Source organism: Arvicanthis niloticus, chromosome 4, assembly GCF_011762505.2.
Source record: "Arvicanthis niloticus isolate mArvNil1 chromosome 4, mArvNil1.pat.X, whole genome shotgun sequence".
NCBI lineage: Eukaryota > Metazoa > Chordata > Mammalia > Rodentia > Muridae > Arvicanthis > Arvicanthis niloticus.
In genome coordinates this window covers 100,664,225-100,952,582 of record NC_047661.1, presented here as the reverse complement: position 1 = coordinate 100,952,582, position 288,358 = coordinate 100,664,225, and the positions used below count along the sequence as shown (strand labels likewise).

General features: G+C 42.2%; 2 protein-coding genes across 4 annotated transcripts in view; one reads left to right on the top strand and one right to left on the bottom strand.

The window, feature by feature from the left end:
* Positions 1-75,217, bottom strand: part of Sec24d (SEC24 homolog D, COPII component) — a 97,235-nt gene extending 22,018 nt beyond the window's left edge. The window contains exons 1-13 of the mRNA XM_034499565.2: positions 75,101-75,217; positions 72,849-73,008; positions 66,901-67,030; positions 54,565-54,713; positions 51,601-51,876; positions 51,176-51,309; positions 45,794-45,905; positions 40,187-40,314; positions 18,143-18,281; positions 15,614-15,729; positions 9,152-9,276; positions 3,098-3,289; positions 2,409-2,502 (exon numbers count right to left, since the gene is read on the bottom strand). Of these exons, the coding sequence (XP_034355456.1) occupies positions 2,409-2,502; positions 3,098-3,289; positions 9,152-9,276; positions 15,614-15,729; positions 18,143-18,281; positions 40,187-40,314; positions 45,794-45,905; positions 51,176-51,309; positions 51,601-51,876; positions 54,565-54,713; positions 66,901-67,030; positions 72,849-72,966 (1,713 nt within the window). The 5' untranslated portion in view covers positions 72,967-73,008; positions 75,101-75,217. The remainder of the gene's footprint in view (positions 1-2,408; positions 2,503-3,097; positions 3,290-9,151; positions 9,277-15,613; positions 15,730-18,142; positions 18,282-40,186; positions 40,315-45,793; positions 45,906-51,175; positions 51,310-51,600; positions 51,877-54,564; positions 54,714-66,900; positions 67,031-72,848; positions 73,009-75,100) is intronic.
* Positions 75,218-105,833: 30,616 nt separating this feature from the next.
* Positions 105,834-257,729, top strand: Synpo2 (synaptopodin 2). Of its 3 annotated transcripts, XR_013110116.1 has the most exons (6): positions 105,891-106,257; positions 211,710-211,861; positions 215,173-215,966; positions 218,310-220,513; positions 248,765-251,283; positions 257,290-257,729. XR_013110116.1 is itself a non-coding variant. In XM_034500152.2 (5 exons), the coding sequence occupies exons 1-5, from the start codon at positions 106,153-106,155 to the stop codon at positions 249,302-249,304; spliced, it is 3,795 nt and encodes a 1,264-aa protein (XP_034356043.1). In that variant the 5' UTR covers positions 105,891-106,152; the 3' UTR covers positions 249,305-252,743. The 3 variants fall into 3 exon arrangements, 2 of the variants coding, with proteins under 2 accessions (XP_076789327.1, XP_034356043.1); XM_034500152.2 differs by lacking the exon at positions 257,290-257,729 and having other exon boundaries at positions 248,765-252,743; XM_076933212.1 differs by lacking the exons at positions 215,173-215,966; positions 218,310-220,513; positions 257,290-257,729 and having other exon boundaries at positions 105,834-106,257; positions 248,765-249,086.
* The last annotated feature ends 30,629 nt before the right edge of the window (positions 257,730-288,358 follow it).

Here is a 288,358-nt window from a genome sequence, read left to right as displayed (position 1 = left end):
TCCCATACATAGAATAGGTATATAATATATATTTGTGGTATATAATAAGTTAATTAGTAGCATATATAATTGTATATGTATATATACATATAAAATGTTTACTTGGTATCTATCTGATTGAAAGAAAAGTTGTAAATCAAATGGGGAGCCCAGTTCTGAAATGTCTTCACTTAGATGCAATAAAGCAGGTTTCCATTTTGATGTTTCTTCAGTTTCTACACCCCACCCATTGTGGATGGGATCTCGTCTCTGTCCTCTGTATGGGATATCCTGATCTGTTGACCAAACCACAGTCCTGGACTTTCCCAAGTTACCCTTGGCCTCCCCACTCCCTGTTTTTACTACCAGAAGAATTGTGTCTTGTATTGTAGAATTAAATCTCCCTGGCCACGCTTCAGGAAACTTAGGAGCAGGACAAGAGTCTAGACTGGCTTGAAAACACAAGCACTTAATGATTTATTTTATTGGTTGAAAAGAATGATGAGTGAATGAAAGGCCTCCTCAACACTGGTTTCTTCTTTGCACATCCTCAAACGTGTTAGGTTTTGTCCCAGGAGTAACGGCTACAGGTGAGAATTTTAGACGCTTCTTATGTAAACTATACTAATTTAAGTCTGATTTTCGGCTATTTAAGACCTGACTGTATTCATGAAGTCAGGTGAACTGCTATGTTTGGATATTTTTTTTTCTCATTTTTAAAACATCAACATTTTTATATTGGCTAGTTTTATGACAACTTGATCCAAGCTAGAATTATCCAAAAGGAGGGAACTTTAAGAAAATGGTTCCACAAGACCCAGCTGTAGGACATTTTCTTAATAAGTGACTGATGGAAGAGGGTCCAGGCCACCCCAAGGCTGGTGGTCCTAGGTTTTATGAGAAATCAGACTGAGCAAGCCATGATGACCAAGCCAGTAAGCAGCACCCTCCATGGCCTCTGCATCAGCACCTGCCTCCAGATTCCTGTCCTGTTTGAGTTCTTGTCCTGACTTCCTTTGCTGATGAACAGTGATAATGGAAGTGTAAGCCAAATAAACCCTTTGCTTTGGTCATGGTCCAATGATAACACTACGGCAGTTTTCATACACTTCAGTATTAATATAATATTAATATGCATTAATATAACAATAAACATGAATAAAACAAAAATAATGTACATGATATAAAGACACGTGAACTCCAGTGAACCAGACTCATGAATGGACAGCAGCGAATGCTTTATGTTACAGTAAGCAACACACAAGCAACTTCAGAGTATATTACTATCATAGTTATGGACAATGACTTATCAAAGTTGATATTAAGTTTTAGGCAAATGTCAGCTTGTCATCCTTCACCTCAGACATGAAATGTCGCTTTCAGTCTTAAAGTAGTAGAATGATGTTCAGAATCCTTTATGAATTATGATGTGTGGAGAGATTTACTTCTGAACTTCTCCTCACTGGAGGAGAGAACATCACTGACAACAAAACAGACATCTTCAAAGTAAAAAAAAAAAAATCCAGATAGGCTTACATGTATGTGTGATGTGTAATGTCACCATTCCCAGAGCTTTCAGTGGGGTAGTATCTAATACCTCAAAGTCACGTGTGATGTGGAACATACTGTTAGTTTTACATTAAATTGCCAACTAGTCTGACAGTTGAAGAACATCTACAACACCATGAGCAAGTGCTCCCGGTGTCATACCTGAACACTCAGGAATCAGAAAACCTAGACAAGAATCAGGTACTAGGGTCAGACTATAGAACTAGATACAACATTCTCGTGAGATCTGTTTAGGAGACTAGACCACCACTCTCCCTGTTTGCTTGTATTGTTCCTGTCACTCATTCTATTTTAAAAGTTGGTGTGGACTTAATTTTAACAATACAGTTTTAAGACTGACTTCGGGCACAAGCTGTCAAGGCCAATACTGCCATCTTCAGGCCTATGAAGACAAAATGTTGTTTGAGAGCTCAGCCTTCCCAGTGGGCACAAGGACAACCTCTACTTCGCCAGTCAATGAGACCAGGCCCATCAGTCACTCCCCTGACACAAACTGTACCCAGGCCTTGTCCTTGTGTGTTTGAAAACCCAAAGGAGAGGACACTATGGGACACTACATCACGTCCTACAGTTCCAATTCGACTGAACCAACTTTAAAAACAGACCATAAACAGTTCATCTAAAAGCCAAAGGGAGGGGCTGAGCTGAAATCCAGACAACCTCGGCTGTTCTGATGCTGACAGTGCCAGGGTGTGAACACTGAGAGGGGTTGTCCCTTGGGTTACTTCCTCCTGAAAACTGGAAAAGTTTAGACACCCTAATAACATAGGGCTTTGGTGAAAGTCGTATTGCACAGACAAAACCTCTTTTTTAAGTCTCTCTGTCACCAACTTTATCAAGTCGAGGTGGTCATTCCTCACCTTCAGGGCCTCCATACCGGCCTGGATGACAGGTGCAAAGACTGTCTCGTTTTCATTAGAGTCAGCAAACATCTCAGGAATCTGGTCCAATAAACTGAGGAAAACATGGGGAAAGGGTTTTAATGCTCAGCAAGTCTGTCATAAACTTCAGAAAATAAATCACTGATGTTTCAAGCCTCAACACATACAGGATTTACTTGATGAACAGCATGTGTGAGTCACAGGGAATGGGCAATTTGATAAAGACACCCCTAAGGGAAGAATATTTTAGCATGGTCTGCCACCCAAATCTACTCTTTGAATAGACTTACCTTCTTTGTAGACACTTTTTGATTCATGATATTACCTATTTATAATACCCAGAACTCTTTAAAGAATACTCTCTCATAATATGAGTGTGCACATGCAAGAAATACCCCCATCTCCTTCCCTTTCCAACAAGGAGAAAGAATTTAAAGGCTTGAGAGTGAATATTTTTAAAATGGTCTGTACACTAGGAAGAGGTAAATCTACCAGAAATGACAAGAGTTGCATAATCTATGTCCTATTCCCAACCCCCTACCCCCTACCCCCCTACCTCCTACCCCTGGCCAGCAACAAAGCCAAACAATACTTGTAGTTGAACTACAACACAATGGGACTTCAAACACATCTGATTTGCATCTAACTGGAAGACAGTTGATATTTACTTATGGATCACAGATTGGGATTCTTCATAGTTGACAAGGAATCCATCCAACAAAGGAACAAAGACCTCTCCGACATCCGTCACCACCATCATCTGAGGTTGGGCCAGATTACTCTTCACATTAAAGAAATGGAGAACTTTGTTGTATGTGATGAAGCCAACTCGAATTGCAGACGTCTCCTCATGCTCCTCCCTAGGAGGAAAAACAAAACCTAACTTGAGGCAGGAGCTCTTAAGAACACAGAACTTGCTCTGAGGTGATGAGTAGAGACTTGGAGAGTGGTTTGCCTTCCTCGGTTTTCTGCCTGCAAGACGAGGCTTCTCCTTAAACACAACCTCAATGTCTCCTATAGAACATATGAAATGCATATTTACAGTTCTGGTTTTAATTTCTCTTGGCCTTCATGGCGGGAAGGGATAGGGATTACTTCAAAAATAAGCAGGCTGACAAAGGAACACATTCTCAAAATTCTAGGTCAAGGATTAGATATCATGAAAACATTTACTCATATTGGCTAGTGTATTTTTTCTTTTCTTTCTTTATTTACTTTTGGTCTTTTCAAGATGGGGTTTCACTCTGTAGCTGTGGCTGTCCTGGAACTCACTGTGTAGACCAGACTGGCTTTGAACTCACAGAGATCCACCTACTCTGCTTCCCAAGTGCTCAGATTAAAGACTTGTGCCACTATGCCTGGTTTATTTTCAATTCATAGGAAATTAGACTGTGAATTTCCATGAACAGCCTGGGCTTACTGCATTTATATAAATTAAAATGTGCATAGCCAATGAGATGTCTGATGCAGCGGGAAGGAAGGGATGCTCACATTATTGACAGGACAGTTGTTCAGTCAGGGAAGGACCTACTGCCCTGCAAGGTACTTCTGCTGCACAGCCTACAAAGTCTCAGTGTAACAATAGCTAGATCTTAACAACACACAACAGAAACAAATAGCAAGTAAGTTACACTGATAGCAAGATTCCTTGTGATGGTCACGAGAAGATGACGAAATCTTTTAAGTCATTTCTTTTAAGGCCAACCTTGGTTACATGAGATTGCCTCAAAACAACAACAACACCTCAAAACCCTTAAATAATAAAATAAACAATGAATGAGAAGTGTGGGGGGAGTGTGTGTGTCTGTGTGGTGTGTGTGCTTGGGTGTGGCGTGCGTGTGTATAGTGTGTGCACATGCGCATTTGTGTGTGGTGTGTGGTGTGTGGTGTGTATGTATGTGTATATGCATGTGTGTGTGGGTGTGTGTTTATATGAAAGATCTGAGTACAAGTAAAAAAAGGAAGTGGAAGTGTCCACAAAGAAATATCTCAGAATGAAATCTCAGCTTCCACTGCACACTCTAGAGTACAGGCTGACAAGAACTGACTTTTCCCTGTCTTGCTTCTTTTCTCATTGTGGTTTTGATCAATGGGTAAAGTTTAAAAGGTTCTTATAACCTGTTGCAAAAGCAGTGAGCAAATGTTTACATGTGGGACCTTTGCATGCTCTCAGAAGCCAGGGTCCTCATGGACTGCATATACCCATGTGTAATTACACACATGTACACACATGTATGTCCTGAGCTGTGTGACTTCACATGAACAGCTGCTATGCTGCACGCTGGGCTGCCCTAAGCTATATCTTCTAAACCATGCTCGCTGCTCCTGGGCTTTCCCTTGTCTCCATTATTAAAGTCTTGCTTGTCAAGTCCAAACATAAATTCTTCCTCCTCTGTGAAATCTCCTGAGGCCGCCAGCTACAAGTAATTTCCTCTTCTACATCCCTGTAAAGCTTTTTTACTGGACTGTTAGTGTGCAGTACAGCCGGAAGCCAATGGAGGGAAAATCCCCCCCGCCCCAACCCCTGGGCCGCTCCAGTCTATTGCAAGGGAGAAATTGGAGTTTTGTTGAAGATGACTTACATGCTGGTAAAGCATGCTGGACTTTGGGGAGGGAAATCACAGCCTGTAATGGTCAGACCTGATTGTTAACTTGAGTGGATTGAGAATCAACCGAGGGACAGATTTTTGGACATGTCTGTGACAGAGTATCAAGATTAGGTCAAAGACCCATCCGGGATGTGAGCAGTAACATTCCTTGGGAGAAGTGGGGGTGTCCTAGACTGGATAAAAAAAGACAAAGCTTGGCTGGAGAGATAGCTCAGTGGTTAGAGCACGTAGCCATCCTGCAGAGGACCTGAGCTCAGTTCCCAGCATTCGTGTCAAGCATGATCTCTCATAACTCTAGCTCCAGGGAAAGGTGAAGTTCTCTTCTACAGAAGCCTCTGGGAATCTGCTCTCATGTGCACATACTCATAATTAAACATAATTACTGGAGAGGGCGAGAGGAAGAGGCTCAGGAGAGCTGTATTCACTTCTTGCTACTTCCCGACTGCACATGAGATGTAATCTTGCCTTCCCTGCTATGATGTTGTATACCCTTAAGCTGTGAGCCAAAATAAACCCTTCTTTCGGCTGCTTTTGTAATAGAAGTCCAAAGTTAAGCCACAATGGGGCAACTCTGGTTTAAAATCAGCCTGGCTAGAAATACTGAGTGTGCAATGAACAAATGCTACAAGTCACGGGTTTATTTGACAGCACATCATTCATTCACCTTCGTTTCCCAGTAACCTTTCATTGCTTAAGTAAAACTGTATGATAAATCATGAGCGACTGATTCTCTCTTCATAGTTAAAATGGAGCCAAATAAAGCATCTCTCCCTCCCCCTCCCTTTCTCCTCCTTCCCCCTCCCTTTCTCCTCCCTCCCCCTCCCTCCCCCTCCCTTTCTCCTCCCTCCCCCTCCCTTCCTTCTCCCTCTCCCTCCCTTCCTTCTCTCTCCCCCTCCCACTCTCCCTCCCCCTCCCCCTCTCCAGACTGAGAGCTCTCACTGGATTGGGTAGGCATAGTTTAGATGGGAAAGAACACAGTGGGAGCCACAGAGATCACTGAAAATCTAAATTAACATTTTAGAAAAGCATCTAATCAGAACATCTCACATCCTTGATCACTTATCGCCACAGAAATGATGCTTTTTATTTTGAGAAACAAACACAAAACTGTCAAAAAAAAAAAAAACAAACCCTTCCTTCAATGTTATAACCATCCTAAAATTTCCTCAACACTATAATATAAACATTATATCACATGAAGAGAACTCTGTCTTTCCACATTAGTTCTAAATAATTTTGAGAGGTACATGAATAATTTTTTATAATTCTTTAGGGTACACAATGGGTTTTGAATAATTCTGTTGGGTATATAAAGGACTCTATGATTCTGTGAGATATAAGAACGATTCTGCATAATTCTGTGAGGTACATGGAGGACTCTGTAATTTTGTGGGGTACATGAAGGACTGTATTACTCTCTGGGTACATGAAGGACTCTAATTCATGACGATGTCAGAGTTTAACAGGCTAACTCTTTTGCTTTTCAGCTGCCCTCTCTCCTACGGCAGCCAGACTGTTACATAGTATAAATCTGGCAGAGCAAAACTGCAGACATTAGGAGGCAGATAAGCTACAAAATTCCAAACTCGTGAATTTTTAAAATTTTTAAACAGTGTATTCTTTGGTACTGTTGTGTATATTTATGTGTGTCCGGGTATGTATGAAAGCCAGCAGACATCACAGGGTGTCACCGTCAGGAAATTATCCACATCCTTTGAGACAAAGTATCTCATTGGCCCAGAGCTCGCCAATTATGCTAAATTAGCTGCCAGTCCAAGGGTTTGGCATTCTTACATCTGAATTACACTGATTTCAGCCTCTTGCACTTGAAATAAAATAAAATAAAATAAAATAAAATAAAATAAAATAGGCAAGTGCTTACCAGCTGAGTCATTCTGCCAGCCCCATTTTCAATATTTCAGTTTCAATGTTGATTGAAAACAGACGAAAAGTCAAAATAACCCAATGATTTGATATGGATAACTAAAGAGTGATTTTTAAGTTTTTCTTCCTTGTTCCAAAATAGTCAAAAAATCCAGAAACTTTACAAGGCCAGATACAATTTCAAACAGAAAAGAAAGGGGCTTCTCTTTTCAGAAGACTCAGAACATTCTAGAATGCCAAGCACAGGCAGACTGTGTCTGCCATGTTAAAAAAAAAAAAAATGTCGCCTGCTTTAGTACAAAAAGAGAAACCAAATTGACAGGGCAGTCTTAAGATAAAGATAATAAAACTGCATATGCAAACAGACCAAGACAAAATTTCAGACAGAAAGCAGCCAGGTTTCTTTTTAAAAGATGAAGACACTTGGCTAGGAAAGGTATAGTTCTGAGAGATTTGAACAAGGTTGAGAGCAACCAGCTGTAGCCTTCAACTTGTCTCTCTAGTCTTCTGCCAAAGTCACATATGTGCTTCAGGGGGTGTGGTTAGAGAGAACATGGAATATGTGCTTTCAGATCTTAGAGCAACATGCTGCAAACTTCACACCACTGCCCTGGTAAGGAACGCCGGATTTGGGGAGTGACTGTGGGTGAAGGGATGTTAGCCTAACTCAGTGGGGAACCATAAAAGGTGAGTCCACTTTCAGAAACTGGCCTGGTGGCTCTGTTTCTTACAAAGTAAATTCGAAATTCAGATTGGAACTTTAAAGCAGCTCATGGGAGAATTCCACAAAGAAGTACTACCTAGCAGAAAATCCATCCTTCAGAGTCTCTCTGAAAACAACAGGAGACAAAGCATTTGGGGGGTGGGGGGTGGGTGGGAGGGGGGCTGGCTCTGCTTGCCAACCTGCAGCTGATTCCAGCTCACTTTTCACTTCAGGCCAGTCTGAAGTCACCTCAGTGTTTTTCAAACATCCTCCCTGCATTACAAACTATCTCCACAATATTATGAGTTCATCTTAACAGATACAAACAAAGCTGCTCCTGGGAGGTCCGGAGCCCACATGTCCAAGTTTCTCATAGACAAGAAGCATCAATTCTGGTGGAAAGATACAGAGGAGTGGGCATTCAAAGGCCAAGGGCACCATGGCTAAAGAATGCCTCCTTCCCCAAACACCCCTGTCCAGAACACATGTTGCTCCCCGTGGGCTCAGCAAGCTGGGGAGAAGGTGGAAGGTGTGGGGTACACAGCAGGTCCTGGTTCCCCATCCTCTCTTCAGGGCCTCTTGACAGGAAGGCAACAACCTCTACTCCCCCGTCTCTATGCTAGGCGTTAGCTCCATCCAGTCCCAATAGCTAGCTTGTGCACAGAGACAACGAAAACCTAGCCATGATACTAGTTTTAGTAGGGAAGTCCAGGGAGAAAACGAAAGGATTCTACTAGCTACTTCCTATAATTTTTCAAATCTCTTTAAGGGTTTTATTTACATTAAAAAAAATGCTTTTGTGTACACCCTTCACTCACCTCTCAAAGCAAATCTGTTTTCTCTTTCTTTCTGCCAAATTTAATGTAGGCTGCGCACGTATACAATTATATTTTCACGGTTAAAACTGCCATCAGTTTTATTTCCCTTTTTCATACTAAAGCAGGTAACAGGCCAGCTAGCCTTTTAAAAGCAGCTGCAGCATGAAGGTGTCACAGCAGGGTGTGGTCACCTGCTTAGGCTGCAGGCGAATGAGGAGCCTCTGCCCTCCTGCCTACAGTGCTGCTTGCTGAAATGACAGAGACAGGGCCTCCCTTCACACTGCTAAGCCAGGACACCCAAGCAGCAGCACAGAGCTTGGTCACAGCACAAGAGCAGAGGGGAATTTGGCTAAAAAGATTCTATCTCTCCTGTGACAACTGCTCAGTTTTCTGGGACCCTTGGACTCTGCCACTATCAGCTTTTGTGGAGCGGGCTTCCAAAGTTATCCCCCACATACTTACAACTGGGATTCTCCTGTGATTTATAAAGTATTGTTGAGATGTTTCACTTATCTACCATTGTTTTTCTTTCTCTGTTTTCTTTCCTTTCTACAAGCATCCACTCTGACGTTTTAAATAGCCAGAAGAATGGTGCAGTTTGATTTACGGCTGACGATAATGTCCTCACTAGCTAACGATATTAATCACCCAGTCTGCTGAACTGGGCGGCACCGTGTAATCCCAGGGGAACAGCAGCAGCTCCCTTACTTGGGCAGCCTCTTCAGCACGCTCTTGAGTTCTTCACATATGAGCCTGACGAGTCCGCTCTTTATGTTACTGTATGAGACATCAATCATGAAGATGAAGGCTGGTGGGTTGGGAGGTTTATTCTTCTGCAGGGAAGCAAACACATCACAGAAGTCGATACAAAGTAAGCATATTTCATAATCAAACAAACACTTGGAGACTATCAGATGCTTCATTCAATACTTAAGTTATAACATCTGTGGATCAAATAACTTTCTAGGAAACCCAGTGCCCCACTGCTATAAAAAGATTTTTTAAAATGCTTATTTTCCAGGTTATGACATGAACTTTTTATTACATTTAACAGAAATAGCTCACTTTTATATCTCCAGAGACTCCTCTGCCATGACTGCTGAAGGGAAGTCAAGTATTGAGCCAGCCCTGCATGTAACAGCCTCCCTTACAGAAGAGAATATAATTGGGCCCCTGAGAAAGAATGCTACAAAGAATTATACATTTTTTTGGAAGTTGTAACCAAGCTTTATAAATGGGAATACCATGATCTCAGGTCTATTCTCTTATGAGTTCCTTTGGAGATATACATATCCAAAGGATATATATATACACACACATATATATGTGTGTGTGTGTGTGTGTGTGTGTGTGTGTGTGTGTGTGTGTGTGTGTGGAGAGAGAGAGAGAGAGTGTGTGTGTGTGTGTGTGTATAATTTTTCTTCTTAAGGCAAGGTCTTGCTGTGTAGTCCAGGCTGGCCTCAAACACATAGTCAATCCTCTTGCCTAAACCTCCCCGCTGCTGGGATTATAGGAATATAACCTGTAATAACCACGCTCAACTACAGATATGGAAATACCTATTGTGATTTAACTGCATACCTTAAAAGTGTACATTATAAAAGACTTCCAAAACTTGCTTCACATTTGTGATAAAGAAAGATGGTCCCTTTCCTATGCCTTGGCAACAGTCACTGGGACATAAAGCAGCTGCCAGGACAATGTGCTCTCACTGTTCTCCAACCTGGCTGGTGTCCAAACAGCTCATAAGGAAGCAATCCTTCAACTGGGATTTATAAAATGTTTAGACAAGAAAGCCACAGGCAAACATGATCAGTGACCTCCACTAGAGAGTAAAGACCCACGATCAACAGTTTCATCTGATGATAAAGCATAAAAATGTACTAAAATGAAAATGTAGTTCAATTATTATTATACAGCTAGATGGTGACAATGATAAGTGATCTCGGATTCAGTCCTTATCTGCTATAAGGTTAGATATACTGTCCTAATAAAATACTCCATTTCAAATAAGAACTTGTAAGATTTAAACATCAATCTGAAAATGTCACTTTTCCAATCCAAAATCAGAACAGCCAAGGAACAGGGGAGCTTAAGTCACTTCCAAGACTCATCTCCTCCGTTCCGTACTTTGGATTATATCCGGGGAAAACAGCAACCACTCTCATTAGTTAAAGCGACATCTCTTTGTGGCAATCCCAATTGTGCCTTATTATTCTGGTACTCTCCTGGACACTCACAGTAAGTCACTCTTCATAACTCTAGCCATCGTCTCTCTGTGAGAATCCTTCAGTCACTAAGGCTTGTTTTCAACATGTGTAAAGTTAATCTCTACTTCCTCCTAACCACATTGCCTTCCGGTTTCTATCAGTGACAGCAAACATGACAGACCCGACACTGGATGTGACGGTTTGGATCCCTCAGCCAGTTGTTTCTCTTTTAAAAATGGTTCTTCTGGCTGCTGGGTGTGAATCCAGGACCCCCCTAGTTCTTCCCTCAGACCCTCTCCACCTTCCCTTCTACCCACCTCCATTCCCTCATGTCAGCCACCAACCTGCGGAAACACTTTCTATCAGAGACCCCCATGCTGGGCTGGGACACAGGTAGGGGACTTTTCAGTATCTTTCTTGTCTTCTATTCTGGTCCTTGGGACTTACTCTCATCTGTTGCGGCTGGCCTGCAGGAATCTCACCTCCTACCCCACCTGTGTTCCCTGAGAATTCTTCCTTCCAGGGTCTCCCCAGCTCCTTTGCTGCTCTCCATCTCTGCCTGTCTCCCTAGAGCATCTCCATTCCTTTCTGTCACATGCCGACCAACAGAAACGTTCCCTACCAGGAACCCCACAGCCGCCACACCTGCCTAGTATCCAGAGTTGGAAATTTCAACCAATAAACTCAGTATCAACCTAACAAAAACAAGACCAGATATCTACACCAAGAAACAAATCAAACACAATTCCAGATGCCTGGATCCCAGCACAAGAACTCAAACATGAACAGCCAAGCCAATACGGCTCCTCCGGAAACCAGCAACTCTACTGCAATAGGCCTCGAGAAAAGTAGTTCAGCCAGGGCGTACAAGAAGAACTTCAAAATGACAGTTATGAACACACTCAAGAACCTTAAAGATGATATGAATAAATGCCTTAATGGACACTGAAAAGACAAAGAGCTGAATGAAATAATGAGAACATCTTAGAATCTGAAAGTAGAATTTAAACAAACAGAACCAAGTGGTTCTCAACCTGCGGGCTGTGACCCCTTTGGAGGTAAGATGACCCTTTCACGGGGCTCACCTAAGACCATCTGCTTATCAGATATTTACATTGCAATTTGTAACAGTAGTGAAATTAAAATAATTTTTTGGTTGAGGGTCACCACATGAGGAACTGTATTAAACAGTGTTAGGAAGGCGGAGAACCACTGCACTAATGCAAACCCAAACTGAAATAATACTGACAGTAGAAACCCAATAAAATGATAGACTAACATACGGGATTAAAAAAAAAAAAAAAAAAATCCTCAGCAGCAAGGAAGATATCACCTCATGGGGGAAAAAAAGGCAAAAACTTATTCCAAGTGAACTGGTCCAAGCAGCTAACAAGTGTGGCTGTTTTAATATCTAACAAAACTGACTTCAAACCAAATCCAATCAGAAGAGACAGGAAAGGACACTACACAGTCATTAATGGGAAAAGGTAAATATTCAAGAGGATAATACACTTTTAAACATTCACGTCTAACAGTATACAGAGGTACGTGTGTGCGTGCGTGCATGCATGCGTGCGCTCACATGGCAGTAGAAACCAATGGGAACCACACCTACTCTCTTTCCATTATTGCCAATATTGAAGTAACATAAGCTCCCCTACACCCTGTCAATCAAGACTTCCCATAACACTCCTTTCTAGTGTGTATAAAAACTAAATGCTCACAGACACAATGCTAACCCCAGGACAAATCAAATGGATGGATCTGTCTCAAAATACTTCCTCAATTTAATTCTCATTCCCCAACACACATCCTCTCAATTTAAATGGCTGTCATTTCTAAAACACTTCCTGTACAGAGTCACATGTTTTATTTGACATAGTGTTTTAAAAAGACGACTTCACAGGAGGTCATGATAGTCTCCCGAAATGTCTTCAGAGCCCTTGAGAAGTCCTGAGTCATTTGTCCCTCAGTGACCCACCTCAGCTCAGGCTCACTCTGCAGTGTCGTCCCCCTCCCCTGCCACACACACACACACACACACACACACACACACACACACACACTCAGGTCCCTGCTCATGGCTCTTTTATTCTACTTTTTGTTTTGTTTTGTTTTGTTTTGTTTTGAGACAGAGTCTCACTATATAGCTCTGATTGTCCTGGAACTATGTAGACCAAGATGGCCTCAAACTCACAGAGATCATCTGCCTCTGCTTCCCGGGTGCTGGGATGAAAAGCATGTACCACCACACCTGGCTAGCTGCTCCTGGCTAGCTGGTTTGCCTCTGACACGCCCTCATCCAACACTCTGACCATCAGGCATATTCTTTGAACTTGTTTATCATACTGCTTATTCAAAGACAACTTGGATATGCAAAGTATCCCCAAAATGTCAAAATGAATTAAAATCAACAACAACAAAACCAAACCTACAGTTTTATTCAGGAAGAAAAGCTGATCATAGATTTGTATCTCCTCAGGGAAACTCCATGTAACACACATGTCAACACACTTCATGGTATACCAGCAGGAGGTAGGGCTCAGAGCCTACGGGTCCAGTGTAGCACCCTCACTTTCTGTGCTTATCTGCAGCTCTCTCTCTCTCTCTCTCTCTCTCTCTCTCTCTCTCTCTCTCTTTCCTTTCCTCCCTCCTCTCTCTTTCTCTCTCCTGCTCTCCCTCCCCCCCTCTCTCTCTCTCTCACACACACACACACACACACACACACACACACACACACACACACACACAGAGACCTGTTCTCATACAATGTGGTACATAACACATGGGCTCCCTATAACTAAATAACCTAACACAGATGTAAGAAGTACCTAGCACAGACACACTTGGTATTCAACAAATGCTAACTGTACTACCTAAAATCGACATTAAGATTAACTAAAATGAATAGAGGAAAATACGATTCTGCAATTCTCTTTTCAGTGTATATGGATATTTGATATATATCAAATAAACCATCCAAATCCCTAAGTCCACTCACTTACATTTTAGATTATAATTAAACTTGAAAACAGCGTGCATTTACCATAAACCCCACTTAGATGGAAGGAAGGTTGAACCGTCAAAGCTTACAATTATTTGGCTTCTTGTTTTCTGGGTGAGATTTCCCAATTATTATACTTCTGGAATACTGCCATAAAACAGAATTCGAAGCTACTTTTGTTTCCAGGCATAGGTTTGACTCTCACCCACGTTCTACTGAAACCAGCATGAGGTTGATAATTAGCCCTTTTGGCAGAGACCGGAAGCCTTAGTTATACGATGGGATTCACACTCTGGTTACAGAGTTCGGTGAGGGAACTTTCTATTACGACTTTTAGTGTCTTTACTATATTTAATTTGAACAACTAATGTTTCCTTTTTTGTATTGATTTTCCTTCAGTCAATCTCAGGGAAAAAAAAAAAGAAAGAAACTATTGGAATGTAAATTGTACTTCAAGACTTGTATCTTTCCTGTCAGATTGCATCTATATCAAAAATGTTTTATATTTCACCAAATAAGTTAAAATTTTTTACAGCATTTCAAACTGATAAAGCATTGGATTTTTCTTTAATAACTAGTTCTAGGTAAACTAATTTAAAACAATCATATAACAGTCAATAGGATAATAATAAGATGTGTTGACTGAAATTTTTAATGATTTAGCCAACTGCAAAAACAAACAAACAAACAAACAAACAAACAAACAAAGCCTAATTTGGATAAATCATCTTGAGATGTGTTCTCAATATGTGAATTTGCTCTCTAGAAAACATGTCTGGATGAAATCTGTGGTCAGGGGCTATTTTCCACAAGGTGAGATGTTAGCAGGCATTCAACTTTGGAAGAGGAAGAAAAGAAAGAAGTCCAAGTGAGCCTGGGTCTTGAGGACCACTCGTGGTGCTTCAGCAGGGCATTCGGGCTTTACGTTTGCCTAAAGAGTCAAGGGTGGGTTCCTTACACGTGGAGTCTGTCAGTGCAACGCAAAGGTTTAGACCAGCACATCAGCAAGTCCACACACTCCGGCACATTCCACATGTGTTGGCCTAATCCCAACTGGGACAGACACTGCAGAAATGCCACAAAAATGGCTAGAAACAAATCAGGAACCAAGGTATCAGAATTTATGAAGAGGACGTACATGGGCAAAAACACTTAAATGCCACAGGGAGGACAGATAAAACAAAGATGTCCCCTAAGCTTGATGAAGGAAAAAAGGAGCACCAGTTAGAAGACATAAATGAAGATATGCTCATAATAAACTTTCAGCTAGTCAGTGAGTTGAGAATAAGTAGGAGTGTGCCATATACACACGTAATAAGCAAGTAGAAAGATACCTTATCTTTATTATATAGACTGATAAAGTCAGTCTCGGTGTTGAGAATTTCCTCCAATTGAAGACAGATCTTCGGTGGTAACATTGTGTCTGACAGTCAGTGGCTTTATAAGGAAATTTAATTTTGTTATTTTGTTTTCTTTTAAGAAAAAAAGCCAAAGAAGTTTATGGGTGATAGTCAAATGAGTCTCCGAATTACACATTACAAGGAAGCCAGCAGCCCTCTAAGAATACTGGTTACGTTTCTGCCTTGGTAGAGACGTCATTAACGAACCAAAGAAGAGACCTGAATGGAGTTATCGCATTTGGGAGATGGGGGATCAGGGTTTAAGGTCATCTTCAGCGAGGTCAAGGCCCAAACAAAGTGAGACCCTGCCTCAGAAACCAAAGCAAGCAAGCAAGCAAGCAAATAAACAAAAAGAATTGTTTCCTTCTCTATACTACATCGAGACAGCTCAGGAACCATTCGTGCTAATGACGTAGGTAAGATCTGTTTCTGACATATCTTCACATGCCCCGGAATTGCCTGTCTGTGGACCAAGTCATACATCTCTTTACATATAGAAACAGTTCACTGAAAGTCAACATCATCACAGAAACATGTAAGTCCCGCCGACACTCACTCTGCAGTAATCCAACGTAGCAACATATTCATAGGATCCGAGCGACAGCTCTGGCTTCTCGTAGTGGTCCAGCCTCCTCCCAATGTGGTCCAGATGTTGGAAATAGAATGGTGGGACTAAGGGAAACAAAACAGGGCAGGAAATCCTTTGTTTTCATAGGCAGAAAACCCAATAAATCCCCAAAATGTATCATAAAGGAAGGGAGTGAGGGTGGGAAGACAAGCTGTTCTCAGCAGCTGTCATTTTGAAAACATGTCTTAGAAATATGTGAAAAATATGAGTTTTCTCTTTCTTAAACTAACTTTTTGGCTCTGGTATATGTTGTAAACCACTACAATTCTGCTTTTTAGTTATGTTTGTAATAGTTTTGCCATATATAAATTGATTTTTTTTTTATAGTCAAATCCATCTGCCTGGAATTCTATCTATAGAACTATATAATTTTATATTTTCATCAGTATTCATTTCATCAGTAATGACTACTTCATTACTATTTCACACTATACTGTACTACTACATGTTAGTCATGAAATATTTTATACATATAGAAAGCCATAGACCACAATATTCACATTCATGAAAACAGAATGATAACTTTGGTAAAAAAAAAATAAATAAATAAACAAAACCTCTTGCACATATAAAAGCTCTTAATTGCAAAGAACATTTATAATTTTGGAAACTGTAGAAAAAAGTGCTGCTGTTTTCAAGCTAACACGTCCAAATATTTGCCTCTACCTAATTACTTATTTTTTAAAAGTAAAATTAGTTTTCTATTTGAATTTTTAACATATGGGACAGAGACCAATGCTGATTTTTTTTTTTTTTTGATTATACTAATCAACTAAGGTCTTTGTTTCACCTTAATTAAGGAATGTCTTCAGCCCTGGGCATTCACATGATAATCTGCGAGCATCTGGCCCCACTCATGTAGAAGAATACTGTATTAGGGAAAGCGTGCACTTGGGAGAGCTCAGCTGAAGTCTAATTTGATACAAATGTCTCAGAAGGTTACTTCTAGCCAAGTTCTGGAAGTCACCCAAAGGCAGAGCAAGACTTATGACTCACACACTGAACACTTGGACAAATAAGGTCTGGTGTCTGTGCGAAGGCGCTCCCGTTGCCTGGAGATGGCCAGGGAAGACTGCAAAACTTCTGCTAACAGTATGTGGGAAAGTTACCAAGGCTTTTGTTTCAAGTATTTTGCTAAGGACAGCATCTCCCTTTGTAAAACCCCACAGAAGCAGTACCTTTAGGGTTGACACCAGCCCTCAGCAGTTCTTAAGCTCAGCTGTGAACGTGCAAATTATAACAGGACGATTTTTCTAAAGTTGGACTTCGTTTGAGTATTCTATGTCCTTACCATATCATGGTTTAGAAATGAGTTCCATAAAGTTTAGATTTACATATTTGGCTCTGAACTTGGCAAACTCAACATCTTGAAAAGACTGCAGAAGAGGAAGATAACAGTCTCTCTCCATGAAAAACCAGAGGGATCATGATGGGGACTTGGTTACATTTATATGCCATACAGATCTCTAGGTAATCCAGCTTATAACGTGTGGGATGGTAATTTCTATATAGCGTAATGCATAATTCACTCACACTCACATACTTACTATCTGTCATCTATCATCAACCAAAATTCAAGTCACACCATAATGCTTTGCCATATAATTTGTTTCTCTCCTGGTGTTTGTGTGTGTGTGTGTGTGTGTGTGTGTGTGTGTGTGTGTGTGTGTGCACAGCTGCACAAGGGAGACCAGAGAGCAGCCTTAGGTGTTGTTCCACCAGGAGCCATCTACTTTGTTACTTGGGACAGGGTCTCTGGGGCTTGGAGCTCAACCATTTGGCTGGGCTGGCCCACCAGGGAGCCACAGGAATTCTCCTGCTTCAGTATCTCAAGCCCTCACCATGCTTTGCTTATTTTTCATAATGGGTACTGAGGACCAAACTCAGGCCCTCATGTTTGTGGGATAATTGCTTTATCTATGAGCTCTCTCTGTTGTGGCTTCACTCACACGGTCCAAGAACATCAACAGTAGCAGATTTTATACTAGGATGAAACAAAAATACACAGAATCATAATAACGCCCCAACTCCTTAAGACTCAACATTTAAATAAAATGGTGAAAGCCCTTTGGATGTATCTGAGCCTTTCCTAAATACCAATGAGCTTCTATTCAAGGGCAATCCGGGAGTGACAAAAGAGACATTTCTAGAACTTATCTTCTGAAAAGGCAAGAAGTAACCTCTCGCACTGCCTTCAAATGGGGCACTGTGGAAGGAGACCCTGATCCCCTATCACACACTCCAGTTTTAGGGAAAGGTTCAGCATGATTTTCCCGCAGCTACGTACAGATAACAGGAACCTAGTTCCACTAGTAATAGCTTCCATTTAGGGAAATTAGAAGTAGTGCCACCCGGGGTGGGGGAAGTCTGTCTGTCATTCCTAAGCTAAGAAGTGTAATACATCTTATTTTAAAATAAAAAGTGTTACAACGCGCACTTAGCAGCACCATCATTTACCATCATTCACACAACTGCAAAATCCGCACTGATAGCGCCGTCCGCCTTCGATGAACTGCATGAATGGGCACATGTAGGCTTTGCACCTGTTGCACCTCACTGGTCCGCTCTCCCCATGGTTTACCAAGTACAAGGGGGTCTGGAAGAAGAAAGGAAATGAAGTGAATCTGGAGTACAGGGATTCCGGCTGTTATCAAATGCCTCCAGTGGGACTGATGAAGAAACTCTTAACAGAGCATCTGCTGAGACAGTGAAGACCCTCCCCTGACCATCAGACCATGGTCCCCTGACCATGGATTATAACCCAGTCCACCACATTCAAGCAAAGATTCGTTTAAATTTATATATCATTTACAAACATATCTCACTTGTAAACATGTTAATACCTGCATGTTGATGTCAATGTGTACGTATGATATATGTGTGTGAAAGAGAATATACAAACTACAATAATGTAAATAGTTTATTAAGCTTATGTTTAAATGCCCTGATGCTTATAGCACACATCCTGCTAAAATGTACACACTTCTAACAAAATAATGAGATGGTTATTTGAAGGTCTAATATGTATGACACCATATTGTTCATGTAATTTCCTCAAGGTATACAATTGACTTCTTTTAAAATAAAACTATTTGGCCTGGAGAGATAGCTCAGAGGTTAAGAGCACTTGATGATCTTACAGAGGACCCAGGTTCAGTTTCTAGTACCACCATGGTTGTTCACAACCATCCATAATTCCAGTTCCAGAGGATCTGACGCCCTCTTCTGACCTCCATGGGCACCTAGCACACTCCTGTATGAACATACATACGTGTAGACAAAATGCTTACACATAAAATGAATACATTTAATAAAGAAATTTATAAAAATAAAACTATTTGAAAAATATACAAGAATGGCACCTGATTTAGGGCTGGAGATTAATTATGCCTTTTTGTTACTTTATTAAATGACAAAGTTTCATAGTACACTCATTGTGGCTGGTCATGCTTGACAGAACTGGAAAAAAAATACTTGACTTAATGCATCTTTCTCATCAACACAATGTAGAAAATCAGACTGAAAGTAGAGTCCCAGCATTAGGACCCTCTAGTTTCTTAATGCTTCCAGGCTTTACAATAAAACCAGAGACCCTTCTTGCTTTTACAAACCTGTTTAAGGAGACCATTTTCAGAAATGCCTGAGAACTATGGAGCTGTTCATGTCGACTAAAAAGTTTAAAGATAAAAGTTATAAATAAAGAAGGCTGCTTTTAACGGAGGCCTGAGGAGCAGGGGGTCATCAGGTGGGGTGAGATCATCAGGTGGGGTGAGGGTCATCAGGCAGGGGTAAGGGCCATTGGGGGGTGAGGGTCATCAGGCAGGGGAGAGGGTCATCAGATGGGTTGGGGATAAGGAATCATCAAGCCACTTTCTCCTAAAGGCTTAGAAAACCCAGGCCTAATATCTGCCTTTGCCAGAGGTTCAAAGTACAAGCTAACCCACTGGGGTTTCAGAAATGAGCTGTGGGTCTCAGAAGAGTGGAGCAAGAGGAAAGGGGAGGGAGGAGAGCTGCCAAGACAAGGATTAATGTGCGCATGTACAGACATGGTCTTGGCATGGATGGCTGGAGAAAGGTAGCTACCACTGTTTCTATCCAGAACAACTTTATAACTCTAAAAAGCACTTAGCACATGAAAAAACTGTCTTTAATGGGGGTTGGTTAGAGCTGGACAGTATGAACTTGTATTGGGTTTCTGAAGGCAAACTTCTCAGTTACTGCAAAATGTTCTCATAAAATAATGATCTAGAGAGCAGAAAATCTACTGCTTCCAGAGACTATGGTTATGAACTAGCTGTTAAAAACTAGAGGCATCTTTTAAGCATCTAAGACTTTGCTTCAAACCTACACATGGATGTACACAATAATGTTTTTACATAAACCTTTCATCTGAAAGACACAAGCTGGCCAGAGTTTGCTCTTTTTAGCTAGTACCAATAAAACATGATCCAGGAGCCAGAGTAAGCAGGAAGGTGCAGGCACCAAACAAAAAGACAGAGAACAATGTGACTAGAGAGACTTTGGAGAGTATGAAAGATGGCAGCAAATGGCACTGCCCAGGTCACTGCTTCTGGGTGCTGCTGTTTACCCCCGAGACCAGAGGACACCTTCTGAAGTACCTACTAAGGTGGAATTCTGCAGTTTGCCTTCGCTGTGGCCAGATTCTACTTACTCATCCATTTGTCTTCAAAGACTAGAATCAATTCTCAGAAATGCTTAGGAACAAATACGACACAATTATCTGCTAGGCGAGGCAGTGGGAACAGAAGAGAATTTGCCTTTCTGTTCAATATTACGATTTGCCCAAAGGCAGCCCTTGCCTAAAATGTCTGGGAACTATCACCGACCACCGTGTAAACATTCCAGTCCCGGCAGATCCATACTCACAGAACTAAGCACGGTGTCTAGCAATAAGCTGCAAGTCAGAACTACATCTCGCTATTAAGAACACTTACGTTTCCCTGTGCTCAGTCTTTCAGAAAGCAGACTGGAGATAGGAAAGGTCTTTAGACAACCAGGACAGCAGTAAGGAATGTTAAAAGCTTTTTAACTGTTTATGTTTTATTTTCGGGTGACAGGGTTTTTGCAGTGGCCCGCACTGTCTTGTTTAATCTCTCAGGTTGTGTTGAAAACCATCAAGATTTATTTTCCTGTGTCCACATGTCTGCTCCACAGTAATGTGCATCAGCTCAGAAAGAGTTAAACTGCCTTTTCGTCTATGTTTTAGTGTGTGTAGAAATGTGTGTGTGTGTGTGTGTGTGTGTGTGTGTGTGTGTGTGTGTGTGAAATTCCTTCTTCTCCAGAGCCAGTTAAGCTGCTCACTTTCCTTACCAGGCCTTTGTACCATACCTGCCCCAACAGCATCTTCTAAGTGTGCTTTGACCTTTGATCTCTAGTCCACTCTGCTCACTCTTCCCTCTCTCTCTCTCTCTCTCTCTCTCTCTCTCTCTCTCTCTCTCTCTCTCTCTCTCTCTCTTTTTCTGAGTATTCTTAGTTCTGCTGCCGTGTTGTATGAGTTTATCAGCATGTTAGTGACAGGGACACTGAAGAAGATTAAGAACCAAGATGAACTCAAATCTCCTGTTTTTGGGTTATCAAGAGCATGGCAAATAGCATATGATACTATTTTTACTAAAATGTTTTCATTGAACAAAATTTATCTTTTTGTGTATGTAAAATTACCACTCAGAGTCGGCCAACAGGGTCCTGTAGACTATGCAAACATCACAGACTATCGCCCAGTCTATTGGTTATTCTCCATAGCCTGATAGACCCTATTGCTGGAGAAACTAATATCAAACATGCAGAAATCAAACTGATGCCAAGGAGAAGTTTCACTCCTAACTAGAGTTTATAGTTCTAAACGGTACTCTCTGCATGCTACTTGGGGAGAGAAGTAATCGTTAATGTTGCCTAGCTACAAGCCCCAGGACCTACAACAGTGACCAGCCCACAAGATACACTAGCAAAACAGTGGCACAAACATTATGTGAGTCACTGAGCACATTTTGCTTGGATTTAAGGTCCAATCCATGAGATAGAACCCAAACCTGAAACTGCTAAGGTGGCCAGGATCCTGACACTAGATAGGCCATTGGCCTAGAAACAAAATGACTCCTGATAACATACTGCTAGACCCACGTATCACAGCGCTGCTCAGGCCTCATCTGAGAAGCCTCTTCGTGCAGTAGATGGAAACTGTTAACCCAGAGACCTACAGCTGGACACTGTGCAAAGACTAAGGAGACTCTGGGGCACTCAGCCACCCCCATACAGATGTGGGATCTCCATCACCCCCTCCCCCAGGAATTATCTGTGGAAGAGGAGGTGGGAAGATTGGGAGAGCCAAAGGTGATGGATGACCCCGAGGAAACAGCTTTTTGTTGTTGCTCTTGCTGTTATTGTTGTTGGTTTGTTTTGTTTTTCAGACACAACAGGATGGATGCACCTATGAGCTCACAGAGACTGTGACAGCACACACAAGACCTGCACAGATTCCAACCAGACACAATCCCAGCACTGAGAAGGGGAAGTGGACACGAGACCTTACCCCTCCCTAACCAAGAAGCAATCTCCGACAGATATCTGCTAGTAAAGGGGAAAAAAAATAGAAGTTTTCCCCAGTGGAGTGTACCTGATTCTGTCAGCCATGTTCCAAGGCAGGCTCCGTGCCCAGGAGCAGCAGCCAACACAAAACAAATTCTATGTTTTTGATGTGTGCACTTTTTGTTTTAGTAATTTTTTTGTATTATTGGTTTTTGTTTGTTTTTATTTTGACTTGTTAATGTTTTGGGTTTATTTTTTTGAAAAAGAGAAGAGGGTTAAGAACATGAAATAGGCTGGGTAGGAGGGGAAGAGAGGATGGGGGGATTATACTAAAATAGATCGTATGAAAAAGAACATTTTAAATAAATAAAAAATCACTCAGCATTAATATGCCATCATTGATCAAACACAAAATAACTTGAGACTATTTTTCTACATTAAAGAAGCGGGTGTCACAGAGTCAATCAACGTCTCCTTAATATCAGTGAAACAGTATCGTGAGTGTTCCTATTTTAACGATCAGCTCGTTTTCACTCTTTCAGGCGATGGTGACAGTCTTGCCTTGGCCTCTGAGTCACCACCTGCCTGGGTGGGGCTTGCCATGCAAGGAACAGACAGGTGAGAGCCAAGCACAGATGTGCAGTTTCTTTAAGGCCAGGGCATGAACAGAAAGAACACATCGCCAACCACCACCCAAAAAAAAAAAAAAAAAAAAAAAAAAAAACCTATTTTTAGCTTAGGAAGGAGATTAAAACCCGTCACAGATTACATCTTCAAAGCTCAAGAGGATGAATCCCTATGTAGGAAAACCCACAAAAATTTTCCAAGATCTTTGGGCAGTAGGTTTTTGTTTTGGGCTTCTGCATTGTTACAAACACTGTAAATACAAAGACAGAGTAAGGGCATAAGCATGTAATTCTGGCCATAGGGAGGCTGTGGGAGGAAGCCTCTAAGTTGAGGGCATGCCTAGATACACAATATATGTCAAAAAACCTCTAGGCACATAAGTTTTGCTGTAGATTGTCTATTCAAGGGCAGAGGAGTTACAGAAAGCTGCTAAATAATAAACCCACAAAACTAAAAGTTTAAAATTGTTTTTATAAAATGTGTCCAGTAGATGGCACTGTGAGACTGAAATTGAAAACCGTTCTCTGTGGGTAATGTCCGAGATAATGGGTCACAACCACTTGTGTAATTTTAGAAACATTTAGCCAAACTTAGAGTGGCTAGTACATCATAAAATTAATAAATATAATTTTTATTAAAATTATCCAACAGTTTAAAACGATTCTAAAACAAACTAATAAAAGATAGATTAATATAGTATAAGAAATTAAGGCAATTACCAAATTTACTAAGAGAATAGGAAAAACTGTATTTTAAATGTTGCTACTATTTTGCCAACTTCTCCGTGACTCTACATAGGATAACAGAGATGCTGTTGGGACTGAGAGCCGCCAGCACAGCAGGCATCATCACCGTAACCTAAAAGCAAAGGGTCTAAAGAAGCCAGCACTCCAACAGCGGCACATACCTCCTGTTCCGCACCCTGGCAATCAGGGGACACAGTAACAACAGAGCAGACAGTGCCCAGTGCTGAGTCACGGCTCTGGGCAGCATCGTGATGGAGAGGAGATGCCTCCGCGGTCAACAGAAAAGCACAGTACCGACGCTGATGGCTGATGCTGGTGTGAGGCCCAGCAACCACGCCTACGATTAGTCACCTGCTGGCCAATGGCATCCAGAATACTGTGGGTGAGTGCCCGCCTGGCTCTTCTTTTTCCTTGCATTTGCCTCACTAGATACCTTCCTTAAATTTTTAATTAAAGTATAATTACACCATTACCTCCCCTTTTTTTCCCCCTACCAACCTCTCCCATGTTTTCTCTCTCCAGTCTTTCCCAAACCCCCTTTATTCTCTCTCAAATTCATGGTCTCTTTTGTTTGATTAATATATATTTACTAATATATTAATCAATACATTGATTAATTATATAACTAATTATATATAATCAATATAATTAATATATTGATTTTTATATATCCATGTATGTAAGTATACCTATGAGTACACACACATATATGCACATATATAAATATTTAGCTATAAAAAAACCGAGATCATTTAGTTTTGTTTGTATAAAATTTCAGGGTTGACCCCTTGGTATTGGATAACCAAGTACGAGGCCCATCTCTCGGAAAGAATAATTATCTCTGAGAAATGAGAGGGAAGCACCACCCACAATATTGCTGGAACAACATGGCTGCCTAAACAAGACCTGAACAATGACACCACCAATAGACAAGCTAACATAGAAGGGGGGAAACTGCATGAGCCCCACCCTTCCCCCCACCCCTAGGCACATTCTTTACCTTTAGCCCCAGAGTTCATGTGAACATGCATACACACACACACACACACACACACACACACACACACACACACACACACAGAGGGTTCTCGGCCCCACCCCACCTCCAGTCAGTCACTTTTCCCTCTTCTTCAGTATTTACTTCTGACAAAATTAGCATGATCTTGTGTGAGAAGAGTGTATAAACAGGAGGCCGTGTGTTGTTGGTCTCCACCCCAGAAAACCGGTGGATACCCTGGTTCCTGAACAGCTCAATGAACGACTTTGATGAATCTTTGCACCCACGAAGCCTGGCAGCATGGGGTTCAGCTTTGTTCCTCCTCGAATAGGTTTGCCAGTGATGTCAGCAAGCCCTGCTGCGAGAATTCAGCACTGAGCGGCATACTCTTTAAAAGTTTCAAATGGAGCGCTCTGACTGGTCACTAAATCCAGAGCACAGTCTGTGTCCACGGCTTCAGCCTGTGCCAGTATCTTCAGAAACCATCTCAGAGTCCCTGTTTCTGGCTCAAGACCTCCATCTCTGACACCACAGAACTCATGGTCACATGACCTGAAACCAAAAGGCCTTTTCCAGGAGCTATTCCACAGTAACCCACACTGGCCTCGAAGCTCTTCCACAAGGAGGCGCTGCAGAGCAGAGTTCTGGGTGACCCTCTGGCAAGTGGTGCCTTCTGCCTTCGCTGGAGCTGACCATAAGGATGACAACATTCAGTAGTTCAGGGCCTTTATGGACAGGAGGCAGTCCTACCATGAAGCTAGCCTGAAGCCTCAGAGGCAATGCCAAACTCTGTCTCTCAGCCCCTGCCTCTGGCAGCCTCTGAACACACAGTGACTCACTAAACTGCCTGAAGAATTTTTTTCTGAATAATACTAAACATCACACCATGCACCTTCTGCATCCAACTCAAAGATCACATTTATATTTTTAAGAGTTTCTGCAGCTGGCTCTACTGCACCGTTGTGGGGGGAAATGTAAAATTGCTCAAACTTACAAATAGATAATTTTCTGGAATAATATGTAAGATTAAGTTACTCTACCTTCATCAGCATGCAAGCTAAAGAGATGGCTCTGGATGGCCTCTTTAGGTTATATATCCCCAGTGCTGTGAGTCACAGCTAATGTCACCCCCATTGATTCTTGACTGTCTCCCCTATCCCAAGTCTCTGTCACATCCTCTAAATGCAGATTTCTATTCATTCTCATGGCCACCTGGCCCTCTCTCCTGTCCCTCCTCACACCTGATCCTGATCCTGATCCTGTGACCCCATTCCCCTCCCTGTCACCTCATCCACTCAATTCCCTACCTCCATCTTTCTCTTATGACTATTTTATTCCCCCTTCTAAACGGGATTCAAGCATGCTTACTTGGGAGTTCCTTCTCGTTTAGCTTCTTTGGGTCTGTGGATTGTATCATGGGTATCCTGTGTTTTATCCACTTGTGAGTATATACTATGGATGTCCTTTTGGGTCTGGGTTACCTCACTCAGGACGATATTCTCAAGTTCCATCCATTTGCCTGAAAAATTCATGTCTTTGTTTTTAATAGCTGAATAATTTCATCGTGTAGATATACCACATTTTCTTTATCCATTCTTCCCTTGAGGACATCTGGATTGTTTCCAGCTTCTGGTCATTATAAATAAGACTGCTATGAACATTGTGGAGCATATGTCCTTGTGGGATGGTGGAGCATCTTTTGGGTATATACCCAGGAGTGGTATAGCTGGGTCTTGAGGTAGAACTACTCCCAGTTTTTTTGAGAAACCATCAAATTGATTTCCAAAGTGGTTGTACAAGTTTGCACTCCCACCAGTGATGGAGAAGTATTATTCTCCACATCCATGCCATGTGCTATCCCTTAGTTTCTGATCTTAGCCATTCTGACTTGTGTGAGATGGAATCTCTGAGTTGTTTTGATTTTCATTTCCCTGATGACTAAGGACTTTGAACATTTCTTTAAGTGCTTCTCAGACATTTGAGAGTGCTCTGTTGAAAATTCTCTGTTTAGCTCTGTGCCCCAATTTTTAATTGGGTTATTTGGGTTGTTGGTGTCTAACTCCTTGAGTTCTTTATAAATTTTGGATATTATCCATCTATCAGATGTAGGGTTAATGAATATCTGTTCCCTATCTATAGGTTACTGTTTTGTCCTTGTCTTTTGTCATACAGAAGCTTTTCAGTTTCATGAGGTCCCATTCATCAATTGTTAGAGCCAGAGCCATTGGTGTTCTATTCAGGAAGTTGTCTCCTGTACCAAGGAGTTCAAGGCTATTCCCCGCTTTTTGTTCTATTTGATTTAGTGTATCTGGTTTTATGTTGAGGTCTTTGATCCCCTTGGACTTGAGTTTTGCGTGGGATGATAAATACAGATCTACTTCAGTAGAGTGATTGGGACACTAAACCGTCTACAAAAGTTTTTACCCCAAATCTATCCTGTCTACAAGATATGCAGGGAGAGGGGATGGAGCAGAAACTAAGGCAATGGCCAAGCAATAACCAATCAGCTAGAGACCCATCCCATGGGCAAGCACTCTGACACTATTAATGATACTCTGTTATGCTCGCAGGCAAGAATCTAGCAAGGCTGTCCTCTGAGAAGCTCTACCCAGCAGCTGATTCAATTGGATACAGAGACCCACAGCCACACAGTGGATGCAGCTTGGGGACTCTTATGGAAACATTGGGGGAAGGATTGAGGGCCCAAAGGAGATAGGATCTCTATAGGAAGACCAATAGAGTCAACTAACCTGGACCCTCGAGGCTCTCAGAGACTGAATCACCAACCAAAGAGCATACATGGGCTGGACCTAGGCCCCCAGAACATATTCAGCAGACATACAGCTTGGTTTTGATATGGGACCTGAAAAACTGGAGCAGGGGTTATTCCAAAAGCTGTTGCTAGTCTTTGGGATATGTTCTTCTATCTGCACTGCCTTGTCTGGCCACAGTGGGAAAGAAAGTGCCTAGCCTCTCAGAAACTTGAAGTGCCAGGGTGGGGGATACCCAGGGGTAGTGAATACCCTCTCAGAGAAGGGGAGAGGGGAGAGGAGGGATTACAGAGGGGGGTGACCTGCAGTGGAGGCAGTAATAAGGATGCAAAGTGAATTTAAAAAGGAGAGAGAGAGAGACAGCTTGGTGGTTAAGAAGGTGCTGTGCACTTCTTCCAGAGGACCTGACTTTGGTTTCCAGTTCCCACATCAGGCAGCTTGCACACCCATCACCTGGAACCCCAGCTCCAGGGATCTAATTCTTCTGGATTCTGCAGGCAATGCATCCACATACACAAATCCATACACAGACATACACAAATGCACATAACTAAAATAAATAATCTTAAAAATGAGTATCAGCATAGGTGGAAGCAGTATTAAGTTTCCTGAATGGCAGCACTGGCATAGGACTGGACTATAAAAGGTAACGGTCCTCAGACAAAGACTGGTCTACTTGGACTGGGTTAGCCTGACAGCTAAGTGACGCGTTTGCGAAGATCCACATTGCCCTTCTTGCTGGAACGGGTGTTAGAAACTTCTGGGTAAACTCTGCACAATGAATGCACCACACAGGAACTCTGAAGTTCAATATCATCCCCTTCCACCTCTCATAAACCTTGACCAACTATAGTTGGGCTTTTATCTCTAAAAGAGAACTGTGTCTGAGAGTTCAAATGCAGGCCACTTGCAAAAGGCATGCTTAATTGAAAAGACAACACACGATGTTCCAGGGACACGGAAAGCTTATCTTGGACTTAAACTCCTTGGAATCAAGTGTGTTTCTTCCCTAATAGGATACATGGTATCTGTTAGGTATCTCTTCCTCAAACAGAAGTTGAAAGGATTGAAGCAACTGCCTTTGCTTTTGTCAGAATCACCAGTCAGGGGAGATCCCCTTCATGGTCTCACTTTTCCAGTTATGAAAACCTCTCCAAACATCCTCTATCTGTTCATGGTCCACGTGAGGGCATTGTGTCAGCTCGGCCTAGCTGAGCACCCATCCAATTTAATTTAAAGCTGGATCCAAGAAATTATCCCATCCCTACCCTGCCTGGATTTTTCTTCCTTACAGTGTTAAATAATCTGGCAAGGTTTTACTTCTCTGCTTTAGAACTGAAGCTCTTCCAGGGCAAATTCCTTGCCTTCTTTTCACTAACAAATCTTAAGTGCCCGGAACACCACCTAGCCCAGACTGCATGCACACCAACTATGTATTGAACTGAATAAATGGCTATTCTGAAATCTCATTTTGAAATAAGATGGTAATCAATCAATTACCCTTCACAAAAGTGGACACTGCCTATAAACCACCAATCAAATGACAATGTTTACTGTATGGATTGTGGTATTCATGATCATTAAAATACTGTTATAATTGAAGATGTGATTATATAATTATGAAACTTATTCTTATAAAGAGGCATAACTTAAATCACCATCTGTCTTCACAATTACATCTATGGAAAATAATACATTTGTTTGAAACTTTTTCTCAAACTTCATTCAGAGTGGGAAAAATACAGGACTCCAAGATGCATGCAGTTCAACATGCTAACAGTATAAATACTGGTAATTAACCATTTCTGTAACTATGGACTGGCAGTTCCCTTCCCATGACCCAGCAAAGTATTTGGAGAGATGATTTGATGTGGGCATCTAGCCAAGGACCAGTTGGAGGACAGAATTGAAAATAAGATCTTTAAGTGTTGAAAAAAATTATATAAAAAGGTGTGTCACCCATTTGAAGGCATCTAGAGAAACTTTATATTTTTATATAAATCAATAGTGAGCTATAATAAGAAAGATGGCTCTTAATTTATATAAAAACATAATAAAAATTGGTTAAGTATAAGCTAACATACATTATCCCTATCTTTTTCCTGTAAGAAAAAAATAAGGTCATGTATTTGAAATTCTTTAGAGAAAGAGCTTAGAAGACCCTTTTCCAACTATAAAGGACACTTGATAGTATGAAGTGCTGTAAACCAAAAAGAAAACTAAGTCTCATCTCAGCACAGAGAGTGTAATAAGTTTCATTTTATCTCCACAGCCCAGCCTAGGGTTAAGGAAAGTGATCTTCAGAGTCGATGGTCTCTATGGGGATAATCCGTCTACACCACACTTACACTGATAGCTCTTCTGTATGTTGTCATTTCAAGACTTTGTTATTTTTAAATAAAGTCAATGATGCCATGAGAAAGTTACATGCTCAAATAAACGAGTGGTTTGTTTACTCCTGAATCATGGCTACTCGGGAAATGTCATCTTTAGGAAATTGCTGCATCAGATCACAAACAAAACTAGTCGAGCTGAAGAGGCTAAATGCGGGCAGTTCTAGCTAGGGGACGTTCTGGCCAGAGGAAACTGCAGAGAAAAACAACCAGTGGGCGGAGAGGGATAAGCAGGCCCACAGGATTTGAGGGCAGTGAGGTGTGACAATAAGGATACAGATGACACTAAAGATCCCCCCACAGCCAATGCACCGTACTGGAAAGCACAGACTCCAACTGATAAAAGCAATGACTCCTGGTTCATCAACCCTAACACACAAACTGCATCTGGTTTAATATTGGGACAGGTTATGCCTGTGTGGGAACAGGAAGCCATGGGAGGCTTCTAGATTTTCATCTTTGTTATGAACCTAAATCACTACTGAAATAATGTGCCTAAAACACATGTGCGAGAGAATTGCTTAACTTTGGACACTGACTAGATATTTGATTTAATGAATTGCGGATGTTTTGACTGTGGTACTGATATCCTGTTTATAGTCAAGAGTCCTTACTGCCTTTTAAACAAAAGTCAACGATGGTCTTATTTTCCCAAACAAACCATGAGAACTTTAGATGCTCTTTTATATGTAGCTGATAGCATTCCCCATGTGCGCATGTCCGCACATGCGCACACGTATAAACACTGACTAGCTTCACAGCGGCAGAAACAAATGCTGTGGCATCGGAATAAAAGCGAAGCCTAAACCATTTCTACTGCAAAGAAATGCCTTAAGCAACAGCCACCCTAGTCAGTGCAGTGCTCTTTCCTGGTAGGGGACTAAAGGCAGACGATGTGTAATGTGTCCCCACAAGGTTGTTTTCCATGAAAACATCCACACCACAAACGTACTTCTCAGATGCAGCCTTCACATCACGAGAGAGATGCACAGCGATCGCTCGAGCACATATCTCAACAGTGAGAACCTTAGCAGAGTGCGTCTACATGTAGGAGACACCCTGTAATAACATTTACATAGTATCTAGAACTAAAATGGTTTTTAAGGCTGAAACTGCAATAGGGAGAAAACCCAGAATGGTCTCTACGTTTGTAAGAGCATGTAGAAGGACATTTATCATGTATACAAACACAAACTCATGAGCTCACAAGAGAGGCATGTGTGAGGAGAGGTGCTGAGGAGAAGGGGGCAGCCAGCTCGGAAAGCTCTCCTGATCCAAACTGATATCTAGAAGATAAACAGTGTGGCAGCAGGCAAGATGACACTCGGCAGGTGAGGGTGCCTACCACTGAGCCTGAAGCTCTTTGTTCAATCCCTGTAACACACACAAACGAAGAGAACCAACTCCCAATTCCCAAATGGACCTCTGATCAATACACACCCCCTAGCTTCTAAGTAAGCGGGTTATATTTGTTGCTGTTTAGGGAAGGACCTGGTTATCTTTAGGGGACTGGCCACTGCAAGTTTTACCATGCTCCAGTAAATATACGGGCAACACGAACTGGACTTGGAATAGTCTTTCTTTTTTTCTTCTTTTGTTTTTGGGGAGGCTATGGGGGGGGGGGCTGGGAAGGACTAGGATGTGAGTGGAATCAGGTTGTATTATGTGAAATTTCCAAACAATAAATAAAAACATCAAGTCATTTTTTAAAAACAGAAAAAAAAAATTTAAAGGCCACAACAAATGGAGAGGAGAAAGAAGAGGAAGAGGAGGAGGAAGGGAAAGAAAAGAAAGGGGATGAGGAAGAAGAGGAGAAAGAGGAAGAGGAGCAGGAGCAGGAGGAGCAGGAGGAGGAGCAGGAGGAGGAGCAGGAGGAGGAGCAGGAGGAAGAGCAGGAGGAGGAGGAGGAAAGCAAGCATGTGTTAGGGAGCACCCCTTCAGGTGCTCCTCTTAGCTCCTATCAGAGAAACTGGTCTCTAGTCTAACCTCTGGTCTCTAGTCTAACCTCGGGCTGTGGAACACAGTACCCTCAACCAGGCTGTAAACCACAAACTTACTTTCCTTGTACATTAAAGCATGGCAAGGTGTTTTTCTCTAATGCTTATTTCTCCTGATATCATTCTACAACAAAAAAAAAAAAAAAAAAAAAAAAAGAAAGAAAGAAAGAAAAGAAAGAAAGAAAGAAAGAAAGAAAGAAAGAAAGAAAAAGAAAAATTCTGGAGAATACCTTTGTGAATGAGAAAACTGGCTCAGTATGATTTGTTTCTAAACCGTAACTTAAACAGAATTCAAGCAAGCTTTGCCCTGACAAATGTGGCTTCACCACAGTCTGGTATAGCATGCTAGCACAGCTCTGTAAGGGGTGGCCGCATTCTTCAGCTGCCAGACCTGTTCCCAGCACAGTCACAAGACAAAACACCAAGAGATTAAGATCCCGTTTCAAAGTAACTTTATACAATTGAGGCACCCAAATGCTCTTAGTATTCTATTTTAGTAAATGCACTTTACTTTTCCAGGTTTTTCCTTTGGTCAACATATGCAAACTATTGCAGTAAAGCTTGGACCATATTATAACACATGCCTTTAGGGTCAACTCGGGATTTTGAAACATCTGTTCAAAAATAATTTAAGTCGTTAGTCTCCTTTAAATTATAAAAGGAACTAGAGAGACCACAATATTGTGTAGTAGTTTACTGATAGAACATAGATATTTATGTATAAAAGTAGCGGCATATTTGCCCACACGAATTTCTAATAACATATGAATTATATAAACATAAGGCAGTGCAGGCTGGATGCCCAGCAGACTGGATAAGTGACAGGCAGCAACGGCTTTCTAGTCCTGCAGCTATAACAGCCCAGACCCAGGAATGGGGCCCAGGGTCCCGACAGCAAGCCCCCGGCAGCAGCCTGCAATCAGCAAACCCTAGCAGAGGCCTGCAATCACCTCTGGGCTCCTCGCCTGGTTTTCTAGCACTTGGTTGCCATAAGCTATGGTTTGAGGAACAGAGTCAATTTTGAACACTTCCTTAGACATCTTAAGATTCTTCATAACTGTCTTATTGTTTGTCCTTTCCTAGTCTTTCTCATTAATAAGTGAGAGACTGAGCTAAGCCAGTTCTTCACAAATATTGATAAGCTTATTAAAATACATTTTAATAAGCAGATTCCAAAATGTTTTTACTACGCACAGAATTTGTAGGAAGGTAAACTTATAAACAGTCTGTAGTCATTTGTAAGTATAAAGCAAAATGGCCACTATATGATACAAACTTATACTTCATGCAACCCAGTTAGCAGCAGACCCATAGTGAGTAGCTCTGCTGAAAATACTAATTTGATGCCTAAAGACCTATAAACTAACCACAATCCTGCTACTTAGTTGAACTTTGTCTATACAAGTTCAAGGAGATCCTCCTTATTCACGGATGAATTCTGGATTATCTTGGTCTTCAGGGAATATGACAATCTGGCTTCACACACAAGTTCATTCATAAACTCAGAGGAACAAAAGGGCCCACTGCCCTTAGAAAGAAAAAGGAATGTCCTTCTTCATACTTAACCAAATAAAACCTCCTTGGCTAGCTCCTTCCAGCCCAGTGGAGCCTGAAGAACTGTTTCCAATCAGAGTTCCAGCAGCACCAATCCCTGGCCCTGGGATAGTACAGAGGTTAAACAGCCTAAGCCTGTAGAGTCTCATCATAAAAGAGAACAGAGACAAGGAAGGGGAGGAAGAGGGTGACATGTACTTTACAAACTGTAATTTTCCCAAAAGGAGGATGGATGTGCACGGTCATCCTGACATAAACTGTGCTCTAGGGAGACAGAATGTTTTTCCTCTGGTGTATTAAACAGAGTATCTGCTCTGCCATAATCTGTCACCTCAAGCATGCACGACTAGCTGGGAAGTCAATGCATGACCATGACAATCAGTTCCCTCCACACGATGTAAAGACCTTCCTGGCAGAATACACTGGTACTAGGCTCATTTCCTTTTTCTGTTAACACCATTTGCCAACTCTTGGACATAATTCTTATTTCTTTCCAAGGCTATCATCTTTATATACAATGAGTTATAAGAATATGAAATCACTCAGAGAAAGGACTAAAAGAGTAACAAACAAACAGTAGACAGGCTTCGTTATTAAAGCACATCTCAGATAAAACATTCCCCATATGTAAACCATACAAACAAGAGTACATTTATAGACCCCACTTTTACACTGGAAAAAAAAAAGCAGCTGTATGTTTGCAAATTTCTCTTGAGCTGGTCAAGAGTTGCTGGAGTTTTCTCCTTAGCTCTAAGGTCTAGTTCAGTTCCTAGCATAAAGTAACAAAGATAACATCAGCAAAGTGTAGCGCTACAGACCAGAGCCCATCACTGCTAACACAACAGGAAACAAATGATCTTATTATTATATCAGCTAATGATGAGAAAGTACACAGACACAGCCATAGACAGAACAGAAGCCATCTGGACTATAACCCATATTACTCATTACATATCTACCTAGATGGATAAACAAAATGTAAAGATCTCATACTTCACAGAAAAACATCCAAATGAAAGGATTTATGACTTTCAGTCTTTTAGTACTTGACAGCAAGAGGATTTCCACCTCAGTTTTTAAAATACTGCATCAAAAGTAGAAAAGATCTAACAAAATTGCATATGTGATCAGTAACTTGACGAAAAATATACTTCAGGGTTAACTGTATTGAACATAGAGATGAGCCCCACTGAAAACACAGTCTAAAACTTAAGGCTTTATGGTACGCAGTGTGGCACATTAGACAGTGATGAACCAGCCCTGCCCTTGGAAGCAGCAGCCATCTCCAAAGCAAATGCTGGCAGGAACAGCCTCTGATAATAACTGCCTGGCAAGGGTTATTTTTATAGGCCGTTGCTAACACAATGCATACTTTTAAAGGTTTTGTCCAACAACAGAACCGACGATTAAAAAGCTGGGCTACATAAATTCTTCTGAGAGATGCCAAACCAGGAGATTACTCAGAAAGGCTCTACACAGTGTAGTGATGATGGTCATGTTAGTCCACACCAAATAAAATCTAACCATTTAGGAAATCCAAAAACAATAAGTCGCCATTATAAGGGGAACTAATTCTGAATGATATTCATATGGAAAACCGTACTCATACAATCCGTTTGCTTAGGAAAGGTAGTCTTTTTAAATTTATTTTTATTTTATGTATATAAATGTTTTTGCCTGAATGTATGCCTGTGAACCAGGTGCATGCCTGGAGCCCACAGAGGCCAGAAGAGGGTATTGAATACACTGGAACTAAAGTTAGAGATGGTTCTGAGTCACCGTGTTGGTGCTGGGAATCAAACCCAGGACCCCGGAAAACCAGCCAGTGCTCTTACCCACCGAGCCATCTCTCTCGTCCCAAGAAAGGTATTTTAAAACTTATTGTCTTGAGGCTTGAGCATGGTGGCTCACACATGTAATCCCTAGCGCTCCACTCAGAAATTGGTGGATCTCTGTAAGTTCGAGGCCAACCTAGTCTACATGGTAAAATCCTGTTTCAAAAAAACCATAATAAAACACAAAACAGCTTTGTCCCTCATGTTTGGGGGTTTTTTGTTGTTGTTTTTGTTTGTTTGTTTGTTTTTACTGCCAGCTATATTTGAGTTTTGGCTTCTAACCTGAGCCATTAGATAAAAGACAGTAATGCCGACTGGGATCCAGCAGAGTGAACAGGCACAGAGAGCAGGGACTCACTTTTGCATATCTTACACCTGGGGTTTCTATGAGAAGCATCTGGGTGTGTGACTATAGGTTGAATGGAGCAGGGAGGGAAGAGGGGCTAGAGAGAATGAGAGAGAAGGAGGGAGGGAGAGGGAAAGGAAGGGGGAAGGGAAGAAGGAAAGGGAGAAAAATGAGAAAGAAAGAAAGAAAGAAAGAAAGAAAGAAAGAAAGAAAGAAAGAAAGAAAGAAAGGAAGGAAGGAAGAAAGAGAGAAACAGAGATAGCAATAGTAACAGAGATATGGAGAAGAGAGAAAAGAGAAAGAAAGAGGGAGATGGATGGATAGATAGATAGATAGATAGATAGAATGAGAGAATATGTCTTTAAAGAACTCTGGTACCTGATCAACTTAGTTGCTGACCTTTACAACACACCTAATTCTGCCTTAGTTTCCTCATCTCTAAAATGGGGATAATCATTCAGGTTGGCTGGCACTGTTTTTCAACAGTGTTTCTTCACTGTCAATGGCCAGTGAATCTCCACATTTAGGTCCACGCCATGGAGTAGACATTTCCTCAAAATATGCTCTCCAAGACCTACTCCCTGGAGCCTGAGCATCCCTGTCACACCCCTGTTCTGTTACTTCTATTTCAATCAGCGAAAATGAACATGGCCTTTTTTTGGTAGACAATTCTTTGTCAAGGAGACACTGCTATAACAGGGGTGGTGTCCCTCACATCTGTCCATTCAAAGTGATCTTCTGATGCTCTGAGGAAAAGGGCAGAGCTTCTGGCAAAACGAGTCTGCCCAGAGGAGGCAGCACCGTCAAACACATCCAGCTGCTCAGTGTACACTGTCTACAAACACTGAAAGAATATACTTTTAATCTCAAGTATAGCTTCTCCCCAAGTCAGAGTTTGAAAGTCAGCAATCAGTGTAACTTCACCTGCTTATGGCTTCTAAAAGCTCAGAGAGCTCAAGTTGGCACAGAAGCCTTGAGGGTGGAGAGCATTTGGGTAAAACTATTGACTTAAAATACAAAAAGCAGATATTCAGACTTGATAGAATGTCTGTATAATTTAGGGACAAGGCTTGGATTAATGGCTGAAAGATTTTTTTCCCCAACAACATGCAAAATCTCCTTCAATATCAGGTTTTTGAAACAAATTATTGAATACTGCATTATTAATATTAAAATGCATTAACAATGTTATCAATATTAAGGGGACGTTGGGGCTAGCAGTGTGGTTCATCAGGCCAAGTGCTGGCCTAGTGTGCATGGGGCTCTGGGTCCAGCCCATACCACATTATTCCCTCAGGAAGATTAGAAACTCAAGGTTATCCTTGGCTATATAGTGAGATGAAAGCCAGTCTACGTGAGACCCTGTCTCAAAACAACAACAAAAACCTACTAAAACAAACATAATAAGAAGGCTAAGGAGTCACACGTCAACAGCAAGCCACTGTTGAGTTTTATTCTGTTCCAAGCATATGTGCATGTCTCTTTGGGTGAGTACATGTCTGTGTATGTTGCAGGTATGTGTATGGGAGTACATGCATATGTGTATGTATACATGTGTACAAAGAACAGAGGCCAAGGCTGGGTATCTTTCTCCATTGCTGTCAACTTATTTTGGGGGTACAATGTTCCTTACTCAACCTGAAACCCACTAATTCAGCTGGACTAGCCCTCCATCAGTCCCCTGCCTCTTCTGCTCAGGTCCTGGTGTAACAAATCTGCACTGCTGTGCCCTGACCGGGGGTCACAGTTGAGGTCCTCATGCCTATGAAGTTGCTACCTTACTGACTGAATCCCAACCCCCTTCTAGGGATTTTGATCCAAGTTAGCTATCTCAGGAGGAGATTAGGGGTAGTTTTATTCATGCCTTGTTAAAAATCAGGCAAATTCACTGCAGCGAGCACAGGATACCCAACAAGGTCACTGTCAGTGGCCAAAATCCCACATCCACAATTTTGATACACGACAGAACTTCTACCTGCAGTGTTTTCTTATTTTATTTATATTTATACTTATTTATATTCTTAGTGTAGCTTTTAAGATAAAAACTCCTCTTCTCCCGATTATGAAAGTTACAGGTATCAAAGGCAAGGCAGAAAAAGTCCATCTTCATCAATCCCACCCCAAGGAGGAAAGAATCCATGGCTCTTCCAGGCACACTGATGAGACCACAGCTGCTCAATGGCAGGACTCAGGCTGCCAAAGCTCAGCGGTTTTAGAATCAGTGTGAGTCTCAACCTGTGTACACACAGAAGTAAGGATGCTTTTCTTACTAAGTGGTAACCACGGTTCTCTTCCGATAGGTGTGTCTCTCTGCTGTGAAGGGCAAGGCAGCTCTGCAAACTGTGGCTGGGCCCAGGGCACCACACACTAACAAAAAACAGAACTGCTGAGAGCAGCGTACAGCCGTGCCAGCGCTAATATAGTAATTTACATACTGACTTTGTCAAGGGAGGAATACATATACTTATATGTCTATTTTAGAAATATGCATATTTTAAGTGTAAAAGGAATCTCAAGAAATAGGTAAGAGCTGTCTGAAAAGCGGCAGTGGGGCAACAGTGGGGGAAGTGACGTGGATCCTTCACTGTGACTGTTCACACTTTATAATTCAAATGTCATCATCTCAGCTAAGTGAAGAATAATATTGTCATGAGGTGAGGATAAACATCAAGTGTACCTGTGTTTGTCCCTAGAGAAAGGGGAGGGGAAAAATGAATGTGTCTCAGGAAACTAGAAATTACATATACCTAGGATGTGTTCATTCTCTTAAAATCACAATATAATTAGTATTAACATTTATTAATGATGTGCATATGAGTGGCATAATAGTCAGTCTACAATTTTCAAATTAAATTTTGCTCAAATCAAAGACCTTGAAATAAAGAATATCTCATAGAGTCTACCACATTCTCATCCTGATTGGTAACATTAAAGCAAAGACATCATTGAACCCTGGGGTGGATGTGGAACACCTGGTATGTTAGTACAAGGTGAGCAAAATTATGTAACCACTTTGGGAAATGGTCTGTGAGTTTCTTACAAAACCACTGAGTATTACCTTAGCTGAGGTGTATTTTGTGGATGTTAGCTTAAGAAAAAACGAGCGTATGTTCATAGAAAGACTTGTACAATATGTTCATAGCACTTTTATTAATGAGGTAGAAAAAGCCCAGATGTCTACCAATAAAATACTATGTAAGCAGACTGGCATATCTGTACAATGAAATACTTCTCAGAAATAAAAAGAAAGGCGCTGATCCATGAAACTCGCTGTGTTGGAAGAGAGAAAACCACACTTTGCACAGTGTTTCTGTAACCTTAGCCATAGGAGGAGATGAGAAATTCACATCTGTCACAGAAAATGTCAGAACAGTGGATACCAAAGAAGGAAGGTGGTGTGGAGGGTGGGACTGGCTGAGGGGCAGGAGGTGGTGTGGAGGGTGGGACTGGCTGAGGGGCAGGAGGTGGTGTGGAGGGTGGGAATGGCTGAGGGGCAGGAGGGACTTCTCTAGGGTAACCTGGTAGTTTAGGTTTTGATAGGCACTGAGGTTACACGGCTACACGGATTTGCTGAAATATAATCAACGTTGGCTTTCAGTCATGCATTTCTTTGGTTTTGGCTTTTATTTTATAAAGGAAATTATTTAATTGGGGGCTCGCTAACAATTTCAGAGGGTTAGTACATTATCATCATGGTGGAGAGTAGAGATGCATGGCTCTGTAGCAGTAGCTGAAAGTTTACATCCTGGTCTTCAGGCAGCAGGCAAAAGAGAGAGACTGGGCCTGGTGCAAACCTTTGAAACCTCAAAGGTTCTTCCTAAGATTTTGCTCCTCATAGTAGATCAGCCTCCTTCTAAGGATCCTGAGACCTGAGATGGAGACTGAGGGTCCTTGGAGCAGGGAATGGGAACTCTAACTTATAGCTCCGCCAATGGAATAGGACGGCTCAGGCTCAGGGCTGCACTCCTGTGGTCAGTCACATCAAAGCCTCGCTGAAGGAAGAAGACTTTCTCTGCTATAGGCTTCCCTCCCTGTGCATTTGAGTAGCCATCACTAAGGACATTTATAAAAGAAATGGTTGCCATGAGGAACAGAATTCTGTCAGTCCAGATATCAGATCAAGTACTTCAGCAAGCCAATGCTCCGTCAGTATTAACAGCAACCTATAACCACGGATCTTAACTATGAGCCGCTTTTCTACTTTGTTTTAGCACTAAACTATATATTGAGATATTCCTACAAACTAACACATATCGACATAGATTTATCTCTGCTGTGTTTCTAACATTTAGTTAACGAGCATTCTGGCACAATAACTATTAAAGCAGATGTATTAACATCAAGGATTTCTCCCAACCAAACAACTCCATGGCAGGGCCCTGAAATGGGAATAAGGCCTCCCTGTCAGTCACGTGGTTTGTCATAGACAACATCCTCCTAGACAACACTTTCTGTGTGCACTATTAAGGTGGATAAAAATATGACTCAGACCATCATGATTAGTATTCAGGGCATTATGTAATACTGCTTATAAGATTCTGATTTACAGATGCATTGTTTGACTAGGTATTTTTGGCACATACATTTAATCCACTTTCCTGGAGTTTGGAATAATATATAATACAAACCCGTCAAGACCCATTTCGGAGCAGGTAGGTAGATTTCTGAATCTGTTCTACTCACTCTTACCTCATTTGGTGGAATGTCAGCAAAGGGTTTGATGACGGCAGCCAGCGGGATCTGAGCTTGCTTAGCCATGTCTGACGTACACGGAAAGCAGTACGTGGTGCAGCGGATGTACCGGGGACTGGAGTGGCCTGAACCAAAGTCACACAGACAAATCTTGGTTAAAATACATATCTGGTCTAAGATACTCAAATGAAAATCTAAGCCATTCACCCTTATCTGTACATTATCCTTTGTTTCTAAAAAAGTGTAATATAAAATTCTGTTATCTATATTCCAGGGGCATTGACAAAACTACTGAACTTTACTAAAGAAATAGGGAAGAAGTATTTTACTACTATTAGTATTTTTCATAAGCTAGGCTTTAGTGTAGTTCGAATATAGACTTGAGAAGATTTATGGAAGACGCAAAACAAAGACATAAAGAGGAAAAAGAATGCAGTTTTAGGTTCACAGTCATTTCTTTTCATTAAAATTTATTTTTAGTTTTATTTATGGAAGTGTCTGTCTGGTGGGGAATGGTGGTAAACACCTGTGCAGGTGCTCATGGAGCCCAGAAGGGGGCACTAGATCCCCAGGAGCCAGTTACAGGATGCTGTGAGCTGTCTAGCATAGGTGCTAGGACCTGAGCTTGGGTCCTGTAGAAGAGCAATGCTCTTAACTGCTGAGCCATCTCTCCAGTTGAACAATCGCCTCTTCGTTCCCAGTTTCCACGTCTACTAAGACATCTGCCATGTGCATGTAATTATCTGTAGACCATTTCATACGATCAAGTGAGACTTTGTCAAAAATAATTGCAATTTGTTTTATTTTTTCTTAAGTTTGTAAATTGAATTTATATATTAAAAATCTACTTGTAATAGAAATGTTACTTTTAAAATCATAATCACTTTTCAATATACCTTAGGTTTTCTGACCAAATATATGTATTGTATGGCACACAGGAGAATTAAAATAACATCTCCATAAAGAATATTTTAGTCATCAGAATAATTTAGGTTTTTTTTTTTCTACAAAAAGAAAGCATCATAACAAACTGTGTTAGGAAAACTGGGTATCTACATAAGGATCCTGTCACCCTGATTACAAACCAATTTCCAATGAATCAAAGATTTCAACATTAGACCCCAAACTCTAGAACTTGCAAAACAAAGAGTAGGGAGAATATGTCAGGATATAGGCTCAGGTAAGGAAGAGCAAGGAGTTCACTTCAGGATTTAGGCTCCAGTAAGGACTTTCCAAGTAGAACTCCAGTCACCCAGGAAATAGGACCAATTGTCACCAAGTGTGACTTCATAAAATTAAAAAAGCTTCTGTACAGAAAAAGCAACTGTTAATCAGCTGAAGAGAAAACAGCCCACAGATTGGGGAAAATCTTGCCAGCTACACATCTGGCGGAGGATTACTGCCCATAATATACAAGAACTCAAACACTAGACACCAAGAAAACAAACAACCAAATTAAATGGTGAGCTAAGGAACTGAATAAATATGTCTCAGAAGACGACAAATGGCTGAGGCAGTTTTACAAGTATTCATCATCCTTAGGAAAACCATCACCCATCAGGAAAATGCAAATTGAAACTACTTTGAGGTTTCATCTTAATTCAATCAGAATGGATATGATTTTAAAACAAAACAAAAAAATATACAACCACGTATTCTGGTGAGGATGTGGGGAAAGGGGAACCCTTGGGCACTGTCGGTAGGAGTGCAAGTTGGCACAGCTGCTATGGAAATCAGTATGGCTGTTCCTTGGCCCAGCTCTTCTTGGGGTACCTGTTTGTCAGACTTGGGGTACCTGTTAGACTTGGGGTACCTGTTAGACTTGGGGTACCTGTTAGACTTGAAGTACCTGTCAGACTCCAGGGAACTAGAAAGTAGCCACTGGTGGGGAAAGGGAATATCCTGGTTAATTTTTTGGTTTCCATCACATTGCCTGTAGGTAAGGCTGCAGGGCATTTTCTTGACCAATGACTGACGTAGAAGAGACCGGTTCACCGGATGCAGTGTCATCCTGAGCAGGTCATCCTGGGTGGTTATAACAAAGCAGGCTGAGCAAGCCATGTGGAGTAAGCTGGTTCCTCCACAGTCCCTGCTTCAGTTCCTGCCTCTAGGTTCCTACCCTGCTTGAGTTCCTGCTTTGAATTCCCTCAGTGATGGACTGTGATATGGAAGTGTAAGCCAGCTAAATCCTTTCATTCCCAAATTGGTTTTGGCCATGGACTTTATCATAGCAATAGCAAGCAAACTAAGATAATGAAGAAAGACCTCAAGGGGCAGGAGACAGCAAAGCACAGGTGATGTGAAAAGAAAAGGGGGTTGATGGGGAAGGAAGTTTAAGAGACAAGAGAATGGATAGGAAGAAATTAACACTATGAGTGTTTGGGAAATAATATTGAAAACTCCTATTTTATAAAGTTCATATTTTTCATATGAAATAATTTAATTGTGTAAATACCTTACATGAATAATGTTCCTCCCCAAATCAAAGGTTGAAGTCCAGTGCCTATTGTCATTGCCCTTGGTTCCCACCAGAACTCGATGGTAAGATCCTACTGTTGAATACATCATATACTTTGCTTACAAATATGGAGAAATCCAGTTGGTCCTGAGTGGGAAGCTTCTTCCCTATTGGCGAGCTTTTATAGTATCAGAAAGCACTCTTCAGGGTATTTGGGGGGAATGTTATCAACAGTCTTACCCAACTGTGGATCCACTGAGTGAATGGCATGGCATGACAGACTCATTGTTGCAATTGTGGCATGAAGGTTATAGGGGCAACCAACTGCCCTCTTCTTGGATTCCAGGCCTAATTCACAGGAGGAAATGCGTGCCTGGCACTGTGACTATGGTCAAGAGCCCATGATTAGGGATCTCATAGGTCTGGGGTTAAGCCTATGTCTATCATCTTGCCAAATGCCCTCTGCACTCATAAATTAGCGCAGTTCTTAGACCTCATCAGAGAAGTTTCTGGGTGCAACAGATGACAGTCAAAATGGACACTTAACCACTGTGCAAGTGCAGAGAGTTAGTGACTGGATTTTTCAGTCACAGATAGAACAATTGTTCACGCCTGTGCCCCCCACCCAAGGCTCAGGAGACACTGCAGAAGAGGGGGAAGAAAAAACTGAATGAGTCACAATTTGGTTGTGAGGATCCAAGTGTCATAGTGTTTTTCTAGCCATGACAGAACCACTGCACCCACGACTCACAGCAGTGGCGGTTGCTTGTGCGTGACCTGTACACGATCGACCATCTTAATGTTCTTGCATGGGGAACAAAGGCCCTACCCTTAACTGAGGTGCTATTGACAGTTGGTGGCTTTGGGGGTGGGGGGAGGAGAGTCAGTTTTCTGTGGTTCTGGCAGGTCAACCACACCCCAGTGAATCCCCCTATGCCCATAATGGCAGCACAAATTGTGTTAGGTCATTTCGGGGGGTGGAGGGGCAAGAATTTGGGAAAGATGCAAAGGTATGGCTGGATCTGAGAAGTGGGTGAATATGATCAAAAAACACTGTATCCATACATGAGCTGCTCATAGTATTAATGAAAAATAAAATGTTTATTGACTGTCCACTATGTTTTAGACAGTGCCCTAGGCTTTAAATTATCTTCACTGGTACTAAGGATAGCACCTAGAGCCTGACAAGCTAGGCAAGCACTATGCTGCTGAGTTATATACACACACAGCCTTTTTAGTTTTGAGACTGTGTTACTAAATTGCCTGGGCTGGCCTTGAAATTCCCGTAGACCAGATAAGCCTTGAACTTGGAATCCTTTTGCCTCCTCCTCCTGGGGAACTAATATTGAAGGCCTTCACTGTCAGCCAAAGTACTAATCTAAAATATTTACACTTACAACCTATTAGAACCCGAGAATAAAATCAGTGCTTATTGAATATCTACTGCATTTTAGGCACTGTCCTAGGTTTTTCTGTAGACTGTAAAGTTAAGAATGACTTTATTATGTGGGTCATTGGAACATGATAAACGCTATGAAAAATAGCCTCTTTGGTTAAGAAGTACCTGAGAGTAGAAGACTGAAATTTTAAATATTTGCAGAGTCAACCACAACATAAAGTAAACATTTGCTCAGACATACAGGAGACAAGGAGTTCACTCAGGCAAACTTACACAGGAAGCCTAGCAGAGGAAGAGCAGGAACTGTTTATGTAGGAGTGCCGAGGCTGTGTTCAGAGGAGGTACAGGGTCAGACCATGTAGACTCGTGAAGCTCCCTAAGGTTTTACAAATGAAATGGAACATCACTGCTGGGGTTGGGTAGAGGAGTGTCAGGACCTGGCTTGCTCCCTGGTTCTGGTGTGGAGAACCAGAGTCAGGGAAGCCCAGGAGGAGGCTGCTGCAGCCAAATGAGAAACAGTAGTGTCTCTGACAAGCCCCATAGAGATAGAGCACAGAGGCATAGATTCTGGGCACATGTTGATGTAATAAACATAGCTGTTTGCAGGAATGATGCATGTGCTATGCAGATGTGAGTCTGGGGGGGGGGAGAAGAATGGGAAACTGCTATCCCTGAAAACTGAAAGGCTGCAAAGAACAGGAAAGGAGCCGGTTTTTAGGGTTGTATGGGTCATAATTGGGTTAGAACATCTCTAGTTTGGGAAGTGTACTAGGCAGTCTGTCATACGGCAAGTCTGAGTAGATAGTGGACTGGAGTTGAGTCCAGGCTGCCTATGCACCTTTAGAAGCTCTAAGCAGAGATGGTTTGTGGAAGTCGGCTAAGTCACTACAGCAATGACTGTGGCCAAACAAAGATGAACAAGGACTAAGCCCAGGGCCCTCTAACATAAAGGGCCCATAGGAAGCTGAGAAGGCATTCTAAAGAGTGAGTGGGGCTGAGGGTGGGTAAAGGTATCTGCCTCCAAGCTTGACAGCCTCAGTTCAGAGCCCAGAAATAGAAGGAACTCCTATAACTGTCCTCTGACCTACACATGAGCTCTTGGCATACATACACACATACACATGTTTATGCATGCATGCACACACATACATGCAAACACACATACACACATATACACATACATACATGTATACACATGCATACACACCCATGCAAGGAAGGAAGGAAGGAAGGAAGGAAGGAAGGAAGGAAGGAAGGAAGGAAGGAAGGAAGGAAGGGTGGGTGGGTTAAAAAAAGACATTTTAAAAGGACTAAGGAACCAGGACTCTAACTGTAAAATGAGAGAGATCCACAAAGAACCAAAATGTTAGGAGACTTGTTGAGAACAGTGTCCTCAGAGTTGCTATAGCAGGTGAGCTGGCTGGCAGAGTTTAGTCCCTCTGTTCCACTAGTGACACCTAGCATGATACACAAAGTCAAGCTAGTAGGGGAATGATTATCTTAAACTATAAATCCCAATTTGAATCTTTAAAGAAAAATAAACCAGATACATTGTATTGCACACCACTTGAAGTTCTCTGAACTACTACACCAGAGAATATAATTCTATTGACAGCACCTTTTGGGTTCTTGGGGGACTAATAGGGAACTGGTGGCGCCAAGGTATTTGTTTAAACAACAACAACAAAAACCAGTAAGGCATTTTAAACACATCCCTCCCCGCCAAAAAGTGACTGAAAATAAATACCTTGGTCTTGAATCACACACTCGGTGGTGACCAGAGGAGGCACCTGGCCCCTGGTGTTGGTCGTATAGACTTGTCCACCTCTGGTGGCCCTGTCATTCTCGATCACTTGAATCTGACAAACAAGATGTTAAGAGGGAATTAAACTTAGTAACGACTCTTCCTGAAAGCAGTTAAAAGGGACAGTGGCTTGGTCCTGTTCCCTCTTCCTCCTCCTTCTTCAGAGTAAGAAGAACAAACAAAGGAGGAGGGGTGGCGAGAAAGAAAGGGGGAAAGAGGTGGTCCTTTAAAAATTCTTTTATTTTTCCTCAGACAAATCGATCTAACATGTCTTCGGTCTTATCTTCATTTATTTTCACAATTTTAGACCAAAATTTATCACGTTTCCAAATTCTATTCTATAATACTCTCAGCTCAGACCCTGACCTTTCAGAGATCCTTACTTTATGATGTCTTATTTTATTTATTATAACCATGGATGGACATTTGAAAAATACTTTAGAAAGAAAAGAAATTTGAAACTGTTTTTAAAAAGAAAATACTTTTTGCAATCAAAAGTAAATTCTAAAAATCATTAAATGGAGAAGAAATGACATATAATATCTGAGCTAAAGCTGCCTTCCTTGAACTCAGAGCCCGTCTTAGTCCTCAGCTTGCCTTTCATGCCCCCCCCCCCCCGGCTGCACCCCATGCAGAGAATCTAAGGTATTTTGGAGCATGGGTGTCTATTGTTCAGAAGTCCTCAGGAGCAAAGGTTCCCAAATGCTGCCATCTAATGTAGAAACATATTTATTTCTCTACTAATACTATTTGCTGATGAAGACTGGAACAGATTTCTTTTTAATTTTTTTCTTTTTGTTATAATTGTCCAGGGTAAAAAAGTGTGAGCAAAACAGAGTAGAATGAACGTAGGGTACCAAGAAGTAACCCCAGGGAACTGTCTTCTTCCATTTCCTCCTTTTCCACCCCAGATTCTCACTTTCTACAGAAAGGGGGCGATAAAACAACAACAAAGATAAAAACTCAAAGATGAGCATAAGGCAACCACAGAGAGTATCTAGGCTGGAATATAAGTTAAAAGATACACAGTTTCCCATTGTTAAGATAAATGCTGACTTTGAACCAACTCTGAAGTGTTCTCCCCTGCTCCAGTCTCAACCAGCACAGATGGTGCTGGCATCGTCGGTTCCAAGAATATTGGCAACCGACCCATCCTGAATTTAAACTTGTATCTGTCTGCCGTCTGGCTTCCTCAGAGTTTGAGTGGTGACAAACACAAAGATATAGGATGTGTTCCAGACATCACTACCACAGCAAGACACAGACAAGATGCTACCACAAAAAAAGAAGTGTGCGGATACATCAAAACACTGTAATTATGTTCTGTATTTAACCACAAGCTAATTGGGTTACTCAAAAGAAGAATAACTTTTACATTATTAAATGGTAGCATTTAGTATAATCACTTCAACCAACAAAGTCTAAGGTAACAATGTCATGATACAGTCGTGTGCCTAGAACACTGAACCTACACAGTCACTAATCAATAGTCCACAGTCCCAGAAACCTTATTTCAAACTATCCATTTACAATTGGCAAAGCCCTGTACCCAGAGAAATGACGTTATAAATAGTCTTTATTAATTAAATCCACAACTCCACAAAATAAGACACAGACAAGTGTAAGAACTATCAAATAGTTCTAACCATTGCTAAAAACAGCTTTTGGGTTCCCCCAAATGCACACTCTTGAAAAAACAGCATCGGAAATGAGACAATAAGCAAAGACTCCAACAGTGACTCGGCTGTGACCTGCACGTGTGGGCTGACCATGGTTACATGCGATGATGTCAAAGCAACTCTCGGAAGACACAGATCTCTCTCCCCCTCAGATGTGCCACAGGCATCATTCCCATAAGTGTCATGGAACCGTAAAACATAATCAGGAGAGAATGGAAAGGAAGTGCTGCTCTTGGGAGAAACGTATCAGAAGGAGAAGCAACTTAAGGTGCCTGGCCAGCCAGCGGTGCTGCTGGACAGAACTGAATCGTGCGTGGTGAACGGAAAGGGAAGGATACAACCTCTGAACACTCCTCCTGCAATGCAGAAGTGGGTGAGGGAGACCTTCAGGAGTGCAGCTTCCACAACGCCATAACGCGGCTAGGACCACCCGTCAAAGGTCTATTAGGTGCCTCACTCAGGACTGCAGAATGGAATCGTTCTTTCCACAAGAGTTTATTTCATTAACAAAATGTGTTGTTTTCATCATAGGAAAATAAACAGGCTCCATCTGGCTTCATGTTATTTCTTCAAGATAAAAAAACATGGGGCTGGTTTGCACATAAACACTTGCGAGGTTTGTGATGAACCACAGCACCTGCTTCTTCTTCTCATTCACTCCCCCCACCCCACTCCACCCCCACCTCACCCCCACCACACTGAGAATGAGCAGCAGGTTCTGTTTAGGTGCTAGAGATAGCAGTGAACAAACTAGATGTTAAGTCTAGAAGAACGGTGGCAGATAAATAACAGTACAAATAATGTGCCTTCTGCCAGGCAGTTAGATGTTGTGGACATGAACAGGCATGATACTCCAGCCCTAGTGTCACTCCAGGGATACTGAGTGGGTAGTAAAAACATGGCGGAAAATGGACCACACAAGTCTGGCCTTGCATAGGCCTACGAAAGAAGCATATATACAGACAATAGAAATGTCAAGAGTCAAGCTGAGGCCTATACGAGGCATGTGTGAAGAGCTAGTCCAACTAAAACAGAGGCACAGGGCAAGGAGACACCACATCAGAGGCATCTAGTATTTGTGTGCACAGGTTGTGAGGGAGCTGGAGTCACAAGTGGCCAACAATGAAGCATTGTGCGAGGAATCATAAGAACTTTGACTATTAGCTATAAAAGAGTGCTGGCAAGCTTTGTCTGGAGCCAGGATCTGCTCTGATTTAAATTGGATGGATAGCCTGGGCACAGTGACTTCAAGGCTTGTTAGGAGGCTCCCAGAGTCTCAGGCAGCTGGATGGTGGAGGCTTGCACCAGGGAGAACTGATGAACACAGCTAGAATCAATCACAGGACTAAAGGAAGGAAAAGGGGGTGTCTGATGAGTCTGAGGTTTGTCAGGTAAGGAGCGGGCAGATGGGCCAGGGCTGGGTTTCAGGGGAAAGGTCTGACAGAGGATCCATGTTTTTGCTGGAACCTCTGAGAATGAGAGCACCCTGAGTGATGGTCCCTCATTAGTGTGCCCACCATCCACAGTCTGAATGGAGCCCAAGAACAAGAATTCTGAAAATGCTCTCAGTTGATGTTGACTGCCTGTTCTTGGGGATGAAAAATGTTGACTAAATTTCCATGAAGAACAGAGACTAAATGTCCACAAAGAAAAGGTCATTCCAAAGATTAAGCCTTGGACTAGCCTAACACTAAGTGGGGAGAGGTATGAGGCAATAACAAGAACCCACACCCTCACACATGCATATATATTCATACACACACACATATATGCACACATATAGCCACATATGTATGTACATATCATACACATATACAGACACTCATATATATATATATATATGCACAAACACACATACATATACACACACACACCCATAAACACACATAGGTATACACACACCACATATAGACACATGCACATATACACGAACACACATACACACATACACACACATATATATATCATGCACATACACACATACATACAACCCCCTATACACACAAACCCACATAAAAACACACATGTATATATACAAACACACATAGACACATTCATGCACACACAAACACCTATATACAATATATTCAAACATACGCACATGCACACATAGAGACATGCACATTCACAAACACACCCAGGCACATTCACATACAACAGACAAATACAAAGGCACAAACACAAACGTACATGCAAATTCACCTGCAAACGCAAACACTTGGTTAAGAGATGGAGGCCTGTAAGTCAATGTGTTAGGTGTGAAAGATCTGGTGGAGAGAGGTTGCTTTGGTCTTGAAGGGAATGAGCTACAAAGGCAGGAGGATGGAAATACAATGCTCTCAGGAGTATGTGGTGGTCACATGACCTGTGGTGAGATCTGGGAAAGGGTAGGGGAAGGTGGAAACCTGGGAGAGCCAGGAAACTGGGAAATTCTTCTGCAAGGATTTGAAAGGTGCCTGAGATTGTAACAGGGACAGACTTGGTGTGACAGTTGGGGGGGGGGGGTTTCTCTGAAATCACATCCAAAATAAGCTCAAGGTAAACAAATTTTTAACACTAATAATCAAGTAATTGTATTTTAGTTAAAGACATTTTGTCATTGGCATAGGCACCTTAATGGAAGAAAGGCTTTTTCTGGCTGTTTCAGAGGACCCAGCCCATGGCTGCTTGGCCCGGTGCATTTGGGCAAAGCCTCCTAGTGGAGGAGCAGGCAGCGCCTATGTGGCATTTTTTGTGTCTGTGTCTATACACCTCACAGCAGACAGCAAGCAGAGGGCATGGCAGAAAGGGGCCATGGATTATTTTTCTGTTGCTGTGATCAAACACCCTGGGCAAGGCGATTTATAGAACTAAGAGTTTATTTATGCTTATGGTTCCAGATGGCTAGAGTCCATAACAGCAGGACTATTGTGGCAAAATGTGGCAGGCAGAGGAAACTGAAAGCTCACATCTTGAACCACAAGCACAAAGCAGAGAGAGAGAGTAAACCAACCGCAGTAGGAAAAGGACTTTAGCTGGCTGAGCCCACTCCAGTGATACACTTCCTTCAATAAGGCCACACCTTCTAAGCCTCCCCAAACAGAGCCACCAGCTGGGGACCAAATAATCAAACACATAATCCTCTAGGGAATATTGTCCTTCAAACCCCCACAGGATAGGAACAATATAACCCCAAAGGCTCACTTCCTCCAGGTGGGTCATACCTCCTAAAGTTCTCTGAACCTTCCAAAACAGCACCTGACTGGGAACAAGGCACCCAGAGCAATCGTTCATATTCAAGCCGGAAGAGATACTGAGCTATAAACAAAGGTACTAAGAGCTGCTACAGTTGAATTTTCAATGTACTGTAAGGTTTGTTATACAGATTTGCTACTTAATCACAAATCTTCAACTTCATAGAATTATGAAAACAGCCAGAATTCTTCACCCTTCACTGTATCTGTCTCCAGTTCAATGTGGCTTACCATTTGTTTCCCTGATCAGAAGGCCAAGCCCTCCCTCTTAGTCCTCAGAACCCCTCTACCAGAAGTACAGGTGAGAACAGATGCCTCCTCCTGTGGCCAGTGTCCCAGACCTTCTACAGGCCCTAGAGAACTCAGTGCTAACAAATGGAAGAGCTTCTGTGTGGGAGACAGAGGACACTTACAGGGCTGGGGATGGAGTCCGGATCCAGCTTCCTCTGGAGCTGAGGTGCTGGCCCAGCCATCTGTGCAGGCCCTCCAGGGAAGCCTCCTGGGTAAGACAGCTGTGCACCTCCCATCTGCGGTCCATAGTTGGTTGCTTGAAAAAAAAAAAAAAAAAAAAAAGAAAGAAAGAAAGAAATGACAGTCTCCAGACCCAGGCGTAAAGCTCCCTGACAATATCACACTGCTGAATCAAACATGCCACCAAGTTCGTGTTGTTAAATAAAGCAGGAAGCTAAAAGGAAGTCCCTACACTCCCTTTAACTTGCTCTTCTGATGTTATCCAGAGACTTACTGTCCTTTCACAGTTGACACAGAAACAAATCTGATTTCCTCTAAGGACACCCCCAGGTGACCCCCCTCCTTGGCCTCACCCTGTCTACCTTACCTGGCTGTGGAGGGTAGCCAGCACCCAGGGTCTGGCCTGGTGGAGGTGGGGGCTGATATTGTGAATTCAGAGGAGCCGGCGCAGGGAGTCCATCTTGCCTGTGAGTTGGTGGAGACATAGGCGAGGCACCAGGGCCGTTCAGGGCGGTGGGGGGTGGTGGTGGAACCTGAGGCCCTGGCTGCAGAATAGATGGCCGTGCAGGTTGTGGTGGGCCCTGGAAGGCGCCTGCTGCCTGGGGGCCAGGCGGACCCTGGCTCTGGGGAGTCATGCCGGTACCTGGGGAAGAGAGAAGGCCACGGCTCATAGCCATGTTTCTCAGAGCTCTGATGTCTACAGAGCATATGGCAGAGACATTTATTTTCCATACACAAATCAATAGGGCATGTTTATGAATTACATATTTATATATGTGGTTTCCACAAATTAAAATTATCCCACAGAAAGTGATATAAATATTACTTGGCACCATCTTTTTTTTTTTTTTTCCAAACAGAACATTGTAGAAGAGCATAGAAGCAACACTTCTAGTTTTAGTAAAGAATTTCTGTTTTAAAAAGATTCAGTATTTGTGTGTGTGCGTGTCCTTTTAGAAGACAGAACCTCAGGTGAGAAAATTTCCCTCACCAGACTGGCCTGTGGTACATTTTCTTGATGAGTGATGTGGAAAGGCCCAGCTCACTGTGGACGGTGCCACTCCTAGGTGGGTGTTCCTGAATTCTGTAAGAAATCAGGCCAAGCAAACCGTGAGGAGTAAGGCTGTAAGCAGCACTCCTCCATGGCCTCTGCATCAGTCTCTGTCTCCAGATTTCCACCTCAAGCTCTTGCGCTGACTTCCCTGGATGATTGACTACAAGCTGTAAGACAAAATAAACTCTTTCCTACCCAAGTTGGTTTTGGTCATGGTGTTTTATTACAGCGACAAAACCCCAACTAAGGCATAAACTGGAAGCAGGTTGTAGGGTATGGCTGTCACAGACCTGACCATGTGGGGTTTTTTTGTTTGTTTGTTTGTTTGTTTGTTTGTTTTTCCCGATTGTCATAGCATTTGAACTTTGGGGTGAGAAGGCCTTTGAGGTCTCGGGGATCAGTGAGATGTTCTGTTGGAACTCAGAAGATAACACTGCAAGCAATGCGGACGACTAAGACCTGACTTGTGAAGTTTCAGAGAAAAGCAAAGACCCTACTAGGGACATTTGTGTGATATTTTCATGTTAAGAATCCATGGTATCAGCTGGAGCTGAAGAACCAGTTGTAATTAACGAGAAACCAGAGCCGTTGGACTAAGGGAGGGAATGTTTGTTTGCTTTAAAAAAAAAAAATAATAACAGATGCTGGTCAGCTGAGAATCTGCTGTGATTGAGAAGAGGTCTAACTCACTGAGGCAGAATCTTCTAGGAAGTGTTTCCTCGGGGTCAGCACACAGACTGTGGTCTAGAGGAAACCAAGGCTGTATCCTGTGCTGGCAGCCAAACTTGGTATGTCAGAGTTTCCCAGGTAGTAATGGTTTTGAGGGCAGGACAGAGTCATGGAGAGCAACTGAGGTTTGGCACAATGACTGACCAGGAGAGGACACTGATGAAGGTGAAACCTCTACTGAGCCTGAAGTCCCAGGACTGAGGAGTCATGGAGAAAAGCTGAGGCTCAGCACCATGTGACTGGGGCAGAGTCCCTGAAGGGAGCCCAGGAGAGGCTATTTGTGAGAATACAGCTCAGCTGTAGGAGGAAAACACAGCATCTTGGAAATACTAGTAACAGGGTCCTCTGCATCAATTCCTGCCTCCAAGTTTTTGCCTTGAATTCCTGGCCTTACTTCCCTTAGTGATTTAGTTGCTTGGAAGTATAAGCTGAGTAAACCCTTTTCTCCCAATGTTACTTTTGGTCACAAAGTTTTATCACAACAATAGAAAAATAACAGGGAGAGGGGGAGGGGAAAGGGGGCGGGGGGGGGGGGGGAGAGGGGAGAGGGGAGAGGGGAGAGGGGAGAGGGGAGAGGGGAGAGGGGAGAGGGGAGAGGGGAGAGGGGAGAGGGGAGAGGGGAGAGGGGAGAAGGGAGAGGGGAGAGGGGAGAAGGGAGAAGGGAGAGGGGAGAGGGAAAGAATCCCTTAAAGCAATGGTTTTCGACCCTCCTAATACTGCAACCCCTTAATACAGTTCCTCATACTGTGGAATTACATGGATAGCTCCCGAACATAAAATTATCTTGTTGCTACTTCATAACTGCCATTTTGCTCCTGTTATGAATTGTAATGTAAACATCTGATATGTAGATGGTCTTAGGCCACCCCTGCAAAGGGGTTGTTCAACCCCCAATGGGGTCCTGACCCACAGGTTGAGAACCATTGCCTTAAAGTATACCATGGAGCCATCCTGCCACTAGAGTGGGCATTTGTGCTCTCTCCTCTTTTCTAGCTTGTGGCATCTGAGATTTGATTCTTCCAATGACCTAAACACAGAATTAAAACTCTGAAAAAATAAGCATTTTGTTTTTAATTTGGAGGTCACGTATTAAAAGAATTCAATTTTACAACTACCCTCACCATGCCTCAGATAATTACTCTGTTTAATGCTTACTTGTGACGTCGGCATTTTTGTTGTTTATTGTTCCAGCAATGAATGTACAGTGTTCTGAGGGTTCTTCAATTGAAATATTGAAATAGTTGCAACATGCACGGGAGAAACCTAACCAGAGCCATACACAGTATCAAAAATTTATGCACAAGGTAGCATTTTAACATGTCATGCCAGAGTTATGTCTGCCTTAAAAAAAGAAGAAATGATGAGGTGTGAGTGTAGCTCAGTGGTCCCTGGTAGCTAGCATGTCTGGGGTTCTGGGTTCACCCCCAGCAGCATGTCTGGGGTTCTGGGTTCACCCCCAGCAGCATGTCTGGGGTTCTGGGTTCACCTCCAGGAGCACAGAGAACACCGAATGGGCACCATGAATGAACAGTGACAACTCACACTTACCATAGCTGTTGATCTGCATGGAGCTGAACTGACTGCCCAGCTGGGTGACAGAGGAAGTGGACCCAGGACCTGGGTAAGATGACTGTGGCAGGGGCTGGCCTGATGCATAAGAGGGTGCCACATTATTGACAGGCGGGAGTCCTGGAAATCTAACAAACAAAAAGTATTGATAGCGTCACAGGGTTTCTTAAGCAAACGACATACACTACACAATAGTAAATATATTCTAAATCAAACAAGCCCTCTATGTGTGGTAAGAAAAATGAATGATGTTGTGCATCATATATTTAATCTTGATAAGAGTTCAAAATAACCCAAGTGACAGCACCTTCCACTTCCACTCACATTTCCTATGGCGAGGTAGAGAAAAGTTTCTAACATGAACACAAAGCCACCTTTGGAAGTCAGTTTTGGAAAGATGAGCCCAGCGCCGCTTCACATACACTAAACTTGATCAATAGGGGAAAACAACAAGAACGGGGTCAATAACCAAGAACCCCTGGTTTATGGCTGCATCTTTGTGATCATTCAGACCCAGTTTTTAAACAGAATGTGGCTTGTCTTACATCCTGAACTCAGCAGGGCACGCCATACACAAGGGGGTCTGCCATAGCTTTGCAACACTGCAGTTAAGTTTGAAGTTGGGTTTTGTTTGTTTGTTTGTTTGTTTGTTTGTTTCTGTTTTCTAAAAAATTTCATCCTGCTTTCCCTTCCATGTAGTTTAAAACTATGTCTGCCGTGTGTCCTTGTCACTGTCTGGAGCTAAACAATGGCTCCCGAGCAGAGGTCCCATTCTGGCGATACAACACAGGAAGCTAATGACTACCCAGGAGTCATTATGACTCTCTTCTTACTAACTTCGAATTGGGAGTAAAACTTGAGGCTTCCCAGGCCGTGTGGACGATGTCTTTATTTTCAAAGTCTCTATTTGGAACCAGAGCCCATTCTCTCTGTTACTGCGTCTTGACTTCCATCGTCATGGAGAGGCTAGGAACCATTTGAGAGAGCTGGTGGCTGAGGAGAAATCCACAGCTCATTTCTAACACAGGGGGGTGGAGGAGGATGGAGGTGGGGGGGGCAGCCTCTTTAGGGTCTCAGGGGCACACCTGCTGCAACAGTGTACTCCCTAATCTTGTTATTTTCCAAACTGAATAATTATTTTAAACAAACAAACCAAAAAACTCCTCAAGACATCACTCCAAGTGCATGTTGCTAATTATTTCAGAACGGTTATCACACACTTTGTCCTAAGTAAGGGAAGGGCAGACAACTTATCCCACGTGCCTCACAAGACAAGCATGTCTACAGCAGATAATTTGTTAAAGCAGTTTTAATCCCAAAATATTCCTAAGAAAAATGCCTTTCTGCCAAAAATTTTAGAAGAATCAACATAATTAGATTAAGTGCCCTTCGATTTCAATATATTTAGGAAAAGAGAATGAATAGAGATAGAGAACTACAAAGGTAATTAAAATTTGTATTATATTACATTGTGTGTGTGTGTGTGTGTGTGTGTGTGTGTGTGTGTGTGTGTGTACACGTCACAGTGCAGGGTGAGAGATCAAAGGACAATTTTCAGGAGTCTCTCCTCCCACCATTCGGGTCTTTGGAATCAAGCCTAGGTTGTACGGTTTCCTGGAATCTGCCTTTAAGCACTGAGCCCTCTTGGCCCAAAGGTTACCTTTTGAGAGTAAGTTTTCCTTGTGTCTCTCTTTACTCAGGATACTGGCTGTGAACCATGCAGCTTGAAATGTGACTCTTGTCTGGGGCTGACAAATGATTTCAAGAGCCGCCTAAAGATCTGACTGGTAAATTCACTGCTACATAAAAAGAAACATTTTCTCTTTGCTTTGTCAAGAATTGACACTTCATTCCCTGCAGCTCATGGGGAATTGTCACAGGGAGTAATGTTATAGATAACTGAAGTGTATTACAGACTCTGGACATGATATATAATCATAGGTAAGTAGCAGTTAAATGGGGAAAGTGCATATAATTGTTTGAGACCCAAAAATAATTTGCAGAAGTGATTGACAAAAGATAATTTTTTTAAATATAAAATTCCATGGCTCACTTTTTTTTTCTTTGTAGCCATTTCAGTTAGAGCAAAGACATACGGGGGCAGAGACATAAATAGTCTCTGGTGTTTGTTTGGTTTAACTTTTAACAAAGGCTAAAGATTTGGGGCTGGAGAGATTGCTGGTTAAAAACACGTGCTGCTTTTTCAGAGGACCACAGTTTGATTCTCAGTACCCACATCAGGTGGTTCACAGTGTCAGAAACTCCATCTATACGAGATCCAATGCCTTTTGGCTTCTGCTGGCACCCAGTGCACATAGCTGCACACATAAACAAATGTTCTCAAAATTTTTTTAAAAACTAAAGATTTAAACTACAGAATGAGAGATTGTACAACCACCAGATATTACTTTAACCCATAGGTACCTACTTACTGTACATTTCTTATGCACTGGGAGTTAGGTTTCAAAATTTATAAATAATCTCTTTCTGACAAGCTTAAACATCCTCAGTCTTAAACATATTGTATTTTTAATGTAATCCCCACTTTCAAATTATTTAGAATAGAAATGAAACAAAGCCATGCTATTATATACAAAAGGTAAAGAAAAATCAGGGCACTTAACAAAAAACATCCTATTTGTTACTCTCCCGCTGCACACAGTATGGCTATCAGAGGTAGCCACTGCACACAGTATGGCTATCAGAGGTAGCAAACCCAGCCCACAGCTGGAGCCTGGGGAGCCACCAGCAGCCTGCCTCTTCCTCCCAACCCCTCTGCACTTTCAAACTGTGAAAGCAAGTGGGAGAGATAAACCTTTTCCTACCACGACACATTGTGGTTAAAAATGACAAACCAGAGTTATATTTGGAAAGGACTAAGAAATACTCAGATACAGATTTTCATTCACTGTTTCATTTAATATCAGAAAAGAACAGAGAGCTCCCACCAAGTACCCACTTTAAAAAGTCATATAATTACCAAAAATTTGTCTCAATCTACTCTTAAACCTTGGTAGTGTTGATGTGGATTTACTTCTCTGTTCAAGTGCTTCCCATTCTTAAGTTGGAAATAAACGGGTCAAGAAGGGAACCCTTCATTAAAGTTTGTCAATATTTGGAGATAAGATGTCAATATGGTTTAAACATGTCCCATCCATAATTCTAGTGTTGAAACGTAACAGCATCTGGAGGCTACAGGGGAGCCCATCTCATCAATGGGATGTGGTCTCCTTTCCAAAGCAGGTCTGGCAGGTACTTGGTCCTTTCTCTGGTACTCAAGGCACCATGCTGGAAGCAGCAAGCAGCCTTCATCAGACAACAAGACTGTTAGGGCCTCCACCTTGGCCTTTGTAGTCTCCAAATTGGTAAGAAATACAAGCCTGCGTTTTGTAATGCCTAGTATCAGATTTCTGTAGCAGCAGCACAAAATAAACTAGAGTAGCAAATTATTCAAGATCTGGTTGAAACAAATTCTGCATTTTAAATATTAAGCCTGTAGAGAGGATAAAATCAAGCCCTATCATTCCCATATTGAAACACACTAAGGAGGAACTAAAGAGATGGCTCAGTGGTTAAATGAACTCGTTGCTTTTGCAGAGGACCAGCACCCACTTGACTGTAATAACCACCCATACACACAAAAGAAAGGGGGGAAAGGCACTAAAGAAAGGATGGGGATTTAACGCAGTGAAGGAACACTTTCCTAGCATGTGCAAGTCCAGGGAGCCAAGCCTCATCACCACAAACAAAGCCTAGCCTTATTTTCATCCTTACCTCTGTTTATACGGCAACCAGTGTCTTAGTGGAATCTCCTAAATACAGTTTGGGAAGCCGGGTCTCCTTCGTTCCCTAACTCACTATGTCTTCATCAAAGTAGAGGGATTACAATTGACTAGCCGTCATTTTTTCCTTATGATGAAACTACTGACTTTTAAGGTATAAATTTTAACAGATTAATCTCATCTAGAGATCTCTTAGGTAGGAAACTTTAGACATACTTGTAAAGTTAAACAGTTGTCCTGCCTCGGCCATGATCAAAAGAACAAATGACTAGGTATGACTTTCAGATTTTATCAGATACTTCTTTTGAAATAACAGGTCTTTAAGATTTTTTATAAGATTTTATTATTATTATTATTATTATTATTATTATTATTATTATTATTTCAATTCTGTGTATGTTGAGGGGGATGTGCACATAACTGCAAGTGTCCACAGAGGTCAGAGGTGTGAGATGCCCTGCAGCTGGGGTTACAGGCAGTTTTAAGCCACCTGATATAGATGCTAGGAATTGAACTCAGGTCCTGAGGAACAGTAGTCAGTGTTCCTAACCACTGAGCCATCTCTCCAGCCCTACTCATTTTTATTTTTATGTGTATGAATGTTTTCCCTGTACCATGTACATGCCTGGTACCTATGAAGATCAGAAGACAATATTAGATGCCCCAGACCTGGAGTTCCGTATGGGTGTGAGCAACCTTATGTGTACTGAAAACCAAGCATAGGTCTCCTGTAAGAGCAACAAGTGCCTTTAAATAACTCAGACGACTCTCCAACCCCAAAATATCACTGTTCTAAAAAATCATGGACATATTTACACACTGAGTCAACACGGTAACTCTTTGAGTTTGAATTGGCAAAAGTCCTATCTCCAGGACTCAGCCTCTATGTGAGAATGAGGTGTTGCCACCCACAAAGAAAGATTACACAGTCAGCTGTGGGAACACATGCCTGAACTCCCTCACTAGGGAGGGTGAGGCAGGAGGATCATCACTTACAGACCAGCTGTTACACAATGACTGTTAAAAAAATAGAAAGCAAGTCACACCAGTAATTGGCATTTTATTTAATTGTGTGTGTGTATATATATATACACATATGTACATATACATATATACACATATATACATACATATACATATATGTATATATACATATATATAATATATAATATATTATTATATATAACATATATTATTATATGTTATATAATTATTATGTTATATATATTATATGTTATATATATAACATATATATATTATATGTTATATATATATAATTATTATATATTATTATATGTTATATATAATTATATATATAATTGTTTTGAGAAAGCTTTTAAAATAGTAGGTGTGGTGGTTTGCATAAGAATGGCCCCCTAGGCTCATTTGATGCTTAGACACTGAGGAGTGGAACTCTTTGGTGAGATTAGAAGGATTAGGAAAATTGGCCTTGTTGGAGAAAGTTTGTCACTGAGGGTGGGCTTTGAGGTTTCAAAAGCCCAGTCTATCTGCCCATCTGTTTGTCTGTCTGGTCACTGCTTACCCCCACCCCTGCCTGTGGATCCAAATGTAGCACTCTCAACTTCTGCTCCAGTGGCTGCCTTTATGGCACCTGCTCCTGACAAGATGAAAATGGATCAAACTCTATGCAGTCCCCTCATTTCAACTTCCTTCTCCAGCCAACTTTCATAAACAAACTCTAGAGATCTGTCCTGCTTAAGAGTGTTTTATGACTCCTGCCTGACTAAGACTTGCCAAGAAAGTTGGGCACACCTGTTAATCCCAACACCCAGGAAGCTGATCTCTGAATCTGAAGACAGCTTGGCCTACAGAGCAAGTTCTATGACAACCAGACTTACACAAAGAAACCCTGTCTTTGAAAACAAAAATCTACCCAAGTGCAGTGTCCCAGGTATTGTCAAGGTAGAGGAACACAGGGTTGTTTCTGGGAGGCAAGACTACTTCTAGGTTGTGGGCGAGTCTTGAAGCAGATCTGGCTTTGGGGAGAGGTAACTTTTTCTGAGAGTTGCTTTGGTCATGATGTCTTTACACAGTAATCAAACAATGACTAAGACAGTAGGTTTTTATATAGCCTTTCCAAAGCTCTTCAGTGTTATCTGTCTCTCTTCGGACCCTTCCCTCTGCCCTGGACTCTCTCCTATCTACTTCCCGTCTTAAATATTTCCCCTCTCGTTCTCTTACCTGCCCCCCTACCATCTGTGTGTGACTGTCCCTCCTCCATTATTCTCCCCTCAACACAAACACAAGAGCCCCTTTCTAATTTCCTGGCTTCTGAAGTACTCCAATTTAAACACACACACAGACACACACACAGACACACACACAGACACACACACACACACAGACACACACACACACATATATATATATCCAAAGCTGGCTTCCAAATATGAGCGAGGACATGTGGCACTTGTCTTTCTGGGTCTGGGTGACTGCAATCAGAATGATTATATCCAGCTCCACCCATTTACCTGAAGATTTCATTTTTTTTTTTTTTTTTTTTTTTTTTTTTTTTTTACAGCTAATAAAATTCCACTCTGCATCAGTTTTGTCTTTTCGTTACCCATTCCTCAGATGGTGGAGATCTAGGCCATTGGCATCTCCTGGCTATTATGAATAGAAGAGCGGCAGTTAATGTGGATAAGCTTCTAGCTCTGGATTAGGATACAGACTCGGTTGAGTATACGCCCAAGAGTGGTATGGCTGGGTCAAGTGGTAGATCTGTTCATTTCTAGCTTTTTAAGAACCCGCATTGCTCTCCATGGCTCTCCCAATTTGCACTCCCACCAACAAAGGAGAAATGACTTCTCCTTTCCCCACATTCACTCCAGAACTTGTTGGCCTTTCTTTTCTTGATCTTAGGCAGCCTGGCTTGGGCTAAAATGAAGTCTCATGGTAGTTTAATTTGCATTTACTTGACGGCAAATTTTAGGTACAAGTTGCTGGTCAGGGACATCTCATAAAACCTCCAAAATAAGACAGGCTATTGCTCTTCCTGGCAGTGATATTGCTGCAGAGCTTCATAGTAAGATTCTTTTGCTATAGATACAGCATACTTGAGTCACAGGACATGGAAAGACCAAGCTGACACTAAACTGAACGTTCCCTCCCTTTTGGCTTTCACAGTGCTAGGCATTGCTATGCAGACAGCTAGGAGGAGTCAGCAACAGTCTTATTCAGCTGCCAACCCAGTGGACTACAGTAATGATGAAGACGGTAAGATGTACTCATGCTTACAACAGTGGCATTAAGTGTCATGAGGGAAACCAAGCACCACTGGATTGAAGGCCTGCCCTTCAGGAAGACACAAATGCTCAGTATGGTAAATATGACCAAGACCTCATAGTCAGAGAACTCACAGCCTCAGGGGTGAGCCTACTATTATTGTCTTCTAAATGGACATAGTATCAGAATGCCCTCTAAATATATTTATAATTATGCCCATGGGTCAGTCAACATGGCGCTCAGACCTCGTCAGAAAAGCTTCCTTTTACAATGAACAGAGGTTAAACAGAGAGACTAACAATAATGGGTCAAAGGGTGGGGAAAAAAGACTATGATGCGCTCAGCTCTGAAGGGGACATCTGTAACACGCCTGCTCTCTTCAAAGCTCAGGGATCACTGTGGAGGAGAAGGCAGAAAGACTGTAGGAACCTAAAGGTGTGGGAAACTGCTGAGAAACAGTGTTTTCTAGATATGACAGAGCCATTTGTACATAGGAACATACAACAGCCGCAGCTGCCTGCACAAGGTCAAGCCCATCCACCAAGAAAGTCCATCACAAATGAGGGAGGGGCAGGGCCTCTCCCTGGTGGAGGAGCTGTCGTCTTCAGAGAAGTGGCCCCTGGTCAGTTGTCTCTAGTGGATGGCCCTTCAAACATGGACATAGTGACAGTACCAACTGGGCTCAGTGAGATTAAAAAAAAAGAAGAAGAACAAAGAAATAAGGAGGGTCCTTGGGGTTCAGAGAGGAGTTGGGGAGGATGATGGGATATATTGTGTATATGTATATATGTATATGATATTCTCAAACAATGTTAAAATTTTATTTTTGAAAAGTTTCTTAAAACATAAATGATGGGCTGGAGGGATGGCTCAGCAGTTAAGAGCACTGACTACTCTTCCAGAGGTCCTGAGTTCAATTCCCAGCAACCACACGGTGGCTCACAACCATCAGTAATGGGATCTGAAGCCTTCTTCTGATGTGTCTGAAGATAACTACAATGTCCTCATATACATAAATGTTTTTTTTTTTAAATCATCAAAGAAAAATGCAAAGAAGAGAAGGAGGAATGAATGAAAGGAGAGAAGGGAGAGACATAGGGAGAGAGAAAGGAAAGTCACACATATCTGTTCTCTGACATCCTCTGTCATCAGATTAGTGTGACTCACTCTCAAGATCACTGTGCCCTTTGCCTTTGTGTATAGAAACGTGTCCCATGGGGCAGACAACAGGCAACCTGGAAACGTAGCTTGAAAGGTTAGGCTTCCCTCCTGATGTTTCTAGCTTTCAAACCTACTTCCAACTTTTAGGTCAGTAGTTAAGTTGTACCCAGTAAAAACTGTGCAGGGAGAAGTATAGGACCTAACTGTGTTTCTTTGCAATCAGAGTTGAAGTAGAGTCTGAAACCAAGCTTCCTGGAGACACCAGACTAAAGGAGGGCAATCCACAGATAGCAGCAAGTGGACTTTCTATCCAATGATACGGCATGACGCCGAGAGCTGCTGACATGTCCTGAGCCTATGGACTGTAATGAGTACTGCGTGCTGTGCAAGGTAGTTTGCATGCAAAATCCTCATGACGTGTACTAGAGAGGTTAACTATGAATGATAAGAAAGCAAAGACAGAGGTTAGGTTAGTTACATACCAGTCAACAACAGGACACTCTGAGAAATGTGTCACCGGGTGATTTTTTTTTTGCTACTGTACAGACATCAGGAGGTATACAAATCTGAACAGAAGGGCCTACCATACACTTAGGATATAGGGTATATATATCCTGCTCTTCTTAGATCCAGGATGAGCAAAATAACACTGGAAGAAATGAAGTGAAAGTGAACAGGGGAGAATACAAGCAAGCGATGCAGTGAAGTAGCTCCTTGGCTAACACCACAGTGAGTCACAACAGCCCCCTCTAAGTAGAAGAACACTCTGAAATAATGATTAGTACTACGGAAAACACCTGACCTAGTGTGGGCACTGCATCCTGACCCAGGGCTCTGTCCAGCAGTGAACACCAGCAGTACCTCAAACATGGGTAATGAGTTTTGGGGTGGTGACATTCAGATACTGTAGTGTATTAAGCCCCAGGAATTTTTCAGCTTCATTATAACTTGTAGACCACACTATACATGGGGATAACAAGTCTATGCAGCATGTGACTAGAATTTGTTTGGCCAAAAACTCCCTAAGATAGGCCTGGCAAACATGGCCTGTCCCTGGGGTCTCTACTCCTCTGGATGCCAGCCCTCTGCTGGACTCATGATGCTATTACCAGAGTGACAATACATCAAAGAGATCCATCACTTAGGCCAATACCAGTGACCAAATTTGTTCTCAAAACCACTGAATCCATCTTTGCATTCTTTTTCCAAAGTCCTGAAAGAGCAGTGAGGGAGTTTTCAGTAATGAACTGTCCTGGTTCTTCTTCCTTCTTCTGGACTGACACGATTACTTCCTCATGTCACCCCAGGCCACCCTGCTACTGAGGCAGAAGCTACCTCTTGGTTTTCAGCATCTTTCCTTCTTTCTTTCTTTCTTTCTTTCTTTCTTTCTTTCTTTCTCTCTCTCTCTCTCTCTCTCTCTCTCTCTTTCTTTCTTTCTTTCTTTCTTTCTTTCTCTCTCTCTCTTTCTTCCTTCCTTTCTTTTTTTCTTTCTTGCTGTTATCCTGTCTTGCTTACTTTTTTCTTTCTTTTTTCCTTAAGATATTTTTAAAACTCAAAACCATTTTTGACAATTCCATATATTTACACAATGCACTGTGACCATATGACCTCCTAGTCCTCTCTCTTATCCTCCTCCCATTCCTGTTCATAGCATTCTTCCCAACTAGCTTTCATGGTCTGGTGTGTGTATGGGGGGTGGGTTATTGCTTTTCAATCAGTAAGTTTAATTGTGTCAATCAGATGAACAAGAGTGGAAGGCTATTTCCTGGAGCATGGGCAACTTACCAATGGCTACCTCACTGAAAAAGATGGCAGACCCTCCATCCCTGGTAACCACTGGCTGCCAACAACTCCTCAGGGGAGAATAGGACTTCAGGAGTGCCCCCCAGATCCACGACAGAATGTCGAGGACCTAATTTTATATTGGTTCTGTGCAGGTTTCCATAGCTCCTGTGTGCTCATGGTTACACTGATGACATCACCGCCAGAAAAGCATTTCAGAGCGTCCCTCCCATCCTCTGGCTCTCACGGTGTTTTCACGCCCTCTCCTGCAGTGTTTGCTGAACCTAGGAAGAGGTGATATCCCTGCTCTGCTCAGTTATGAGTCTCTGTATTGTCATGTCCTATCCCGTGTCCCCCACCCCCTCTCTCCCATCAAAAGGAGACTTTTCTGACCAAGACTTTCCTGGGGCTGTGTTTGACTTTCTCTTTTTCAACATATTACAAACTTCAACACAAGCTATATTTCTTGAGCTGCTTTTACAAGAGGCCTGTCAATTTACAGCCGCACCAGTCTTATAAATATAAACATACATTTATATTTACATTATATATATATATTTTTTCATTATAATACTAGAAAATATTTCACCTAAATGTTCGTTTAGAAAAACAATAGTAGATTATGCCTTAGAGAGACCTCGCCAGGAACAAACAGGCTTTAAACCAGCTTCACAGTAGCCACCATGATGTCCTTTGCAGAGTAGGCTTCAAATCCAATTTTTAAAAGGCTATTGGTTTCCCCAATAACAGGCATGTCATTATGCACCAGTGGGTATACCTTGCCTGGCAGATTGACAGTACAGTATGCAGGATCCACAGCTAAGTAAGATTATTCTTGGGTTCCTAAGGCAGAATTTTACTCTGCAGTCCAGGCTGTGGCCTGGAGCTACATACTCCAGGCTAGCCTTGAACTCATGACAATCCTCTGGCCTTGGTATACCATAGTGCTAAGTAAAGTACCACTGTACCCAGTGGTCCTCAGCACTGTGACCCCCTCCTTGCCCATCCATCATGCTCTGGAGACTAAAGGCAGTAAGGTCAGGTCACAACAAGACCTTTGCATCCTTGCTTTGTGCTCAAGCCACAGGCATGCTCACAAATTAAACTCCATGTTTTGTCTCCTGTGTGAAGCTGCTCTGTGATCCCATAGCTACATCTTGGTGGCAGTTACCACAACAAACAATATCCAGCAGTGTCCGACTCAGAAGCCCCACAAGAGCATTAGCTGATGATGTCAGAACCTCCCTTGTCTTACCCAGGAACAACAGACAGCCTTCCTCAAAGAGGCAGGTTCACTCTAAAGACTTACTCCTGTGCCCACCACCCCCCCACTCCACCTGACAACCTGGGAAAGGAACTAGGAAATGGGGCCTTGGGGCCACCCTGGGAGCAGTTCCAAGGTAAATGCAACTAGGAGCTGGACTGTGGCTGGTGACACGGCTTGTGGAACAATAATATTGGGATTTCTGAGCCTTGAGGTGTATAGCTGGCTCCATCCCAGGTGATAGTCCCTTACGGGTCACAGGCTGTAAATATCCCAGGGGTATAGTTCTTGGCTTTCCAAGGCCTGCCTCTGACTTCCTTTTTCAATTCATTACAAACAAACAGAAGCTGTGTTTGTTTGTTTGTTTGTTTGAGCTGCTTTTACAGCAGGCCTGCCAATTCATAGTCCCTCACTGGCTGGCCCATGTATTCCTTCTCTATCAAACCCTTAAACTCTACCACTGACCTCAACCCGATTGATTTTGAAACTTTTATTAAGCGCATGCTCAGGTGTGTGGGGAAGCTCTGGAGAAGGGAATGCTCTAAGTCTTGTTTTAGTGTTTTGTTTTGGTCTGAGACCTGGGAGTGGGGGTGTGAAGGGGAGGAGGGTGGGGAATGGTGTTATTATGTAGCCCTGACTGCCTGATACTTTCATGCAGATCAGGCTGGCCTCAAGCTCACCTGAGATTTGCATACTTCTGCTCCTCCAGAGCTGGGATTAAAGACATGTGCCACCATACCCAAAATAATCTAATATTTTATAAGATATATAGACACTGAGTGTCTAAAGGACCAATATGAAACTTTAAACAAAATATGCTGACTATAACCCCAAACTAAAATACATGGCATTAACACGGGTCATTTTTATGTTTTAAAATACAGACTAACTCTTCTGTCACTGGCTTTTCCAAGAGCTTTGTTTTCTAGGGCAGTTCTCCAGTAAACATTTTTTTTTTTTTAAGATATGAAACTTACCAAGAGATTAACCTTTCAACCAAGAAACATGCAAGTTTAGAGGGTGCTTTGGAAGAATATTTTAGGGCATATTCACATAAGGGTTGAAATGTACTTAGCTCACCTTTGAGGAGGATGGCCTGGGCCATGGGCTCCATTGGGGCCAAACTGAGGGGGTCCAGGAGGTAAAGGGCCTGGGGGCAGCAGCCCCGAAGGAGCAGTGGCTCCCGAAGGCCCCGATGGCTTCATCATGCCTGCAACAGACAGGAGCAGAGTTATGGGAATGTTACAGTACAAAGGGAGATGATAAAGCTGGAAGATTAACGTTAAAATGAGTAAAGGGAGACAGAAACCAAAGGATAGACACAAAGCCCTCCCAACCTCCCTTAACCAATCTCTCCAGAGTGGCTATTATTACCTGTTAATAATAGTATTAAAAGATTAAAAGCACAAAAATATACATATACACAAATATATTCAAATATATATACAAATATATATATATGTGTGTATATATATACAAATATATATGTATATATGTATATATACACATATATACATATATATTCATATACATATATACATATACACATACACAAATGGAAAGTTAAATAAAGGAAATAAACTCCGAATGTGGTGGAAGTACCTTAACAGAACATAGTATCTCACAAACACTAGATCACACAAAGAAAAACAAAAAATGTAAAGTGGTAAAAAAAAAAAAAAAAAAAAAAAAAAAAAAAAAAAAAAAAACCCTCAGTAAAACAGATGGCAGGCTAGTAGAGCATCTGAAATGCATACAAGAAAAACCCTAACAGTGCTTTTGGAGAGCAGGCTGTTACTCCAACATGTTACTCCAGAAAATCCTGAGACAGGTGAGGCAGGGTTTTAAGTCATTGCACTCAGAGGATGTGGAAATCAAACACCCAGTGATGGACACTCCTTGAAGTGACCACTTTCCCACAGTAGCTCCTCAGGGAGTGTTGTAGTTAGGGTTTCTATTGCTGTGACGAAACACCATGACTAATAAGCAAGTCGAGGAGAAAATGGTTTATTTGGATTACACTTCCATATCACTCACTGTTCATCAATGAAGGAAGTCAGGACAGGCACTCAGAGCAAGAACCTGGAGGCAGGAGCTGAAGCAGAGGCTATGGAGGGGTGCTGCTTACTGGCTTGCTCCCCATGGCTTGCTCAGTCTACTTTCTTATAGAAGTCAGGATTACCAGCCCAGGGATGGCACCACCACCATGGGCTGGACCCGTCACCATCAATCACTAATTAAGAAAATACTGTACAGCTGGATCTTACAAAGGCATTTTCTCAATTAAGGTTTCCTCCTTTCAGATAACCCTATGTCAGCCTGTGTCAAGTTGACATAAAGGTAGCCAGTACAGAGCACGTAAAGGTTTCTCTTTGGAACAGTTTTCAAGCATTTTTCTCTTGTTTCCAGAGCAGAGTTGGCAGAGGATAACCCAAACACTGTGATGGAGACCCTTAAGCCTTGTTGGGACTAACTAGCCGCTGTTCAGCACCGGGTAAGTAACCTCCTCTGAGGATCTCACTTTGATCTTGGTAAAATAAAAATGAAATCTCCTCTACCCAGCCCAATCGACTTGACCTTTGGCCCTACCCTCGTCCCTGTGCCTTGTGAGCTCTTCTACACAACACCTAGTTTCTGTTCCCTTCCTCCTGCAGTTACCAGACACACACACACACACACACACACACACACACACACACAGGAAATGATGGCATGGCCTGCAGTCACCCAGGAAGACCTTGTCAGACTGTCACTGTACCTTCAGGAAGGTACTTCCATATCCTTGGATAATCAAACACACACAATAGTTGCAGCTGTAGTTTTTGTGGTTATAGACTCAATGCCTACCAAAATTCTGTTCCTCAAGCCTGAGACATGGAAGTGAAGACTGCCTGTGCTAAGGCCGGAGCTCAGGACCCCCCACAGAAGGCAAGCCCCTGTAACGGCCCTAGTCATAGCCCAGCCCTTTTTTATGTTTTATCATTTTGAAATGGAATCTCACTAAACTGTCCAGGCTGCCTTTGAACTTGCTCTCCAGTCCAGACACACTTTTAACTTCAGGGTCCCTGACTTAGCTTCTAAACAGATGAGATCACTGGCCCACACCACAGCCTGAGTGAGGAATGCTACATACTAACAGGAACTGAAACAGAAGCCATGGACTAGTTATTGGCTTGTTCTCCATGGCTTGATCAATCTGCTATCTTATACAGTTTAGGACTAGCTGTCCAGGGATAGCACTACCCACAGTGGCCTGGGAGCTCCCCCCGCCCCATCAACCATTTGATGATGATGATGATAAATGCCCTACAGACTTGCTTACAGACCAGTCTGATGGAGGTATTTTCTCAATTGCAGTTTCTCTTCCCACATAACTCTAGCTTGTATCAAAAATACAAAGAACAAACAGAAGCAAGCAAACAAAGAAAAAAACCCAACCAGGGTAGCAGGTTAGTGGCCATTTTTACTAGCCCCTACTCGTTGGCAGGAGACTTTAAAAAAAAAACAGTTCAGAAGCACAGAAAGACAATTCTCCTGTATCCGTCACATTACGATGGGTTCTCCCTCTTACTTCTGGACATGAACAACAACTCAAGACTCATTCAACATGCATTTAGCATGTCTCCAATGCACTAAGAGCACTCATAGAGAACAAAACCATGTTAGAAATAGTGACTCTGACATGTGACCAGAGTTACAAAATCCAGATGGCCTTCTAACCATTCCTGGAAAAATCAGTGAGGAAAGACCTCTTGAGATGCACCTTCAGGATGGGGAGTTTTTAGACTAGCAGACAAGATATGGGATTCTAGCCAGAAGCTGAGCCTGACCATTGGTCTGGGAGAGCACGGCCTAATCAGGGCAGACAAAGGGTCGGGTAGACGACACAGTGCCAGGGTAAAGTGACAAGAATGAAAATTGCCATCCAGATTGGTTGGAGGCCAACTACAAAGTCTGGTATATCATTTGGTCTCCATCCCCAGGGCAAAGGGACAGCAGTATCATGGTGATGCATAGTCAGAGTCTTCAATGGGCCACACAGTTGGCATTCTCAAAAGTGACCAGACACAGAGACAATCAGGCTCTTTAGAGCATGAGGGGAACTTCAGGAGGGAAGGAAATCCACAGCAAGTGAAAGAACTACACTTACACCACAGGAAAGTATCAAAACTCACAAGCCATCTTTAACACGCAAGCATTATGGGCTAGTTTACTCTGCAAGAGTGTCAGTCCCCTCAGGCCTGACTTCATATATGGTCCTGAACTAGACACATAGATGCTCCATTCCTAGGGTCCTCTACAATTTGGATTTTTTTTTTTAATGCAAAGCAACACTTTGAGCTCTGATCAGTTCTGTGGTTATCCTTCTGGCCTAGGAGGAAGTGACTTTCGATAGAATGGTCCTGTGTGGGCTATGCATCTCTATAGACCAGATAAGAAGTCCATAAGCCTGTGACTCTGCCTTTCTGTTTGTCTCCTGGCATCTTTTAACAAATCCCTTTCCACTACAATAGATTCTGTTATCAGCAGAGTGACTGTGACCAAAACAGCATCACAGAAAACTAGACCTTAAATTGGATCCTATTTCTAGCAAAAAAAAAAAACCCACCCCCCTCCAAAATACCTCCAAAAATCAAAGAACATTAGTGGGGGAAAAAAATCTTCATCTAAAACAAAACAAATATGAGCTCACTGTTCCATATGCGAATCCTAACGGCCAGTGCTCCCAAAGCTCTGAGCCTGTGGCTATCTATATAAACTCTGCAGCGGTAGCACCCACACCACGCAGGCCTGGCAGGTCTGGCCTCTCTGCTTCCTGCAGCAGATGATTTTGCCACTCAAAAGACACTTGAAAATGTGAAGACATTTTGGTTTGCTAAAACTCCCAGAGAAAGAAGGAGGTGCCAGTAGAATATGGTAGACATAGACCACAGATGCTGCTAAATGCACAGGGCATCTCTCTCTCTCTCTCTCTCTCTCTCTCTCTCTCTCTCTCTCTCTCTCTCTCTCTCTCACACACACACACACACACACACACACACACACGAGTAAGAGAAAGAGAGAGAGAGCGCACATGTGAAAGAGTTGGCCCCAGATGTTAAGATTGCTAAGACTTAGAAACCCTGCGCCTGACACAGTACGCCTATCCTTGTTTCCCCTCCACGCCCTCTAATTTCCACTGTAGCTCTTGCGTACTATACACTGGAGTGTGACCCTGTCTGGTTTAACTCACTTCAGTGGCACCCTTGATATGGCTCCATTACTTTGTACTTTAAGGACACCTCTCACTGCTCTTATGCTGTCTACAGGTCATTCTTCTAAGAGGATGCTCTGTCCCTGATGCCATCTCAGAGTTTGGTACTTCTCTCTTGGTGCCACTGTGTGCTTCTCTGACACCTTCTGCTTCCTTTCTACCCACGAACTGCAGTTGTCAGGTTGTGTACTGTATTGTCCTTGAGATAACTAAGTAATTTATGGACTGCGATCGAGACTATTGTATTTGTTGTTTTATGACAAGTACTTTGTTCACTCCTTAAATTTGTTACTATGTAACACAAAAATTACAAAAACACAATCAGTAGATGGAGATAAGAGTGTATGACACTATTCTGGTGGAACAGATTCTTCAAAAAGTCACAAGTAGGCTGTCTTTCAGAAAAAAACAAAAAAAATTGCATACAATGGTGTGTGTGTGTGTGTGTGTGTGTGTGTGTGTGTATAGAGTTTGTGAGTTTGTGAGTTGGTACTGGGAAGGAGAACCCCAAGCCCCATGCTTGCTAGGCAAGTGCTGCCACTTAGCTGGTTCTCCCTAGTACAACAGTATAGAAGATGGTTTAAAGTCTAGCATAGTGTCAGGAGGATGAAACAGGGAAACAAGGTATAAGTGAACTAGAGAAACATCTGGTCAGAGCTGCCTGTTAAAGTATGAAGTGGTACAAGACAGAGGGCTGTGGAGACAACATGAAGGACCATCCTCTTTGTGGCAGAGCAGGGTGCTATCAGGCACCGGATGTAAACCACACTCCAGTGACAGTGAGTTGGCATCTGTGGAGCAATGGGTGATGGGATAGGGCAGGTGAACTGAGAAGAAGAAAAAGGATAAAATAATGCAGGCCTAAGGAACTTAATGTATAAAGAGAGGCAAAGGGAAGTCATTAAAGGTTTTAAGCCAAATGACTCGCTCATTACGAAAAACCCTTCCAGTTGAAGAGCTGATAGACTGTCAAAAGGCCATGCCAGACAGAAGCCTAAGGGGGAAGAGACTATCTCTGACCTGGGTTGGATTGAAAAAAACCCAGTAATACGATGGGAGGGAGGAAAGAGGTGGGAAAGAAGTTTGTGACTGCTCAAAACAAGTCTGGGAGACGGGTAGGTGGTACACATACAAGTACGGAGGCAAAAACTCAGACATTTAAGATAAAATTTTAAAAATTTTTTTTTAAAGTAAACCTTTGGTAGACTGACTGGATTGGACTAGGTAAAAGAGAGTGACTCTTCTGTCTTGATTTTGGAGTTTTTGTTTGTTTCCTTGAGATAGGGTCCCATATAGCCCAGGCTGGCTTTGAACTTGCTATCTAGCCAACACTGGTCTTGAACTCTTTACCCTCCTGGTTTTATCTTTTGAGTGATAAGCCTATAGGCATGTGCCCCCACAGCTAGTTTGTTTTTGTTTTGTAATAATGAAAGGTTTGGGTATCGACCCTAATAACTGATGCTCCTATGTGTTAGGGAGTACCAGTAAAAAGTAGGCTCAATGAAAGAGATCAAATCACTCTAAATGAGTATGCCATGCCTGAGCATGCAGGTGAACTGGAGGAAACACTGGTCCAGGCATAGGAAAGACTTCTGGGCTGAAGAAGTAGATCTGAGAGGTAAGTGTGTGCTTTACGTGTTCTGCTGTGCGAGGCTTTCCAAATGATGATGTTATGTCAAACTGTGGTTTCATTTAATGACTGCCAACTAGGAATAACCCATGTCTCTAAGCCTGAGGACTGAATAATCATATATAAGTAAAAAGAATAATTTACCTGGCGGAGAGGATACATGGGATGGATCCCCATAGTGCCCGTAGTGGGGGGGAGAAATGCCCATTCCAGGCTGGGACTGAGAATAGGGGGGTGTCGCCACATAACCTTGTTGGCTCATTATGAAAATATCATTCCAAAGGACAACTACTGCAGAAGAACCCTGCAAGAGTAAAGACGAAAAGTTAGCAAGAAGATGTCAGATATTTAATGCTACTAAAAATATAAATGCAATGAAAGAAACATTTTGGATTTCTTAAAGAAAAGTAAATGTGTCCATTCTGGAAATAATCTTCATTTTCTACAACACTACTTATCATAATATTATCCCCTGGATACGGCTTAAGGAATTCAGTAACATCATCACTTCAGTGGTCCCAGGAAATTTCGCAGGCACCAATCTGAATAGTAATTGCAAACCACTTTTTTCCTGGAAGCCTGAATTCTTCAAACAGTCTCTCATTAGTATTCCTACAATTCTGGATCGTGGTTTCCATGGTCACAATTTGAGAGTATACCATGCCATTCAAGTGACTGACTGCCACGGTTACAAGTGGTCTGCAGACAGATGCGTCGTGACTTGGATCTCCCTGGTACCCTTCTAATTAGTCTACTTAATCTGTAGTTAAGACAAGGAAAAAGCCATAGTCCAACAAATAGAACCTGAGATAGACATGATAATAGCCTTTGTGAGTCATAATTTGACAAGCCAGTGGCTGCTCCAACCCTCTCAGTCCAAGATGCTAGGGCTTCTTTCAGACTTGATGACGTCACACCTCTAAGAACATAAGCACCTATATTTAAGGAACTAAAAAAAAAAAAAACTTCCATACGTGGGTAGTCATAAACAATCACAAATATAACATCCCCATCTTGAGTCTATTCAGAGCCCAAATCCCAATTAGCTTTACAGTTTTATGCTTCCAGGTTTTGCTAAAACATATCTCTAGAGAAGTTTCTAAAAGACAGTTTTGGTTGGTTGGTTGGTTGGTTGGTTGGTTGTTTTCTGTTGAGACAAGGTTTCCCTCGTAGTCCTGGCTGTCCTGAATTTAATAGACCAGTCTGGCTTTGAACTCAAAGAGATTTTCCTGCCTCTGCCTCCCTAGTGCTGGGATTAAAGGAGTGTGCCCCCATGCCTGGCTTTCAAAAAAAACATTTGTAACAAGAAGGGGGTGCCAAAAGAAATGTTTTCGTTGCCTATCTGCCTGGGCATAGCTTTGTGACACAGTGAACTGAAGTCGCTCTTTGGGCCTCAGTTTTCTGGTTTAGAAAATAAAGTGTCCGAAAGCCACATTAGTTGTGAAACCCTGATTCTCTAGTATCTTTTCAGTTTCTCCATCAAACACTTGGGTACCTCTCCTTCCCTTCTCGTTGCTGGTTTTAAGGTAAAGATTAGTAATGCCTTCTAAGTAAGACTTTGGGATCTCTTTATTCTGAAAATGGCATGCAAATTTCAAACGTGAAGGCTAATATCCACGATTTAGTTTTGCTTTCATATTAAACCTTAAGCTTCTGAGTAGCAACCAAGAGAGAGTATGAGAGGACAGAAAGGCAGACAAAGGTCTCCAGTCCACTGTGTTCCTGACAACACTTTCCCTCCTCCCACTGCGCATAGAGAGACGTGGCAGCCGCTTGGCCCGGTGCAGCCCCAGTGCCTTTAGAAGACCGCACCGGTGCACCCACGCAGCAGCTGCGGGAGGGAAGCGGGGCAGCGGCAGCGATGCTCACTGCAAAGGACTGGAAGCAGCCCAGCCCTCTTCCCTGGTCCTGGGAGGAATTCGCTTCCTCACTCTACTCTGCCACGTCAAACTTCCTCACCCAGAACACCAAGTTGCCGAAACCTGACTCAGCTGCAAGCGGCGACATGGCAGAGAGCCACTTGGCACAAACCGGCCTCGAATCCAAACCTCGAGTGCTCGGATTCTACAGAGACACCCTTCCCCGGTCCACTGTCACCCGGGACAAGTTGGCGTTTCCCATCTAACGATGTCCCGAAGCTGAACATTGTAGTTGCCATTTTCCCTCGGAATATTTCCAGCCCTCTCCTCCTCCGGGAACCAGGGAGCCAAGTTGATGGGGAGTCGCGGTGCAGTCGCGTGTGGACGCTCCACACCCCTAGCCGTGCTCCGAGCCCGCCGTACCTGCGGCTCCCCACCCTCCCCACCCTCCTCACCCTCCTCACCCTCCTCACCCTCTTCACCCTCCTCACCCTCTTCACCCTCCTCCCTGCGCCTTGCGCCCCGCGTCTGCCGTACCTGCTCTGCACGCTCCGCGCCCCGCGCCACCGCCGCCGCCGAGTCCTCTGGGTTGCGAGTGCCACGTCAGGCGCCCGGCCGCGCGCGCGCGCGCTGGACCCGCTCGCTCCCGCGGCGCGCACCCGCAGGGGCGGGGCCGCTCCTCCCGCTGCGGCCTCGCGCCTCTTTCCGGGTCTTTTCCTCTAAGCTTTTCCCTCTCCAGGCCCCGCCTCCTCCAATTTGTCAAAGATCCTCTGGAGCTGGTGGCCTGGGACTTGGGTGGGGTGAGGAGGGGCGCTCTGGGTTCAACAGGTGGCACTGAATCCCTGCGCTGCGCTCGCCTTCCTGGAAGCGACGCGTGTCGGGGAGTGCACAGTGGCTAGAGCAATCTGGCGCGGGTACAGACAATTTGATGACGTCTTCCAGCATAACAACAGAAGGAGGAAGGCCCAGGACAGCTTGGTTTTGTGTGGAACGAGAAAGCTCATTTGAGGTGTCCTCAAGGAAGCAAGAGGTTGGAGGACCAACGTGGGCTCCCCCACTTAACTGTGAGCTACCGATGGTGCGTCCCACCCACATACAGGAACTGGCCTGTGTCAAAAGTATGTAACTTTTAGCTCACCTCTGGACAGAAACAGTTGAGAAACACCTATTTTGCCCTAAAATCAGGACCAATAGGCCACTTTCTCACTATCAAATAGAAAGTATGAGTTCAGTCCACAGCCGAGTTTGGAAAAGCTATTTACACTTCACTCCGTTTTATCAAATAAAAGCAGCCTAGTGATTTTGCCCTCACTATGTGCCTTCTTCTGAGTAACCAAAAATAAAAGTTCCCTAAGCTTGACTAATCAAAAGCTATCTGAGTAACTTTTCCTATTGCTGTGATAAAATACTCTGGCAACCACAACTTAAAGGAGAAAAAGTTTATTTTGGTCCACAGTTCAAGAGTGTAATCTCTCTTGATGTGGTAGCTTGAGGCAGCTGATCACTTTGCATTCACAGTCAGGAAGCAGAGAGCCATCAGTGCTTGTGTCTAGCTCTTTTTAAACAGTCCAGGATCCTGGCCCAGAGAATGATGTCACACACAGTAGGCAGGTCTTCCCAGCTCAATTAATCTATAATCAAAACAGTTCCTCACAGGCTTGCCAAATCTTCTGTTCGCATCATCATTATCAAGACATTTGTTTGGTTTTTTTGTTTGTTTGTTTGTTTGTTTGTTTTAAGACAGGGTTTCTCTGTAAGCCTTTGCTGTCCTGGAATGCATTCTCTAGACCAGGCTGGCCTCAAAGTCAGCAATCTGCTGCCTCTATCTCCCAGGTGCTGGGATTAAGGGTAGGAGTCACCATCACCCACTGTATTAGGAATTTTAAAGCAACTGTGTCAACCGTTTATCACTGAAAAAGAAACAATTTCAAGGGTAATGATGTACATTATCTCACAGTCTCTGCGGTTTCAGTCCTAAGTCACCTTGCTGTACTGTTGTAGGTGCCTGATGATGCAGAGCATCTGACAGGCAGGAGGACTGACAGAGTAAAGCAGCTCGTGTCACAGTGGCCAAGAAACAAAGAGGGAAACATAGAGGGACCCAAGCAAGATACAACCCCCAATCCTGACCCTGGCTGGTGATCTAAGCCATGCAACCACACTATCATCATCTTCCTCCTCTTCCTCCTCTTCTTCCTCCTCCTCCTCCTCTTCTTGTCTCCTCCTCCTCTTCCTCTTCTTCTTCTACCTCTTCTTCTTCCTCCCTCTCCTCCTCCTCCTTCTCCTTCTTGGTCACCATGACCAAGGTAATATAGAGAAGAAAGTTTTTTGAGGATTTACAGTTTCAGAGGAGTAGAGTTCATAACTATCATGTCGGAGAACATGGCAGCAGGCAGGCAGGCAGGCAGGTTTGGTGCCAGAACAGTATCTGGGAGCTCTCATCCAGATCCATAAGCACAAAAAGGGAGAGAGGTACAGGAAATGTCCCTAGCCTTTTGAAACCTCAAATCCTGCTTCTAATGACACACCTTCTCTAACAAGATTAGACCTAAGCCTTCCCACACAGGGACCAGATATTCTTCCCAATGAGGATCAGATATTCAACTATATAGGCCTAGGGAGGCCGTTCTTACTTAAACTACCACATCCCACTTTCTTGGCCCTCATAGGCTTGTGGTCATATTACAATGCAAAATGCATTTAGTCCAATTTCACGGTCTCAATGCCATTTAAAAGTCCAAAGTCCAATTCTTATCTGAGACTCAAGCAATCTCTTAATTGCACAACATCCCCCTGTAAAATCAAATTATATACTTCCAAAGTAAAATTGCACAGGAATACATGTTACCCTTCTAAAAGAGAGAAACAGGAGCATAGTGAAGAAATATTGGACAGAAGCAAGACTGAAACCCAGCAGAGTAAACTTCATAAATCCTGTAGCTCTATGTCTGATGTCAAAGGACTTAGATGGCTCTGCCCTACAAGCTTTGGGCTGGTTCTGCTCCCTGTGTGCAGCTGTCTCTGGCAGACATTTCGTGAGTCTAGTGCCTCTAGCATCCTGGGGTCTCAGATGCAATCCAGACTTCACTTTCATAGCTTCACGGAATGTTATGGCCTCCAGGCCCTCAATGCAGAGATTTCCCTGCTACACTCTGGGCCTCACCATCTCCTTACCTTTGGAGAAGGGAAGATTTCACAATTCTTTACTTCTGCATCCTTCATGACTTTAAATCCAGAACCACATGGTCAGTACTGCCAGGTTAGGCTGCCTGCTTGGAATGAAGCCTGAGCTCCTTCTTGAAATACATTTTTAGTGGATTTATTTATTTATTTATTTATTTATTTATTTATTTATTTTTATGTACTGTTGGTTTAGATTTTTCAAACCTTACTTTAGTTAGGGTTCTCAAATGCTTTGACCCGTCTTCTAGCCAACTGTCCAAAGGTAGGGGAAAAAAAGTGGTAAGCAGAACAAGGGGATGGGGACCTGTTTAGAAGTAGTTCTTTGGGGTGATTCCAATCTCTTTTTGTCAGGATATCAACAGTCCAGTTCAGTAGTGTCAGGATACCAAACATGAATCAGCAACAGTAGTATGATCCAGCAGAAACCACCAAGCCGACACTGAATTGGCACAAGTCAGCAGCCAGGAGGCCAGGAGTTCTCTGTCGTGCCTCTCTCAACAGAGTGAAGATCAGTGAAGACTGGAGACCACCAAAGGGTTGCACAGCTAACCATTGTCCGTTAAGTTCTATTACACTCTCTCCTAACATCACGTGTCCACTCAAGGGTCTTGCCTCAGCAAAATATCATATGAGTCTACATCACATGACACAACAAGAATTTCCACCTCTCTATATATACTGATGTTTTGCCTTAGTCCAAAGTCCTAAGTCTTCCACATTCCTTCTCCAAACAGGACACAGGTGGCAGGTCTGTCACAGCAAAAGCCCCTCTCCTGGTACCAAATTTTGTCTCAGCTACTTTTCTACTACTGAGATATGTATGTCTGGGTGAGGGTGTCAGATCCCTTGGAACAGGCATTGCAGACCATACGGATGCTAGGGATTGAACCCAGATCCTTTGGAAGAGCAACCAGTGCTTTTAACCAGAAGTCTCCTTGCTTTTTAGGAGCAGATAATCCCTCGGGCCTTTTCCTTTCACCTGGATACAGCCTTTCCTGAGGGCCCCATTTTTTTATTCCATTTCAAGTCAGGCCTTTCCAGTTCTCTGTCAGCACAAGCCATGGCTGCAACATTAAACTTCCTGGTTCTCTTTTCCTCCTCAAACTGTACATTCTGTTACAGACAGAGCTGTGTCTCTGAGCTGCCTGTACTGTTTCATTGTAAACATGAGCAAGAGAGATTACTAATGACCACATGACAGAATCAATATGAGGCTATCTGGAAATCTCTTCTGCAAATGAAATTATTCCACTATTTTTCAATTATTCCCCAGTCAGGTTTTGTTTTTTGGTTTTTGCTTTTTGGGTTTTTTTGTTTTTGTTTTTTAAAGAACAGAGACAAGAGGCGGCCATATTCTTTGCCAAAATATTACAAAAATGGTCTCCAACCTAGCTGCTAATACTGTTTCTCTCTGAAACCTCTTGAGCTGGCCCTCCATAGGCCACATGGCTATCAGCAATATTGTCTTCTGAGCTCCTACCAGGATGGCCCATTAAGCCCAGCTTGCAGCATTCAGACACTTTTCTAGTCCAAAGTCCTAAGTCTTCCACATTCCTTCTCCAAACAGGACACAGGTGGCAGGTCTGTCACAGCAAAAGCCCCTCTCCTGGTACCAAATTTTGTCTCAGCTACTTTTCTACTACTGAGATAAGACACTATGACCAAAGCCTCTTACAGAAGAAAGAGTTTATTAAGGACTTAACAGTTTCTGAGGATTAGAGTCCATAACCATTATGTTGAGAAAAATGACATCAAGCAGGCAGGCATGGCACTGGAGCAGCAGCTGAGAGCACAAGGCAGGGAGAAAGATACTGGAAATGTTCCTCGTCTTTTCAAACCTCAAAGCCTGGTGCTAATGATACACCTCCTCTAAACAAAATTAGACCTCCTAGTAATCCCCAGCTCCTCCAAATGGGGACCAGGTTTTCAAATATATGAGCCTATGGATGCCAGAATCATTCAAACAATCACAGAGGCCTCACCTTTGAATATTTCTGTTTCATCCCAATAGCATCTCAACTTGGAAGACCAGGGCAAGAAGATCTGAAGTTCAAGACCAGAGTGGACTGCTTAACAAAACCCTGTCTAGAAATGTTAAGGAAAATGGGAAGGCAGATGGAAAGGAAGGGAAGAATAAAGGGAGGGGAACAGAGAAGGGGGTGGGAAAGAAGGGGGTACTGAAGTTAGCATCTATTTTATGATTATTAATGTTATTTTCTTTTCATTATTTCCTCAAATCTATTTTCATGATTACCCCCAAAAAGGTTCAACACATATTATTGTTTTAAATAAAACTCATTAAGAATTGGGTTTCAGAATTATTGTCCCAGAAACTTCTACAGTTTTTAGAATGTGTGTGTGTGTGTTTAGAATACGTGCACGCGTATCCGCGTATGTATGCGCACATGTGTATGCACCTACATATACCCATAAAAAAGCAAAAAGACAAACTCAACTGTTATTCCTAAGGTGTGTCCATTACTTTTTTAGATAGGGTCTTTCCCTGGCTTACCAAGAGCTTGAGTTGGTTGGCCATCAAACCCCAGGAAATTGCTCCCCTTCCCAGCAAGGGACTTCAGGTCACCTCCGCTTTTTGATGCAGGTCCTGGGGGTCAAACTCAAGCTCTGAGCTCAAGCACTAAGCCTTCTCCCCTGCTCTTGGCTCAATTTTGGAGTCCACAGCCTGAGATTGGGTAGCCTCATCAGTCCAATTCTGGGGATGGCCTTGTGGCAGATAATATCACAGTAGGTGCATGAACAGAAGAGACTACATAGTGAGACAGTAGATGGAGGGATTAGTGTCCAGGATCACACCTGTACACTGACCTACTCTCCCAGGAGCTAACCCAAGTCCTAACAGAACCGTATTCATTCTTTCTGAGGTTGTACCAACAATGGCTGAGTTACCTCCCCATAGGAGGAATCTCTTAAGTTTCCACAGTTAGGTTTGGGGAACACACTTAAACTGTGTCTAAACCAAGCAGTCTTTTTAAAAACATGAAGGAACAGTGGTGAAGAAGGAGGTGGGACAGAATGGAGATGGAGAAGGTAGAGAGGCCTGGGTGACTATTGTGTTCTTGGTCTATATCAACCCTGAATGGGAAGTAGGGTACTGGAAAAGGGGATTGTGGGGAGGGAGGTTCCGGGAAAACATTTGCTCCATTTTTACCTTCTTGTTCATAAGGTCCTCGCACTTGAGAAACTGTTAACACTTTGACAACTCAGTGTGAGACCCCCAAGAAAAATCTACTTTCACCAGTAGAGTCCCCTCCACCCTTGCCAGATAGTAGCACAGCCTTTGGGGCTAATTATCATGTTGCCACCTCAGGCAGATGTTGGTGAGCTGTTTATGGGGTCTGGATACTTTATTTGGTTGGTGGTCCATTGGCTTACTGTGAACAGGTTGCTGTAGGTCCTCTTATTTGCATTAGAGCATTTGTCAGAACCTCTCCTCTCTAGCAGATTTCCCCCCTCCAGTTATTTCTTCAACCTAACTGCACTTTTCTTCTGTCTCTTCTCTTCTGCTTATTGCAACTTTCCTCTTTTTAATATAGAAATTCTATGAGTGCGTAGTCATATAGATAGTGAAGATAAGCATTTTACCTCCATCCCAACAGGGTGGTCTAAGAGTGGGGGACGGTGGTTGGCTAGAGATAATCAAGTTTGTTTCCTGGCACAAATAAAGAATTGAATGACCAGGAAATACAGATGATCAAGCCATAAGAGAAAAGTAACAACATTCAGAATGAGAGAAGCCAAAGGTGGAGGTTCATTAAATGGACTCTGAATTGGGTGTTTTATAGAGCTTCCGGGTCTTCCTCTGTCCCCGACTGGTCCTGTTTAGGTACTCACCCCCTTACTTACTTACTCACCCCCTGTACCTTCCCACTGTTTTGCCTCACAGTGTTTTCTGGGAACAAGAAGAATTTATTTCAGGAAGCCCGATTTTGCTTTTCTAGTCTACTCATGTTCCTCTCTCAGAGATCCATACCAACTGCTGTCATGGAAAGGGTCAATGACTGTCCTAGCTGTGTAACGCTGAGATGGGATGGAGTCTAAGAAGTATTTGTCTAAGAAAGAGAGGACTCTTCTGAGGTGGGCTCCTGGGACTGGTTCATGCAGCTGAGGTAAACCTCTGGAGGGCAGGGAACCTGAGGCTCCATCAGCAGAATCATGTGTAGAGGCAGGACAGAAGTGGAGAGAAGAATGCCAGAAGCCACTACAGTGTAGCTCAGAGGAGGATGGTCATTTCCCAAAATGTCCAACATCCACAGCTGGTCTTGAGAGGGATGAACCCAGGATATGCTTTGATAGCTGTCGGAGTGGCTAGAATCAGCGTGAGGTCTCTCCCAGATGGCTTCCAGAGATGGAGAGAGAGAAGAAATGTAAGCATCATTTCATTGTTACTTTAAAGCAATAGTGGCCCTGCCTCTCTTAGCCACCGGTAGGTATTGTAGTCCTGGACTAATGTCCAATCACCTGAGTAGCCATTTTCTTATCAAGGAGAAAAATCATTAATGAGAAATAGTTGTCAACATAATATCTTCTTTGGTTTTAAGCCAATATGCAGAGTGTGCAGTCCCTTAAACTGTTAAAGAAACATGCCAATCAGCTGCCACCTTGGCCATACTTTCCTTCTGGTGTTTAAGGCCATTCAAATGGCCAAAATTAATCATTTTTAATTTTTTATTTTTAAAGCCACTTAAGGATCTTCAGGGGTCATTCTTGAGCCTAAGAGGAACCTTTGGCTCCTCCAGCATTTCTTTTACCAGTTGTTCTATCTATGTGAAGATAAGTCAAAGGCCTTGCTTGACCATGACTTCCTTTGAAAATGTTTCCTCAGTATTGACCCTCCTCTTTGTAGACTGGACAGTGATTGGAGCTTACCAAGTGACCTCATCTTGGCCTCCCTGAACAAGAGAACAGGAGACTCTCTATAGTTACAGAGTATTTTTGAGAGATATCCCTTAGTTCTGTGGAACCTACTAGACTTTGGAGGGCAAGAGGGAAAGTAATATTGCTTCCAGTTTCTCTGACCACATTCGGTGAAACCTCCAAGCATGGTCATTGAAGAGAAAGCCAGTTACACCAGCCTGGCACTTCGCATGACTCTGATATTTAGATAAAACTTGGGCAAAAACAAAGCACTTAAATAAAGTTTGATTCTTTGTGCCAGTCCTAATAATTGTTATGCAGAGTATACCACTGACTCCATTGATTAAAATAGAGTTTTGACAGCAATGTATTAAAACTTGTCATTTTGCAAATCCCCTAAATAACTTTCTCTGACCCTTGTAACTTCTTGAAGGTTTCCAGGGTTTTTTTTTTTTGGGGGGGGGGGGGGTTGTTTTGTTTTTTTTTTGTTTTTTTCCACAGAAAAAAAGTGTCCCCAGGCGGTGGTGACGCACGCCTTTAATCCCAGCACTTGGGAGGCAGAGACAGGCGGATTTCTGAGTTCGAGGCCAGCCTGGTCTACAGAGTGAGTTCCAGGACAGCCAGGACTACACACAGAAACCCTGTCTCAAAAAACAACAACAAAAAAAACAAAACAAACAAAAAAAAGTGTCTAGCCATGATGCTCTCCTATAAATTTTCACAGCTGATTGCATATCATAATGTGGCAGTTGTTTGGCTTTGTAAAATCACCTTAACAAAAGGAATCTGAACCCAAACCGACACATAATAAGTTAATGCTACCTGCGTACATACTGTTAACCTATGTGGCTTGATAAGTCCCCCAGTAAGCCTTATAGAAAGCACAGAGTGATCTATCATACCCATGCTTTTTGATAAATGCAAAACTCACTGGCTCCTTTACAAAATGGAACCTATTGGTTTACACAAAGCAGGTGACTCAGTGTTGTGTCCAGAGACTGATCCGACCCAAAGCACCTGTTCTACTGGTGTAGAGTTGTCCAGATGAGACTTATCATCTACTGGGTTATGCATTTAGGAAGGAGGCTGACATGCTTTTCCTTTAGAGTCTTTAACCTGATAAGATCATCGATGAATGGCAGTAAGCAACCATGAATCATAATGGGAAGGACCACGCTGATAGAAGTATCTGCCTCTTCCTATGTCTAACCTGAAATCCTGGCTAGATTTGGGGTGACCAATTGCTCAGAAGCCCATCATATCTGTTATTTTTTGAGTTGGCTAATGAAAAGGCTCTGTGAATATAGCTGGGTCAAACTCACTGCAAGGGAGACACACCTAGGAACATAGTGGGCATGCCTTGGGGATTTTGCTGGGTTGCTCCTTTCTTTGTCTCATTCTGCCCAGTGTTTGAGAAGGCAGCTGAACAGTAACTTTGGAGGTATCTTGGAATCAGTTTGTCCTATCTGCAATGAGATGAAGGAGAAGAGAGAAAGAAACCTTGGGTTGGCCTTGCCCTTTCTCCACCCTCATGCTCTAATCCACCTGAATGGGCATGCCCAGTGTGACATCAGGGAGCAGCTAAGACAGTCTAGTCTGTCCCAGGGAGAGGCTGGAGTAAGTAATAGGATTTCTACATCTTCCCTGTGACTCAGCACCCTTCAGTCTCCTGGTTTCCTCCTTTAGCAAGCCACATAATCTGTAAGCCACTCTCAAAAAACTCCTTCTAATATGGATAAGTTTATCAGTCTGTTCCTTTAGAGAACCCTGACTAATACACCAGTTCCTATGCATTTGCTCTGCTTAACACTGCATCCTGTGTATAACCAAGCCTGCATCAGTTCCTTTCCTAGGACCCTTCTGCTCTTTTTGGATAGGTTTTCCTTGGGATTTCAGATTCCAAGATGTCTGTGTTTAAGATTCTAATCTCTCTGGGTGTGATTTTTGGTTTTTTAGATGCTAGAGACAGTGATGATGCTTGTGGATTTTAACATTTAAGATGTTGATGTTCAGAATAGCACTTTAGTGGTTGTGATGACCTCTGGGTTTCAGTGTCTCCGTTTGCCTAAAATAGTCCCCATGCTCATTCTCTAGGTATAACAGCTAGGTTGTGTGGTCATAAAGGCTGCTGGGGTCAGTTTGATGGGTCTGCATGTTATTCTAATTCCCACCACAGTCTCACATAGCACATCATCTCTGTTAGTTAATATTTGCATGACAGAATTCTCACCTTAGCCTGACCTTTTCTTGTCAATCTCTTTGGTATTCTAGCCAATTATGCCTTGGCCTGAGTTCTAGTTCTCAATATGTAGCAAGGTCCCGGGGTGCTAATCAACAAGGACACTGAGATATGTGGGGAATTACCGATTAATCCATGGAATATGTGCCCAAAATAGCGTCTGGATAGGCCTGCCACAGTGAACCTACAAAGGGCCCTGAACATGCGCCAAGAGCGTTGGGTGACAAATTAAGTATGGAGTATCTGGTTCTTTAATAATGTTGGAAATGTCACTTAGTAATGCATGGAAATTTCTAACGATGACCTATAATTGCCAAACATTAATGCTATTTTAAAATGGTTGTATCAAGTTCATGCCTGGACATATGTGACCGGGGAAGATATTAACATGTTGTTCTGTGAGGCACAACTTCTGACTTAGATCACGTGGCTTCACATTTAAATTTTGCTCATTTGCACTCCAAGTTTTCTAGTCATTATACAAAAAGCTGAACAACTGTATTTTTTTAATTGGATGTATTAACAGAATAATTTTACAAACAGATGGTAAGATGTCATAGCAACACACCAGGTGCCACAGCAGAAAACCATCCAATCTTGCAACCAAAGCAAATACCACAGTTGTCAAATTGTATACATACTAGCTATAGTCACACAGGGGGCTTAGACTATATAATTTGCACACTTTGATATTAAAATAAAAATGATTCAGGTTCAACACAAAATCAGGTGCTTCCTCTGCTACTAATATTAGTCAAATTTAGAAATATATAAATGTTTAAGCGACCTCTTTGTAAATGGAGTTAAGAACAAGACAATAACACAAAACTTATTATGTCTTTAAATTTTCTTGAAAATATGAAAAGTAAGTAGACATAATGCATCAGCTTTGGAAACATTTAGCAAGTTGCATTGAATATCAGTACTTTCACAGAGTTAATAACTAAACCAAAAGAAAAATTAACATGCTTTTTTTTCATATTTTTTACTGGATATTATGTTTACATTTCAGATTTTATCCCCTCACCCCATTCCCCCCACCACCCAGGAACCCCCTATTCCATCCCCCCCTCCTGCCTCCACAGGGTGTGCCCCCACCTACTCCCCACTCCCCCCTCCCCACCCTCAAATTCCTCCCCGCCCATGTTCAGCCTTCATGGGACCAAGGATCTCCTCTCCCACCCATGCCTGACAAGGCCATCCTCCCCTAAGTATACAGCTGATGTAATGGGTGCCTCCCTTTGGCTCCCAGGCTGGTGGTTTAGACCCTAGGGAGCTCTGGTTGGTTGGCACTGTTGCTCTCCTCTTGGGGCCACCAAGCCTTTCAGCTCCTTCAGTCCTCCAACTTCTCCATTGGGAACCCTTGATCAGATCAATGGGTAGCTTCGAGCATCCGCCTCAGGATATGTCAGACTCTGGCAGACCTCCAAGGAGACAGCTACATCAGACTCCTGTCAGCATGCACTTCCTGACATCCATATCGGCGTCTATCTTTGGTGACTGCACTAGGGACAGATACCAAGGTACAGTGGTCTCCAGACGGCCCTTCCTTGACTTTCTGTCCCACACTTTGTCGCCATATTTTCTCCCTTGAGCATTCTGTCACTCCTTCCAAGTAGGACCAAGGCATCCACACTTGGTCTTTCTTCTTCATGAGCTTCATGTGGTCAGTTAGTTGAATCTTGGCTATTTCAAGCTTTTAGGCTAATATCTGCATATCAGTGAGTAAATACCATGTGTGTTCTTTTGTGATTGGGTTACCTCACTCAGGATGATATTTTCTAGTTCCATTTGTTTACCTAAGAATTTCTCAAATTCATTATTTTTAATAGCTGAGTAGTACTCCATTGTGTAAATGTAGCACTTTTTTTTTTGTCTCCATTCCTCTGTTGAAGGACATCTTGGTTCTTTCCAGCTTCTGGCTATTATAAATAAGGCTGCTATGAACATAGTGGAGCATATGTCCTTGTTATATGTTGGAGCATCTTCTGGGTATATGCCCAGGAGTGGTATAGCTGGGTCCTCAGGTAGTGCTATGTCCAGTTTTCTGAGGAACCGCCAGACTGATTTCCAGAGTGGTTGTACCAGCTTGCATTCCCACCAACAATGAAGGAGTGTTCCTCATTCTCCACATCCTCGCCAGCATCTACCATCACTTGAATTTATCTTAGCCATTCTGACTGGTGTGAGGTGGTATCTCAGGGCTGTTTTGATTTGCATTTCCCTGATGACTAAGGATGTTGAGCATTTTTAAGGTGCTTCTTGGCCATTCGAATTTTCTCAATTGAGAATTCTTTGTTTAAATCTGTACCCCATTTTTAATAGGGTTATTTGGTTTTCTGGAGTCTAATTTCTTGAGTTCTTTGTATATATGGATATTAGCCCTCTATCGGATCTAGGATTGATAATGATCTTTTCCCAATATGTTGGTTGCTGTTTTGTCTTATTAACAGTGTCTTTTGCCTTACAGAATCCTTGCAATTTTATGAGGTCCCATTTGTCAATTCTTGATCTTAGAGCATAAGCCATTGATGTACTGTTCAGGAACTTTTCCCCTGTGCCTAAGTATTCGAGGGTCTTCCCCAACTTCTCTTCTATTAGTTTCAGTGTACCTGGCTTTATGTGAAGGTCCTTTATCCACTTGGACTTGAGTTTTGTACAAGGGGATAAGAATGGATTGATTTGCATTGTTCTACATGCTGACCTCCAGTTGATCCAGCACCATTTGTTGAAAATGCTGTCCTTTTTCCACTGGTTGGTTTTAGCTCCTTTGTCAAAGATCAAGTGACCATAGGTTTATGGGTTCATTTCTGGATCTTCAATTCTATTCCATTGATCTTCCTGTCTGTATCTGTGCCAATACCATGCAGTTTTTATCACTACTGCTCTGTACAGAGTACAGTTTGAGGTCAGGGATGGTGATTTCCCCCAGAAGTTCTTTTATTGTTGAGAATGGTTCTCGATATCCTGGGTTTTTGATATTCCAAATGAATTTGCAAATTGCTCTTTCTATCTCTATGAAGAATTGATTTGGAATTTTGATGGGGATTGCATTAAACCTGTAGATTGCTTTTGGCAAGATGGCCATTTTTACTAAGTTAATCCTGCCAATCCAGGAGCATGGGAGAGCTTTCTATCTTCTGAGATCTTCTTCAATTTCTTTCTTCAGAGACTTAAAGTATTTGTCATACAGATCTTTAACTTGCTTGGTTAGATTCACTCCAAGATATTTTATTTTATTTGTAACTATTATGAAGGGTGTCATTTCTCTAATTTCTTTTTCAGCCTATTTATCTTTTGAGTAAAGGAAGGCTACTGATTTGTTTGAGTTGATTTTATATCCAGCCACTTTGCTGAAGTTGTTTATCAGGTTTAGGAGTTCTCTGGTGGAAGTTTTAGGGTCACTTAAGTATACTATCATATCATCTGCAAAAAGTGAAATTTTGACTTCTTCCTTTCCTATCTGTATCTCTTTCACTTCCTTTTGTTGTCTAATTGCTCTGGCTAGGACTTCCAGTACTATATTGAATAGGTAGGGTGAGAGTGGCCAGCCTTGTCTAGTCCCTGATCTTAGTGGGATTGCTTCAAGTTTCTCTTCATTTAGTTTGATGTTGGCTACTGGCTTGCTGCATATTGCTTTTACTATGTTTGGGTATGGGCCTTGAATTCCTGATCTTTCCAAGACTTTTAACATGAAGAGATGTTGAATTTTGTCAAATGCTTTCTCAGCATCTAGTGAGATAATCATGTGGGTTTTTTTTCTTTGAGTTTATTATGTAGTGGATTACATTGATGGATTTACGAATATTGAACCATCCCTGCATTCCTGGGATAAAGCCTACTTGATCATGATGGATGATTGCTTTGATGTGTTCTTGGATTTGGTTTTCGAGAATTTTATTGGGTATTTTTGCATCAATATTCATAAGTGAGATTGGTCTGTAGTTCTCTTTCTTTGTTGGGTCTTTGTGGGGTTTAGGTATGAGCGTAATTGTAGCTTCATAGAACGAATTGGGTAGTGTTGTTTCTGTTCCTATTCTGTGGAATAGTTTGAAGAGAATTGGTATTAGGTCTTCCTTGAAGGTCTGATAGAATTCTGCACTAAAACCATCTGGTCCCGGACTTTTTTTGGTGGGGAGACTTTTAATAACTGCTTCTATTTCGTTAGGGGTTATGGGACTGTTTAGATGGTTTATCTGCTCCCTATTTAAATTTGGTACCTGGTATCTATCTAGAAAATTGTCCATTTCATCCAGATTATCCAATTTTGTTGAGTATGGGCCTTTGTAGTAGGATCTGATGATTTTTTTAATTTCCTCAGTTTCTGTTGTTATGTCTCCCTTTTCAGTTCTGATTTTATTAATTTGGGTACTGTCTCTGTGCCCTTTGATTAGTCTGGCTAAGGGTTTATCTACCTTGTTGATTTTCTCAAAGAACCAGTTTTGTTGACATTTTGTATAGTTCTTTCTGTTACAACTTGGTTGATTTCAGCCCTGACTTTGATTATTTCCTGACTTCTCCTCTTTGGTATATTTGCTTCTTTTTGTTCTAATGCTTTCAGGTGTGCTGTCAAGTTGTTAGTGTTTGCTTTCTCCAGGTTTTTTTTTTTTTTTTTTTTTTTTTTTTTTGTAAGCACTTAGAGCTATGAGTTTTCCTCTTAGTACTGCTTTCATGGAGTTCCACGAGTTTTGGTATGATGTGTCCTCCTTTTTATTAAATTTTAAAAAGTCTTTACTTTCTTTCTTTACTTCTTCCTTGACCAAGTCATCCTTGAGTAGAGCGTTGTTCAGTTTCCACATGTATGTGGACTTTCCATTGTTTTTGTCATTATTAAAGACCAGCCTTAGTCCATGGTGGTCTGATAGGGTAGGAGGGATTATTTCAATCTTTTTGTATCTGTTGAGGCCTGTTTTGTAACCAATTATATGGTCTATTTTGGAGAAGGTACCATGAGGTGCTGAGAAAAAGGTTTATTCTTTTGTTTTAGGATGGAATGTTCTACAGATGTCAGTTAAATCCATTTGGTTCATAACTTCTGTTAGTTTCATTGTATCTCTGTTTAGTTTCTGTTTCCATGATCTGTCTATTGCAGAGAATGGGGTGTTGAAATCTCCCACTATTATTGTGTGAGATGCAATGTATGGTTTGAGCTTTAGTAAAGTTTCTTTTATGTATGTGGGTGCCCTTGCATTTGGGGCATAGATGTTCAGAATTGAGAGTTCTTCTTGGTACATTTTTCCTTTGATGAGTATGTAGTGTCCTTCCTTATCTGTTTTGATTACTTTTGGTTGAAAATCGATTTTATTTGGTATTAGAATTGCTACTCCAGCTTGTTTCTTGGGACCATTTGCTTGGAAGATTGTTTTCCATCCTTTGACTCTGAAGTGCCTGTCTTTGTCACAGAGGTGCGTTTCCTGTATGCAGCAAAATTCTGGGTCCTGTTTATGTATCCAGTCTGATAGTCTACGTCTTTTTATTGGAGAATTGAGTCCATTGATATTAAGAGATATTAAGGAAAAATGATTGTTGCTTCCTGTTATTTTGTTATTAGAGGTGGAATTATGTTTGTGTAACTATCTTCTTTTGGGGTTGTTGGAAGACTACTTTCTTGCTTGTAGTTTCCCTCCTTGTGTTGGAGTTTTTCATCCATTATCCTTTGAAGTGCTGGATTTGTGGGAAGATACTGTGTAAATTTGGTTTTGTCATGGAGTATCGTGGTTTCTCCATCAATAGTGATTGAGAGTTTTGCTGGGTATAGTAGTCTGGGCTGGCATTTGTGATCTCTTAGGGTCTGTATAATATCCATCCAGGATCTTCTGGCTTTTATAGTCTCTGGTCAGAAGTCTGGTGTAATTCTTATAGGTCTGCCTTTATATGTTACTTTGCCTTTTTCCCTTACTGCTTTTAGTATCTTCTCTTTGTTTTGTATATTTGATATTTTGATTATTATGTGACGGGAGGTGTTTCTTTTTTGGTCTAGTCTATTTGGGGTTCTATAGGCTTCTTGTATATTTAAGGACATCTCTTTCTTTGGGTTAGGGAAGTTTTCCTCTATAATTTTGTTGAAAATATTTACTGGCCCTTTAAGTTGGGAGTCTTCACCCTCATCTATACCTATTACCCTTAGGTTTGGTCTTCTCATTGTGTCCTGGATTTCCTGGATGTTTTGTGTTAGGAGCTTTTTGCATTTTGCATTTTATTTGACTGTTGTGTCTTTGTTTTCCATGGTATCTTCTACGCATGAGATTCTCTCTTCTATCTCTTGTATTCTGTTGGTGATGCTTGAGTCTATGACTCCTGATCTTTTTCCTAGGTTCTCTATCTCCAGGGTAGTCTCCCTTTGAGATTTCTTTATTGTTTATACTTCCATTTTTAGATTCTGGATGGTTTTGTGCAATTCCTTCACCTGTTTGGTTGTGTTTTCTTGCATTTCTTTAAGGGCTTCTACCTGTTTACCTGTACTCTCCTCAAATTCTTTGAGAGTGTTGTTTATGTCCTTTTTAAAGTCCTCTATCTTCATCATGAGAAGTGATTTTAATTCTGAATCCTGCTTTTCCGGTGTGATGTGGTGTTCAGGACTTGCTATGGTGGGGGAACTGGGTCCTGGTGATGCCAAGTAACTTTAGTTTCTGTTGTTTACATTCTTACGTTTGCCTTTCGCCATTTGGTTAGCTCTAGTGCTACCTGCACTCACTGGTTCTGACTGGAGCCTGCCTTTCCAGTTATCTTGGTTGTGTCAGAACTCCTTGGGGGGTCCGGGTGTCTCTGATCCTGAGCTCTAGCTGTTCTGGGTACAGTGCCTCCTCTAGGATATCTCAGGATATGGTGTCTCTCCATGGTAGTAGACCAGCTAGGTGTTTGTTGCACTGAGTGTAGTCGCTCCTCTAGGATGTCTCAGGATATGGTGTCCCCTGCTCCGAGGTCAGTGGCCTCTCTAGGATGTCTCCTGACTCGGTTTCCACAGCTGGGTGTCTGCTCCAGCCACCGGGTCCGGGCAAGGGATAATATGCTTTTCAAAAGCTCAAGTGATATCTGAGGTCTGAATTTTAAATTTAAATTTAATACATAAAGCTTTAATGAGAATAATTATTCTGTCCATATCATCTCATTGTCTGTATTAACTGATCTCTTTACAGTTAAGATACAACATAGAAATATCACCACTGTTAAGTGTTCAGTTTCTTGCATAAGTATATTCTTACACCAGCATCAATTACATCTGTCTCTATTCCTTTCTTCTCTCTCTCTATCTCTCTCTTCCTTCCTCCCTCTCTCTCTCTCTTTCTTCAATTTACACAATCCAGCTCACCCATGACTTTTCTTGACCATATTCCTTGAAGAGCCTTCTCCTTACCACTCATAGCAACATTCCCCCCCCCACACACACACACCCTCCACACCATCATGGTATTGTTACATAGCAAATTTGCCTCTGATTGAGTACATAGTTGGACTTTTTTGAGCATTTTAAAATGCAATATATTTGAAAAGGATAGTTTTCACCTTTTATGTTGTTGGAAAGGAAGTGAAGGAAAAGATACAAGGAGCCTTCAACTAAATAAAAAAATACGGGCATTTGCCTTTCATTTTTATTTCCATTGTGTTTCAAATAAAGTATATAAGTTTATTTTGTTCTTGAAACTTTATAAAATCTTCTTCTTTGATTTGGGTTTTCTAAAAGACACTGTGGAGCTGGTGCAGTTTATAAAAGCCATGTGAAAACATAAAAATCTCTTTATACATGCTTTCCTTATAAATATAAAATGTATTTCTTTATTTAATAATTTTAAAAATCTCTTCAAAATAATTTATTAGTAAACACATGATCAAGTTACTTCTTGATTATAGTGTACTAAACTTAAAACACCTGCATATTATCTGCCATCTACAAATACTGTAATCTTTCTCCAACCATTAAAGGAACAACATAGGGTTGGAGAGGTGGCTCAGCAATTAAGAATGTTAGCTGCTCTTAAAGAGGTCCAGGTTCTCAGTATCCACAGTCAGTCCTGTGAAAAGTAGCAAAAAAAAGTATCTAAAGATATAAGAGAATAAACCCAACTTGTAGCTCTAGAGTCCAAATTTTAATATACTTTTATAAATGTTGGCTTCTTAATGATATATGGCTATATCCAAGAACTTTAAAAGATTTTAGATGGTTCCAGTTTGTTATTGACATCTTAACCAAGGAGCTGTCAATGGTAGCATCTTTCTCCACAATATCATGTAGGAAATGAACATCAAGCTTCCATATAGTTTCTACATCAGCTAGGCAAGAAGTAAGCCTCATGTAATTTAAGATAAAAGCAGGTTATACTAGCCTCCTGCTGAATAAACACGACAACTTTAACAATACAGATTTCGTTTATTATTTGCACTATTATTAAAAATTGAAGAAGCAAATTATAATATTAGACATCATAATAGCAAGCTCAGGAAATAGACGTGGCCCTTTCTCAGAGGTTTAGGGGTACACAAATAAGGAGTATGATTACTAATGCATAGGTATCCAAAGGTGAGTTTTCCTGGGACTGAGCCAGACTTCTAAGGATGCTGAGAGCTGTGATCGATAATTTCTGAATGTGTTGGAGCTGCTGGCTAAAATCCATAGCCGCCTCTTGAATGAACTGCAGTGGGAGCCAGACGCAGATGTGAACAAGTCCCCCCAACTTTGTGTGGCCCCCACAGTCTTTTTGTGGTGACCTGTATTGACAGAATGAACACAGAATGGCTGGTGAAACAGGAAGAAGGCTTGAGAATGTAGAAGCAGCACTATAAAACTAAAGATGGAAAGGTGAGATCAAAACTGAGAAACAGTTTCAACATTGATATATACCACACACAAAACACTTGTGGGGCATATTTAACAGGGAACAGAGGCAAGGTGGTGAGGGCACAGAATCAGTTCAGAATCTCTGTTTCATTTTTGAGACTATGATAAAAAAAAAAACAAAAAAAACAAAACAAAAAAAAACCTAACAAAGGCAACTTCTGGGAGAAAGGGTTTATTTCCAGCCACAACTACAGGAAACGGTTTATCATAGCCGAGAAGATAAGGCTACAGGAACTTGAAGTAGCTACTTGTAGCACATACACAGTGTGAACATTCTAATGCTCATTGTTCTTGCTCCACCTCTTCAAGATCTCCTGCCTAGGGAATGAAGCCGCCCATAGTGAACACTTGCCCACTCAATGAATGTAATCGAGATAAGACCCCACAGGTATCTCTAAAGTAGAAGAACTAGACCATGCCTCACTGAGACACCCTTCCTCAGAGGTTCTGTACTGTGTAAAGTGAACAATTAAAGTTAACTGTCACAGTGTCACCAAGAGACAAAAATTCCAAATAATGTTAAATTCTATGGCTTAAAGAAGGAGACCTTCTGTTTCATGGTTAAGAACTATAGGCATTTTGAGAAAATATCCCAAACAAATTCAAAATTAAATAAGTAGGTGTGGTATTGACCACTCTCCAAACTTTTGCCACAAAAGAAAAAGGAAGATTGAAAAATAACCCAGATGTCAGAGTTAAGAAAAGGTATTTTGTTTAATAAAGGAACAAAAAAAAAAACCATTTTCTTAATAAATAAGGAATATTTTCATTTTTAAAATAATGTTTATTAATTCTTTGAGATTTTCATATGGCATCTTTTTACCACAGTCACCTCCTTCCCTCAACTCTTTACACACCCACCATCTCTACCGTCACCTCTCCACCCACCAAACTTTGAGTATTCCTTCCCACATCCACCTCACCAACATAATGCCAGTTTGTGTTGCCCAGCCTCTCTGGGGACTGTAACCTGGCCCAGTAATGACCAACCTGACATACTAAGGGTCACATCATTAAAGGAAATGATCTTCTCTCTCCCAGCATCTATCAAATGCCAATAGCTTATCTGTATGAAGTAGGGTATAATGTCAATGTCCATCTCCTATGCTGGAATTTTGTCTGGCATGGGCATAGGTCTTGGCATGCTCTGATAACTCCTATGAATTCATTTGTACAAACAATTTCTGTGATCTTATGTTCAACTGCCCTATTGTATCTAGAAAGCACTGCCTCCTTGAAGTTATCTACCATCTCTGACTCTTATAATCTCTCTGTTCCCTCATCCCTGAAGGTTCCTGAGCCTTGTGGGTAGGGTTGTGATATACATATTTCATTTAGGGCTCAGCACTCTGAAGTCTCTATTGGGAGGCTCTGTATTAGTGACAATTTACTAAAAGGAGAAGCCTCTCTGATGCAGGTTGAGAGTTGTATGTATCTTCGAATATAACAATACATCATTAGCATTTATTTTATTTCTATGTTCATTTATCAGAATAATAATACTTATTATTATTCTGGAGTCTATATCCTATGTAGCTATAGGTTCTTGACCCCATTAACAGTAATAGGTATTGGTTCCATTTTATAGAGTAAGTCTTCCTTTTCATCTCTAACTTTATTAAGCTGCTTCCTCACTCTCTTTTGGTTAAAGAAACAATATAAAAAAATCAATAATCAAAAAGTTGGTTCTTTGAAAAGACAGAGATATTTTTTTCAAAATGAAAAAGAAAGGTGTTCTGGCTAGTTTTGTGTGTCAACTTGACACAAGCTGGAGTTATCACAGAGAAAGGAGCCTCCCTTGAGGAAATGCCTCCATGAGATCCAGCTGTAAGGCATTTTATTAATTAGTAATCAAGAGGGGAGGGTCCATTGTGGGTGGTGCCATCCCTGGGCTGGGAGTCTTGGGTTCTATAAGAAAGCAAGCTGAGCAAGGCAGGGGAAGCAAGCCAGTAAATAGCATCCCTCCATGGCCTCTGCATCAGCTCCTGCTTCCTGACCTGCTTGAGTTCCAGTCCTGACTTCCTTTGGTGATGAACAACAATGTGGAAAGTGTAAGCTGAATAAACCCTTTCCTCCTCTTTGCTTCTTGGTCATGATGTTTGTGCAGGAATAGAAACTCTGACTAAGACAAAAGGGCTGGACAGACAGCTTAGCAGAACAGAGCACTGGCTGCTCTTGCAGAGGACCCAGAACAATTACGAGAATCCAGGGAATCGGACACCATATTTTGACAACCACAGACACTAGGCTCACACATGGTGCACACACATGCACACAGGTAAAGTCAAATCAAATCCATACATATTTAAAAATATGCTGGGCATGGTGGTGTACAACTTTAGTCCCAGTGCTAGATAGACAGAGGCAGGTGGATCTCTGTGAGTTCAAGGCCAGCCTGGTCTATAAAGAGTCCAGGATAGCCAGAGCTATACATAGAAAAACTCTGTCTCAAAACACCAAAAAACAAACGAACAAAAACAAACAGAAAAATAATATAGAGAGCTGTAGCAAAACCAGAGAGGGTGGAGAAAGTGTGAATAACGTTTGTAGTTTGTGCTTGTGCTACTTGTGGCTGAGCAGGGGTTAGCTGAGGGTGAGTGTGATTGAGATTGGACAGGTACAGGAGAGTGTAGATGAGTCAGAGTCCTTCATGAGTGGAATTTTAAAAAGATTTCATTTTTTTCAGGTTAATTGTTTTTTTACACATATGTGTCTGTATTGGTGTGTGCACGTAAGTGCAGGCACTCGGAGAAGGCAGAGGCAGCTAATGCCCTGGGGCATAGAGTTACAGGTGGTTGTGAGCCATCGACTGTCCATGCTGGGAACGGAACTCACGTCCTCTGGAAGAGTATCACATGCTCTTACTGAGCCCTCTCTCCAGGCCCTTAATTGTATGTGTATAGGGGTATTACATGTGAGTGCAGTTCCCTGACAAGCCCAGAAGATGACACGGACTCCCTTGGAGTTTTACATGATTGTGAGCCACGGCATGGGTGCCAGGAATTGATCCAAGGTCCTTGGCAAGAGCAATGGATGCTTTTAACTGCTAAGCCAGCTCCTTAACCCTGTGGTGTTTATTACAGGGAGAATAAGAGAATAGCTACTGCACATTCGTCATGTCTGTGATGTGAAAAGCAAATCATTTCACTTATTACATATTTATTCATTTTCCCCTACCTCTTTCCCACAGTTCACATCATGTGGGCCTTTGGCTTCATATGAAGATTTTACTTTACGTTTAATACATTTGTTGACTTCATATTGGACAACAAGACTGCCTTCTCTCTGGCTTCATTTATTTATGTTAGCATCTGTGTGAGTATGCATGTGTGTTTGTATTCGTGTGGAGGCCCGGGACTGACAGCCAGGTGTCTTTATTTCTTAATTATTCTGTATCTCAGTTTTTGAGTCAGGGTCTCTTACGGACTCTGGAGCTCACCAAATTGGCTAGTGGGAGTTGGCAAAAAGGATTCTTCCTGTCTTCATCTAAACAGAGCTGAGATTATTGACGTGAGCTGCCACACCTGGCTTTTGTTACTCAGGATGGAACTCAGGTCTTCACACTCGCATGGCAAGTGCTTTTCTGAGCTACTCACCTCCTAGTTTCAGTGAAGTTTCAATGAGATGCTAGTAGACCCTGTAAGAAAATAACTGCTATTTCTTAGGTGTTCGTGGAGAAACAAAGGAAGTGGAGACAATCCTTATAGCTAACAATCTCATGAAGCAAGGGGAGGAATTTCTCAGCTATACATGGCTGAGATCAGTAGTCCTTAAGTCACACAGTGTTTGTCTCCCTCCCTATCCACACAGTGGCCATTTGCCCCCTTCTCCATCACAGCACCCTATTAACAATGAGTTCTCCCAATCCTTAATAAGGAACATTGTTACTCAGAATCTATACTGTGTTATCTCCTAAATATTACTGTGGACAGTTGCCCTTTTATTAATTCCGTGATGGAAGTGTCTTATCATGCTATGACTCTTAACTCTCTTTGAATTTCTTAAGTCTCTTTGGGACTCAGAAATCAACGTGTTGTTCTGTGGTTTTGAGCTTCCACAGAACCTGAGGCAATCTATTAGCTATTTACTTGCCTATTGAAAGTGACTGATAATCTTTAATGATTAACAGCCTGGGGATTCCTTAAGCGCAAACAGTTCTGTAAAGAAACCAAAGGGTTTGCATTTCAAACAAATGACTATACTAACTAGACAGCATGCTCTGCCTTGCTGAGCATAAAACAAAGTATTTCACGTTGTCTTAACATCTGGATCTTGTTTGTTACTAAGGCAGGACACATGGACTGGTGCTGGGTGGGGCATGACGTAAAATCAGTTTTTATGACTATTATCTGTTCTTGCTTTTAGACTGGAAATTATCTTCTTTGTTTAAGTCAGGCTCTGCCATGTTTGACTTTTAAGAGAAGGTCATGTTTCATTGGGAACAAGTAACAGTGACATAATCTACTCCTTCCTTCCCTCCAACAACAAAACAAATCAAAACAAAAACAACAAGCAAATTTACCCACTTAATGTTGGAAAAAGAGGAGACATAATCTTGGTTGCAATTTCTTTGCATGACTAATGGGTTTAAAATGTTAAATTACATACATTTGTTAAAATATTACATTCCTCTAAAAATATAATACACTAGGTCTAGATGTTGCAACTTTTCAAATTGTTTGTTCAAATTTGATAATGGTTGGATCTTTAGAAATGTATTTCTAAATTGGATATCAGAACCAATATTTCACATCTGATTAAAAGTTTTCATCTGATGCTAACATTATACTTTACTGTCCATCAACTTGTACAAAATTTTATACATATTAATATATGCCTTTCAAGAAAATGCCTCCATCTATTCTGTCTTTTGAAAGATTGAGTCTCCGAATGTAGCCCTGAGTGGGCTTTGATTTTGTAATTCTGCTTCTTCTGCCTCCTGATTGTTGGGATTACAGGCAGGTGCTGATAGTAAGTGTGAACACGTTTAAAAAAATTCTACAGGTAATTTGCCAGACAAATGATTTTTTCAAATATGACTCCAATGTTTTGAAAATAAATCCACCTTTTAGTTAAAAATGGCAGAGGTTTTTTTTTTTTTAATATAATAAATGCTTGCAGAGGAGGAATTTTCATATTGGCTGGTCCTGTCCCCAGTAACCCTAGTTATGACTAGAACCATCACACACAAAGGAATAAAAACATTGCAGTAGGAAGTCTAGCTACGGAATGACAGGAGCTCCAGAAGTTATACTTTGAATGACAGATAAGGTTTGTCTGGGGCTCAGAGCTCTTAAATGGTGCTGTAGTTACTGAAGTTAGAAAGAAAGATGAAAAGAAACTTTATCCTTCCAGATACTTAAAGCTAGACCTAGCCAAGTGCTGGAAAACAAAATACAGGAAAATCCCCTGAATGTGTTGCCAGGGTTGACTGACCTCTGTGTAACTTTTTGTTCTGCTGATGTAGCCACAGGGCTCTAGAGTCTGGCTTGCTCTCTCACTGGCTCCACTGTGACTTCAGAGGACTTGTTTGGCCTGGCTGGTTTCCTCCCTCTAAACCCTCTCCCAGGAGGGTTTAACAATGGCAATCACTTGAAGAGGCTTAATTCTTAAAAGCCCTTCAGGACTGGAAAGAGAAAATTATCAAGGAGATAAAAATCATTTTTCTCTTTAGTTGCTGGCCAGTACAAATTGAAATCTAAAAATAAAGCCAACATTGGTCTAATTGTTAATGTATACCTGCTTTTACTGTATTTCTACTTAATTCAGTTTATTATGTATAGTTTCGCTTCACATGTGTTTACTGAGGCATCCTTTTGATGAAGATACTCAAATCTTGGGCCTAACGTTACTGACTCTTCTGAGAACTTAAGGGATTCTTATCTGTGTGAAAAGCAGAAACGAGAATCTCTCACATCCAGATCTACTGAACACAAGAACTTAAAACTGAAAATTCTTAAAAGTCCCTCAGGACTGGAAAGAGAAAATTGCCAAAGAGAGAAGAATTATTTTTTCTCTTTAGTTGCTGGCCAGTACAAATTGAAATGTAAAATTAAAAGCAGCATTGGTACAATATAATAATAAAAGGGCAGTTGATGTAGCAGCAAATATTTTAAGGTACCTTACAGTGTTTTTCAAGCCCGAGGCTGAGAGCAGAATTCTTCTCCCAGGCTCTTTGCATAGTTCTGACCTGGAGTTTGATGACATTTCGGCTACTTCATGGTCCTTGAGCAGTGAATAAGACAGTGGACCCAATACTATGTAATACAATTTTCATCTGATACATTTTGAAACAGACTCTTAGACTTAACTGTGGCTCTTTCTGTAGCAAAATTAGGCTTTCGTGGCTGATTGGCTGGTGTTATTAGTGGTTTGTTTGTTTCAGTGGTAGAGACCAAAAGCATTAAACAAAAGTATACAAATTATAAACTTAAGGGATGGAAGTGACTGTTTCTAATGATAAAAAGAAGTTGAATGTTTAAAGATAAAAAGACCATAAATATCATAAATGTGTATTGCTGGGCAGTGGTGGCGCATGCCTTTAATCCCAGCACTTGGGAGGCAGAGACCGGCAGATTTCTGAGTTCGAGGCCAGCCTGGTCTACAGAGTGAGTTCCAGGACAGCCAGGGCTACACAGAGAAACCCTGCCTTGGAAAACCAAAAAAAAAAAAAAAAAAAATGTATATCATACTATAAAAATATACAAAATCTAGGCAAAGAAAAAGGATGTAGGTTACCCATTTGACATACCTTTTCTTCCTGTAGAATTTTGCCTGGATGGCATCATCTTTTTATATGAATATAATTTTGTTATAACCAAAGGATCTTGATCTGGTTCTTTCTGCCAGTTAGAAAAATTAAAAGTCAGGAAAAGTTCTGAAGTGCAACAGGTAGCATCGGGGAGAAGAGAAAGATTCAGTGCATGAGAAGGACTCTCCAAGGCCTGTAGATGGCTGCCTCTACACATTTTCCCAAGGAGCCAACAAAGACAGCAGGCAGAAAAAGGCAACATTGGTCTAATTGTTAATGTATATCTGCTTTTACTGCACTTCTACTTAATTCAGTTTATTATGTATAGTTTCGCTTCACATATGTTTACTGAGGCATCCTTTTGATGAAGATACTCAAATCTTGGGCCTAACATTACTGACTCTTCTGAGAATTTAAGGGATTCTTATCTGTGTAAAAGGGCCCTCTAGAAAGGAGAAGAGGAGACCAGGGAACCCTAAAAATCCAATCCCTCCTCTAGGACTGAGGTTTGTAAGGCTCTTTGAAGGGGTCTCTCTGATTTCGGTAAGTTAGTTTGATCAAACACAGGGTGATTGATAGGCCTACAAATTTGGCATAAACATGTTGGGATCCTCTCTCTCTCTCTCTCTCTCTCTCTCTCTCTCTCTCTCTCTCTCTGTGTGTGTGTGTGTATGTGTGTGTGTGTGTGTGTGTGTGTGTGTGTGTGTATGTGTGTAGGGGGCGGGAGACAAGAGGGGATTCGAGGAGGGTGGGCTTTCTGAGTGGAGGAAAAAAAAAAGCCAGCCAAGTCATTTTAAAAAAGTATTCAGGCTTCTGTCTCAGGTCAGGAAGGTGAGAAAAAAGTCAGCCATCCTGGAAGATCTTTATACTGTCTTTATTTCTCATGCATGGCACCTTTCCCTGGCTGTGTGCCTATCCAAGAATTTGTCTAACTCCTAATCCCTTGGACTTGTAATAAGTTTCATTAAGTTTAAGCATGGCTCATCAGAATCAGTCTTCTATCGCTGGTAACTGCATTGCACTCAAAATGTGAGTCCCTGTATAGAAGCAATCACTATAACTTGTTTGTGCCCGTAAAGTCATAATAACTGTGTATCTGACATGTCCTTGTTTAAAAAAACAAAACAAAACAAAAAAACCCCAAGTCTTTCCATTGTGGTTTTTGTTTGGAAAGTGGAGGGATTTTCCACAGACCAGCTTCTGTTCTTATCCCAATGTCCACTTCTCTTCTCCATCGTACTCGGTATCAGATGAGCTATCCACCCTGACTTCACTTGCCCGGGCTTGTAATGTTTCCACATCAAGTGATTTTGCACAACTCATGGGAAGATGGTGCCTGGAAGCCATCTTTCCTTCCCTGGACAGCTCTCAATGACTTTACATGTGTGTGATTGTCAGCCACATAAAGAGAGTGAACAAATCCCCATCACATCCCTCTTAGCTCAATTCTGTAACATCCTTGCCATTTCAGTACCACATTGGCGGAGAAATTGGAACTGGCTACAGCCAGATCCATCTAAGTGCTTTTGCCTTGGCAATCTCACAAGGCTGTACAAACTTGTAAACATATATTGGCTTTTCTTCCGAGCCCATGGGGTGAGGGGGTTGTCCTGGAAGTAAGGTCTGTGAGGCTTCACCTTTATCAGCTTCCTATTGAATTCTTCTCTGGCAGAAGGTTTGAACAGGGGTGCTTCAGCTGTACCAGGCTCTACTTAGCCATTTCACAGACCTTGCCTCCTTCCACTCCCACTATATTCCAAAGTCATTCATTGCAGCCCACAGTGGCTCAGTCTGATGCTCCTGTGTCTTATTCCCACCACCCCAGCCACATAACCCTGCCTTACTCCTCTTTATTTCCTCGTTGCCTCCCACTTCTCTCAAAACGATTTCCCTTATTTGTCAGGTTTCCCCAGTAAGATGTCTTCCTACAGGGGAGGGAATCTTTTTTGTGTGACTCACTGATACACCCTCTAAAGATCAACTGCTAGCTCTTCTTTCAAATAGCCTTTTGAAAGATTGGACAAACTAGAAATATAGATATCTTTTAACTACCTCAAAAATTGTACTTTATCATTTTAGCCTCCAACTCTGGTCCTCCATCCTACTGGGTCGGTGGGGAGATGATGCAGGTGAGACTCTTCTGCAGATGTTATGGAGTGAACGCTTGTACCTCTTTCAAAGTCATATGCTGTGATGGTACTTAGTTCTTCGCTCTTGGAAAGGTAATTATGTCTTAAGGGTGGAGTCCCCACGACACAGCTTAGAGCCCTTGTAGAAGACAGATACAACAGAGATGAAGGTTGATTCCTCTTGTAAAGATGTATGGAGGTGGTAGCCTTCTACAAATGACAAGGAGAGTCTCAAATCTCCAAGTGAATCTGCTGGCACTGTGACCTTGGACTTCCAAATCTCCAGAACTTTAAAAAATGAAAGTCTGTGTTTAAATCACCTAGTCTATGTTATTCTATAGCATCCCAAACAGACTGAGACACCAGAATTTGCAAAGCTCCTGGGGTTCTACAGAATTCTAGAACTTGCTTTCACTGAAGTCACTGAGAGCCATGGTATTGGTTAATAGTCATTAACCCAGATTCAGTTTCCACAACGTTTGAGCAGCAGGGGGTGGAGCCCAGTATCCTTCCTAAGATGCAGCAGCTGTTTCTCTCTGGGTCTGTCTCTTACCTCCCTGTCACCAGCACAGTGGACACTGCTTCCTGAGAGCCCCACAGGCCATTCTCTGAGCCAGTCTTTTATTACTTATCTCAGTGACATTCTTCTCTCTTTCCTCCCTGTCTGAAATATTTAACACACTTATTTCCTGGAGTTCTAGTCTTTCCCAAACTAAGACTGGTGGTTACCATCTTCTGTTCCATCTCAGCAAATGGTTCTGAGGCACGGAAATGGCAGGAGTCTGAATACCTGCTTAGAATAGCAAGAAAGAGAAAATCTGAAGAATAAACACAAGTATCGCAGTCTGATAATTATCCTGCAAGGAAATTTTTATATATTCTCATGTATTACAAAGAAATAAACTTTTAGCTTATCTCTTGTATCATTCTTTTTAAAAGGGGTGTGTGTGTGTGTGTACAGTGTGTGTGTACAGTGTTTGTATGTGTGTGTGTGCACAGTGCATCTGTGTGTGTGCACACAGTGTGTCTGTGTGTGTGTGTACACAGTATGTGTGTGAAGGTACCTGTGCAGGCAGAGTGGAAATGGAGTCACAGGCAGTTGTGAGCCACATGATTAGGTGAACTTGGGTCCACTGCCAGCGAAGCCAGTGATCCTAACTTGGGCACCATCTTCCCTGCCTCTGTATGTATCACACTATGTTTGAATTATGGTTCCCCGAATTTTTATGTTGAAATCCTGCACCCCCATACTTCAGAATGTGGTTAAATTTGGAGGTGGAGCTTGAAAATGGTAATTAGGGTGGGCCCTATTCAAAATGACTGATCTACGGACAGCATGCTGTGGTTTGAACGTAAAATGTCCCCTATCAGATCCTGTGTTTGAACACTTGGCTCTCAGCCGGTGGTTCTGGAGCAAGAGGGTTGGTCAGGGCAGGCCTTGACGTTTTATAACCTGACCTTACTTCTGATCAGCTCCTTTAGTGGGAACACAATAGGACTACTGTCTCCTGAGCCTATTGCCTTGCCTTCCCCCACTGTAGGGAGTCATATCCCTTCTTTAGCTGTAATACAGAGTGAACCAGTTCTTCCTTAAATTGACTATTATCAAGTATTTGGTCATATCAATAAGAAAAGTTGTAACTGATACCGTGAAAACACCGTGGAGAGTTATCTACAAGCCAAGTGAACACTACGAAGCACCCGTCTCGTCTCTACAGGTATCCTGATCTTGGAACCCTCCCACTTTTGACTTGCTGTGATAAAGTATTTGACAGAAACAACCCAAGGGAGAAATGACTTATTCTGGTTGCAGGTTTGGAGATATAGTCTATCATGGCAGCAGGAGAGTGTGGTCTGGGCCCCTCATATCCTGAAGCAGATATGAAGCAGAAAGCTTTAGCCAGAGCCAGAAGTGGACATGGCCCTTCAAGGTTCACCCTTGGTGACCCACCTGTGCTAGGTTAGGCCAGAGTCACAGTGATTCCACAGTCTTCAAAAGTGCTGCCACCAGCTGATGACCAAGTGTCCAAATACAAGACATTCAAGCCGTAACACCTCTAGCACTGTGAAATGCTTTTGCTGCTTAAGTCCCGAGGTCTGTGGTCTTTGCCTGGAGTTAGCAGCCCCAGCAGTGTGCATACCCCAGTGCTCCCAGACTGAGAAAGGAAGCAACTCTGAGCTCTGTGCACCAACAGTTGTTGCTGGTGAGCCTGCCCTCCGTTCAAAGATCCTCCTGAGAGAATGTAGACAGCCAGGAGCAGTGGTCTCTCTACATACCACTTTCCACCTCAGAACAGAGAGGTCATACTGTAAAGAATGGAAAATGCCTCAGGGAGGGCCCGAGGGTATCCTCTCTCACTGCGGGTTCTGCCACCCTGCCCCTCCCACCGGAACGCCAGAGCTCAGTCTGCACCTGCTCAGATGGCATTTCGATAATGTGCCTTGGAAAGCATAAATATTCCAGGCCCACCAGGCCTTAGTGGGTCAGTAGGTAACGAGGAATCCTCTGACAGAAATACTGTAGCACATGTTACGGTGACTGCACAAATGTTTGGGTATCGTGTTGATTATCTCTGTATGCATTTTGGAGCTTGGGCAGCTGGTGGTGGCTGGGAGAGGGAGAGCCAGTTTTTGTCAGGGACTGTGGCACTGAGGCTACCTGTGTTCCACTAGATTATCCTTCACCCACACACAGTGGCGGCGCCAAGAGGACTCGGTCAGTTTAACAAATGAGTGCATGAAACTGGGAAGGAATAGTGGGCATAGGGGAAGGATGAGGATGGAAGGGACTACGACATGGATTTGATCTAAACACACGGTATGTATGCATGACATTCTCAGACGACACCAGTAAAATCTAAAATAGCTTAAACCTTGCAAGAGAAAAAGTTAGTGTAGAAGGCCCTCCTTTTCCTTCCGTCTTATCTTCCTTCTCTAAACGTGTTAGTTCAATAAAGCACAATATCAGAAAAGATTTTCAAAAATGCTAGTGGTTTATTACCACCCCCTCCCAAGGGTTGCTTTCTTCGGGCAGCAGGTAGAAGAGTAACGAAACTTGCTTTATCTCTTCGCTCTAGTTCATCAATGTGGTAAAACATAGAAGTATTTCTTTGAGGGAGTCTAACTCTCTAGTAATTGGGTTCTAAGAGCTTATGTTTTAGCCGCTTACTTGTGGTGGTTATAACTCCCGCAAGCTGGCTACTATTTATAGAGTAATTAACTCTCCGTTCTATTCAGGTGCTGGCACGGAAGCTGCTGAAGCAAGAGCAATGTTGTTCTCCCCGCTCTCATTGGCCCCATTCTGTCCCAGACAGGGATTTTTTTTCTTTTAGTGTGAGGCTCTGTCCTTTTAGCTGAAAGTGGGCTGAGCAAAGGGTGTGACGCAAGAGAGGGCGGTACAGGTGCTGGGAGGGCGATGGGGAGGCTCGGCCTCCGCACTTTCCCTGCAGCCGGCAGCGGCAGCGGGTAGCCTTGCGTCCTACACCCTCCACACCAGCCCAGCTTAAGACGCAGCATCTCTTGCACCACGCTTCTGCCTGGCTTTCTCCAGCTCTTATGCTGCCCAGCTGAAAGGAGAAGATGGGCACCGGAGATTTCATCTGCATTTCCATGACTGGAGGGGCGCCCTGGGGGTTCAGACTGCAAGGAGGCAAGGAGGAGAAGCAGCCCTTGCAAGTCGCAAAGGTAGGAGGGCCAAGACAGGCGTTCTGAGCTGTTGGATGTAGGGGAAGGCGGAGAGGGGGACGAAAACAACCTGTTGATGGTCTTTCAGGTCATTTGCTTGTTTTCTGCGCTGTCGGTAAACTTATCTAGAATGTGGCTTTTTTTTTTTTTAGAATTACGTGGGGGAAATGTACACCATATGCCATGTAATTAGCTATCAATCAAAGGAGGAAATACTAATTCTATCAGGTGAAATACAGGCTGGTTAATTGTCATCTGACAGCCAGCAACATTAAACTGCTTTCATGCATTTTCTCCCTGACGTGTTACTGGACTCTCCACAGAGGAGACAGGCCTCGGCTCCCCGTAACCACTGGGCATGGACATTTGGTGGGCTCTAACAAATAATTGGCAGTGACATTTATTGTGCAACAGGCGTAAAAAGGCCAGTTTGGGGCAATAATCTTTAAGGTTTAAAGAAATGTCATGAGATCTGTTTAAGAGACCAGCATTTTACGGATTTAAAGAAACGCAAAAGCCCAAGTACTGTATATTCCGTCGACTATACTCATGAGGCTAAGAGCTCAAGATGGAGTAATAGATACTTTATTATTTTTAAATTTTATTTTATTAAAATATAATTCCATTAATTCTCTCTACTCTCATTATTTCTTCAACTCTTCCTATGTACCCTTCTCCCCCAATTTCTGGCCTCTTTCTTAATGTTTAAATATGTAAGTGTGTGTGTGTGTGTGTGTGTGTGTGTGTGTGTGTACGTGTGTGTACGTGTGTACATAAACTATATAAGTACAGTCTGCTGAGTCTCTTCAGTGTATTCACCTTACATATGCACTAATTACAACTATCTTTCTGGTGCACCTAATGGCTATTTAAATAGTTCTTTATCTTTTGTCACATTAGATTGATTTTCAGTTTGGCATAATACCCCTAATCTCACAGAGACCTCTAGTTTCTAATTGGCATTCAGCTAAAATGAAGTTTAAAAGCAAGGAAGTAAAAAAACTTTTAATCAAATGTTAACATCGAACTGTAGAATTTTGTGACAGTATTTGAAGGCATAAAAGGTTACTTTCTTGCTGCATACTTACAGTTAAAATGAATCTAGGCCTCTGTGAAGCATATGGGTCACTGCCTTTGTAGCTGTATTCCTTTTTACCTTTTACAAATGTTCCCTGTGAAGACAGACGTTTCTTTGAAAGTTTTCTGCTCTCAAGCATCTGTCGGAAAATTCTTTCTTTGGTGGTTGAATCCTGCCACCTAGTGAGAAGTGCAGAAATGAAGTTGTGAGCACAGAACTGGAAGATGAAAGCCATTTATATCTAGAAAGTTCCTTAGAGGTCCCAGTTCTTTTAGTTATTTTGGATGAGCAAAGAGCCCAGGGACACCAAGTCCTCATCTCCAGGCTCCTGTTTGGGAGGGCAGAGAGATGAAAGGGTTGAAAGAGACCTCTGCTGAAATTCTTCAGGAGTCAACAGCAGATAAAATGTGAACCGGATTCAGCACATTACAGGCTCAGGAGACTAAGGCAGATTCGCTCAGTCGCAGTTGGTTGGCTGGCTGGCTTCGGTAGCTGAGATTGGGTTCTACTTGCAGCTCTGATTTAATTTGCAGTTTGGCCTGAGGCTCATCGGTCACCGGCCCTGACTCAGTTGCCACGGAAGGGGAGATGCTGCCTGGGATAGGGAAAGAGAAACTCAAGGAAGAAATTGGACCTATCCACTCCATGAGTTCTATGTTGCTTAAAAACTCACTAGTGCTAACAGTGTGTGCTTCAGAGTCCCCCGCCTGCTAATGTGTGGGAACAGGAGTGGCTGAAAGCTGTCGTTCTGCACAGGCTTTGCGGTGGCCAAGCCTGGAAGGCACAGTGGCTGTGGGGTTTCTTCTGAGTTCTCTATCGCAATGACGAGTTTGTGGTAACTCTGTGAAGCAAGGTGTTGAGGGAAGGGTCCTGTGGATCATCTTCCATCAATCTCTCAGTTACCAGGCTGCATGAGGGTCAAGAACACTGACCCGCCAGACATTCCTCCGAAATCATCTTTCCTAAAATATCCAGGCAGTATGTTGATGGCTTTAAAGGATTGTTCTGAAAGCACCTAGGTCTTCACTCTAATGATCTAATTTGTCAGAGGCTGGGGATGTAGGTCAATGGCAGAGCATGTAGGAGGCTCTGGGTTTATTCCCCGACACTCCTCCACACCATGTTGTATAATTTCCTAGTTTATTTAGAGTCGATTTTAAAATGCCGCCATGAAAGCTTCGAATGTTTGCTTAATTTGTGGTTTTGCAGGCACTCCACCCGCTGCAGTCTGCTTTTTCTCTCGTATGTTAATGAGTTGTAAAATGAGTTAAAATAGGTGTAAGCCTCAGATAACCCTGACTATGTCTTTCCACAGTCCGTGTTTATCATTGGTTCAAATTTATCATATTTGATTTTTTTTTATATTATCATACTTGTTTTAAAAAGTCCTTCTAGCTTAAGCCTCCGAGTCAACTCAGTGAGCCAACCTCCAGGAAGCTCGCTGGAACTCCACAGAGCTCAAGGTGAAGTGAATGTCAGTTGCCTGTAGCCTGTCTTTCTCATTAAGGCTGAGTGACCTCCAAGTGGAGGGAGTAAGTAAAGAAGCTGAAAGGCTAAGTGGAGGAAGATAGCTAGCAAGTTAAATAAAGAACATGCCAACGAAACCCTTAGGAAGTAGAGACTGGGGTATCAAGTCAGTCATCCACATCTGTATAGTGAGTTCTAGGCCAGCCTAGGCTACATTAAGCCCTCTCTCAACAAAGTCCATACAAGTTACTAATTTAAAAGTTAAAAGGTGTGAACATTTCTATAAAAATGGAAAGTTTAATTACAGCAAGTACTTGTATCATGACCTTTAGCTTATAATAAAGTACTTAAACATAGGTTTTTCTATAATACTGTGTACATATTCTAACTGGCCAAAATAGTATTATAAAATTTAGTTCAGTTCATTAAGATCAGACATTTAATTGCTTTTTAATCACCAGGGAAGATCTTTTTAGTAACAGTTTAGTTACTTATGAGAGATGCACCAGTATTTTTTTAACATTCGCCTGGTAGGTACACTGAACAGTACACAAACCCTTAAAAAAAAGAAGAATTTTAGTGAAAGTTTTTATTAACATTCAATCTCAACTGAAAAACTGAAGTCCAAGTGATTGGTAATACTCTCTACATCTGTAATGCAAAGCAAACCTTTGTAACACACACTCTAAGGACAATCTTTAGCAAAGGAGATTCCCAATTCATCCCCGGAGCAAGTTTATCTAGACAGAAGGCCCCATTGTATGAGTGTTTGTGAATTTCCTCATGAAAAAGGATGTTAGTGTCTTCACATTATCAAATTCTCTTCGGGGACATGTGCTTACATGGCCATGTCCCTGACAATCTCTTGGCAAACCCTTTGGAGAAATAATCCTTATAAAGACTTGGAGAAAGTTTTCTTTTACAAACAAATCTTACAATTAAAAATTAACTAACATTTTAAAAGTAATGAACAAATAGAGGGGTGGGTCAGACTAAATATAAATTTAGGTGATCCTCCACAAAAGTTTGTTTAAAAAAAAAAAATCTTATGGCCTGCATCCAGTCTTGAGTTAGTGAGTCTGAGGTTGGCCCTGACATCAAGATTTCTTACCATTCCAAGGGGAATTTTGGTAGGTGATTGAAACACAAACCCAGCTGAAGAGAGCTGAGGTCAGTCAATACCTGAGAAGAACCTGGTGTGTTCTATGAAGTCTTCCCCATTCATCCTGTCTCAGTGTAATAAGGGGAGAGCCAGGGAGAAGCTAAGAGTTGTGTGAGTCCCTGGCATTGTGAGCAGGTCATGATTAGAAACAGAGGATTTCCCCTTCTGATGTCAAGATAAGTGATGCACTGGAGTGAGAAGAGGTGTTGGAAAGCCCCACAGCGACCAAGTTAAACGCCAGTTTAAATGCCAATTCACCCAGGGAGTGGAACTGTTGAGAAGGATTAGAAGGATTGGGGGCGTGGCCTTATTGGAAGAAATGTGTCACTGGGGAGTAGACTTTGAGAGTTCAAAAGCCCAGGCTAAGCCCAGTCTCTTGCTCTGGCTCCTGCCTGTGGTTCAGGATGTAAAACTCACATCTATTTCTCCAACACCATGTCTTCCTGCCTGCTGCCATACTCCCCACCATGATTGTAACTGACTAAACGTCTGAAACTACAAGCAATCACCCAGTTAAATGCTTTCCTTTATACAAGTTGTTTTGGCCAGCAATAGGTTACTGACGAAGACAGTGGGCTCGCTGGCCAGCCTAATGCATTTATGAATGGGAGTGTGTGGTAGTGATGAGAAGTGGGAGGGAGTGTGTGGTAGTGATGAGAAGCGGGAGGGGAGACAGTGTAAAACTAGGGAAATATGGAGGCAGATGGGGAGAAGAGGAAAAGGATGACTGAGGAGAGAAGGGAAGTTATTAAAATCATCAAACTTTAATACCTGATCAGCACCCAGAGTACTCTTTGGCCATGGACTTTAGAACCTGGCAGCAGCTAAGGATCTCCTGTTTCGATAAGTTGCAAGTAAGCCTCGGCCTAAAGGCAAAAAACAAAACAAAACAAAACCAATCAACCAAACCATCCTGGGTCTTATGAATCCAGTCTCAACTGCTGTGAAGTCATAAGTGAGACTGCTCTGTTGTTCCAGATAATAGTCTTAGGGTAGATTAGGGAATACAGGGAGAGATAACTAACACTAAAGACATTTTAAAAGAGTCACATGGGGACCTACTGCAGTAGAAGCTTTCTTATATATACGTGTGTGTGTGTGTGTGTATAGTGCATACATGTGTGTATATATATTGTATAGATACACATATGTAATCCATACACGTGAGCGCCCGCACACGCGTGCACACACACACACACACACACACACACACACACACACACACCTTAGCTGGAGTTACCCTGTACTAAAGCAACAGTGCTCCTATTAGACACCACAAGACAACCAATAAAAAATCCCGCAGCTCTAAACAGGACATTATCATCAAATCCCTCCCTCCTGAGCTCAGGGAACCCTGTGGCAGAAAGAGTGTAAGAGGCAGAGAGGATGGAGCACACCAGGAAAGCAAGTCCATCTTAATCAACTGAGCAGGGCTCATATGAACCCACAGAAACTGAGGCAGCATGCACAGGGCCTGCACGGGTCTGCACCAGGACCTCTCTGGTTCTTGTGCCTCCTCTTGGGGCTCTTTTCATTCTGTTGGTTTGTCTTGTCCAACTTTAATGCGATAGGTTTTGTTTTATATTATTTTTGTTTTGTTATATTTTTCTGTTATCTTTTCATTTACTTCTACTGTTTACTATTTCCTTCCACTAACTTTGGGTTCAGTTCATTTTTGCTTTTCTACTTCTTTGAAGTGTGATTTTTTTCCCTTCCCTTCCCCTCCCTCCCTCCCTCCCTCCCTCCCTCCCTCCCTCCCTCCCTCCCTCCATCCCTCCCTTCTTCCCTCCCTCCTTCTCTCTCTCTCTCCTTCCTTCCTTCCTTCCTTCCTTCCTTCCTTCCTTCCTTCCTTCCTTCCATGTACAAGATTGAACCCAGGGCCTCCTGCATGCTAGACAAACATTCTATCATTGACCAGAACTCCAGGCTACTTTTTGCTTTTTTCCTTTTGTTTTTCAAGAAGGGTTTTCTCTGTGTAGCCCTGGCTGTTCCGGGACTCGCTCTGTACACCAGGCTGGCCTTGAACTCACAGAGATCTGCCTGCCTTCCAAGTGTTGGGAATAAAGGTGCATGTCAACTCAGATTTTTAACATGTAGTTATCACGAGACTTACAAATAACACACTATAATTATAAAAGATTATGATACAAAGTTTTAATGCAAGAAAAGAAAGAAAAAATTACCTATTAATTCTGCTTTCTCTGATTTTGAGTTTGTGTTGAATATTACAAATTACATTCTTATGTTACACCTCCATTAAAATTTTGTGGTTATTGGGGCCGGAGAGATGGCTCAGTGGTGAAGAGCACAGGCTGCTCTTCCAGATGTCCTGAGTTCAATTCCCAGCAATCACATGACAACTTACAACCATCTATAATGGGACCTGATGCCCTCTTCTGGTGTGTCTGAAGAGAGTGACAGTGTACCTACATACATAAAATAAATAAACAAATCTTTTAAAATAATTGTGGTTATTGTTTTAATAGTTTTACTTTTTAAGATTTGTTTTATTTTTAACTGTGTGTGTGTGTGTGTGTGTGTGTGTGTGTGTGTGTGTGTGAGAGAGAGAGAGAGAGAGAGAGAGAGAGAGAGAGTGTGTGTGTGTGCAAGTGCCCATGAAGGTCATAGGAAGGTATTGGATTACTTAGTTTTCTCCTAGGACTGTGGCCTCGGGTACCTGGGCAGTGTCAGGCATGGGTTCTATCTCATGGAATAGGCCTTGATTCCAATCAGTTAGTGATTGGTTACTCCTACAAGTTTTGTGCCACTATTGCATAACAGGCATCTTATAGCAGGGTTAGTGCTTACCTTTCTCCTTATAGTATATATATGTATATTACACACACATATATCATACATATATGCATACATGTAGTGATGTGATAATGTTTTACTTTTAGTGTAAGTGAAGAGAAATGAATAAAAGGTAAAACTAACAGTATTTAAAACTAGTTTTTATTACTTTATAGTGCAAAATGTTCTTTTTTTCTTTTTTAATGTTTTAAGATTTATTTGTTTTATGAATGTTTTGTCTGCATGTATGTATGTATATCACGTGCATGCCTGGTGCCCACAGAAGTCAGAAGAACACATCAGATGCCCTGGAAATTCAGTTACAGATGGTTGTAAGCTACCACATAGGTGCTGGGAACCAAAGAGCTAGTAAGATTTTATTTACTTCTGTACTTGAGTTTAAATACTACCATAGCTGACAAAGATAATCTTAGAAAATACATATATAAGGATCTTTCCGATACATACACTGATCTTTCTCAACAGAAAATGAATCTTAATCTGAAGGCCATTTCCATCCTATTAATCAGCAGTGCCAAGACTCTTGTTGTAAGTTGAGCTCTGTCTTTGCAGGTGACTGCCCTTTATTCTTAGAGCTAATTATATGGATGCATTTTTATATTTTAGTGTTAAATAGTACTGTGTTTTACATTTGAAAGACAACAGACCACATGTGAATTTTTTTCTAGTTAGGCCTGCAGAAAGGCCATTTCAAAGGATAACATACTAATATACTTTCAATAAAAATATCACTATTGGAAACATTTTCAGTATCTGTTTTATAGACATTTTCTCTGTTTCATCTATTTCTTTGCTATGAGCTGCTTCCAAACAGCTCACTGTTAGAGGACACATTGCATTTATTTTTCTGAAATGTGTCAGGTGACCAGAACCATGTTTCAGCCTAGAGAAGATAGGCAGAGTTAGACTATTCATTTTCTGTCAAGTAAAACCAGGGCACCCTTAAGTTCTGTATTTCTACTAAAGGTTTGAAGAAAGAACATCAAACTTTGGAGGGTTACAAATGCCTATGTAATGTACAAGTCTCTGTCTGTATCAGTATATGTCATTGTAACGTGGTTCAAAGGTTTCCAATCCAGTATGCCAGTGCTTACCAGTTTCCCATAGGTCACTGAGACTGGAGGATCATGAGTTTGAGGCTAGCCTAGGCTAAAAAGTAAAACCCTGTTTCAAGCAAGCAAACAAATGTAATTTCAATGTAGTTTAAGTGTAAGTTTCTCTAAAATGTATTGCATTGATAATATTGTGTTGAAATTTTACACTTCTATCTCCTAACTATTGTACTCTAGAGTTGCCAGCAACTAAGGCATTTGGCATGAGGCACTTCATAGCCTTACCCTAAAATCTTTCTTTGCTGTTAATTCTTGTTAAAGCAGGTGCTGGCTCTATTGTTGCTTGCACAGTTTTTCTGTAAAATGTTGATTTTCCTTAAGGAGTTTATTTAAGTTTTAGAATTTCCTTCCAGTCCCCTTTCCTATTCAATTCCCACCAAAGGCAAAGCTTTTTACTTCAGTTTTTGTTTGTTTGGAGACAGAGTACCGCTCTGGCCCTTGCTGACCTGGGATTCACTATATAGCCCAGGCTATCCTCAAACTTATAGTAATCCTCTTGCCTCGACTTCCCAAGTACTTGAATATGTGAGTCACTATACCTGGTTTCTATTTCATTATTAAAATAAGATTTAAAATACCACAGACTGAGATATTCTAGAAGCATATGCACCCCCATCCAATCATACTCCAAGTATCCTTCAATGCATGAGTATTCTGTTGCTATTTACAGCAGTTTCCTGGGCTTCCATCCTTAACCGTATTTGCTGAGAGATGTTGGCACATTATATTACTTTAGCCATTTTGAGTTACATCTACACAGATCTTTCTAAACTTCATCACTAGGTTTAAAGCTCTGTAAAGTTTTTCAATTCAGTACTGCCTGGCTTCAGCCATTGTTGAAAAAAAAAAGTCACATCTAGAAGTTTTTATTTTCCTACAAACTTCCTGCAGCAAGAATGAATATAAAGCTGGACCCATGGAGGCTTCTTGGTAGTTTTAACAATCTTGTCACCTGTCCCAACTGGCTAAACAGTCTCGTTTTTTAATCCCAGGGTAAAACTGGGGATGTGCAGGAAGAGTTGGGCTGGAATCAGCTCTGGTTCTACCTTTACCTTTGACAAGATTGTTGAAACTAAGTGGAAATCAGTTAACTAAACGTCATCATTTTAAAAGAAATGTTTTAGCAAGAGTTGTTTTGTGAGCGTTGATTATATCGAATTAGATAAGTAAGTGAAATAATCAAATACAGGGAGCACGACAAAGGCTCTTCTCCCTCCAGCTTGTCGGGAAGCCTCACTTTAGGTGAGGCAATGTTGTGGTCAGGGTTCTATTGCTGTGAAGAGACACCATGGCCACAGCAACGCTTACAAAGGGAAGCATTTCATCGGGGCTGGCTTACCTCCAGAGGTTTAGTCCATTATTACCATGGGGAAGTACAAGGTACAGGGCAGGTAGCTGAGAGCTCTACATCTGGATCCGTAGGCAGAAGGGAGAGAGAGACACTGGGCCTGCCTTGAGCATTTGAAACCCCAAAGCCCACCCTCTTTGACACACTTCCTCCAACAAGGCCACACATTCTCCAACAGGCTACACATCCTGATCCTTTGAAATAGTCACTACTTAATGGTGTCACTTCCTATGAGCCTATGGGGGCCATTTCTGTTACCAAACCAACACAGGTAACTTCAGAGACTGTCTGAAGTACAGGAGTCTGCCCCACAGACCATTCCGGTACACGGCATCCCTCTCAGACCATGTATTAAAGTATAGCTAACTCTTAATTAGGGCCCATTTTTTTGTCATCTTGGAAATATGACTATGTGCATGTAAGAGCCCAGCTGTTTTGAAAGCCATGCAGGGAAAAGCCATCAGGCAAGAGCTGTAGGTGTAATTGCCTGGGACAAAAGCAGGCTGCAGTCTTTAAGGAGTGGTGTACTCATTTCCATCAGAAACAGCTGTAAGAAATCCAATCTCCCAATGATTTAAAAAAAGGTAAAATAGATAATAATAGCATTAATAGATAAGACAGCCTACAATAATAATAATAGTAATAGATAAAACAAACTATAAAACAGTGATGATGGTGATGGTGGTGATGGTGTTGATGATGATGATGATGATGATGATGATGATGATGATGATGATGAATGTCTCACCTGAAACCTCTGGCCATGTTATTATTTCTCTACCAGCAAAATATTAATATACTGTTCCTAACTTGAACAAATTTAGCCTTTGATTTTAATATTTTGTCTTCATCTATTTTGCCTTTTCCTAATGCATCAGCCTACTGAGCATTGTCTAAATTACTCTCGTCAGACGGATTATCACAGCTGTGTATGAGGAAGTTTGCTTGACTATACTGTTAACCTTTCCTCTTCCTCTGCAATTGATTCTCCCCACAAAAGATGAGGGTCAAAGAGTACTGAGGAGGACTTGACTCATAGACCTAGTTCACTTTGTTCAACATCAGGCCTAGAGCAAAGAAGAACTGTATTCTCTAGTGTGTCAATTACAGGGCTCATTCCAAACGGTGATGATCTTAGGTAGCTGCTGTTTGCAGAACTGATCCACTAAAGGTATACAGGCATTTCAGTGCTGGGCCCTCTTAGACTGTAGCTTTTTCTGATCCTCTGTTTCCTTAGCTGCAGAGTAGGATTTTGTGTAATGAGGTTGCTGGTTTTGTAGGTAAAAGTGTTGGATATTGCTCAGTTATACAACTAAACAATCCAAAGTTCAAATAACCAGTTCATCATACTTGCGTATAAGGAGCATGTGCTGAGATGCTTGCCTGGCACGCGTAAGTCACTCAGCAAAGGGGTGGGTCATTATCATCATTGTTATGTTTGAGAAAGAGAATCATATATTTCAGACTGACCTCAGACTCTCAGGTTTTGGGGCTCTGATCCTCATGCCTCTACTTTCCAAGTGCTAGGACTGCAGGAATGTGTCTCCATGTTTGCCTGCTTGTTACTATTTCTCTAGTTAAAGATGGAAGGTGTTGCCTTATGGGTAAGTTTTACTGTCATCGATTCAGATATACAGACAAAAATCAGGAGCAAAAACCATTTCTAGATAATAGTTTAGGATAATCATTTCACATGATGCAGATTTTCCTTCTCTTGTGTGTGTTCACGTATGTATATGCATATATTTATTCTAGTGTGTATGTGTGGGTGCCTGTGTGCACACCTGTGTGTGTGTGTGTGTGTGTGTGTGTATGTGTGTGTAGACCAGACAGCAACCTCAGGTGTTGTTTCTTAGGAGACATTCACCTCATTTTTTGAGACTGAGTCTCTCAGTGGAATCTGGGGCTCACTGATTAGGCTAGTCTTGTGGATTACAAATGTGTGCTACAGTGCCTGGCTTTTTATGTGGGTGCTAGGGATCGAACTCGGGCCCTCAAGCTTGAATGACAAGCATTTTACAACTGAGCCACATCCCAAATCTCAGTCTTTCACTTTTGCTAAACACATTTCATATGTATGCAGTATCAATTACTAATCAAGTTTTTTTGTTATGTAGTTTTCTATCAATTTAAGATGACAGGTGCTAAAATTATATATAATATATAATTGTGTATTAATATTATATATACATATATATTAATATTATATATAGTATGTGTGTGTGTGTATGTGTGTGTGTATGTGTGTGTGTATGTGTGTGTGTGTGTGTCCCACAGCATGTGTGTGGAGGTCAGAGGACAACCTTAGGTCTATGTCTCTTGTTGTTATCCACTGTGTACATCAGGCTAATTCAACCACAAGCTTGTGGGAATTCTCCTGTCTCTACGTCCCATCTTTCAGTAGTCATTTGGGGATTATAGATGTATACTTCTTTGTTGAATTTTTATATGGGTTCACGGGATCCAAACTCAAGACTTCACACTTTAACAATTGCTTTAGCCACAGAGCTATCTTACCAAAGATAAGTCTACCAAACTTACAGTCTTACCAAAATTATACAGCCTAGCCCAGAATTGATTGGAACTCACTATGTAGACTAGGCTTGCCTTAACTCAGAGATCCTTCTGTCTCTCCCTCTGTAGCTCTGGGATTAAATGTGTGCTTCCACGCATCACTAAAATTATATATCTTAAAGGCAAAATAAGGTTAAATGAGTGGGCCATTTAAATTTATTAAATAGTATGGATTTGAAAAGATATACCACAATAAAGTTTATTGATTCATACATTAATAAATGACTGCAATAACTGTTAAGCTGCATTTTGAGTAGATTTTATCTATGTGACTTTATCTCCTCACTACTGAGATGGATAGAGTGACAGCTGTATTGCCAAGAATTATTTATAGGGTTAGAAATTATAGGTGGTAATGACTTGAAGAAACATGCATAATTTTAAAAAGCTGTTATCAATCACCTTGGTGGTTTTTGAACTTTTAAAAAGTCAACTTTGCGAAATCAAGGCTTTGAGTCTGGGGTGTGTTGGGAAGGCTACTACACTCCTGGGAGGTGGTGGCAATGGTTTCAGATGTCGCTTCTTTTTTTATGGAATGTTCCATGTCTTAGGGTTTTATTGCTGTGATGAAATACCATGACCACAGCAACTCTTATAAAGGAAAATATTTACTCGGGGCTGGCTTTCAGTTCAGAGGTTTAGTTCAGTATTCTCACGGCGGGAAGCGAGGTAGCATGCAGGCAGACATAGAGCTAGAGGAAGGAGCTCAGAGTTCTACATCTTTGATTGGCAGGTAGCAGGAGAAGAACTAACTTGAGCTTCTGAGACCACAAAGCCTGCCCCCACAGTGACACACTTCCTCCAACAAGACCACACCTCCTAATAGTGCCCCTCCCTATGGGCCAAGCATTCAAACACATGAGTCTATGGGAATCATTCCTATTCAAAACATGACACCCTGTCACTCTTTGGTTGAAAACAGCATGTGGAACTCATTATGGAGAGATGAAATCATTCCACATGGTTAGGAACCCTAAAAGGAAATGAATGGATTGTTGAATCATCTCTGATAACTGTAGGACAGAGTTCTCTGAAGTCAAAAGAAGGCTGTGCCCTGCCCTTGGCAGAGGCTGCTAAACGCCCTTCTTTCTCCCCCCTTTCCTATCTCTTTGTCTCTGACATTAGAAGCTATTACTATATAAGGTTGCTTTTCCTAAGTGATGATAATATATTACACTCTTTGGTGCTTTTGGCTTTTCAAAGAATGGTCATTTATTTTCACCAGTCAAGTTCAAACTAGGGTAAACCCCAAACCTGGGAGAGATGAACACCATAGAGGTCAGCATTTTTATTTTTCACTTCCTGAAAAGGTAACCTTTCTCTCCTGGATGGTGCTCAGTGTGACTTCTGCAGATTATAAACATAATGGGGGCACTTTTGGTGATACAGGAAATAGAATCACAGAGGTGGGTTTTCAGGTTCAATCTGTAGGCTGCCTGTCTGCCTGATGAAGAATTGCAAATCTGAGTAGTTTTGCCCCAGGGCAGAATGGAACAGTGCTTGGCAGACTCATCCTCCAGCCAGCTTGTTGCTCTGGCTCCCCTCCCTTTGACAAAATGACCCCATAGCTTCATGTTGACCAGGTTGCCATGGTCCTGTGCATGAGGCTGAGAGCAGATGCACAGATTCATTTAGGCATCCGGTTATGACAGTGGTTCCGGAAAGTATCCTCATTATTCCTCATTACTCTGCTCCTCTGTGTCTCTTTAACAATGTGAAGGGAAAATTGTTTCATTGTCTCCGCTGCCCTTGGTCTCTTCTTACTCTGGACTGAGCTTTCTGTGTGCTTCTTTTCTGTGACAAAAAATAAAATCACATTTATGTTGCCAAAACTTAAAGGAAATAGATAGCATCTGTCTGTCTCTCTTCCTTCTCCCCACTTCTCTTTCTCTCTCTTTGTATGTGTGTGTGTGAAGAGAGAGAAAGAGAGAAAGAGAGTGGGTGAGAGACAGAGACAGAGAATCTAACCTGTTCTACAGAAGTTTCAGGGAAAACCTTGACCTTTCAGCTGAAGTACGGGATGAGTTATTCTGGGACAATGTAGGCAAGTCACTCTGTAACTTTGCAGAAGTGTAGAGACTCTTTTTAAGGTTCCTGAGGCCCCTCCCTTGGGTCTCCTGGCCTCTCTCCTGTTTATCCGCACAGCCTTCTTCTGTCTCAGCTGACACCTTCTTTCAGGGTGAGCTTTCTTATTTTCTCCTGAAGACATTCTTTTGTTGGTATTCCTTTCCAGAATGATATTTATCTGTGCACACATTTTGGTATATAATCAGACCCTTATTATTCTGATTACCAAAGATCCTCACACTTAATTTGGTGAGATATTGTATCTAATTTTAAAATGAGGACACCCCTGGAGGGTGCTGGGAGACTTACAAACATCACCTGAGCTTTGTGGATGAGAATATGAGTTGACGTTCATGTTCTCCTCTGAGACAATGCTGCAGGACTGAGCCGATGGTAGAGGACAGAGAGAGGAGGGCACAGGAACAGGAGGGACACCCTCACTGACAAGGTGGAACTTTCATTTGGGCTCCAAATATCATGGGTTTCAGGCCTTGGCACACTTCCCTGAAGGTCCTTGAAGAAATGTTGTTAGCAATTTTCACTAGTGATTCTTGTTAAAAAAAGATGTGCATTTCCATATGTCTGATGTCAACCTTTTCTTTAAAAGTAGGAACCATGTCATTTCATAGTTCTTGGCATCAGGAATGACTAATACGAGCCACATATATGCACAACTAGGAACTTCCGGCAGACTACACACGTTACTGAAGTGTGGAGTAAATTAACAAAAAATAAATATATCTTTTACTCTTAGGATAAGTGTGGCAGCTATTCATGTGTGTGTGTGTGTGTGTGTGAAAAGATAACTTGTAGGCTCTCCTTCTACCAAGTAATCTCTGGGGCTTGAACTCAGATGTCCAGGCTTGAGGTTAAGTGTCTTTACCTACTGAGACATCATGCTGACCCAAGGTAGTGTTGCTGAGTTTAATTTTACAGTGTGTTATGAGAAAATGATTCAAAGGATAAGTAAAGGAGTGTCCCATGTGGTTTGTATGTATATGCTCATGTTTCTATTTGATTTTATATGGTACCATGATGTAAGTCCACAGGGTTTATCAAGATGCACACTGGTGTTGGCCTAACTGGTTCTGTTTTGTTCCTAACAACATCACAGAGATGAATGTGCTCTCAACGGCTCTATTTATAAAATGAAAAACTTTAGAATAGATGATTTTATTGTTCGTTAGGGTTATAGCCTATTTTTAAATCAAGAAGATAATAGGTGAAAGCAATGACCATGTATGGCAATGTTTTCCCTAATTTAACAAAGACATTGTTTAGAACGAGTAATTCTTTACATAACATTATATGGAAATCCTATGTGCATTTCTTCAAGTCCGATCACTCACGTCATGTCACATTTATTTCCTTAATTACAACTATGAAGCAGGTAAAAGAGCTTATGGTTAAGCCCGAGGGACCTGAATTTGATCCCTGGGAACCTACAAGGTACAGGGAGAGAACTGGCTTCCACAGGTCACTCTCTGACCTCCACGTATGCCCCATGGAGTCCACACAGTCACACGTATAAAAATAAACAAATAGATGTAGTTAAACAGTTTAATTTTAAAAACTTGCTGCAGTATAAGTGGCCTGGTTGTTCGAGGCTGTGAAGCACTTTGATGTGCAGGAAAGAGAACATAGCTGACCCTGCTTGCTTACCTACATCTTAGTCCTTTAAACTGACTTGAAAGGAATTCAGATGAGTGACCTGTGTATTTGCTGTGCGTCAGGAGCAAAAGGAGAGCCACCGGGAGGCGTTGGCTTCTACCTTCCAGATGAGGTCCTTTAAATCAAACAGTGTCTCTTCCCAACAAAGGGATTTTTTTTTTTTTTTTTTAATGTTTAAAATAGCTTGACTTGAAAATAGTCTCACTCTTGGGTTGCCATAAAACAACACTGTCATTGTAAAAATAATTCAAACTGTACAGAAAAGGCCAAAGATGAAATGAAAATACCAGCCAGAGTCACCACAGTGGTAACCTGGCAACCTTTTAGGATAAATTTCATGTTGGCAGGATTGCACTTAAGGTCTTTTTGTTGGTTTGTTTTTGTTTTGAGATTCTGACTGTAGCCCAGCCCAGCTTTGAGCTTGTAATCTCTGACCTCAGCCTTCTAAGCTTGGGGGGGGGGGGGGTTATAGGTGCTCATCACCCCACCCTGGTAAAATGTCTTAACAGTTTCTTTCCAACCCCACTTTCAAACTGTAACGAGTGAACCCAGGGCCCCACATGCAAGGAAACAAGAGTTAGAAAGCACTGAGGGACAGATAACATTTAGGTGCACTGAGTGATTGGAAGACGGGGTCCTAGGCAGGCCTGGCAGCCTGGCCCAAAGGCCAAGTCCTTAGGACCATCTATGCTGGAGTATTGTGCAAGTCTCAGATGTAACATTCAGGAAGCAGAAAGAACAGCTGTGAGTATAAATTCAGACTGAAGGTACCTAACAGAGCAGAGACAGAGACAAGGAGGGGGCCATAAGGAGGAAAGGCGGAGGGGAGGGAAGGGGAGGGGAGGAGAGGGGGGAAGGGGAAGGGGAAGGGGAAGTGGAAGGGGTGAAGGGAAAGGAGAAAGTGAGGGGAAGGGGAGGGAAAGGGAGTGGGCATAAGCTCCTTTCAGGGTTGTAACTACTAGGGGATAGGTGCTGACACAGATGTGGACATTGGCCCTATTGCCATAGCCTTGGTTGAGTTGAGTGGTGGGGCCATCCATCCCTGAGGGAGCTGAGGTTTTCAAAGCATGTCTAAGATTTGAACCCATAGGAGTTGCTATGTTTGGGGATGTAGCGAAGTGGGGTGTCTGTGGGATGTGAATGCCAGTTCCCAGGTCTTGCTTAAGAACAGCTTGAGAGGTGTAGGGGACAAGGGCAATGGAAGTTGTTAAGAATTGTTTTTTGAGATGCTTAGATTGTCAGCATCACCAGAGTCAACACTGTGGAGACCAATTTTTCCAGATGTTTTTTCTCATACATAGATCCTATGTTTTATATATAGGTCATAGCAGATGCAGGGTGGATTTGGGGTCATGCTCATTGTTAGCCATCCTAGGAAGGTACTAGACATGTGTGTGAGTCTGATGCTGAGCATGGCAGAGGCATGCTGCATCTTAGGACACTCTGATCCTGCTCTGTCATCTGTGTGATTCTCAGAACGCAGGCTGGATCTTTATCTCTGACTCAAAGCAGAAGCTGGAGTCCATATGACAGAAGGCTATCTGAAACCGTTCTCGTTGCCATGAATGACGTTAGGAGACAGAGTCTTACTCTCTAACCTAGTGTGCCCACACACTTGTGACCCTGCTGCCACCCACATGCTAGGACTACAGACCATCATGCCCTGCTCTAAAGTAAACTAATGACAAATGGGACAACATGGCAATGACACAGTGGCAAGGACTGATAACTCACAGTGTGTTCTTGAGCAAGATCTGGCACCAAGCAGGAAAGATCTAAAGGAGAAAAATAAACAAGGGAAGCCCAGGCTAGACCTCTAGCTAGCACTGATGGTCTTTTATTTGCAAGCAGTCATCACATACAACAGAGGTAAAGCATACTTCCTAATATTAGGGATCTTACCATTTTCTTTGAGAGAAAACTTATTTTTAAAGAAATCAAGTAAATTAACACTATATGATCTAGCATTGGATGCATGAACCTTGACACGTAGGGCATGAACAACCTTACGAATAATGTACTTACTTTTTATATTTAAATCTTTTTCTCATGGGTACGTGGTGTATGTTAAGCATAGCCCCCCACCTTCACTTTGTTCCCCCAACATACATTTTATCACCTCTCCTACCATTAGTCCCCTAGACAATTTTACTTCTACTCTCATCCAATATATACATACATGATTTTACAATATAAAGTCTAGGAACCATATATGGGAAAAAACATTTGTCTTCCCGAGAAAGCCTTATTTCATTAATGTGATTGTCTCAGCTGTACCCATTTCTTGTAAACAACATGACCTCATTCTAATTTATGTCTGAAAATGTTTCCATTGTGTATGTGCACATTTTCCTTATCCATTCCTATCCTAGTTGTGGTTTTATTGCTGTGAACAGTTTGTAGGTTTAGCCCATTGTCATCATGGTGGAAAACATGGCAGCATGTAGGCAGACATGGTGTTGAAGAAGGAGCTAAGGGTTCTACACCCAGACCCAAAGGCGGCGGGAAGAGAGAGTGAGCCATTAGCCCTGGCTTGAGCATCTGAAACCTCATAGCCCACCTCCCAGTGACACACTTCCTCCTACAAAGCCACACCTCCAATAATGCCACTCCTTATGAGTCTACGGGGCCATTTTCTTTCAGCTCACCACAGTTTCTCTGTTGATGGACACCTAGGCTGGATCCTTATACGGCACCTATGTTTACTGAGAGAAGGATTCATGAAAACAAATAGGTTTCAACCAAACTTTAAAGGATAACAGAAAAGAAAAGGATTATTACAAAAGACAAAAGGTGCTTATTCAGGTGCTATACCTGTTCCTTTAACCTAGCTAAAGATGAACTATATATACGTTTATGTGTGTGTGTGTGTGTGTGTGTGTGTGTGTGTGTGTGTGTGTGTGTGCCACTAGTCCAGAAGTTACCTCTGCTGATTCTGAGCACAGTGTTCCAGCTTTCTTAACTCTTTCCACCAACTGACAGAAAATATCAACTGTGTATATCCAAATTATACTTCCCATAAATGCATACACCCAGCGAAAGAAGGAATTTCTGGGCACTGTCATCATGAAGAGTAGAATTTGGTGAAGCAGAACTAATGGAACTGTCCAGTGCAACATTCCTCCTTTGGAGATGTGCACAGGCCTGTTACCAGAGGTAAAAAAACAAATTCAGGATGAGGTGGAAAAGCAAAGTTGAGGGAGCTGACCTGTGTACTCCACAGTTCCTCCTGATGCCATCTTCTCAAGAGGACTTGATTCTAAAGAGATAACCAAGATTGTAGTCTCAAGTGTGGCAGATGGAAGGCAGCAAACCACACTTGGCCAATGTCCAGGATGCAGTGAGACAGGAAAATAGCAACCTGTGCCTCCCATAGTGTCTGGGTGAGTTACAGCATCTCAAAATGGACAGGAGCACTTTTTTTTTTTTTTTTTTTTTTTTTTTTTGTTTTTCGAGACAGGGTTTCTCTGTGTAGCCCTGGCTGTCCTGGAACTCACTCTGTAGACCAGGCTGGCCTCGAACTCAGAAATCCGCCTGCCTCTGCCTCCCAAGTGCTGGGATTAAAGGCGTGCCCCACCACCGCCCAGCGACAGGAGCACTTCTAACACTGGGGGAGAATTAATGATTTGTGGGTCACGGTAAAACAAATTCTGTAGATGAAAAACTGAAGATGGGGTCAAAAAAGAAATTATGTTCATACCCCATCTGTCTTTAAAAAAAAAAAAAAAAAAACAGAACACCTTGTCTCAAAAAACAAACAAAAAAACCCAACCAACCAACCAACCAACCAACAAACAAAAAAGCCAACCCAATGAGATCAATAAAGAAAACAATTTAGAGATTTAAAGAGATAACTTCTTTGATGTAATCTGCCCATACGTGGAAGCATCTTCTTTTTACTATATCACTGACAGCTAATCACCGAGCACTAAGTAGTCACCTTTTCAAAACATCATAAAACCAGTGTTGGACACCAGGACACAAAGAAATAAAAGTCTTTTCAATATCAGGTATAATCTTTATTATTCTAACCTCTGTTCAATGATTTAAGGTCTGCTTTTGGTCAAACGTGGAGCAAGCCAGTCCTCCCTGGCACAGCTGTTCAAGTCCTCGCTAGAATCCCAACCACTGTCTTCTCATTTGTCTGTCAAATGGAACACATCTACCACAAAAGCTTATTAGCCTAGACAATACATGCAAACTACTGCATTTAATAAGGTAATCCATTGTGTAAAGTGATAGCAGCCAGCAGGTAGCTCTGGAGTGTTAGGTAGAGATTTAGTTCACTATTAATTTATAGAGTAAAACCTGGTGGTTATAAAAAAAATTCTCTGGGATCATTAGTAGGAAAAACATTTCATAAAACACATGATTATGACTTTTGTTCCTAGCTTTGGCTTTCATGTAACTTTCCGGGTTGAAGCCATAACCACTGAAACAGCTTCAGGGTAAAATCAGCCACAGTTCACAGATTCCTGGTCTCTGGCTTTCGGCATTGGCTTCTGATGTTTGTCTCCATTCTACAAGCATGTATCGACTTGTTCTGTCATGGGCCGGAATCTGTGGAATGAATAACATAGGGGTCTTGCTCTTTAAACATCTACACAAGAGGTGGATTTATAACCATTATACAAGAGGGCAAATTTATTAAAGAAAACAATTTATAATCTAAAACACAAATCAAGAAGATTAATTAATTCTGCTTGATAGCATTGTGGATCAGTGAAGAGTTATTGTTCAAACAAGACCCTGATGGCTAACTTGGACAGAGATATTCCAAAGCTAGGAAACAGTACCAGTCAAGACACAGAACTGGCAGGAGACTGGCTCAGTCAGTGGGTGTCAAGGGCTCTGAAAAGGCCTCCCTTTCCAGGGAATTTTTTGTTCTGGGGCTAAAGTAACCTCTTTATAAAAACTGGGATTGGGAATGTGGAGATGGCTCAGTGGCTAAGAGCACTTGTTGCTCTTGCAGATGACCTGGGTTCTATTCCCAGCATCCATATGATTTAACTGCCTGGGACTTCAGTTCCAAAGGATCTGACACCTTCTTCTGGCCTCTTAGGCACCAAGCATGCATGTGATACTCATACATGTATGCAGACACTTGCACATGCTGATAAAATAAAAATAAACAAGTGAGTTTTTTATTAAAAAAAAAAAAAGCTTGAATTTATCCAAGCAGCATAGGAATAAGCCAGTCTAGTTATTCTGTATACATGTGTAACTAATTAGGGGCGTGTCCCTTGGGCAGCATCCAAGGCTCTGCTCACTTCCCATCATTTATATGAGGAAATGATGGCAGAATATAAGGAAAGCTCCATGTGAAGAGGACCATGACAGAAGTCTTGCTACTATCCCATTGTCATGGTTAATTCAGAGTACTGGCTTTTATGTCTTAGCTCAGAAGTCCTGAAGAACCAACGTTTAAACATCACTGCCTCTTCCTCTCAAGAGCACTGTCTTATGCATTAAAAACTCTTTCCTCAAAGTTATTAAAAGATTTAAAGCAGGGATATGACATTGTCTGATGCCTGCTGAAGACAGCTGATGAGGATGTGGGGGTGGACTGGGAATCAGAATTGGGAGAACGGCATTTAAGCATTCTATGTGGCAAATCTAAAGACTCTAGGTTAGTCCAACAGGGATGAGGGTGTTCTCTGTCCTTTCACTAATAGGAAGAGGCACAGAAGAGCCAGAAGGACATCAAAGGTGGACAGCAGGGTGAGGAGCAGAGAGGACAGTAGTTTGAGGACATTTTCCTGTGTGACAAAGGGGTGGATGCAGCACTTACTGAACCATTATGTAAGAGGAACAGTTCCAGGAAAAGGAGAAAGAATGTAACTTCTCATAAAGTCAAATTTGAGTCATCTATGGGAACTGGGAGAGGAGCTGTTTAATAGCCGTTATGATCATCTGCGCATGGTCAATAGAATGCCTACTGTTACAGACAATAGCCAAAGAACATAAAGGTGAAGCATAGACAGACTGTGAGAGCTTGGTATTGGGAAATAGTCTTTACATGATAAACGTATTGTATTAATTTCTATAAAGAAACAAAAAAATGAAGAATAGCTTGAACATCTGAAAGTTTTCTTATAAGGCGTTTGAGTGACAGATCTTGAATTTCAACTTATCTAAATTATTATTATTATTAGTAGTAGTATCATTATTATTCTTTTACTTTAGACCACAGAGGACAAAATTAAAAAGTTATGATCCCTGGTTCATTGCATATTTCTTTTTGTTTTAATACTATCCAAACACATGCAGACTCAGTCCCCTATCCAGGACTCAGACAGCACCCTGTGTCTATCATTATGACAGCCATACCCACTTACATCACTCTGTCTTCCTCACTTGATGCAATGTGACCTTGGACTTTGCTCACCTTTGCTTATTAGATAGTTTTGCTGAAGATTCATGCAGTACAGAGAATAAGTACTGACTTAGTTGTTTTAGTTTTATTCAAAGAATTTCATGTTGTCTGTAGTCTCTGGAGACCTTGTCTTTTTTTTTTTTTCCTTAAGACAGTACTGGGGTTTGTCCAAAAGCTCCCCACTTGCATCACCTGTATACAGCTAATATTGATGTCTGACGTTCCACTTAGGGTCTGTAGTTAACTCACCCTCCTGATAAGCGTTTGGTTTGTTCTTGTTGACAATGTTAGACCACATTTGCAATTGTGAATGGGCAAGGACTTAATTTAGTTGTATGCCTAGAAAAGGAATGACTGGGGCATGTGTTTAATGTCTAGGTCTAGGGAAAAATGATGTATGATTTTCGTATTTCTGTCAGTAATGTAGAAGGGACTCAGATCTCCTGATACTGAATATGATCATGCATTTATTTATATCATTCTCCTGAATGCCCAGCTGTCCTCACTGTGGACTTGATTTGTATTTCTATGACCATTGGGTAAGTGGAATGGTCTTGCATATTTTTATTGGCTGTCTGTGATTTCTGTGGGGATTGGTTCTTCCCCCTCTCCAAGGTTCCTATTTGTGTTCTTATTGGTTAATACAAATGCTTTATGAAGTCATCATACGGAGCTTTGTCAGTTCTTGTTTGACTATTCATTTTGTCATTCTTCATATTAATCTATGTGTCAAATGACTTCTTAGCTTTACACTCTATATTTTATGCTGTTTAAAGCTTCTTTGGGTGAAAAATAATTTTAGTGTAGTCAAACTTACCACATTTGGGGCTTTTAAGTTTGTATTTGGGAACCCTGTCAGAGAAAGATTTTACCTACATGAATACCAAGAAACATTTACTATAACATCTTTGTGTTTTGATGCTATTAACTGAAATTTTTTTTCACATACTTCTTTTTATAATAAATGTTTGGCTCTCTTATATAGCCCTGTTTTCAGTCCTACAGTATTTGATTTAAAACAAAACTATAATAACAAAAAGCTCTTTCGAGACTTTTAAGAAATACTGTGCTTTCCTGACGAAGTCATGATATCAGAGTTCTTCACCTTAATAAAGCAAAATTCATTGTTGGAATTTATGAATTTTTCAGGGGTTGCTTGGCTTCTTGGATAAGGGAGAGAAACTATTTAGTCAAAGCAGAACCAAGTTTTCCTCTAAGTGGATGTGCATGTGTGATCTCTCTGCTTCTATGTACAGTGTCCACACAGCAGTATGTCACTTAGACTGCCCAGATGATTTTGCGGTGCTGGGGACATGCCATTGATATCATCCCATGCTTCGTCAAGGTGTATCTCACTGGGTCAGGGGTCACTTCCATAATACATTCTTACAGACAGTTTACCTGTACAAACTTTTTTTCTGCTATAATGTAGGAAGAATAAAATGGTTACAAAATATGTGAAGAATGGCATGTGAGAATGAAAAATGTTCGTTTTCCACATTTAAGTAGGTGTTCAGCGGGTTTTTTGCATGCATGGTAGGAGAGCCTCACACAAGCAGGCAAGGTGCTGTTGAGCTGTATCCTCTACTCACGTTTTGCTTTGTGTTTTGAGACAAGTTTTCAGTATGTTGTTTAAATGGACCTGAGCCCACTGCGTAGGTCAGGCAGACTTTGAGTTTACTGCACTCATACCTTAATCTCCAGAGTGCTTGCGATTACAGGTCCACAGACAGGCTTGGCTCATTCAATTGCTTATATAAATCCTTTGCAATATAAATCCCAGGCAAAATAGCCAACCTATAATTCCAAACTGCACTTCACTGACTTTCTGTTTGCAAAACCTCTGTGCTTTAACCTAACATTTCACATGAGCCTGGGTGTGTGTATTTATACAGTCTGTTTACATATAATAGTTTATGGTATAGAGAAACTTTAAACAGACCTGCAGATGTGTTTCAAAGAGTGGCTCATTTAGCAGGTAATGTATTGTCCAGCCTTCTCCTCTCTTTGGTTGTTGGGACTCAGCTGAACTAGAAAGAAAAATAGGCTTATCACTCAGAACAGGCTTGATTTCCTTAAAAGGCAATTGTTGCTTTTTTCCTTTGCTTCTCTGGAGAATTGGCTACAAACTGGGAATAGCTTTCCTGTGACTCATGTGCAGAGCGGTGCTGCATCTATAGAATTTCAGATAAAATGATAAAGAAATGGACCTCAATTAGACACATGTGAAACAAGAGCAATCTTGGAAAGAAAACATCACAGATGGCAGTTTCTCGACTCTATTTTGTAGATAAAATAAATTGCCCCTTTTAAGGAAATAGTTAATGCAGACACTGGAATAAAGTTTTATTTACTCAGTGTATCTAATTTTTATACTTAACACAAGTTTTGACAAGCTGAATATGTTACAGAGTCCTGGCTTAATTTTTATCCAAGTATTTTAAAGATAAGCAACTGCAAGACCATCTTATTGACATATAAAACACTGAGGGAGGGAGACTCATTTGGTAACACGCTTGCCATGCAAGCATGAAGACTTGTTTTTGGATCCCCAGCACCCATGTAAAATGCCCGGTGTGACAGTATGCACATGTGATCCTAGTGTTGTGTATGCAGAGACAAGAGAACCATTGCAAGTCTCTGGCCAGACCCATCTGGTTTAGTGAAAGTGTCTGTTTCAAGGAATCAGGCAGACAGAGAGAGCAAGGAAGATACCTTGTGTGTTGACCTTTGGCATGTGTGTGTGTGCGCACATATATGTACACATGCACATACCCACATGTATCCATGCAGTGCTCCCACAATGCATACACCCTCATGAGCATGCACTTAGGTACCAATGAGATATACCAGGCTAAAATGTTCAGATTATCATAAAAGTAAATATAGGTTTAAAAATTCTACAGTAGTACAGTGGCAACTAACAGAAATTCCCTCTTCCAGGTTCAGCATGTTGCTCCCGGTAATGATAGTCTTTGAGTGTAGACATTGTGCACTCTTGGTGACACCTTCAAAACTATACATTGCATACTTAACCCGATAGGACTTGATTATTGGATATTCACTTTAAGTGCGAATAAATAGAAAGCACTGATATGACACAACATACTAGCATATTGCAGTCAGTCTGCCAAGCATGGTCAGAACGTCCCAGCACCCATTGTATTTGGATCCCCAGTTATTTGTGCCATTGCTGGCAATTTGAATTGATGAGAGCTAGAAGGTGAGACAAAAATCTCTTTGCAATCATTGTGTTTAGCTGTATTCGATCCCCATGTGTCCAATACCAAAGTGACTGGGAAAGTTTACTTATATGCATATTAATTTTGAAAACTTTTGATGTTAATAAACATTAGTTAAGGGTTATAAATTAAACTAGGCTCCAAGGGATATAAAAGTGAATGTTACAGTGTTCTTCAACTCCAGAAGTTCACAAGGGGCCAGAAAGAAAGCTCAGCAGATAAAGGGACTTGCCTAAAAGGCTGATTGATGATTTTAGCTCCCCTGACCCTGCACTGATTAAGGAATGGAACTGATTAAGTTGTCCTTTAACCTCTAGATTAACACTGTGACATGCACTTGGTCAAACACATGCACACATATGCACACACACACACACACACACACACACACACACAAAGTGAAATATGATTTTTTTTAAAGTGCTCACATTATTGTAGAGGCAGGCAGGCAAACCCAAAGACAAAGGCTAGATTCTACCAAATTTCACTCTGGGGAACACATGAACACATGAGAGGGCTTCCTTACAGAGCCTAGTGGAAAGGTTACTTACAGGAGTGTGGGCATTTCTTCCCCAACTGGCTCTGTCTGGAAAGCCTCATCCAACACTGTGTGTGTGGGCGTGAGGGGGTGAGGCTTCCCCAGTAGACTCATAGATAGACTGCTGCTATAGTCTTTAATGGTCTCTATACAGGCTTTTTCCCCCCCTCCAAAGGCTGGGTGCAGTGATGCCAGATGGTAGGGAGGAGCTAGGTACTCAGAAAAGAGTCTTGTGCTTTACTCTGAATCCCTCCCTCTGTGTGTGTGGGGTGTCAGCTAGATGGATAATCTTTGCAAGAGGAACACAGATTTTTTTTTAATCAACAAGGTCCTGGCATTTCCTGCCTAATGATTTTTTTTATTACTTGAGCGTTATCAAGTTTCTCAGAGTTTCTATTGGTATGTGGGACAGATGGATGCATGGCTGGGTGCATGAGTGGAATGGATGGATGCATGGCTGGGTGCATGAGTGGGATGGATGGATGCATGGCTGGGTGCATGAGTGGGGCGGATGGATGCATGGCTGGGTGCATGAGTGGGACAGATGGATGCATGGCTGGGTGCATGAGTGGGGCGGATGGATGCATGGCTGGGTGCATGAGTGGGACGGATGGATGCATGGCTGGGTGCATGAGTGGGATGAATGGATGCATGGCTGGGTGCATGAGTAGAATAGATGGATGCATGGGTAGGTGGATGAGTGGGATGAATGGATGCATGGCTGGGTGCATGAGTAGAATGGATGGATGCATGGGTAGGTGGATGAGTCTTTGTCATCCTGTTTTTACCCTTGTTTCTCTCAATCTTCAACTCTTCTCTTTCACTTGGTGTAGAAGTTTGGGTCTGTTTTTTCTTCGCAGCCCCTGCTCCCAGAAATAGGACTCAGACTCAAAATACATTTAAAAATACCTTGACCATATAGTTAGGCTTTTCTCTTATTTCATCATAACTTAAATTATCCCATTTATTTTAACCTACATTCTGCCATGTAGCTGGTTACCTGTGCTCAGGTACCATGTGTCCATCTCCTCACATCTTCCATGTGAAGGAAGATTCCAGGTGAATCTCCTGCCTGGCTCTATCCCAGAATTCTTTCTGCCTCCTAGATATATCCTTTCCTATAGCCATAGGTTTGTTTTTTAGTTGACAGGTGATACATCCATACAAAACACAAGATATTCTGTGTACAACCTGGAAAATTTTCCATTCTCCCCATTAGATTGACTGGCTCTCAGTACTATCATAATGTTCATGGTGTTCTCTTAAGACGCAGTTCCACAATTATCTGTTTAGGTGTTTCCCCCACCTAAGGGTTGAGACTGTACTTACTCAACTTCATAACCTGGCACCTATCAGATGCTTATAAGTAAATGATGAAGGAGTGAAGGTCAAAGGGCAACTCACGTGGGAAGCACACTTTGTCCTTTGGCATGGCTTTTCATCCATTCAGTAATTTTAGCTACCTATAAGCAGCCTTTCTCAGACTTCTGTCATTCATCCTAACTGCCAAATCCTAGTCAGACACTGCTTAAAGGCTAGTGTGCAGACTTAACTTTGTATGATGAACAGAACATTTCCTTCACTAATGGAGAGAGAGAGAGAGAGAGAGAGAGAGAGAGAGAGAGAGAGAGAGAGAGAGAGAGAGAGCACACAAGGGTTGCTTTTGATCCAAGACTATATTGATGATCCATTCTGGGAGTAAAACATGCAGTATTTGTAGTTGTCCTTACTGAATCCAAGCAAGGATGTCCTTAAGCAAAAATCAGAGGCCACTTTAAGTTTGATGGAGTGGTCAAGATGTCTCTTCTCCTAACACTTTTCTTTAAACACACACACACACACACACACACACACACACACACACACACACACACACCTTCTTCCACTTTCATAGTGATGTGTTGGTTTGTACATATTGTTACAGAATCACATATGATTTTTTGTTATTAAGTCAGGAAGGGACTGGTAACATGGCTTATTGGGTAAAGACATATGCTGCCAAACATGACAACAGTGTTCAATTCCTGAGTTCAGTTCCTGGGAGCCATATGATCAAAGGAGAGAACCAATCCCTGGAAACTGTCCCCGATTTCTATAATAGATATAAATTATAAGTAAATAAATAACATTGAGTCCATGGCTTTTTCAGTGGGACTGATTTTCAGCATTTTTATAATTGTGGTTTTGAATATAAGGCTATGATAATAGGACAGAGAAAGTTAAAGTATCTTATATTTTAAATTCATAGGAAATGTGTTCTGTATTTTATATACAGGGAACTCAGATAGTTAATAGGCTCAGTCTGTCAAAAAGAAAGGGGCCCCCTTTTTTGGAATTATCATCTTCATGGTAGTTTAGTTAGATTTTGACTGGCTAGATTAATTATCATCTTCATGGTAGTTTAGTTAGATTTTGACTGGCTAGATTAATCCATGATTATACCTTTAATTATAGGTTTATACTAACAGAATGCCATGAATCTTCCAGGTGAAATAACAATGAATGCCTCGTATATGTGAGGAAGCAGCTGCAGGATCTTGGCCCTCTGCCAGTATTGGAGGGGCACCCTTCTCTGCCATGTGTACAGAATGGCTGTAGCTTCAGAAGTGGGTGTTTTAGAGCCTACCATAGAATAAACCCCAAATGCTCACCTTTGAGTTTGCTTCCTAGCTTTAAAGATAAAACAAGATGGCCAGCTGAGCCGGATCATCTCTACTGGGACGCGGCAAGGGTCGCAGACACAGACCCACTGGGCAGGGAGCCGATACTGAATAGCACGGTGACGTTTATGCTATGTCCAGAGAGCTCTTTTTCAGTGCCCTCCAGAACTCTTTTGTGGAGTAGCCCTTAGGGAAAGAAAGGACAGACATCTCAAAAGAAGCTGCATCCACCACAAAAGCCAAGTCATGTGGCAGCATGTGTTTTAAGAAAGTCTGGAGGGGACTGTTATCCTAAATTTCAACTAATGCTGATCTCAGCTTGAAGAATGCGCACTTCTGGGTAATTTGTGGACTGATGCATACACAGTTGACACGCCCTGTCTAGATGCTTCCCACTTTACACATTCGTCAGTGGATTGAAATTTAAATGAGAAAGGTGGGACTCAGGTGCCTCGTGTGGGTGTGAAACATTCCTGAGTGGATTCAGCCCAGATCAATGCAGAGCTATAGAGGTATCAGAAGGCAACTCCTCTGTGACAGACAGACCTCACTCTAGGACTGCACATGTCTGTAGGAAACGTTTGCCCATCTCCTAAGCAGAGACATCTGCACTTGGCAGGAGAGGGTCACGTAGTAAACCTCTAATGAGAAACATAGAAGCTCATTTTTCATCACCTGTAGATGCTGTCCTCTGAGATAAAATAAATCCATGAGCAGCGTAGGCTGATTTTTTCCATAGCATGGCTCTTAGCAGGGAGGAATTATCCTCCCAAATATATTCCCTGTGCCTTGGAAACATAAAAAGCAGTAGGGATTCGGAGCTAAGAAAACCAGGGCCCTGGCCAATTTGGTTGGATGAATCACACACGGGAGCATTTTCCACTGCGTTCATGTTTACCCTCCAGGTTAGGCACGGGCAGCCCATCAGACCTGGGACGACGATGTATACTATAAGGGGACGAGCCGAAGAATTCTCAACAGATGTGGGCTCATGACCTCTGTGGCCATGTAGAACTCAATAATTGCCAAAGAAGTGATCTTTCTTGCTGGCATGTCTTTGGCTTATTTGTTAATTTGTTTGATGTCTGGCATCAAACCCAGGCCTTTCACATGCTAAGCAGATGGTATATTAGGTTTTATGTTCTTAGGATTATAATTTAAAAAATATTTATCAAAATCTAGTAACAGAAAATCAGTTCAGATGCATAGTATTTGGCATATCAAAGAGACTGACGAAAAGAGGGGATTGGAGACATGTTTTATGACCTCTACAGTGTACAGGCTTCCAAATATCCCATTGAAACACCAGGAAGGGCGGGACTGTAGCTAAGGATTAAAGTTATGTGCTTAGCATGTGAAAGATGTTTCTGACATAGCAAAACAACAACGACAAAATGATCATTGAATGATCTGGACTTACTTGCATAATTTTTCAGAACTGATGCACCACCAAGACTCAGTAGCTAGTTGGATATCAACTTCAAACAGCTGGGCTATTGACCTTAAAAGCTCAGCTTACTTGGAAATAATACATTGGTATTTTTCCATTCCCCAAATTCAGCTGTTGTATGATTTTGCTAGTTATGGTGTATCATAATCATTTATCATATTAGGCTTTCTGCTGTAAAATAGGTTCTGGGTATTGGGTCTGTGGTCTTTGTCTTTTTTTTTTTTTTTTTCATGTTCTTTAAAGCAGTTCTTTGAGCAAAAAAGGTCTAAATACCTCAAACACTACATTTTTCTCACATCACTATTCATTACGTTCAATGTCATAAAAGCCTATCATTAATATAGTTTCTGAAGGCGACTATTCAGTTGTTCAGTTATTGAAATCAAGGTTTTAGTTCAGTTCTTCCTTAAGTGTATTCAGAAGAAAAGTAAATGTGAATTATATTAAAGATGTGTTATTGATACATGCTTTTCTAAATAAATGTGTGGGTAGGGTGTGTGGTTATAAATCTGCTCAGCTGGGTTTGAGAAAACCGTAATTCTCCTGATATTATGGGCCTGTCTATAACAGTTCCCTGACATTACAGATTTTCTACTTAAAAAAAAAAAAAGTTTAATCTGGGTATAATAGAGCATGCCTCTAATTCCAGCACTCAGGAGGCAGAGGCAGGTGGATCTCTTGAGTTCAAGGCCAGCCTGGTCTACAGAGAGTTCCAGGATAGCCAGGGTTACGTAGTAAGGCCCTGTCTCAAACAAACAAAAACAAACAAACAAACAAAAATAAACAAATCAAAATAAAAATATTTAAGAAGAATGAGTTTTGCTATATTCTGGGGAAACAAAGATAAGCCAGACATAGATTCTGGTTCCATGATTATAGTCTCATAGAGGAGAAGGCTGTTGAACAGGAGAGATGCAGTCTTAGCAGAGGGAACAGAAAGATTTTCTCTGTAGTGTCACTTGTTTGTAGAAATGTGGATGTAAAATGAAGCTGGGACTTGAGGATGCAGTGGTTTGGGTACCAAATGTCCTCTAAAGGCTTGAGTGTTAACAGCTGGCTCCCAGCATGGCGCTGTTGGGAGGTGATGGGACTTTGAAGAGGTGACACATAGTGGGAGTTTTTAGGTGAATGCAAAGAGGTTGTACAGCGGCAGAAAGTTGTAGTTAACTGTAGATGTGACCTTGAAGGAGACATTGGGATCCTGGACCCTTCCTTTCTGTCCTTCTTGCTTTCTGGTGGATAATTTTGCTGGGTCACAAAATTCAATGTGATCTGCTTACCTTCACTGGATCCTTTAAAACTATGGATCAAAATAAACATTTTTCTTTAAAAGTTGCTATTTCAGTCACAGTCATGGAAAGCTGACTAACAGAGGAGGTGATCTGGAGAGGGTGTGAGACTTCAGATACAACCCCTGATTTCTCCCCAGGAGAATGTGCTGGGGAGGGAGAAATGGCAACTATTCACATGATTCTTAAATGCCTGTGGATGGAGGGGTATCTTACTTAGGTTTTAAAGTTTTTTTTTTTTTTTTTTTTTTTTTTTTTTTACTTGTACCTCAGCTGTGTTAGAATATTCAGGGTTTCCTGGAGTAGGCTAGCTGGGCTCTGGTGGTGATATATTTCCTTAGCTGTTGTTGATTGTGTTCTTACAGGGTGTCTGAGCATCGGGGTTTGGGACTGGATGCTGATTTCTGGCTTTGTCTTTGTTGGACTGGTGTTTTGTTCCTTATTTTCTGTTTCCTCTCTGGTCTTCTGGCTGAATAGCTTGTGGTTAAGCAGATGGTTGAGTTTGGAGCTGGGCCTATGGTTGAGCAGGGGTTTTCTGCCTGAGTTGGGGGTTGGGACACAGCAATGAGCATTGGTGGGAGAATTGAGAATAGGTGAGGGAGGGTCCTGAGAGGGTGAGGGGAGTTCTCTGGCCAGCAGCCTACCTAGAGTTCTTGTGGTCTCTTGTTGAACAGGAGATGTCCACCTGAGTTGAAAGGCTGGAACATAGCTACAAGGAGGGGAGGGGGAGATTGAGGATAGGGTGAGTGGATATCCAAAGATTGGGGGATGTCTACTGATAAGAGGCCTGCCTGGCCTTCTGGAGGCCACTATGGCTTGTGGTCTGGCAGGGGATCTCTGCCAGAGTTGGGATCTGGAATATGGTTATAAAAAGGGGAGGGACAGTTGGAGGTAAGGTGGGTGACTTGAGCATTGTGAGTGGATGACATACTTCCTCCAACAAAGCCATATCTACCTCAACAAGGACATACCTCCTAATTGGACCACTCCCTAATGACCAAGCATTCAAATCTATGCACCTATGAGGGCCATTCCCATGCAAACCACAACAGGAAGAAATGATCTTTCATGGTTGGCCAGTGTCTGGATTTACTGAAAAACCTACTGCAGTCATAGAACACAGAGCTTGTGGTGGGCAGTGGAGGAAGGCACATGGGAGTAGTTTGCCCTTCAGATTTTTCTAGCAGCTAAAGCAAAGTTTAGAAGAGGTGCATCATTAAATGATACTCTAAGAGGCTGTCATAAAACATAAAAGCTATAAACTAGGATTTACATAGTCCAGGAGTCTTTGCCTTAGCAGAAGCAGGAGACCACCAATACCTCATGGACAAAGTTGATGGACAGTGCCACTTGTTCAGAGCTGTCCACAGGCAGCAAACATGCCTCTGCCCGCATCGGAGCCTACTTTACTATCTCAACACTGAAACATCATCAGGTTACCCCTTTAGCTCCTGATTTGTCTTAGTTAGATTTCTGAGGGGCACTAGGGGGAGCCAAGACTGTCTCCCCCCACCCCCAAGTCTCCTTCTGAAACTTTTCTCTTCTCAGGAAATTAATTCTCTCAGTCTGTTTTACTAGTTGGTACAGCATGCACAGCCTTCTCTGGATGTCAGGAAGTGTTGGGCAGAGAAGCAAGATGAAGTTCCTGCTACCCTCGTTTGTTCATTAACAGAACTTGCTCGACAACCATGCTCTGTCGAGTGATGGACATGATGTACCAGGTCTAATCACTACTACTTTCAGTGATGTTCTAGAGCTTGTGTTTTATAAAGATATGGATAGAGATATATTGAAAGGTTTCAGCCATGTATATATTTGGGAAAGAAAGGTGTTTATGTCCTATAGATGAGCATGGTGGCTCACTACATAGATCGAATTCTTTTTAAGTTTAGTTTTGCTACTGACTTAGGATGGGAGCTTTTATGTGTTCTTCCAAATGTACTGACCAAGAAATAAGAAAGCCCCCTATCTCCGCCCTTCTAATGTGCTGTGGTAACTTTCAGCTTATCCTGGGAGGAGGAGGTTTGTCTTGCAAAGCATCCAGGATTTATAGAGGCTGGTGTGCTCCCATGACAGCAGGTTGGCTAGGCAACCTGGAGGGTGCTTGCAAACAAGCCTGGATGTTCTTGCCTGGCTGGCTGTCATTCCCTAAGAAGGCAAGTAGGTACAATAAATTGGACAGTAATGGCTGACGTGTTAACCTTTAAGAAGTGTTTATATTTTATGGCCAGAAGTTTGTTTGGACAGGACTACTTATCTCCTGAAGGGATTTGTGCACTAATTAGTCGTAGGAAAACTTAAAAAAAAAAAAAAAAGTTAGGAACCGTTATCTATGATCACACTTAGAGAAGCAAAGACCTTCCAACTAAGTCAAAAGCGTTGATCTTTGAGAAAGCTGGCCAGCATGCATTTAATTCGGTGTGGGAAGAAGCACATTTTAAATAGGCCTCACTAAACTGAACAAAATCAAAACAAAACAAAAGCCCACTAAGCAAGGAGAAAACAGATGGCCAAGACCTTATTGGGTTTCCCGTCACTATTTGAAACCCCACACCAGTTCCAGTGGCAGTTGCTACTTACACTGATGCTTCTTGAGAAAAAAAAAAAAAAAATGAGACATTTCATAGCAAGCCAGACTCACACAGACGTAAAACAGACATTTTCTTTAACCCTCTTTTATTTGTTCCTTTAAAATCAAATGTCTGCTGATAAAGATTAAACTATTTATTAGACTATGCTTACACATTAGGGTCTTACACCTAACTATCTCAAGATACGGTGAGGTGATGTCTGTGTTATATATTTACACTCATATATAACTACTATGGTAAACCGTAAACAAATACAGACAGATATAAAGAAGATTCAGAAACCCTGGCTTGTAACTGATCTCCTTACCTTATGTATCCATCAGATTATAGCCTTACAATGTTACAGTAAATACATATTTTTCTGATGAAAAATCGTTTATTTTCCTGTGTTTTTAAAGTTACTATTGGACTGTGTGTGTGTGTGTCTGTCTGTCTGTCTGTTTGTCTGTCTGTGTTTGTGGTATGTGTGTCTGTGTGTGTTTGTGGTTTGTGGTGTGTTTGTGGTGTGTGTGTGGTGTGTATGGGTGTGTGTGTGTGCACACGTGTGTACATATAAGTACAACCTTCTGAGTCCATTCATTGTTGCTCATATATGTGTATATTTTAGGGCAGACCACCTTGTATTGAATAATTAATTAGGGGTCTAATCCCTATGGAAGACTAATTCTCCCTCTTATGGCAGCTCCTAATTCTCTGTAGCTCTCCAACTAAGGGTGGAATCTTGTAAGATTTATTCATTCGTGTTGCCATGTCAACCGTTGTCATTGTCCAATCTTGTAAGGGGTCTTTTTTTTTTTTTTTTTTGTATCAGTGATGTGTGCATGTCTGGGCTTTTTTTTTTTTTTTTTTCTGTTCATTTTCTTAGTTCCCTTGCTTGTAACACCAATCTAAGCATCCTTTCTTCTTATGTCCTGAGATAAATATCAGTCCTTGTAGAAATTATGTGTCTCCCTCTCTTTAGCTGGTGAGAAGAGAGTATATTTGTCTCAAGTTCTTTAGAAATCAGAAATGAGCTAAGTCACTTTCTCGCCCCTGACCCAATTACTGCTGTAGAGAAATGGAATGTGCTAAATATGGTCACATGTTGCAAAATGATGGAAAATATTCCAGGAAGTGTGTGGGTAATTTTGTTGTTTGAACACCATAGTGATGCTTCGTCAGCGTACCCAAACCAAGACAACTGTAAGCCCACTATGGCTGGATCCTCTGGGACCACGGCTGTATATAGAGTCTCCTCTTGACTTGAATGTCACCCTGTGGCAAATACTTAGCCTAGCTTTACATCTGCCAATCCCAACCCAAGGTCAGTGAACTTCACAAACCATCACATGGAAATTGCTGCTGTTCAAGCACGCTAACACCACAAACCTAAGGATGAGACTTTTGAATCCTCGACTAAATGCCCCCGTGACTGATATCACTTCCAAAATGTTAATGTAAAGCATTCACTGATTCTCTACAGGTAAAACATGGAACAACAAGCCAGCCACTTCCTGAGACTAGCCTCGGCTTCCGACTGTATATTGCCGACCTTCAGCATCCCTGTATATTTAACCACACTAAGGAAATTCGATCCTTCCGCATTTTCTAGTAGGTAGTAAAAACCACTCTCTTTCTAGGCTCAACATCTGCCATCTTTCATCTGTCCTTAATATTAAGAGAGAAGATGCCTTCCACTTTGGGGGCCACTGTGTGAATTCTGGCTACCCTCAGGATTAAGGATGCTAACACAGAGCCTGGTGGTGCTGCCCTTGGTTGGTAGCTTACTGTTGTTGAGCAGAGGGTTGAGGAAGAAGAGGCTAATCCTGTGTAGAATAATTAACAGCACATCTATAGAAGAAGCCGGACACAGATACTAAAGTATTTACAGCCACAGTGTGTACATAGCATGCGTTTTGAATTTGTTACCTCTCTAGCCCTACACATAGGATTATTCCCATTTGCTTAATCTTTGAGATTCTAAATAACCAGTATTTTAATTTGGAAGTGTCAAGTTACATATGTGTAGCTCATTTTATTTTAAAGGTAATTCTTGGGGAAACAGAAGGAAAAGCATTCGTGAAGATGACTGTGTTCAGACCCACTCTGTAATCTGAAACACGGCTCTCTCTTTACTGTGAACGTATCAGTGACAACCCCCCAGGATTGAAATGTGAAACATCCTCTAAAGGAAATCTGACCAACAGATTTCCCCACAGCTGTTGTTGGGCAACAGAATTCGTTCTCCTCTTTCTTCCTGCCTGCTACACAATCCCATCAGTTCCGACTAGAAAATTTCAAGGAAACTCAGACTTACAACATGTCATTACTAACAACAACTAAGTCTGTGATATCATTTTCTTCTCTTCCTGGAATATATACTCTGAAGCTAGCTGTGCTAAGGCTTGGGAGAAAAATCTGCAGGGAGATGACCAGAACTACTGTTTTCTTCTTGTCTCTCATAGCCTTAGGATTCTAGGATGCTTCTGTTGTATCCCTCAGTCCCCAGGCACCTGTCTTCTCCAGCTTCATTACTGTTGTAGCCTAGGCTTCATTGCAGCCTTTTGGGGCTTCTGCACACTGTTCTCTTCCCACCCAGCATCTGTCTCTGAACAATAACCAGGCTTTAGCATTTCATAGGAGAGTAACCGACCTTCTGGGAACTCTTCTGTAAGTTCTCTTTGTCATTGTAGTGACACACAATCTCCCTTGAGATCTGCAAGCTTGCCTGTGTGTGAGCACAAGTCTCCCCATTTTCTGTTGCTCAATATGGCAGACACACTCATTTTCTTTTTTCACTACTAGAATCTCTTTCTTGCCTTAGAGCTTTAACCTAGATCCTCTTCCCTACTTTTGAATATTCCTGTGTGTGTGTGTGTGTAGCTCACTCTAATTAATCAAATTCTCAGCCAGAGTCATGTATACTGCAGTCCAACTGGATGCTTAGTATAGGCCCCTGTGTTGTATTCTCTACAAATCTTCCAAGTTCTCTTTATAGGACACACATGTGGTGCTTATGTGTGTGAAGTTTGCTTCCAGCGTGAGAGCAGGACTTCACTGTTAGCCCCTGAGGGTGCAGCCTAACTGCCTGGTCGGGGTCCCTCAGCACTCACCTGCAACTTTGGGACTTGTAATCCTCGGCTTCAGTTTCGTGTCAGTAGAGGAACCAGTATCACTTTCTAAATAGAACCACTGCAGGATCAATACAAAAATGATCATGTACAGTGTGAAATGGAGTACTTAGTGTATGTTAGGTGCTTAATCTATATTAGCTACTGATGGAGTGTCTTAGTTACTCCTCTATTACTGTGGAGAGACAACATGATCGAAGCAGCTTATAGAAGAAAACATTTAATTGGGGGCTTTTGTACAGTTTCAGGGGGTTAGTTCATAAAAATATGGCGGGGAGCATGGCGGCAGGCAAGAGGCAGGCTTGGTGCCTGGAGTCATAGCTGAGAGGTCACATCTGGCAGAGAGAGTGAGCCTGGCATGGACTTTTAAAACCTCAAAGACCATCCCCAGTGACACACTTCATCCAAGAAGGCCACACCTTCTAATCCTTCCTAAACAGCCAACCAACCAGGAGCCAGTCAACTATAATAGCCTATGGGGTCCATTCTCATCCAGACCATCGTATGTAGCATTAGTGGTGTCAATGGTTTTACTCAAATGACATTATTCTCTTGAACTTGTTATACTTAAAGTTCTTTTCATCCAAGGAATTTTTACATAACCCCAGGCATATACATATATAAATCAACCACTTACATATAGTAAATCATCAACAATTTCTTTTAAATAGTTCTCTGATATACCCGTAATTTTATCATTAAAGATGAAAGCAAATTCGCATATTAATCTGATGGATATGGATGAAGGAAGGATCCGATCTTGGCTGACTATTTGATGCTGCAGGGGGCAGAGTGTCTTCAGTATTTCCAGGGTTGATGGAGAATTTGGTTTTTCTGTTCATCCGTGCTGAGGGCATGACTTCACATAAAAATGCAGTATTCAACAAGCAGAAATATGTTTAGGGCCAGGTCAGAAGCCGGAAGCTTTGTTCTGTTCCCATGCCAAAATTTATTTAGTGACTTTTATTAAACTCAAACAGCAGCTTTTCAAACCAAACATTCTTATACCACATACTCTAAAGATACATTAATTTGATGTATGCTGAGGATGGCAGAAGGAAAAGACTTTTTATAGTTTGTAATTAAACCATTATGCTCTTGTAAGATCAGAACATACAGTACAGTAAGATGTGCAGTAAGGATATTGCAGTTTAAAACAGACAGGAGTCTTGAATCAGAGCTGGCATGTTTGAGGCCCAGACAGTGGCTGTTCTGTGATTCGACTGTATGCATCATGCACTGAGCATGCTCAGTGGCAACCAAGGCTTCTGCAAGGCTGCACGACGCTCCACTGGTGAACATTGGCCAGGAACACTTCAGATTCATTATGTGTTTGATTTCTTGTTACATTTTGGTGTTCTATGTTCAGAAACCTTGTCTTGTGCCAGTTTTTCACAACCACAGTGTTCAGATATGCGATACCCAAATGGCGTCGTGGCCTACAGTTTAATAAGGTAACCACCAGAACAGTTGGTTTACATGTTAAAATAGTATTGTAGAAATTTGATTTTAAGTGTCAGCTCCGTTGTGGGTCTCATTAGGAGTCTTTCTTTCTTCATTTCTTCCTTCCTTCCTTCCTTTCTTCCTTCCTTCCTTCCTTCCTTCCTTTCTTCCTTTTTCTTTCTTTTTTTAAATGGCAAGTTCATCACACTAACATAGCTGAGTCTCTTTACAGGTCAGTTTGAGATGAGCTTCAAGACAGACTTTGAAGTCAGCGACGCTCTCCCCCACCCATGTCTCTGTATTCATTCTTTTCTTAAGAAGATTTGCTCAGGGAACCTTTAGGCCTCCACTAGGCTCTAGACAGTAAAGCTTACAACCCCCCATGTAAAGCAGCTATGATGTGTATAGACACCTCCTGTCAGATACCTTCTTCGGGTAAATATTTATGTGAAACGAAGCACACAATTTAAAATAGCCCCGAAGAAGCTGTGCACTGTCCTTGATGAGTGCCCCAGAAAACTTTGTGTATTAGCAATTGCTTTAACAACATCTGGCACAGAGAAATCAGGACGAAAATATACTTTGGTCCTGTGATATTTATAGCGCTGCCCGTTTAACCGTTGTGCCCTATTTAGGAATATTTCTTGAGTGAGCTTTATTTTAATGTCCAAGAACGCAGTCATAGATTGGTGGCTCACATTGACAGCAAAAGGCACAGGGTATACTTGTGCAGGAGGAAACCCTTCTGTGCTCTGACTTGGGATGCAAGATTGAGGGAAATGGCATGTTAAGCTTTGGGGGATTTGTAGAGAAACCTTGTCTTTACGGTTTATACACAAGAAATTTCCTTTCAGAATTCCGAGTCGTACCCGTCACATCTGGCGTGCATTTTCCTGTGGAGTTCTAGTTGTCACCCCACCAAGCAGCCCTCACGATACACATTCTAGACAGCTGGACAGTACTCAACAGTGTGCAACCGCCATATATTTGACACTTTCTAGAATGTACATAATCAGTGTTTCAGAAACTAAAGTCTAAGGATAATGGCCTTTGTAGCAGAACTCTTATTAATATTTTCACATGTTCTCTTTGGCTAGCTTCAGTTTTCCCTGCCATGGTAAGCTCCTTGATAGACTTGATTTGCTCAGTGGCCTTCACTGGCTTTAGCATGTTGTGTTAATGTTTGTGAACATGCTGGCTCTTACACTAAACACTTGAGAGTAGTATTAAATCCCCATGGCCGTTCCTCTTATCTCTAAGGATGTATTGCTTCTGTGGTCCTCATAGGGCCCCTCACATTCAGCTCCTCTTTCTTTCAATTCTGTTTCTGAGTACCTGCGTATTAGAAAATGCATTTGAAATATTTCTAAAATAAAAGTACATTGGCTTCCATGAACCTGAAAGAGAGCAAGGGGAGAGATATGGGAGGTTAGAGAGGAAAGGGAAATATTGTAATTATATTATAATCAAAAAATAAAAGAAAACATTGTTTAAAAAGTAAGTTGCTTCAATGGTTACCTGAAGGATTTTCCCAATGGCTCCTTTCAGAATTCCGAGTCGTACCCGTCACATCTGGCGTGCATTTTCCTGTGGAGTTCTAGTTGTCACCCCACCAAGCAGCCCTCACGATACACATTCTAGACAGCTGGACAGTACTCAACAGTGTGCAACCGCCATATATTTGACACTTTCTAGAATGTACATAAAGAGCCTTTCCTTTCCTTTTCTTTTTTTTCCATTTATTCAACAAACAGTATGTCATTGCTTACTATGTGTTCCTTATTGAACTGGAGACAAGATGGCGCTGTGAGCCACACGTCCCACTGAGGAAGACATAAGCCTGACAAATAAATGCCTGTGCTATGACTGAGGAAAGATCCTCCTCACTCTAGCCTGAGAATGGTCAGGGAAAGTGCGCTGAAGGGAAGCTGAGTCTTCACTGAAGAGTCTCAGCAGAATGACTCTTCAGGTGAAGAAGGGAGAGATGGTAGACAGAGGCCGTGGGAGGGGGAGAGCAGATGCTAGGCCAAGAATTTTCTGCTCCCCTCTTCCTTCAACCCCAGCCTCAGGTTCCTTTCAGAACCCCTCTTCTGGTGATCAGGGCTCATGTCACTCACCTCTCTTCTCCAGGGTCACCTTGTGGTGGCTGCTACCATTCCTTATAAATAACTTTCAGCTGACTTAGATGTGAGTTTTCAGTGTCCTTCTCTGCCCCAGACCATCATAGCCTCCCCTCAACTCTGGTTCTCCTCACAGTTGCTTTATCTCAGGAAAGACGCCGCCACAGGGCACACTGTCCCCACTGTCTTAAGCTCCCAACCATGGTCTCCTCCTTCTGTCAGTTCCTCTGTGCTGCTCAAGTCTGTTGGAAAATCTTTCCAATTTATTAACATCCATTCACTTATGCCCCTGAAGCAACCATTCCAGGTGCTGTAACAGCCTATCACCCGGCCTCTGTGTAGTCCTTTCTCCACTAAGATCCACCACCTCCTCCCCAGCAAACAGAAAGACCACTCAGATAAAACAACAACTCACTCAGTCACTACTAATTGCCTTCAAGCTAAGCAGTGAGCAAATCCCAGCTTTTGCTGTCCCATCCCGAGTTGGTTGCCCCTGGGCAGTTATGTCATTTTTTTTCTCTGTAGATGAAGTTTGTTTCCATGTGTTCATTTCATGGACTAATCCTTGGACTGGAAAGCTTTCTGGCCCCCTTTTCATATGTTCATATGACTAGAGTGACAGGGTTGTGACTCATGGAGGTGACTAGGAGAACATAGGGAAGCTAATGCCACCAAGGAAGGTTTTTATTACTTCTGTTCCCCACTGGCATGTTCTAACTATGCAGGGCCACAGGGGAAGTCAGAAAACAGCAAAGGCACACAAATCATAGAGCGCGCACACACACACACACACACACACACACACACACACACACACACACACACACATACACACACGGGCCTTTATTGTCCTTTCCATAGAAAAAGCAAAGTGATGCTGGGTAGTGGTGGCGCACGCCTTTAATCCTAGCACTTGGGAGGCAGAGGCAGGCAGATTTGTGAGTTCAAGGCCAGCCTGGTCTAGAACACAGGGCCTGCCACTTCCCTTGAGTTGTTGGGGAAGGGAAGTGTTAGCCTGGTTTCTGATAGGTCAGTAAATGAAGGGACAGTCAGAATAGATTCAAGTGCTGGGGGACAAACTCTTTATAATCTTAGGAATGACCTTTGTGGGGTGGGGCATTCTCTCCTCAGCCTGAAAGTCATTCCCAAGATGTCAGAGTATCACGAAATATAGAATAAAAACCATAAGCAAACCAGCGGTGGCGCAGCGGCTAAGGTGGCCACCTGCAGAGGCTCTGTCTCTGTGTGTTCGAATCCCGCTCGTCCTGTGCGGCTCTGCCGGAGTCTCATGGGAAAAAAAAATAAAATAAAAATAAAAACCATGATTGCTACAGTACTTTGGTGGAGTGCCTATCTCCTTGCGTTGTTTACATGTCCCAAACCTGCAAATTAAAGGTCTCTTGAGAATAGATATCTTGTCTGTCTTCTTTGACGTGTAACCAGAGCTGCACTATAGTGTTCCTCACTTAATAAATGCTCAGTGATCATTAATGGGTTAAACAGCAGATGCCCTTCTCCCTGACATACATGCCTAGTGCTTCACCTGGAAACGGTGAGCACATTTTTTAAATATAGAGTTTTTGCTTCATCAACAAGATAATTTATATTTTTCTTTGCCTAAAGCGTGAGGGCTTTGTCTTCTCCTTCGAATTTACCAACAAAGAAGCTATTCCCTGGTTACCTTGGGTTAATTTAAGTTGATTTAGCAGAATGTCTATTACTTACGAGGGCATAAAGAAAAGAATATATTTCTCTAACCCTTGTGCCAACCCATGGTTCTTTTCTGGGGTGTTTTGTCCCTACAGTCAATATTTGTCACTGTCTGGAAATGTTTTCAAGTTATCACCACTGGCATCTCCTGGGCCAGGCTGTGGCAGCTGTTGAATGTCTTCTAACACAAACGTCAGGGCCACCCTCAAACCAGGACTTATCCAATCTAAAATACCAACTGAGCTAATGTTGGAAAACCTTTGGTTAGGGGATGGTATACTTGACAAGCTTAATTAAAAGACCTCACATAACTGTATCTTCAAGGCTCCTCCATAAAGCAATTATGAGCTAACTAGCCGGTGTCTTAGAAGTCAAGACAGAAGCCCTGAGGAAGGATGAAGTCAAGAGAACACAAACCGTAAGCTGTAAATGAGCTCATTGTTTGAGCAGATACCCTGAAAGGAAATCTAAGCAGACTGAGACCCAGCTTGGTGATGCTGAAGTCTGGGCTTAGAATGAAAACTGAAATGATAAGATTTTTAATTGACAGTTAAAAAGTTTGTGTTTAGCTAATGTGAGTGACAAGGGAGGTGGCAGCCAATACATGAGAATTTATAAACTGCAAAATTGCTATGCTTAAAACTCAAGTTTTCTCTTCAAAGCTTTATTTGTGTGTGTGTGTGTCTGTGCATGTGTCTGTCTCTCTTTCTCTTTTTCTGTGTGTGTGTTTATGTGTCTGTCTCTGTGTATGTGTGTTTGTCCCTCTCTCTCTCTCTCTGTCTCTCTGTCTCTCTCTGTGTCTCTCTGTTTCTCTCCCACTCTCGTGTGCATGTGCGTGCGCGCGCGCGTGTGTGTGTGTGTGTGTGTGTGTGTGTGTGTGTGTGTGTGTGCATTCTAGTGTGCATGGAGGCCAGAGGAGGGCATCAGCTCCCCTGGAGGAGTTACAGGCAAATGTGAACTGCCAGTTGCAGGTCTAGGAATTGAGCCCAGGTCCTCTGTAAGAGTAGCACACACTCTTAAAACCACTGAGGCATCTCTCTAACCCCCAAATTGAAGTTCTCTTATGTAGATGGGCCACCCGTTCCCCAAAGCAATGCTTTCTACCTCTGAGGACTGGGGACTGAGGACTGGGGACTGGGGATTGGGGATTGGGGACTGGGGACTGGGGACTGGGGACTGGGGACTGGGGACTGGGGACTGGGGACTGAGGATTGAGGACTGAGGACTGAGGAGGACTGAGGACTGGGAGGACTGAGGACGGGCTGTAGTGCCTGTGTCCTTTTATCCTCACAGGTACTAACAAATGCTATCCTCTGAGGTAGGAATTTTGATTTAGGAAGGGAAAAATTAAGTTGTGCGGCCTTACATTAGGTGAATAAAGAAAGTGAGTGGTGTCCTTGACACATCTTTATTAAGATTGAGAACAGACTATAACTTAAGCCATCTGTACCCTAGAGGTAACCTGAGGTGCTTTAGAACTGCCCCCTGCCCCCTGCTGTCATCTCTCAGGGTGACTGTGTTCAGGAGAAAGGAAGCCCTGAGATGTGTTTGCAAAACATCAGTAGATAGCACATGGCTTTCAGTGTTGTGGGTGTATCTGGAAAGAATCCGGAGTTTGTTTAAAAACCACACTTTTGTTGCAGAGAGGATAATTAAGATAGATCTCATTGTACCCTTTCTTTTTTTAATACTTAAAATCTGAAAGGCTATTGATTATTTATTATGTGCACACTGGTGAAGATACACATGTTCCCAGGACCGAGCTCAGGTTGCCAGCCTCACTGAACCATCCTCCTGAACGTCATGTTTAATATTTTTTTCTTTCTTTTTGCATAGAGCAAGACTTGATTTGTTCCTTTTTGGCTTCATGCTGATTTAGCGTATTTAGATTTTGGACACTGGGCTCTCATACCTTCAACAATTCCACAACATTTTCAGCTCCTCATCAGGGAAAGGACACTTGGTCCTGGCTCAGATCCATTTTATCCCACATGGAACCACTGTAGCTCTGCTGACATGCTTTGTTTTGGTTTAAACAATCTCATGAGGCCTTCAGATCTCTCAGCACAAGCTCTTAAACGCCTGTCTGGGCACACAGCACTTACAGTTTTGGTATTTCCTGACTTTCTTGTATAAATGTAAGCCATTCTATTTCCAGGGCTGCAGAACAGGTTGAGCCTAGTTTTGAGCTCTAATGAAGGGAAGTTTACGACAGTACATCAAATGTTGGACATTCTGACTGCCCCTAAGAACCACTGCTAGAAGAGACAAAAATGTTAATATTTAACTTTTAAGCCATGGTGTCACAAATCAAAAATCTGATCATCCCCAGATTAGACAAGGAGTTCTGTCGCGCTCCAGTTTCTTTGGCCAGGTGCCAGCTTTATTTTGACTACATAATCCTAGATTTAGGACAGCTTTTTGTGTGTCAAATCAAGGACTCAGTGAGTATAACTGCCACAAGTTAATGTTACAACAGATGAATTAGTAAGAATCAAGCTACAGTCTGTTCTAAAAAAAAAAAAAAAAAAAAAAAAAAAAAAACAACCAAATTCCCTGTGCACAGTCTGCCCAGAACTGTCCTGACTTTAAAATGAAAGTCCCCCATCTTGGGAAACTTCTTACTTCCGGGGCATTGGGGACAGTTACTTAACTCTGCCTCTTAGCTTGTCCTCCTGAAAGCAGATGCCTCACATCAGTAAAGAAACAGACAGACCCCCAGTCCACAGAGCAGCGGGAGGAGCCAGAGCCGTACTGAACAACTTGCCAGTTTGTGCTGATTCAAGATAGAGTCGGATCTATTTTCTCACGATGGTTCAGGACACATTCCAACCAATAATCACAGAAATGCTTCACAGGACTAGCATGGACATAATTTTAACTTTTTAAGTTTAATATGTTGTACTTATATTTCTTTTGATGCTAACAACTGATGAACTTATTCAAGAAATCAATGACAGTTCACTTTGTTAATGATTTTATGTGGTCTACCTGACAGTGACATACAATCTCTAAAAACATGGTTATATTTTCATCTTACATATCTGCTAAACTCACCATAATGCATCATTCTTTATGTGTATAACTGGACAGGAAAGAGGGGGTAGTGTGACTGTTTTTCCCCCTTTTTCTTTCTTTCTTTTTTCTTCCTCTCTCTCTCTCTCTCTCTCTCTCTCTCTCTCTCTCTCTCTCTCTCTCTCTCTCTCTCTCTTTTATGTATATGAGTACACAGTTGCTGTCCTCAGACACACCAGAAGATTGGATCCCATGTGGTTGCTGGGAATTGAACTCATGACCTCTGGAAAAGCAGTCGGTGTTCTTAACCTCTGAGCTAACTCTCCAGCTACAGTTTCTCTCATTTCAATACTACCTTGATTACAGTTAGAAAGATACTCAGAAAAGGCAAGCTGTGCCCATTCCCAGGCAGGAGAGATAAAGTGTGTCAGCATCCCAGAGGTATGAAGATGGAAGGCAAAGGAGGAAGAGGAAAGGGGCCACCATCTACAAAGCTTCCTACATAAAAATCTCTAAGTAGGTCCAGATGCCTTAAAATAAAAATACATATTCCATCACGGTGATTATGTTTCTGTGCTCTTGAGGTCTGACTTTGAGGGTTTAAGAAGAAAGGTAAGACATCAAACAAAACCAGCGCTCTCCTGCCAGAGGGAGGGCTCAGTATGTGCTGCTTCCTGAGCACAGACAGCTCACAAGGCAGCTCACAGAAGACTGGGACATGGCAGTAACTTTCCTGGTCTGTGGCCCAGTTGTAGAACTCTGCAGGGAGGAAGGGAGGGAGGGAGGGAGGGAGGGAGGGAGGGAGGGAAGGAGAAAGGGAAGGGGGGAGAGACAGAGACAGAGAGACAGAGACAGACACACACAGAGAAACAGAAATAGTGACAGACACATAGAGACAGAGACAGAAACACAGAGACAGAGACACACAGAAACAGAGAGAGACAGATAGACAGAGACACACAGAGAGACAAAGACGTACACAGAGTGACAGACAGACAGACACACTGAGAGAGAGCATCTCCACAGTGTGGCAAGGATCTTGCTGTGCTGGCCTCTGCATCCCTGCTTGCCAGCATGCTGTGCACACCTGTTCCTTCATCCCCCCACATGTTAAGTACCTCCCATCCCTTTGTTATCTTCAAACTTTACTTAGGGAACTGATTCATTTTACATCTTCTTCAGTTTGCTCCAGACTGTAAAATCCTGGGAACTCACATGTGGCCTATTCGTCTCCCTCAGGATTTTTGTCTTACATTTCAAATCCGCCACATACGAGAATGCAGCATGCTCTCTTTGCTCTTTCCTCATGCCTCGTGTGAAATGCCGAGAGAGTGTATTGAGTATTTGAAGATCAAACTTAAGAAAACGTTTGTGTCTTTGAATTGATCAATTGGGTTGTTTTGTGAAATCCCAGCTAACGCTTTTTGAAACAAATACGCTCCTTCATTTTTCTGCTTTGTCATAAAGAGTATTGAGTATTTGAAGATCAAACTTAAGAAAAGGTTTTCCAAGGGCTATTGAGATGGCTCAGAGGATAGAGACTCTGCCATTAAGGCTAGATGACCCAAATTTAGTTCCCAGATAGTGGGAGGAGAAAATCAACCTACAAAAGTTACACCCCCACCCATGCACATACACATGTGTGCACACACACATATACACACACAATGAATGAATGAATGAATGAATGAATGAATGAATCCATTTTGCTGTAAAACTCAGGTTTTGGGATCAAGCTCTTAGATTGATCAATTATGTCTTTGAATTGATCAGTTGAGTTGTTTCTTGAAATCCCAGCTAATACTTTTTGAAACAAATACTCTCTTTCATTTCTCTCTTTTTTCATAAAGAGTATTTTGTTGGTGTTTGGAGTTTTTCCGTTGCATGACTACTTGTCATCATCAGATAGGGCTAACGCATCTTTACGTGTGCTGAGGAATGTCTGGTGATAAACTTCTGTCCTCTCCGAATTACTCTTTGTTAGCCAAATGGGGGGAGATGGTTTACATCAGGCATAATGTATATTTGAACAGTAAGGTCACAGGCAGCGTTGTATTGCCTTTTATGGGCAGTGAGACATTTCACATGGTGCCACCTTCCCCTTCTCTCCATATGGATGATGGAACAAAGTGCCTTGTTTCCATGTCTGGATTCTGGTGCAGAATTATTTCTAAACATGTTTGTGTCTGCAGCCTGAGCCTCATTGAAAGCTGCGTTTTCTCTTTAAGTGCAGAAGAGTGGATAGCCTTCGGCTCCAGCCCTCTTCTGTCTGATTAAAGCCACCTGAGGGAAGTTTACTGCCACAAACTCTGATCTGTATTCTGTGGTCTTCAGACCCTCTTCTCCCATAAGAGCAGGACCTAAATTACATTAATAAGGCCCCACTCAGAGTAATCATCATACTCCGTAAATTTCCCTCCTTGCTAAAAGGCAATTTTGAACCATGTGGGACATTAAAATGATAATGAAAACAACTCAAGGCATTTGCTTAGTTTAATTCTGAAGTGTGGTATGTGTTTCTAGTTTTGACAGGAAGTGGTTTCATAGCACTGTGTGCATGTGTGTGTGCGTATATCTGTATATGTGTGTGTGCATGTGTGTGTGAATGTGTATGTGCGTGTGTATGTGCATGCATGTCTGCATGTGCGTGTGTGTATATGTGTGTGTGATTTTAAAGGAGAATGTAATTCAGAAATTACAACAGCAAACAGACTGTCATCATCACTATTGTCTAAATGACCTTTGTGGTTCAATGCCACGGTAGTTTAATGGTTTTGATTAATGCTTGATTTTTAAAAAATGTATAATTTTAATTGCTTGTAATGACTCTACAGGAAGTTTCTTTAGTTCAGTAACTCTGTAAAGAGGGCGAAGGCTCTTCTTTTCCTATAGGATTTGTGTAAAGAAGTGGTTTTGTGTGTATGGCCTCAAGTAAGAAATCTGATGGTGGTTAATAAGACCAGAGCTTTAAAACTTGCTGATAATATCTTGGCTCATGAGAACAGAAGGAAGAACCAATTAGCCAGGCATGCATGGAAAACCTGCAGTGAACAAACAGTCTTAACAAAGAACATTTGGGAGGAACGATGCTGGGACCTGTACCCACCACAGCTTGGGAACGTGGCAGAATCACCAGTCTAGGTTTGCTTGCTGAGATGCAGGCTGCTGCCCCTGCACTTCTAACTCAAGTGCAGGGGAGGGAGAAGATATTTAAAAATATCTCCAAAGAATCTCTAGAAAATAATAATGAATAAAAGGATAAGGTTGTTGTTAAACTTCTAAGTATACTGGGAATCTATTTAGGTTCCCTTGCAGATGTCACTAGCGAGACCAGCATCTCTGGATGCTACTGCAGTAGATGAAAAACCTAGGCTCTGTTTTTGAGTTGTTCCCATCACTCTGCCTGCTGCCTCCAGAGTTCATCACAATTAGATTCTTCTTTGGCTCTGGCCTCAAGTTTATTTATCTCATTTTACAATGAAAATTCCTGTCTTGGTGAGGCTAACAAAATGTGCACTTGAAACTGTAAAAAGATCAAACGTTTTTCAACTTCTTTGCAACTTTGTTCAGGCCAGACACTTAACAGATACACTTAACCAAGTTTGAAAGAAACAATTCTGTTCTCAACAATACTGCTTTTGTAAAGAATTTTAGTGAATTATAGACCCATTAATTTGTAATAAAATAGCTTAAGAAGTTGTGAGGTATATAGCTCAATGCTAAAGGACTTGCTTAGTGTGTGGGAAACACCCACTGTCATAGTCTGCGCTGCAAAGAAAACAAAAAGAAAATCAAACAAAAGCCAGTTTTAGAGCTCAATATCCAGGCAAACGGCAAGCATATTTAAACAAAGTATCCTTTGCTACTTACGAAAGGATGACTTTGCTTTAAAATATATCTGGGGTTTTGTTTTGCTATAGTATGAGGAGGTCAACAGATTAGGAAGCAGCTGTCATTGGGAAGATGGTTTCTTTCTCAGGTTTCCTCAAGGAGGGGCACGCTCTACCACACATGGTCCACCGGGAAGCCCAGGCCTGTCAAAGGAGAGAGGGGAAGGAATGTGTGTGTGTGTGGGGGGGGGGGGGGCTCAGTAGTAGGAAGGAGTGGGCAGAGCAGATGAACTGCCTGGTAGGTTTCAGACTGGATCATCTGAGTACTTCTGGCCCCGCCGGGTGTCCAGTGGTCCCTGGCTATCCAGTAGGAACAAGAATGTGGGGGCAAAGGCTTATTGCCTCTTGGAGATTAAGAGCCAGATAGATGACAGTGAAGCAATGTATGCAGGGTTGGCTCTGTGTCAGTTACTTTTCTCGTCATAGTGACTAAATACCTGACAGCAACAATTTAGTGATGGCAAGCCTGATTTTGCTCCCATTTCTGAGGCTTCAGTTGATGGTTGCTTGTCCTCATGCTGTTGAACTGAATGCTCTGGCAGTGGGAGAGGATCAGGGAGGAGGAGTTTGTTCATTTCCTGGCAAATGAAAAGCAAAGTGCAACCTCTAGAGACACTCCCCCATGTGTCTATGTCTTTTACATAGGCCCTACCCAGATCTGCAAGTTCCCACCACCTCATAAGAGAGCAGCTTCAGGTGGCTGACATGAATTTAGCTGAGTCCGCCACAGCTTAGGAGAGGCAGGCTCTTAGGTATACACTTTGCTCTTGCCAAGGATTAGCTAAGCTTGGAAGGCAGTCACAGTGAGGTCCCAGGCACAAGAAAACAAGAACATAGAAAATAAAGCAGAGTATATAGTGGTACACTCCTGTCATCCCCAGAACTCTGGAAGCAGAGGCAGGAGGATCATCACAAGTTTGAGGCCAGCCTGGGCCACGAATCATGAGCCTCCATCAAAAAACCCACAACCCTTTCCCCAAATAAACAAACAAATAAGTAATACAAACCAGGTGTGGTGACAGACCAGTTATTCCAGCCATTGGGAAGAGAAGGATGAGGAGTTGAAGAACATCCTTAGTTACATGAGTTCAAGTTAGCCAGGCCACAAGAACCTCGCTTAGCCACTGCAGTTATGGCTACCTGAGTAAAATCAAGCCAACCTTATCAGTCATCATTCCCACAGGCAGGACTAATTGGATTCAAGGACTGTTACAACAAAAAGAGGCGGGTATCAACTGGAGAGGGAGTTGGAGGTGCTTGGGGACAGAAGGTGAGAGGAACTGGGGGCTTCTGAGAGCAGTGGGAAGAAGAAGTGGGCGTCCTGAGGGGTCGGCAGGGAGGGGTTCACACACTCAGAATGCACTGTTTACATGTAAGGAATTGTCAAGGAATAAATAAAAGATATCCTAAACAACAAAAAAGAAAGTATGTCTCGTAAAACAGTTAATTAACTAAGGGGGCAGGTATTTAGCTCACTGTGTAGAAGCACTAACTGCAAGCACAATGATCTATGTTCAGTCTCCTGAACTCACATAAAAAAAAAAAAAAAAAAAAAAAAAAACTGGATACAGGGGCACACATCTGTAATCTCAGCACCTCTGCAGTAGGATAAGAGGCAGAGATGAGAGAATCCATCAGAAGCTCATAGGTCAGCCAGCTTGGAGTACACAGTGCAGCAGCAAAATCAAGACAGACTGCCTCAGTAAGGTGGAAGGTGAGAAAACACTCCTAAAGGTTGTCTTATGACTGCACACGCATGCGAGCATACACACACACATACACACACACACACACACACACACACTATGGCATGCCTTTGCATACACAAACACACACACACACACATGAATGTTTTAAAATACAATAATAGATTTTAAAATAAAAAATATGCCAAGTGGTTGTGCTTGCCTTTAATCCCAGCACTCGGGAGGCTGAGGCAGGTCTCTGTGAAATTGAGTACAGCCTAGTCTATAGATCGAGTTCCAGGATAGCCAAGGCTACACAGAGAAATCCTGCCTTGAAAAACCAATAAAATAAAAAAAATAATAAAATAAAAAATATATAATACAGACAATAAGAAGCTAATTCCTAACTGCTTTTTCTTTAGCACATGGAGAACAGATGTAAGGAGATGTTGGTGACAAGAAGCTGTGGACTTACATCATGGGTCCTCAGGGGATCCTAGAGAATCTCTTCTACATAAAAGGTCTTCCATATAACAGGTCTCCACAAACTCAGGCGCTTCCTCCCTGGGGAAAGTCATGTGACCTTCCAATGCAGAACTCTACCTAGATGATGCTTCTGATAGCCAAAGGCTCTGGAGATTCAGTGCAGAGAAAGCTGACTAGATTCTATCATCAAACCTCTGGGGGACGGGGAGGTTTCCCATCTCTCTGGGCTTCAGTATAAGCTCATGTGTGAGCCTTGGGCCTCAGATCTGGGCTTGAGTCTCTGCTCCACTTACTAGAATTTTTAACTTTATTTTCTTAAACAGGAAAGACAAAAGTAATACCTCTGTATCAAAGATGGTTGTTAAACACTTCACCTGTATAACAAGCTAAGCCCAGAGTAGCTACTCGGTTATTCTTAAGGAGTTGAATGGATGGCAGTTATCCTTGTTGATCACGAGGCTGTAGCCCATGCCAGATCTCAACCCTGACTCCCCTTTTTATTTTGTAAAATGTTTCACACCTTCAAGTTCTTTCATGACCCTTCTGCATTGGCTGTCACATCCTCCCACAAACCTGTCGGTGACTGAGCATGTGTGGTTACTTCTGATTTACAGTTAGATGGAGAGGGTCTCAGAAGGAACAAAGACTCGTTCCCATCTCAAAGTGTGCAGGTCACAGTGGCTGAACTGGAACCCAAGACTGCTCAGTCCTCTCAAAGCCTGATGGGAAAAGCCTAGAATGTGTTACAATGTGTATTGCCAAAACACCCCTTACTTCTGCAGAGAGCCAGAAGTGTCAGTGAGCTAACCCTGGACTCACACAAAGGAGGGCTTGTTGGCCATGCAGAGATTGGCAACTTGCATATGATTTCTTGGCCCTGGCAATCCCTGCTGCTTCTGTTTTAACTTCTTTCAAGGGTCTGTGCTCTTGGCCTTCTTGAATGATGGGCATTGTTTCCATCTTGTTCGTGTCTTTAAAACTGTGTGGCTTGTTACCTTCCCATTGGTCCATCTACTGATCATCCATGTCACAGTATGGCTTCGGTATGATCCCTGTATTCTGTACAGATCAGTGGAGGAGGTCGGCTTGGGAAAAGTACAAGTGAAATTTATTAAATCATTTGATTGTAAGTGTAAAATATGCTTTCCTTTCACTTTGTGAACAAGGTTAATTAATTGAAAAGTCCATTACTGAAGACATGTCATACTTGCTTGGGCGGCTTAAGGACCTAGCTAGTCACAAGTTTTCTTTGCTCCTTAGACTTTGTGGAAGGTTGGCAGATGTTAGGGAAGGAAAGGGAGATGGGGGGGGGGGGGGTCCCAAAGTGCAAGCCTGCAAAGACTGCAGCTTCTGAGTCCATTCCAGTGAATGTGATAGTAATCCAGAATTACTCTGCCCATAACTCATTCACACTTGTGTAAGCAAAGAGAAATGCAGAAAATTCTCTGAGTGTTCCTGTAGCCTCCAGCCATCTTAGAAACGCCATGTGTTGGTCATCGTGTCCCATCTAGAAGTCAGATTACTGACTTAAGAGAAGAAAACTTAGAAGTTTCTCTTATCTTAATCCTGTCCTGTTGCTGGGAAGAGACAACGTGAGCAAAACAACTCATAATACTGTGGCAGGAGGCATCCTGGCCCACACACAAAGGGGTGTGTGTGTGTGTGTGTGTGTGTGTGTGTGTGTGTGTGTGTGTTTGTGTGCATGTGATGAACTTTTGTTTGAAAGCCCACCCCTAGTGACATACTTCCTCCAGTAAGGCCACACCTACTCTAACAAGGCCAAACCTATATGAACCTATGAGGGCCATTCCTATTCAAACCATTAGACTCTTTAAATGGCTATCCTAGAATTCTTGCAGTATGTCTCTGTTTCTAATCCCATTCCTCTGTGTGTGTGTGTATTTGTGTATATTTGTGTATGTGTGTTCATGTGTACATGTGTGTTTATATGTATATTTGTGTATGTGTGTGTTTGTATGTGTATGCATGTATGTGTGTGTATGTGTGCGCTCACAGGCATGGATGCATGGAGGCCAGAAGTCAGTCAGACTGGTGGTCTTCCTCGATTGCACACCACGTTTTCTAAGACAGGGTCTCTCACTGAGCCTGGAGCTCTCCAATTCACCTAGACTGGCTCACCAACAAACTCTAGGATACACCGTCTCTAGTCTCCTAGATGTCTCTGAGGGCAAATCTTCCCAAGCCTACCTAGCCATTAAAGCGATCTGACCGGCCAGCAGTGCAGGAGAATGCATGTTGCTGCGTTCTGAGGTCACATATTCAAGTTCATATTGATTTAAAATCTCTCTTTCCAAAGTACTAGCTTTTACGTTATCAAAGGATATATTTCTACTCAAACACTGTTAGATATGTGTATCAGCTTATTTTTCAGTGAAGCCTCCATAACACTGGGCTTTCAGGCAAGCCTGTAGGGCATTTTCTTAATTTGTGGTTTATGGGAGAGGGCCCAGCCCATTGTGGGTGGGGATACCCGTGGGCTGGTGACTCTGGGTTATAAGAAAGAAAGACGAGCAAGCCAGTAAGCAGCACCCCTCCATGGCCTCCACATCAGCTTCTGCCTACCAGTTCCTGCCCTACTTGAGTTTCTGTCCTGACTTCCATTGCTGATGAACAGTGATGTAGAAGTGTGAGCCATGTAAACCTTTTCTCCCAAGCTGCTTTGGTCAGAGTGTTTCATTTTAGCAACAGAATCCGTAACTATGACAACAGATGAACATCCTTTTCCCAGGCAGGATGGGTTAACTGCACAAAGACAAAGTTTCTGTTTCTCTATCAGGGAAGATCGCTGCCCTTCACCAACAAATAGTGAGCCCCAAAATATAACTTTGGAAGTTCTTTGAAAGCTCCAGAAAAAAATTTCTAAATAGGTTTCAAATGTTAGCTTCTTTGTAGACTCGAGAAAGAAGCAAGAGGAGAGTGATGGCTGCTATTTTGTTAAAAAGTTGGCACAGAATAAAACAAGTTATTTTTTCCCTTGCTCTTTCCATGTGTTCACCTAGAGAGAAAAAGAATGTGTGAATGATTACACAGAAATGTTTCACTAACCCCAAGGCAGGTACAGGGGGGAGCCTTTCAAGATCAGAAACATCCGCTTAAAGAATAATTTGGTACACTCAAAGGCAACTCCAGTAGAAGAGAAATTTAATAAATACAAAAGAAACATGGACACCAGGCCCTTTTGCTGGTCTTCTGTGAGCCCTGCACTGCCTAGCTATACTTTCTCAGCTTCGTCCCTGTGCCCAGTTTTTCTCTGAGGGACTCTCTGGCACCATTGCTGGTTCTTTTGCCTTGAGGAGACACACTGCCCCCTAGTGACCTGAATGGAGACCCACGGAGACAGTCATCTTAAATCCAAGAGTCTGTGAGTGTTACTTAGGAAAAGACACCGCCTTTAAAGATTTTATTAAGTAATTCAAGATGAAGCGCCTCTGCATAGTTCAAGTGGACCATAAAATCTAATGACAAGTTGTCCTTGGAAGGTACTGGGAGTTCCATAAACACTCCCAGGAAGAAGAGGGGTGTGACCAAGAGAGGCTGAGTGTAAGACCGCAAGTGAAAGATCGCATGCAGCCCTCAGGAGCTAAAGGAAACAAGGAATGGGTTTTCTCTCCCCAATCCTCAGAAGGAGCATGGTCCTACTAACACCTGGATCTAGAGTTTCTTCTGGAACCCACATATATTTGCCTAATTCTGTCAAATTGATACGCTGCTAGCTTATATCTCTACTCTTGCCCCTTCAGAGTGCCATGCTCGCACACAGAACCCCCTACATCACCCGGTCCTGGGCTGACTCATCAATCTTAGTTTAGCTGAGACAATTCTTGATCTTCACCTACCATACTTGTTAATCCCCTTCCAAGTCTTCATCATGAATAAAAGGTAGTACCATTCCCACCGGACTTCATGGCGCCAGGGGGAAACCTGAGCTTCACGCTCAATTCTTTTCTTTGGCTCTATCCTTTTCTTAATTTCTAGATGAATCCTCTTGGGTACCATATTAGTCCATCACTACCACCACAGACTTCTGATGGCCTTCCTGTTCTGCCCCTCCCCCTCCTTCTCTCCACACACACACAAAAATGTCTTTGGAAACTTCCTAGGATATCACTCTGTGTTATCACCATGCCTAATGTCTTCCAATAGTACCTCAAACCAATAGTTCCATATTGCTTATGTTTGACTGTAATGGTGGTTACCAGTTGGGGCTCTCTCCCCCATACAAAAGAGTGTTGATACAAATATGATCTCTTCAAAGAGGTACTACCCAACCGCTTGACTAAGACAGCCTCTACCTCTGACTTCTGGTTTGTCCATCACCTTCTATATGGTTCCTAATTGATATGCCATCTTATAGAGCATGAGTTTGTACTTAGCTTCTGCTCTTAAATTGCCTTCATCTGGACTGATACCAGACACAGGGTCAGTATTCAATAAACACTTGTCTTTCAAATTCCAGACATACAGATATAAAACAAGAGAATAATTATTCCTCACATGTTTGGTATTGAAAGCCATGTAGTATAGCTTTAGAGAAGCAATGTTTGAACTCTTGTCCTTTCACTCTCTGGCTCTTTGGGTGTGACATCTGTCTGAGCATTGGCTCTGCTGAGAGGGTGAGTTGTTGTCTCTTTGGGGGTATGTGCTCATGAGTACAGGTTCCTAAGGAGGTCAGAAGAAAGCATCAGACCCCTAGATCTGGCGTTTACAGGTGGTTGTGAGCCACTTGATAAAGGTGTCGGAAATCAAATCCAGGTCTTCTGCAAGGGCAGCATGGATCTTAACCACTGAGGCATCTATCTAGTCCCTGGGAAACTGTTTTTTTTAAAAGAAAAGCCACAGGTTTATCCTGAACAATGTATAGATAGGAGTTAGAGAATAAAGAGGAATCATTAAAAAAACATAAAATGATTAGAAAAGAAAACTCGATGTAGCAAAGTTTGAAAGTCCCATTTGCTGTCAGAGATAAGACTGCCATGCCACTTTGTCAAGAAAGTGGCTAATGGATCCTGGATACTCTGTGGTCTTACATTAAGGTCAATGCTCCTGTCACTCATCTGGGAACAACTAAACATTTTGGCAATGCAAAATTAATTTAGCTACAAATTTAAAAGAAGAAAGTAAGCAAAGGTAGGATCAATATAATGAAAATACCCCTACCATACTTTTAAAAAACATTTAATTCTGCTACTGAATGTCTGGGACTGTGAAGGGTTCCAGAATAATCCTCCCATCTGTCCTTCTCCAGTATCCCTTTGACTTCGTAGAAAACTCTGACCATTTTTTGTGCTACAAAGTGTCAGCCATAGAAGTCTTTTTTGTTTCAGTTCATCCTGTCCTTGAGTGGCTGAGAAATCTGAGGTGGAGAATGAATGGCAACATTTCTAAGAACTGGCAAAAGCCACCATCTGTAGCAAGCTGCTCCAGCACTGTGCCCATGTTTGGGTTTCTCCAGCAAATCCACAGTAGGTTGGCAAGTCCCATCTGGAGGGTGACACACACACTTCTCCTCGCTGTCCATTAGCCACGATTCTGGCCTTGGAATCTGGAAGCACATCGGAGATGTCTAGAATTGGAGGGTGAATAAGTTGAGAACTTAGTTACATCATGGGGGAAGCTATTGTCAAGGAACCACAGCGAACCCACAGGTCAGCAAGCTTCATTGTGAGGCTATATTTTGACCCGTGATATGCAGATATAAGGCAGGCAGGGTCCATTTTTGAAAGGAGAAAAGAAAGTGAAAAAAATAAGCACATTCAATATAGAACTTTTGATTCTAAAGAGGCTCCTTTGCAATTCCTTCAGTAGGAGAGTAAAGTCTCAAAATCAGGTAGCTCCTACCTGGGTAAGCATACATGCTCTTAGGTCATCACAGTGAGTACATACACCATAGGCTCAAGTCCTATCTAAAGGTTTATCATCTTGGGACTCTAGAGGCTGCAGCAAGAGGATCATGAACTTGAGACCACCTTGAACTACAGAGAGAATCCCTGGACAAACAAACAAACAAACAAACAAGAAGGAAGAGGAAAAAAGGGAATATGAATTAAATAAAGGGTATATTTATATAAGCCACAAGAGTAAGTAACCTTTTATCCTGATATGCAGAATACATCTGTAGCAGCAATAATAGTTTCATACTGGATTTGTGTGTATTTAAGCCTGTCCCAGTGTTCTGTGTTTCCATGTTTAATCTTTTTAAACATCAGTTCTTCCTTCCATCCATTGATTAGTGCAGAGGAAGGTGAGTATTGCTGGCTTCAGTGTAGCCCAGCCTCAAACTCCTGCAAATCTTCATCTTGAGCCCCCAGAGTAGTGGGATCGTGGACATGTACCACCCTGCCCAACCTCAACTGACATTTTTATTAGTATTTTAAATGTTATGAGTGGAGTCTATAGTCTGTAAAGCTTTCATTGCTGGGATACAGTCTGTAGATCCTCTGACCTAAGAACTTGAAATGAGCTTTTTTGCTAGGCTTCCTAGAAAACCTCTCTTTCCTCAACCAGCCCCTGCCCCTAGACACAATCCAACAGTGTGGAGACCAGAGCTTCTCTGTGCTTGAAGTGTGAGTGCTTTTACTCCAAGTCTGGTCAGGTGATAAGATGGCTGTCCCTGAGGAGAGACATTGCCTATGCTGATGTCTGTGGCATCTGCAGGGGAGAAGGCCATCCCAACAGTGTGTCTACCAGGCTTCTGAGGACACTCAGCTCAATGCCACCAGATATCGCAGGCGACAAAAGGAAACTTAGAGGACAGGAAAAAAAATTAGATTAAGAAAAGATATTAGCTGAGGAAGGTTTTTTGTTTGACACATTAGGGCTCCTTCCTGCTTTCTCTCGGCTCTCCTTCCCCCCACTCCTGTGTCACATCTTTTATTTTCTCCCCCCCAACTTCCCCCCCCCGTCCCCAATTCTGTACTTGATTCTTCTGTACAGGTGTAAGGCAGTTCTAATGGAAAAGGGTCTATGGGAAAGCCACTCGTGTATTCATTCAAAACCTAACTGTAACTAACACTGTAGAGATACAAAATGGTTACAGACAAGAAAACATGTAAGTTTCAAGGGAGTTTACAATCCAAAGGTCTCACCAAAGAAAGTTAACCTTTCCACAGAATACGAATGCCTGTTCTCCAGGTACTAGCTGGGCCTGTTTTCCAGGTACTAGCTGGGTCTTCCCGGCCTCCTGAGTTCTGGCTTTCCTCTTGGAGGCCAAGACTGCACCCAGAGTCCTGTCCTGTGTGACACCAGCTCTGGCTTGGCTTTCCTGCTTTCTGGGGAACTCCACATGGTGCCGTTGATCTTTTATCTCTGGCATAAACTCAAGTTTTTTCAGACTCTCCCACACTCTCTATCCCCTACTTCACTTCCCACATGAGGCAGTCATGAAAACAAGGCTGGTAATGTCTGGCAAATACTTGAATTCAAAGCTTCTGGGTCCCAGGAGAACATGGCGATAAAGTTCAGATGGCACACACTTATGTTAGGGGCCCATTTGATTTCACCACTGCAGGGCTTTCTCTGGTAGTGTGCCAGCCTCTGCCGATCTTCTGTCCTTTCCCACCCTGACAGCTCATACCCATTCCTGAGTGGCCTTCCAATTTCTTCCAGATTCCAACTCTATGCTAGTCTTGTTTGCTAGTATATTCCTTACCATGAATCTTCCAAAATCAAGTTCAGATGCATTTTCTTTTCACCTTAATCTATCCTGGTGCTCAGCAGAGATGCCTTTTATAGCTCAAGACCTAGTTACCATTCCCCATAGCAGACGGCCTGGAGAAGCCAAGCCCAGAAACTTTTTGGGGGGGTAGGGGTAGAGTGGGGAGAATAAACTGCAGGGTGGGAGATAAGGCAGCTTGTTTGTTTTTGTGACCTTTGGGCAGCAGGGTAAGAGAGAAGCCAGATTATCTATTTCTGTGACCTCCTGACTCTCCAGAAGACGGTTGGCTGCTTTATGGAATTCCAAGGGTCGAAGTGTTCTTGAAACTATGGGTGTCTTTTATAGCCCTGGTTTGGGAATGGTTTCTTTTGCATATAAGTTATACATATGTACTTAAGTAATATATATTACATAAGCATTATAGTGTATATATTGTTACATAATATATAAGCATCACACACACACATATATAAAAATTATATATAAATATATTATTACCTAATAATATATAATATATAAATTAGGCATATGTAAGCAACCCTAAATATATATGCAACCCAAGGGCTAGAGGGACAGCTGAGTGAGGGAAGCTATCCCTCTTAGGAAGACTAAAAGTTGAGCAAGTGCCAGCCTGGTTTGTCCCCATCGTGCAGCCTGTAAAAAAAATGTAAGTTGTATAGATTGATGCAGTTCTTGCCATTCTTGAACCCCGTGGCAGAGCAGGTCCTTTTGTACAAAGCTTGGCACTATTTGCAGAGAAAATGTTAGTATTTAAGGAACTAGTCTTCAGAAGAAGGGCATCTCACCCCTTCTTAGCCAGCTACTGGGCCATAGTAATCACAAATCTTTCCTTATCATTAAGTAGTTTGCAGAGCTTTACTTGGTGACGTCATACACTCACATCACAGGTGGATATGATCATTTCAGAAAACAACGACGTAGGTGGTCAGGCTTCACTTTAGAGCCCTCTGATATCCCAGTCTGTATGGCTTGTTAATTCATCCCTCTCAACCTTTGCATCGATCTCAGATCTCTGCAGTTTGCCCTCTGCTCTGGGAGGGACAGCGCTGAGGAGTGATATTCACAGTTTCCCTAAACCCTTGCAGCTGACTTCTAGCTCTACAGTCAGTCCCTGAGCCTGGCTTTTCCAGACCAGCACCTTCCCTTCACTGTGTGAGGGCCTGGAATCTGACCATGCTGGCTTCACGTTTCCCACTCAATAGGTTATGCTCAGGACCTAATCCTTGGTGAGATTCCTTCACAAGCCCTTGGGTTGAGGTTTGGGGGATTCTCTGGTCAGCCCATCCATCTAAGGCTATTTGTAGGGAACCGCTGACTTCTGAGGAAAAGGGCTATAAAATAACATCTGATCTCGGCTGTCCGGGGAGGGTTGATGTTTTCCCTCATGGCTTTGGCACCTCTCTGGATAATTTCCTTAGCTATTAACCATGTCCTTAAGACATCATAAAACATGCAGTGCTTTATTTAAAGTTTATAATAGCAGGGCCTGTACAGCTGTTACCCCCTTTCGAGTTTAAACAACCCTTAAACTGCAATGGTAAAAACTACAGTCAACTTAGATCCTCTGTGTGTCTGTGTACCAGTAGCCTGTGTGTCTGTGTACCCGTAGCATCTTAGAAAATAAGATGCCATTGTTTAAAGGAGTGGTTAATCAATCTCTCCCCCCTCTGGTGGGAAAAGAGTAACAACCAGCGAATTAACTTGTAAATAAGATAGCAGTGAGTTCCTGGTGTTGGCTTCAGATCTTTGAGCATTCCCTTGTTTGGACTTGGAGGACTTCTCTGGGATCTTAGCCTGAGCGTGGAGAAAATCACTCTGGGATTTCAGCCTGGCCCTGGGCTTGCTAAAAGAAACTAGAACAAAGCAGGCCAGCTACAGAAAATGAAAGAAGAGGTTCCACTGGGGGCCTAATGTGTGTTCTTTAAAGAAGAAAGAATTTGCTCTGGGGTCAGGAGATTGTCAGGAAGCCCTTGAAGTTGCTAATGCCTATCAGACCTGCTGAGCACCAGACAGATGAGCAAGTTCAGAGGCAGGGGCTCAGCATGGCTGTTCCAGCCAAGCTAATTTCCCAGAATCCTCTTCTCCCAGAGGTCACTGTCAAACCAGAAGTGCCTGACAGGGTTTCCAGTCCACAAGGTTATATCAACACCTCTAACTCAACGGGGAAAGGGAGGGACACAATCTCCAGGCTTTTGCAAAAAATGCATCTCCAGATGTATTTCCAGTCTTGTTTAGTAAAATCCCTTCCTGGGGCATTCTAGGAAAGAGAGGAGCTGAGTTTGTGTGGGTTTGCAAACCCTGTGGGGAGCAGGGTCCCCTACCTACTTTGAGGTCAGAATGAGAGAGAAAGGGGGATGACAGACCCATCCTTGTGGTAGTGTTTTGTTTGGTGGTGTTAACAGACTTCTTTTTGCTTTTTGAGACAGGGTCTCACTATATACTTCATGCTGGCATGGGATACACCATGTTGCCCAGGCTGGCCTCAAACTCTGATCCTCCCTCCTCAGCTGCCCAAGTGCTGGGATTATAGAAACACACTACCACACTTTGAAGTACCTGGCTTATGTGGATATATTTTTTTTAATTTTTGAAATGTGAGCTAGCAAGATTGGTACAGGCATTTAGTGCAAGGATTGCAACCGGAGTTCAATCTCCGGAATCCTTGTAAAGGTAGGAAAAGAATACCAACTCCTAAAAGCTGTCCTCTGATCTCTTACAGGCACAGCAAGGGACAGCTGTGCACATGTGCAACCACTATAGCATCCGTGCAGACCTCCCCTTTCTAAAGTTGAATGTAAACTTTCGCAGAGGCAAGGCCAGACAATTTTGAACACTGCTAGATCTTCCAGGAGAGGGAAAATTCCTTAATCATTCAACCATGATAAAACAGACTTGTGAATCAGACCACTAGTAATTTGAACAGTGTTACGGCAAAATGCACACATACCAAAGTCTCTGTATGATGAGAAGAGTGAGGCTGTCAGGGTTTGGAGACATCTTGGCCTCTGCAGGTTTCTGATCCCAGTGGCCTTCCCACATCAGTTAAAGGAGGGGTAGGGCGGACATGGACTTGTTGGCCTAGGTAGCCTCCTGAAACTCTTAAAATCTGTACTAACTAAATGTAACATGTTTCTCTTGTGGATTAGGAACATTTTAGACCAAATTCCCCAGCGCAGCATTTTTCTCTTAAGTGTCTAGTTTTATATATTACATTGAACTATAAATCCCTTGCTACGTAGATAATTCACTGTAAATAATTCCATAAAGCTCCCCCAATATATTTGAGACTAAAAGGAGGCGTGTTTCTGATCTCTTACATGTATAGTGTTGATTTAAAATAGAAAACAGTTTGTAAGAAAACAAATATCTTTCCAGATCATAATGAACATTTAACGTCGATTAACAGTGTCTGCACTGCCCCCTGGTGGTCAGAAGGGAACACTTCATTTGAAAAGCCAAGACTTGCACAAACTAGGGAGAGCCACCTCTTTATGAATATTACTGTTAATAGAGTATCACAAAGATTATACTGACTGGTGTGGGGAACCCCCAAAGTAAAGTATCTAGGATCTGAAGACAAATAATGGGCTTGTGAATTTATGTTTTCCACAATCTGAGAGTTTAAGTGGTAGGTATTTTTTCTACAAGGTCATTGGCATGCCAACATGGCTCTTGACTTAAAAGCTGATTATAAGAATTTTAAAGAAGTCATCCATTTCTAAAACATAAAAAAGGGTAGAAATGTCAACAAAAATTACCTTACATGAGACCCTGCTTCTTTAGAAATTAGATCAGTGTATAGGTGTGTGTGTGTGGGGGGGGCATTTTGCAGGTAAAGGCACCTGCTGCCAAAGCAGATGACCCGAGTTCAATCCCCAGAGGCCACATACTAAGATGAGAGAACCAACTCAAGAGTTGTTCTTTGACTTTCAGGAAAGATAAATAAATAACAAATAACATGAAAATTAGAGAACAAATAGATTGCCTTGTTAGGGAAGCTGTGTTGCCCCTCAGTGTGTTCACTGTAAAGGAAAGGCTGACAGCCTCTGTGATCTACCACAGCTCGCTACTGGCCATTAATAGCATTGGGAGCGATCTCTGCGTGTTCTCCAGGGCAGTGGTGAGCCTTCCTAGTGCTGTGACCCTTTAATACGATCCCCATGTTATCATGACCCCCAACCGTAAATTTATTTTGTTGCTACTTTGTAACTGTAGTTTTTGCTACTGTTATGAGTTGTAATATAAATATCTGATACATGACCCCAGAGGCTGAGAACTGCTGCCCTAGGCATTTTTGTTTAATAATGATAATAAAAATGAATAAATAGCCTTCCAAGCTTCACTTGTAGTTTGCACACATCCATCTAGCAAAGGCTTTGCTTAAAATTGCATCTTGCTCTGGGATTGTTGATGGATTTCTTCTTTTAACCATTACATAACATGTGCTTTCCAAGTGACATGCATACAAGCCACAGGGAGTAAACCACGTCTCCTTCGCAGTGTCCTCGAAATACAGAACCAGCATTTTGTTTCTGTGATGCTAAAGATGAGACCCAAGGCCTTGCATATGTGAGGCAAATGCCCTGTCACTGAGCTATACCCCAATACAGGAAAATAATTATTAAGACAGTTCCCAGAGTGCTCCCCTACAGAACAGTCAGGAGCCCGGAAGCTTGATTGCTTCTGAGCAGGATCAGTGATACATTTACTAATAACCAATAACTTCATAGTCCTCAATACTGACTTGAACCTGAGAGTGCGTTTTATTCCTTTTCATCCGGGTCCTCTGATCCACAATGGCTGTTGATGCCTTCTCTGTCTTCTATGGACAGAAGAACCCAGCAGACGCCTTTGCCTGCTGTTCCACTGATTGCATGGCCTCCTTTCTCAACAAGGAGGAATGGGGAGCCTGAGAGGAAGCTGATTACAGGCATTAGAAGGCCTTGGCTGTGGCCAGTTACAAGAAGTCCCACAGAGCTCCATCATAGGACACGTCCCTGGTGACCCTCCTCCAAGAGCAACCATGTGGATTCCTGGCTGGAGCTTCCGAGAGTTTTGGCCACTTGGGAGAATTTATTGTGTTCTCTGAATTCATAATTACAGAGCACCATGTCATGAATTCTTGTGAGGTCCCCTGAGGAGAATTCCTTAAGAGCGTAATGGAGTCAAGTCAGTTATTTCCCACATCCTAGACCTCGAAGCCACACAACAGGAGGGATTGCTCCAAAATGCAAAACAAGCTGCGGTCATTGCTGTCTGCCATTTTGCCCTGTACTTCTTGGAGCCGCGTTCAGAGCTTCTCGGACCTGGTGTAAGTGCCTTGATTTGGCACAATATCGAGGTTTTTTTGTTTGTTTTGTTTGTTTAGGACAAATTGGAAACCCAGGTTGCATCCAAACAAAATATGAGTTGCTCTTACATGTGGCCACTGGAGGGCAGCATAGTCTTAGGAGCACATGATCCAGTCAAAGTAGGAAATTCCCAGGGAAAGTTTATACACTGGAATTCTGGGACTAAATTGTAAGTGATTAGAAGACACTTCTGAGATAGCAGCTTTAATTTAGATGTGAGGATTTTTACTTAAGTGTGGTCTATAGATTTTATATAAGATATAATTGTTTGAGGCAGGCATGGTCTGTAGATTTTATATAAGATATAATTGTTTGAGGCAGGCATGAGGGGTCAATCAGTTGTATGGCAAGAGGTTTATTCTGTGAATTAAAGTGCTGTTTTTTTTTTTTAAAGTCCTAGTATACAAGATATAAAAGCGCTAAATTACAATATCCCCCACAATTAAGCCTGAGACACCAGGAGTGTGTTCACAGGCCCTTATGCAAATCTTGGGACACTGGGTTCTCCACAACTGACCGATTCCCGCTACGGCCTCATCAGGCAGGAAAGACTTAGATTTTTTTCCTTCATATTTTGGGGTAACTTTAGTATAAGCCTGAAGCAAGTGGGGGGATAGGAGGAAGAGAGGGATGAAGCATGCGACTCTATGTTTAAAAACCCACCAGCAGAGGTCGCCACCACAGGCAGGGCCCTGCCCACTTCCAGATGCATTGGATATCTGGCCTTTTATAGCTTTCTTAGGATACCAGGGAGGAGATGGGATTGAGCAGCCGTCAGTGCCCAGCATGCCTAAGTTCTCTTTCCGTATGTCACTGCTTGTTGGGAAGGCGTTACACACGCACCGTTTCCCCTACTTCTCTTTTCGTGGATCTTTCAGAACATAAACTGTCCTTAAAGACGTACCTTTAGCCAAAGTCCTTCAGAGCCTGGAGTGTAACTGAAGATCAGAGAGCAGGCAGTTGCTAACCTGAGGCACTTTTCAGTTAAGCCCAGACCTCAGTGTGTCCAGGAAAAATCTCTTTTTCTATCCCAAATTGATCATCTCTAAAGTTTCTCCCTCTGTTTTCTTGCAAACCCCTGAGTGTAAACTCATTCCCCTGGACAGAGACCGACACCACCTTTACTCTGCTCATCCAAGTGACCTCCTCGGATTCCTCTTTATCTGAAACTCTAGCCATCCCTTTGAGTCCCATAAAGGGATCTCCTAAAAGACATCGCCCAAGCTGTTCTCCTTCCGAATAGTTCTCTGCACTTGCAGAAGAAGGGCCACAGTCCTCTTTCCTGCCACCCCTGTGCTCCCCTTCCTACCAGGTCTCAAGGAAATAGTCTCCCTCCCTCCCCTTTGTCCATCCTGCCCCCAGCAGATTCTATCCCCACTACTTCAGCAGCAACCTCTACAGTGAGCCTTCGTCCTCAGGAGCCCAGTGCTCCTCCCCCACATCACAGCCCTAGATCCATGACAGATGTGTTGATCTGAAACCTCCCACCCTGCAAAGATTTAAAAACAAATTTAATTATCTTTGTCACTTTAAGATGTTCAATCTGATTTGCTTGTTAGCCTGTGGAGGCTATAAAAGGTGTATTAGAGAGGGGGCCCAGCTGAATGGAGTCAGGGAACGGCCTGTGAGGGTGACCTCTGCTCCTCAGTTTTCAAGGACAGAGCAGTGGTACTCCGTTTCTCCCTATGTGTGGGAAAAACACACACACAAACATACACACATGCACAACACACACATACATACACATATTCACACATGCATACACATACACACATATGCATACATATATACACATATAAACACACACACATAAACACACACACACATGGTGGAGGTGGGTAAGGCAGGGTCTCTCATTGTCCCAGATCTAGTTAAATAGTCCAGTCCACCCAATAACTTACCTTTCTTTACTGTGCCAGTGCTGGAATTACAAGCACGTGCCACCAAACCAGGCCTTTTGTCATAGGTTCTATGGACAAAACTCAGGCCCACCTGCTTGCAGGCGAGGTGTACTGACTGAGCCATTCCACAAGCCCTCTTTTGGAATAATACCTTCTCCTAAGTTCTCTAGAATACACACTCCCTCTCTGCCATCTTACCTCAGGTTCTGGTGGCCCACATCCTCTTTAAATGAGGGACCTCTTTAGTCATTAGCTCCTTAGTTTTCTCTGAACTCACTTTTTACAGAGCTCACCCAATCCTACATTGTTAGGCCTCTTTGCCCTCAACCCCACCGTTTCTAACCCTCAGCCCTTCTCCAACCTATGACCATGGCTTTCCTTTCCACACCTGTACACTACAGCTCAGGAAAAACTGACAAAAGTGAAGCTCATCTTTCCTGAACAGCTTCCCCAGCCCCGCATCCCCATCCAGACCATTCCTAAAGTCTCTCGGCAGAGTTTCCGCCATCCAGACCTAACGTGTATGAATAGATTAGACTTCATTATAGACATTCTGACAAACACTCTACCTCAACCTGCCAACACCTGGACTTCTGCAACCTTGTCAACCTTGGGTCTCTACCATCAGTTTCTTTCTTCCTCCTTCTATCCCAACTAACATTTGTCCATTAGCTCTCTCTTTCAAATTGGCCTACGCACACAAAAACAAAACTGGTAATGTTAGTTACTTCTAAACCAAGTGGCTGGAAATAAGAAGAGAGGGAAGGCGAAGCTCAAGTTAGGTGCCTCTAGTCCTTCAGAAACTATCACCTAAGAAGGATGCTCAGGTCCAATACCATGTGGTATCTATTAAACTATTCACAAGAATCAATCTAGATGTTTGCCAACACATAAATGGATAAAGAAAACATGGCTGGAGAAATGGCTCAGAGGATAAGAAAAAGAAAGGCATATCTCATTTTCTCTCATAAGTGGATTCTAGATTTTGTATGTGTGTATTTGTGTATGTGTGCAGTCTATATGTATCATTTATGTATATATAAATATTAATATGCATAAAGGATCACTTTATATAAATACATAATGTGAAGGTAAAAGCAGCCTTATGGAAAAGGAAGAGGGCCAGTAAGAAAGGAGACAGACGATGAATCAAAGTGCATGACGTATTTGTTGGTGCTGGCTCACTGTTTAGTCAACTTGACACAAGGTGGAGTCATCTGGGAAGACAGAACCTTAATTGAGAAACCGCCTTCATCAGATTGGCCTGTGGGGCCAGTTTGTTGTGAGGACATTTGTTTGATGACTATCTGGTCATTTGTTTGATGACTATCTAATCGTTTGTTTGATGACTGACTATCTGATCATTTGTTTGATGACTGACTAGCTGATCGTTTGTTTGATGACTTTGAGTGCTCAGCTCACAGTGGGTGGTGCCACTCTGTAGGAGCTTCCGGGTTCTTTGAGAAAGCTGGCTGAACAGGCCAGGGGAGCAAGCCAGTAAGCTAACAATTCTTCATAGCCTCTCTCACACCCCATTTTCTTTTAAAACCTTTTATTTTAAAACATGTATTTTATTTTAAAATTCTTTTATTGATTTTTTTTTTGTGAATGTCACATCATGTATCCCAATCCCACTTATCTCTCCACCTGTTTCCATCTGCCCTCAGCCCTTGCAATCTCTCCCCAAAAGAAAAATAATAAACAAGCAAAACAAAATCTCGTCCTGCATCTGCACTATGTCACAGTGTGTCCCCACAGGATACCCTTCTGTCCACACTCTGCTTGCAAATGATCATGGCAGTGAGTCATGGATCTGGTTCAAGGCCTCTGGCTTCTGCTACATTGTCAACACTGGACCCTCACTAGAACACTTGTCACATATCTTGTTGCCCCGTGTCATGAAGATCCTGCAGCTTTGATTCTATAGGACTGCCCCCTTCCCATGCTTCAGTGGTTCACAGATGGGGTAGGTGTTGGGGTCGAAGTCCTGGATCTGGGCCTGGTGGTTGCTAAGTTGGTCAGCCTGCCAACTCCTCTGCACCCGCACCAGGGTGAGCTCTCTATGCTGCCCTTGGGGCCTGCTCACCTGTGCCCATGACACCGGGGCATGGCTCTACCATGCTGCTCAAGTGAGGTGCAGAGAGCTCTCACACCCCGTTTTAAACAAGTCCTTTTATCTATGAAGTTCATCCTTCCTGGTTCCGAAGTATCTCCATAGGTCCCAATCTGAGAATCACTCCTTCCCCTCTTTATGTCCTGGCCTTGGCCCCCCTGACAAGGCTACTCATCTTAGCCCCCTTTTGAAGTTGTGAATATAGCTGTTCTTCACCAGATCTGTTTTATACCCTGTCCTACTTTGTCCTCTTTCTGCGATAAATACAATGATTGACCTAGGGGGAAAGGTAAATATATACTCAGTGCAGGAGTTAGAAGCAGAAGCCATGGGAGAATGCTGCTTACTTGTTCGTCCCAAGGCTGACATCCAGCTACACAGTCCAAGCTTACATGCCCCGGGACACTACCAGTCATCATGGGTGGGGCCCTTATGGCTATTAGCAACCAAGAAACCGCATCATAAATTCGTACACAGACATGCTTCACGGTGGCAATTCTTCATTTGACAATTTGCCTAGACACAGAGGAGTGCGTGTCTAGGCAAATTGACAATAAAACTAACCAGGGCATTTTTCTTAATTTGAAATATTTCATATGATGAAACCTTGTTAAGTGGTTGCTGAGTAGCATAAATCTTTGTGATATCAAGAAATCCAAGCTTAGAACTGGGTGGGTACAAGCCTGATGATAATACTCGTCATCATTGGTGTTCATTAAGAAAAAGAAAGCTTCTTTCAGCCTTTGAAGGAGGGTAACCCTGTAGGAGGACCAGCAGTCTCAATTAACCTGGACCCCCAAGATCTCTCAGACACTGAACCACCAACCAGGCAGCATACACCAGCTGATATGAGGCCCCCAACACATATACAGCAGAGGACTGCTGGGTCTGGGTTCAGTCAGAGAAGATGCACCTAACCCTCAAGAGACTGGAGGCCCCAGGGAGTTTAGAGGTCTGTTTGGGAGGGTAGTTGGGACATCCTCATGGAGACAAGAGGGTGGGGAGGATGTATGGGATATGAAACAGATGGAGGGTGGACGGGGGGGAGGGAAATAAAATCTGAAGTGTAAAAATAAATAAATAAATGATAAAAATAAATAAATCTAAAACAAAGAAGCACAAAGCTCGATGAACTCCCCATACCAGTGCTGGGGACCATCAGCTTTTGTTACAGAACCATGCAGAGGGCTTGCCATGATACGTGTCCCTGGCCTTAAGCTGAGTTCCACTGATTAAGTCTTCAGGGAAGGATCTAGCCCTGTGAAGCTGAAGCAAATGTCCCCAAGTAATTGTGTGTTCACTGGAGTTTCACAGCCCCTAATCTGATGGGTTCCTGCAAGCCTGGGGGTTAAGGAAAGGCAGAGAATCCCCGAGGACTCTCAGCCTGTTGTCTGGTCAGTGTTCTTTGGCTTCTGCTTGTCCTTCGCCCCTGATGCCCAGCTTTGTCCCCGTGCCTGGCATGCCTCATCCTCCTGGCAGTGTTTGTCCTGTCTCCCCTTTCAGGACACTGGCAACTGAGTTGTCAGACTCTGACACCCTGCAGAGACTGGCACTACCCACCCCATAGATTGCAGAGTGCCTCAGACATCAACAATAACCTCATCTTCTTCTAGTCTCCCCTTCTTCCCGGTAACTGCTGCAGACAAGCGATTATCCTCTGTGCTGTAGACATGGGGATCCTGTAGCAGGGAAATGTTGAGACTTGCATAAGCCACTGACATATTAATAGAGTTAATTTCAAAAGCCCTCTCATCCAATGACCCCTTGGCACTCCCAGGGACCATTATGTCAATCAGCAAGTCAATCAATTAATCATCAAGAATTTACTGAATGCCAGTTAGACATCCAGAAGCGTCTTGTTTATCATCTGCTAGCTGCACTGGGGCCTGTGCAGGGCTAGGTTCTGTGTCCTTACATTATCCCTGATCTAGGATCTAATTCTGTATCATGCCGTCCATAGCTGGCTGCCTTCATGGTCATCCCAGGTTCCTGAGCTATATTTTACATGAACATCATTGTTTACTGCATAATTTTGTTGCCCTTAATAATGTGAAGAGAAGGGGTAGGTCAGCTGCTTAATCCTCCAAAGTGACTGACCATGCAGCGGTCACTGACTCTACTAGATGCTCCGTGGGCTGTTCATTAAATTAAAATTAGAAAGTCTAGAATGGCAACAGAGATGGCCGAACATGTAAGAGCACTAGCTGCTCCCACAGAGGACCCTGGTTTGGTTCCCAGGACTCACCTGGCTGCTTGCAACCCTCCACGCACATTTCCAGTCCCAGGGGATCTGATGCCACCTTCCAGCCTCCACAGGCACCAGGCACATACGTGGTGCGCAAACAAACACATAAGCAAAACACTCACGCACAGCAAATAAATAAGTCGTCTCTGAAATGAGAGATTCCGCAGATGAGTATGTAACTTTATGAAAGAAACCATCCTCCTTCCTCCAAATCCACATACACCCAAAGCCCCAGTTTTTATCCCAAAAGACATTTTGTTTTTAGAGTTTGGAGTCCTTTTACAGATTAGGGTTATTATTTAAATGGGGGTGCATCTAACCTGCAGCCCATGGGGAGCATGCATCCCACGACAGCTATGAATGGGGCCCAACACATTTAGCCACAAGGGCAAAAGGTTGAATACGCCTGAACACCCCCAAATCCACAATGCCTTTCTGAAATCAGTCAACTACTCAACACCCGCACAAAGAATATAGTTCCAAACATGCATCTCTCCCTTTATTCTCCAATAATTACATAGTGACCTGTGACCACAAACACACAACTTACAAAGCCACTGAAGATTTCTGTCGGTTTATTTTTTTTTATGAGTCAAGGCACATAAAACAATAATTCTCTCTTAAAATGTCAACTCAAATTAGAATTTCTGTGCCAAGAATGCCACATACCCATTCTCCTAGGTCACCCAGAGTACTCTAAACATTGCAGATTGCCAACAAGGACTAGGCACCTCAACAAACCAGATAAGGTATGAGTGTTTTAGACTGCCTGCCTCTTTTCTGAGAGTTCATGAATAACTCTCGGTAAAAGTAGCCCATAAACTTGACCCCACCATTGATTGCACATTGATGGTACTAAAAATTTCTATGCAAAATGTCATTGGCTCCTCCCAAGTTTGAGACATGGTAGCAGCCATATGTGGTTATTTCTAATAATAGCAGTGGTCTACGGTTTCATCCATGACAGGTTCTGGAGTGCATGCAGTATTAATTCATGCCACCATGCATTGTATAGAGCCCAGTTCTCTGAGGAGACCTGGCACCCAGTTTTGCGAGCTTTTCTCTCCAGACTCTATTTCCAGCTGGTGGTGTTGCTCCCTCAGCTTTCAACAGCTTCCCCTAATGACATCTCCGAAAGGGCCGGGAAACAGCAGTATATTGCTGCTGTCCATTTCTGGGGATTGCAAATGGGTCCCAGGTTCCACTCATAAAATGAGTACAACTTTGCTGAGTTATGCCAAGCCAAAGTCATTTGGATTTCTCAGCAGCCGTGCCGCTGCTTTATGTGAAACTGCAAACAAATATAATCTCTAAGGAGTTATTTGGATATTGGATATTTATTGGAAGAAGTTTATTAATTGAATCATGTTTGTGGGACAAATTAATACATGTATAATAAAAGATGAGTTATGATTTTGTGATTTTATTCTGGGAGAGGGATAAAGTTTATTTTCTCTCATGGCTTACAATAGAATGTCCAAATAATGTCAGGTAGAACTTGCTTTTGGCTCTTTAGAATTTTGCTTTGGTGTGAACCCGGCATACCATTTTTAATTGCACTTATTTCGCTTGTTAAAGTGGACCAGGATTGGTGCTTCCAGATCCATCCAATCTTCTTTCATTTATTTATTCTTCCTGTGTGTGTGTGCGTGTGTGTGTGTGTGTGTGTGTGTGTGTGTGTGTGTACATACACCTTTCAAGAATCAGTTGTCTCTTCTTCCTGTTGTTACATCACACTCTTGTCTAGCTGGCTTGTGAGTTTCTGGTCTATTTTCCCGTCTCTGTCTCCCGCCCCACACTAGGAATTCTGGGATTGAATACGTGTGTCACTGCATCTGTCTCTTTATGTGAGATCTGGAGATAACATTCAGGTACTTAGGCTTGGAGGCAAGGGCTCTCCCCATCTGAGCCATTTCCTTATTTAGCAGTGACTCACTTGAAGAGAACAGACTTTCTATGACTATTTAGATAGATTACTATCTAACCAGACACAGCCGGTATGAGCAGAGATAGCACATGTGGCCTCTCTCATCTCCCAAACTGGGCATGAGCTAGTGATATTTGTCAACAAAACTTTTGGTAAGATCAAAGTACTGTAGAGATCCGGGCAATTTTTATGACCACCAAACTCTATGTGTGGGTCTTTTATATGACTTCTGTGTTTTCCATAGCATAAAAGGTTATTATCATAACCTTGGGAAGAGGATAAAATTCAGAAAAGTTATATAACATATGAAGTATTTAGCTCAGTATCTAACCATTTTTCAGTAACTATTCATGAAAATTAATATTTACTTTCCTAAGGGGAACACAGTTGTTACTAAATGAGAGAATTTGAGTTCAAAATTAAACACCATAGAATAATTTAGGTAACAGACAGCTTCAGTTTTAACACAAGATTTATTTTAATTGTGTTTATTCAAGAAGCTATGGCAACTGTTGTAAAAGCTATATTTGCTAATAATACTAAAATTAGCATATGAGTGTTCACCTATGTGTAGCATTGTTTTTTTTTTCTTAATATTTAGTTGCCAATTCTTTTACTTTTGGTTTTCACATTGTATGCTGTCATGTTTTTAAGAAAATCCCTAGACTAAGAGTTCACTTTGTTTGCTCTGTGGTTGAGAAGGAGTTAACAGCAAGGGAAATGAAGTTGAAACAAAGCAGCTCTGCCTCAGAGAAGAACAGAACATTTCCCTAAAAGCAGAGGCTCCCAGCATAACCTTATACAGCAAGAGTAAAACCTAAGTCTAAACATGGGATTTTCTTTGGGCTGCACATTTGAATCCTGGGTTACTTTTGATGGACGTTTGGGCATCTGCATCCAGTGATTTAAAGACACTCTGAGGACATTTTTCTTACCAATCACATATGTTATAAGTAGGTGAAAAAGTACGACTGGAAGAATTTAAATGCTTATTAGAGAGTCAGTAAATGGCCATTTTTTTTTCATTTATGAAAAAGGCAGGGGTTCTGTTTAGACAGTGATGAAGGGTTTCAAGTGCAGGCTTTCTGAGTGCCTTCTCCCTCAGAGTAGAGTGCTTAGAACCATAGCAGCCTCCCATTGGTCCTGCCCAAGCTCTGCTCCCACCCAAGCATCTCTGGACCAATCTGTTCCTAAGAATGTCACCATATACTTCTTCCTCCTCCCATCAAAGTCATCCAGTCACTCGATGACTAAAGTCCTCTCACTTAGTAACAACTGTGGTGCCCTTACAAAAAAAATGTTAATTTTAGCGAATAGTTACTGAAAAATTGTCAATAAGTCCCAAAGGGCTTCAGTCTGCCATTGATAGGAGGTTCAATTTGATGAGAATTTTCTCAGAAAAGCATTTCATTAGTTTTTATGATGATCACTAGCAGGCTGTTCATTTGGCTTCCTCAACTGAGAAAAATGGCTGGGTGGGTGGAAGGATGGATGGATGGATGGATGGATAGATGGATGGATAGATGGATGGATGGATGGATGGATGGATGGATGGATGGATGGATGGGATTACACACAAAGGGGTCACTAAATTAGCCATTATGTTGAGTTTTTGGAAATTGAATGGAAAGTCCCAGAGTGAATGTTCTTGCCTGTATTATTTTAATGTTTAAATTCAAGAGAGATATAGCTCAGGATATGTTAGCATGGTGATTTTGTCAAAAATACAGGATTACATCCAAAAGTGAAGGGCTCTGGGTCATGACTGTGCCTGAGATGGTTTGAGAGCAGAGTGTGGGTCTATGGGGATGTGAACAGCATATGCAGAGATTTCTGGAGAGCAACTAAGTTCAGCTGAACTTTTGGAAAGTGCGGAACCAGAGCATCAAACTGTGACTAAAATTAACATATGATACCAGGCATGATGGTGAACAAATTTAATCCCAGTACTTGGGAGGCAGAGGCAGGTGGATCTCTGTGAGTTCCAGGTCAGCTTGGTCTACATAGAGAAAGAATTACAGGACAGGCAGGACTATGAATAGAGACTGTTTCAAAAAACCAACAACAAAATTAGCTTATAATTCTAACCTTGTTTGCCCAGCTCTTAAATCATTTTATACGTGACCACATCTCTATAGCAAGCCTGAGAACTTCAGAAAACAGAATGTATGCCAGCTTTGATTTCCCTAAAGGATCTGTCAATCAAGGGCTCACCGTGTTGATTGACTGACAGCCACTGCTCAGCAGTGACCTCAGCTGCAGAAAAGGGAAGGAGCTGATGCTCCAGGTCATGAAGGAGAACGACATAGAGGCCTGTATCCTGGCACATCACTGACAGCCCAAGATAGAAATATCCTATGAGACAGATACAAGTCAGATCCTCCCAGTATTTGGGGATCTTGTAACAGAGACAGGAGATTTGGTGGATAAAATGTCAGAGACTTTGTGGAGGAGGCCCAAAGTATAATCAGATGAAGACATAAACAGACATTTCCCAGGGATTACCTGCTCGTCACCAACAGTTCCTGAGAATGAGCTTTGGCACTGCAGAGTTCCCTGTCTTTCAGGAAACTTGCCACAATTCTTTATCTCATTAACTCATTCACTGTTCACTCCCATATCTAATTTAGATGTTAAATTTGGTGTGACAGGTACTGACGCTTAATGCTACAAATAAAATAAATAATATGCATGATGTCTACCTTCAAAGCTGAAACAAACTTGTAAGCAGATAAAATAATACATCGAATACAGTACCGTGTGTACTTTAGTACCCTGTATATTGACAGTGTGGCTTAATAAAAAGGGATTTTGCAAACGAGAATTAGCTTTGAATGCAGATGTGACCATTCATTTTTGCTATATGGCCTGAACTGTTTGAGCTTGTTTTTTGTTTTTGTTTGTTTGTTTGTTTGTTTTTCATCTGTAATGATGCCTGTCTTGAGAGACTGCTGGAAGAACAGATTTTGAAACAACAGCATACACAGTGTACACTGGATATTTCTATGACTCCTTTCCCTGAGTGTTATGTGTTATGGACAAGCACAAATAGCTACCTGTTAAAGAAAGAGCAGACTTCATCATGCAGTAGGCAACACTTTTGTTTGTAATCATAAAGAATATAATGATTTCCTTGTTTAATCATTTGTTCACAACATAGTTAAAGAGCATTATTTATGCTCTAGAAACTGTCCCAGATGTTGGGGCTAGGGTGATGGGGATGTGAGAGACATGGCCCTGGTTCTTGTAGAGCATAGCTACCAGTGGGAGACACAAACCAAAGCCAAAAAAATGGACGTGACAGCAATGAGCTGGGAGGTTGGTGTGGGGAACTAGAACTCTCACATGTTCCCAGACACTTCCAAGACTATACCTTCCCGAGGCAACTCCCTTTGTTTGAACATAAAATTCTATAGGCAAGGGATCAATTTCAAGACCGTAACCTGAATTTTCAAAGCAGAGTTCTGGCCTATTTCAGTGACTCTTTTGTTTTCCTTTCTTTCTTTCTTTTTCTTTCTTTTTCAAACTTTTTTTATTTTGTGTGCATATTGGGGGGACAGAGCATGTGCAGGTAACATGATACACGTGTGGTCAGAAGACAACTTGCTGAAGCCGATTCAGCAGGCTTGGCAGTGCTCACCCTTCCTGCTAAGCCGTCTCATTCACCCGGCTTTGTCTTTCTGAGACAGTAGCAATGTAGCACTTTACAGCCACCGTGCAGTACTCAGGGATCAAACTCGGGTCTTCATGCTTGCAGGAAGTACCATTACTGGCTGAACTATTTTGTCTGGCATGCATAAAATTCTAGCTCAGATCTCTAGAAATGCCTATTGTAGCGCGCTACCTCGCCGATAAGGAGAACGCCACACTCAGGATTCTTCTGACAGCATTTATTGAACAGCTCTTCAAGATGGTGAGATGGAGGGAAGGACGCCGAGCTCAGAAAACCCGCTGCTTAAATAGAGCTTTGTGAGACGTGCAGATCCCTCATTGGCTCAAATCTTTCATCCAATTGTCATACTCGGTTTTCGAGCCATGCCCAGGCGCATTCTCAAGTAAAGCTTCCATGAAGAACCAGGAAGCAGAAGCCTGCGCCATCTTTTAATGGCAAATGCGGCTCCTCACATCTCCCCCTTCCTTATTAAACTGCAACAACAATCGAGGACTGTTAGGTTGCCGATCTAGCCCACCGTTCTACCGATAGGCGTTCAAGGCAGTTAAACAGTACGAGACCCTACACACCTTTTATCCCATGCAATGGGAACCTGAGCTCCGGGAAGTGTGGAGGACCACCACTAGGATACCTGGTGCAATGGGAACACGAGCCCTCAGGATATCCTATTAAGTGATGGTGTCTCATTGTTTAAGCAGATTCAACCAGGCTTGAGGGGATGTTCCCTGCTCCACGGCAAGCAATGCTTGCGTGATCACCACCTTATCCTTTTGATGTTGTTGTTTGAATTTCCAGAGCAACCAGAGGGTAAGCAGCACTAACCCAAAGATCATGCAGCCAATTAACCCTACCCTCACCTCAGTCCCCAAGTCCAGGGAATTGGGGCGCTGACTCCTCATTAACTTCTTCAAGCTGAACATGGGCGTTGAGATATTAGAAGAGGGATGAGGGGAAGGGTAAATTGAAAGCATCTGAAGTCTGTCTTAACTGCATCCAGCTGGAATCCAGGGCATCAGTGAACATGCAGGTGATAAGATTCATTCTCCAAAGCTGTGTATTCTGCAATATACAAATCTCAAAACAAGTTTTAGTATCAAGATAAATTATTTTGATTCTCTGAAATCTAGTGTTCTGGAGGCCTACCTCTGTCATGTCTGATCCATATAATTCTGGAAGACATAACTACCTTAATGACCTCATCAGAAAACTCATAGAAAAACCTTTTTTTTCCAAATTAACCTTTCCTTAAGCCAGTAACCAGAAAAACCTTTACATTGAGTTTTTATCCAGAAAAATATAACTATATACCTCAGAGTCACACCCATTTTGAAAGTTAAATCAATTAACATCATTCTGCTTAGCTCTCTGTCTAGAGCAGCCTTCTATTTATTCCTTGCGTCTTTAAAGCCTTTTTCATCTGTTTTTACTCACTTATTTCTTGCCCCATTTTTGTTACTATAACCTTTATTTATTTATCTGTTTAGCTCTCTTGACTCAGAGCAGCCTGCAATTTACTCCTTGCATCTTTAAAACTTTTTTTCATCTGTTTCTGTTTACTTATTTCTTGCCCCGTTTTTGTTACTATGCAATCACCTTTGTTTCACTCCCGAATTCAGCCAGCTCCGTCAGTCGACTGGTTCTCCAGCGCAGGGTGTCTTCCACTGTATCCCGCTTACTGGAGTTCAAACGTTGAGACTCTGTCCAAATTAGCCTTTCCTTCTTAGTTTTCTTCTCTATCCTAGTTTTCTTTTCTATTTTATTAGCGCTCTCTCCCTTTTCTGCTTCTGATAGGCTATCTTGTTGTTAAGCCAAACAAGATCCACCATACCTTGCAGAAAAGCGTCTAGACTCTCCGAGCCGTCAGTTCTGAATCCTCTGTGAGCCAACAGGGTCCTTCGTGACTGGTCAAAACTCCAAGATGTTCGACTTCATCCCGGGTTTCAGTTCCACTTGTGACGTGCTACCTCGCCGATAAGGAGAACGCCACACTCAGGATTCTTCTGACAGCATTTATTGAACAGCTCTTTAAGATGGTGAGGTGGAGGGAAGGATGCCGAGCTCAGAAAACCCGCTGCTTAAATAGAGCTTTGTGAGACGTGCAGATCCCTCATTGGCTCAAATCTTTCATCCAATTGTCATACTCGGTTTTCGCGCCATGCGCAGGCGCATTCTCAAGTAAAGCTTCCGTGAAGAACCAGGAAGCAGAAGCCTGCGCCATCTTTTAATGGCAAATGCGGCTCCTCACAGCCTATAGCAACAACAAAAAGAGGACTCAAGAAAAGAAAACCATCCTTTACAAGGTAGAAATACAATTGTAAATGAAACAGAGATGCAGGACCAGCCATTGGAAAGATGCCTACTTTGAATGGATTAAATTTTATTTAGAAACTTTCCTTTAAATATGTCTATCTCTCTATTTGGGGCTTCTTGATTTTTGTTTGGCTGCCAACTCAGGTTTTAAACACATTCCATTGGATCTGATGGTGAATTCTACCCAATTAACAAATGTAACCCTGGGCTCACAGTGATAGAAGTGCCGGGTGATTCCCCATGCCTTCTTCATCCTCAGCCCTGCATACAGCCCCTGAGACCTGATGCTTCTTTTCCTCCATCCTCATCAAACAAGTGGCTATCCTGGGAGGCCTCAGAGCCAGCTTTGACCCTATATTAGGCTCCACTTGGGCTTCTCCTTGACAGGTAGTTTCATAGAGAATCTAATTCTTTTCTCTGGTGTGTTTTAACTACCCAAAGGATGAGGCAGGCTGCCGGAAATACACTTGATGTCTGTGACAGCTGGGCCAGCCCAAGATCCACAAACACACGTCATAGTCATCTGCTGCGCCTGTGGGCAAGGAAGGCAGGTCTGTGGCCACAGGAATATGTGGCAGAGGGTCAGCTGCCTAGGTGGGTCCCCTGTCAGACTTCAGATGGGAAGAATCACTGGGCTGCACATTCAGAGCAAGGGTGTTGCTTAGGTCAACCTGATAGGAGGAAGCTGTCAAGTCCAAAATGCAAGGATGGAAGCAAAGTTGTTTTCATGGGTTTTGGACTCCTTAGACTTCTGCTGGGTCACAACTGAGCTGGGAGAGGTGACTTCTTGCTTCAAATGCTCTGCATCCAGCATCTCATCATCTGTGGGGGAGAGGTTGGTAGGTTGCAGTCTCAGTGACAGTGGAAACAGACATGGCCAGAAATGGCAAAAAGCTAACATTAAGTCTAACATAGCTAACATTAACCTGGAGCTAAACACCCCAGAAGTTTGGCTGAGATATATGTATATAATATATATAATATATATTATAATATTTAATATATTTATATATTAATTAAAATATTAATTTCATTTGAACTATTAAAATAGTTTAAATAGTTTAAAAGCTAAACATCTAATATATATACATCTAATATATATATACACACATATATATACATATATATATGTGTGTGTATATACATATATACATATATACATATACACATATACACATATACACATATACACATATACACATATACACATATACACATATACACATATACACACATATACACATATACACATATACACATATACACATATACATATATGCATATATAGAAGATGTTTGGCTTTTAAAGTCAAAGCCTTTGAACACCTATGTAAGAATGAGATGATCTTACAGAAGATGCCTTATACCTGGAGCTTTAGGCTTTAGGAAGATTCTCATGAACCATTGACTGATGAGCCATTTACTGGTCATTCAATCTCAGACCAATAAAAAGATGAGCATATACTGGTCATCCCAGAAGTCCTTTAGCATGGGCCTTTGTAATGAATTGTAAAGAATTATAATGTAAAGAAAGTCATTTCTTTAAAACACTTCAGGGGTCTATGTTAATTATACATGGTACTATTTACATAAGGACATTGCCTTCTGTATCCCCAACTCTCCTTTATAGCCCTCCCCACCATGTCCCCATTCTTCCCTAGATATTTCTAATTTTACATCACCCATACAAACATGTTTTATGTATCAATATAAAATCTCTAATTGGGCTTAAGACCCACTCGATGAAAAGAAATCCTGCCTGGTACTATAAATCTCACCAACTCCCCAGGGCTGGTGAGCTCATTGATCTTGGAGGAAACCTACAACCACCACTTGACTACAGCAGCACAATCCCTAACTACAGCCTGGATGTTTGTCCTTGTACCACAAATAAGGGCACTCCTCGGCCCTCATCCCAAAAACTTCTCTTTGTAACAGATGGAGACCACCACAGAAAACCACCTTTTCTGTGTGTCATAGTCTCTGTTCTATTGCTGTGAAGAGACTCTGTGACCAAGGCAACTTTTTTGAAAGAAAATATTTATTTGGGGACGTGTTTACAGTTTCAGAGGTTTAGTCCATTATCACTATGGAGAGAGCATGGTGACATCCAGGCAGGTGCCGGAGCAGCAGCTGAGATCTAAATTATGATCTAAAGGCAGAGAAGAGGTGGAGGGGCAGAGACAGAGACAAAGAAAGACAGAACTACTGGGCCTGACATGGGCTTTTGAAACCTCAAAGCTCACCCCCCCCCATGACATACCTCCTCCAACAGGGCCACACCTCCTAATCCTTATAATCTTTTCAAATAGTTCTATTCTCCAGTGACTAAATATTCAAATATATAAGCCTACGGGAGGGGGCATTCTCATTCAAAGTACCACACTGTGGTATGGAATAGTTTGAGATAGGCTGTTGTTTGATCTACTTTAAAGGTCTGGAAAAATTCTCCTGTGATGCCATCTGGGCTCAGATTTCTTTTGGTTGAGATATTTTCAGATGTCATTTCAATATCATTGGTTGTTTCAGATCTGTTATAACTTTTATGTATTACTGTTAAATCACTTATCTTGGTTTAACTTTGGGAGGACATACATAAGCATTGAAAACATCATCTTTTTCTTGTAGATTGGGTCCCGATGGTTTTCTGAATTTCATTGGTATTTGTTAGACTGTTTCCCTTATTTTAACTTTGTTAATTTGAGTCCTTTCTTGCCATTGGTTAGTTTAGCTAGGAGTTTCTTAAATTCATGTTCTTAAAGAGCCAACTCTTTAAAACAAACTCCTTTCTCCAAAATGTCAGAAACATGATGCTATTACAATACTTGAAGGAAATTATAAATTCTGATGCACATTGATCACCAAGCCTAATGTGCCTATGAGAACCACACAGATATGATTTACTGGTTATCTACAGTGATATTTATTCTGCCTAAAACCCATGAGCTCGTTTTTATAATTTATAATTACACAACTTGTCAGGAGACTCAAACAGTAAGTGAAGGCATTTCTGAACCTCAACTAGTTCCCTTCATTTAACATGTCAGTGTAAGTAAGCACCAAAGTCTAACTATAAGTAAGCTCTGTCTCAGCCACACTTCCAAGGTTCATGTTATAAATTACATTAATAATTTAATAACATTGCTGGTGTAACGTTAAGCCCCGTAGTCTTACAGATGCTGTTCCCACTAGGCCATACTGCCAGTCCCTCCTAGATTTGAATCTTAGCTGTGTTCTTTGGGGCAAAAGACTTGTGTCTATGCCTCAGTTTTTGTCATTTGTAACGTGAGGGATAGTAATGGAGACTCATATTGGTATTTTTGAAAACTAATACATTTGTGTACTAGAAGAAATATACAAGCCATTATAAAGAATATGTTTCAGCATTATTATATTCACTAGGCCCTCTCTCTCTCTCTCTCTCTCTCTCTCTCTCTCTCTCTCTCTCTCTCTTTACCCAAACACATGCAGACATACATATACACATACTTGATGTAGTTGCACATTGGCATACAGATACACACACACACAGAGAGAGAGAGAGAGAGAGAGAGAAAGAGAGAGAGAGAGAGAGAGAGAGAGAGAGAGAGAGAGAGAGAGAGAAACACAAACACAACCAAATTTTCATCGTTGATGCGGGTCCCTAAGTTCTGTCAAACTCATCTTGAAAGAGTACCATGAACATCTGCCCACCCTTCAGCGCTGGCCTCAGCCACATGCATGAATGGTGTTGTCTAATTCAGGGACCGTAACCATAAATGCTGCTGAGTATTTAAACTACAGCTGGTAGAAACTGAGCTGTCATATAAGGGTTAAATACATCGTTTCAAAGAACTATGGCAAAATAACGTAAACATTCCATTAATATTTTTATTCAATATATTGAAGGAATATTATGGATGCATAGGGTAAATTTTTAATAATACTGTTTTCTTGTTCATACTGGGGATAATACCTAGCTCTTTTTCTGTGCTAGCTAAATGTTCTACCAAAGAGCTTGTCCCCAGCCTGTTTTTGTCCTGGGGGAAAGCATCTTGCTAATTTTCTCAGATTAGTCTTGAATTCGGTTCTACTACAGCCTGGGCAGACCCAGGATTGTGTGGTTTTTGTGTTTTGCATTGCATGTCTGTGCCACCAGACCTGCATTAATACAAGTATGAAAGTGAATTTTACCAGTTTCTACTTTTAAGATGGCTTCTGAAAAGTTTAGGGCTGCTGGTACAGTTAGTGTTGTTGGCTCACCTTCGGCTTCTGCTGGGGAGCACCAGCCCGCGCTTTTCCTAATGTTCTCTTTCATTTATCTCACGGGTCTGCCTGACCTCGTGTTCTTCTGCTTTGTGACAATTCCTTTGTCTACACCGGTTCCGAAAGTGCTGGCCCAAGAGCAAGCAAGCAAACACAACACAGCCTCATTTGTACTGAAGAGCCTTCACTAACTCCTATTTCTACCATGGAAATTCCAAACCGTGCCAACTCTGACAAGCTTCTCATCCCCCTGCCTCTCCAACCTTGTCTCCATGGCTCTCTGCCTCCTGCTTCACATTTTAGGATCCTCCTCAGTTGTTCTTGGTCTTGAGGCATTCACACATTTTGGAGTTTGCGCCTGTTGTCCCCTTTGCTTTGAATATGCTTCCCCTTTCTGCTCATTTTGGTAAAGTTTTATTTCTCTGCCAAAATCGAGCTCAGACACCAGCTCCTCTATGCAGGCTTCCCAACAATGCTAATCTCTATTTTACAATAGCCGTGTTATTTTGTATACTGAAACATTCACCTCACCACATGTTCTAATCACATGTCTCACTTAGGCCAGTGACAAAGAACATGACTATATCGTACCCGTCCCAGTATTGACACTCAACTACCTGGGCTTCAGTAAGGAAGTGAAGATAATACTTGTTCTTAAAGAGAGAGATGCAGGTTTATGAAATAAAAATAAGCAAACCAGTAGGCATAAAGCATGTTAGGAGGTGAGAGAGAGCGGGGCATATGTGTGTGGGGAGTGTCTAGATTCAGGCTGAGAAGTCGATGAATTTTAACTAAAATTTAGAGAGAGATGTAGCAACATGAGGCAAGGGTAATTACCTGGTTATGAAAGGTCTTCCCAGGGGGCCTTGCCTTTGTCATCTTAGCATAGCTGGGGCCTGACCCTCAAGCATATTCTGAAGCAAGCATGCCAACATTCCAGCAGCGTTAACACTAGCTGCTGCCTGAGGACAGAAAGGCAAGTTAACTAGAAATCTAATATCTGCCTTCATGGGGAAAGGAAAAACATGGGCAAGACTGAATACTTGCATTTTTCTAGGGCTGCTGCCTCTTCCCTTGGCATGATACCAGAGTGAGGCTCAGAGATCAGCTACTGACTGCAGGCCTCAGGTGTCTCACCTGCCCTGGCCCTGGGCCAGCCAGCCCTTCCTTGTGGGAGGGTTCTTTCTGGCCAGTGCTTTTATGGGCACAGTTTGTCTCTAGGCTCTTCTCTAATTTCTATTTCTGTCCCGCCCATTCAGAAAGACACATTCTTTCCTTAGATACGTTAATACCTTCTTTTGGGCTGCCCTAGCCTCGGCTCAGTCCATTTCTATGAGGTAACTCTGGATATTACTCTTCTCATGTTACTTGGTATCTGAGGTGAACCACAGAAGGCAAGCCCTTCCCATCACTGCCAAGGTCTTGGCCACGCTGAATCCCTGCTGCTGTGCACTTGACCTGGGGAACTGGGGAGGAGAAGGCAGGCTTCTCCAGTGAGGCAGGGTCAGAACCCCACCCCCTTCCCCTGACAGGTGGGAGGGGAGGTCATGATACTATGGCTATAGTTTGGTTCACTTAGGACTTGCCTACAGGCAGGATTGGTAATCATACTTTTGTGAAGGCACAAGTCACATAACTGAGGGAAATTTCCAGTGTCTAAAGTGATGCTCCCATTTACTGAATATCCCTAATGGACCTGCCTGGTGCCTTCCTTCAGTTCTAGAGCACGTGCCTAGCAGAGTACACGGGCTGTCCTGATGACTTCCGGGCAGTGTATCTCTTTCTAAAGACAAAGAGAACTCAGCAAATCTCTTTCCAAAGACAAAGAAACTGGAATTCTGTAATCTGTCACTCTTTAGATTGTTCAGTGTGTGCAGGGATGGAAAAAATTTAGCAGGGAAAGTTTTTTTTTTTATTATTGGATATTTTATTTACATTTCAGATGCAATCCCCTTCCCCCCACCCCCACCCAGGAACTCCCTATCTCATCCCCTCTCCTCCTGCTTCTGAGAGGATATGCCCCCACCCACCCTCCACTCCCACTTCCCCACCCCCAATTTCCTACACACTGGGGCATCCAGCCTTCACTGGACCAAGTACCTCCTCTCTCACCTATGCCCGACAAGGTCATCCTCCCCTACATATACAGCTGGAGCCATGGGTCCCTCCTTATGTGCTCCCAGGCTAGTAGTTTAGATACTGGGAGCTCTGGTTGGTATTATTGCTCTCCTCATGGGGCTGCAAACCCTTTCAGCTCCTTCAGTCTTCTCTCTTACTCCTCCATTGGGAACCCCATGATCAGCTCAGTGGTTAGCTGTGAGCACAGCAGGGAAAGTTTTAAGAGGGTGTATTATGTGCTTCTTAGGAGCTGCAGAACTTGAAACAAGAGTCAAACTTTTGGTTGTGTCTTGGCTTAAATCGTCTTTTAAATGCACATTGGTGGATGTTTCAGAGCCTGATGAGAAAGGGGACTTGGAAGGGACTCTAAGGTCCTTGGGGTCCATACTGGATTCTGCTGGGTCTCTGGCTGTGCAATCTTGAACAAGGACCTTAGCTCTCCCTGGCAAAGAGGAAGTTTCCGTGTTCATTCCTCAAACCTTTCAGAGCCCTACAACTCTGTAAGACTGCAGATGATTATGCCAGTCTGGTACATGGATCAAAGCCCAAATTTTTAAACTTTCTTCCTTTCCTCTTTCTCTTCCTCCCTACCCCACACCCCTTTCTTTCCAGCTTACAACAAAGCCATTAAAGTTATAGGCACAGGCTAGAATGCTAATCTCTCTGGCCACTTAGAAGACATCTCACAGAACAGTTCAGAGACTCAGTCTTACCTTCCCCAAAATGGGTTTAGCAGTCCTTACTCCTTGAGAGAGCTGGGGAGCAGTTGGGAACAACGCATTGTGCCTAGCTGATGTCAGACCATGTGGAGATCAGGACAGAGGGGAACTAGCACTTCCATGATTAAAATAACCAGAACCAGAAGAGATGGTCTGAGCAATTAGTGTTGAGCCCATGGACTGCCATGCTTCTGCCTGGCCAGCCTCTGGGGACAGCCAGGGATGAGGACACACCAGATCAGAAGGAGAGGTGGATGCTTTGGGGAGTGTAAGAAAGGTTCTGAGCACAGGTTTCTTCTCCTCCCTCACTGCTTCAGAGCTTCGCATCGCTGGCCCTTGCTGACAAGTTTTTAAGCCTTTGAGGCAGGGATGTCAAATACCACCATGTTGATGTTCTGGCCAATACAGCCATATTTTTCTCTGACACGATTGACAAAGGGGAAGTAGAGGAGCTTTGTGGAGAGACAGGAGTGACAGAAGAGCTGCAAGGCCTGAAAAGCGAGGCACATGGGATGCTAACAGGAGCAGAGCCAAGGGGATTCCATCCCTTGCCAGCATCCCTTGCCAGTTAGGCAGCAAGGTGATTTACTTAGGCAATAAGGAGAAAGATGTTACTGGGGATGGGGGCAATGTTCTAAGGAAGCTGAGGAAGACTCCTTGATAACTACCCAGGAAAGTAGGAAACTATAACATATATCCCCCCACACACATATACACACGTACATACATACACACACATACACATACATACATACACACACATACATACACACATAGGTATGCATACACACACACAGAGGCCCTGGATTAGTGACAGCATTGCTCAAGATGTACACTCTCCCTTCCCAGCAGCACCCCAGGCTGTGTGAAGTTTTCTGGGCCACCTTCATGCCATGCCCATAAAGAGCCCATGACCTCATCCCTCTCTGTGTTGCCAGGGCTAGAAACCAGGAGAAAGGGGAGAGGGAGGTGGACAGGCAGGAGGCAGCAAAGAACAGCAAGTTCAAAGAATTTAAACATGTGCGTATCTCTTTAGAATTCAAATGTACTGTTTGCAAGAGGATTATTATACTGCTCTCCTTGCTCTGTCTTCTCCCTCCCTGTTTTATACACACACATACACACACACACACACACACACACACACACACACACACACACACACACAAGTGCTTCTCCTGAAACTTAGGTCTAGAAAAATCCCTAAGCAGCTAACATATCCTCCCGGACTCAAGGCTATGACGTCTAGGCTTTAAAGGAGTGTGCTAGGCTGGCACTCCCTCTGCACACCACACCGAAGTTTCTCTCCCCCATTGATCCTTCCATCAGCACACTTTGATTTCACTATACCAAGTTCTCTCTGATGCACTCAGGCTGAACATTAGAGCTGTGGCTACCTTCACTCTGGGCACAGCCCTTCCCCCTTCCTGCTAGCAGCTGCTGCCTGGGCGTGTTACTGCACACCTACAATGCCAGGACTTGGGAGGCTGAGGCAAGGAATTGCATCAAGTTCCACGGCAGCCAGGACAAACAATGCCTAAAAAAAAAACCAAGCAAAAATAATGACCAATTCTCTTCAGTTTTTAAAGTTCTTGTCATACCCTGTAGACCCCAAACACTTCCTTTTCTGTAAATATCCTCTCGAGGTATAAAAATATATCAGGAGCCCTTTTTGTCAACACCATCTGTTTTAGGACATTTTTTCTAGTCCTCAGCCCCTTCTACTTTGGATTGGTCATTCGCTGGGCCCAGTGCATGGCCATCTTGCCGGAAATCTCCCTTTACTGTCATCCTGGGCTTCCTGTTTCCTCTCTCTTGCTCATTTTTTATATTCCACACCTCAGTTTTTCTTGTGTTTCTTGCTCACGTCCACAGTTCCATTTTTCCACTTGCTTCATGAGGAAGCAGTATCACTCCACCCTCATAATTGACCGATAATTTAACCAGGTAGCATTCTCAGCTGAGGACGGAGGCTCCAAATTCTGAAGATGCCAGCTTCTGTCTTAGCTTCCACTGTTGCTGATGAGACGTTTAAGGCCAATGTGATTTTTGTTTTCTGTTCTTCTCTTAGAAATTTACATTCACAAATTTTCCCATACTTAGGTTTGGCTGTGCTTTTAGGTCATGCAAGCTTTTTAAATTCAGAAACTCTTTTTCCTTGAAGTATTTACTTGCCAATTTGTGTCATTTGTTTTCTTATCTGAGTTTCTGATTCTTGGACCTTAAACTATCTGTATCTTAAACAAGCTTCCTTAGCTGCTTCTATTTCATTTATTGGTCTTGCTGTTGGAATGTGCTGGGCTGTAGAAGGATCTGGAAAAGCCTTGCCTTCCAGTTTTCTACTAAGCTGCTCATTTCATCTGAGATGGTTTTCATTGCCAGAAGTATTTCTTGTGCTTTTTAATATATCACCTTCTTCCTGTGCGTCACATTTGATATCGCTCTAGAGAGGATGTTGATATTTCTTGTTTCTTCCAAGAAATGGTCTCTCTTTATTTCCTGCTTTCCCCGGTCTCTTGTGCTGTTTTCTTTGTTTTGAAGATGGGATCGGAGTGCTAAATGAAGAAGACACACAAATGCCACTCCTGGGGTCAGAAGGGAACTGGATCTATCTTCGGTAGAACACAGATTATCCAAGGAATTTGTATTCAATAACCAGAGCATCAAAGTCTCTTTGGGACACAGTGAAGATTTAAGATGTGAATCCCCAGTAGTCAGTTGCTTGGCAGCAAGCCTGGGAATGTCTGGGGATTTCCTAAGAAAATCATATGACTGTCAAGTTCTCGGGGCTTACAGACTACAGCTGCCTCAAGGAGAAAGCAGAAGTCTGCACTTAGGGAATGAAAAATACCACAGGCTCACTGTTTGTGGCACTTTATCTATCCAAAGAAATGCTGATACAAAGAAGGAATCATTTCTGTCTATGATATAAGTGAATTTTGAGTAGTTCCTAGATGGATATGATGGTTGGTTTTTTTCTTTATTTGCTATAATAGTTGTAATATTTTATGTTTGTTGTGGTTACATCTGTTAGCCTCAGATATGGGAGACAAAGACTACTGGGTTGTGTCTATAGCTTTCCTTTTAAGCTAGAAGAGTAGGAGGTGCCTGTTATAACCAGGGTGTGGTCACATGTAGATGCTCTCACTCACCACCACTTGCCTTTCGAGCTGTATTTATCCTTTAGTGTGTGTCTATAAACGTTTTTGTGAACAACTTAAATCACCCCATGTCCAGGGTTTCTTCTTACCTCGTTACTTTGTTAATTCACCGTTGTGACTAGGAGGCTTCTGGTGGTAGAGCTTCAGAGTAGGCAATTGTCTGCAGCTCTTTGTACCAGATGGAAAGACACAGTCTCTACTGTCATGAAATAGGTAAATATCCACCTCCTCACACACACAATGGAATCCACACCAGAAATAACAAGCAGTGCCAAGAAGGTGGAGAATGGGAACCCTTGCATACTGCTGGTAGAAATATAAATTAGTCCATCCCTTTAAAAAGCAGTATGAGAATTAACATATTTTTATAAATTAAAAGTAGAGCTACCAAATGAGCTATCAAATTCCTAATGTCTCCTGTAAAATGTCTGAGAGAGTGTATTTCAGAGAGGTACCTAAAGGGTTTACATATTTTCAATGTAAAGAAACAATGTTTCGGAACTATGTTTAACTTGATTAAAACCTTAGAAACACAGTATATATGTGTGTTACAGTACCACAGGACACTAAATACATATGTACAGTTGTGTGTGGGGAGGTGTAGGTACCAGCCCACGTGGTTGTGTGCATGAATGTATGAAGGTGTACTTGCACATGTGTGGATGTGGAGGTCAGAGGTCATCTAGCTCCCCAGTCACTCTCTACTGTACTCTTTGGTTCATATTTTCTCCCTGAACCTGGAGCTGACAGATTTGGCAGAGGTGGCTGATCAGTGTGTTCCAGGTGTCCTCCTACCATTGCCCCAACTCAATACTAGAGTTAGAGGTGCTTGCCACCCCACCAGTTTTTTAAGTTCAGTACTTAAACCCAGGCCCTCTTTTCCCCAAGTCTCGATCTTTGAATTTAATGTAGCAGCTTGAAAATAAATTTAAGTTTTTATTGTCTTTGAAAAGAGGCATAAGATAAGACAGTTCTTATATGGAGAACTAACGATAAGGTATATATATATATTATCTCTGAGTCAATTTAATGCTAACTCTATGTACACAGCTGTGGGATCCTGGGTTGTTCATGGATTGGCAGGCTTATTCTGCCCCTCCTACCAAAAGCAAACTTCATATTCAGTGAATGTTCCATCACAATTCAAATGTAATTCTTCACAAAAAATGGAAAAAAAAATCTCAAAAGTCATACGGAAGTACAAAAGACCCAGGATAGCCAGAACAATAAAAGCATTGCCAGAGGTATCACCATCCCTGATGTCAAGTAATACTACTGGGCTACAGCATACAAACAGCATTGTGCTTTCATAAAAACAGATGCACTGACCAGAAGAATAGAATCAAGGAGCTAGCTATGAGTCCATGCACCTATTGCCACCTCATTTTTTTTCCTAAGATGCCAAAAAATAACCATCAAAGAAAAGATGGAGTCTTCAACAAATGGTACTGATTAAGGTGGGGGCTATGTGTAGAAGAATGGAAGTATATCCTTATCTCTCACTCTGTACAAAATTCAACCCCATGAGAATTAAGGATCTAAACATAAGACTCAATACCTGAATCTGTTAGAAAGAAAGAGAATATATTTTAATGTCTAGGCTCAGGAAAGGACTTTCTGAATAGAACCCTGAAAGAATAAGTATTAAAACCAACACTTGAGAAATAGAACCTGCTGAGATTCAGAGGCTTCTGTAGAGTAAAGGATGCCATCATATGAGAGAAGAGGAAGCCTATACGACAGGAAAAATCTTTGCTGGCTGTACATCTCACACAAGACTCATGTCTACAATATGCCAACTACTAAATGCCAAGAAAGAAAGCAACCCAATTAAAAATTAGGGCATGGAACCAAACAGGGTGCCCCAAAGAAAACATACAAATGGCCAATGTTTTTAAAGATGTTTGGCATCTTTAGCCATCAAGGAAATGCAAAGTAGAGCTAATTTAAAATTTCATAGTACCTGTCTCAAAAGTGGCTAAGATAAATAATAAAATGAAGAAATCTGCTGGTATAAATGTGGAGAAGGGAAACCCTTATTCACTATTTTTAGGAGTGCAAACTGGTGCAGATGGGTGGAAATTACCATGGAGATTTCTCAGAAACCTAGAAATAGGTTTACCATATGTTCCAGATATTCCACTCCTGGGCATACTCCTACGGGACTCTGTATCCTACCACGATGGTGTCACTCACCCATTTCATTCTTGATGCAGCCTCAATAGCCATAAAACTAAGCAGCCTACATATCTATCAATGGATGAACGGCTGATCAAACTATTTAACATTTAAGCAATGGGCTATTACTCAGCTGTTAGGAAAAATGAAATCCAGAGGTAACTGAATGGATCTGGAAGTAATCAGTTGAGTGAGGTGATCTAGACCCAGAAAGACAAGGGTCACATGTTCCCTCCCATGTATGGAAGCTAGCTTCGGGATTTATTTGTCTTCCATGCAAACTTTGAAATGTCTTAGTAAGTATAAACGAGATTAATTAGCTACAGAGATTACACTGTTGTAAAAAAAAAAAATCACTATCAAACTATCCATTGGGAAATAGAGTAGGTGTGACCCCTAGCAAGAGAAGGATCTCAACATTACTAAATTTTGTTTTATAAACATTTTCTGAAATTAGGACTCTTGTCTATATGATTTTTTTTCATTAAAATGCAATTGTGATAGACTGCTGTAAAGGTTGCTCGAATTCATCAGATGTTTTTATTCTGATCTTTAATACCTATTAATATACTTGAATATATTTATGTTGCTACCACATTCAGCTATCACAAAATGCCATAATGATTACAACTAATTAACTTGAAGACCATTTTCTTCCTATATAACAAGCGTTTGCTGATTCTATTCGCCTTGAATTTGTCTAATAATAAGGAGGAAATTATATTTGCTGTCAAAAAAGAATCAAGAACAAGTGGAAGTTGGTTGTAGTGGCTCATGCCCATCGTCCCAGCCCTTTGGAGGTGGAATCAGAGGAACTAGAAATTCAAGTCCATCCTCAGATACATAGAGATATTAAAGTCAACTAAGCTACATCAGGCCCTGTCTTTTATTATTATGATGATTATAATTATTATATAATACCTATATAATTATTAATTATACATTTTTCTTAGGGACTATCTACCTTGTTCTTTTTTTCTTATTATTTGAGAATCCAATACACACACAAACTCCAATTCCTCTCCTATCACCCAACTACTGTTCTCCACCTCCCAACGTCATATGTTCTTATCTGAAACCCAAGTGAGTTCACTTAGTGCTGTCACTGTGTGCATGTGTGTGTTCTACCTTGATGTCTTCTGGCCCCTTTCCTCTTAATGGCCCTCTCTTCCTCTTTTTCTCTCCTGCCTCCCGTGGCTTGTAGAAGTCCTGCCCTATCTCTCTATCACCTAGCTATTGGCTTTTCCAGCTTTTACTGACAAGGCAGAGAATAAATGTTTTACACAAATAATTGTTTACACAAACTTGAGGCAGGAGATTCTTAACCTAAGCATTGCCTTACAATGCAGTGTCCAGATTGAAACCAGGTACTGGGATAGAGAAATCAGCCTTTGAATCATACAAAGATAAGCTCTACACAGTGCCCAATAACACTGTGCTGACAACCTACAGTAAAACCATTCAAAATGAGCCTGTAACAAAGTATCTATATCAAAGTGGCAAAGAAAAGTTTGAAATTTCAAACATATCAAAAAGCATGTTACAATACAATCAAGTTTTAAGTTGCTTTTTGTTTGATTTTTGTTTTTAAGGTTATTTTCAAAACCTTTTATACAAAATATTTTGGTCACATTCTTCCCTCCTCTCAACTCTTCCCAGATTTGTATCTCTCCCTACTCCACTTCATATTCTTTCTCTCCATTACAAACAAAACAAACAAACAAATAAGAGCACACACAAACAAAACAAAAACATGAAGTCTGTTTTGTGTCGGCCAGCTACTCCGAAACATGCAGCCTGCCCTGGGATGTATCCAGTATCACTCCACCGAGGTTATCAACTGCAAATAGCTTCTTGGTTCACTTTCCCTTCTCTATGCTGACACTTCGTCTGGTTTGAACCTGTGCAGGTCTCGTGTGTACTGCCACAGTCTCTGTGAGTTAGAATGTACATGAATCCTGTTGTGTCTAGAAAACACTGTTTCCTTGGAGACATCCATCACCTATGCCCCTAAGAATAGTCCCAGATCCACTTCCAAATAGCTCCCTTAGCATTAAGGGGAGAGAGTTGATTGCCACCTACTAAAAGAAGCTTCTCTATTGAGTGATTCACTGGTCTATGGGTGTGCCAATATGTCATTAGGCTGACTTTCTGTCACACTGTCTCACAGTGATATAATGGGAGCTTGCAGGTTTGTGGATTACACAAGACAGTTCCTTGGCCTGTCATTAATTATGCATCACCAACTCCCATCTGGCACTTCTACCCCAAGTGTTCCAAGATAAGACTGTGAGGTCCCTTCATGCTGTTCGTCCATTGTCATCCCAGATGTTCTATCAACCCCTTTGTAACAAGCACAGTGTGCCTTCTTTCAGGAGCTCATGGTGCCTGAGCAACCGTCTATTGTTTTTCTGCCTACTATTCCTTAAGTGGACAGAGAGAAGCCCTGGAGATGCACAGAATTTGACTCAGACTCCACAAGGAAGAGAATCATGCAAAGATTCAGAATGGTGCCTTTTCATGCCTTCTAGTCTTTAAAATTTCTTATGATGTTTTCTATTTTACTTTCATTTAAAAAAACAAAGCCATTGAGATGGTATCCAGTCTCACTGATGGATTCAGATTTTCACTGTCTGCACTCCACTTTAACCTCTGAACTTGTATCTTTCTCCATAAAGAACGTTTGAGCAAATAGGAATGATACTTTCTCCTTCTTGCACACTCTATCCCTCCTTCCAATGCCCCTGCATCTCTACTCATTCTTGCCGATTCCCTCCAAGTGAAAGTAAAGGAGGCCTCACTCATTCTGCATGTACGTATTACTCAGGGTGTACACAAGACATAGACATCCTTCAAAAAAGTCAAGTCAACTTAAAAGAGGAAGAAACCTTTGTGTTTGTTTGTTTGTTTGTTTGTTTGTTTGTTTGACTCGGAGTCTCACTATATAGTTCTGGCTGTCCTGGAACTCATATAGTTCTGGCTGGCTTCAAATTTACAGATCTGCCTACCTCTGCCTCCTAACAAGGTCTGATACGCTGATACAAACTTCTTGAGTCTGACCCCAAGCAGTTTATTTTTTTTACATATTTAAACACAGTAAAATGTTGGGGATAAGTTTCCTTGTGACAGATATCACAGCAAAACTTAAAGCATGACTACGTTGAAACTTCCTTGTGATGTGCATGTCTTTTGCAAAGCAACTGTGACCTCTTCCACAAGAATGGGTCCTATCGATTGCGAAGCAGTGCTCAGAATAAGGTTCTGTGGAGAAATGGTTTGAAATGAGCACAGTAGAAAACTCTTCTGCAAAGGACATGGGCTCTCTTTAATACAAATGAGTTACAGTGACTGAGAAACAATGCTCAGAAAAAGGGGAATTCAGACGAGGCCTGGTTTTACAGAATAAAAAAAAATTACCAGGTCGTTAATGCGCCGATTCCAAGCCTTCTGGATGAAAAACAAGAACACACATCACTCCCATCAAAAAGAAAATCCTGTATATTTGAATTTTTTTCTGTTGCTATATATATGTAAGCACTTTGTGCCCTCTACAGTCAACAGGACTTCAAGAATTTTTTTTTTTAAAAAAAGTGTTTAATTCAATATTTGAAAAACATAATGAATACCAAAAAAAAAATGCACAAAATATTAAAACTGTAAAGCAAGACGGAATCAGGAACCATGCCTTCCTGAGCCCGGTTAGGCCTGGGGCTAAGTGGAAAGTCCTGTCTTTAAAACTCTTACGTTCCACTCATTGAGAATGTTGAATATTAATTTTGGTTTCATTCTGCTGCACTAAAATCTTTTTTTTTCTTTTCACTCCTGAGTCTGGGGACTCCCAAAGCCAAAACCTCACATGTTTCACAGAGTCCTGGCCCTGCCTCTATGTTGCTAAAGATGGCACATGCCAGTCAGCTAGTGTGACCTTCAACAGCCAGAGTGAGGAAGCCAGAAATTCAAAGGGAACGTCTGCAGAGTAGAAAATGGTTTTTTCCCCCAGTTGACAAGGTACATGGTGATTCTCCCAGTTGGTGAGGTAGAGGGCTGGCTGGGCCTTCTGCTCACTTGTCCATGGAAGCCCATGAAGGAAGGTTAGAAAGGATACATCAGAAGGACCTGCTCCTATCTGTTTGGTAATTGGGGGAGGGGAGGCAGTCCAGGGTTCCCCAAGGCCTTGACTAGGGTGTAGAGACTGCTCAGATTGCCACCTGTTGCAAAGAGGAGGCTGTGGACCACAAGAGATAGAGCTGGGAAAGAACCATGAAGGCAGAGAGGATGAATCATCAGCATGAGGAGAGGCGGCCCTTGGCCTTGAAACTCACAGAAGACAGTAGCCAAGAGAGGAATAGAAACAAGGCCCAGCTATACCAAAAGACCTTAACCAGAGCTTCCAAATCAGCCCCCTGCACCCTGAAAAGCCAGCTCTGGGTCAGAGGGTGGAGCTCACCAAGAAGCTGCCTGTGGGGAAGGCCTCTGCCTCACACAGCATCTGCAAGCGAGGAACGTGGAGTTAGGGAGAATGTTTGAAGTACCTGAGAAATGGACGTCTTGTTTCAGATGAACTCGGACTGTTTAATATGTGGAGATGAGGCCAAGTCAGCTCTGAAGTGACTGAGGAAGGGAAAATGGGCTCTTCTCAACATCTTCAGTGACAGAAGGTAGTGAGGAAAAAATAGTTAAATCACACCTTTAGTGGTTTCCTAACCTATGAAACAGGCTGGTTTCTTCCCATTGATCCAGACTCTAGCCTTCTCTGCCCTACCCAGGACAGCCTGGAGACTGCAGCTCATGACCTCAAGGGACACTGCCTCTTGTGCTCACCAATGGCTGCACAATGTATGGAGCCTCTGTTCCATATCTGTCAGCAACCCTGCACATCAAAGAACCTACCATCTCAGGGGCTAGGATGGTGACAGTTTTCATGCTCCCAGCTCTATGTTTCTAAGTCTTTTATCTGTCCCTTGATGTCCTGGCCATACCTCTGTTACTATCATTAATGGGCACCTTTGTTTTTGGTGTGACTCATCTTGTGAGTGAAAGTTTTAGCTGTGAGCTGGAGAGATGGCTCAGAAGATAGGAAAAGTTACTTCTCTATCAAAAGATAGACATTCTACTTCCTGTATCTGGTGGCTCACAAATTCCTACAACTCCAGCTCAAAGGACATGGATACTTCCTCCTAGTCTCTGTGGGCACCCCCACATGTATATGTGCACCCATACGCATGTACACTCTGAACTCAAAATAATTTCTTTCGTTTTTTTTTTTTGTTGTTGTTGTTGTTAAGGTAAATTTGAATTTATATGTGTCATTATTTTCCATTATGTTCTGGCACAAGTATAATCAAATGGTACGTGGGTTTTCTGTGTGGACAGAAGTTGTACATGATAGCTTTGAAGGTTCCCTCTCTGCATTCGTGATCTGCTTATACTCAAAATCAGGGCTTTAGTGTTTTCAGTCAGAGGCTGGACCTGAGCACCATGCCAGCTCACATTGTTTGACAAGTCTCACCCACGGAGTCTTGGCTTCAGGATATCTTGTTTTGTTTTTTTTTGTTGTTGTTGTTTTTGTTTTTAAGAAAATATAAGTCATATAGTTAAAGAACCATGCAAAAATCATAAAATAATGATCATCTTGAAAACTAGAATCAATTGAGTAAAATTAATAATATAGTTTCATGGAAAAAGTAATTTGTTAAAAATCACACACATATACAGAGAGAGAGAATTAGAGAGAGGGGGGAGGGATGGGGGCCCCCAACATGTTTCTTTAAAGTGTTTTATAGAAAAACAACAGTTTATTGTATCAAATAGTAAGCCCACAAACCACGTAAGAAAGCTCACTAAAAATGCAGGTACATGAAGTCTGGCTTCTGAGATTACAGTTCCTGAGGTAGGCAGGGGAATAGACCCAGTCTACTGCATAGTGAGAGACCCCTCCCCCACTGCCCCCGAAGAGTATAATGTTCATTAACAGTTATAACCCCGGGCAGCTTGTTAGCAGCAGAGGTTGACTCTGAAGTTGTAACAAGCTGCATCCAGCATGCCGGTGTGCCACCCTCTCTTTGAGCAGCTAATGTGAGTTTTTCTCTAGTCAATGTGTAAAATGGCTGTCATCTCCCTTACACAGCAACTGTTCTGAGAGTTCTTCTAGACACTGCAGTACTGATGGGAAGTATCCTGTTGTGAGTAGGTTATCTAGCAAACAGTATGAATAACTAATTAATCAAATGAAGTAATGTAAACAAAGTCTTGTGCTCCAACTGCATCTCCCTTATAAATTCCTCACAGATCTGAGACTGGCTGATAAGAGAAGCCAAAGGTTCTTGTCTGCCTTTGCAACGCTCCCCTTGACTGGGCTATGGCCCAGGATCCTTTAGGCAAGATGATGACATTCACACAGGCTTTCCTTGATCAGGAATAAACAGGAGACCTTGTAGCCAGTCATAACAAGGAACATGGCTGGTTTCACCCTTCATCGTCAGAGCAACCTCATGAGCACAGAGGTCAGCTGGCAGGATCTTGGATTCTCTTCTTGAAGTGCCTGGTTTGGAAGTCTCTCTCTCACCACCCAGCCTTGCTCACTTGGACCTGCCAAGACAGGCAGGCATGCCAAACCCATTGGCAACTGAGATGGTGCCTTTGACCCAAGGATGCACTCCGTTTCTTTGTATGTGTTCATTTCCACAAATTGCAGCCAGATTATACAGAGTGGATGTTTTTAGGTTTTACCAACGGCCTTATGACTTTTCTTCTCATTGAGCTGGACAAACAGAGGTGTAAATGGGGCCACAGCCAGGCATAGCTGCAGTTTTGTTTTGTGTTGAAGTCAGATGTCTTTCCAGAGGGAATTCACTTACTTTTGCTGTCTGGTATTCAAGAGAACCACTTCCTTTCCATGAATACACTGGGACCCTATTGGCCTTCTAATGCTTTAATAATAAATGCCATGCATACCCGAAAAGACAATGAAGAATAAATAGAAAGTATTAGGTTTGAGAATGCGAGAGTCTGGGGACAGAAGGTCAGACTTTTGAATTCAATTTAATTATACCATTTGTCATCTCTTCAGGGCTTATTTGTTGCAGACATGTATTCAAGGCCTCCTTCAGGCTGAAGACGATGTGGTGGTCTTTGAGTTGAGTTTTTGCTAGTCATCTTTAGAAAACTGAGTGGGATTTTTTTTTTTTTTTCCAAAGCAAAGTTGACATTTTAGGACAGTGGAGATCTCCCCTTTTCACCTTTGTACCAAAGACTCTGATGCCCTAGGTTGCCTGAGTGACCTCTAAGACTAAATTTATGGTTGGCCTCAGGCATGCTCTCTCAGCACACATGCTTGGCAAGTGTTCCCATCATGCTTCCAGCCCAGCACACAGCTCTTCAAGACACCCATCCTTTGCTGGCTTCTGTCAGCCTTGCTTCTCCGGGTCATCCTGGGGTTTGCTTGCTCTTGGATTGCCTTTGATGGAGCATCTTCTGTCTAACTCAGTTACCCAAGAGGCCAAGGACGCTTAGCGTCCCAGCTCGTTATGCCTTTAATCCACAGACTTCTGGTAAGATCTGAGATGCTTTAGACAAGAATGATTTTGATAATACTCAGACACTATTGTTTGTCTTTTCTGACCATATTGGAATTTGTACTGTGATGGTGTAAAAGCAAGGATAAACAAACCCACTTGCACTTTGTCATTCAAGCAATGGTGACTGCCATTCCCAGGCATCACTCTCCTCCTCCTTCTCGATGCCAAAGTGCTTTGCCTTTGCTTCTCATCTTGCCACACAAAATGCTAAGAAGATGTGTGCTCAGAATGAAATGCAAACAGCTAAATGCTTGGCAAAAACGATTGATATTTATCTTTCAAGGGAAAAATAGGATTCTGAGACAGTCTCATAAGCCATTGTGAATTTGCCTGCTTCCCCACCATGAACAATTTATCCTTGATGAAATTTAGCAAGAGTTGTTGTCTTGTTCTTATACAAGGAAATGTACTAGTATTTATATTATTAATAAAATATATAATGGATGAATGACCAGTATTCCAAAATCATACCTGAAAAAAATACCTATCCAAGATATGAAATGTGTCTTCCTCTTCCTTTTCCATTCTTTATTATGAGACATGGTCTCACACTGTAGCCCAGGCTAGCCCAGTACTGACTATGTGGCTGTGCTCACCTGAAGTTCATGGCAGTTCTCTAGTCTCAGCGTCTCAAGTCCTGGGATTCCAGATGTGAGCCTTGTGCCCAGATGGACCAATGGCTTTTTTTGTTTTGGTTTTAGTTTTTGGTTTTGGTTTTTTGAGACAGGGTTTCTCTGTGTAGCCCTGGCTGTCCTGAAACTCACTCTGTAGATCAGGCTGGCTTCGAACTCAGTAATTTGCCTGCCCCTGCCTCCCAAGTGCTAGGATTAAAGGCGTGTGCCACCACTGCCTGGCTGGGGCCAATGGCTTTTAATTTAATAGAATATAAAGAAAGCTCATCACAGCAGTATGTGATTACACACTGCAATGTTATAAACTAGGGTTTGTTGACTTTAATTTGATATGAAAGGAAACTATCCAAAATTATTTTTATGCCTATTAAAGTATTCCATTTACAAATCTATACCTACCTGAAGCTTGATATTTTTTTCATGTGATTGACTAACACAAAGCCTGTGCACTCAGAAACACATAAGAGCATCAACCTGTCTTCCTCTAAGCCCAGAGATGGAAAAAGACGTTTATAGGCATGAAAAGTAATGTTGCTATTCTTACTAAATAATCTGCCTTAGAAAATATGACTAAAGGCACTCATGAAAAAAACACATTTTATGCTAAATATTTATTTTATTTATGCTAAGTAGTTATTTTAAAGCAAACAAATAAGATTTAAATTTCTCATTTTTATTTCTAATATTACAAACACCAGTGGCTAGAACCTACAAAATGGAGTATCTTTGAAGTTTGCTCTCATCTTGAGGAGTGCTGATGGCTCCTAAGATTTGTTTTTGATAATCGCCACCATAAGGTTACATAATGTTAAATGTTGATAGTGGCCTAAATTAAATTCTCACTTACTAATATGTTAGATGTGAATGTGTGGCCAGGCCTCCCATTAAAGGGTTCAGTCTCCCTGACACAAATTCCCCTCACCCTGCCGCAGCCGTGCTGCTCTGCCTGGGTCTCTGGAATGAACTCTTTCTGAAAGAGCACATGGGTTTCTGCATCTCACAGGTCCACTAAAAACAAGTTATATAACATTCTGAATGACTTAGGATCACTGCTTATTTTATTTGACTTAATTTTGTAGGATTCTAATAACCCTTGCTGTTTATTTTACAGAAAATTGGAAGTGGTAGGCAAGCATGCACCCTTATGTGACTATGTATAGTTGATACTAATGGCAAAGCCATAGGATAAAAGCCAAGATCTAAAAGCACATGAAATCTTAACAGCAAGAAACACTAGAAAAGGCTCAGAACACCGAGCCTTATATACATACATATGCATCTATACGCATGAACAATCTGTTGCACGCTTACACATATGTCCATATGTCCACATTTGCAAACAATCATATATACTCTATACACACATACACATGCATTCACACACACAAACAATCATGCATAGTCACAAATACCATATACACATGGCTTACCTATAGGTTCTTCAAAAAAAAAAAAACTTTTTAAAAAAAATTTGAAAATATCTTTTTGAGAATTTCAAATATGAGTATTATATTTATTGTTTTTTCCCTTTCCCTCTAAATTCATGGGCTGTTTTTCTTTAGTTGTCAACACACAAGCACACACATATAAGTCTGTTTCATATTGCTTTTGTGTGTGTGTATATATGTATGTATTTAGGACCAACATCTTGGTATTAGATAACCAGTTACAGGCTCATCCCTGGGGAAGACTAATCCTCCCTCCCAGCAGTCATTAGTTCTGCATCTACCAGTGAGGCCTTGTGATCCACAATGGCACATTAACAATAGTATGGCTGCTCAGATAACTGATTTCTTATTAACAAAATACAGAGGCCGAGGCAGCATGCACAAGGCCTGTGCATGTCTAAGCCAGTTGGGGTACCAAGGCTGAGAGAGAAGTAGATACAACCTCCCATTCCTAACCCAGATGCTATCTCCAACTGATAACTACCCACCAAGAAAAATTAATTTTTTTCCACTGGAGACTCACAGATTATGTAAGTCACACTTAAGGGCAGGCCCCATGCCCAGCAGTAGTTGGCCCATGCAAAACAAACTCAATGGTATTCCAGAGTGTTTTCTGTCCCTTCATTTGGCTTTTTTTTTAAACTTATAGTTTTTTGGTTATAAATTATAGTTTCCAATTTTGTCTTTCCATGGTATTTCTGTGTGTTCAAATGTGAGTCTCTGCATCTGTATGTGTTTCTTGTGCTTTTTTTTTTTTTCAGTTCTTTTTTTTTCCCCTCTTGGTTTGTTTGTTTTGTCCAATTCTGGATTATTTTTTATTTTACTTTTTAAAATGTACATTTGTTTTCTAATGAGAGAGAGAAAAGAAAAGGTATGGATTTGGGGAGGTGAGGGGATCTAGGAAGAACTGGGTGGGGGAGGAGAAACTGTAATCAGAACATATTTGTCTTAGTTAGGGTTTTACTGTTGTGAACAGACACCATGACCAAGGCAACTCTTATGAGAACAACATTTAATTGGGGCTGGCTTACAGGTTCAGAGGTTCAGTCCACTATCATCAAGGCAGGAACGTGGCAGCATCTGGGCAGGCATGGTACAGGAGGAGCTGAGAGTTCTGCATCTTCATCTGAAGGCAGCTAGCAGAATACTGACTTCCAGGCAGCTAGGACAATGGGTATTAAAGCCCACAGGCACAGTGACACACCTATTCCAACAGGGCCACACCTTCTAATAGTGCCACTCCCTGGGCCAAGCATATATAAATCATCACAATATTGTATTGAAAAAAATGTACTTTCAATAAAAAAGGAATTGAAAGCACTCATGATGAAGAATTATTTAGTAATAGGTTGTGTGTTCAGTGGACAAATATAGAGTGAGGCTGGGAAAACCCAAATGAGTTCTGCTTCTGCCTTTTCCTTATCAATTCCAACTGAACAGACTGTTTATTAAGTTAATCCTTTATAAGTTTTAGCCACGCTCCCCCACCTTATCTGTGGTTAGAATCCGTGCCCACATGCAGGCTCTGCCACTGAGCTACATCCCTGGGGCACGGGTGCATTTTTTTTTTTTCTTAATACATGCTTTTTTTTTAATGATCTCATTAAAAGGTACTTTTTTTCTAATTCTGTATAAATGTTTATTTTTTTAAAAAAAGAATCTCCCTATATAGTTTAAAACCTCTGTGCAATCTTTCATAATTTAATGCAATAAAAAAAAAAGTATGCCCAGGGACATATCCAGCACAGGCTCCGGTCTACTCGTGTTTTCTGAGAGAGCTAAGACGTTTACATTCTCAGAGAAGAATGAGAGGTGAAAAATACCATTCCATGTTTGTAGCTGTGGGCCTTCTAATGTCGTGGCCCTGGCTTCGTCTCATTGTACAGCGGCTGCCTTGCTGCTGGTTTTCTGCCTGTGGAATAGCATCAGTATGCAGCTTCCTAAGCTCTCGGCCCCTGGATTAAAGCCCTCAATCCTGACACAGTTATTGTTCTAGGAATACTTCCAGAGTTGCCACCAGGAATGCATTTTACTTTTATGGTGACTTGTTCCTAAGGGTAAGAACAGCCATCCAAAAGGAAAAGTTTTTTATTCAATAAATATCACACAGGATTGTTGACAGGTCTGGAAGGGCGGAGTTTGGGAAGGGCCTCCAGTTAGTGACCTCAAAAATGGGGAGGAACTGTCTGCCTAAGGGATTGGCAGCCCTTGGCTTAATAAGGAAAGTGAGGAGCTGGGGCGTGCCTGAGATCTCAGCTGGGTCCAGTTTTCAATAACAGCCATGGAACTTAGGAACCAGAAAAGAATCACCCAGCAGACTAGCACCAGCCAAATGGTGGAGGCTGCACCAGTGAATGACTCTCTTCTTAGCTCAATTCCAAATAAAAGTTTCAGCCTGGGATGAAGGCATAGGCTTAGAATCTTAGCACATAGGAAGAGGAGGCAGGAAGATCAGGAGTTCAAGGCCAGCCTGGGTTAGAAGAGATCCTGTTTCATAATAAATACATAGATAGAAAGAAAGAAAAAAGAAAGGAAGGAAGGAAGAAAAGAAAATATGATAGATGGATGGATGGATGGATGGATGGATGGATGGATGGATGGATGATGGATAGATGGATGGATGGATGGATGGATGGATAGATGGATGGATAGATGGATGGATGGATGGATGGACAGATGGATGGATGGATGGATGTTTCTTACATGTGCACCTGCTGCGCTGTACTCCTTGGCTTGAGAGTGCCTGGGAAAACTGATTTTGTTTTGTCAGCCTCTGTCACACACACATAGTACACTAGAAAGCCAGGGCAAGAGTGGAGTTACTCATTGCTTTGCCAGACATGTCCCCTGACAGTTCATTTACTCTGTTCTGTGCTATTGAGAATTTGTTTTGCTTCTTGCACTGAACATCTCACTTGGTTTATTATTTACTCTGTTCTAGTTTGCCCTTTGGTATCCTTTCCTTTCATACAATATATTTTGTTCATAGTCCTTCCCCTCCCCCAACTGCTACCAAGTCCAGCTTTGTTACTTTTCTCTCAAAAAGAAAGAAGGAAAGAAAGAAAGAATAAAGAAAAACAACACCCCCCCCCCCAATCAAACCAATTTAAAAAGAAAAGGAAGTTAGTCATTTAGGACAGCAACATGGCAAGGAAACTATTGCCATTCTTTTTGAGGCAGTGTCTCACTCACAGGAATCCTTCTGCCTCAAACTTGAGAGTTCTGGGATTATAGGTGTGCACCACCCTGCCTGTCTTTTCTGTGGCTCTTGGGGTGTAATAGTTCTATTTTGCAGACAAACATGGAGGTCAGTGAAGCAGATCCCCGTAGTTAGTTGGGAACACAGGACGCACACGCTGAAGGAATGTTGGTGACTCCGAGGCTGAAGCTTCCGCTTACTCAGACTCCGTTAAAAGCTCTACTTGACAACCATCAGCGCCTTGATAAACTGCACGCTTCCCGATGAGCAACACATGCTCGCACGATAAACAACTCTGTAATGCTGGGGACTTGTTTATCTTCTAGGAATCAGTTTCTCATCTTGTTCTGCAAGCTCATTAAAGCTGCTTAAAACTCCGTTGTTTGATTGTTGAGAAAGGGAACCTCTGACTAAGATTGGGCCGTGAAGGACCCAGAATGCAGAATCCATCCCAACGCTCTGTGGCCTGGACACCCTTAGGCCTGAAGACTCAAGTTGACAGTGCATAGTGTTAGAACACAGCAAAAGTTAAGGCCACAGGACAGATGGACAGGAATTAGAACTATCCAGAGCAAAGAGCAGAGCCATTGCCAAGTCAAAGTCCAGCAGACCCAGAGGGAGGCCTTAGCCCTTATGTCTTGTTCCCCACGCTCTCTGAACTCTTGCTAGTGTTTTCTCTCGACCGACTCCAACCACCAGGAGCCAGAATGCAAGGGAGCAGCCTATCAGTCTCCAGGGCCACTGCACAAGGGAACTGAGGATAATAATACAGCATTTCAGCAGGATCATAGTTACACAGGACGCTAGCTGCTATCATCTGCAGAGCTAATGGGACTCCTGCCATTACACTGCTGTTCCGGAGTCTCTTTAGGGTTTGTACTTAGTTGGTTTTCTATCACATCTGGTGGTAGGCCCTATGTACGGGGCTGTTATTTCCATTTTTTATATTTCTTAATTATCAGCAATTTGTCTTTTCTCTAAAATTTGCCCTTACTTGCATGTCCTGACTGGTTTTTTGTTTGTTTATCTGTCTGTCTGGTTGGCTGCTTGGTTTTTGTTTTGAAACAGGGGGGTCTACCCAGGTAGCCCTAGTTGACCTGGAACAGTCTATGTAGAACAAAACTGGTTAAAGTGCATTTGCCACCATGCCTGGCTGAATGGTTCATTTTAATCAGAGACTTCCTCCTTGGACTTACTCTTTAATATCCCAGTCACGTGCTTTCCTTGGTTCTAGGAGCTTTTCAGCATTTCATGTGTCTGCATCACCAGCTCCAACATCAGCTTCCTGCAGTCAGCACTCCAAGCTTCTGAAGCCACTTCCTGCATCCACAGAAACATCCAGTGTCTTCCTCCTCTCCCCCATTCTTTCTTTCTTTATTTTTTATTCTGGCTCCTTCACCATGGTTTGCTTTGTCCACTTCCTATTTCCTTCCAACATTATGAAGTAATACTATTATTGTGGTAATTCATAAATGGCTTGTGTATATGTGTGTATGTGTACATGTCTGTGCATGCATGTGTATGTGTGAGTGTCCATGCGTGTGATGTGTACCCATGTGTGTGATATGTGTATGTGTGTGTGTACGTGTGCCCATGCGTGTGATATGTGTATATGTGTGTATGTGTGTGTGCCCATGTATATGACGTGTGCCCATGTATGTGATGTGTGTGTATGTGTGTGTGAAGGTGTGTGTGTGCCCATGTGTGTAATGTGTGTATGTGTGTGTAGGCATATGTGTGTGCCCATGTGTGTGATGTGTGTGTATGTGTGTAGGTGTATGTGTGTGCCCATGTGTGTGATGTGTATATATGTGTGCGTGCCCATGTGTGTGATATGTGTGCCTGTGTGTGCATGTGTGTGTTCCCATGTGTGTGATATGTGTGTATATGTGCCCTTATGTGTGTATGTGTGTAGGGGGTGTGGTATGTGTGTGTGTGTGAGGTCAGAATTGGATTTATAATTTCTACATCTCCAGACCTTCTCCCTTAGAGAAGGTGACATAGTCTCCACCAGTTATGTGATTCTATTGCATCTGTTTTTCCCTCCTCCTCCTCCTCTCAGATTCGAAGCCAGAGCAAGGCATCGGGCTCCGGGCTGTGCGAAGGAGATGAAGTGGTGTCCATCAACGGTAACCCTTGTGCAGACCTTACCTACCCTGAGGTCATTAAGCTCATGGAAAGCATAACGGACTCTCTTCATTTGCTTATTAAAAGGTAAAGCAAATTTGTTAGAAGAGTTATTTGTTTCTTGAAGTTAAGCGGGAATGATTCTATGTCCATGCATGTAGATAGTTATGAGGCAACTGGTAGTGCCGTGTAGAAATCCAGGACAGGTACACAGATCATCACAGTGTTTGAAAGCAAGCAGATCCATTCAGTGGGGCTTTAGTTGAGAATTAACTTGAAAATCTTTGTTTCAGGTACTTTGTTGAAAAACGTAGGTATTTCAGACCACATTTTTAGAAAGATCTGTGTATTAACCATAACAGTACCTTTTCCAAGGTGAGGAGTTTCTGTAAATCCAGGATTATAATTCTTAGATCCGAAGATGAATTGAAAATGTTTGAGCATTAATTAGGTGACTGATGTAATAATTTTTCATGCCAAGATCAAGCCTCCAGGGGTGGGGTACAAAAAGCTTATAAGTAAATTTTCTCTGGTCAGGACTGCCAATAAAACTTACTTGGATAAGGAGTAGCAGGCTAGATGAAGACTTGGTGCTGTCAAGGCATTGTTTACAGTGCAGAACACCCCTTACCCCGTGTGGAACATGAGTCCACACGTGTGCAGCGTATGTAAGAGGGCATGTTCATTGTATATAAATATTGTTCATTGTATGTAAATATTTTCTCTTCAACCTCTTCCTGCATACTTACAATGTTGCCCTTTGCTTTTAAAAGTGTCCAGTAAAAAAGTAACTATTTAAAAACCAAAAAACAGGAAACAAAATGAAAACTGGAGAAGGAATGTTGCTCAGAGAGCATGCACTTGCCCCCATTCTGTGTAAGAATTCTAAACATTTGCAGCGTCCCCGGGTCCCCCTTTGCAAATGATCTGCGCATAAAGAGAGAATTGGTCTTTTCTACTGTGTTCTCTTTTCTTGCCTTTATTGACTTAATGAGGCCAGTTTCTCTGGAACACACATTTGTCTGGGACATGTTCTTCTGGTTCCAGTTTCCATTATGATATTATCACAGGAGAGAACATTTGGTTTAAAGCTCAAACTTAGGTACCTACCCCATTTTTAGAAACAAGTAGACTTGTTCTCTGCTGCTCTGAATAGTGAGGCTCACAATTTGTTTTGTCTTTCTCTTAAGTATTTTAAATTTCCAAGCTATAGTAAATTGGGCTGGAGAGAGGGAACAGTGGTTAAGAGCACCTGTTGCTCTTTCAGAGATGTGAATTCGATTCTCAGTACCCACATGGCGCCTCAAAACTGTCTGGCATGCCAGTCGTAGGGGATCTGATGCCCTCTCCTGACTTTCAGGGTCTCCAGTCATGAATGTGGTACAGGCAGGCCAAACACTTACACACTTATTTTATTAAAACATAAAATAAATCAATCAACATTTAAAAAAAAAAAAAGATAACCAATGTGATTTGGATGAAACGTCCAGTTTCTGAGCCCCAGAGTAGCATCCCTGTGGACATCTGCCCATGTTTCTAAAGCTGGGAGTCCTCAGTCACATCACAGACAACTATCTTCAGAGGACCAGAGTTTGACTTAGTTACCCAGAGAGGTAATTTAAAACAAAATGCCACCCTGCCTTTTACTACCAAATCTTTATTACCTTAGATTTTTCTTAAAATCACAAGAAATCATAAGCAAATGATTTTCTAATTATCCACATTGCAAGACTGTGTACCTATGTGTATGTATCTCCCTCTTATGTCTTTATAATTTTTTTTATCTACATGCTTCTATTTTATTTCAGCTCCCAAGAAATATTAGCACTGGGCTTGTTTGCCTTTATCCCAGTCTGTAAGGCTAGAATGAGTTGATATCACTCCCTTCTCAGAAGCCTAATTGATGAGTAAAATAATTCAAAGTTATTTCAGCTATCTTTATCCCAAAGTCTGCTAGATTAAACATCCTGTCTGGGCTTTGGTACTCTCAAATTTAGTTAAGTGGAAGTATTTATCATTTCCTACCTAAGAGTGAAGTACCTGGATCAGTAAGCTTGTGCCTATAATCCAAACACTTGGGAGGCTATGACAGGACGATCTTCATGACTTGAAGCCTAGGCTACAGAGTGAATGCCGGGCCAGCTTAGTCTATAGTGTAAGACCCAGTCTCAAAAAGTAAAATGAAGAATAGCCTAATCTGCTAACAACATGTTTTTAAAAGTATCATTTTAAAACAGCATATCATTATGGAACTTTTCAGGTGACTTGCATAGAGAAAGCAACAACTGTTTTGATTTTTGTCAGGTTCTTCCAGATGCAGTCAAAACCACAGTTAGAGGTAAACATACTGTACATTGGCCTGAAATCCCGCTTACACATAATTCTAGAGTAAATTCCTTTGAGTAGAAGAGAAGTGAGGTTATCCGCCCTTGTGTGGATGATCCCTGCACTAGTTAGGATCCATCCCAAGGGAGCAAGAAGGGGAGAGAGAGAGCTGCTACTGCCTTGAACATTTACAGGTTTGGGAGGTGAAGGTGTGTCCTACAGCCGCTCTGTGAATGACACTTTTCTCATAGACGCACTTAGAGCTCGGAGATTTAGAAAGAAGTCATTTGACTCCTGAACTGATGCTGCTTTTCACAAACCCAAAGATGTGAACTTGACGCTGAATGGATAGGTTTGCCTCAGAGGAGACTATGAAATAATAGCTCTGGTCTCCTTAGCAGAGAAAAAGAAAGTCCGAGAACAAAGACTCTACAAGGACAAGTGTTGCAGGTGGCAAGCACAAATAGGAGGGAAGTCACCTCAGAGTATAAATACCCAATGGCTTAGCAATCCATCCCAGCAGAGAAAGGATGGATCTTTGCATAGGCTGCACTCCCATTTGCACCAAACTGCTCTTTACACAGGCTGGCATCCACTATGCTCACTAGTGCTTAGAAATAAGCTTCTGTTTCATTTTTTCAAGAATATACCATATCTAAAAATTGTATTCTGGTTGATTTGAAGCTCTGAATGTGTCTATGAGACTTGATAATATCTACTCTATAGGACACGGAAGTTCCTGGTCATCTATAACAAACATGGTTTGTCGGAGAACCCCAATTTCAAATGAGGGACACACATAGCTACACCCTGTGCTTTTTACGATCAAGTTTGGATTAAAGATGAGTTCAGACTTCAAAGCTTTTTGTAAGCATTTTTCTTGTGCCTGAGAGACAATCTTATCTCAGAGCTCTTCAACAGCCCTGTAATGTACCAGCAAGTTCTGTTTTCTAAGATGTTGAAGTTATTGGAGGAATTTTTATTGTATCTTCCATGAGACATCATATAAGTTGGGGGAAATTCCTTGGCAGGTGGGACACATGCTGACTAACTAGGATTATTTTTGTGTGCAGACCCTCTAGTGGAGCAAGTGAGACTTTGGAATCCGAAACAGAAAATACAAACCATCAGCATCTTACCCATGAGGGGCCCATGGAAAGTACCACCCTACAGATTCAGCAAGCCACCAAGACCCAGAGCAAAGACTTCTTTCTTGCTCCAGTCCAGACTAGAGTTCCCCTAACTGAGGACCAAGAAAATGCCTGGGGTTATACAGAATGTGCAAAACAAGAACAAGCTCCCCAGATGCTCGGCTCCCAAGAAGGACACTTGGTAGAAGAGGTCATCTTAAGAAAAAAGGCAGAAGCAGGCCCTGCAGGCCATGTGGTTGAGCTACAGCTGTCCCTCTCAAAGGAAAGGCATCAATGCACCAGTGGCCCTATAGTGACTCTCCAGGGAAATGAAAAATTCAAGTCTCCAGACTCAGACTGGAGCTCACAGCATGAGAGGACTGTCCACATAAATTCGATCCCTGCTCCTGAGAAAGCAGACACTTCTCTGACGTCCGGCACAACAGTCCAGACCTCCAGTGGCCGAGAGTTGAGTGTGATCCAGGGAAGAGACCCAGGAGGCGCAGGGCTGCCCCAGGTGGAAGTGATTCTAGATTGCTCTGACAGCCTGAAGGCTGAAGAGTGCAGGCTGCAGACAGGAAGGGGGTGTGTGGTTTCTCCCGTGGAAGGAGGGCGGTCAGAAGCGCCTCCTTCTCTGGTCTCCTTTGCGGTCTCATCAGAAGGCACTGAGCAGGGAGAAGATCAACGCTCAGGAAAGGATCACAGCCGACCACACAAGCACAGAGCACGACATGCTCGTAAGTCCTGCCATGGGCTGGGGCGGATGTCAGGGGAACTGGGATTTTAGTATGTATTTTACTAGCTGGACTGTATGAATTTTTTAAAAAAGAGTTTTCTCATGCCTTTTACTATCTTTAATGTTTATTTAATGCACAAAATAATAAGTATAAATAGTGTGGAGAATACCAGTTTTTAAATTAGAAGCAGTAAATTTGAACTTTAGATTAGACTTAAATGTTTTTCATAAACTTTATTTTATGCCTAAATGTTTTTCATAATCTTCATTTTATCCCCAAAGATTCAGGGACTGTTAAAGAAATATGAAATATGCCTCTTTTATTTGTTGAAGAATGTTATGGCATTTTTGTGTTAAAATAGTTGAAAAGGATTGGAAACTATGTGGACTCAGTTTAAATGACAAAAACAATTCACCCTCCTGAGGTGCCTTTAACGCGGTTTCCACACTGATGTTAAAAGCAGAGCTTCATTTTGGAAAAAAAAAAAAAATTCTGCGGCTTGATGATGCTTGCAGAAGTGTTTGACAGACAAGGGCAAGTGTGATGCCCAGCAGTTACACGATCCTTGATCCTTGCTGTTGTGTAAGCCTCACTAGGTGGCAGCGCACTTCACCACCTTCCAGACTCAAGTCTCCAGGGCCATGTGCCGGCAGCTCCATGTTCTCCCTTAGGAAATGTGCTTAGTGCAAGGCCGCCTATGCCATTTTCTCTTATCTGGAGTACTAAGGTCACGAACGGAATGAGGTCGAGAGCTGTAGCTTAAGTGCCGCTATTATTATTTTTCTTTCATATACACTGTTCTTTTTCTCTATTTCACAAACTTCAGCTGTTCACTCTGAGGATGCACAGGCTGACTGGTACACAATAGCAGTGAGCGTGGGTCCTCAGAGTAGCACATCGGCCTTCTAGCCCCCGTTGTCCTTTGGGTGTGTATTTTTAGCACAGCCATTTGAAGCTCTGTTGGCAAGCGCCAATAGCCACTCCTTCTACTTTAGGCACCCTCGCATATATAGCACATCAAACCTGAGTATTATGATGACGCCATGTGCATATTTCACATGGTGGCTGTGAGCAGACAACTGTGCAGTTGTTACTGTCAGTTTAATAGCAAGCTGTAATATCACTAGTCCAAAAAGGATCATACTTAAGACTGGCCAGATTTTGGACTATTTTGTCTGCACAAAATTTGACCACCAGACAAATATCTGTATGTTTTCTCTAAAATTATTTGCTCTCATTTTATCTTTTTATTGTTGTTATCGTTCAATTGACCAAGTCTGACTTTTAACAAGAACTAATTTTAATCATGAAATGTCTAATTTTTCTGATATCTTCCTCTAACTCAGGAATGATAAATGATAAAAATTTATTTGTGGAGCATACTCATTAAAGTGATTAAATTAGTTGATTCTATAAATTAAGTTGACATTAATTTGCTTTTTATAATAAAATGAAAATATAAAGTTCTGCCATTTTAAAACTGCTAAGTTCTTTTTTTAATGGCTCAATTGTTACATCAGTTTCAATGTTAGTTTAAAAAACCTCAAGACATATAATTTTTAAACTTTCCCAAGGTTTCCGTTTATTCTTTCTGCAGCTTAAACAGGATTACATTTACAACAGCCTGTTAATTTACAGAATTGTGTAGATGGTGTCAAACCTAGATGTTCACAATGTTCTGGTACTCTGAAATACAACTTGTTATTAACTCAGTACTGTCAATTATTAATTCAGTATTGTGTGCTCATATTAATTCAGCGGCACAATGGGAAGATTTGAGGTGGTTGCCAAAGTAAAAAAGAATTTAAAAACTTAAATATTTAAATGCATTGCATTGAAATATTCAGTTTTAACATTTCACATTTAAATGTGGCAGGACAAAGTCCATCTTGTTTTCAAAACATATTATGATCCTAAAGTATTTTCTTTTTAATACAGTCATAGCCTATTAACTGACAGTTCCAAGCCTATTTTTATTAAAGCTTAAGAATGTGGGGGTGTGTGGGGGAAGGTGATCTATGTTCCAAGTCAGCGCATCTAAAGCTGTGTTAATGGGAGTAAATGGGACAAGATGTCGTTCTGTGCTATACATCACCGTTATGTAAGTGCAAATTTGAAATGAAATCAAACGTGGTATAGTGCTAGGTCACGTGCACTCCCAGAACACACGGGGGGTGGGGGGAGGGATGAATGAAAAAAATAAATGAGTTAGATCTCTTCAAATTTCAGTACCTAACTATAATGTCTTTATATATTCATTATTCATTTTCCCCATTGGGAATCATTTTTTGTGCATTATTCTCTGCATTCATCAATTCAGTACAATTTGTATACTTCCCCTAGGGCTCAGGAGGAGTGAAAGTCTATCTGAAAAGCAAGTGAAAGAAGCAAAGTCTAAATGCAAAAGCATCGCCCTCCTCCTAACAGATGCTCCCAACCCAAATTCCAAGGGGGTGTTGATGTTTAAGAAGCGAAGGCGAAGGGCCCGGAAGTACACCCTAGTCAGTTACGGTACTGGCGAGCTTGAGCGAGAGGAGGAGGAGGAGGACCAGGAAGCAGGTGACAAGGAGGAGATAAGTGACGTTGCATTTCTTGGAACCAGTGAGTCGGAAGTGGATGAGGAGTTACTCTCTGACATTGACGACAACACCCAAGTTGTGAACTTTGATTGGGATTCAGGACTGGTGGACATTGAAAAGAGACTGAGCCGAGGGGACAAGATGGAGATGTTGCCAGACACCACAGGCAAGGGAGCGCTCATGTTTGCCAAGAGGAGAGAGAGGATGGAACAGTTCACAGCCCAAAATGAAGAGGAGAAGACAGGTGGGATGGCAGGTGGAGGACCAGATGCCCTGCAGACAGACGGTCTGAGAACCATGACTTCTTTTCAAAGAAAAGAGGAATCCGTAAGAATGCAGAGTTCTGTGAGCGAAAGATCCTTCCAGATGGGATGCAATCTTGCCAGTGTGCCACAACAGAATGGCTTCAGTGCTGTGTCAGAGACAGCAGGGGCCCAGAGGATGATCCCTATGAATAGAACCGCCAAGCCCTTCCTGGGATCCATGACCCAGCCAGCAGCACCATTCTCCCCAACACGGAGTGTGACAAGTCCCATCTCTGACTTCCCTGCTCCGCCGCCATACTCTGCGGTCTCACCTCCACCGGAAGCCTTCTCCAGGGGGATATCCAGCCCAGTTGCTGGCCCAGCACAGCCCCCTCCATGGCCCCAGCCTGCTCCATGGTCACAACCAGCCTTCTATGATTCATCTGAGCAAATAGCTTCCCGTGATGAGAGGATCGCAGTGCCAGCTAAAAGAACGGGAATACTGCAGGAAGCCAAAAGACGAGGCACAACAAAACCCATGTTTACTTTCAAAGAAACCAAAGTGAACCCCAACCCCGAACTCCTGTCACTTCTTCAAAATGCAGAAGGCAAGCGAGGTACGGGAGCTGGTGGGGACTCTGGGCCGGAAGAAGACTACCTCAGTTTAGGGGCAGAGGCTTGTAACTTCATGCAGAGTTCTGCCAAACAGAAGACCCCACCTCCTGTCGCTCCAAAGCCTGCAGTCAAGTCTTCCTCTTCCTCTCAACCAGTAGCCCCAGTTTCTCCAGTCTGGTCTCCAGGAGTGGCTTCAGCCCAGCGTCCTGCCTTCTCTACATCAAACCCACCAAACCCACCAAACACACCGCAGGTCACTGCTGTGTCCTCCATCAAAATAGCCCAGCCTACCTGCCCTCCTGCCCGGCCCGCGAGTGCACTGAACCTGGCTGGTCCCTTCAAAGGTCCCCAAGCAGTAGTGGTCAGTCACAACTACACACCCAAGCCGTCAGCACCCACACCATTAGTAAATGCTGCTCCTGCTGGTACAGGGGGACCATCCAATGAGCTTCCTGGAATGAGTGGGAAAGGAGCCCAACTTTTTGCTAAAAGGCAATCTAGGATGGAGAAGTATGTGGTAGATTCCGACACAGTGCAGGCCCACACAGTTCGGGCCCAATCTCCCACTCCATCCCTGCCTGCCAGTTGGAAGTACTCCTCCAACGTCCGAGCACCCCCTCCTGTGGCCTACAATCCTATCCATTCCCCCTCTTACCCACTGGCTGCTATCAAGTCTCAGCCACCGGGCGCCCAGGCCTCCAAAACGAGCAAGAAAAAGGGCAAGAAACCTCTTAACACTTTGGATGTCATGAAGCACCAACCGTATCAGCTCAATTCGTCTTTGTTTACCTTTCAACCCCCTGATTCAAAGGATGGCCTCCCTCAAAAGTCAACGGTTAAGGTCAGTTCAGCCCTGGCCATGAAGCAAGCCCTCCCTCCCCGGCAGGCGGAGGTTGGCTCTCCCACAAATGCGCAGGCTTCTTCTGTGTACTCGGTACCGGCCTATACCTCTCAGCCCAACTTCTTTGCGGAGGCCACCTCTCCAGTCAGCGCATCCCCGGTGCCTGTGAGTGTCCCCACCTCTCCAAAGCAAGAATCGACCTCTACATCCTATTTCGTGGCTCCAAGGCCGAAGTTCTCAGCCAAGAAAAGTGGGGTCACAGTTCAGGTGTGGAAACCGTCAGTTGTGGAAGAGTGATCTTGTAGCTGAAGCTGAGTGTCCACTTTGCTTGAAATGAATCGTTTGCAGTGTTGAGTCCCCAAGAATGCTTAGCAGATCCTCACCTCACTTAATATCAGCTATATTTACCTCCCAATCTGGGTCCAAGAAGCATAATAATATGTTTTTGGGTCAAAACCCCAACTCAGTTTGACTTAAAATAATATATTTATTTTCTTTGCACACTTCAAAGTATCTGTGATATCCCAAAACAGGCATGTGCAGATACATCAAGTAAGCAGGATACTTAGGATTTTATGCTTTAGTTATAAGCAGTAATCAGTGTAACCAAGCTTGGGGACACGGCCTTTATGTAATATCCCAGCTGTGCTCCTATAGTGGAAGGTGAATGTCATGAAAATATAACATGATGTCTAGGATTCCCTTCCAGTTGTTAGCTCTATTTCTGGTATTAAAGAAATATAAAATCTCTCAAGGGCAGGCGCGGCTCTGCTCAGTCACCTCAGACGCCTGTTTGCTGCCACCGAGAAGGTACTCTGAGGCTTGTCGGGGTTGATGTAGGTTAGCAATAATAGGTTGTAAGGCACAGTGCACTCACTCTGTATTGGGCTCTCTACGAGATGTCCTTGCACACACTGGCTCACTTCAGAAGACACATTTGAAGTCATTAGTGTTGGGAGAGAAATCTTGTTATCTTTAGAAATGGCTTCCCACAGTCCCTCCCCTTTTCTTAAGGAACCATTGAGTATATCTCCCCGTTTGCCGGTGAAGGCCCTGAGGCAAAGGGTAGGTAGCACAGTAGAATGGAGTAACATCCAAAGGAGAATGGACACAAAGTAACACAAAGTAGCTATTATTTTACTCTGAAGTCTGAGGGGCAGACAGGTTACTGACCACAGGAGCCAGTGCATGCAGACAAAGCAAGAACGGTTGAGAGCCTCTTTGGGTGACCTCCCAGATTTTTTTTTCTTCTCACTTTTAATTTACTCCTTGACACGTGCTTCCTCCACTGTCCCTTGCAATTCTGTTCTTGCACCTTTATTTTCTTGTTTCTATTTGATGAACCAGCATAGTTTGAAGAAGGTTACCTTGTAAACTTGGATTGGTTACACACCATGCTGTCATCCAGCTGGCCATGAGGTTAGTAATGTTACTGATGGCAGACCTGAAGACCTTTCTCATATCTATTTTAAGTCTCAGTGTAACCAACCACGGAAAATATTCCATGTGAGTTAGTGGAGGGAGGTGCAAAGAATCACCACAGCTCCAGGGGAAGCCCGCTTTGCACAGGCGATGTCTAGAGACTTCGTGTAAAGACTTGGCTGGTTTAAGGGCGCACATCGCCATTTCGGTCTCAAGATATCTGTGCTCCTGTCTTCTGCTGCCAATGCCCTTCTGCTGTATTCCACTATTCTATTAAAATGTTACCTTCTTCTTTATCTGTTCACTGTATGTGTTTTTAAAGGCTTCATGTATGACTTGGCTCTGATCTTAATCATGTCTCTAATATTTCTCTTATAGCATCTGAATTTCCCTATGGAGAGCATCTATTTCTTTTGGGGAGCATCCACTGTGAGACTGTCAGTTTTAGGTATTCCCAAAACATAATGAGAGGTGGGTCAGCTGCAGAGCAATGGGACGGACTGCGCTGCTTTTCTCTCTATAACCCTCCCCCCATTGCATTTGGTGGAGATACAACCCCGGCAGTGATTTTGTCTCTATTTGCCTTTATGGAAATCAATTAGGAAGATTCTTATAGGTCACAGGGGGCAACCGGTCTCTTATACAATAATACCTGTATCATTCACTGCCTGCGTAGGCAGTGTTAAATGCTGTGTGTGTGTGTGTGTGTGTGTGTGTGTGTGTGTGTATGTGTGTGTGTATGTGTGTGTCTGTGTCTGTTTTCTTATGAAACAACCATTCTTTCTTCATATGAAACAAAAAACGGGTAAATTTTTATAACTTTGCTTTGGGTTTTTTTTTTTTTTTTTTTTTTTTTTTTTTTTTTTTTTTTTTTTTTTTGAGACAGGGTTTCTCTGAGCAGCCCTGGCTTCTGAGAACTCACTCTGTAGACCAGGCTGGCCTTCAACTCAGAGATCCACCTACATCTGCCTCCTTAGTACTGGGATTCAAGATGTGCACCACCATGGTGTGGCATAACTTTGTATTCTTAACTTAGCATACATTAGATGAAAGACATGGAACTTACATGGCTGCTCTGCCACCCAGCCAACAGGTAGCTATTTTGAAATCATTGGTTCAAAGGTACCCTTATTAGTAGTGACTCAGAAGTGCCCCCAGTTATTCAGTGGCTTGTGGCATGCAGCAGTGAGAAGTACCTTAGTCCGTTCCCTGTTGTCAGGTAGTATTAGCAGAGACAATATTTGCATTCACAATTAAAGACATGGCTAATACAGCTATGTCATCTTTTTATCTAGGAACTGTCTATGGTTCTAGAAAAACTCTCTAAGGGATGTGCCAAGCATACAGACACAGTGTCTACAGTTTTTACCAGGAGGTAGCAGAGCCTCATCCAGTACTATAGGGTCCATGGGTAGAAACTAGATTGAATTCTCCAAGGGACTAAGCATGGGAAAGAAAAGACTAAGCCAATTCCCTAAGGAAGATGGGCTTCCCTCCTCCAGAGAGCTACACGCACTACTCCTCAGTTACAGCAGGGATGGCAGTGTGGCGGCTAGAAGGTTAGGACGTTGGCTCTATGTGCTGCACTATCTACTTTCAAATCTGAGTCCTGGCTTTGCCTTAGGCAAAGGTTGTTAGGGGTAGTTGGTTGGCTGGGGTGTCTAGAAAAAGCAGTTTCTTTTTTTTTCTTTCTTTCTTTTTATTTTCTGTTGGTTTGTTTTGCTTGCTCCTTGCCTCTTCCCTTCCGCCTTTGTTAATTCCTGAAGTTGATTTCTGTTGTCAACAACAGCGATAATGAATCCCTGAAGGTGCCTTGTTTTGAGTGCCTGAAGAACTGTACCCAGAGGGATCCACTGCATGCTTTATCCACTGAGGTAATCCCAGCCGCATCCTGACTGAAGGACTGTGCTAAATTCTCCTTTACAATGGCTCAAGCCTCTTTTCCCAGCAGGAATGAGGTACTGTGAGAAGGGCACACAATACTGAAGATTCTAGGAGGCAGGCAGGTTGTATGTAAGTACAAGCCCAGCATTTGCCCCTGTTTTATGGAAGAGCGGCATTGACACCGTGACCTAAGAACACTCACTAACCTATCTCTAACACTTCCATCACAAACACTTCTGTTTTGAGAGCGGATAAAACACAGTGTACATATTGAGACTATTCACTGTCACATTTTTAGAGCTATGTTTTATAATGCGCACATTTGGATGATCAATCTCGAACTCATAAAGTGCTATTATTTACAGTGATTGTTGACAATACCACACATCAACAATCCCATTCAATATGCGCAAGAAGAAACTGATTATAAGCAGGGGAAAACATGTCTAAGCTATAAAGAGTTAGGTAACATAAGCTGATGTCTTATATTTTAGAGCAGTGATTCTTAACCTTCTTAATGCTGTGACCCTTTAATACAGTTCCTCATGGAATGGTGACTCCCCAACCATAAAATTATCCTGTTGCTACTTCATAGCTGTAATTCTGGCTACTGTTATAAATTGTAATGTAAATATCTGATATTCAGGATACCTGATATTTGACCCCTCTGAAAGGGTCCTTGGATCCCCCAGGTTGAGAACCATTCTTCTAGTTAGTGCCAACTTCTCTCCGTGTGGAACAGCTGCAGATCACCCCATAGCCTAGACCCGAGCATCAGTAGTCACATCTGAATGTCCTTCAAAGGAATGAACCGGCACATGAGGCTGCTCTCCTGTTTACAGTCACTGGGGAAAAGAACGCTAATGGTCCCTGCTACCTCTGAAAGCACAAAGCTCTCTGACACAGCCAGTAAAGCCTATTTTGAGTCCAGACTTAGTACTTCCTGGGTGTCACTTCAATCATTTAGCACCCATATCCCAAGGTGAGCACCTCTGCGTCAACAGTCTCTCTCAGGAGTCCCCACCAGCCAGACAGGGAGGGCATTTGAAATCAAGGTCATCAAGAAGTTGACTGTTTTCTGAAAGGCTTAGCTCTTCACCTGCTTTCAGAAGGGAAGGAGGGAGAGCATGCTCAACTCACCTGAATCAGAGTTGTTGAGTCTGTTCTTAAAAGGTTTACTGTGTATGTGTGTGTTCATAAGAAAAGTATGTAAATTCCAACCATCAATATTCCCAGAAAAACTGGCCCTTGGTGGTCTTATGTCCCGTTATCACTGGACTCTGGGGAACACAAAGATTTTTGTTAACACTTCAAAGCTGCTGGCGGAGTCAACAAGTATTCTGGGAAAATACCAAGTTGAAATTCTTCTCTCTACTTCCTACCAGAGTTGGCCTCCAGCCACAAAACAGACCAGTGAATTCCCATAAGACCCAAATAGCAGGCAAAGTGCTGAATGACCAGACACGATATATCACCCCATGCACATCCACTCCCCGACAGGAGCTCTGAGATACAATTGTTTCCTGGACAAATGAAGTCGATTTCTAAAATGTTTAAAATGTGTGTCCATATGATGTGTGCACACTAATCCAACACTTGGCACTCAGAAATCAAAGAGCCACTCAGAGGCAATTGAATGGAGAGAATTTTAATCTTAACATTGTCAAATCAGGAGTTAGGGTTGTGCTCAGACACACAGATGCAGGTTCCCAGGTCCAATCACCCAGACCAATGTGAGGAAAGAAGTCAATTCAGTCAGACGGGTCTCAGATTACTGATTTGATCAGAAGATTGGCAGCTAACAGAGTACAATGGGGGGGGTGTCTTTGTTTATCTCCTTCTTGACCTGTTTATCTACATCTGGTGTGGTTTATCACTGCCAAAATGTTAGTGTAGAGTCTCTAAGCACAGTCCCCCAAGACCTGTTCAGACTCCCTCCTTCCTGCCTCTGCCAGTGGGAGCACTCAGAAATGTTCAAAGCACTCTGCGGGGCTCTGATCTCAGGGTTCCCGCCTCCTCTGCTCCATAAGAAAAGTTCCCGCTATGTACATGAGAAACAGTTTAAAGTCAAAGGACAGTAGCTGGCCCTGCATGAAAAAGAAATGCGCCTCGTAGGAAGAAACAGAAAGTGTTCTTGGAAGTTGACATCAAAGAGTACAGTGTTGTATTCTTCTTGATGGGGGAATGACATTTCCACACACTGGACAACCCTGAATGAAGACGTGAGGTCCCTATCAGGATGTCAGTTAGGGACAGAAGCTGGGACAGCCATTCGCACAGTTTCAAAGCTTCCAAGGACTAGAGTGTAGGCAGAAGGTAGGAGAGAGATAATTAGCTTATTAATCATCTGTTATATGTCAGGCCGTCTGTGAATACATTACATAAACTGTAATGAGAATACTGACGTTTCAAAAACTTTAGCACTGGAATCACTCCAGTATCTTTCCTACAATACCCTTTTGATCGGTCGCCCAGGTAAAGAAGGTTGCATTTTTATGCCCATTTTATGGACTGTAGTTGGGAATCCCAGGCACAGAGGCTAGGGACCTTGCCCTGGGCCATACACTGTGAGCTAGCATGCCATGGATAGCGCAGTGTGTGCTCTGCCTTCTTAACCAGTCACACTGTGTTTACTCCTTGGCTTTACCCTGAGAAGGAAGGTGGTTTTCTACTTAATGGAGCTCCTGAAGTTCAGAATGGTTAATAACATGTCAAATAGGAAGTTAAACGGGAAGTAAAAATGAAGAGCGTTTCCTCTCTCTGCTTACTCTGTTGGCAAGATGCCTGTCAGTTAGATCTACCGGGAAAACTCTGAGATGCTTTTGTTCTTTCTTGGGTTCAAAGACTCAGTGTAGTTTTTGTGCAGTTCCTGAGCTTTGGATAGTGGATGAGGTAGATGAGGCATGCATACACACACACACACACACACACACACACACACACATAATCTGCTGGTCAAGTCTGTACCCCTCATACAGGACCACATGAGTTCTCACTCCAGAAGACCTGCTAGTTGTCTGTTGGGCAAGCATATTCAGCATGAAGTTCCCTGTGATGGATACATAGCTTTGGATACAATGAGTGGGCTTAGGAAGAACCCTTTCACCATAAGATAGGCCATAGATTTATATACTATGATAGGTTGACAGAAATGGAAATAATTCTCTAAGAAAGAAATATCTATTTTATAAGTTGGCAAAAAAAAAAAAAAGAAAAAAAAGAAAAAAAAAAAAAAAGGATGTGGCTCTGACAGCGAGTTTGTATGACAGGGTCACATTCACTGGCCAGGCAAGGGATTCGATTTAGAAAATGGAATCAGGGCTGGGGACGTAGCTCAGTGGTGGATCACGTGCCTAGTATGTGTAAGACCCAGGAATGATAAAAGTAAAACACAACAGAACCTGATAAAGGGGGTGGGTGATGCAGGGGACACACAAGAAGTGCAGACTAAACAAAAGGAACAACCCGTTGGCTTTTTTGCACACACACACACACACACACACACACACACTTTTGGTAATTCAAAGAAATTTTCTATTAGATAGTCACCAAACTTGGGTTACTTTGAAGCCCATAACTTTGGGAATCTTAACAGTAATGTTAAGCAGAATAATAATGTAAAACTTGCCCGTTTTCCGTGTTCCAAAGAGCACAAGTAGTTGTCACTGGGATCTGTGAGAGTGGCATTTCCAGCTGAGGCAGCAGCCACCCTGGATGTACATGGAAGAATCAATCCTTCCTGCTATGCAGAGCCCATTGGAAGATTCTCCCAACACAGACAACTCTCGCTGAGTTAGGTTTACTGTTTCTCTGACATGTTGGGAAGGAAAGGGTTTATATGGCTTACCCATCCATGCTCTTGTCCATCACTGAAGGAGATCAGGACAGGAATTCAAATGGAGCAGGAGCTGATGCAGAGGCCATGGAGGGGTGCTGCTTACTGGCTTGCTCCTCATGGCTTGCTCAGCCTGCTTTCTTATAGAACCCAGGACAGCCAGCCCAGAGGTGGCACCATCCACACTGGACTGGACTCCCCCATCAATAAGTCCTTAAGAAAATGCTCTACAGACTTGCCTGTAGCCAAGTCTCCTGGAGGCATTTTGTTTTCAATTGAGGCTCCATTGCCTCACATGACTCTAGCCTGTGTCAAGTTTATAAAATTAGCCCCACAGTCCCTGTTAAATACTTACCAGCAACCATAGACTGCACCTTACATTTCAGGCAAGTGTGCTGCATAGAATCCTTCAACCTTCCAGCCCTCGTAGGCTCATCTGTTACCAGACTGCTCATTGCTACCAGGACCATAAAGGACAAAAAGAAAACTGGAATTTGTGAGAAAGAAAGAAAACCCTCAAATTTAATGACAATAACACCAAGTGACAAAATTTCCTTCAAATTTGTGAATTAAAAAAAAGCTGTGATTGGGGGCAGGATATTGCTCAATGAGTAAGTACAGTCCTTACCCAACACGTATGATGTCCAAGTTCCATCCCTAATGTTGGAAAGGAGAAAGGGACATGATTTGATTTGATTTGATTTGGGATGATCAAAAGATAATCACCTCTTAAGTAAATTCCATGTGAGATTACCCGAGGTGATGCAAATACTCTCTAACACACAGAGTCACTCCTCCCCCCCCCTTTTATTTTTGAGAGTCTCACTGTGTGTTCCTGTTCTGATAACACCCACTGACCCATTCAGTCATGGCACCTCATTGTCCCCAGGCCGGCGGCAGTTCCCTCTGAGGACAAAGGGTCAATGACCCGACCTGTTTTGCAGTACTTGATCTTGCCTGAGAGGTATGGTTGCTTTCCAAAACCAGATGGAAATCTAGGTCTCCACAGAGCAAGCACCCAGGGCCTGGGCCTGACACAAGTCTCAGAAGTCACACAGGGAGGGACTTAACATCACCACCGCCCAGGGAATTTTTGTGGATTTTCTGGTACTTCTAGAATGTTTATGAGTCAGAAGCAGAAGTCAGAGCTCTGAAGACTCGACCTTTAAAAGAATCACAAATCAAAACAAGCTTCGATTTGGGATTTTTGTTCAGATACTAAATGCTTTTTGTTTCAAATATAATTAAACAGAAATAGCTTAGCTTTTCATGTGTGACAGACATCTAGTTATAGTTAAAGAAGAAATACAACTGGGCTCCAAACAGCCAAACCCAAAAAGCCACAACTGGGTCTTGAATTGGTTTACCAATTGGTCATTTTTCTTCCAGTGTATTTCAAATGTATAAATGCCATCAACAACCATCCACTCCAGCTTACGATTCACTACAGAATAAGCCGGACCTGGATACCCCAGGTGGCAGTTTAAGGCATGAATCTGCCATTTCTAGGTTTCTTTTTTCCACACTTAGCACCCAAGGATGGTGGCCTGACTAACTGGCCTGCTTGTTAATGTTTGGATATGGCTAATTCTTCACCGTAGCCTAATATGAGATCCATAGATGCTGGAATCTGAATTAGGAAATTCTTGATAAAGCCAGTATAATGGTTCACACTGGTATTTGGTAGGTGAAGGCAGTGAGATGAGGAGCTTGAGGTCACCCTCAGCTATAGAGGAATTTGGAGGCTAGTCTGGGCTTCATGAGACCCCAGCTCCAAACTAAACCTGGAACTAAGTGTGGCTTACAGGATGAGCCACCATGCCCATCTCTCTTTCTGGTGTTTTATCACCTGGTTTTCCAACTTTCATTTCCACAGGAGTAAAGATTGGCATGGCTTCACCTTGGGTATTTATTTACTAGATCTCGGCGGGAGCCAGGAATTTGTCATCTAACACACCAACAGGTGATTTTGATACTAATTGCTTGTGCACCTCATTTTATAAAACCAATTTTTAACACCTATCAAACTTAATTCTTTAAGATTCTTAATAGTTTGCAGGCTCCCCTCATCAAGAACAACCAAACAACTCAGGGCTGTGGCCTTACTCAGAAGATGCAAAGGGTGCTAAAGCAAACGCGATTATGCCTAATGTCCACCAGGTGGCAGCAGACTCTTCTCCACTCGTAGAGCTTCCCAAGCCGCCATTCCAAAGTTTGTGGCTCAGCAACTGACTTCCAGTATTGTCCTTGTTGTTTTATTGAAAGGTAGAAGAAGCCTCGAGATATGATTTTATCAGATTCTTTACTAATCATCAAGGATGAGATAAATATTTTTCAGAATCATAGTTTTATCACTTAGGACAGTCCCGAGTTGCTTGGTATCTTCGTATCTCTTGGAGAAGGGATTGTCAAAGAAAACTGCCCTTGGTTTAGGGACCGAGACCTGCTAACTCCAATCACAGGTGTTTTTTAATGACTACCTGAAATCTCTCTGGAAGTGATCAAAACACTCTTACTGATCTAAATCAAAGAATTCTGACGCGTTTTGAATGTTAATTAGCCATACTTTCCTTTCTTCTTTTTGTCAGGTTTTCTTTTTTTGAAACAGAGTTCAAGACCAGCCTTGACTACGAAGTAAGATCTCTCATTCTTCCCATAGATAGATAGATAGATAGATAGATAGATAGATAGATAGATAGATAGATAGGTAGATAGATAGATAGATAGATAGATAGATAGATAGATAGATAGATGAAACAAAGTATGGCCAACTAATAATATTTCATCTCTCAGGTATACAATGATTTCTTTCTTTTCTCGTCTCAGCCTCCCTAAGTGCTGAGGTTAAAAATAGCCACCATGGCCAGATAAAATGACTCCTAAGCCACAAATCAAGCCAGATCTGAGAGGAATATTTTGATTATTTGTTAAAACCTTCTTTCCCACTCTTTCTCTGGTGTTTTGGTTTTATTTTTTAATGGCTAGGTGCATAAGAATTTCAGACATGCACATTATGGAAGTTTTCTGTTTTCTTCTCCTACTTCTCCCATCTGCGTTTAGAAGGGCTTAGACATTGTGCTACCTTTAGAAGTTGTTGTCTTAGGCTACAATTACCTATCCTTTATCTACTACAGAAAATTGGCATTCATTTGACAATCCACACCTACTTTAAAATTCCTTTTTCTCTAAAATGAAATTATTTTATAAATTTTCTTTTTCATTTTTTTCTGTACAGGAGTTTTCTCTGTGTAGCCCTGGCTGTCCTGAAACTCATTCTGCAGACTAGTGGGATCCACCTCAAACTCAGAGATCCACCTGCCTCTGCCTCCCAAATGCTGGGATCAAAGGTGTGCGCCACCACAATCAGGCTGCAAATTTTCTTAAATAAGAAATTGTCTTAGTTACTTGTCTATAGCTATGATAAAACTACATGGCTAAGGCAGCTGATGAAAGAAAGCATTTAACCGGGGTCTCAAGGTTCCAGAGGGTTAGAGTTCATGCCCGTCAAGACCGGAGCATGGTGGCAGGCAGTCACGACACTGGAGCAGTAGCTGAAAGCTCACAACTGATCCACTGCACAAGGCAGAGTGAGAGAGTTAAGAACCTCACAATCTTTGGAACATCAAAGACCACCCCCAAGTGACACATTTCTGCCAACAAGGCCACACCTCCTAATCCTTCCCAAACAGTTCCATCAACTATAGAACAAGCATTCAAAAATGAGTCTCTGGGGGCCATTCTTATTCAGACCACCACAGAAAGATGTCATTAAAAAAAACAACAACAACAACAAAAACTTACCACTTGGACCAGAGAGACATGTAAAGTCTCACAATCTTTGTTCATAAGTGCAATGGGCAATGTCACATCTGGAAGACAGAATTTCACAGCTCTCCTTCCTAACTTGACTTCCATAATATCCCCTGAGTCTTGGTTGGGGAGAAATGAATACAGCTGTTCCCTTAAGGCTGAGTACCCAACAGTCAATTTGACAAGTTCTGAGCCTTGCATTTACCAGTCAGTGCCTACTATCAAAAGAACTTTCTTGGACTAAGGTCGAAAGCAACACTTATCTGTATGTATAAACTTAAATATTTAGAAGGCAGTTTGGCAGCATGAGCCAGCAGTAATAGGTTCCTCCGTGGACCCTGTGAGCTCCCTAGCCTTGAATTATTGACCAGGTTTACAGTATCAGGCATGAATCCCTCCTGGGGAGAAGTACCCAGATCCAATCAGAAAGTGATTGGTTATGCCCATAACAGTTATGCCAGTATTGAACCACTGAGCATGCTTTGATTGGCGTATAAGTATGGGTTCAGCACAGGGTAAGACCAGTGATGTCTTTTCTTCTCCAGCAGCCTGCACAGCCTACAGCAACATCAGACATGATGAAAGTAGCTGGCAGAGAGAAAAGTTTTCTGACCAGTTCCAGATTGATTTCTTTATATTCTGAACCTCAAGTGTGTGTGGTATCTTCAGCAACAAGGCCCTAATCTAGTTAAGTTGAGTAACTAAGATCTCTGGCTGTATCTGCAGCATTGTTTTGGAGATCTCTGGGACCTCCTTGGTCAGCAATTTACAGGGAATATCTTACGCTTGGCAATGAGATTCCTGAGTAATAACCTGTCTTCTGGCATCAGCAGTATCTACCCACGAAGGGTTTTTCTGCTCAAGCCCCCTTTTAAAACAATTATATGTTTTTATATTGGCTTGTAAAGTAGGTCTCGATAAAGATTTTCTATGCTTGTTTTGTTCTGGTTGATCCACCTCCACCCTCTCCTCTCCCAGTTCACACACCCTCGTGCATGATTAAACTAACACCAAGTCTTTCCCCTTCTACTTTAGTATCACGTATCTGCATCTGCTACTGTTCCCCGGGTCCATGAAGGTGTCTTTTCTTGGTCCTTTCTGACTTTATGACCTTTGCAGCAACTCTAAGTTAAATATTCAATAAATATTAAATAAAAATGTCAAAGCTAGGCTCCACATATGAGCAAGGATGTGCAGCATTTGTGGGATAATCGATGATGATCAATAGCATCGTGGGGAGGAAAGGGTTTATTTCATCTTCTAGCTCCCAGGTCAGACTTCATCACTGGAAGAACTCAGGGCAGGAATTCAAGGCATGAGCCTGGAGGCAGGAACTGAAGCAGAGGCTATGGAGGAGTGCTGCTTCCTGGCTTGGTCATCATGGCTTGCTCAGCCTGCTTTCTTACGTACGATAAGACCACCTGCCCAAGGAGGGTACAACTCACAATGGGCTAGGCTCTCTCACATAGATTAATAATCAAGAAAACGACCCGCAGCCTTCCCTACAGGCTGGTCATATGGAGGTATCTTCTTTGTTGAGATTCTCTCCTCTTAGATGACTCTGGTTTGTTTAAAGTTGAAAAAAAAAAAAAAAAAAACCACTAGTCCGCACAGCTGGGATCTCCAAGTAGTGTCCATCTGCATGTCTCTGAAAGCTAATGATGTTAAAGGCTTTTGAGAATGTTTGTAGGCCATTTGTGTTTCTTTTCGAGAACTCTCTGTGTGGCTCCACAGCCTACTCTCTATTGAGTTGCTTTCTTGATGTCTAGGTATTGAAGTTCTTAGACTACTGTAGATACTTATCCTCTATCAGATGTGCAGCTAGCAAAAAAAAAAAAAAAAAAAAAAAAAATCCTCCCATTCTGTAGACTGCCTCTTTGGTTGATGGACGTTTCTCTTTGTGGTACAGATGTTTTCATGGTGTCCTGTTTGTCAGTTGTTGGACTTATTTCTTGAACAGTCAGAGTCTTATTCAGAAAGGTCTTACCTAGGCCTTCATCCGGAAGTGTCCTCCATACTTTCTGCAGGCTTAAACTCTCAGATCTTGTACAAATCTTTAATCCTTTGGGAGCTGAGGTTTCTGCATGGGAGAGATGAGGGTAGTATTGCTCTTAGATCCAGTCTTCCAAGCACCCTTTGTTTGTCTTTTCTCAGATTTGGGTGGTTATTTTTGGTATCTTTGTCAAAGGTCAGGTAGCTGTAGCTGTGTGACCTTGTATCTGGCTCCTCTGTTCTGCTCTAAGGATCGATGGATCTGTTTTGTGCCACTACCAAGCTGTTTGGTGTTTGTTTGTTTATTAGTTTATTACTATGGTTCTGTAGCATAACTGGGAACTGAGTGTGGTGATATTTCTAGCACTGTTCACTTTGGCTCAGGATTGCTTTTGGCTACTCAAGAGTCTTCTGTACATCCATATGAGTTTTAAGACTACTGAAATGCAGTTTTTAAAGTTTTTAAATGGTTTAAAAACTGAAGTGATATTGTATTTTGTCAGGAGCTTTTTCCTGTACCAAGATGACCTTGTAATTTCTATTCTTGAGTCCATTTATGTAACAAATAACATTTATTTATGTTTATATATTACTTTTATAAGTACATCTCTGGAATAAAGTCAACTTGATTGTGGTTTAAGTGATCTTTATGATTTGATATTAAGTTAAGCTTAAAAGTATTTTTTGAGAACTTTTACAATTATATTCACATGGTCATTGGGGTTATTGGTCTTTTATTTTTTGTTACATCTTTATCTGATGTTTTTAGATTTTTAATATCTTCATAAAAGTACTTTGGTAATGTTTCTTCATGTTTTATTAATTAATTTGAGAAGTATTGGTATTAGTTCTGCTTTGAGGTTCTGAAAACTTCACTATTGAATCCATCTTGTCCTGGATTTGCTTTAGTTGGGAGATTTAAAAGTTACTACTTCAATCCCACTGCTTACTATGGATCTGTCTTAATTGTTGATCTCCTCTTGGTTTAATTTTGGTAGGTCATTTACATCTTAAAATTGACCTATTTCTTTTAAATTTTCCAATTCAGTGCGAAGATATACCGTTTTAAGTAAGACTTAATGATTTTTGAGTTTCCTTGCTGTCTGTTGTAATGGCTCATATTTCATTTCTAATTTTTTAAATTTGGATCCTCTTATTTCTGTCAGTTGCTTTGAGTAAAGTCTTGTAAGCCTTTATCTTTTCAGAGATAAACATGTTTCATTGATTCTCTATATAATTTTGTTGTTATTTTGATTCCGATAATTTCTACTCTTGTCTTACTTATTTCTTTCAGTCTAAAGACTTGTTCTTCTTTTTCCAGACCTTTAAGGTATATCATTAAGTTATTTATTTAAGATTTCTCTGATTTGTTAAAAATTATAGACCCTTAAAGCTTAGAATGTCCCTCTTATGATGCCTTCATTGTATCTCATAATTTTGATATTCTATGTTTTAATTTTTATTTGATCCTAAGATTTAAAATGTTTTTCTTCATCAATTTATTTATTACTTTGCATCCCGCTCACTGCTTCCCTTCTCCTGGTCCCCCTCACATAGTCCCTCACCCCATCCACCTTCCCCTTCTCCTCTGACAGCATGGAGCACCCTCTCCAGTATCCCCCAAACCCTGCACATCAAGTCTCTGCAGGGTTATGTTCATCCTCTCCCACTGAGGCCCGAGAAGGCATCCCGGTGAGGGGAACAGGATCCACAGGCAGCATCAGCTTTAGCAGTAGGCCCTGCTCCAGTTGTTGGGGGAGATTTTAATTTTTTCCCTTCTTGATTTTTTTAAGGATCCAGTCATTGCTCAATAGTTCATTGCTTAATCTTTGTGAGTTTGTATTTGTTCTAGGCTTTGTCTTGCTGTTGATTTGAAGCCTTAGTCCACTGTGATAAGACAGAATATAGGAAGTTATTTCAGCTTTCCGATATTTGTTAACAATTGTTCTGTGTCCTAGTATATGATATGTTTTAGAGAAAGTTCTATGGGCTTCCAAGAAAAGTGTGTATTCTCTATTGTTTGTACGGGTGTTCTGTAGCTGTCCTTTAAGGCCACTTCATATATATTGTTGCTTGATTCATGGATTTCTCTGTTTGGTTTCTATTTGGATGGCCTGCCAACTGGAGAGAATAGGGCATTTAATGTCGCCCACTCCTCTTGAACTGAGGTTCACCTGTGCTTCTTTTATGAAATGGTATGCCTGTGCTCAGGGTGTGACCTTTAGTGTAACGAGCGCCCCCCTAAATCCCTTTTCGCCCGCGAATAAGGACAGGAGGCGGTAATCGGGTATACTGCGACGAGGACTTTTTACTACTCCACACGGTAAAGCGGAAAGACGGAAGAAACCGGAAGCAGCTCGCTTAAATACATCCTAGAGTGACGTATTCACTTCTGAATGGCTGTTCGCTCACCACCCAATATTACGCCTCGGGATAGGCCAGTGACTTGGCGCTCTTTCTGCCTAGCAGCTGCGCAGAATAATTGTTTACTGCTGGGAAAACACGAGGCCAACACCATCTTGGAAAATGCAAATGTGTAGCCACTGAAAACAGCGGCTCACTACACTTTAGTATTGTAAGGTCTTCTTGATTGAATTCTCCCTTAGTCAGCATGAGGGGACTGTCTTTATCAGTCCTAACCAGCGTGAGTTTGAAGGCTATTTTGTCAAATATTAGATCGGTGACACCTGGGGTCTATTTGCTTGGATCATATTCTGTCCCTTCATCCTAGTGGTGTCTGTGCTTTGTAGTGAGATACATTCTTTAGAGGTGATAGATTGATCCTGCTTTTTGATCCCACACACTAGTTTGTGCCTTTTGACTGGGGAATTGAGACTATCACTAGTCCAGATTACTATTTAAAAGTGTGCAGTGATTCCTGCCATTTTGTTGATACTGTATTTTTCCCTCCTCTTCTATCACTCAACTATTATTCTAGTGTGGTTTATTTTTTCCCCTATGGCTTTGTGCATTGTCCCCCACCCCTTTCAATATGAAGGATTTCTTCAAACATTTTATATAGACCTATATAAAGTGGCCATCAATTCTTTTGGTCTATTTTTATCCTGGGGAGATTTTGTTTTCCTTCATTCATGACAAGTAGCTTTACTGGTTAGTCTGGTGTCCTTCAGATCTTGAAAGGCATCATTCCAAAGGCTTCTAGCTTTTAAAGTCTCACTTGAACAATCTGCTGTTGTTAGCGGCCTGCCTTTGCACGTGTCTCGGTGTTTCTCTCTTGCTGTTTTCTGTATAGTTTCTTTGTTCTGTATATTTAATGCTTTAATTTTAATATGGCAAGTGAGGTTCTTTACTGGTCTTGTCTGTTTTGTATCTTCAATGCCTCTTGTGTTTGGATATCTTTTCCTAACTCTGAGAGATTTTCTGTTATGATTGTTTTGAAGATGTTTTCTATGCCTTTAGAGTGAGAGTCTCCTGTTGTGTAATCTGAATTCAGTCTTTTCAGAGTGTCACATGTATCTTGAAATTTTCAATGGCATCTTCTTGTTTATTATTATTTTATTGCCTTAGTTATTTTTCTATTGCTGTGAAGAAACACTATGACTAAAGCAATTTTAAAAAGAAAGCATTGAATTGGGGTCTTATTTATAGTCTCAGAGAGCAAGTTCATGACCTTCACGGAGGGAGACATGGCAGTAGGAAGGCATGGTGCTGGAACAGTAGTTGAGAGCTTACATCCAATCCACAAACAGGAGGCAGAGAGTAAGAGAGCTAATTGGGCATGGCATGGGCTTTTGAAACCTAAAATTTCACTCCCAGTGGCCCACCTCCTCCAACAAAGCTCCGCTGTATCCTCTTAACCAGTCTTAACCAATTGGGAATCACACATTTAAATATGTGAGGCTATGGACACCATTCTCATTCAAACCACCACACTTACCTTCATTCATATATATATATATATATATATATATATATATATATATATATATATATATATAGAATTGTTCCACTGCCTGCACATTGTATCCTGTGCTTATCCATCCTGTCCTCTCCTTGGTCCACTCCATTGGGTTTTCTGTTTTGTTTTTGTCTTAGGGTTAGTATCCCTGCCAAAAACATCATGACCAAGAAGCAAGTTGGGGAGGAAAGGGTTTATTGAGCTTACACTTCCACATTGCTGTTCATCACCAAAGGAAGTCAGGACTGGAACTCAAGCAGGTCAGGAAGAAGGAGCTGATACAGAGGAGGGATGCTACTTACTGGCTTGCTTCCCCTGGCTTGCTCAGCTTGCTTTCTTATAGAACCCAAGACTACCAGCCCAGGGATAGCACCCCCCACAGTGGGCTGGGCCCTTCCCCAATGCCTTTCAGCTGGATCTCATGGAGGCATTTCCTCAACTGAAGCTCCTTTCTCTGTGATACCCCAGCTTGTGTCAAGTTGACACACAAAACCAGTTAGTACAGTTTTGTTTTGTTTCGTAATATCTCGTCCTCTGGATTGATGTTTCTTCATGATTTCTACCTTTGTTGGATTTCCTATTTATATTATGCATCACCTCCCTATTTCATTCAGTTATTCGTGACCATGATCATGTGTATAGCTGTTATTTTGAGTTCTGTGTGGGACTTCATCTAACTCACTGTCTCTAGGTGCCATTACTGTAAGGGTAACACTATTTGGAAGAGTTCTGATGTTTTGTTTTTTTTGGTTTGGGGTTTTATTTTAATGTTACTATGTTGGGATTTTATGCATCTAGTGTTTTTGTTTTTTTTTTTTTTTTTTTTTTTTAACTTGGGCTAGTTTTCGATCAGCTATTTTCCTTCAGTTTAAGTATTTGCAATTGTTACACAGACTTGAATGTGTTAGAGCTCAATGTGCTGTAGTTGAGAAAATAATTCCTCACTCCCAGAGCTTGGATGCCTGGTGTCAGCTCCGTACCATTCCCCAAGTAGAATGTTAACTGTAACAGCAACCGCAGTGGCTGGACACTAACACTATTCAAATATTTTACCAGCCAATTCCCAGCAGTGGCTCCTTTGGCTTCAGTAACTTTTGGAGGATAAACAGGCGAGATAGCATGGAGTATACTTGGATTTTAGTTGACATGCTTGTTCCTTAAAGAGAGAGGGTGAACGAGCATGGGGTGGGATGGGCAGAGAGGAGGGAGAATCGTGGAGGAGTAGGGGAGTGAAGCTGTGATCAGACTATATTGTAAAAAAAAATATTCTCAAGAAAAAATATATAAGAAATCATTACATAACCTAAAACTAGAAAATACGGTTAAGGTGAGAAGGGAAGCAGAGTAGGGGGAAGAGAAACATTAAATTAACACTAAGTAGAAGACAGGATGAGGTGGACAAAGTACGGGCAGAGTGTTGAAAAGCTGAAGAAAGAGAAAAACAGAGAGGAGTGGATGAGACTTGGCCTAAGCTCCTCAGTGAACTGGGTGGGGTGGGGTGGGGGTGGGGTGGGGCTTCAGCAATGGCCTCCAGACCTAACTGAGTACTCTAAAGACAAAAGCAAAGCCATCGTGGGGCAAGCACGCAAGAGTGGAAAGTAAGCTGCAGAAAGTAAAAAAGTAAAAGAACTTACACAGTAAATTGCGGCACTACTACACAGAGTTGAAAAGACAGCGTTCTCAGATCCCTCCGCCTCTTACAGGCCCTGGGGTGCGGAAGGGGCAGCAGGAAGCACTGGTCTCTGCAGCCTTCTGGTTCCCTGGTAGTCTAGGGGAGGTTGTGAGCAGTTCTTGTTTGTTCTGGCAGAACCCCAGCATGCACTGTGGCTTCTTCTGGTTTTGCAGCTCCAGTGCATGTGAGGAGCAATGTAGCCTGCAAGCTCCCTCTGCACCTCCCGTTGCTCTTGCCGGGGAAGCTTTATCCAATCTAGACTCTTATAAAAATGTAATTAAATAATGCTACACGTTACAGAAATTTAAGATGGCACTTTCAACTATTTCAATAGAAAGCAGCGTATATTACTAGAAGTATTTTAATAAGCTATAATTTGTACATTGGCTTCATATCGGAAGTTGGTAAAAATTGCTGTAGTAACTGTTTTCATGCCTTAAAATACATTATTCGACTAAAATTTGATTGCCCATGGCTTCAATTCCTCAGTTTCTTTATGCAAATGCATGTAACACAGGCTTTGTGGCACGGAGTGAAATGCCTTTAGTCGTTGTGTTACTTATTTGCAAGGAGGGGATTTGCAGGCTTTGAGAAGGATGGCGGGAAACAACAGCCACTGAGTGTTCAGCATCCCGACGAGCGCACGGTCACTCTGTGCAATGAAAACGAAGAGATCACAGAAGAATATGCACAAACTTCTCCATAGCATGGATCTTTCTGACCTTAAGCCGAGAGCTACTGTTTTTATCTTTTATCTTTTTAAAATAGAACATCAGAGACAAACCACTATTCTGTATTCTGGCCCACTCTGATCTAGCAGGGAGATGAGGTCAGGGGTGGTGTTTCTGGCCAGCACAGCTGCCTGTGTTCTGGGAGCACGGGGAGGCAGGGCTGGCTTGGCACTATCTGAGGCCTGCATTGCTAACCCTACTTCAAAGTCAAGGCCTGCTTCTATTTTTGTCTAGGGTCGGCAGCCCGCCCAAGCAGTTGCCTCTTGAACAAAAGGTTCTGCCAGATCTCTGACACCTTTGAGCCACACAGTCTCATCACACAATGATAAAAATAGCCATGATTCGTTGTGCTGTGTGGCATTCAATTTATAAACTCTTCTACCCAGAATCTTGAAACGGCAGTCGGCATTATCCCGATTTTACAAATTACAAGAAAAGTTGAGCCCTGGTGAGAAACCAGACACCACCCGTCCACAATTGTGTAAAGTCTGAATTCCTATTCCTCCAGCTTGCTGGCTCTAACAACCCTTACTCTTTCTCCCAAGGGTTATCTCTAAATGTGAGATAAAGCATAAGTCTATTGTTTCAGTGCTAGTCTTAATTTGCTATCCATTGCTGTGATAAAACCACGTTCAAAAGCAACATGGGAGAGGAAAGGATTTATTTCATCTTACAGTTTACATCTTTCATCAGGGGAAATCAGGGCAGGAACTCAGGCAAGAACCTGGAGGCAGGAACCGTTTTGAGATATATATATATATATATATATATATATAGCATTCCTCAAGCTGTCTTAAAATGTTCGGTTCCTTGACTACATTTCTGATAAAACAGACAGATAAACACACACCTAGACAGACACAGTTCAAAAGATAGAGATACATAGATATAAACTGCCTATCAGTTAGATCATTGGTCTGTTGCAAGCAGAATAATAATTAATGTAAACTTGTGCAGGCTCTCTTCTCTGTTTCCTTAATAAAAGATTCTAACAATTGCATTTCCAAAAGTTTCCCTTGGGAGTGTTGTGAAGAGACGGTGACAAGACACACGAACAAAAGCACATGAGAGGTCTCCTCATCCTCCAGCAGCACATGAGAGGTCCCCTCATCCTCCAGCAGCACATGAGAGGTCCCCTCATCCTCCAGCAGCACATGAGAGGTCTCCTCATCCTCCAGCAGCACATGAGAGGTCCCCTCATCCTCCAGCATCAAGCTGGATTATATTTAAATCACCTTGAGAAAGCACATGAGAGGTCTCCTCATCCTCCAGCAGCACATGAGAGGTCTCCTCATCCTCCAGCAGCACATTCGAGGTCTCCTCATCCTCCAGCAGCACATGAGAGGTCCCCTCATCCTCCAGCAGCACATGAGAGGTCCCCTCATCCTCCAGCAGCACATGAGAGGTCCCCTCATCCTCCAGCAGCACATGAGAGGTCTCCTCATCCTCCAGCAGCACATGAGAGGTCTCCTCATCCTCCAGCATCACATGAGAGGTCCCCTCATCCTCCAGCAGCACATGAGAGGTCCCCTCATCCTCCAGCAGCACATGAGAGGTCTCCTCATCCTCCAGCAGCACATGAGAGGTCCCCTCATCCTCCAGCAGCACATGAGAGGTCCCCTCATCCTCCAGCAGCACATGAGAGGTCTCCTCATCCTCCAGCAGCACATGAGAGGTCTCCTCATCCTCCAGCAGCACATGAGAGGTCTCCTCATCCTCCAGCATCAAGCTGGATTATATTTAAATCACCTTGAGAAAACATTTACCCTATGTTTAAATACCTCTACCTAGGGATGGGCTTGGAGCTCAGTGGGTAGAGCACTCAGCTCTCATGCACAAGGTCCTGGGTTCAGTCTCCACATTGCATAAACTAGGTATAGTAGTGAATGCCTGTGATTCCAGAACTCAGGAAGTGGAAGAAGGAGGATCAGAAGTTCAAGGCCATCTTTGGTCATTTTGAGGCAATTGTGTGCTATATAAAACCCTGCTTCAAAGAAAAGAAAAGGAAAGATAAAGTGAATCTATATCTTAACGTAGAATTTTTTCCAGTGTTAAATGCTTCTCCTTGTTGGATAAATTCTAGCTGAAGCTGGATATGACCCTACAAATCTGGTGAGGAGAAGAGATGGGTTTCCAGACACATAATAAACAACAACAAATCAACTTGATTTTCTCTTCTTCCAACCCTGTCCAGGTTAGTTTTGGGTCAGCTTGAAGCAAGCTAGAATTGTTTGGGAAGAGGAACCTCAACTGAGAAAATGCCTCCGTCAGGTTGCCTGTAGGCAAATCTGTGGGGCATTTTCTTGATTGACGATTGATGTGGGAGGCCTAGTCTACTGAGGTCAGTGCCCTCCTCTGACTCCTGTCCTAGGAAGGTGGTTCTGGGTGTAAGAAAGCAGGCTGAGCAAGCCATGGGGACCACGGCAGTAGTATTTCTCCATGGTCTCTGTTCTGCTCTTGCCTCCAGGTTCCTGCCTTGTCCCAACCCCATTCCCAACTGTGAATATATATATATATATATATATATATATATATATATATATATATATATATATATTATATATATGCCAAGTATATCTTCTCCTTTCCAAATTGCTTTTGGTCATGAGCTTTACCACAGAATAGAAACCTAACTAAGATAATCAATAATAGTATCTACTGTTTTTTCTTGTTTGGTCTTATTTTAAGGAATGTATTTCAGGCTCCCTTTATAATCTGGGTATAATTGTCTATGATTTCTCATTTGTAAGATCAAAGCAGTTTGAAAACATAGAGTGAAGCCTGTAACCCCAGCCCTGGAGAGACGGGAAGAAGAGGGATTAAAGAGGACCTGAGATCCTGCCTCAAAGAAAGTAAACAACAACAAAGTAGCTTGAAACTCCAAAATGTCTCTGTATCAGAGGTCAGAGGAATGTGCTCTTTCTATGAGTCTCTTGCCACGTGTGTCAGATGTATGGAATAGTCTATATTTTGGAAGTTGACCAAACATTTCAGTGATGATAGGAAAATATCCTATTTACAGTAGTATGATATGGAAATCAACACTCATTTAACAAATGTTTTCTAAACAGCATTTTATTTGATTCTAGGTACTATTTTAAGACTACCCCATCTGCCACACACATTCTTTTCTTATGGACACTTTGTTGTTGTTGTTGTTATTGTTGTTGTTTTTTACATTCTTGGAATAAGGTCTCACCCTGTAGCCTACAATTGTCAATCCTCTTAACTCAGCTTTCCGAATGCTGGGGCTGTTGGCGTAAGCCTCTGAGCCCAGCCTCTAGGACTGTCTTCCAAAACCATTGCCCTCAGACAGACTGCAGACCTTAATTTCTCTCTTCATGAGGAAGGTGAAATGGTTAAGAAAAACATTTCTAATGTGAAACCAAGTATACACCTAAGGGGAGACAGGCAGGCAGACAGGACGGACAGACAGACAGCAGTAGAGGGAGCTTTGAGAGAAATGAAACAGATTTGACAACAGATTGCATGACATTTGAATAAGGCCTGAGGAAGGACAGAGAAGTCACATTGGCTGTCTGGAGCATTGTGTTCCCAACAGAAGGATCAGCAAGTCTCAAATCTGGGGATGAGAATGCCTAGTGTCTCAGGAATTGCAAACAGAGATGCACGGATGACTCAGCAGATTTCACGTGGCTATGCGTGGGTCAACCAAAGACCTCTCTGGCTTTTCCTTTTGTGGAGTGAGAAGCCATAGCAGAATTTTAATTATTGAGCCAAGTGTCAAAATCTAACTTGAGTTAGAACAATCAATAAGGCTGGGAAAAAAAGCAAGGGTGGAACTAGGGACATACAGTGCTGGTCTAACAGGGCTCTGAATAGCCTGGGAGAGCCAACCGGGCAGCGGTGGAGGTAGGGGTAAACCACAAGGGACTTGAGGTGATGTGAGGTCAGTGCTCTAGAGATTCCTGACCAATCAGGGTGTACACATATAAAACTGGGAGCAGTGGGTGCTGACTGCAAGGACCCTAGCAAATGGAAAACTGGGATTGCCTTTGTGCTTGTGTGTTTGCTTCCATTCGCCCACTTCTCCTAGGACCTCTGCTTCTCAGAGATTCTAATCAATGGCACTCTGCTCCTGCGTACTTGCTTTGGACCGCTCGAGAGCTGCTTGTGATAGAGTATGTTTGCAAAAAGTACTTTCTGATTATGTGCTTAAAAGAGAAAGGTACCAGAGGAGCTGGAATAATATTTGTCAAGTGGAAATGCTTTCTCCACGGTGCATGGGTAAGCAAGATTTCAGCCAAGAAAATTGTTTTAGCTTTGTGCAGAGTTTATGAGATAAAATATTTTGAATCTGAAAACCTGTATTAGGTTCAACTCCTCTGGCTGCTATGACAATTCCCATGGCTTTAGAACTGCCTTTCTTATTCAAAGTGCACTTGAGATGGCATTTCCCTGATAAACTCATTACCAGATAGTTCAGTAAGAAACCAACTTAGCTGTTTTGTTAACAAGCAAGCGATATGAGCCGGGCAGTGGTGGCGCAAGCCTTTAATCTCAGCAATTGGGAGGCAGAGGCAGGCGGACTTCTGAGTTCGAGGCCAGCCTGGTCTACAGAGTGAGTTCCAGGACAGCCAGGACTACACAGAGAAACCCTGTCTCGAAACCCCCCCCCCCCAAAAAAAAAAAACCAACAAAAAAAGAAAGTGATATGAATCAAGAACGTTTAGTTTAGTTGGCCTGAAAAGATGGTTGCTAAAAATGCCCCTTAGCCCCTCCATGCTTCTATCCTGAGTGTAGAGCCTGGGAGTCTCACCAGCAAGGGACAGAGAAACATCTAAATGTGATCTGGGAATAGTTCCTGTATGCTGGTTACTAATGATTAGTATTGATTGGCACAGATTTAGTCAGAATTTAAATGGCAGCTTCCAAAATTCCTAAGATTGCATTCCATTTTGTTTTCCTGGATTTAAATGTAACAAGAGACAGTTGCTGTATAAAAGAGTGTTGCCTGTCATCCAGGCTGAACTTGGACTTGCTCCAAATCTGGCGATGACCTTGAACTTCTGTCTTTCAGGCTCTACTGCCCAAGTGCTGGAATTGCAGGCCTAGGTCATCATGATTAAAACAGATTCTTCGTGTATGCTAGGCGAGTGCCCTACCAACTGAGCCAGTACCAGAGCCCAAGGTTTTGTTCTTCGATTGGTTGGGTTTTAGTTTGTTTTACCAACGTCTCCCAATGCATTTTGTTTCCCATAAAGTCTAACATTATGATGAACATTTGAGTTTGTTCTCTTTTGAGATAGGCATCCTTATGTAGCTCTAGCTGGCCTGGAAACCACTATGTAGCCCAGGCCTGCCCTCAACATGCAGTGATCCTCCTGCCTTTGTCCCCTGAATTCTGAGATTATAAGTGTACATAACAAGCCCATCAGATTATAAACTCTGACCCAGGAATAGCTCAGTGGCAGTGGAGTTGCCTAGGATAAGCAAAGCCCCGAGTTCAAGTCTTAGGACAGAGAGAAAGAAAAAGGAACAAGAAAGATCTCTGCTAGGAGATTTGCTGTGCTCAGCTCCCCACACTAACTGTCTTTAGTTCTCTACCCACAGGGAGTCTACTCACCTTGTTCAAGTGCAAGAGGTACACAAATAGAAAGTAGAGCTAATGATAGTGTCTACCTCATGGCTCTCTTGTGAGGACTGTATGAATTGTATGAAAGAGTCCACAGAAGCAATGAACACACACTGCCTGATACACAATAATAAGCAACATATTCATGTCAGCTAGAATTGAAGGCAAAAATAGAAAAGTAATATTTAGTATTCACTCCTCTCATGGGAACATATAACTTCATCTGGTTCATGAGTTCAGTGAGCATCTTACAGTCTTTACTGTATTAAAAATATTGAGCTATTTTAAGATTGGTATATATAAAAGGATTAGCATGTACTCTTATGGGTTAAAGAACCAGATGCTCTAAATATACGATTGACTGATCCATGTAAGTTATTGTCACCTGCCAGATGACATGGCCCCAACAGGCAGAGTGAAGACTACTTTTACTTAGCCCATGGGTTGGTTCTGGGTATGTGTGTGCCCGCACAGGTATGCATGTGTGTCTGTGTGCGAGTGAGTGGGTGGACCTGTACATGTGCGTGCATTTCAAATGTTTCTACATTAACATTACTTGACAAACTGAAAGAAGAATATAGAAAATGAAAGACAGGGACAGGATGGTGAAAGTGGCCAAGTGTGTGTTGAGGCCGGGGTGGGGTGGGGTGGGGTGTTAGAACCTGCATCCGTGGGAGGATGCTTGTAAAGAAGTAGATGCCAGCTGGCTGGGCTAGATCATGTCTGTAAGCCCAGCATTCAGAGGGCCAGCCTCTGCTACAGAGTAGAACCCTGCTTTGAGCCAACCAATCAACCAACCACTGGGGAGAAGGAGAAAGAAGAGAAGGAGAATGTTGAGAGCCAGTGTTTCTCAGGCACCAAGATCAACAACCAGGTAAAGCCAGGAATGGAGGCTTGATTCAGGGTAAAGAAGAAGTCCCCAGGCCAAGGACTCATGATAGAAATGAGCCCTCTTCTACAAGGCAGGGCCTGGGCAAGTTGTAAAGTCTCTCCTCTTAAGACCATTGGAAGTTTCTAGTGTTTTTCTTGAAATTAATCCATAGACTACAATTCTATTCCATTTTTAGCACTTATTTTAACAGAGAAAACTTTGACAAAGAGCTTTATACTTAGGTGGCTGGGAATGGCGCGTGCAGGCACAAGGATAGTAAAGCTGGTGTCTTAGCCAAGAAACCCCAAGGAGGAGCTGCCACACGCTAACCTGAGAGTTTAGAGCAGAGTCATAGGCTTTACAAAGATAATAATGACATATTACTTCTGCAGGGCTTGGACTCCTCAGCCAGGTCCATGTGACTAAATGGATCAGAGCATAGACACAGACAGTGAAGGCAGAGGCTCAGGAAGCCTGGCCCTTCACTTCAGACCATGTAGGAGAAGAATTTTTTTGAGTGGCTGACCTGAGAGGCAGCATGAGGACAGCTGACAGGTCAGAGAGGGCTGTGACCTGACACGCTCAGGAAATCTGGAAGGGGAGAAACAGGTTGGCAAGTAGTTTTGGCAAAGAACCAGGAAGTTTGCTGCCTCATGTCCACAAATGATATGTGTTTCCTCACGGGCCAGGAGAGGTCAGGAGCAAACGGAAGGTGACTAGCAGTCTCCAGGCTCCTGACGGGGGCAGACGGGTTCGAGCAGCTACTACAAGCTAAAGTAGACATCTTCCTAGCTGGATCCAGAAAAGTTACAAATTGCCTCCTAGAATGCAGAGAAATGATGCATGTCTCTGGTGTTGCTGAGATGAAGTACAGAGACCAAAAGCAACATGAGAAAGAAGTTAATTTTGTCTTAGAGCTCCTAGGTCACACTCTATCATAGAAGAGGACAGGGCAAGCACCAGGAGGCAGGGAGGGAAACAGAGGCTACGGAGGAAGGCTGCTTATGACTTGCTCCCTCTGACTTAGCCCGCTTTCTTATATAACCCAGGACGCCCTATCCAAGAATGGCACCACCCACAGTGGGCTGGCTCCTTCCATATCACTCGTTCATCAAGAAATGCTAAAACAAAAACCAGTTGAGCTTGAGACATCTTGGTCAAATCCAGTGTTGCTATTCATGTAGTCAGATAAGAATGAAATGGTTGGAAACTGGGAAATTTGAATCTATCTTCAACTATGGTTTTGTATTCAACAAGGTTCTCTCTCTCTCTCTCTCTCTCTCTCTCTCTCTCTCTCTCTCTCTCTCTCTCCCCTCCCCTCCCCTCCCCTCCCCTCCCCTCCCCTCCCCTCCCCCCTTTCTTAGACTCTTGTTCTCTGGCTTGTATCTAACACAATATGAAGCCAAGGCTGACCTTGAACTCCTATTCTGCCTCCAGCTCCTAAGCCTGGTTAAGAAACAATGGCTTGATACTTTGATACTTTCAAAGTTAACTCATTTTCCCTTGCTGCTGCTCTTTCTTTCTCTTTTTCTCTTTCTTTTTTCTTTCCTTCCTTCCTTCCTTCCTCTCCTCCTCCTCTTCCTCCTCTACAGTTTGTCTAAGCAAGTCTCATGTAACCAGGAGTGAGTAATAAGAACATTAACAGGCTAACTAGCAGCTAGTGTCCTAAAAAAGCAGAAGGGTAAAGGGTGAACACAACCTTCAACAAGCCACACTGCTATAGATTATTCATGCAGAGTATTTAGCAAGCACAGAAGAATGTTGCAGAGACAAACTCCGAAAGACTCTGGAATGTAATAAATATTAAAAAGAAAAACGGAGCCAAAATGCAAATGAGCCTAGCAGGGTGACTCCCTTAGAGACAGGAACCTTGTCTCACCTTTAAGAACTAAACACACAAGTGCTTGGTGACTCAGGCTTACATTCTTAGCTGGCATGAGCCAGTAGGATTGCCCAGAGCTCAGCTTGGGCTACAGAATGAGACAATCTCTCTAAAATGAGCAAGAGAGAAAAAGAGATGAAGAGGGTCAGAGAGGCAGAGAAGCAGAGAGACAGAGAGACAGAGAATAAAGCCTCATGTTGTGTGGTCTTCATCACATAGATTCCAAGAAGAGAGGTGCCTGTCCCTCCTCACTGGTAACCCTTTCGTAAGTCGTTTTTATGGCACTTAGTGGACCAAATTTAATTTATGGCACTTAGTGGACCAAATTTAATTGCTTAGTGAGGCAAGCAATTAAAAGACACTCAGAAAAAGTAAAAATTGTAGGAGTTTACTGCCCATTTCTGCAGTTGTCCCTGGTTTGTTTATTTTATGCCAGGAAAAAACAGGACAGGAGTAAAGCAGGTGGGCAGGGGTGGGTAGGTGGGTGGAGGAGTAGGGAATTAGGAAGAGAGAGAGAGAGAGAGAGAGAGAGAGAGAGAGACAGAGACAGAGACAGAGACAGAGACAGAGACAGAGACAGAGACAGAGACAGAGACAGAGAGAGGCAGATTCCAGTGGTGTTGGGGTTCTTCCTATGGGATCAGTACTGAGAAAGACATGGCAGCAGTTTGAACTATGAGAGCAAAGAGAGAAAACAACAAAAAGCCAAATGAGGAGCGTGGGAATCACGCAGGAGACCAGAGCCAGAATAAGCTAAGTGAGACAACCCGGCCAGGCTTCAGGACAGGGCACTTCCAGGCTTTAATCTGTTCAGTGCTTGGTAATGGTGCTAGGAGCACTTTGCAGTAATAATAAGCACAAACAGAAGAGAATGAGCTATGTTAACATTTTCTTCGTTTTCTAGGAGAGTGGGCGCTCCCTTTCTCTTCCTGGAAGATCAGCCCCGCCCATCATTTCTGCCTCTCCCTGGCTGTACCAGCCTGCTGGCAGTTACTCCAGCAAACCAACCTTCGAGCTGGAGAAAGCTAACAAGAGACCGACACCTTGGGAAGCAGCGGCCAAGTCCCCTCTCGGTCTAGTGGATGATGCCTTCAGACCCAGGAACATCCAGGAGTCCATTGTGGCGAATGTAGTCTCCGCAGCTCGGAGGAAGGCGTTTCCAGGGTCCCAAGAGGACTGGAAAGAGAGACTGTCCTTTGTCCCTCAACCTCAGAAGACCAGCATGAGCTTTTCAGAAAGGCAAGAGTATAACGCTCCATCCCCAGTCAACAGCCATGTGTCTAGCCACTCCCTATATAGTTCCCAGTTACCATATGTGTGTTATAGGCAGGAGTCCAGAAATGATTTGAAAGCGATGTCCATGGAGACTAGGTCTGAATACTGTCTTCCACTAGGTGGCTATGACTATAACCCACACCCAAGGGGGTGGAGACACCAACCATGAAAGCTGATGTGACAATTGTGTGGATTATGTTGTTAGCGAGCCTTTGTAGGGTTCTTTACTTTTAAAAATAGACTTACTCCACTTTTAGTCCTATGTGGCTCTCACAGGTCAATTTATCTAAGTGTACATGTGTGTAAACACACAAGCGTGGAGCACTTCCTTGTCCGATGCTGCCTAAGGAACTGCTAGGTAGACAAGAGTCAGAGTGGGCAGGGCGTGGTACCACATACCCTCAATCACAACACATATGACACAAGATAGAACACCAGGAATTCAAGATGATTCTCAGGCACGTAGTTTGAGGCCAGCCTGGGGTACATAAGACCTCATCTCAGAAGAATTATTTTCTTGCATTGATATTCTGGCACTTAAATAAAAAATTCAAAATATTAAGTTCATTTGTAAGGAGTCCCGTGCAACTCTAGATTATGCAAAGACAGTGAATCCAAACATTTTCCTCTACATACTTTAGCCCAATAAAGAATTCTTAGAATATGATGTAGTAATTATCAGTAATTCTAATAGCAATGAATACAAAATTCTCTTATTAATTTTTAAGTTAGCGTACAAAGGAAAAGGTTTCATTTTGTCATGTGTGTATGCATGTGCCATTTACTTTGTTCTAATTCACCTGTCACCCCGTTGCCTATCCCCCTGCCTCCAGACTTTCCTCTGGCTGGTTCCCACCCTTTCTATTAGGACAAATTCCTAAGGCAAGCCCAACAAGAAGTAATAATCATACAGAAAAAATTTCCTTGGTGTTATATCAAACATTTCTCTGAAACATTTTAGGTGTAGTTCAGATGTGTTAGAAGGCTGAAATGGGATGTTTTCTTCTTCTTCTTCTTCTTCTTCTTCTTCTTCTTCTTCTTCTTCTTCTTCTTCTTCTTCTTCTTTTCCTCCTCCTTTTCCTCTTCCTCCTCCTCCTCTTCTTCCTCTTCCTCCTTCTTCTGTTTGTTTGTGACAGTCCTTTGCTATGTAGCCCTGGCTGGTGTGGTACTCCTTTTGTAGCTCAGGCTATCCTCAGACTCATGGGACCACCCTGCCTCAGCCTACCCAGTGCTGGGATTTCAGGTGGGCACCACTATGCTTGGACAGGGTGGGAATGTTCTTAGACAGGAATACGTCAGCGTGACATAACTTACACAGGCCATATGGACTTTGGAGAAAACTGTAATGTGTAGAAAGCACAAATCTAGGTATTAGATTTATTTGCAATCAGTTTAAAGCCAGTAGCCTGAGACAGGAAGACGTGAGCTGAAGTGTTCTCATTTGTCAGATGAGAAGGATGGATTGTCTAATTGCTTTAGGTTCTTAACGATCCTGATGTCTGGAGATCCTCTTGGTTGAATGACCTTTGATGCATTGTTTGCCATTGCTCTTCACATAGATATCAGATTACCTTTAGGAGTGGACAAGGTCATTAGTGCCAAGAAATGCATCACTAAAGGTCCCAAAAGGAATTTCAAAGTGGCTGGTTTTGTGTATGTGGAGTGGATTGATGTAAAGATAAAACTATTAATGGATTTAAGGAAGTAGGTGATGAATGTACCTGTCATTGTGCAACAGATGTGCCTGCTCACTTACAGAAACAAGCAGGAGAAGCATACACCAGGGCTGCTTACAGGCTGTTCAGAGGAAGTTAGGCAGCTGACTCACCTCTCCAGTAACCAACCCAACCTTATAAGCATGACCACAAACAGATCAACACCTGCTCCTTACCGCCATGCCTCAACGTGTTAAATACAAGGGAAGTCAAAGTAATTCGTGTCATCATCAAGTTTATCCAGAGTCTTTTTTAATTTAAAAATTCTTCTTGGCTTTTCAAAAGTGATAATGTTGCTTTATTTTCCTTTCTAACTCTTCATCTTATCATTACGATGGTATCTTTCACAGAATAAAAATGAACTATGAGGATGCAGACAGTCTCTTACCTTAGAAATTACAAAAAAAAAAAAGAAGAAGAAGAAGAACTCTCAGTAAGTAGCAAGAGTGGCCACATGCTAATTTGTTCAATCATGCAGCAAAGAAATAGATAATTACTTCTCAAAATATGATTGCTAGGCAGCATGGTGCCTCATGCCTGTATCACTCTGAGGGATGAAGAGAAAAGGCTGCTGAAAGTTCCATGCCAGCCTGGGCTACAAGTCTCAGAAAAACTAGAGCAAAAGCTTCACTGTTAATGTATCTAAAATCAATACAGTGTTAATTGGCATTCATGTTTTTTTTTTTATAGAATCTTAAAAGAATAATGTTAGGCCACTGGAGTCTTAAGAAATGCGAACATATGATCCTTACCAGCTTCAATTTTATCACTAGGTGTTTGAGTCATTCTGGATTAGACTGGTTTTAGATATGGAGGATTAACAGAAAAGATATTATTTAATGGGTCCACATTCTCTCCTGCTACTTTCTTTTGTAAGTGCTAGGCTTTATTTCCACCAGTTGATTCACAGCATACTCTTTGCTAAAACTCATTGGATTCAAGAAGCAGATGTTTCAGATACTATTATAAAATACACTTATCTTCTGCTTGTACCACACCAAAATCAGTGTTAATATTGAACTGTCTGAACATATTCTATGCAACAGGAAGGTTGCACATTTTCTTCACGAGGATATGAGTGTCTTTATCACACAGGGATGCTTCAACATGTCAAACTGTGTAGATACCTTTGAATACAAGACTACCACTGCAGTTCAGTACCAGGCCCATTGTAGTATTTTCCTCTAGTTGACTAGAAAATGATACAGTTCCATGACTGACATTCAGCCACCTTGAGATCTGGCTCTTATGGTTGGGATGAGAATAAAACAAGTTGGTCTCATTTTCCAAGCAGTAGCCCTTGCACAGAAGAGTTGTGGCTTTAAAAGCTACACCACATTTGCTGCAGATATATTTCAATCATCAGAAGCTACATAGTGTCTTACTAAACCTGCTCTAAAGGTTGAGCACAGTCACAGAGAAGTTAATCTGGCATTGCCTCTCATCCAAGTTTAAACATCCTATCATTGCATAGGTGTGAAACCTTAGTAGATAATTTAAACTCGAACTCTGAGGGTGATGGCTGCACAGATTCTAGTCCCTTTGTTTTTGAGGCTATCTCATGTTTGGCAGTATCATGCACCTTGGGGAGCATGCACTTAGTGGGGCTTAGTCACAGATATGCATGTATATTAATGACTTAAAACTTTGGAGAAAAAAATTATATCAATTAGGGGCAGTTATAATGGGGAAAATAACAGAAATGTTTGTTTCTTAAAAGTATTTTCACACTTGGATTCTATTCAAAGTAGAAGTAACTGCTACACAGTTCATACTTTGCTATTAGTGTGTCATTTCTATTTCGCTCTGTCCCCAAAGGCTGTATGTGAAAGATTTGGACTGAAAAACCCAAACAATATTAGTAATAAATGTAACTTGAAAAGCAAGTCAGAAGGCTTTTTTGTTTCTTTGCATGTAAAGTTCATTTTGAGTTATTTTTCATTGCAAAGACGATTTATTCCTGTGGAGTACATGGTCTGTGAATTTCCTTTTCTCCATAGCAGCATCCAGACACAGTGTAATGATTTCATACTGCACAGACACAGTGTAATGATTTCATACTGCATGGCAACATTTTAACTCCTTTTTTGTTTATGTTTTTCTTTCTTTCTTTTTTTTTAAATCATTCTGTGACATTTGCTAAAGCACGGCAGAGGCTTGATTCAGCATCAGGCCATAATGTGAGAAGTGCAGCACCGGAGCCTTGCAGTAGGAAAGAGATGGCAGTCAAATCCAAATGCAGCATGATAGGGCTGACTTGTGAAGGGGCAAGCAGGATGGGGTGGGGGGAATAGCTAAGGACACTGGGGCATGAATAGTCTGGATAAGCCAAACCAACAGGGTGCTTGCTGCTGACAGACCAAAGTGCTCCAAAGTCTTCGGCGGATGTTAGAAGATAAGGGGCCTGATTAGATATCCAAATCGAGGGCTCAGGCTACACCAGCTCTGCCATGTTCTTTGCTGAAACTGAATTTTCAGAGGAAGCACTCAGCTATGCTTAATGTACCTGTGCACTCAATGTAACATTTGAACTTTGGCCAAGCAAAGAATATTACTATAACATTCAAAAACTTTTATCAAATCTCACTTCAAAATATAGTCAATGTCACACATTAAGAAGCTGGAGTCCGGCCAGGAGTGGTAGCATATGCCTGCAATCCCAGAACATTGGATGCTGAAGCATGAGGATCACAAGTTCTAAGCCATCCTAGCCTACATAGCAAGACTCTTGTCTTAGGGTTTTACTGCTGTGAACAGACACCATAACCAAGGCAACTTTTTGTTTTTGTTTTTGTTTTTGTTTTCTCCAAGACAGGGTTTCTCTGTGTAGCCTTGGCTGTCCTGGAACTCACTCTGTAGACCAGGCTGGCCTTGAACTCAGAAATCCACCTGCCTCTGCCTCCCAAGTGCTGGAATTAAAGGCGTACGCCACCACTGCCCAGCACCAAGGCAACTTTTATAAAGGATAACATTTAATTGAGGCTGGCTTACAGGTTCAGAGGTTCAGTCCATTATCATCAAGGCAAGAGCATGGCAGCTTCCAGGCAGGCATGGTGCAAGAAGAACTGAGAGTTCTAATCTTCAACTGAAGGCTGCTAGAAGACTTGCTTCCAGGCAGCTAGGGTGAGGGTCTTAAAGCCTATACTCACAGTGATACACTTCCTCCAACAAGGCCACACCCACTCCAACAAGGCCACGCCTCCAAATAGTGCTACTCCCTGGGCCAAGCATATTCAAACCACTATAAATCTCTCTCATAAACAAAAGAATAGCACAGTGAAGCAAAAGGAAATGTAGAGTCTGAAATGTTTCCTGTTGTTCTCCTGACAGGACCTAGAATCATCTACCAGACAAGCCTTGTGGCACTCCTGTGAGAGGTTATCTACATTATAGTTAGCTTCTGGCTATAAGGGACGAAGGGAGGGGCTGTCTAAATCAGGAATACCCACTCTAACTTCAGGCAAGAAGTCAGCAAAAAACCAAGCCCCCAGTGCACAGAGTAGTAGAGTTTCGAAGGCTCAGTACAATGCCTTCTGATCTCAGCAGCCTTGGGGAAATCACAACACTGGTGGGTTTTTTCTCCTCAGTATAGTAGAGAAGTGGTTATCATGAAGTGAGTTTCATTACTTACAGCCTTATAAACATGACTGCTAATCTTTCCAGGACGATCTCACAATCCCCTTCCCCCTTCATAAAAGAAACAAAACAGTTTCATCATGGGCACATAAAGATGAAATTATCTCACCACGGCTGGCCTATTTTTCTCTCACTGCAGCCTTCTTGGAGCCTGGCTTTCTCGTGCCCTTCTCCTTAGCTTTTCTTGTAAGCTTCCCTCCAGCTCTTCTCTTACCAAGAGGAAAGGCATGACTCACCTGCATAGCACTTTGTACTTTAGTTCACTAGAAGATCTGAAAAGGCTTTGTACGGTAGGAGCACCCACACCATGATGATGTAAGTGCGAGGTTTCCTCCAAACTGTCAAATAAATTAGAATAACATACACCCAGATAATAGTATAATCGTAGGCTCAAGTCCCGCCCCTAAAGCTTGCGACTACATTCCTAGGAAAACCCAGAGGGAGGGATGGGACCCAGCCTTTTATTAGAAAGAATTCCTTTTCCTAGAAAGAATTATTTGTGTACACAGTTGAGCCTTACATATATTCTTGGGAGGATATTTCTTCCATACACGGTAGTCCTAGAGCAGACTAGAGTTAGAAAGCAAAGATCTGTGTTTCGTGTGCTCTCAGTTTGATGAAGCAAGTGTTACTGAAGCAAGATAGAAAAGTAAACAAGCAAACCTGGGCATAATGGACTATGTTTATAATTTCTGCGCTGGAGAAGGAAGCAGAGCCAGGAACAGCAAAGTTCAAGGTCAGTTGGGACTACTTGGTGAAATGGAGATGATCTTGGGCTATGGACTTAGATCCTTCTCAAAAGAAAGAAAAGAGAGAGGCAAAGAGGAAGAGAGAAAAAGGCACCACACTGTAGATGTCTTGCAGTTCTCAGGGATGCTACCAGTCTCATGGAGATTGCCCTGGCTTCAAGGCACATTTGGTAGTTTTTCTTGTTGATCAGCATCTTGTTCATACCACAGCTTTCTGCAGGACTAGTACAAAAGACATATATTTTTAAAATATGTAAATAACTAATCAAGGACTAATAGGTGCCCCTATATGTCACAGGAGGCCTATGTTCTTGCTTACCTAGAGAATCACAGCAGCACCATGTAATAAAGACAACTTAGCAAGGAGAAACAATAAAAATGGATTTAACAAAAGTTCTGGGTCACACAGAAGCCTTCAGAAATGAAGATCCAAACCTAGGAAGCATTGCCCATTTTAATGCTTAGTTTGTTGACTAACGGACAGCCATGTTGTAATAGGGACTAGAGAAAAAGGTCTGGCCTAAAGGTAGCAGACTAAGGAGAGAGTCCCTCTCTGTGGACCACATAACTCTCTCAAGTATGAGACAGGGCCTTCTGGAGTAAGACTCCGAGGGATGAAAACGAAACGAGCAACTTTGCAGGTTTTACAGCTGACTTGGGAGTGAGGATATGGCTCCCCAGGGAAGAGAAATTCCCTTCCAGGCTTAGAGGGAGCCTGAAGGATGCAGAGGGGTAAGAATGTCTCTCCCACTCCAGCTGTTCAGGACTCACATGGAGGTCAAGCTGCACATCTGCTACATATGTGCGGGAAGGCCTAGGTCCAGCCTGTGTTTGCTCCTTTGGGGGGAGGGTTGTGGGAGGAGAGACTAGGAGGGGGTCAGTGAGCAGGATGTAAAGTGAATAAGTAAAAAAAAGAAATAAAATTAATTAAAAAACATAATAATAATAAATGTCTCCCACTACTGAGGTCTCAGTTCATCAAAGCACCGTACTTGGCAGTCTTGTGATTATCTGAATATTGTTTTCAGAAGTAAGTGCCTCTACCTTTTGACTCAGATGGGCCCCTTTCTGTCCTTTCACTCAGGTATAGTACGGCAGTCAAACATAAAATATATGAAGACAATAACAATAACAAAACAACTCTCTCCATATTAAAAAGCAGACATTCTTTACCTTCAAAACACTCTTACACACTAAATAGGTCAACTAGACTATCCCCAGGGGCCCCTCCCTGCCCACCATCACCCTCCTTTCTTTGCCCCCCCCACTCACCTAGCTCCCACCTCCAGCACTGTCATTATCAGCTGCTACCTCTTTAAATCCCTGTTAACAGGACAGAGAGCTGTGCTCAGTGACCCTCAGTAGCCCACTTGCTGATTTCTAGGAGAGCAGGGGTAACTGAGTGAGCCCAGGATAGCCCCCTTTCCTGACTGCCAACACACAGAACATGTGATTACAGTCTTAGTTTGTTCTATGAGTGACCGGAATAGTAACACTTAAAAAAAAATCTTCCTTTTGTCAGGTTGAAATAATGAGATTTCAGAAAAATTGAGAAGATTCCCTTCCTGAAAGATGATCTATGCATTTATCTTTTGTTGAATAATCCTGAGTCCTTGATTTCAAAGTTTTTTCAAATTATACATGCCACAAAATGCTAGAAAACCAGTTATCTTTTTCCGAGATGAAGATAATATTTTGGCTAGGTTTTCAAAAACTTGGACAGTTCCAAATGAGCGGAGCACTGTCGCAGAGGCGGGGCTTAGGCACCCAGAATAGAGTCTGAGTGGGCACAGAGGTGGGGCTTGGGCAGCCAGAATGGAGTCTGTTTCCCTTTCTATGCTGTGTTCTTACAGAGAAATGATCTCAGAGCTTTTGTACCCCGACGACTGCTACATTTAAAGCAACACCCTTAATATACCCTGGTACAATGCCATCTTTAAATGTTTATATCACTGTGTTATAGACCGTTTTCCAATCTTAAGGTGCGTGATGTCTGGAAATTGGAGCCAGTGTTGCTCCAGACATAGCTCTTCTCCTCCCTTCCTGTTTTACAGACAACAATGATGTCACTGGCAACTGGAGGCTGATTTTAGGTGGCAGTATATGATTATCTCCATCCTAAAATTCTTCCCAAATACAGAAACACAAAACAGAGGTGAACATCACAGCGGGAAATGTGTACCATGATGCGTGCTTCCAAAAGAGCGCAACAAACATCGCCAGCCAAAAACACAGTAACTGCGCCTAACCAGAGCAACTCTGCAATAGGAACGTTGCTAGCCTGTGATACCCACGTGGACAGATCATGCTCCAAAGACCCACGAGCCTATCAACAGTGTGATGACAAACAAAATGTCACAATAGTTTCCTTATTGTGATATATTTTAGCCAAATGGAAATAATTAGAAAAGTCTGCATATACTTTTCTGTGTTACTTTTATTTCATCACCTATGTCATACAAAAACAGTTTCTTAAATAAACAATATGAAGGTCCATGCCAGAGACATATATATTACAGACTATATATTCATATTATCAGGGTCTTATTCAAATCATCAGACCAAAAAAAATGGAGTAGAGATTGATTGGTGTGGCATAATTTGTCTGATTCATCAAATCACTCATCAGGAAGATGTAGAGAATTTCCTTTCTTATTATATACGTATTTAGTTGCTGGTTGGTCAATTACCTTGTATTTTGGGGATAGGATCTGTGGGATTATAGGGTCCCATGTCTGCTCCACCACAGGACTGGGCCACTCAGAGAGGCACGACTTGGAAAATCGACCACGCTTACCCCATTCTGTCGCCATGCAGGTGCTGGGTCACAGGGCAGCTCTGAAACAGACACTGCTTCTTCAGGGTGGGGAAGCACAATCTGAGGCGCAGGACCACCGGAGCTGGTTCGGGGGTCCCTGGGACTGTGACGAGGCTGGGGCTGTCTGGTTCTCAGGCTCTCAGACACCCAGGCGTCACTGGGAGCTGTGGAAGAACTGAGAATGGAATGGGGGCCCACGGGCTGGATCTGGCCAGGGGCTGAGGGGGATGAGAGGGTAGCTCCAGCTGGTCTCACGGGGAGAATCCTTGGCTTGATGGAGGTTGGCTTGGCTTGGTGGCCCTGGCCTTCCTTCTATGGGAGATTAGACGGTGGCTCTATAGGCGAAGGCTTTCTCCATGGCTCCCCACAGCGGATCCCGATGGAGAGAGGCAGTCTATGGTTTTAAGGCATTTGTTGTCATGGCAGAAAGTGGATGAGTAAAATCATACCCCACTTCTCAGGGCAGGCCTGAGGTTAAATACCTTTTGCAGGGAGAAGTGTCTGGGAAGGAAAGCTTATTGGCTAAGCCCTTTAGGCCTTTAGGTAACTCATTAAAATGTCTTGAGCCTATGTGACCTCAGGTCATATCCTCTACCTGTGGGGGGGGTTGGGGCGTTGTCTTTATGTGACTGATGGCCACAAATCTATGGAGGGCTGTGGCTAGTGACAGGGACCTGGTGCCCAGGAATCAGGCAAAGCGCCTACCGTTCCCCCAGGGTCTCTGGGGCTTCTAGCCTTGGCTCAACCCGGAACCAGGCTATCTTTCATGGTCCCACAAGGGTTCATTTTATATATTCCAGACCAGCCTCAAATTCACTATGTAGCCAAGTCAGATCTTGAACTCATGATAATTCTTCAGTTTCAACCTCTCAGAGTACTGAGAATATGCATAAGCCACAACACCTGGGTATATGAGGTATTTTCCAGGTGGTGATGGTGGTGGTGGTGGTGGTGGTGGTGGTGGTGATGGTGATGGTGATGATGATGGCAATCGTAGTGGTGGTTATCATGGTAACCACTCATTGTCTGCAGTTACAATATAGTAAACCCTATATCAAATAATTTAGTTCTATCTCTGTTAGTGCCTTTACATTGGTAGCTTGGTATTATCTCCATTTTACAGAGGGAAGTATCATTCTACTAGACTATGGTGAACAGGGGATTGAATTTGAACCTGTTCTACGGTCTAGTCTGTGTACACATGAGAGAAAGATACAGATGACACGATCTCCCCACATTTAGAAATGAGGCAGGTAAACTCACAAAAGGAAAAAAAAAATAATGTAAAGTGTGTGTGAGGTCCCAGACTAATTTTAAAGTACAAATGAAAAATGAGCACCAACATTTATTTCTCTCTCCTCTCTTCCTCGTTGAGGTTGGGTTGGATGAGCCCAGCTGCTTCAGGCTCCTGCCATAACAGCAGAGCTGCTCTCAGTGCCTTCCCTCCCCACCATGATAGGCTGCACCACCTCATGCCTTCCTTCCTCACATTGCTTTTGTCAGTATTTTGTACCATCGATATGGAAAGTTCATTAGGTCACAGTCGCCCAGTGGAGCACAGAAACATTCCATTTTCTTGTCACCCCCCAATTCCATGTCCCCATCTCTCTACTTGGATTGATAAGTGGCCTCAGGCCCTGTCATTTCCTCTCCAGGTCTTCATAGTCACACCTCACACTGAGACTTTGTAATATTGAATTACTTTAGTTCATCTCTTTTCTGCCTTCCTGAAGACCTTATTGCTACTAACCAGTCTCCTGCTCAGTTCCCATCATCTCTCCAGACAGTTACTAGTCCACTCCCCCAGTTTTGCTGTCTGTGTTCCCTTGCACCTCAGCAGGCTCCTGTCTAGGTCTGCAGCATCTACTTCAGTTCCTACCTTGCCAACTGCCTCATCCAAACTGCTAGTCACCCTCTCCCCTGTGTTAGCTCAGTATTGGAGGCAAAACCAATTTGTTGGGTGAGTGCATAAACTGAATAGTGTGGCTTCTGGACTACTAAATTACTACTAAATTAATTTTTTTTGATACAAAAGATCCCATTTAGTCTTCTAGTTCGACCGTGTATTAATGACATTTCCACTTCCTGCAAGATGCTTTGCTAAGTCGAAGACTTACAATGGAGACAAAGGATAGAGAAGGTTCTGCCCTCATGGAGCTTGTCTAACAAGACGTTCAGATGACCAAAATAAACACACACTAGAAAAATAATAAGCAGCAGAGGAGAGGGAAGAACAAAGGAAAACCAGCCAGAAGAAGATGCTAGGATAATTTTTTTTTCAAGCACTTTTAACTAAGATCTCAGGAAGACGCCTGTCTTTGTAGGAAGTTGGAGATTTTTTATGCAATTAAAAAAGACTTGTACACACCATGATCCAAAACCCAGAGGAGGCCTGTGTGGCCTGCATCACAAAGTGGAGGGGGACATTTTGGGGAGAAGGGGTTAAAGAGGTTGGCAAAATGCCGTTCAGATGCTCTCATGTACTAGAAGGATAACATAAGGAAATGGAATTCTCTGGTAATAAAGTGGAAAGTGGGTCAATGTCATCTGCATATTGAAAAGTTGGGAAAACAGCTGTATCTGACCTAGGATAACCTTCACAGTGCCAGAAGGTGCGGTTAAGGCTGACAAGGGAAAGAAGCAACCCACAGTCCTACCCAGCCTGTAATGCCTGGGAACCACAACAGTGACAAGCACGGAAGATATTCCCAGGGTGCACTAGTGGCACTGATGTCTTAGTGATAACCAACAGCTGTCTAATTTAATTTAAGACCCTCTTAACAAGAGGGACATCATGCCCAGTCATGGAAACTAGCCAACTGTGCAAGGCTACTGAGGTCATGGTTCTTAGAGAAAAACCTACAGCCTCCACTTTCCTAAGCCAGTGGAATTCTTGAGTAAAAACAGAAAGGAGAAAAGAATGACCAGAAAAGGCAAGGGTAAAAACAAGGGACCCAATCAGAAAATTCCCGGCAAAATCCATGAAATTCATGTTAAAAGTGGAGTAATCAGAGACAGATGCACAGGCAAACTTTAGTCATACCTTGGGAGACAGATTTGCTAAGTCTTAGAAATGTATCAGATGAGGGTGGTAAATAGATTTTTAGACTTTCATGGCTTGCACCATTGAATAGATGATATTATTTTTTTCTTATGGGGATGAGAAACTGCAGTTGAGAGATACATTTTGAATAGAAAAGTTGAAAGCCTTATGTTGGATATCTTAAGCTGATATCAAGTATAGACAGTTTTAAGCTTTGTGAAAACCCTTGTTAAAGTAAAAGAACTGTCAGAGTGTAGATAAAAAGAGCCACTCATGGTGGGGCTTGCTTATTCTGTGTCAGACTGTTTACATATTCATTATTTAATCCCCACATTCGCCATATAAAGGAGTTGACATTGTAACTTCTGTTATTCTGATGAGAGAATAAGGTACTGGACAGTCTGGTCATCCAGCTCCCCAAGAACTATGAAGAGCTATGCTCAGCCAACTTCCCCAGAGCTGTGTTTCTGACTGGAAGACTCAAGGCTCAGTCAGTTCTAAGCTATTAACTCCCAAGCCTGGTCTTTTAAGCTCTACACCATAAAACCAGAGTGTTGATGCCAGAGAGGGGATTAATATACTACTCATTTCAAATAATGCCAGCAGGAAGCAGACACAACGCTCCTCCATGCCATGACAAGACCTACTAAAAACCTATCTTGATATTCTATTGCTAAATTAAGGCTGTTTTTTCTTTTCTTTTTTTTCTTTTTCCGTGTTTTGTTATTTGTAGTGGTGATTGGTTTCTTTCTGAGTCAGGGTCTCACTGTGTCACCTTGTATGGCCTAGAACTTTCTAGGTAGACCAGAGTGTTCTCAACCTTTGGCCATTCTCCTGCCTCTGTCTCCTGAGTACTGAGATGTAAATGCATGGTACCACACTTGGCTTAAGACAATCACACAAGTAGAATATGTTCTGAACACTAAAATCTTTTGCCTACATGTGTAGTTCTGAGCAGTGACTTCTAAAAGAACTCACAGGGTCACCGTTCAGCCTTCCTGCCTGGACACAGTCACCTGCAGATACCCACTTATTAACAGGTGTCCCTCCAGAGGCTGTTGCTTGTCACAGTGAGCTGATCCCTAATAGGAACTAGATGCCTTCCAATCATGGGCCCTGCAAGTAGTGATAGAGACAAAAACATAGAACCATCAAGTTACAGAAGCTGTGATTGCTGATGGCACACAGCACAGCAATGTTCAGCTATTAGGGAAGCAGAGGTGACATCTGCTGACTTTAGTACACACAGCAGTGACAACTGGGAGTTAGGGTAGGTAGGGTGATATCTTCAGTGTGCACTGAAGTGGCATTCAGCTGTGAGGGTAGGTGGTATGATATCTGCTGAGTGTCATATACACTGCATGGACATGACAGATGTCAGAGCAGGTAAGTATGTGTGTGTCAGGGGGTTATATCTGAAGACTGTAGTACACATCACAGTGATGTCCTGCTGGTGGAGTGATATCTGTTAAATATGTTAAATGTAGCATGTTAGGATAGGTGGGCTGATATATACTGACTATAATGTATACTGCGATGACACTTTGGCTGGGGACAGGGATTTGTTGTGACAGCTTCCAGCCTCCAGGGCTTTGAGCCATAATACTTCTCAACACCGTATTAGCATCCTGCTGCTCCTGACAGTTGAACTGGTTTCTTTTAAGTCCCATGTGATGATCTGTTTTAAGTCATCTTTTTATCCACTTTAAGGCTATTAAGTCTGAAGTGATGGTGAGTACCTCCTGTTTATATTCTTCTTCGCTGTCTACCCACTTTATTCTTGGAGAAGTGTGAGACAAGAGCCTTGTTGGGACAACAGCAGACTGTCTCCACTGACCACTTCATAACCCTCTGTGGAGGAAGTTATATTTCAGTGTACAGAACTAAAACATAACCTGGAAGCTGCCCAATATTCAATGTCCAGGGCACAGAAGACGCCTCCAGAGAAAGTTGAAAATGGTAGATGTGTTCATACTGTTCCAAAACTTCAAAAGTTTTGGAAGGAGCAAAGTTCATTGCAAAGAATATGTGTGCGCATGCGCGAGCGTGCGTGCGTGCGTGCGTGCGTGCGTGCGTGCGTGCGTACACATACTTTGAGATAAGTCTCATTCCATAGGCCAGTCTGGCTTTAAACTCATGTTGATCCTCCTGCCTCAGACTTCCCTAGCACTGTGGTTACAAGCATGAGTCATCACTCCCACCTGCCTCAACTCTACCGGCTTCCTCCACCTCAAACCTCTTAAACTCCACAAACTCCTGTGGATACAGATCCTTAGCCTGCAGCTCTAAGTGTTATCAGCCGGAAACTCCTTTCAACACTACCTATCAAACCTTGACTCTCCTTTCAAGCCTCAACCTACAGGTCATCTTCTCTCTGAAGCGCTTCTCTGCTCACTCATCTTCTGCTCCAGATAGAGCTGACCTTTACCCTTGTTTATGCCTCTGTTGCTTCTAACGTGAAATATTTCCACGACACTTCCATTATAGTAATATGGTCAGTGCAACACAATGCTGCCTATCTGAGTCCCTTCTCTTCAGTCTTGTTCTCTGGGCTTCGTGGGTACCGAGGAAAACATTTATCAAGAAGCCACATGCCCCAGCTCGTGCCTATCACATTCTTCAATATACACGACAAGGAGTCATAATCTGTCATACGTAGGTGCTGCAGCTAAATGCCAGAAAAACAGAGAGAGTAAGTCTTGTCCTATTTCTATATAGTCACAAAGTAGAATGATTTGGTCCCAAAGTCATAATCCCTCCCATGCCGTTTATATCACAGATACTATGGTGGGATTCTTCCCACGATCTTTCTACCCCAAGGTACTATAGTGGGATTTCCCTACAGCTAACACCAGAACTAGTTTAGAGACTTCCCTTCTACAGTTCTGTGCTCATTTTGTATTTTTAAATTGAAAATTATACCTTTTACATAACATCTTTTCTTAAGTGCACTCCTAAAGTTAGAAACATTTCAGGTCCAATAAAAACCTGCATCCACCCTGGCTCCAGGCTGCGGTCATTTATCTGTGGCCACAGATTGTAAACAGAGCTGAAGGAAAAGTCAACAGTGGTTCTGGGTGGGTTGCAGAGAGGTGGCACCTACTTCCTCCTGGGTGGGGAGGCTAAGTGTTGAGTGAAGGAGGTCAGCCCTCACCTCCTCTCAAAGAACCCAGACTGAAACACCAAAGGCTATTTATTGTCTCTGCCCACCCCTCCTGCCCACACCCTCTAACAGAGGGTGAATTAGAACAGAGGGTCAGAAAGGCCATGCTTCTACACTATCAACAGAAAAGGCATCCCACTGACTCACGGCAGTTCATGATGCTGCGGTAACACCATTGAAATTCTGAGGAAAACACAGTACCAACAGGCCAGAAGAGGAGGGAAGGGACTCGGAAAACAAAATCAAAAGTGAGGTTCTGTGTGGCCTCCCAGACCTGAGAAAGGAATCGGTTTCCCTGCCTTACCGTCCTTCAGCATGGTCTTCAGGCAAGTTAGCACAGTCTTTCTCTGTGGCCCAAACTAGTAGTACTGAGTCCAGGTTACACTTGGGGCAGAATTATTCAGGGTCCCAAGTACAGGAAAAAAAATTGGGACCACCACTGCTTCCATTATGCAATGCAAACCCCTCACATAGTTTTTAATGGCACAATTTACATGTATGCTGAATTTAGGATACCTTTTCCCCTAGATTTGTACATTTGGAGCAGACTAGCTGGATCTGATCCTTCCTTCCCTCTCCAGTTTGCTTATCTTGCCTGTACTCCTCTTTACTGACTCCCGTGCTCCTCTTTACTGACTCCCGTGCTCCTCTTTACTGACTCCCGTGCTCCTCTTTACTGACCCCCGTGCTCCTCTTTACTGACTCCCGTGCTCCTCTTTACTGACTCCCGTGCTCCTCTTTACTGACCCCCGTGCTCCTCTTTACTGACCCCTGTGCTCCTCTTTATTGCTGGAGCGGCTGTGAGAAAGTCCCTTCCCACTCTGTTTTGCTCTCTACAGAGCTGGTGTGTACTATCCCTTTAACCCTGTAGGTCTTCTAATGCTCATTGTCTTTCCCCTTCCAAGCAAAACAGTTTAAAATACTTCTTTGCAGGACTGTTCACCTTGCTGACTTCTATAGAGAAAAGATGCTATCCGGTTACAGAGGACCTACTGATTTATATAGAGAAGATGCTGGCCAGATTACAGAGGGCATCCTAGGAAGGTACTGACTGATGCTTCTGAGTTTACTCATTCCATAAATACTTACTGAACACCTACCATGTTCTGGCTGTTGAGGGCACAGTGATAAACAGAGGAAATATTCCTTCTCTTGTAGGTTGTAGTCAAGATTCAGTGCTTGCTTATGCGATTAAGACAGCTGTGTGATTCCATGGTGAAGTACCCTGACTCTGTGGAGGGGTAGCCTAGGCTCATGTTCCTTGCTTTGAGACTTTGGGCAATGTAGTTATCAAGGCTCTTCACACAGCCAAGTAATTCCTTCTCTTTAAAATCAGACTAGGAATAGGATGTCCTCCTGCCCATGATATGTCTCACCTACTGGGTGCTTCTGCTTAGGAGTCAAGAGTGAATGTGCAGGCCCATGAGAGTTTCCTCCATGCCTCAGTAGAATGTTCTGGCCCTGGAATGAATTATTGAATTAACGAGGAATTAAGAGTAAGCATAGCTCCAATTTCTTCTGTTCCTTGTTCATCTGTTTCATCTCCCCATTATCTACCTCCCCTTAGAAATGATTAATTATCCTTGCCAAAAAGAAATTGCTGAGACATGTGGGGTTTACTCGAGAGCTTATGTGTGCCGTGCCGACCACCCTGACCAGCAGGGAAGAAAGACTAGCACACCAGTTCCTTCCAGAGACAGTTTTACTCAGGAATTGCCTTTCAGTTACAAGATCAAGGGGTGTGCCCCCGTGCCTCCCGTGAGTGCAGCTTAAGTAGCCTCCAGTGGACTGCCCATCAGCCCATACTACGTTTTGCTCCACCATAGGTTCACACTCATGACGAGAGATCAGGCTACCGGCAAAGTGCAACCTCCTCACCAAATAAGGACTTCTTCCCCCAAGAGGGCTAAGGCAGTAGGCACCATCTTTAGGGCGCAGCAGAAGCTTTCCACACTTATGGAAATGAAGAGAGGGAAACCATTTAATAATTCCTGTTAGGCAGTCTCCACTTCTCTTTCCCAGGTTCTCCTCCCACCAAGTTACCAACAGCAGCTTTGGTCCCCTCCCTGCAGCAACAACTGATGTCACACCTTATTCAGAAAGTTCCGACTCTTCCCCCATGCCCCCAGTCTGTGATTTTTCTCTTCCTTCAGGCTTAATCCTCCTTGCCATCTCTACCCTGTCCTGCAGGGAGGCAGATGTCTTCCACCAGATGCAACCTGGATGGACATGGAGATCCAGTTCTGGGAGATCCATCCCCAAGGAGATGCAGAAGTGGCATTGCAGGTTGTTCTCATCTGCCAACAAGCCTTAGCATTCACAGCAAAAGGCTTTACTGAGTACATTGAACGTTTACCGCTGCCCTTCCGCCCTTCAGGTCTGAAGCTTTCCTGGTCCTGCCTTCCCACATTTTAGCCCCTGGCAAACGATCTGCTTACTGTTCGTTTTCTCTAACAGCCCCATTGCCTCCAGACCCAGCAGGTCACAGGTTCCTATTTGCTTGTCCCCCAGTAGATTATGAGTTCCATGAATGCAGGCGCTGGGGGTGTTTGTAGCTCAGCACCCAGTACAGTGCTGGAGACCATTAAGTTCCACCATTAAGTTCCAGGTGTATTCGTTGAATTAAGGAGTGAATGAACAACGTAGACTTTTCCACAGGTCATCCTACTGAGGTAGTATGTACTATGATTTTTGTGGACAGTCCCAAGTATCAGCAGTCTATAGATTATGAATCTGTCATAGGAAAGATCCAGAAAGATCCACTGTGTTTTCAACTTTACCTCAAGATTCTCTCCTTGCCAGTCCTCTAGAGCCTCATGGGAGATGCCATTGTGGAGCCTTTATTTCATTTGCCGGCTTTATTCTCTTGTTCTTTCTAAACACTAAGCAAAGCAAACATAATATCTGGAGGCAAACAGACAAATGAACTAGATTTCACTATTTAGCCTTGTGGTCTTTAAAAATGTCTTAGCTGTGGCAATGGTGCCACGTGACTATAATTGTAGCTCTTGGGAGGAAGAAGCAGGAGGTCCATGAGTTCAAACTATATACTCCCCCCAGCTTGGGGGTATATAATCACACACACACACACACACACACACACACACACACACACACCAGTGGGGAGAATAAATTATCTTTCACTTTATTTTTCCTTAGGATAGAATGAAGACTCCTACCATATTAGCACTGACAAAGAATTAACTGGGGCGTATGGGCCCTCCTGGCACATACCGAGAATTTGGTAAACATTAATCCTGGTAAAGTCCTTCTTTTCACTTTTGCCGTAACTGGACTATACTCTAGAAGTTCAATGTGATCATTAGTTTGCTGCTTCCTTCCAAATTTCAGATATTTTTGCCCTACACCTGATTTTAAGTCTCTCTTGCCCTTCCATGTTCCCTTCTCTGTCTCTGCCCAACTCCTTTCTAGGTTTTGTGAGAGAATCTTTCATGTACCCCAAGCTGACCTTGAACTCACTCTGTAGCCAAGAATGACCTTGAACTTCTGATTCTCCTATTTCCAGGTACAGACCCCCACACTGGGTTTATGCAATGCTGGGGACCTGTATTGGTTAATGTATTAAAGATGACCTCTGAGGATGTTTTTGTTGCATAAAAAAATGAAAATAAAACTACTTCCTCTTGGATTAATTTGACCAAGAGCGAGCCCGAGTTTGATTTCTCCGCTTTCTCCCCATGCTTTCTGTCTGCCTGTAGTTGGTGGTTACTGGCCTATCTGTGGTCTGCCTCTTGTGTGCGTCTGAAGCTGTGCCCTGTACATTGTGCCTGAGACCCATGAGCTGTGCCTGTGTCTAATGTCTGAATCTGCGCTTGTGCCTGACTCTGTATCTGGTCCTTCCAAAAGGCACAGAAAACATGACGTGGAAAAGGAATGGGGGATCATTATTTTTAGACAAACTCTTCAATAGACTTTCACAAGGGAAGCAGTCACTGCCCCATATGACTCAAGAGTATAGCACTAGACATTGTAAACAGACGTTATCAATCCCTAGCCACATGCCACTTGCAATATTGGTGGTGGCTATTTGTTTTAAGGTTGCTTCCACCTTTTGGCTGCTCTCAACAAATCATTACCACAAAACACACATACATATATACATTATTCGGGGTCAGAGACACAGAAGATTATGTAACTTAAGATTAAAACTATGTGTTACCTTAGGTTGTGAAACCTGATCACATGGAAAATTCAAGGCATATGAAGACTGGTTACATTGTTCTTTTAAAGGTGGGGTAAGCTTAAATGAGCTGAGCACACAGTAGGACAGCAGGTTTAGTTAAAAAAAAAATCTGGAGTTATCTCAAGGCATATTATTAACTTGGCTGTAAGATCTGGAAAAGTCTATTCTCACTTCCAGGACTCAGGAGGTGGAAACAGGAGGATCGGAAGTTCAAGGTCATCTTTGGCTGTAGCTTCCCTGTCCTACATAAAAAACATAAAAAAAAAAAAAATCAGCGTTCATTATGGTTCCCTGGCTCTTACAGTTTTTCACCCTCTCTTCTCTGATGTTCCCTAAGACTCAAGTGTAGGGATTATCAAGTATAGTTGTAGATATGTCACTTGGGGTCAGTTAGTCACCAGCTGTAGCTTTCTGTAATGAACCCCACAGCTTAAAGAAGCCAGAATCTCAAAGGTATGTGTAGGATTTTAATGAACTACGCGGCCTTTCCTCATCTTCGAGACCTGAGGAAAAGTGGCCTTCTATACGAGGAGCTCCCATTTGTTTGTCTTTGTAGTGTTGGCTTAGGAGCATTTGAAAATACCTGCTGGCTTTGGATTCTCCAAGTTACAGGAGAATGTGGGAACCCAGTCTTCAGACACATATTAAAACTAGTTTGTAGTTAGAACTTCTAAAGAGATGTTTTATATACCTTGCTTATTGTGCATTCTGGACAGGAGCACCACTGCCGAACTCATCTTTCTGGTTTTGCTTGATGTGGAGTCTTGCTAAGTTGCACAGGCTGGCCTCTGAGTTGCTATGTATACCAAACAAGCCTTGAATGTGTGATAGTCTTAGCTCCTGAGTAGCTGGAATTACAAGTGTGAACCACGCCTGGCTTTATTGCCCAGGTTAAATACAGGTAGTATCTCCAGGGAGGGGCAATGGGCATAGTACACGCAAGTTTATTTTGGGCTTTCCTTTGTGCTTCAAATACAACCCTTTTATATTGTGACTTTATAGCGTGTGAGCCTCTCAGCAAGCTTCTCATGCTATGCAAATCCTTGGCTTTCCTGTCCATCCTCATAAAAGATATACAAATTAATCCTCAGGTTCACTCAGGTCAGGAAACACCTTTGATACAGGTATTCTGAGGCAGCATCCGGGGGAATGCACCTGCCAATGAGGGCTGGGGGCAGGAGAATGACAAGTTCCAGGTCAGCTTATGCTACACAACATGACTTTGTCCCAGAAACAAAACACGGAAGTGCATTCTAGTATTCTGCGCAGGACACTACAGCTGCCGGCTCTCTCTTTTCTTCACTGCAGCAGAATCCCAGCTGGTGGCTATACTATTTGTTGTTGGTTTTTTTTTTTTTTTTTTTTTTAAACATTAATCCACTTTAGCAGGAGATTCAGTTGAAACACCCTTCGCAGATTGTTTGATTTGATACTGGATCAAGTTGCCCAGTCATCTTGATGGATGATCCGCCTAATACAGTCACAGTGCTTGGTTCATTATCTTGAGATTCCTATATAGATGCATTGGCTATATTATTCTTCTTTACTCTTTTATCTTTTATTTTTGCAATTTTTATTTATTTTTTAGCAATATTTACTTATTTATGTATTTTTATTTAGCAATGAATTATTGCTATAGAAGAAAGAGAGGCTTAGAAGGCAAAGGTGAGGAAGAATCTTAGTTTCACACATTCCAGGCAGGGCTTAACCTGTTTTCTTTGCCTTACCCTGCTCATGATTTTTGCCAAGTTGGTTTCACAGTAGAAAAGCTGATTGTTTACACATGTTTAAACGTTTGCTCACTGACCCGACAGTTGGGTGCGCCTTTGGAATAACAAAAGATAAAGAAACTAAAATAAATTTAATTTTATCTATCTTCTGTAGACTGTTGAAAATAAACAACAACAAAATAGAAGCAGAAATACATATACCTCACTGTGCACCATTTTCATAACGCAGACACAGAAGCCCTCAAACAGTACAAAGCTATTAACAATGTCACAGCATCAGCTCATCCAATCTTCTCCTGTAACTGACAAAGAACTGCAGTTCTGGGAACAATGTGACTGGTTCAACATCACAGGATAGAACCATTCCTAGGAATACAGCTCCCGATTTGGGGCTAACAATTTCTTTCAACTATGCCATGTTATTGGGTAACCCGCAATTTCTATTTCAATAGAAAGTGATGAGTGTGATCAACAAAAGCTGTATTTTGTGAATATAGTGTATGTGAGGCATCTAATGGCAAATTTGTGGAAAATAAGCTGAACGAATACATACATAGAGAGAAGTTAAAGACTTTTATTATATAATACTAGGTTAATCTTAATTTCTAGAATCTGAGTGACCTTTCTGGTTCACTAGTTAGAAACCAGTACACAGCCGAGTATATTGGCACATGTCTATAAATCTACCAGCTGGAAGGCTAAGAAAGAAGGTTGGTGAGTTGGAGGCCAGCTGGCTCTATACTGAGTTCTAGAGCATCCTTAAAAGCATAATAAGACCCTGTTTTTTTTTTAAAAAAAAAAAGAAAGAAAGAAAGAAAGAAAATTAGTACACATCAAGGTTATTTAAGACTTCTATGATTATCAAAGAGAAAATTCTATTATTTAGATATTTTCTGTTTGGAAATATGTTGCCATTTACACCTTGGTATCCTGATCAGGGTTTTCTTCTTTGCTGCCCTCTCATCATAAGATGCAAAGAGCTAAAGATGTGTATGGAAGGATCAGTGTTGCCTGGAGACCTGGTAGGAGTAAGCTTCAGAACTCCACACAGTAAAGTCAGAACTGACAGCGGAGGAAACAGTCACACGTCCTCATCATTACCCAAGACAAAGCTGTGGCAATCACGTCGCCTAATGAGCCACAAAGGTCTCTCTGCTATCGTAGGCAAATCACAGGATTGACCCTGTTGGGTCATTGCTGATGGATTGGGATTGACAATACTTGTACTCACAACATACAAATAAATGTATACTCAGTAACACATATTTTGTAATGATTATTTTTTGTAAGAACAGTAATAACCCAAACAAGATTTTTTTGGAACACATTTAAAAAGTCAATACCCTATTTTTTTTTCTTTTAAAAAATGAGTTCCAAGATTCCAGAAAGATAGTAAGTCTATAGTGCCAGTACATTCCTTCTAGTTACCTAGAACTAATCAGATCCAGCAGATACATTTCTTAGTTTATTTTTTTGTTTGTTTTAACTATGAACATAAAAAAGTTCACTTATTTACTTTAAGTTTTGTGTCACATCTGCAAGGGATCAAAGTGAACGTGAAAAATATCTCCTTCTAATGTAGGTTGTACCATCAGGGGAGCTGTGCATGCTGGTGGAATTTAGTATTTGAACGAAGTCTCATGAGCAAAAGCTGAGGGTGGAGGAAACATAATCTCTGTTAATAATAAAGCCTAGAAATAATAACGATAGCCAAGAAAATTCAAGTGGAATTGCTTCATAAAATTTATCCTACTTATTCTTAGTTGTCAACCTGACATGCCCCAGATTCATCAGCAACGGAAAGTTCCAATGGAGGAATTGCCTACAGCAGATTAGTCTGGTTGGGGAGTGGGTAGTCTGAATTAGCAGTTGACATAGGAGAGGCCAACCCACCATGGGAGGCACCATCCCTAGGCAGGCGGTATTGAGCTGAATAAGAAAGATAGCTCACAGGAGCGATGGCTCTCAGCACCCTCGATAGGTGTGAAGTCAGTACAGGGAGAAAAATGAAGGTTTCAGATTATCCATGCCTGCTTTCTTTGTAAGTAAGTAGCAAGAAAGCCTCTGCTAAGGATGGCTTTGCCAGGCATCAATGGGAGGAGAGGCCCTTGGTCCTGTGAAGGCTCAATGCCCCAATGTAGGGGAAGGCAGGAGAGGGTGGGTGGGGGAACACCCTCATAGGGGAGGGGAGATGGGATATGAAGGTTAGGGGGCAACAGGGAAAGGGGATAACATTTGAAATGTAAATAAAGAAAATATCCAATAAAAATAATTTAAAAAAAAAAAAAAAGAAAGCCTCTGCTAGACATTAAATATTCTTGTTGACACTGATTTGATAGAAGGAAACAAAACTAAGTCTTTTTCTCCTGTGCATATATTTTAGGGCAGGGACAGATCAGCTTTGGCTATAAAAAGTCTTTATGGGCCATACATATTATGATGCCCAGCCCTGCTGTTATAATGCAGAAGTTTCTATAGAAAGACAAAGTTTCTATAAGCCATGACTTCATTCTAAGTAAACTTTATTAAAACAGATGGAACGGGGCTGGAGAGATGGCTAGTGCTTAAGAGCACTGACTGCTCTTCCCGAAGTCCTGAGTTCAATTCCCAGCAACCACATGGTGGCTCACAACCATCTGTAATTGGATCCGATGCCCTCTTCTGGTATCTGAGGACAGTGGCCATGTACTCAAATACTTAAAATAAATAAATAAATCTTAAAAGAATAAAAATGAAAAAAAGATGGAACCAGGCATGAAGGAGTGGTGGAGAATGGCAAGGGGCCTGCTTGGAATCTCCATACTCTGGCTGTGAGGGGTCACAAGTTCAAGGTCAGCCTTGGCAGGGTTCCAGATCAGTCTGGACTACAAAAGACCCCATTTCAACTCCCACTACTACTACTATCATAAATAAAATAAAAGGTTTTAAAGAGACAGCCAAAGAATCAGATTCCATTTTGACTGGGTGTTTCAGAATCAAATACAAAAAAAAAAAAGCAAAGCAAACAAACAACAGAACAAAATCATGAGATCATGAGTGATTGTTAAGATTTTGAGTTCAACGCCATAGTGTCCATGACAAGAACCAGTTTGTATTGGGGCAACAAATAAAAACTGAAGCAGCAGTGTAGATAGATCTCAAGTACAGAGTTGAGCAATGGCCCCAGAGGCATAAAAGATCAAAGGTTGAGTTCATTATTCTTCATTTCTGACTGAGAATCCGTGTGTTTGTGTGTGTGTGTGTGTGCGCGTGCGTGTGTGTGTGTGCATGCGTGTGTGTGTGTGTGTGTGTGTGTGTGTGTTTGTGTGTGTGTGTGTGTATGTTTTTACATTTTGGCTTATGTCCTTTCTATCTTGTTTGGTTTCACTATGAGAGAAGGCCTTTGTTTTAAACTGTTTACTTTTTATAAAGTGTTTATTTATCCATTCATTTATTTGAATATATTAACATGGCTCACATAAGGCCATCTTCATTCGTTTATGAATGAAATTTGAGTACAAGTCTCAGCCTGTGCCCTTAACCTCCTCCTGAGACAAGATCTTGCTATGTCGTCTTTTCTAGCCTGATAGTTGTGTATACCAGAGTGGCTGGAACTTCCAGCACTTTGCCTGTTTCTGCCTCCGGGGGGTGGGGGTGTTGGGATTGAAGTCACCCATCGTCACATTAGACCTATGAGAAGTTCAGTAACTATTTAGGGGGGGGTGCTGAGGATTGAACCTACAGGCAGAAACCTGCCAGGCAAGCACTTCCCACTGATCTACATCCCAGCCGATTGTGTGTGGTTTTGATGTAAGATATAAAACAGCATGTTTCTATGCTGATGGAAAACTCTACTAGAAAGAGAGAACAAGAGAGATAGAGCAAAAGCAAGTGATAACTGTAGGAAGTAGGGGCTTCATTTTGAGTAGAGATGAACAAGCGAGACCTAGTACACAAGAGTAGGACTGACTCTAAGTAAAACATGGGCAAGCATCTCTTGTAATAAACATGAGGTTGCATTGACAAGCAAGTTGTTGCGAATGCCTGGGATAGTATGTGGCTTTTCTATAGCTCACCTGTGGAAAGTGATGATGAGAACCTCTGCCATGTTTACCCTCTACTTTCTATTCTTTATTATCTGCAGACAAAAAAACCTCAATAAGTAGTATTGAGAAATACTATTCCATAGCCATTTTAAAGGCGGAAAGACATGTAGCGTAAGAGGGAGGGGAGTGCATTCCAAGAATAGTAAGTAGATGGTATAACAGCTTTCAGGAATCTCGTGTGACTTGGACACACTCCAACCTAGATCACAGCACTGGAATGAGCTGTACTGTGGCTATGAATGGAAGGTAGGTTGTCATCAGAGCAACATAAAAAGTTATGAAAAACCTAAATGCTATTTAATTAGCAACACTGTCATTCACTGTGAGCTGTAGAAAGGTCTGTAGAACAAATGTAGAAGGTGAAACAGTCTATAATATCTACTCTACTAACAGATACTGATGAGGAGGTCTCTTGTTCCAGTCTCACTGGGGCAATCTCTGGCTCATCTCCTAATGATATCAGAACACAGGCCAACAAGGCTGATTGTATGCAATCAACTCAAGCAATCAAAAACTGTAATAAAAACAACGGCTAGCCAGGAAATAATATGCAGACAGAAATGGGAAACAGAAAATTAAACTTCATAATTAAGAGTGGTCAACACATATATAAAACAAATTTCAAAATTCTAAGACAGTACAAAGAAACAGTCACTTAATGGGGTATGAATTCAGACATACTCATATGCAGACAACAGACACCTTTTAGGGAAGTATTAACTGTGCCTATTCTGAAATATTACGTCATGCTAGGCTGATACCTAGTGGGTGTAAACTGTTTCAGAGAAAGAGGGCAATGGGTCACACTGTCTGTGCTCTTCATACCTACTGGTTGACTCAAGTCTTCCTGAAAGTCAAAGCCTTTATTCTTCAAGAATAATCAACTTGAAGGGCAAAGTTTGTCCAAAGGAATTTCAAACTGGCATCTAATATGTTCTTTTAAACTTACCATCTCAAAATAAAACTGTGATTGTCATGTCATTCAAGAATAAGACAATGCACCTTAACAAAAACACAAGTTTGATGGGGGAGCATAGAGAAAGGTAGATATACTTCCCAATATACATAACATTTAAAACCACAGACTTCCTGATTCCATTTATGGCTGGGTAAGTGGTTCACTGTTGTGATCTTGAGTCAGCCATTCAAAGTCCAGACATTCAACTTCCTTCCAAATAAACAATGACCTAGTAAGAAAGCTTGAAAACATAAGAGGACATGTTTTTTTCCTCTTCAATCACCAGAATTAACAGTAACAAATGAATATAAAAGGAAAAAGGGAAAGATTCATAAAGCAAACAAAATGTCATTCCTTATCACAGTAACTACTAATAAATTATTATTTCCTTTGGAAACATAAATGTTGCATTGTTCCCACATGCGCACTAGAAGAGCTGAGTAAAGAGTTAAGATTTTTTTCATATAAACCAGTTTCAAAAACTGTGGCCCTAGATCTTGTTGAGAAAGTGTGGCAATAGCCTTTAATTGTATTCTGGCCTGGGGGTCTCAGGCTGGCCTCTAAACTCACAGAGATCCAGCTGCATTTGCCTCCCAAGATGCTGGGGTTAAAGGTGTTCATCACTGTGATGGTCATATATTTGAATGCTTAGTCACCAGAGAGCAGCACTATTTGAAAGGATTAAACAAATTTAGGGGAGACGCTTGTGGAGTAGGTGTGGCCTTGTTGGAGGAAGTGTGTCATTGGGGGTGGGCTTTGAAGTTTCAAAAGCCCATGTCAGACTGACACCTCTCCCTCTCCCCTCTCCCTCTCTCCTCTCCCTCTCTCCTCTCCCTCTCCCTCTCCCTCTCCCTCTCCCTCTCCCTCTCCCTCTCCCTCTCCCTCTCCCTCTCCCTCTCCCTCTCCCTCTCCCCCCTCTCCCCCTCTCCTCCCTCTCCCCCTCTCCTCCCTCTCCCTCTCCTCCCTCTCCCTCTCCTCCCTCTCCCTCTCCTCCTTCTCCCTCTCCTCCTTCTCCCTCTCCCCCCTCTCCCCCCTCTCCCCCCTCTCCCCCCTCTCCCCTCTCCCCCTCCTCTCTCCCCCTCCTCTCTCCCCCTCCTCTCTCCCCCTCCTCTCTCCCCCTCCTCTCTCCCCCTCCTCTCTCCCCCTCCTCTCTCCCCCTCCTCTCTCCCCCTCCTCTCTCCCCCTCCTCTCTCCCCCTCCTCTCTCCCCCTCCTCTCTCCCCCTCCTCTCTCCCCCTCCTCTCTCCCCCTCCTCTCTCCCCCTCCTCTCGCCCCCTCCTCTCTCCCCCTCCTCTCTCCCCCTCCTCTCTCCCCCTCCTCTCTCCCCCTCCTCTCCCCCTCCTCTCTCCCTCTCCCCCCTCTCCCCCTCTCCTCCCCCTCTCCTCCCCCTCTCCTCCCCCTCTCCTCCCCCTCTCCCACTCTCCTCCCCCTCTCCCCCTCTCCCCCTCTCCCCCTCTCCTCCCCCTCTCCCCCTCTCCTCCCCCTCTCCCCCTCTCCTCCCCCTCTTCCCCTCTCCCCCTCGTCCCCCTCCCCCTCTCCTCCCCCTCTCCCCCTCTCCCCCCCCTCCCCCCTCCCTCTCTCCCCCTCTCCCTCCCCCTCCCCCTCTCCCTCCCCCTCTCCCCCTCTCTCCCTCTCCCCCTCTCCCCCTCTCCCCCTCTCCCTCTCTCCCCCTCTCCCCCTCCCCCTCTCCCCCTCTCCCTCCCCCTCCCCCTCTCCCTCCCCCTCCCCCTCTCCCTCCCCCTCCCCCTCTCCCCCCAGCCCTCTCCCTCTCCCCCCAGCCCTCTCCCTCTCCCCCCAGCCCTCTCCCTCTCCCCCCAGCCCTCTCCCTCTTCCCCTCCCCCTCCCCCTCCCCCTCCTTCCCATTCTCCCTCCTCCCATGTCTCTGCCTGTGGATCAGGATATGACTCTCAGCTACTGCTTTAAAGGCCATTCATGCAGTCACGCTTACCCCCATGACAGACAATGGGCTAAACCTCTAAAGCTGCAAACCAGTTCCAATTAAACATTTTCTTTTGTAAGCCTTGCCTTAGTAAGGGTGTCTTTCCACAGCAATAGAACAATGACTGAGACAGCCATTATACCCAGCCAGTATTTTTTTTTTAATGTAACTTTTAAAAATTTTTTATCTTTCTTTTGTATAGTACATCTCTACTGAAATTTTTTCTCCCTCCCCTCCCCTAGATTCTCCCCTCCATCTTTCCTCTCCCCCAGCTCCACCTGCCTCCTTCTCTCCTCAAGAAAAAACAGGCTTCCTGGGGACATCAACCTAACACAACATAACAAGCTACAATACGACCAGGCACATACCATCACATTAAGGCTGGATAAGACAACCCAGTAGAAGGAAAAGGTTCTACAAGTAGGCAAAAGAGTCAATACAACCCTGGGTCCAACTGTTAGGAGTCCCACAAGAACACCAAGCTACTCAGCCATAACATATATGCAGAGAAACTAGGTCAGACCTCTACAGGTTCTGAGCTCTCTGAGTTCTATGAGTCCCTGTTAGTAGATTCTGTGGGCCATGTTCTGGTGTGTGTCCTGGACCCCTCTGGCTCCTCTGATCCTCCTTCCCCCTCCACTCTCCACTGCAGGACTCCCAGAGCAGTGCCTAATGTTCAGCTGTGGGTCTCTGCATCTGCTTCCAACAGTTGCTGGATGAAGTCTCTCTGGTCTCTTTGATGATCGTTCCCCAGTCCCAGCACACTCTGCAGGCAGGACAAACTGTAGGTGAAAGATATTATGGTTGGGTTGATGTCCCAGTCCCTCCATCTGAGGCCTTGCTGGTTATAGAGGATGGCCAGTTCAGGCTCCATGACCCCATTACTAGGGGGGTCTTTGTTAGAGTTATTCTTGTAGAGTCCATGGTGTTTCCACTGTACCAGGTTTCCACCTCATCCATAAAATGCACCCCTCCCCCATTTCAGTAACTTCCCCCAGTGTCTCTCCCTCCCTACCCCGAAATGATCCCTCTTGTTCTCAACCTCACTCACTCTCAGTCTACCCAAAATGTTTACTCTATTTCCACTCCCCAGGGAGATTCTTGCATCCCTCTTAAGCCTTCCTTGTTACTTAGCCTTTACAGATCTGTGGACTGTAGCATGATTGTCTTTCACTTTACAGCCAATATCTATTTATAGCATGTTTGCCTTTCTTGGTCTGGGTTACCTTACTTAGGATTATTTTTTTTCTAGTTCCATCCATTTGCCTGCTAATTTCATGATGTCATTGTTCTTAACAGATAAGTAATACTCCATTGTGTACATGTATCACATTTTCTTTATCCATTGTTTGATTGAGGGACATTTAGGTTGTTTCCAGTTTCTGGATATTATGAATAAAGCTGCTATGAACATAGCTGAGCCAGTGTCCCTGTGATAGGATAGAAGGTCCTTTGGGTCTATTGCTCAGGAATGGTACAGATGGATCTTAATGTAGATTAAATTCCAATTTTCTGAGAAACCACCATCTTGACTTGCAAAGTCCAGCTGGGGATTTTTAAACATAAAATGGCATTATACTGTATGTCATGAACAGGTCCTCTGATAGTTTAAATGTAAAGTGTCATTATACTGTTTGTCATGAACAGTTCCTCTGATAGTTTATTCCCCAAACTTTCACCAAATATTTCTTCAACTACAGCTTTTCTTCAGGAAGCATGACTTAAATTGTTAGGGTTTTACTTATTAAAGAGAATGAGGACTGGCCCACCTCTCAACGTCTCCACACACTACACTACACACCATCTCATGGAGTCCCATCTAGGAGTACAGGAAGGTCCTCTAGACCTATCCTACTTGCGCGTCTATCAGCCATCCTATGGACTAGAGCCAGGCAAACACCCAGGGACCATAGCATCCTCCAAACTACTCCACCAAAGAATGATCTGGCATTCTGTGCCCCACCCACAGGGACATTGTCCACTCCTACTATGACCTCATTCACTGCTACCCAAGGACAATTTACAGAACCTGGTGATCTCCCACAAATTTCTAAAGAATGGCAGCGAGAATTTTCCAAGCCAACAGTTTCCTCCTAGGCTCAGAATTTACACCTATCCCAGACTGAGCTGAGACAACTTCTGACACCTTATTTGTATATCAACACAGAGGATATTGAAATTCTAAATGCTTGTGAACTAAATACAGAGGTACCGGATTTTATAAAAGAAACATCATTAGATTTAAAATCACAGATTGATCCTAACACAGTTATAGTTGGTGACATCAATACTACACTTTTAACAATAAAGTCATCCAAGCGAATATCAAACAGAGAAACTCTAGAGTTGAATGACATCATCAATCACAGAACTATACACAGATACAAAAGAATTCATTTTTTGCTCAGCTACCCATGGAACTTTCTTGAAAATTGAACACATATGAGGGTACAAAGCAAATCTCAAAAAATACAGGATAATTGAAATCACATGGTATACCATATATGACCACAACGAAATACAGTTTTATATCAACAACAATAGAAATGATGGAAATTATGCAAACCTATGGAAGCTAAACAATAAACTACTGAATGAAAAATGGGTCAAGGAAAGAAATCAGGACAGATATTTAAAACATCCTAGAATTAAATGAAAATGGAAAAACAAAAAACAAAACCAACATACCAAAATCAGAGGGCACAATGAAAGCAATTCTAAGAAGAAAATCTGTAACTCTAAGTGCCTATTTTAAAAAAATGGAAGAATCTCATATGTGGTGGTTTGAATGAGAATGGCCCACACAGGCTCATATATTTAAACATTTGGTCCCCAGTTGGTAGAACTGTTTGGAAATGATACAAATGTGTGGCATTTTTGGAGGAAGTGTGTCACGGGGGGGGGGGGGGGGAGCTTTGACGTTTCTAACGCCCATGCCTATCTCTGTTTTCCATTATCTCATTCTGCCTCCTATTTGTGGATCAAAATGTTAGCCCTTAGTTACTGCTCCAGTGCTATGCCTGTCTGCCATATGATGGACATGGACTCTAACCCTCTGAAACTGTAAGCCCAAAATAAACTCTTGCTTTAATAAGTTGCCTTGCTCATGGTGTTTTCTTACATAGAGAAGTGACAAAGGCAGCGATGGGCACAATAAGATTACAATACTGAGCACCTATGTAAAACACTGGAGAGGTCTTATTCTATGACTTAATGTTGGACTGGAAGGTCTTGAAGAAACAAGAACAAACAATACCCCAAGAGAATAGATAAAACAGATGACAAAAGCCAAACCTGAAATTTGCAAAATAGAAAAAAAAATGATATAAAGAATCAATGAAACACAACTGGTTCCTTGAAAAAAAAAAAAAAAAGCACCAAGATTGACAAACTCTGGATCAAATTATCCAAAAGAAAGAGAGAATATTTAAATTAATAAAGTTGGAAACAAAAATGAAAATATTGTAACAGATATTGAAGAAACTGGATCATAAAAACATACTTTAAAAGATCCATGTTTTCCCACTTTTATATGTAGTGCTATTCTTATGGTAAAGAACTCATTCAAATGAAATAAAAGACAGTTTTGTATTCTTAGAAACACATTTAAAGATTCAGGAAGGTTTTCTCTTTTTAGTCGGTAGGTGGGCTGGCAAGGGCAACTCACACCCACAATCCTAGCACTCAGGAGCCTGGGGCTGGAAGACTGTGTGAAGCCAGCCTGGGCTACACAATGAGACACTGTCTCAAACAAGCAACAGACAAATGAAAAGGGTAGCATACTGTAATTGCCACTTTCATTTTTAAAGAGGGCTGCTTCTAAAACTGAGAGAGCAACACTGGATCTTTTTAGTTTCCATGAAAAATAAAATATTATCACTTTTCAGTAATGAAATCTGCTCATCATGCGAGACCCTTCCCTATTGTTCAGTAAATCTATTTAACAGAATGCCTTAGATTATCCTTGCCTCTGTCCTACAAAGAGACAGGGGTGTTGGTGCCCAAAAAGTGTGAAGATGTTCAGTGAACATATGAGAGATTCCTACTCCAGCCTCACCATATACCTTTGAGTAAAGATTTCATTTTGTTGACACTCTTTTTCTTTCCTGAAACGGGGTAAGACAAGAGTGGTGGCTCATGCCTGTCATGTCGGGATTTGGGAGACTGAGGCAAACTTGATTATTTTAAGGCCAGCTTGCGCTACACAGTGGTTTCCAGACCAGCCACTGGGATGGTCTCTCAACAAGCAAAACAGAAGAAACAAAGGAAGGAAAGAAGAAGAGAAGGTAAGAAGGAAGGAAGGAAGAAGAGAGTGAGAGATGGAGAGAAAGGGAAACAAGGAAGAAAACGAGGACAAAACTATTTTCCCCTGATTTACTCAAGGTTGTCATCAATATCAAATGAAGGCATAAAATGAGTTTTTCAAAGCTGAAATCCTTGAGCCACAAGCATGTATCCTCAGTGTGGTTCTGGTGCCCATCTACTTGCATCTCACCCCTGGCCACTGTTGGTGCTGGGGTGTGGAGAAGCCTCCCAGCCATCAAGGAGACAGCCTCAGTTCTTCTATGATCAGTACCACATCCAACCATGATCCTACGGCTGGTGGAGACAAAGATGATGGTTTTGACTGATGGGTGGCCTTCCTGGAACAAGGTCTTTCATTGAACCTGAAGCTGGGCTGGCTGTCTAGTGAGCTCCTAAAATCCACCTGTCTCCCCAACCTCACCCCACCCCTCCCTACACTAGGGAGAATATAAATAACATACTAGTCTTGTATGCAAGCATGCCTGGCCCTGCTGGCATATTTCATGAGTTCTAGGGTTTTCTAAATTATTGCTTTTATTTTTGAGATTATATTATAAACATATCACCTCTCCCCTCCTCCCACTTTCCTTCCTCTAAAGCCTCCCATGTACCCCTCCTTGCTCTCCTTTAAGTTCATAGCCTCTCTTTTCATTGTCATTATACTACACACATGCATACACACACACACACACACACACATGCATATACATATAACTAAATACATAAGTGCAGCTTGCTTACTCTGTATAATGTCACTTACATGCATGTTTCCAGAGATAACCATTGCTGGGTCTTAAGCTGAGGTTCCCATGCTTAACCACCAAGACACTGAGCTGTTTCCCAAGCTCCTTGGCCATGGTTTTTTGGAAACAGCATCTTACTTTGTACTCACTATGTAGGTCAGACTAGCCTTGAATTTGCAGTGGACCTTTTGCTTCAGCCTCCCATCTAGGAATCAGGCAAGCACCACCATACAGGGCTACACATTGTTTCAAAGTAACCAACAGAATCCAGAAAGTCATGGATTTTTTTTCCAGTTACACTGTTTTTACAGAAAAATTGTTTCATCTATTTCTCAGGAGTTTTTGGTTTCAGGGGAGTTTGTTTTTATTTTTTATTGTTTTTTTTTTCCAAGATAGGGTTTCTCTGCACAGCCTTAGTTGTCCTGGAACTCACTCTGTAGACTAAGCCTGCCTCAAAAAGACCAGTTCATAGAGATCTCATGCCTCTGCCTCCTGAGTGCTGGGATTAAAGGTGTGCGTCATAACTACCCAGCTATGTCTCAGTTTTTTATCCATAAAATGGTTTATAATAATAGGACCTACCTCATACAAATGTTGTTTATATTTAAAATACAAAAATATTCAAGAACAGCAAATGCTACAAAATAGACAAAATATTAGTTCTAAGAAGAATAAGAATCTGAAAGGCCTGTGAGTTGGGCAGCATCTACTTACTACAAGAAGAGGCTATCATGCTCCTGTTAGATGCTCCAAGGTTGGGAATGAGAAACTTACTCAACTGTATCCTTAAATCTTCTCACCCACATTATATACTTGCATCTAAGAAAGTATTTGAAAACCCTGTCTGTTGTTGTTGAAATTCTTAAGAAAGAAAAGGCTCTAATAGTATGACCTGCCAGCAAGTGACAAAGCAGCTAAAAATGTATGTCAAAGACCAGGTTTCCACTTTCTTTCCGTGGTTGACTTTGGATAGAATCATAAGGAAACAGAAAGCAAACAGTAAAGGCATTAAATGGGAAAGCGTCTTCATTCACACTAAGTCAGAGAGCCAAAAACGATTGGTGGAGTCTGGCTTCGTCATTTGGGGACTATTTGTCCTAAATAATACAGGAATAATTAACACCTTGATCCAGGTTACTTTTTGTGCATGACAAAACTGTGTCATTTGACCTTCACAAGAACACTATGGGCTAAGGTTGAGAAACAAGAGCTTCTTAGAGGTTAAATAACCTTTTACTGATGTTATAATCAGTAAGTCCTAAGGACAATTCATTCTTTTGGGGAGCAGAAAGGTGGGAGGGCTGGAGACAGTCTCATGAAGCCCAGGCTAGCTCCAAACACGCCATTTAGCCAAGGTGACTTGGAACTCCTGATCTTCCTGCCTTAATCTCTCAGGTACTAGAACTACAGTCATTACCCCCACACCTGGCAAAGAGTAAGTCTTTGTAAGTACTATGGCTAGAAATTGAACTCAAGTAATATAAATTGAAAGTTAATGCACTAACCATTCTATTTACTATCTATATAGTCACTCAATAATTTAGAATACATTCGATTTCTTATTACTATCCCTTCTGCCACATCTAAGCAGTCACCAAAATTTATTCTGTTTTAACTCTTTTTCTTAAGGTTCTCCACCCCCTTTCTCGCCCTTTCTCATATACACATATCTTTCATAAATATCATCTCATATACGTTTACCATTTAGCTCACATGTGGCTTAAATTCACAATTTCCAGGCAGCTGCCCCTCATTTGAGTAACAAGTGTCATCTGAAAAACGTCATAAACTTTCTGCTACTCTGACCATGAAACCAAACACACATGTCATGTTCTATGTGCATACACAAGCATAGAAACACATGACAACCATTTAATCAAAGCACTAAGAGCTGAAGCTATTTGTGTCTGTTTCCTGATAGCACTGCCTGCCCCGAACCTGCCAGGATAATCTCAACCTAACTTCTATATAGCTACTAGAGTGACATGAACACTTGATCATTTTCCTCTGCTCGTATTTCTATAAGGAAGAGTAAGACAAATTCTAACCAGTTTTGCAAAGATTAAAAGACTTCAAAACTAGACATCTGGCATCTACTTAACTTTATCTTCCAATGTTGTTTAGTTGTCTACAGCAGTGGTTCTCAACCTCTGAATAGCAACCCCTTTGAGAGTTGAACACCTCTTTCATAGGGGTTACCTAAGACCATTGGAAAACACAGATATTTACATTACAATTCATAACAGTAGCAAAATTACAGTTATGGAGTAGCAACAAAAATAACTTTGTGGCTGGGGGTCACCATAACACCAGGCAGATGGTATTTAATAGTCACGGCATATTTCCGCCAAATGTGTATTCCTTGTGTAGCATTTTTAAGTTAAAAAAAAAAAAAATGGTTCAAACCTTTCTTAACCTGAGCCATCTGTATAGTTCCCATTTGCTTACACTTTGTATCCAGCTCATTCTGATCCTAATGAACACCCCCTCAAGTTAGCATTGGCTTTTACTCCATGATAAACCACACCCACATATGCCAGCTCCCCACCGTTCATTTTGGATGCTTCATTTCTTAGCAATCCATGTGTATTAATAGTACAACTCAGGTTGTATTATTTTGTGCTCAATTAAAAAATATTATACTGTTTTCTCTACTTGTAGCCTTTAATATGGGAATTAATCTTTCTGTGACATCTACAAAAAGGTTTAGCTATAATTTAAGAGCTACATATCTTTTCACAGGTTAATGTTTTGGTGCTGGTAAAATATCTACAATTCTTACAGCCCATTTTACAGCCACACTACAGACACTTAACACATGCCACATGACTGGGAGGTTACAAAAATAAGGATAAACTCATATTTCCTTCAATGATATGTGGGCCATGGCATGTGTGTAAAGGTCAGAGGTCTTGCCTTTCAACACGAGGAAGGGTCCTGCTGCTGTCTCTCCACTGTGTGTGCTAGGATACTTAGCCTGTAAGCTTCTGGAGATTCTTCTGGTTCTGCCTCCCATCTTGGTATAGAAGGACTGGTAGACACATACTACCACGGCCAACTTTATGTGGTTCTGGGGATTCAAACTTAGGGCCCTACACATGGACAGCAAGAATTTTGCCCTCTGATCTATCTCAAAGCTTCATAGTTTGACTTTCTTTTTTTCTGAGATAGCCTTACTTATATAGTCCAGATTGTCCTCAAATTCATGAGACTATAGCCTGAATCTCCTGAGTGCTAAGATTCTAGGTATGTATGTATCATGATATCTGACTAACTGAATGAATTTTTATTTAATTAGATCAGTTGAGATCTATATGTAAGAGAAGTGATTTTTTTTTCTTGCATGGGTGAGAAAACTATATTTTTCAATGTTTCGAATCTGTATAGAATATGGCCTGGTGGGAACTGTGGGGAAAATTAAATCCAATGTAAGCATTGGAATTAAGCAGAAAAAAAAATGACTTTCAGGCTTTTTTTGGCAACTTGGTTTTTTGGGTTTTTTTTTTTTTTTTTTTTTTTTTTTTTTTTTATTCCTGCCTACAAAACTTTATTTCCAACTTCTTAGCCCTATTGCTTTAGCCAGCCATTGGATTCTGCTTACACCTCCTTCTCTTCCTGGCTTATTTGAGCCAGGAATTAATGTAAGCATTTAAGGAAATGTATTTAAAACAAAACAAAACAAAACTTCCAAAGGAAGACAGGTGAAGTGTGAATGTTCCCTTGTGGGCTGTTTTGGTGGCCCTGACCTGGATGAATGTTATTGGCAGAAGGCAGTGTGTTCGAAACACTGCGGTACCCAGGCCAGGGGAAGAAGGAAGGGGCTGGAAACAAAGTGCTCTTGCTTTCATGTATTTACCCTCTGTGTTTTAATGACCTCAATATTTGCACAGCTGAAGGAAAGGAAGGCACACTGAGAACAGGTATCACGATGATCTCCAGGAGTTGGCAAACCAGAAAAACATGAATAGGAAAACAGTCAAATAGGTTATAAATAAAAAGCATCTCAGACAAGATAAACCTAGTCCTGGGATTTCGGGATTCCAGAAGAAACCTCTAAGGAATACATTGTTATAATTATTCTGAGCATTTTCAATTCTGTTTCTTTATAGAGATGCTCAGAACAGATTAAAGAAATAGAGATCTCTCTGTGATATTGTATACATGCAAAGCCTTTGAACCGTACAAAATCAATTCTTAATTCCATCTCTGTAACTTAAATCGTGACCTTGTGGCGATTTTCTCAGTTCCTCCAGACCTCAGTTCCATGTCTTTGCTACAGTCCAAGCATGGCAAATACAACCTCAGTAGTGCCTGTCATTGTGCCCCACGCCACTCCATTGCTCTTCGTACTTTTCTGTTGTGAGCATTGTTTCAAACTCGCTTAGCTATCAGGTCACGATGGTTTGTAGGAGGGGCAGCATGGCGCTGCTTGTTAGTACTTTATGGCCTCTTTATGGCCAGGGAAGAGGTCTGTTGCTCTGCCCCTTCTAGACTAGGAAAATCAAAACCATTGAAGACTTAGCAGATCATCAAGAAAAGAATAGGGCGTTTTGCATAAACCAAAATCCGGTGTTTCATGAAGCACCTCTCTACAGGTGAGTTGTTCACACAGCTGTGAAATGTATTCCAAGGTCCTAGACCCGCTCCGTCCTTGATAAACTGGTCATTGGATTCTGCTTACACTCTGTTCTTTCAGGCTTATTTTAAGGCTTGATTTGTTGCTCACCCCTTACAGGTAGCTGGATCACTTGCTGTCTGAGTCATCCCTCAGTGGGGCTGCAGCCACCGCCTGGGTTTGGGTTTTGCGTGTGCAGATCGGAACCCAAGCCTCAGGTAATGTGGCGTTTGCTCCTGGTCTACTGGTCAGCTCCCACCTTCAGATCCTTCAAATCCTGCCTGAATCTGTAATTTCACACAACCACCTAATATAAACTGGAAGCAGGACACAGAGAAACACAGACTTTCAAAACAAGTTCCCAGTTAAGGACGATCACGGCAAACCTTGTTTACCAGTTGGCTGCTGACGTGTTTATGTTTCTCCACGTACCCCCACCCAGTTGAATAAGTTTGCCTTTCATGGGTCTCAAAGTGTGGATTTTTGTGGGATTCTCACTGTGGCGAGAAGAGTCACCTTATTGAATCTTTTCTGCTCTTCCAACAAATGGTAAAATTAGAAAGGCAGCTGTGGCCAGCCCAACAACAGAAACAGCTGTACTACATGGGTGTTGTAGCTTCATAACATATACAACATAGCACTCCACTGTCTTCCCGAGCCAGACACAGTCTAGCCACTAGAAACCCATCATTTTGTTAATTAAGGAAAACAGTCTCCTCTTTTGTTGCATCATTGGGAAATACTTAAGAGCTTAGAACTTGAGGGAAAAAGAAAACAGTGTACTGTTTGAACAGACTTTGGAAGACTCTCAAAGGAAGAAAATATGATGTCTCGAGTGTGAGGGTATTCTTTTCTAGTGTTAAGTGTGTTTGGGGGTGGGACAGGGACAGGGACAGGGCAAGTCCTGTGACACAGGCGTGGATGGTAGAGACTACGGAGCAAAGAGTAATCGCCATGTGACAGGTTGGGGATGGGGCACAGTTTGGTCTACCACTAGATCTCTTTTTCAGTGAAGTAGGAATGTAGTCACTGTGACTTTGTTTGAAATTAAGAGTCTTTTAGAATGGAACATCTGACAACTCTTCTTAACACTAAAATGCTGAGACCTTCTTCTCTGTGAACACAGAAATGCACACACAGCGTGTGCTGCCTTAAAACTTCAATGCCAGGAATTTGGTTTTCGCTCTCTTCCCGAGCAAAAGTAACTCAGGAAGCAAAACTCCAGCTAAGCCATCACCGAGAAAGCAAAACTAGTTTGAAGTATGTTTGAAAAACTAAATGGAAACATTTCAGCTATTAATGCCCTAAAATATTTCTTAAATTTTCAAAAATATCTATTTCAATCTTAAAACTGTATCTAACATAAAAGTGGAAAGAAGAAAACTGAACAGAAAAACTGGACTTTCTTAATCTAGCTATTATTTTTTTACTTTTTATTTTAATAAATCTATCATTTTTGCTAAATAATGCACTTGCGTATTCTAAGTCCTTCCATATTCTGGGAACAACAATGGTGAAATG

Coding starts and splice junctions, on each gene's coding strand:
- Synpo2 (XM_034500152.2), top strand. CDS start 106,153: ATGGGCACCGGAGATTTCATCTGCATTTCCATGACTGGAGGGGCGCCC. Junction 106,258..211,709: donor AGCCCTTGCAAGTCGCAAAG/GTAGGAGGGCCA, acceptor TCCTCCTCTCAG/ATTCGAAGCCAGAGCAAGGC. Junction 220,514..248,764: donor AAAGTGGGGTCACAGTTCAG/GTGTGGAAACCG, acceptor TTCGTTTTCTAG/GAGAGTGGGCGCTCCCTTTC.